The following is a 288358-nucleotide window of genomic DNA, read 5'->3' on the forward strand; positions in this document are numbered from 1 at the left end:
CAGTGGATGGCTGTATGCGTGCATTTGTTGTTGGCGTGAAACAATTCACACTTTTCACTTATTAGAAGTCAGTGTACCATAAGAATGATTTTAAAACTGATATTTTAAGATAGAAAAAAATCATCGATACAGTAGCTTTAATTTCCGAACTACCTTAATAGTAGTTCCATTATCTTTTTCGCATAAAACTGAACACGCTGTTAGCAGCCACCACTCACTTCAAGCAACAACTCGGCATGTAACATTTCATAGATTGAACACAGTGAGGTATATGAAGCCATTTTAATTTATGCACATAAAACAAGCAAACAAAGTTTTACAAGTAGAAAAGAATTAGTAGAAATTGAAAAAGTGGTTTTCCAAGCACCTCTCCATAATTGATGGATGGTTAAGTTTATAAGTAAATTCATTCAAATATTTGAAAATGAGAGAAAATAAAAAGCTGAAAAAGCAGTTCTTTGTGCTAAAAAGCAGTTTGTTTTTACAGATAATACTTGTTTTCTCATGTAATTTTGAACTATTAAACAACTAAACAAATAGAAACATGTCGATAATATTCAAATGATCAATGTTTTACATAAAAAGGTCCTGTAGCGTTTCACATTCTCTCTTTTTTGCAGACCTTACACCACATAAAGACGAATGTTAATATGACAAGTCTTGTTTTGGTGACTGAACAGGGTTACTTTGAAACAAACTAACACTTTTTTTTTTTCAGAATAGACTCATCTATAAAAGCTACACTGACATATGCGTCATGAAAAGTGTATTTTACAACAAAAACACAGAAATTCCCACCACTAAGAGCTCAACTAACAAGTGCCCCATATTGAGAGATACATGAACACATTTTTCAGAGACCGTGGTATCTACATATGGATTGTGTTTGTCTGTTGCGGCAAAACCCAGTGATAGGGCAGGCAGATGCACTGGAGACCACCGTAGGTCCTCAGTGAGGCACAGGGGCTTCTGATTCGGCACAGGAAACAAAGCAGTCCAAGAAGGCTCCACCCATTTAGGACGCAGGCCCCGCCCACTAACACTGGAATGCGACCAACCATGCAAATAAATGAAGCAACGATAAAGCAAAACACATTAGATGAGAATCATGCAAAGCATCCATGTGCCATCTCTGCGGTGAGAGTTTATCGGTGTCTCGGTTGAATCAAATCGCCTGCTTTATGTGTCCACCATAGTTCAATTTCATTTAACGATGTCCGCACAACTGGACAGCATGATGTCCTTGTTAACTGTGAGAATGGTTCTGTACAGCTTTATTGGCATTTGATGGTAAAATGGTCCCACGTAAAATGTCCCGGGTAACCCACGGAGAAAAAGAGGCAAAAAAAATAAAATCACTAGGTGCTGAAGTTAATGTGGTGAAGATGACTGGAATCACAGATCCATTTTTAAAAGTCGTCATAAGTGTTGACATCAGTGAAGTATGCGTTGGTATATGTTTTTCCTGCTAGCTGAGGGTTGAAATACTTATTTCTTTCCTCCAGGATCAAGTTATTCTTATTGAAAGCCTGCGGATGAGAGGAAAATGTTTTCAGTTACAGAGATAAGAGAACAGAAATGGAAAATACTTGATTTTGTTTGCATGGATGAAAAGTCAGACTGTATTGGGGTTGTGGATCTGGGCAAAAAGAGAAATCAAATCACAAATCACTTGAAAATCTGAACAAAAATCTTGCTTTGAGACTGAATGATGGCCAAACCATGAAGAGGGATTCACTTGGCTGACTATACATTACTAACTTAAAAATAAAATAAAAAATCAGCCAGAAAAGTTAGTATTATTCACAGAATAATAAAAAAGAGCAGTCAAAACACCACAGCATCAAGACAGATGAAAATGACTAAGTAAACAAAGCTTTTTATACAATCTCAGAAATGTATTTTTATTTGTTTCTGCCACCCATATGCTCAACATGGTTACACTGTACCTCTGTATCAGCCAATTTATACAAAAAGTATAAAAATAATTTATTATAAAATGTTTATTCAAATAATAAAATAAAACAAAACAACAAATACAATGTTTTTTCAGTTCTTTAAAAAAATCAAGATCAAGTTATTTTTTTTAAATAAACATTTAAAATATAAGCATAAAACATTTAAAGACAAGGTTAATAAATATTAACGTTAAAAATAAAATAGAAATATACTAATTAAATAAGAGTTTATTCTGTGTGTGTTTTATTTATTTATTTTTTGATAAATCAATGACTTAGGCTGTCAAGGTTCATAAATATTAAAAAAAGTTAAAAATAAAAAATAAATATGTAAAAAAAAAGTATTTATTCAGATTCCTACACAATTAGAACAATTAAAAAGAAATGTAACAAAGCTGTAAGCCAAAATACCGAGCTCAGTGGGGTGGCAGTAACAAGCAAGCAAAATAATAATTCAGAAGAAAAGATTAATCCGATTTATATTACAGAGAATAAAAGAGACGGGGGAAAAAATGCATGCAACAAAATGGTAGTAGACAGCCATAATCACGACACGACACCAAAATTACACTGCCTTCTCACAAGCCTGAGTATCTGCTTTGTGGGATGATGGGAAATGCTGGTGACAAATGCAGACAGAACGAATGGGCGAGCACACCTGCCACGTACACGAGGGTCAGGGGAAGGACAGGGGATTCGCGAGAGGTCTGAGAGTCAGAGGAGAGGATGGTAATGCCGGTCAAGAGTTAGTAGAAAATCTCCAGGCCTCGCGCTACACCAGTGTTAGAAGACAAAGGCTGGCAAATGTGGTGCTCGTCCAAAGGCAAGAGAACGGAAACATCAGGCTGAAAAGAGGAATGGAGCACAATCATCCTCAGGACAGCAGGAGACGGAAACAAGGCCTATGCTGTCGTTTTTGGTCTGTTTGTGAAGCTATCATTAAAGTCAACATGAAAAGGCCCTCGCAAACCAATTTTACTTCCATAATGACAGACTTCAAAGTAAAACAGAATAATTAAAAAGACAAACCGTTTTCATCCATCAGGTTATTTCATACTAGAATGGAGTTTATAGTCAATTGTGGTGCTCTATTTATCTTCTAAAAAACCCAAACTCCCACTTTTAAGAAGTTTTGACTGGGATGTAGAGGTTATGGTTCGCATTATGATTCATAATAAATTTATAATAGCTATAACTGTAGTAACTTTGATTACATAAAACAGATAATTTACCCCAAAATCAAAATTTTATTAGAACTTATTCACCATCATGTTGCTCCAAACCCAAACTTTTGTTTATTTTTGAAACATAAATAAAAACATTTAATTTCTGGTATCAATTTAATCAAAGTCCACACAACCAAAATTTTTTTGCATTAAAAAATATAAAATGCCATCATAAATGTAATCCATATGATTGTATAATCCATTTGATCAGAAGACATGAATTAAACCACTTACTTTATATGGATTTCTTTCTGTGTAACATTTTGATGCACAAACGTTTTGGTCGTGTGGACTTTCAATGGATGAACAAAAATTAGAATATTATAAATATCTTAATATGTGCTCTGAAGATGAAAGAAAGTCGCTCAGAAATTGCTAGTAAATTCCATAAATATTTACAAAGAAACACATTAAACAAAAGTAGAAAGACTGAAATAGTATTTTCTTGTAAAACATACTCCAGTAATTTCTGTTTTATTAAAAAAAAAATATATAATAATTTTTACAGTGTGGGTTTGGAATGACAAGGCTCTTTAGATATTAAAATTAAAATTATTTTCCCTTTTAACATGGTGATTTCAGCCATTTAAGTGTTCTTTTCAAATCACTTTGATGGAATATCATGAAGACATTTTTCTTTAGAATAACATTGATGAATCACAGGAATGCATGTTAAGAAAGTAAATAGGGTCAATTTGATGTCATGTTGACTTTAAGGATCCTGTATGGGAAAATATATTCCATACTTACAATAACAAAGTGACAGCATTCAGAAGAAGAGAAAAACAATACGACAAATAAGATGAGCATGGCAATAATATTATGTAGCCTTGAAGTTTCATTCATTCTTGTCATCAGTAGAAAGCCAGGCGAGTGAACTTGTACAGTCTCAGGACAGCAAAACAAAGAGTCATTTGCTACATTACCCTTCAGCTGGGATGTTGTGCAAGTGATGCTATTCTAGTGCAAAACATCCATCTGATGAAATATGCAACTCCACAAAAGTGTCTGAACGAGCAATAACTGAGAAGCACTTTCTGTAATTAGTCATGAGTCTTGTACATTCAAGTCTAATGAAGCCTTAACTGTCCTTCTGACTAAATGTGAAAAATGATGGTGTGCTTTATTTTCGCTGTGCTTATGAAAAAGTGATCCATGTGCCTAAATCTCAAAGTGCACTGCATAACTTTAAAGCATTATGTAATAATAATAAAAAAAAAACTACATTTAAGAGAAAAGTTCATTTTTCAGGGTTAAAGTAACTCACTAACAACAATAACATTCTCAGAAATGTACTGACATGAGCTGCATATTGTTTTCTGATTTCATTTGAGACAATCTCACACAAACACTGAGTATACAAACTGAATCAAAACTGCACTTATGAGAAAGCAGTGTATGAATGTATGAATTGACTTAGACACAAGACATCGCACACATTCACACACAGACCACATACTAAATCCATCATCCATTTCCCATATGAATAACATATTGCTGATCGTATGAGTGAATAACACCCACCTTAATGGCTTCAACTGAGTCGTACTTGTCCAGCTTGTTGATGTGGTTGGTGATGCTGGTGTTGAGCGGGGCGGCAGAAATGGGGTGGATGACTGTAGCATCATGGGACTGCTGCTGGTATCTCTGACAGTAAGTGTACACCAGTAGGGTCACCAGACAGCCGAGTATGGAGCTGCTCAGGCCAACGGCGATCATGTGGAACACATTGAAGTCTGGCAAGAGAGGCAAAACGGCTAATGGCTAAATGATCTGACGCAAGCATGATGGCTGGGGATTTGAGCATTGATCCTGAAGCCAGAGGATATCAATTATCCATTACCTGAGCCAATTAAACACTATAGTAAATTACAGTCAGCATCGCTGTTGCCCTGCGAGTCTGCATGAACGGACAATAATTGCTATAAATGGAAGGACTTTACAGTGACAAGCCGTTCCAAATGCACATTTGTTTAATGGGTCCCCAAAAAGCTTTGAGGCACATTGTGTTTGTAATCAGTGTATTGAACATCAGTTTTGATGCAATTTGGATAAACAGCAACGAGAATTATGTTGTTGTCTGGAATAATGGTTTCTGATTGGTCATTTGTGACTTTGAACAGTCGTATGAACTGTATATTTCATTGTTGTTCAATGGAAACATAAAGCTGCTACTTTCATGTATCTTTCATGTATCACTCTGCACTCTTTTTGTAATAAAAATGGCCTTAGAGGTTTAATTTTTTTAAATGTACTGCTGTATGTTTAAAAGTTTGGGCTCAGTAAGGTTTTTTAAGAAGTATCCTATGGAAGCCCCTTTCCGCCACCGAATAAAAAATTGCGACTTTTTATCTCACAATTCTGACTTTTTTTTTTACATCTCGCAATTCTGAGAAAAAAGATTTTTACTTAGAATTGTGAGATTTAAACTCGCAATTGCGAGTTAAAGTCAGAGTTGCGAGGTATAAACTCACAATTCTGACTTTTTTCTCAGAACTGTGTGGTATAAACTCACAATGAGGGTTATAAAGTCAGAATAGTGAGATATAAATTCGCAATGGCAAGAAATAAAGTCAGAATTGTGAAATTAAAAACTTGCAATTCTGACTTTTTTCTCGCAAATGCAAGTGTATATCTGCAAGTTATACAATTCTGAAACTCTTTCAAATCTGAAACAGTTTATATTTCACAATTCTGAGGAAAAAAAAGTCAGAATTGGGAGATGAAAACTCGCAATTGCGAGAAAAAAGTCAGAATTGTGAAATAAAGTTGCAATTACCTTTTTTTAAATTTAGTAGCGGAAACAGGCTTCCATACCTATGTTCACCAAGTCTACATTTGTTTGATCAAAAATACATCAAAAACAGTAATATTGTAACATATAATTAAACAATAAAATGTTTTTTTCCTATTTTAATATATTTTAAATTGTAATTTATTCTTGTGATGGCAAATAAATAATGATTAAATATTCAAATTTGGTGCTGAAAATAAACACTGAAAACAGTTATTTTTGTGGAAACCGTGATTCTTTTTGATTCTTTGATAAATAGAAAGTTCAAAAGAATAGCATTTATTCAAAATAGAAATCATTTGTACATAATAAATGTCTTTATAGTCAGTTTTAATCAATTTATTAAATTCTGGCAGAAAAAGTATTAATTTCTTAAACAAATACTGACTCCAAACTATTGAACAGTAGTGTATATATGTTAGCTAGCTAAAGCAAAGAAATAATTACCTGGCTTTTTATTAGAGAAAGATTTCAGCTGATCTAAGCTAAGCTTTAATGTAGAATAATAGGATCATTTTGACTCAAATCAATATTTCATATCCATATACTTTTTTATTTGGCAAGTAGCTTAGCAATAAAGGGGGTAATGCACAGTTAGCTGGTCATAATTGCAAAATAACCCCCTGCAGAGCGATATAAGGCTGCTTGTACACTACTTACCTCCACACCATCTTTCCTCCTGACTTGAACGTGCAACAGACGTTTCTGAGGAGAACAGAAAAAAAAAAATCAAGAAAAGAACAGGGAAATGAATCCGTCAGGCTGATAAATGAGATCTTTAGAAGTTTCAGAACATTACAGCAAGTGAATTTCAAACTCAACCCATTATCGCAAAATTCAAAGAGCTGAATAAGGAAAGTGGCACCTGTGACGCATTTTTATGATCAGTAATGGAAGTAAATGAGGTATAAAACTTTTCTAACGAGCTGTAATGGAATGTTACTCTGTGAAAGACATGAGGGATCTGCAGGCCAGACAATATTTACACAAGATTTACAGAATGGCCTTAAAAATCCACTCCCTGCACTACACCATAAGCGAGGTAATAACTCCCCTGACGATCATACGTTTAGCTATTTCTATCTCTACAAAGTGGCAGATCACATAATTACTCATCATTTTAAAGATGAGCACATTAAAAATAAGGTGATTGTGTACACTGTAGCTCATAATCAAAGAACTGAGTACAGTAACTCAGATATAATGTTCTTTCTTACAATTAGCACCCTCATGTTTGAGTTTGTAAAACTTGTGGAGCGGATGTATCTCAGGTATCGAATGTATGAATGCAAATGCTACACGAAACATATCAGCGTAATGCATTTGTTCGATCGTGCCACTTAGACAGGGCAGAGGATGAGAGGCTAATTATCCCTGCACTGCAGAAATCAATGGTTTGGTGTGTCTCGCATTACTTCTTGTCAATAAGGGAAGATCCTTGTTTGTCCAGGAATCGATATGGCAAGTGTTTGAGTGTAAATGTGTGTGGGTTTCTGTGCCCACCTGGGATAAAGTTAGAGATGGGTAGACAGGCACGAGTTTCACTGCTGTTGCCTGAGCACTGGTTGCTGGTGGGAAACAGAACGTCACAGTGCCGCCGGCGAACCTGAGACCCTGATGAGTCACAGGGGGACCATTCGGACCAATCAGACCAGCTCTCTGTACATGACAACAACAAGCCCAAATCAGATGCAAAGTGATGGAGAGGGGAGGGAATGTGAAGACGCCTCTTCTCTATATCTATCTATCCATCTGTCTCGTAAGTGTTTCTGCATGGCATAAATTCTCATCCATATACCCTGAGTCTCTAATACAAACTTGATCCATCCGCACTGTGAGTGTAACTGGTCTTTAGAGCTTCTTGATGTAACTGATTGAACTGCTTATATAAACGTCACAAAATAAGTCCCAAAACTTATTAAAAATGCAACAGAACATTCATATTTTCAGACTGCATAGTGCAAATCCAAATGGCTGTGCCTTTATTTGAACATTCAAATCTAGGATATATGTGTATTTGTGTAATGTACTGTGAGCTTAAAAAAAAACATGTATAATATACAATTATATAAAATATATAAAATGTATCATTTTGATGTGTGCAGTGGTGAACTGCAATGTGCATTTGTAGGAACCTTTGATGCTTTAACTCAATGAGAGTGCAATAAAACAGACTGGACCAGAAGCCGCTGTTTTGTTTTCTGTTTCTCTTCTTTCCGCTGCATGCTGCATCTTATCACACCCACTTCTGTAACATTTTTCAAGACTGCTGTGAAAACTAACCCGTTCTGAAATAGTCTGCCAGCCCAAAATTCCTTCTAAAGGCCCTGAGATACTCACAGTGAAGTTCACAGTGAAGTTCCTATTCTCACTATTAACTAGTTGCTTATTAGCATGCATATTACTATAGCATATTGGCTGTTTATTAGTACTTACAAATCACATATTAATGCCTTATTCTTCATGACCATATTCTAGATCCCTTAACGCTTCCCAATCTGTAAACCTAACAACTACCTTACTAACTATTAATAAACAGCAAATTAGGAGTTTGTTCAGGGAAAACGCTTTGTTAATAGTGAATGTGTGTTCCCTATTCTAAAGTGTTACCAAAGTTTAAAACACAGAAACAGCGGCATACTGTTAGTGTCGCCGGTGTTGCTACGAATGCCGTTTAGATGAATATAAAAATATGTGCTACCTGCCTTCTCTCAATGATAAACATACAAAACGGTGAGAAAACAGCAGTTAAGAAAGCATCTGACGACAATGATGCATGTAACTAACATTTTGTTACGTTATATCAACTTTGCTTTTTTAACGGGAAGAAATGGCTCTGAAAAACGAAAAACCACTTTCCCCTTAATAAAAAAATAATAATGAGTGCTAATTCTGTTTTCATTGATGTGCAACCCGTACATATCTGTTAAGATCTCAAAAACAGTGTTTTAGAGTTTCATGACCCTTTAAATTTGAAAAAATGTGTCAGTGTCGCTTTCAATTAGAATTACAACTTCAGTTTCTATTATAAAGCAGATCTCCATAGTGTTCATGTTTTTCCTCGTGTCTGACCTTAACATACTTAACAGAAGAGATAAACCAGAAAGGTTTTCCATGTCAAAGAAGGCAGAGCCTCAGATCCACACCCTCCTAATCGCCACAGACCCATGGTAGCTCGAAGGTGTTTACCAACCAACTTTTCTGTAAAGTTTGGCAAGCTGTTTTGAACTTGAACGAACTTCATTTTGGCCTGATTTTGTTCAAAATCGTCATATCAGCTCATTTTTGATTTGCTTGAAGTATAACGGGGATTTAAAACAAAGAAACTAGACCTTCTTGGCAGATTAGACTTTTATTTTCCAGCAGGCAAGGCTTGAAATTGTGTTATGTGGTTATCTTACGAGTGAACTGATTATCTATTTGGCCTCCAAGCTAATTTAAACTATACTCTACAATTGAACCTAAAAGCTTGGAATCCAGTTTAGGAGAACTTCCTCACAGGGTCTTCTGATTAGCATTCCCCTCACTTATCCCGTCCTCTGTCTCTCGGCTGCACTGTACAGCTACACACGCGCTCGTGTAATGAATGGTGTGACAGATAGACCTGAATGCAGCTAATAAAAGGTCACTCGGTAACCTCACTACAGTTCTGGCTAATGGATGGACTGACATTTGAATACAAGCTCTCTTCTCCCATTCACCTTTCTGTGGATCAATGTGCGAGGTTTGACTCCGTCATCAATCGCCTTATCTTGCCCTCCTCTCTTGCACTCCCTGCTGCGAGCTTATGCATATTATCTTCATATCGCAAGCTCGGCTTTACCATTTGCTTTTCTATGAAGTGTGACATTTTGATTTCCTCTGCTTTCATTCCCCCACGGGCCGCTTTATGCGCGAGACATGACGAAAGGAAAGCAGGTACAAGACAAAGGCTTCCTATCCGAAAAAAACTCATGTAATTTCCTGTCGGATTCAAGGTGTGAGTGTGTGTGAGTTCACGTAGGTTGAGTTCATGCACGTGATAAAGTGTGTGTGTGTGTGTGTGTGTGTGTGTACCAGGGCAGGGTTGGATGTTGCAGAGGGCCTCTTCAGTATGCAAACCCAGGCAGATGTCACCTCCGTAGGCAGGTGGAGGGTTGTTACAGGTGCGTGTGCGCATGTAGTGGCCCCCTCCGCATGTCACTGAGCATTTAGACCAAGGTGACCAGCACGACCAGCTCCCATCCACTGAAAGATAAGGAAAAGAGGACACTCAAATTACTACTGTGCTTGTGTCATGAATAATTTTGGGACTAGCATCTTCCATTTCTTTTAGTAAATAGTGAAAATATTTTTCGGAATAATTTTGAGCAACTATAAATGTGTAACAATAGTTCATATTGATAAAGGCAAATGTGTTTGTTCTCTACACTTCTCACACTGTTGCTCAGCAAAGAGGAGTCATTCAGACAAACATGTTTAGTGCCATTACATTTAAATGGGAAATATCATGGAAAACATGATTTAAAATAAAATAAAATAATAAAAATAAAAGAGCTCATTTTAATACAGTAGCCCCATAACACAAAATGATCTTCAAAAAGATGTCATTCAGAAGGCATTGCATTTGTAATATAAGAACTGTAATGATTCAGATATCAGAACCTATTCAGTATTCAGAAATTTGGTGGGGTTGTGATGATCATGCTGTATTTCTGACACTGTCAGAAAATGATCGTGGGCTATCTTTTGTTGCAAGACCGTGACAATGGCCGTCTTTGAACCTCTCTCACTGTACGACACAGGACCACCGATTAGGAGCCACGATCACAGAAATCACCACAATTGTTTCACAATGCCAATCTTTTGTCTGGGACAGCCGAAAATCATGCAGTGTGTTTCGGGCTTAAGGGGGAAAAGTGAATGTGTTTCAATCTATTTATTCATCTAGTACCACTAGATGTATATAAATGTATATAAATGAATGACATTACCCTAGTTACCTCTGATAAGATCATTACAATGAAATCATCTGGTGTCAAAACAAGCTAAATCCTACTGGACTTGTGTCATGAATAATTTTGGGAAGAGCATCTGTCATTTCAAAGTAAATAAAGAAAATAGAATAATTATATCTAAATAATTTCGAGTGTGATTGCCACTCTAAATGCGTAATATTAGTTTATATCAATAAAGGAAAATTATTCACTTTTCTCACTGTTGCTCAGCAAAGAGGAGTGATTCAGACTGAGCACATTTAGTGTCATTAAATTTAAATGGGACATATTATGGAAAACTGAATTTAAAATAAATAAAATATTACAAATAAAAGTGTTCAATTATGTACACATCTGCAAACACAGGTCATTCAGAAGGCATCACATTTGTAATATCAAAACTATTATGATTCAGATAACAGCACCTATTAAATATTTAGAAATCTGGTGGGGTTGGGACTCGTTTCACATTTGAAGATGTTAGCCAATCATAGCACAGCTCATTTACATATAAAACCCTTAAAATAACGAAGACCTGCTAACAGGGTGAGAAAAGTGACAAAACTAAGAAACGCTGATTTTAGCTGGTCTGTTGGCTTACAGTTTTAGAGAGGTTTTGGGCACTATTCTGCTGGTTTTAGCAGCAGGGTATTTAGCATGGTTTGTATTTGATGAAACATTGATTATAGGTGGACTTTAAGGGGAAAAAGTGAAAATGCTTTTCATTTGAATAGATCCAAAACATTTATTCATCTGGTACCACAATATGAATGAACGACATCACTGATACGATCTCTACAATGAACTTATCTGGTGTCAAAACCAGCTAAATCCAGATGCTAAGACTGCTGGGAATCCAGGGGTCGATGAGGAGAGAGGCTGTTCACACAATCTGCTCTGGAGCTCTGCTTCTCCCTCGCGCTCTCACTCTGACCCCTGCTCTAATTAATGAGGCTAAACGAACCATCAATTCACTCCCTCCCCTCTTCAGCGAGTGCCAAGCTCAGGGTCATCACCCGCGACAACTGGGGGAACAGAGAACAACTCACAAAACACTACGACTGTCTTGGCACTAATTAAAGGAAAACAAGCATACTGAGTCTCATTTTACATTAGCATTAGCCGTCTGACAGGTTTGTGGAAGAGGGGTGAGAATCACTGACATGAGTAGATTTAGTATGAAATATTAGCATACTGATTACTGTAAAGTGCACAGTATATTGGCTGCTATTATGCTAAATGGTATACGGTATGCTACAAATATTTAAAAATTCTATAAAAAAATGCATTTGTGCTATGATCTCGTAGCATATTTAGTTCAGCAAATCCAATTATCGTCTAGGAAATAAGCAGATTAAATTTTTTTTTTTTTTACATTTTATAAATTTTGCATATTATTCAAATTTTTGTGTTAAAATGTCTTAAAGGGTTAGTTCACCAAAAAAAGGAAAATTCTATCATGATTTTCTCACACTCATGTCTTTCCAAACCCATAAGACTTTGGTTAATCTTCAAAACACAAATTATGATATTTTAATGAAATCTGAGAGGTTTCTGTCCCTCCACTGAAAATCCGGGTAATCAAAATTTAAAAGATACAAAAAGGTCATAAAGGCATTGTAAAAAATAATCAATATTAATTGAACGGTTTAAGAAATATGATAGCTTTATTTGATGAACTGGGTGGCGGGGATTAACCCCCCCCCCCAAACAAACAAACAAAATAAACAACAACAACAACTAAATATAAGTAAAGATAAATTTGACTGAATTATTTTTTTTTTTTATATAATACTGTTATCATGAATTATTTTGTAGTGAACTGTGTAATGAAATTCTGATTGTGACAGCCCTGCAACATTTGCTGAAAATATTTTTCAAAGTTGTAAATGCAACAAAAAGTACATTTTGAGAGTACATTTTTCAAGAAATTATTTTTTCAGTCTTTCTACTTTAAAAAAAATCCCATTTAAGTCAATGTGTCACTGTTTCTTTGTAATTATTTATGAAATTTACTAGCAATTTCTGAGAGAAAATTGCTTCAAAATAAATCCTACTCCAATTTTTTCCAGTGTATTTCATTCTAGCAGTATAGAAGATTTTTTTTAAAACTAGCGCCCAATTTTGATTTTGGAAGCTCAAATCGACCTTTTCCTGTCTGTTGTCTTTAAAGTCACAGCTCAGGATAGTTGCTAGTAAAGGTTTTATAACTATATGTGTTGTTGACTGTATCTCACATTGTTGGAGAAAAAACAGAAAAGGTGACTTTTTTTTATATAAAAGACATAAGTAAACCAAATATTGCATTTTATCATCTGTTATAACTTCTCTATTGTGAAAAATGACAAATCAGCTCATGTCTGCCCCGGCGTGAGTGATCATCTCATTTTACTCTTGTGGCCTGCAACAAAAAAAGATTCATTCATTTCAAAGCCTCCACAACTGCAACCGCGAGACCTCTGTCTGCCTCTCTCAAAACAAAATAATGCATTTCAAAGGTCTGACTTTGAACGTATAAAGATTTAGCTCGGCAAGAAGGAACCAATAAAAGACACAGTGAGAATATTGGTCACAGACAAGCTCCGGTTCAGACACGCTCATGGAGGTGTAGAGCAATTTGATGTGTTCTTTTCCAAGCTTCCTGCTGGGATACGTTTGATGAAAGTCATCTGTATTATTCTGTCATCGTCTGTACAAAGGAGCTATTGAATCTAAGCGCTACTAAGATGTTTCATTGGAAGTAGACAAGGACTGAATTAACTTAGTGAAGTGCAGAGCACAGTTACTGATCGACAGTGCGCTCACAGAGTTTGCTGTACAATCTGTCATCCGCCGCTTTTATAAAATTTGCACTGCGATTCCTGATCTGTTGGCAATTACTCCTGCGGAGAAAAATATCAATAAGTCTAATCAGGTCTTAAAACCTCTGGAGGTCTTTGTTAATGAAGCAGTCCCGCTGGTCTTGCTACTGTCACTTTACAGGAAATATGTGATTTCCTGTTAGAAAACAGCTGCTGTAAAATTAAGACTGAGGAGCAATTAGAGCTATAAACTACAGTACGCCCTGCTTTGATGGGTTTCGGGCTCCAAAAACAGGCTATTGATTAATTACGATTGCAAAACAAATTCCGCATTGCTTGATTGTGTCTTGTTCACCGTTAGGTATCATAAAATACCCAAGTAGCGCATTTCCATTTAGACAGCATATTTCCAGCACACATAACGATGAGTGCTCATTTAATTAGAGAGCTTTTTCCCCTCCTTCAACTTTAGAGAGGGTGTACACCATTGTCACAAGCCTTTTAATGACTGAATCCTGCTTTCCCGTCACTGCCGGTGTAATTAGCTTGAAATGTGATTATACACAACGACGCCACAGAGATTTCTCTCCATTTCCACCGGCAAATTGAGGTCCGCGCACCTTAAAACAGGGAGGCTGTCTTCTACGCGTACAAATACCACGCGCAAATGTGGGATGTGTCTTACTTTTATCGCTTGTTGATGTCTGGAATCCTTCTTTATTCCCTGCACACCAGTAACAAACTGAAAAAGGACAGTTTTTATGATTGTTTCCATATAAACATTTGAAGAGAGAATGGATAAGTCTGAATTCTATGAGGGTTTTTAAAGTAAATGCAGTGTTCTTTTTTCCACCAAATAATAATGCTGCATGCTGCTCGACTGGAGGATATGTTAACCTCTTTCAGAAGATTTTCCATTAAGCCAAGCTGCGATTTAACTGGTATAGACAAACAAACAGCACATTTCTGTTGTTTGTAACTGTAGTTTACGAATTTATTTTAACATCTAAAGAAAATTAATTAATCACAAGCTGGATTTGATGAAATGTTTTTGCATACAAAATGAATAAAATGTATAGTTATCCATTTAAATATATATATATTTATATATAAAATCATTTAATTTACTTTTGGTTAATCGGTGAAGTCTTTGTAGGTGACATATACACTACTGTTCAAAATATTTTTTTAAAGAAATAATACTTTTATTCAGCAAGGATGCATTAAATTGATCAAAAGTGTCAGTAAAAACTTTATGATGTTACAAAATATTTATATTTCAGATAAGTGCTGTTCATGCAGAACTTTATTATATTCATCAAATAATCTTGAAAAACAAAACAAAAAAAAACACTGTCTAGAAAAATACAAAATCACAAAATTCAGCATATTAGAATGACTTCTGAAGGATCATTCTGAAAATTCAGTTATAAAATCACAGGAATAATTTTTAAAATATATTAAAATAGAAAACAGTTGTTTAAATATATAATAATATTTCACTTTTTTATTTGCACTGTGATTCCTTATCTGTATTTCACTTTATTTTAGTATTTTACTGTATTTATACTGTATTACTTTATTTTTTGATCAAATAAATGCAGCCTATTTGAGCAAAAGATACTTTTTCTAGAACAAAAACTTTTTTTTTTTTACATTACAAGCTAAATTTAAAATAACAAATAATATTTATACATATAATTTAATTCCAGAATGGGGAAAACAGTGGGAAAATCAGTGTCTGGAGAAGCTGTGTAAGTCACAAATATATGAATGGAAAAAGCTGGAAAAGGTTTATGTATGAGGACTGCTAACCTGGACATGGTGTAGTATTGCACTCCTGAAATTCCTGGGCAGGCCCGAGGCAGGTGATTCCTCCATATTTGGGTTTGGGGTTGGAGCAGGTGCGTTTGCGGTTTCGGACCCCCGAGCTACAGTCCCGACTACACTGGCTCCAAGGCCCCCAGGCGGACCAGCCTCCATTAACGGTCAATCCAGAGATACGTCCAGAACGCAGCAAATCTCCTACACAAACAAGAATAAACAGATTAAACTCCTGGGAAATCATGGGAATTCAACACTCTTCGATAAACCCTGACAGGGTTTTCGATTTCAGAGATTATTACTTCAACAAATGTTTCAATCTATTATTAAAAAAAAAAAAAAAAAAAACATCCATACCACCTGAACTATTTCAAAATAGCTCAGAGAGCAAAATTGATTTTTTTGGACTATTACTGTATTACTGTATGTGTTTGTGTCAAAGAACTTATCTTATCAAAAAGAGTGTTTTTGCCGCAGAGTATCTGTCTGCACCGTGACCTCTGTGTTTGTACCTCTGACCTTGAGCAAGATCCACCTGTGACAGTCCCTATGAGCCACAGCCATTTATCCATTCTGAGCAGGAGACGGCGCTACATGGGTCGACCTATAATCTCTCCAGCACCAGAGCACAGAGCCCTCTCAAAGGTAATAGACTACTTCATAATCTACTCACACCTCGAAGCGGGGCACCTGGCTCTGATGGCTAATGGCAAGGGAACACAGGTGTCAGTGCATGCTAGACCCGGCCGCAGGTAAACAAACCGTGCTGCGTTCAACCAAGAAATGACTGACTACATTGATTTTTAGGAAAGTATAAAGTCGTATTATGGAATTGGATTTTGGCTTTGCTATGCTTACTGGTTGTTAAGATCACATGCAAAGCGAAGAAGATAAATTGCGATTAAAAAAGGCAGAGCTTATGCATATGCACTGAACTTTCCCAGCCCAGATTCTGTGATATGTTAGACAATAGGATCAGCGGTACATCTGCCGAGCGAGATGGGTGGCATTATATCCTGCACAATCAAGAAAATTAATAGCTCTTGAGGATTAAGAGTGTGGCTTTTACGCAATTCCCCAGAGCTGTCGTAAACTGTCTAGCGGTCACCGGCGCTTATTAAAAGTTAGGGGGTGGGCAATTAGAAACGACTCCCTGATGGGTCTGCGTAGTGGGTGGTTAATGCCTCTGCAAATACTTGTAATTACAATGACATACAGCATTCTAGCATGGCCATTGAAACCACTGAGACACAAACGGTCAACTGAACAGTGTGGGGTGCTAACTGCTTTCTAAATGAGAAATTATATGAATTTGTTATTATTGGTTATAATTTAATAGTTTTTTAAATAATGAATGATATGATTTGTAACTATTGAATATAATTTAACAGAAATGACATTAATTTGTAATTATTAGTGCTGTCAAACGATTAATCACGATTAATCGCATCCAAAATAAAGGTTTTTGTTTACATAATATATGTACTGTATGTGCACTGTGTATATTTATTATGTATATATAAATACACACACTCATACAATAAATATACACAGTATACACACATATATTTAGTAAACAAAACTTTTATTTTGGATGCGATTAATCGCGATTAATCGCTTGACAGCACTAGTAATTATTAAATGTAATTTAATAGTTTTCTGAAAAATTTATATATAATAATATATTTTTTTCTAATAATAAAACTAGTCTAATAGTTTTTATTAATTAATAAATTATATTATTTTTTAATTTTCAAAAATAATGTTTTTTTAATACAAATTCAATTTATTTGTTTATGTTTTTAAATTACAAAATATATTAATGTAATTGAATTAAAAAAAAAAAATTTAATTACACATAATATCATAATTTGAAAGAAAAACTGAACTGAAATTTTTTTTTTTTAAATCGCAATGTCTTTGGTTTGCTTCTGTTTTGCTTTAACAAAAGCAGCCCTGTGATGCATGAACTGCAAAAGTTTTGATTTTTAATCTCAGATTTTCAGATGCGCTCTCAGAGATTTTGGGCCTCACTGTGTAAGGTTGAGACCAAAATCACTGACAGTGAGATTTTCTATTTTGTATCCAAGGACATGTGTGTGTAATGCACCACAGAGAAATTTGCCAGCTGAGATCCTAAGGTCTGCAGAATCTGACACTGAGTGGGATTCTAACTGATGGCAGATCTGTGGGGAACCGACAGTAAATAGCCTTGGAGATATCAGCCGCTTCTCTGAGAAAAGGAGGAGGAAAGAAAGAAAGAAAAAAGAGAGAAAGACAGAGACGGAGAGATGGAGCTGTCCGTGCAGCACGGTATTTAGATGAGAAAATAGTGCTAAAGTCACACGATAAAATGATGTGTTATTGTTTCTGAGATAAATGAAGGCATCACTCATAGCCAAATTACAAACCTGGGCCATCATCAGTTATGGCCTCTGGCTTATGCTGCAAAGAATCTCAAGGTTTTAAGATAAGTAGCTTGACTGTTTGGCAGAATTTTCACTCTAGCCACTGCCATTACTCCAGCAAACAAATAGACATAATGGTGCATGTATTGATTTTTATTGAACTGAAGGTTAAGCTTTAAACACTTGCACTAAAAGAAAAATGGGGCTGTATTGTAACGAAAGCTACAGAGCCTTTTTCTGTGCACTAAAAATTTGTAATCGCCTCAGTTTCTAAACTGTGTTCATTAAATTGCAAATTATTATCTAATTTTAACCGTTTGTATCTGTTAATGTATAAACTACCCAATTTAGATTTACTAATCAGTGGGTTGACTGGACAACTATTAACATACCTAATTAACAATAATTAGGCTAGTCTGAGGTTCACATGACTCTGATCAGATGTGTTTTTTAGGGGTTAGGCATATAAGAAACAGTTTGTTTTTAATTTGATATGGCATCTTAAAAAACGGGATAGGATGCTCAAAAAAAACTGCAATATGTGACACCAGACAAAGACTGGAAAGATTCGGAAGGTCGGAAAGATTTTTTTATATTTTTGAGTTTTCTATTGTAATACTGTATATTATATTTAATATATAACTGTCATTTATTCCTGTGATGCAAAGCTGAATTTTCAGCATTGATACTCCAGTCTTCAGTGTCACATGATTCTTAAAATCATTTTAATATGCTGATTTGCTGCTCAATAAACATTTATTTTTATTATCAATGTTTAAAGCAGTTGGTGCTGTTTAATATTTTTGTGGAAACTAATGTACTACCATTTAAAAGTTTGGGGTAAATAAATAATAATAACACTTTTATTCAGCAAGGACACAGTAAATTGATCAAAAGTGTCATTTATGTTTCAACGTTTCTGATATGAAACATTTCTTATTATTACCAATGTTGAAAAAAGTTTGATATTTTTGTGGATGCAGTAATACATTTTTTAGGATTCTTTGATGAATAGAAAGTTAAAAAGAACAGCATTTATTTGAAACCGAAATCTTTTGTAACCTTATAAATGTCTTCAATGTCTCTTTCAATTAATTTAATGCATCCTTGACGAATAAAAGTATTAATTTATTAAAACATCTTTTGAATTACATTTTATATGTCTGAATGCATATGGCTATAGCACTATAAAGGGGCGGAATATAAAGAATTTTCAGAGTGTTTTTTTTTACCATGAAAATTGTCTAAAAGATGAAGCCCAGCACATTTTCTGCACGGCTAAAAATGTGTTAGACGACTAGTTGACTGTCATCCATTCATACCTTGAATAATCTCAGAGGACAGAACTTTCAAACTTATAAACACTAGTAAATTAACTGATGACCATCAAGGTTCGAACAAATACAGGCAGCAGTTTATCAAAGAAAGTGATGTTGTTATCTGACATAGTTTTATATTTTTATTCAAGTTAATCTCCTTATTATAATTAAGTAAACAGACCGCAGCTCACTAAGCAAAGCTCCTGAATCTGTGTGTAAATAACGACCAGCTGCTGCGGACACTGATAATTTCTTTAATTTGCTCCTAAAAAAGACAGCAGAGAAATCAAGGAACCTTATCTGCACAAAGCCGATTTACATTTGCCTAAAAAAAAAAAACTGACATCAAATGCATTTCCAATCTGAAAATGTCAGCCAGGGCTGATTCTACTGATCTTGTTTCTTTCATAATGTTGATATTAGACAGAGAAAAAGGCTCAGACCTCAAAGGCTTGACAAAATAGCAACAAACACGTGACTTCTACTTGACAAAGCCAAGGTGACTTCCAGGGCTCTGCTAACTCAGTTCATCTACAGAGAACTGAATGTCCTTGTGCTTTTATAAATTCATTTTACAAAAAGAAAAGAGCCAATTTTTACATAATATGCATAATTTAGTGTCTTAACAACACAAATAACCATAAACAATCTAAAAATGTTGGTGAAAAAAAATCACATTTTCATCCCAAATCATCATCTTGCAGTTTGATTGTATAATGCAAACTTTAATGTAAGCACATACAGTCATTCCTCTACTTTAGATTGTCCCACATGAACTCCTGTGCTTTATCACCCTCTCTTTCACACGGCATGGCTTACGGATTCAAATCGATATGGGCCAGCCGAGACGTGAAGCTAAATCTTGGCCAAGTGGCAGCCCATTCATTTCAGAACTCATCTTCCCTTGTGGCTTCACTGACATCAACACACATCTTTAGTGTGGAGGTGATTATGGGACTAGGCCTCCTCTGTACGATATGCAGTATGTTAACCACTGTCCAGAAACATCTGTCATGAGGGGGCATGCAGCGGTATAGCTGGGTGCTTCAAGGTAAATAATGGTTAAAATGCAGAAATTATTCATGTGTATGCTGGGCACTTAATATTTATGAATTGTACTGATGCAGCACTGATGAATCATATGAGTGTCAGAGAAATACAGATTGCATGCAATATTAAAACTAACATTGCAGATGATGCTAATACCTCTAAAAATGCTGTGTGTGCCTGTATATGCATGTGAACGTAAAGAATTATCTTCTACTCACCGAGACTGTATTTAATTGATCAAAATGCTGTAAAAGCAGTAATATTGTGAAATGTATTGAAATTTATATACATATATGTATCTGTGTGTGTGTGTGTAATATATATTGACCCTGGACCACAAAACCAGTCATAAGGGTAAATTTTTCAAAATGAAGTTCTGAATAAATGAAAAGCTGAATAAATAAGCTTTTCATTGATGTTTGTTACGATAGGACAATATTTGGCCGAGATACAACTATTTGAAAATCTGGAATCTGAGGGTGCAAAAAATTTAAATATTGAGAAAATCGCCTTTAAATTTGTCCAAATGAAGTACTTAGCAACGCATATTACTAATCAAAAATTAAGTTTTGATATATGAACAGTAGGAAATTTACAAAATATCTTCATGGAACACGATCTTTACTTAATATCCTAATGATTTTTGGCATAAAAGAAAACTCATTTTGACCCATACAGTGTATTTTTGGCTATTGCTACAAATATACCCCAGCGACTTAAGACTGGTTTTGTGGTCCAGGGTCACACACACACATATATATATATACACACATTAGTTTGGAAGCTGAATATATATATATATATATATATATATACATACATACATACATACATACATACATGCGCAACTCAACACACAATTAATATAAAAACAAACATTCACATTGATTTCCTGTATTTCAGCTTTCAAATGGAAAAGCTGCATTTAAAAGCAACAAAAGACTTCCACAAACTAGGAAATTAAATGTTTCTGTGCTGTTCTTTATATGGCTCTGAATGGTTTTTTTGTTGTTGTCATTTTAGCTCAGTCGCTCGTAAAATGAAATGGAAATTAGTGAGATGGAAAAGCAAAGAAAAATAGCCTAAAAAGAGTTCTTGTCATTAGCTTTGTGTGTGGCATCTCTTAGTGAATATCTGTTGTAGATCAGAGCTCGACTGTAGAATATGAGTGTCTATAAACATCACTCAAAAACAAACTTTACTGTTTATGGGGTTTTCACTGCATATCCGTTATATATCCGTGTAATATCTTGGCGCCACTTTGACTCTCGTAACTCGTCAGTTATTAGAACTGTTTAGAAACCGCATCTAGTTCACAGATGTGAAACCTAATGCAGGGAGGTAAATAAATAAAATTAAGTGTAAGTGTTGCACTTTGCCAGACAGGAAGACCCCCGACCACTGAGAGAGATCACATTTGCTGATTTGACTTCATTAGCATGTTCCTCGTGTCTCTCTGAGGCAGAATGCAGCCAAGAGCACTTGTGGTGGGTGAGACGACACTCCAAAAACTGATGTAGTGAGCCCACATTGATGAGAGAAAGAGAGAGAGAGTGAAAGAAAGAGAGAAGCACTAGAGCACATCATGTTGTCTCTCCACTGATGGACAAATAGATCAAGTGGCTTGCCTCAAAGTCACTATGGACTCACTCCATCAAAGACACGGGGGGAAAAAGCAGGATGAGAAGAGAGAAAAGGAAAAAGCTGAGTGACAAATGAAGAATCGCAAGGAAGAGGGATAGAATGAGATCTCACCGTCTGTGGAGCATCCTGTGGATCCGTCGCTGGAGCAGTACCTCATCTCAATCCGCTGTCTCCCTACTTCTAGCAGGCTGGGCTCCGGGACCCTCGCCTTACAGGTGTACCTGAACCGCTGCTCGTAATGGCCTCCATTGTCTGAGATATTCACTGGTGTCCATGGGGTCCAGGGAGTGGTCTTCTTTAGATCCGGGCAAGGGAGGGTATTACAGGACTGGAATTCCTGGACAAACCAGCAAAATATATAATTATGCATTTTATTCTTTAAATAATCAATACAATACTTTATATAATCAATCAATACAATATATTATAATATTTCAGTAGCATTTCATATTGTCTATATTTCTGAATTATAAAATATAGAATTGATTATAGAATTATTATAAAAGTTATTTAAAAAAGATTAAAATAAAATATTTAATTAGAAATGCTAATCTTTATAAAGAATATGTAATGTACTTTGATTAAAAAACAGTAAAAACAGCAGTACTGTGAAATATTATTATAATTTAAAATGAATACAATTACTGCAGTCTTCAGTGTCACATGATCCTTCAGAAAGCATTCTAATATGATTTCTGAAGGATATTACAATACTGCTCACTAATATTGGAACCCTTGGTAAATATGAGCTAAGTTGGCTGTGAAAATAAATCTGCATTGTTTATCCTTTTGATCTTTCATTCCAAAAATTTACAAAATTCTAATCTTTCATTGAAGTAAAACAATGGAAAGTGGGGGAAACTCACATTATGAAATAAATGTTTTTCTCTAGTTCACGTTAGCCACAGTTATTGGCACCCAATTATTGCAACGTCCTTTTCCCATGATAACAGCTCTGAGTTTTCTCCTATAATGCCTGATGAGTTTGGAGAACACCTGATAAAAGATCAGAGACCATCAGAGACCAGAATCTCTCCAAATCCTTCAGATTTACAGCTTCTTCTCTTCAGTTCTGTAGGGTTCAGGTCAGAGAACTGAGACAGCCATGGCAGAAGCTTCATTTTGTGCTCAGTGACCCATTTTTGTGTTGATTTTGATGTTTGTTTTGGTTCATTGTCTTGACGGAAGATCCAAACATGGCCCATTATAAGATTTCTAACAGAGGCAGTCATTGATATTTGAGAGAATCCATGATGCCATGCATCTCAACAAGATGTCCAGGACCTCCGGCAGAAAAACAGGTCAACAACATTAAAGATCCAGCAGTATATTTAACCGTGGACATGGGGTACTTTTTATCCCTGTTTGTACAAAACTCATCTGGTGGGTTTGCTGCCAAAAAGCTCTTTTTTAGTTTCATCTGACCATAGAAGCCAGTGCCATTTGAAGTTCCAGTCGTGTCTGATAACTGAATATGCTGGAGTTTGTTTTTGGATGAGCCAGGAGTTTTTTTCTTGAAACCCATTTGAACAACATGTGGTGATGTAGGGGCTGTTTGATATACAGTGAGGAAAATAAGTATTTGAACACCCTGCTATTTTGCAAGTTCTCCCACTTAGAAATCATGGAGGGGTCTGAAATTGTCATCGTAGGTGCATGTCCACTGTGAGAGACATAATCTAAAAAAAATCCAGAAATCACAATGTATGATTTTTAACTATTTATTTGTATGATACAGCTGCAAATAAGTATTTGAACACCTGTCTATCAGCTAGAATTCTGACCCTCAAAGACCTGTTAGTCTGCCTTTAAAATGTCCACCTCCACTCCATTTATTATCCTAAATTAGATGCACCTGTTTGAGGTCGTTAGCTGCATAAAGACACCTGTCCACCCCATACAATCAGTAAGAATCCAACTACTAACATGGCCAAGACCAAAGAGCTGTCCAAAGACACTAGAGACAAAATTGTACACCTCCACAAGGCTGGAAAGGGCTACGGGAAATTGCCAAGCAGCTTGGTGAAAAAGGTCCACTGTTGGAGCAATCATTAGAAAATGGAAGAAGCTAAACATGACTGTCAATCTCCCTCGGACTGGGGCTCCATGCAAGATCTCACCTCGTGGGGTCTCAATGATCCTAAGAAAGGTGAGAAATCAGCCCAGAACTACACGGGAGGAGCTGGTCAATGACCTGAAAAGAGCTGGGACCACCGTTTCCAAGGTTACTGTTGGTAATACACTAAGACGTCATGGTTTGAAATCATGCATGGCACGGAAGGTTCCCCTGCTTAAACCAGGCCTGACTTAAGTTTGCCAATGACCATTTGGATGATCCAGAGGAGTCATGGGAGAAAGTCATGTGGTCAGATGAGACCAAAATATAACTTTTGGTCATAATTCCACTAAACGTGTTTGGAGGAAGAAGAATGATGAGTACCATCCCAAGAACACCATCCCTACTGTGAAGCATGGGGTGGTAGCATCATGCTTTGGGGTGTTTTTCTGCACATGGGACAGGGCGACTGCACTGTATTAAGGAGAGGATGACCGGGGCCATGTATTGCAGATTTTGGGGAACAACCTCCTTCCCTCAGTTAGAGCATTGAAGATGGGTCGAGGCTGGGTCTTCCAACATGACAATGACCAAGCACACAGCCAGGATAACCAAGGAGTGGCTCTGTAAGAAGCATATCAAGGTTCTGGCGTGGCCTAGCCAGTCTCCAGACCTAAACCCAATAGAGAATCTTTGGAGGAGCTCAAAGCCAGAAACCTGACTGATCTAGAGAAGATCTGTGTGGAGGAGTGGGCCAAAATCCCTCCTGCAGTGTGTGCAAACCTGGTGAAAACTACAGGAAACGTTTGACCTCTGTAATTGCAAACAAAGGCTACTGTACCAAATATTAACATTGATTTTCTCAGGTGTTCAAATACTTATTTGCAGCTGTATCATACAAATAAATAGTTAAAAATCATACATTGTGATTTCTGGATTTTTTTTAGATTATGTCTCTCACAGTGGACATGCACCTACGATGACAATTTCAAACCCCTCCATGATTTCTAAGTGGGAGAACTTGCAAAATAGCAGGGTGTTCAAATACTTATTTTCCTCACTGTATATATTTTTTAGGCTTTCTGACTCCAAGACTCAACTAATCTCTGCAATTCTCCAGCTGTGGTCCTTGGAGAGTCTTTGGGCACTCAAACTCTCCTCCTCACCGTGCATTAGGACGATATAGACACACGTCCTCTTCCAGGCAGATTTGTAACATCTTTAGTTGATTGGAACCTCTTAATTATTGCCCTAATGGTGGAAATGGGGATTTTCAATGCTTTAGCTCTTTTCTTACAGCCACTTTCTATTTTGTGAAGCTCAACAATCTTGTTCTGCACTCCTTGCGATGGATGACTAAGGGAATTTGGGCTTTGTGTTCCTCATATTTATAATCATGTGGAACAGCAAGTCATGGCTGGACAATTTCATGCTCCTAGTCACCCTGGTAAGCTAAAAAATATAAATATGAATGGTAATACATTCCAGAGATATTTTACTCATAAGAATGTCTAGGGGTGCCAATAATGGTAGCTAACATGCATTGGAGAAAAACATTTATTTCATAATGTGAGTTTCCCCCCACTTTAAATTGTTTTACTTCAACAAACGTTTAGAATTTAGTCAATTTTTTGAATGAAAGATCAAAAAGATAAATGATTCAGATTTATTTTCACAGCCGCCTTTGCGCATATTTACCAAGGGTGCCAATATTAGTGAGCAGCACTGTATATTATATATATATATAATATTATAGCAATTATTATTGGTTGTCAATAATCAGTAATGGTTCTTATTATTATCAATGCTGAAAACAGTTTTTGTTGCTTAATATTTTTGTGGAAATTATGATACATTTTATTTAATTTATTTATACTGTACATTTAATTCATTTCAATTGTAATTCAAAAGAACAATATTAAAATAAATTACACACACACACACACACACATACTTTTTGTGTAATAGTGTAATACAGTTTTCACAAAAATATGAATAAACTGTTTGCAACATTGATAATAATAAGAACCATTATTAATAACTAAGTACAAATAATGATAGCTAATAACTGATCACCAAATCAGCATATTATAATTTCTGAAGGATCATGTGGCTGGATTAATAATTATACAATTTTACACACACACACACACACACACACACACACACACACACACACTGTATTTTGTATAGGCTTTATGGACAGATTGTGAGTGACTCTTGAAGGACCAGCATCACATCCTCTTGTACCACTGTTTGAAGAATTTATCTTCCAGAATCTGGCAGTAAGTTTTGGGAGCTCATTTTAGTTCATCTCCTATCCTGAAAAGTCTGTCTTGCAGGATTGATTAAAAATGAGCTCCTAAAACTTACTGCCAGATTCTGGAAGATAAATTCTTCAAACAGTGGCACAAGAGGATATGATTCTGGTCCTTCAAGAGTCACTCACAACTTATCTTCATGTATTTCACAACACTTCAGCATGTTATTCTTATTAAGTGAGGGCCATTTTAAAGAATTTTTTACCCAAGCAAAGTCTCTGAGAACCTGACACCTTGTAATTCTGGAGACTCCAGGAAGGTTGCAGTTCTGGAAAATGATGGTGCTGGAGACTAAATGGTTCCTGATGGTTTCTCACCTAATTCTTCACCTTAATTCTTAATTCTTTTGCAGTTAACGTGTCTTTTCCTCTCCACCTGTTTTTTCTGACCTTGCTGACCCAATGAGCATTTCGCTGCCCAATGGTCATGCCTTAACTTTGCTAATTCTATTATTGCATTAGTATTGCATCCTTCTCATGGGCATTTAATAATTTTTTAACTTTTATTCTTGAGTTCAATCTCTTTTTTGGCTCATTTTATCTGTAAAGGAAAACCTGCCTAATAATTCTGCACACCTGAAATAAGAAGTTTCTGACAATCAGCCTTCATGGACAATTATACATCACTTATAAATGATTAAATACAAAATCAATAGTAGTTATTAAGATTGATGTGGTTTGGAATTGGTAAAATGTTCTTGGAAAAAGAAATATGACCAGAATATCAACTTGCCTAATAATTCTGCACACACTGTATATATATATATATATATATATATATATATATATATATATATATATATATATATATATATATATGAAGAGTTCAGATGCAAAAGCCTCTAAGTGCCATCTGAAATTTTCATCTAAACTGAGCATTTTTATCAGGCTGCTATGTTTAGGTTCATTAATTTTACTCTAATGGCAATGTATAGGTCCTTTTTTATGCAATTAAAGTAAAATAACTGAACATAAATATAGGAGCCTGATAAAAATGGTCATTTTAGAAGAAAATTTCAGATGGCATTTAGAGGCTTTTGCATCTGAACTCTTCATATATATATATATATATATATATATATATATATTTTTTTTTTTTTACATTTATGCTGAGAATGATCCTTGGTGATTTGTTTCTATTTTGCAGGCGTGTATGAAATATTTCCATTGCGCTCTTTGCTGAACATGGCAAGTCGCAAACAAGTCAAGCAGAAAAGGTCATTGATCAAGTTTAATTTATGGCCCGTGAGGAGAAAAAGGTTCTGAAATATGAGGGAATAAATAAGCAGCACATTTTACACAAGCTAAATGACATTTCGATTTGAATGGAAGCTCAAAGGACTGACAAAAAAGACAAAAATTGTCACTGGCATGGGACAGTTCAAATGAGCGCTGTCTGTTCTAACATCTCGTCCGAGTCTGGTGGGGACTTGCAGCAAACCTCTTAAATTCTTGATCATTTTATTGCATTTCTATAATTGATATGACATCTACACTGCCTGAATCCTTGATCTGTACCAGCAGTTATGAGCTTTCAATCCTTCGATTTATGATAATGTAGAGCGTCTTCTGATACCAGTGTCTAGCACTCGAGGCAGTCAGATTCATGTCCTGACACCTTAATAAATTCGCCTGAAACAAGGAGCTATAGATTTCCTGTAAATCATATGTGTTCATTTGGTGGAGTGGGGAGCTGTGTCCATTCTCGCTGCATTTATTTATGCTTAATAGACCTTGAATGACTGCCAGACCTTGGCAAAATAAGATAAAAGTCCTTTTTGTTCATCCGTCAATCTGTCAGACGGAGGAGAGCTGATGTGAAGCGCTCAGACGGCTGTCTACCTCCCCTCCCCTCCCTGTACTTGTCTCTTCTCACCTCTCTCCCAAGGACGGGGAGCAGCCGAGGTTAAGATATGGAAAAGTTTAGGAATTGTTTGCTGTGCGATCTGACCACCTGTTTTCGTTTTCAAAGTCTCTTTGTTAATATTTAATAACGGTTTATAAATATGATGAAATCAAATGAGCTGACTCAACACTTTTTACCCCACTGAGCATCAACACTTCAGCTAGAAAGGCTCTAACAGAGAACTTTGCAGTCTGTTTTCTCAGAGACAAAGGACAGTGTTGGGTGTTAGTGTTGTGCTTGTGTGACTACGCATAGAGAAATGTTCATGCTAGGCTGCACTCTCTCAGAGCACAAAAGCAAAACGAGTTACCCAATAATTACATGGTTCCATTAAACACTCAATGTCTGGAGGCCTCCACAAATGAACAAACTACAAGTACAAGCTGTATTAAGTCTATAGTTATGTAAACATGCCGTTAAAATATTAAAGAACCTGGTTCTTTAGCTTTCGCTTTTTATCACTGTGAGAGACAAGTATGATGGAAAATTGCAAAAGGTTTTAGCACACTACATTTATTTGAAATAAATTATATATCATTTATATTTACTTATGTGTGAGTAAACGCGCACACACACACACACACATACACGTATATATTCTGTACATTACAAAAATATGCAGTGATATTTAATTATATAAAACACATACATAGAATACGGACAGAAACTGAAACTCATATTGCATAAGCTGTAGTTTGCCATTTTTTGGAAAATAATTAAACTCCTAATTTAATGATTCATTAAATTCTGTAAGTGTAATGATTTAATGATAATTATGCATTATTTATGTAATTTTAATGTTCTATGTTGAATATAATAAAATTTCTTTCTGAAGCTCATTTTTATAATGTCTATTTGATGCTCTCTTTTAACACAATTATGAATTATGTTTTTTAATATATATATGCTATTCTTTATAAAGAACATGTAAGCATTAAATTGATTAAAAATACAGTAAAAGCAGCAATATTTTGAAATATTATTATATATTTTAAATGAATACCGTTACCCCACTCTTCTGTATCACATGATCCTTCATAAATCATTCTAATATGCTGATTATTGTTGCTTCATATTTTTGGTGGAAATTATGATACATTTTATTTTAATTCAATTTATTTAAAATGTAATTCAAAAGAACTGTATTAAAATAAATTACATACATATAATTTTTTTTTGTGTAATAGTGTATAAATAATGAAACTTCTTATATAATGATTAATTAAATAAATGTAATGATTTCATGACAGTCAGGCATTATTTATGCAATTGTAATGTTTTATGTTCTATGTTGAATTATAAATAAATACACACACACACACACACACACACACACACACATATATATATATATATATATATATATATATATATATACACACACACACACACACACACACACATACAGTACAGGTATAGGATGTATTGTACTGCATTGTATATATGTATTTTATATTTATAATTTTAAGTATATAATTTTGTAGAATAGATGGATTATAATAGATTATAATTTATTATCATAGCAGAGGAACCTGTCTGATCTGAAATGTCTGATTACTTATAAAAGTAATATCACACCTCTCCTCAAGAGCCTGTAGGATTTGAGGTATCTGTAGCACGAATGGTGCGGGACTGGGTGAAAAAACAAACACTTCGATAGTCTTTCTGGTTTCCAATAAAACAACTTATAAGCATCCATCAGAAAATTCATAAACTTTCATTCGCTGCAAAGCATCCCTGCAAAAAGATCTCTCTTGGAGGGTATTAGGTGAAAATCATACTGCAGCAGAATGCTGTGGTGCTGATGCTACATTGGACTCAGTGAGGTAGATGTTCTCACCAGCTGGGCGAACGCCTACATATGAGCAGCACATCATAATGGTGATTTTTAACGGTGTTGATTTACGCAGCCTGATGCTTGTGAACCATCCCTCCCATGTTGTCTGAAATTTGAAAATTTGACATGACCTACATCAAACAAAATCAATCATATTTTTTTGTCGATAATGATGTTATGTGTGTACACCCTCTCAGATTGTTTGCGCTCGTTCCCCCTCCTCTATCATTACTCATCCCGCTCACGTTTTTCATTTCTATAATTCTCCATCCATCTCACTTTATCTGCCTCTTCCTTTCCCTAATTCTCTATTGTTCCATTCTTGTTTTCCCGCCGACAGTCTATTCATTATCCCCTACACTCTCCATCTTTTTCAGACTTCGAACTCCCCTTTTTCATCATCAGAATTACCGTATTACCTAAAGTTCTTGTCCGTCACTAATGCGTTATGGGTAGAGAAGGCAGGGGTTAGGGGATGCCCTTATGAAGCTCTGCTGGTCCCCGTTCAGTCTCCAGGCATCTGCTGACTAATGAGTAATCCCACCCGTGCTCTCTGGAGCTTTCTAACATCATTACATCCACTCTGCACACACACACAGCCCTCAATCCTTTGTGTCCACACAAAAATACAGCGTATCAGCAAGTACGTGTGTGTTGGTCGTAATTGGTCGTTCTACGGCTCACATCTTTGACACTATATGCCCCCGACTCCACAGAGATACGCAGCCTCTAGTATGTTTTACAGAAAACAACAAACTCCAATCCATTACGCAGGTGTCGCTGATTGCATTCATTACCGGCGGTTCACCTGAGACACACCGGCTGGCCGTTCCACAATGGACCACCAAGACAAATAGTCTCAATTATTAGTACAGAAAAGCACACAATCAGTCAAGCAAGACTACGGAGCGCGATACATTCCGTCAGGGGGCCTAATGAAAAATGCTGTCATTTGGGAATGTTCAAATTCCCCGGAGAAAACTTGTCTCTGTATGACCACAGTGTCGGGTAAATTAATACCCACACTGCACAGTCATCGTAGAGAAATGGGATGCAGGGTTTTTTTATGGGCTGCGGATGGTTTTATGTAGTAGTTGGAAATATATTTGAAAGAAATTAATAAAGAAACTCAAGAACTCTCAGAAGATCATCCAAATGCCGTCATAAGAGATAAAACTTCTGAGGCACTGACTTGCACAGGAGGTACACATAGGCCTTGATTTAGTATAAAATAAAAGTTATTAATTTATATGTGTATTTTAGGTGACTTAATAAGAATAATTGTGCAAATGACCAAGCTATTTGGAAAAATCATTTAAAAGGAGGTTTTTGTATGTGGTAGTTGTACTAAATGTTAGTTACTAACGACATTTATTTTATTTTAATTATTAATTTTATTTGATATACAGTTATTAAGGCTAGTGGCTCTCAACCAGGTGGCCTCAGAAAATGTACAAAGGGGCAGAACAATTACTTAAATGTATTACTTTAAATTTATTTAAACAAATAACAATATTAATGTAAGTAAATTTACTTAATTAAAATATTACAGGTACTTAATTTAAAACACACATTTTAACAATTTATTTAAATCCACTTAAAAGAAATACTCTACAGGGATATAAATATTACAGATGCAGTTAAACACGTACACAAAAATCTTGGACCAGTGGCAAATAATAGATATTCACAATATTAAGCATATCACTCAGTTGTTATGGATATAAATAACAACGTCTCCGCCATATATGACGGCTACCTAAGATAGCAGACAAAGCACAGTACTTTGATAACCTTTTAGCCCTCTTTTTGGGCATCCCAAGTTGTTGAAGCCCTCTTACAACCAGCCTGTGTGTGTGTCCTAAACTGCCAAATATGAAAACAAACAATCGGCACCAATAACCTATCTCTGAAATAATATTTAGGAGTGGTTGGTATTTAATGACTTTAGTCATAAAAGCTTCCTCCATACTAGAGTCAAAGGTGCATGCCACCTCCAAAACAAACACCTCTCTACACTCCTCATTAATCACAACAACATCTGGTGTATTCGCAAACAGACGAGAAAACATTTCTGAATTATTATTGAGATACTGAAACATACTGTAGATGGTTTTACACAAGAATGTTTGTATGTTCTTACTAAAGGTGATAAATGATTTGATATGTCTTTCACTATAAGGTCCACTATTCTGTCGTGGCGGGCTATGTACATTCCCTTGTAAGCATGGCAGCCATTCAAGATGTGTGGCAGTGTTTCAGTGATCTGTTCTGTAGTGTGATGCAAACAATGAGGAACCTGAGTTGTAGGAAACCAGATAGAAAGGTTGAGTCTAGTAGGGAGAACTTGTAATTTGGCTTTTACTGTGAAATTAATAATGTTCTCATTGAGTGCAGTATTCTTCAGAAATGAATGTGAAACAGAATGATCAGCACAGGGAAGACATGCAAGTTTTCCCTGAAGTTTCAGTCCAGTCCAGTGTTGTTTTTGTTGGTATTGATGTAATTGCAATAGAGTTCACCAGGCACCTGCAGATGTTAGTGGGTGGCTATAACCACCATAGCTGTTGCCTTGACATAGGTCAGGGGGTCGGTGATGATATCCTCCGAGACTCTCCGAGATACACACACACACAGACACAAACACAAACACAGACACACAGAGACACACACACACACACACGTTTGTTTTTGTGAAAAGTGGGGATATTCCATAGGCGTAATGGATTTTATACTGTACAAACTGTATGTGCTATTGCCCTACACCTAAACCTACCCCTTACAGGAAACTTTTTTTACTGCATTTTTACTTTCTCAAAAAAAAAAAAACCTCACTCTGTATGATTTATAAGCATTTTGAAAAATGGGGACATGGGGCAATGTCCTCATAAGTCACCTTCTCCTTGTAATACCTATGTCATACCTTTGTCATTATACAAATTTATATCCTCATTTGTCACAAAAATGCGCAAAATCAAAAAGGTATAACTGAATATTAAAAATGAAATATTTATTTTATTTTATTCGACCTCATTAACTGACTGATGATGACTGATGATTGATTTTATTCAACACAGTTCTTGAAACTTCAGTAATCACAAAATAAATTGTGGTTAATTCATATACTGACACTCCTAGTTTCTCTTAAGGAAAAGGCTTGAAAACAAGCTGTTTTGTCAGTTACAGCAGAAATACTGGACTAAATATCCTATATGATGGCATTCAAATATTGTGTTGTGTTATGTTGTGTTATTTATTTATTTATTTTTACTCAAAAAGTTTAAGAACCACAGATTATAACCTAAATATATATATACAGGTGCTGGTCATATAATTAGAATATCATCAAAAAGTTGATTTATTTCACTAATTCCATTCAAAAAGTGAAACTTGTATATTATATTCATTCATTACACACAGTCTGATATATTTCAAATGTTTATTTCTTTTAATTTTGATGATTAGAGCTTACAGCTCATGAAAGTAAAAAATCAGTATCTCAAAATATTAGAATATTACTTAAGACCAATACAAAGAAAGGATTTTTAGAAATCTTGGCCAACTGAAAAGTATGAAAATGAAAAGTATGAGCATGCACAGCACTCAATACTTAGTTGGGGCTCCTTTTGCCTGAATTACTGCAGCAATGCAGCGTGGCATGGAGTCGATCAGTCTGTGGCACTGCTCAGGTGTTATGAGAGCCCAGGTTGCTCTGATAGTGGCCTTCAGCTCATCTGCATTGTTGGGTCTGGTGTCTCTCATCTTCCTCTTGACAATACCCATAGATTCTCTATGGGGTTCAGGTCAGGCGAGTTTGCTGGCCAATCAAGCACAGTAACACTATGGTCATTGAACCAGCTTTTGGTACCTTTGGCAGTGTGGGCAGGTGCCAAGTCCTGCTGGAAAATGAAATCAGCATCTCCATAAAGCTTGTCAACAGAAGGAAGCATGACGTGCTCTATAATTTCCTGGTAGATGGCTGCGTTGACTGTGGACTTCAGAAAACACAGTGGACCAACACCAGCAGATGACATGGCAGCCCAAATCATCACTGACTGTGGAAACTTCACACTGGACTTCAAGCAGCCTCTCCACTCTTCCTTCAGACTCTGGGACCTTGATTTCCAAATGAAATGTAAAATTTACTTTCATCTGAAAAGAGGACTTTGGACCACTGAGCAACAGTCCAGTTCTTTTTCTCCACAGCCCAGTTAAGATGCTTCTGACATTGTCTCTGCTTCAGAAGTGGCTTGGTAGCCCTTTTCCTGAAGACGTCTGAGCGTGGTGACTCTTGATGCACTGACTCCAGCTTCAGTTCTCTCCTTGTGAAGCTCTCCCAAGTGTTTGAATCGGCTTTGCTTGACTGTATTCTCAAGTTTGCGGTCATCCCTGTTGCTTGTGCACCTTTTCCTACCCAAATTCTTCCTTCCAGTCAACTTTGCATTTAATATGCTTTGATACAGCACTCTGTAAACAGCCACACCTTTCAGTAATGACCTTCTGTGACTTACCCTCTTTGTGGAGGGTGTCAATGTTCGTCTTCTGGATCATTGCCAAGTCAGCAGTCTTCCCCATTATTGTGGTTTCAAAGAACAAGAGATACCCAGAATTTATACTGTAGGGATGGTCATTTATTCAAACTCAAATGTAAATATTCTAATATTTTGAGATACTGATTTTTACTTTCATGAGCTGTAAGCTCTAATCATCAAAATTAAAAGAAATAAACATTTGAAATATATCAGTCTGTGTGTAATGAATGAATATAATATACAAGTTTCACTTTTGAATGGAATTAGTGAAATAAATCAACTTTTGATGATATTCTAATTATATGACCAGCACCTGTATATATATTTACAAGAAATATATTGTATATAATGTTTTATTTTTAATAATATAATATAATATAATATAATATAATATAATATAGGTATTCATATACAGATTAAGGGCCAGATTTACTAACAGCTTGTGTCAGCGCAAACTGTCTTTTGCCGTTAAAATAGTATTGTCATGATTTACTAAAGACACGCAGTGAAGAATTAGCGCTAAATAGGCGTGGACACAGTTATTTTTGCACCTGACCTTATTTGTAGTAGTTTCTCTTTCAGACGTAAAATTTATTTGAGGAGAGTATTAAAATGAACCACGCAACGTGATTTACTAATGTTTGTGCACGTCAAATTACTGGTATTTAACGCCCCAAAAAAAGCATGTCTTAAAGCAGGTGGTAATTTGCGCTGCTCTTGGTATATTGCGCTGGTCATTATGGAAATTATCTGGCTGTGTTCTTTAATGTGCGCATTGACAGTAAATCACACGCAGAATTTTCCCCTCCCTTCGGCGCTTTTATGGAATTAAGCTCTAACACTAATTTGCCCTGTTTAGTAAATCTGTCACTTAATATTCTAAAATAAAAGTATTTTATATACATTTTTCAATTATAATGCATTATTCTATGAAATACATATGATATTATGGACCAGGTTTACTAACAGCGTGCGCCAGTGCAAACCGTCTTTTGGCGTTGTACTGTCAGGTTTTACTAAAGACGAATTAGTGACGAATTAGCGCTGAAAAGGCGTGGACACAGTTATTTTTGCGGCTGACCTTATTGAATATGCATTTGTAGGAGTTCCCCTTTCAGACGCAAAAGTGATAGGAGAGTATTCAAATGAATCATGCAACGTGTTATTACTGGTATTTGCGCCATAATTTAACGCCCCAAAAATGCATGTCTTAAACTGTTTTGTGTTTGAAATGGCTGCAATTATTGTTGCTAAGTGGAAGCCCCGGAGACAACAGAAAGCGCGTGGTAGAAGGGCGAGGTTTTTTTTCCACACGTATTAATTTATTTGCAATGCCAGAAGAACACATTATCCGAAAATATCATTTGCCAAGCCATGATATTTTTAACTTGCTTCAGGAAATAAAAGATGACTTGGAACCCTCTTGGAGTCACGCAATAGCAGGCCTATCAAAACTTCTAGCAAACCTTCATTTTTTGGCCACTGGTTCTTTTCAACGTACTGTAGCTTCTTTATTTATTTATTCTTTATTTGCGACTACACTAATTTGCACTGCGCTTGGTATATTGCGTAGGTCGATGTGTAAATGAAATGTTACGTCTGTGTTCTTTAATTTGCGCATTGCTAGTAAATCACCCGAAGAAATTTCCACGGCCATCGGCGCTGTTTTGGAACTGCACTCTCACGCTAATTTGCCCTGTTTAGTAAAACCGGCCCTATAACACTTGAAACTCCTGAAATTAAGTGAGAGCTTACTATCTGTGATGAGAAGTCGATTGAAATACCCAGGTACCCACGTGCAACACTCTTGAACTGGCAAATTCAGATTGGATAGAAGTGGACGATCTGAAGTTACATTTCACAAAAAATGCTGATTTAATTACGCTCGCAATGTGTCAGATGACATCTTGTGCATTCTAAAAAAAGAGTATATTTTTGGTATAAGACACCTTCTTATTTTTGCCATTACACAAATCTAATTAACACTAAGAAAAAGAGAAAAAAAACCTCTTAAATCATTACACTTAACACTGCACTTGACATATTCACAGATTTTCAGCCGCCCTAAGACAAAGTGACGGTAATGTTTGAATCTGATTATCAAAGCATCATTACACTGAACATTTGAAGGATCGCACAAACAGACAACCTATTAAGGGTTGCCAGGTACTCATTATTATGTTTCTGTCTACTCTGACACCTGGCTACATTCATGTGGGCTTTATCACTATCATTAAAGAGAGGTTACAAGCACTGTGACAAAGGAACCCCCTGTGAAATTACCAGCTGACTGACACATCATGTTTTTATTGTGTCTGACAAAACAACCACCAACTAGTACGGGAATTTTTCATAAAACGATAACAGCTGGTTGCACGTATACGGGCCATGCCAGAGTCTGGCAATCATCAGTAACAGAAATTAATACGAAGCTTGCTTGCTTAACTTCATGCTCACAGGGCACACAAATAGCACAAAAATCCAAATCAGGCAATGCACCACCCTGGTACCCACACACATATATAATTATATATATATCAACATGATGTTGCTGCCCTCACAGCCTTTGTGGCATTCCTAGGATACTTCAGCGTGTTGGTGTTTTCGGTGTTGTCTACATTGTGATGGATCTGAGGCAGCTGGCCTTGAGGCTAAACACGCACACAATTTGACAGAGCATTACCATTAGGACTCACAGGAACGTCTGAACTTTCTCTTAAGCCATTGTGTCTCCCAAGTGCCATTGATCAAGCGGCAAAGATCGAAATGGTTGACAGCCTTGATTTCTAAACTGGACAGATGTTATTATTCCTTACAAAAGAGTTTAAATAGCAAATGAACTATTTAAAGCTGTTCCAGATTCTCAAAATCACCCAAACCACTTCCACGAATGGCATGAACCGTGAACCGTGGTCATGTGAGCTGGACTTATTCTAAACTAGCAGCGAGTGGGTGACTGGTTTTAAAAGTAGAGTAAGAATATCAGAGCTTACTCATGAGTGGAAAATCCCAGCTTACTCTTGCAATGCTAATGCACATGGCAAGCTCCTCCCAGCTTTCCAAATGAGGAAAAGAATTTTGGAATTGCATATGCTCTCGACTAGTATAGTGTGTTTATGTAGATATATCCATATATGTGAACTACCGTTCAAAAATTTGCCGTCTAAAAATAATTTAATGTTTTTGAAAGTCTCTTATGTTCACCCAGACTGCTTCAAAAAATTACAGTAAAAACAGTAATATTGTGAAATATTATTAAAATTTAAAATAACTGTTTTCTATTTTAATATATTTTAAAACGTAATTTATTCCTGTGATGCAAAGCTGAATTTTCAGCATCATTACTCCAGGCTTCAGTGTCACATGATCCTTCAGAAATTATTCTAATATGCTTATTTGGTGCGCAAGAAACATTTCCTATTATCAATGTTAAAAACAGTTGTACTACTGTAAACTCTAATGCATTTTTATTAAGATTTTTTGATGAGTAGAAAGTAAAAAAATATCATTTATTTGAAATATTTTTGCTACCATATAAAAGTCTTGATTTTTGAACAATTTAATGCATCCTTGCTGAATAAAAGTATTAATTTCAGTCAAAAAAGAAAAAAGAAAAAGAAAAAGAAAAACTAGATATAAATCCACAGGAAAAAGTGTGCAACTTGTCTGGACTGAAATTATATGAACGCAACTTAAATTTAAGATAATAAATAATTAAGATAACTTGCACACCATAGAGTAGGCCATGATGCTTCCGCTATTAATTTTAGTGATATTTTAGTAATACAACCTATTAACACTAAACACACTTTTCATGTCCTGAGGTGCTCAAATCAGAAAAGGTCTCACAAACAAATTGAGTAATAATATGAAAGTGACATACAACGCTGCATCCAGGGCATTCGTTTCCATTCTCGCACGTTCGTCGCCGCGACTGGATCCCACCGCCGCATGGAACTGTGCAGCGCTCCCATGGAGACCATGCTGACCAATAGACATGTGGGGGGCAGGGCAGGTGCTCATTACAGTATCTAAAATAGATTGAAACAAACATTTCAGCATGCAAATAAACATTTATTCACAAACTCGTCTCCTAGTTATTCACTCAACCCATCCTGATTATGCAGTGGGTTCAATAATTGAATGAATCCTCTGAAGCACGAATTATTAAATCACAAAAAAAAAGTAAGAATATAATACATTTCAATCTCTTTCTCCATGTGAAATGGTTGTACATTACAATAGAAACTAATTGTAAACATTTCAAAAGTACCTCAAGCCATGATGAATTCATGCTGCCATATAAAAGAGCCATTTAAAAAATCCATGCACAAAGCAGGTTTTACCTTTAAACAAGGAAAAATATTGAATTCAACAGGTAGGAACTGCAAACATGAGATAATGACTGGCTAGCAGTTGTGTAGGTCTCCAAGGACAGGAAATGCCTAGGTTAACCTTAGTGTAATGAGCACTGATGGAGCAGTGTCTTATCTAAATGAGGTCTGCAGGCAGAGTGAGAGGGGGCTTTCTGGGCTCGTCTGTCCACTTGCAAAGCCAGACGTGTTGGCTGGAGGAGTAGTTGTAATTGAAAGGTAGTTGGTATAAAGGTAATTGGTATAAAGCATGATGATTGGGTACACACAGTCAATCATTCCAACTCTCATGTGGTCTCGCTGCAATCAGTGGATCTTTGTAAGGAAGCGAATAATAAATGAAGTCAGTTTCCTTTTGAAGATACGCTCATAACCAGAACAAAGGCTTGGAAAATGAATCAAAAAATAACCGCAGCCATCCTCTGCCTGTGATAACCCCAAACCAGAAAAAAATGAGTACAGATGTAAGCAGGATACAAATAAAGCAGGACATTCTGAACAAAGTCTTACTGATTTTAAGTGCTAAAAACACATCAAACCCGAAAGGTAACTGAAGTCATATTATTTTTATTTTATGTAATAGTGTAATAGTGTAGTGTAATATTCTGTAATTGTAATGTAATTAGAAAGGTATTACATGTATTTCAGCTGTGTACTGGTGGGTTAAATCAAACTAAGGTGCAGCTGGATAAGGTGTACAGTATAGATACACATGAAATACACTTAAGTACAATCTTGATACACTTTATTTTAAATAGCTTATGTCTGTGTACTTACATTTATAATTACAATGTTTAAGTCTGCAACACATATGTAACAATCTTTTGGTTACATAAGTACCTGTGTAACAGACCTGGTCTGTTACATATGTATAACAGTAGCTGCCTATTACATGTACATAATTACAAACTGTAAGTACAGGCTGTTCCATAACAGTTACATGGTAAGTACATTTTGTTTCATGTAAGTACAACGGCTACAACTAAGTACTTAATTAGGTAATTAATCTGTATTATGGACATCTTAAAATAAAGTGTTACCCAAAATTTCTATTTTCCTGTTCCTATTATTGCTGAAATTAATGCAACACTCTTCCTGCGAAAATAAAATGTTTGTATAAGGAAAGGAAGTCATGGTATAGCCTTCCATATGGGCAATATTTATCTGTACAACTGTAGAACACTTCAGGGAAATTACACAAGATGCATTTTTATTTTTCAAAAGAGATGTCTGATGATGTGTATAAAATAATTTATCCGTTTCAAATATGAAAAAGTATTCAAAAGTAGGAAGCGGTACACATTCCCATTGGAGAACCATTGATCAACTTTTTGTTATGTAGCGTGCAATAAAAAAGTGGAGAGATCCATATAAGAAAGATTTATAGCCAAGGGAAACCCACTGCCAATTTGCATATGCAAATAGTGTTCATTCAAATCGGATTTGCTAAGTTTAACAATTTTGCCCCTGTTCTGGCACAAAAAAGGAGAAAGAAACAAACGATCAAAAGAACAAGAAAAAAGTGGTAATTAATAGCACATTTGAGATGGTGTATGAAAAGAATGAGGGAGCATGTAAAAAACACATTCATTTATCAAATGGATTTCAAGCAGAACAAAGTACTGGAGTGTTGCAACAACAGTTCTTTTGCCTGCAGGCGTTCGGTCTTGTTTTTGAGAGTTTCTGAGCACAAATGGATGGGAGTTGCTGGCTCGGCATTTATAGACACCCTGTGCCGGGATAGATATATGGCTCTGGACCAGGGCTGGATTATGGACCAGGCCAGTGGGGCCACTGTCAGGGACTTCCAAAGCCTCAGGCTGCATGACCTGAGACTGTCAAAAATCAAAACTAGGGCCCACGGAACTTACAGAGAGAGTTGAACACTAGGCTCCAGGCCCTGGAGTGCGTAAAGTCCCTTGGAAACCTGTTGCGTTAAAATTATTAAGTAAATAATAAAAAAAAGTTAAGTGAACTTGACAATTCACTTAACTTATTTTTTTAATTATCATTTACTTAAAAATTTAAGGCAACGGGTTTCCTCAATTTTTTTAAGTGAACTACAGTGTACCACCAAACCTGTCCCTAACCTTACCCATATCCCACCTCAATAGTAGCAAAAGTGTTTCGGGTAAAACTTTATTTTAAGGTGTCCTTATTCAGTACTTAAATGTATAATTACACTGTAACAAGGACACCTGAAAACAAAGTGTAACCAGCCAATTAATATGTAGTGGACCGAAATATTACAATTCAAAATAATTCTTCAGTGTCAGATTTGCTGCTCAACAAATATTTCTTCTTATCAGTAATGTTAAAAAAGTGCTGCTCGATATTTTTGTGAAACCATGATACTTTTTTTCTCCAAAATTCTTTTATAAATAGAAAATTCAAACAAAAGAACAACATTTATTTAGAATAGAAATTGTTTGTTTGTAGTATTATAAATGTCTTTACGTCTAATGAATTCTTCCTGAACAAGGTAATTTCTTAAAAAAACACAGACCCCAAACTATTGAAAGTTTTATATATATATATATATATATATATATATATATATAAAAATTTTTTTAAATAGAAAACTAAAATTAATTAATTAATAATTAAATACATTTATCTCATTATTCTCATTATATGTATTTATTTCTTATCCATCAAATCAAACAATCATGTGTTCATTAGAGAAGGTGCGAGATCTGATTCATAAATCCATCTTCTGAATCAGACTGATTTCTGAACAACAAAAGGGTGAGAAAATGAAGAAAGATTATTTATTTTTGACTGAAGTATCACTTTAGCTGACTCTCTCAATGTCTCTTTCTCGTTTCCCTCATCGAGGACATCTCATGGTGACCGACCCACAGCAGAGTTGCGTGCTGAGGACTTTGCCATCTGGCAGCAGTGTGCCGAAGAGGGAATAAAGTGTGACTGTACATATGAGCTGAATACCTCTGAACAGATGCCCAGTGGCTGAGCAGGACTCAAAGTAAAAAAGTTCCCCGCAGCACTAACAAGTGAATCCAAACTTCTTTCAATATCGGACAAAAGACCCCCAACTATAGAGATTTTGCAGTAGCCCGAGTAGAACAAAAACAGGAATGCTCCTTTCTTCTTTTGGTCCGAAGCAGCGTCCTGCTAAGGGAACTGACAAAGCACATTTGAGCCATTAACTCGGCACTCTTCAACCTTAAATGAAAACTGTGGGCCCTGTTGTGCTCCCCGGATATGTTTTCACAGCCATTATGCACCGCTGGGCTGGTCGAGGTGTTGTATTAAAGTGGATGGGTGGTGTGAAAAACTCGCAGGGGCTTGTAGACTAGCGAGACTGGAGCCAAACTCAAAGCTTGCACCAGAACTTTTCTGCTGATTATTCACAGCCTTTATGCTTAGACACCTAAGGGCATCAAGTGCCCTGGCGCCTTGGAGAAAGAGTGTAAGTGGGGGGCACGAGATAGAAAATGCAAGAGGTGGCAGAAATAGTATGCTTCAGTCACCTGAAAAAAAAAAAACAAAAAGAAAGAAAGAAAAACCACCAATCTGCAGCGTTCTTCATGTCTTAAGCTACATGTCTGTGTTTCTATGGTGACTTAATAAAAACTGTGGCGTGCTCGTTTTGTCCCATTTCACAGGAACATTTTATTGCTCAGAAGTTGATCCTTCATAGACCAAGATGCGTTAAATATGTTTTCAACAACTCTAGTAGGTCAACTTTGCCTCAGATGTGTCTCCTAAAATTGCTTAGGAGGCATAAAAATGAGGCACTTTTTTAAATATAGTAGAAGTATAAAACTATAAAATGAATGGGGATAGCATGGCTCATATCATGAGCATGGAATAATTGGATGAAGTAAAATTAAAAAGTTTATGACTTGTGATAACAGACACTGGTATCTTGGCAATCCTGAGCTCAGTTTGTTATATTGTCAAAATGTCATCTTCTAAAATTAGAAAGACTAATATTAAAGCAGCTTATTATTTTTCAATTATAAAAAAAAAAAAAACTGCCAGGACATTATCAATTAATTTTATGGACATTTCTAGTAACACAAATCAATAAAGTACAGCATTTTAAATACAGGTAAAACACCTGCAAAAAATCAATACAGAAAATTCCTTCATATTAATACAGTTGTGCCCTATTTCTACTTATTATTTTTTTACAGTGTATTATAATATTTATTAATATTTTGAATTTATTTTAATATTTTTAGTTGTCATTTTAGTTTTTGTTTAAGTAATTGTGTTATGTCCTTTTGTCATTATTATTATTATTATTTAAATATTTCAGTTTTAGTTTTTAAAATTTTACTTCAATTTACTTTATTTCAGCTACTTGCCAAGGCAACACTTCTAATTTTTAAGTACATTTTCATTTAATCATTTTTATTTTATTTCAATTAACAAAATATATTTTAAATCATTTATTTTAATAGTTTCCTTTTAAAAAGTTAATAGCTTTAATCATAGTAAACAATGAACTTAACACTACTGATTCAGTCATGTTAATAATTTTGCATATCGTTGGGCCTATAATGCTTCTAACACACACACACACACACACGTATATATATATATATATATATATATATATATATATATATATAAACTAATTTCAAATATTTTTAAGGATCAAAATAAATGGTTTATTGTACAAAAGAACAACAAAAAAAAAAACCTTTTTGTTTACCAAAAGTTGGCACCTTCCACAGAGGGACCACAACTGTTTCCAACAGATGCCTCTCTCGCCCTTTCTTCATCCCAGCACTTCAAGTCTAATTTTTCAGCTGCAATGCACTGTTGCTTAGAAACCTCACACATTCTCAGGGCAGCGCAGTTTAAACATAATTCTGCCATGATTAGATGTCACACTATCATACCTACAGTGTTTGAGTGTGTGTGTGTGGAGTCTCTGTAATTAACAAGCCTTAGCATGTTTAAATTTAAATGGATGTCAGTCACACAAATTATGGGGCAGATAAAGAAGATAACCTCTCTTACTCCTCCATTCAAGCATTTGGTTTGTGTGCTTCCAGTTATGTACTAACAAGCTTTCTAGAGATGAACATTGCATAATAGGATGAGTAATAAAAAAGTAATAAAACGAGCTGTGTATATTCATTCATTATCGTCAACTGCCATGCAATCACAGCAGCAATCATATATGCGGCAGGTGAGAATGAAAGCAACAAACAAAAGAAGCATCATGCCCTTTCAAACAGGCACGTGCCTCCTTCGATTTTGAGAGTAAATTCCAAAAAATAAATACATTTGCATATATAATGAGCTGTTGTGCTTTTCTTTACCTCTCTTCACGGTTCTGGCCCACACAAACGCGTCCTCCATGGCGGGGAGTGGGGTTGCTGCAGGAACGCTGTCGGACCTGGAATCCGATCCCACAGCTGGTGCTGCAAGGAGCCCATGCCGTCCATGGTGTCCATGCCCCGTTTCTGAGGATGGATATGTTACGGCAGTAATCACTAATCAAACGCTGGCACAGCTGGCTGCTATAATCTGACCTTCAGTTTGTTAACTGAGGATCTTAGTTAAGACTGTTCTAAGCCTGTTTACAAAGGGAACAACATGATTATGTGAAATTATTTAGTTGTGAAAATGAGTTCAGTATCACACAGTAACTTTTGTTTCTGAAAAATTGCTGTTTTGTGGCATGGTATGGAAGCTTGTTTCCACTTCAGATTAAGGACTATAATAGGAAATGAAATAAAAAAAAATATATAAAATCACATTACGATAAACTTGCAATTTAGGAAGATACACATATACAATTACAATATATAAAAGTCACACTGTGAGACAAAGTGGAATACAAGAATATTTGCATTTATGAGAAATAAAGTAACAATTGATATATGAAATTGCAAGTCAGATTTAAAATGAAATTATGCGAAATCAAGTTGCATAGTTAAAATTAGAGATAAAATCACAACTGTGAATTTGAATTTATGAAACACACACTGAGGAAGGCTTGGTAGCCGAAACTTTTGTGTCTATTCCACAATGGTAAGGATTGTAAAATAAAACGAAAAAGAAGACTGTTCTCGTGAGTGCGGATCATAAATTCTTTTACAATTTATGAAATATAAAATGACAATTACAAAAAGAAAAAGGCACAATTGCGAAATATAGTTGCATTGTGGGATATAAAGTCATAATTATGAGAAAAAAGCAAGAGTTGGGAGACGTCAAGTCGCAATTATCATATATGAAATCACAATTCTCCGATTTAAAATGATTATGAGAAATCAAGTTGCAATTGTGATATTTAAAGTCACATTGTGAATAAAAAAATTCACATTATGACAATTGAGGGAATTAAATTTGCAATTACAAGTCACACTGCAAGATATAAAGTAAAAAATATGATATATAAAATAATTGTGAGGTATAGTCTCAATTATAGTCACAGTTGTGCTATATGAAATCACATCTGTCAAATATACAATGAAAATAGCAAAAAATCAAGTTTCACACAAAAAGATTGTGTGAGATATAAAGTTGCAATTGAAAGATAAAATAACTGTGAAATTAATTTGAAATTGTGATATCTAAAACAACAATTATGAAAAATCTATGCACAATTGCAAAATATAGTTACTCTGTTTGATTATGAGGCAAAAAGTCGCAGTTGTGAGAAATAACAATTGTGAGACATGAAGTTACAATTGTCATTTAAAATTGCATTTCTCAGATTTAAAATGACAATCCTGAGAAACAAAACTACTGCTGTGAGGTACAATGCTATATTTTGAGAATTACAAGAAACAATGTTGCAATTGTGATACATAAAGTCACTAACACCTTATATTTTCTACTTCCATATAATTCTGTCATGCCTAAAGGTAAAATGTGTAACTTCCTGTTTGTGCTTTAGTCTTCTGTGAGACGTTTGTATACCTGGAGCAGTTTGCCACCTCAACACTGATTCCTTGGCATGGCTGCCCTCCACACTGAGGGCTCGGGCTGTCACATGCTCGAGTACGACACTGGCATGAACCAACGCTGCCACCATCACTATGACTGCAAGCTTTCCATCCTGACCAGGCTCCAAAATGACCATCCACAGTCACGTTCCTCACCTACACACATACATAACCACACACAACAGAAAGAGAGCACATAAATAGTAAATGAGCACAGAAACAAGTAAACAAAATATGAATGCAAATAAATTATTACTGCAGATAAGGTCACATTTGCCAGTTATTAGATGAATCCAAACTAAAATATAGCTTTCTGCATATTAGATTTGTGATAGCTGAAAATAGCAGGCCTCCTCTTTGGAAAATGAACACGCTTTACAATGAGCAAATATTTTCATTTGAGGCATTATATGAGAATGTAGTAATGAATAGCTAATGTAATTTTGTTATTGCTCTCTGGTTATTAACATCTGAGGTATCAGATACAGGACAACATATTTTGTGAACAAAGGGAGAAGGTAATGTTGTCTAGCGCATAAAATGCGATGAGTTCTGTGGAAAAGATTGTCAATGCATTATGAATAGAGAAGAATAAATGACCCTCTGTGTGGAGAGAAATTGTTTGTGCTCTTTGTGTACCGAACGCATAAGAGAGTCACATTTCCAGTGTGGTGGAAAAGTAAAAACAAACCTCATTTTCAAAGGCCTGGCTTTTCTTTTAAATATAGATGGGGTTTTCTGCCAATTTTAAGACAGGGATGATACAGTAAGTTAACGGTTTTTCCAGAGAAAACAAATGTGGTTCTTTGTTTATTTCCATACAGTGTCAGCCTCCAGATGGGCTTTGAATGAAGTGTGTCTCCATCTAGCCTTACTGTGCTCTACTACTGAAGTCATTTTAGATCTGTCACTCAACCTCAGACACCTTGGACACAATACTACCCTGCAAATGAATAGGCAAAAATTATGTGGATATATTATCTAAAAGGACTATGTCAAATGATCAGATGATTAAAAATGGTTTTCATGGTTGTTGTTAGTAACAGGTTAAAGAACAGATGGACAATGTCAAGGACAATGTCAAGATGGCAAAATTAGTTTAAAAGATAATATATGCAGTCATTCTGAATGACATGAATCCCATATTGAATTTCACATTGAATATCACATCTGACAACCTGAACTAATCTTGCTATATCAAAAGAAGCTTAACTCATGAGATATATTTTAGAAATTCTTAACTTTGACTGAGGGGATTTACTAGTATCAAAACCTTAAGAAATAATAATAATAATAATAATAACATTTGACTGAACTGTCAAAACATTCCACACAACACAACACAACACAACACAACACAACACAACACAACACAACACAACACAACACAACACAACACAACACAACACAACACAACACAACACAACACAACACAACACAACACAACACAACACAAAACAAAACACAACAAAACACAACACAACACAACACAACACAACAAAACAAAACAAAACAAAACAAAACAAAACAAAACAAAAAAACAAAAATTGCACGTCTGGGGAAATAAAAGGTTTGGGCACAAAAAAGAGTCTTTCCATCACTGACCTTGTAAGAGAAGGTGAATGAAATTGGAAAAACAAACAAACAAACAAACAAACAAACAAACAACAGAACTCCCCAAAAAACAAACCAAAATCACACACACACACACACAAAAAACAATAATACGAAAACAACAAAACAAAGCAGTCATTGCGTGATTTGGGAAATAAAAGGTTTGGAGGCATAATGTCATTGACATTGTAAGAGAAGGTGAATGAAATTGGAAAAACCAACCAATCAACCAACCAACCAAACAAACAAACAGAAACCCCCAAAACAAATGAAAAATAACAAAACAAAAAACAGAAAAAACCCTGCAAAACAAAAGTAACTGCATGTTTTGGGAAATAAAAGGTTTGGACAAAAAATAAAAAGAGGCATCATGTCATTGACGTTGTAAGAGAAGGTGAATGAAATTGGAAAAACCAACCAATCAACCAACCAACCAAACAAACAAACAGAAAACCCCCCCCAAAACAAACGAAAAATAACAAAACAAAAAAACAGAAAAAACCCTGCAAAACAAAAGTAACTGCATGTTTTGGGAAATAAAAGTTTGGACAAAAAATAAAAAGAGGCATCATGTCATTGACGTTGTAAGAGAAGGTGAATGAAATTGGAAAAAAACAAACAAACATACAACCCTCCCCCACCACCACCAAAAAAAAAAAAAATCACAAAACAAAAAACTCAAACAAAACAGTCATAGCATTTTTTGGGAAATAAAAGGTTTGGACACAAAAAGTGGCATTACGTCATTGACCTTATAAGAGAAGGTGAATGAAATTGGAATGAAATTGGAATTTTGCAAGCTGGATACAAATCTACATCTTCCACGCAAGCACCACTGCTTAACATGTTTGGGGCACATTTTTGTTGCTTCCAACAACAAAGGACATCTGGACCTCAAAATGTGTAACCAATATGTGTAAACAACATGTGTTAAACTAAATCAATAGAAATCTTGCATTCTAGTGACTCTTGAGACCGAAGCCTCCCACACTTTTACACTTCCCTGTTTGTGTTCAACAATTCCATGCTGCTTTCTTCAGGCAGCGTGGGAGGCAACGTGATATTACACAAAATGTCATTTCTCAGCTACAGCTACAAGCTACAAGGTCTTTTACCTAAAGACCCTGTGAGACTGCTACAATGCCTGATATAGTTTATAGTATGTGTGTCTACAAATGTGTGTGTGTGTGTGGATTGTGCTATCAGAGCTGTGGTATCTCATAGAACACTGCATGTAACCTTTAGAACATGAAACCACGTGAAGAGCAAGTGTCTAAATATTTTCAGAGCCACTATACATGGGAGGGACGTGATGGATTGGACAAAGGATTCTGGGAGTGATCTACAGGCTGGGAGGCCTCAGGCAGGGGCACATGTCAGCACAAAGGAGTGTGGGAATATGAAGCCATGTTACCAGAGAATGCCATTCAACAGAAAGATGGCTGACAGCAAATTCTGCTGCGCTTTGTTTCTTTGCACACAAGCTCTGTTTAGTATTAGCCTTATATTCTCTTTTTGAGTACAGGAGGAGGAAAAGTTGTTTTTCTGCAAAAGCAGCAATACATCAGACCTGCACTGTCTCAGCACTGTCTGTCCATCACCTGCAATGTTTCCTCAACATTGTTATAAAACACTTCTAAGAGTGTCTGCTGTTATGAGAAAAAAAGTTGATCCTGCAAGTTACGGTTGAAGCGGACGCATTTGTCACTGTTCTTCACCGACAGACTGGATCAGCATCAAGAGTCTTCATATGAAAAAAAACATTTGGCTTTGAGGGCTGAGGCACTGCGTGAATGATTGAAGTGCATTCTGGATACTCACAGGACACCGTGTGATGCTCTGCTCCCATTGGCTCATGCTGACACTTTCTTCCAGGGTGGTGCATTTCTTGAGCACCAGATCCCAGCCGCAGTACGGATCCCTGGCCCCCACACAGGCACTGAGAGAGAGAGAAAAAACAGATGCTCATCGTGATACGAAAGTTTATGGCAACATTAATCAACTGAGAAGAGACAAAAGGGTAACGCTTTAGATTACAGCCCGCAATGTACCGCGTAATTAAACAGAATTTACAGTGTACCTATTTGTAACTATAGAGTACCTACACAGTACCTATTCGTAGGTATAAGGGAACAATATGCAACGTTTGGGGAATAAGGGGGTAATAACCTGCGGAATTATAAAGCATTTATACTGTAAGTATTTAATAACTAAAGGGTACCAATTCTGAAATTACGTGTATGTAGAGTCCGCGATTTTCCGCGTCAGCATAACTTGAAGCTGAACGTACATGTAGGTAAACGGAAACAAGTGGGTAATGACTTGGAAAATTAAAGTATTTACACTGTTAGTATTTCATAAGCAAGGTGTAACTATTCTAGGATTACGCGGTATTTATATCCTACTGAGTTAGGCAACAATATTATGATTTAGAACAATTTGCCTTATTGTAATAACACAAAATATATGATGCAACATATTCTTACACTACGTACTGGGTAGCCTACTTATTGTATTATTACAACTTATATATCTTACATGACATTGATACAAATAGTAAACTGTAGTATACTATAGTATAATTTAGTAATTATAGTGAAGTTAAAAACCACCATAGTCTTTATAAATGTTGCCAAAGTTTACTAGAGAATATAAGATATATTATTTACTAGTGTTATTTATGTGGAGATTACTGAACAACTCAGCTGAAAGTATGGGGTAATTATGTGATGAGCTTCTGATATGATTTAGTTTAGAAATTCCCATATGAATATTGACCTGATGAAAGAGTATTGCTTATGGTCATCTCAGCAGCGAGTCAGGTCACCAGTATTGTACTGCTGAGGTGCAATACAGTGGAAAAGTAGATTACCTGTTTCCAGCTCCTCCCAGGATAAATAACAGCATACTACACAACACGTATAATTACTGTATAAATTATGTTTTTTGATAGCTGTAGTGCTGTTGGTGCACTTTGGGCTTCCGTATGTGGGTTGAGGCAAGTAGAATAAAATGTACTACAACCTTTTTCTTAACTACTGTGCAAACACACACCCTTGTTATATGTAGTTATTGTGTAAGTCTAACAGCCGCGGGCTGTAATCTAAAGTGAAGCCTTGTTACCCTCTTGTTACGTGTTGTTACTGTGTAAGTCTAACATCCGTGGGCTGTAATCTAAAGTGATGCCTTGTTACCCTCTTGTTACGTGTAGTTACTGTGTAAGTCTAACATCCGCGGGCTGTAATCTAAAGTGAAACCTTGTTACCCTCTTGTTACGTGTAGTTACTGTGTAAGTGTAACATCCGCGGGCTGTAATCTAAAGTGAAACCTTGTTACCCTCTTGTTACGTGTAGTTACTGTGTAAATCTAACATCCGCTGGCTGTAATCTAAAGTGATGCCTTGTTACCCTCTTGTTACGTGTAGTTACTGTGTAAATCTAACATCCGCGGGCTGTAATCTAAAGTGATGCCTTGTTACCCTCTTGTTACGTGTAGTTACTGTGTAAGTCTAACATCCGCGGCTGTAATCTAAAGTGATGCCTTGTTACCCTCTTGTTACGTGTAGTTACTGTGTAAGTCTAACATCCGCGGGCTGTAATCTAAAGTGATGCCTTGTTACCCTCTTGTTACATGTAGTTACTGTGTAAGTCTAACATCCGCGGGCTGTAATCTAAAGTGATGCCTTGTTACCCTCTTGTTATGTGTAGTTACTGTGTAAGTCTAACATCCGCGGGCTGTAATCTAAAGTGAAACCTTATTACCCTCTTGTTACGTGTAGTTACTGTGTAAGTCTAACATCCGCGGCTGTAATCTAAAGTGAAGCCTTGTTACCCTCTTGTTACGTGTAGTTACTGTGCAAGTCTAACATCCGCTGGCTGTAATCTAAAGTGAAGCCTTGTTACCCTCTTGTTACGTGTAGTTAATGTGTAAATGTAACATCCGTGGGCTGTAATCTAAAGTGAAGCCTTGTTACCCTCTTGTTACGTGTAGTTACTGTGCAAGTCTAACATCCGCGGGCTGTAATCTAAAGTGAAGCCTTGTTACCCTCTTGTTACGTGTAGTTACTGTGTAAATCTAACATCCGTGGGCTGTAATCTAAAGTGAAGCCTTGTTACCCTCTTGTTATTGTGTAAGTCTAACATCCGCGGGCTGTAATCAAAAGTGATGCCTTGTTACCCTCTTGTTACGTGTAGTTACTGTGTAAATCTAACATCCGCGGGCTGTAATCTAAAGTGATGCCTTGTTACTCTCTTGTTACTGTGTAAGTCTAACATCCGCGGGCTGTAATCTAAAGTGATGCCTTGTTACCCTCTTGTTACGTGTAGTTACTGTGTAAGTGTAACATCTGAACATCTGATCCAAGAACAGAATGCAGAAAAAAACTAATTTGCAACCACTTATACAAAATACAAAGAACTGTAAAACACACACACACACAAAATCCTGTTCTACATTTATTTTTAATAGGCATATTGGCAATTTTTCCTTTCAGCTGTGGGCAGGATTCGACAAATTTCTGGAGATCTTTTACATATGCTTGCAAAGTTGTCCCTGCAGTATATGAGGGAACAGAAAAGTCCTTCCACCTCTGATGCAGTTTTCACCTGTGATCACAATTAGAGAAAAATACATTGCAAAAAAATAAATAAATAAAAACCTGTTAACACATGTCAAATTTTGCATAATGTAAAGAAGTGTTGCAGAAAGCTTATATTTAACCAAATATATAAAATAAGGACTTCTGTGAGGCCTCTGTGTCACAGCAATGTTTCAAGGAAAATCTGTAAGAGTTGCCAACACTGTGATACGGTAAAGCAATAAATAATAAAATAACAAAGGACTACAAAAGTACACAGGTAACTGGAAAATAAAAACAAGAACTTAATAGTATAACAAAATAGAGAATATGCGACAGTCAGTAGGTGACAGTCCACTCTGAAGGGCTCCAATTCACCTTAAAGGAGTAGTTCACTTCTGGAACAAAAATGTACAGATAATGTACTCACCCCCTTGTCATCCGAGATATTCATGTCTTTCTTTCTTCAGTCGTAAAGAAATCATGTTTTTTGAGGAAAACATTTCAGGATTTCTCTCCATAAAATGGACTGCTATGGTGCCCCCGAGTTTGAACTTCCAAAATGCAGTTTAAATGCAGCTTCAAAGGGCTCTAAACAATCCCAGCCGAGGAAGAAGGGTCTTATCTAGCGAAAAGATTGGTTAAACGCTCCTCTTGTCTAGCTCTGCGTGAACTGTTTTTTCCCCCGGTTCATGACAGTTAAGGTAGGTCTAAAAACTCCCATCTCATTTTCTCCTCCAACTTCAAAATCGTCATTTCTTCCAAGGCTGGAATTGTGTAGAGCCCTTTGAAGCTTCACTGAAACTGTGTTTTTAATCTTCAATCCAGCTGGCCACCATAAAAGCTCACTGTATGAAGAAAGATTCTGGAATGTTTTCCTCAAAAAAACTTTGCGACTGAAGAAAGAAAAACATGAACATCTTGGATAAAATACGGCTGAGTAACTTGTCAGGATTTAAAAATTTTTTTTATTTGTGTTTGTCATAAAACTATGAACAAATACATTAAAACAACACCATGGTTTAAAATTTAGAGGGTTTTCAGTTTTTCAGAGTGGCCTTAACATTTAAATTAATCATTTGGTACTATGCACATATTGTGTACAGAATTATTTTACATTGTACTTATATTTTAAAAATACCTGCATATAATATAATTTCTGTAATTACATTTATAATTACACTGTTGACCCATCCCTTACTCCTTAACCCACCCTTAAACCTACCCATACCACCAAACCTGTCCCTAACCTTACCTGTATCCCACCTCAATACCAGAAAAAAGTGATTTGCAATACAATATACGCAATAAGTACTTATTTTTTGATGCAAGTACATAGTAGTTAAGGCCAGTTAATATAAAGTGGGACCGGGTTTTCTATTTTTCTAGATACTTTTTTTTAGGAATGTTCTCTAATGTTTGTGGGTAGGGCTCTTTTTTTAAATTCAGGTATGCCTAATTCTGTAAAAATGCTGGTTTTAACCACAGGTTTTGTAGCACAATCATGGCTGTTTTGTGGTACCCATGGTTTAACTATAGTAACAATGTTTCTTTTTTTAACTATGGTAAAAACTTAGTTAAAACATTTTTCGTAAGGTACAGGGTATACCCAAGGGTTAAGGTGAGTTGGAGCCCATCAGAGTGGACTGTCACCTACTGACTGTCGCTTATTCTCTATTTTGTTATACTATTAAGTTATTGTTTTTATTTTCCAGTTACCTGTGTACTTTTGTAGTCCTTTGTTATTTTATTATTTATTGCTTTACCATATCACAGTGTTGGCAACTCTTACAGATTTTCCTTGAAACATTGCTGTGACACAGAGGCCTCACAGAAGTCCTTATTTTATATATTTGGTTAAATATAAGCTTTGTGCAACACTTGTTTACATTATGCAAACTTGACATGTGTTAACATTTTTTTTTTTTGCAATGTATTTTTCTCTAATTGTAATCACAGGTGAAAACTGCATCAGAGGTGGAGAACTTTTCTGCTCCCTCATATACTGCAGGGACAACTTTGCAAGCATATGCAACAGATCTCCAGAAATTTGTCGACTCCTGCCCACAGCTGAAAGGAAAATTTATAATATGCCTATTAAAAATAAATGTATGATTGTGTATGATTTACTGTTCTTTGTATTTTGTATAAGTGGTTGCAAGTTTGTTTTTTCTGCATTTTGTTCTTGGAAAAGATCTGTTAAAATTTTGTTAAATAATAAAAATATTTCTTTAACTTAAGGACCTTGCATTTAACTATGTAATACAGTTCATTGATAATAACTTTGAAATACATCTATTGTAGCATAACTAAAATTGTTTAATGTTACACTTACACAGTAAATACACTTAGCAAGAGGGTAACAAGGCATCACTTTAGATTACAGCCCGCGGATGTTACACTTACACAGTAACTACACGTAACAAGAGGGTAACAAGGCATCACTTTAGATTACAGCCCGCGGATGTTACATTTACACATTAACTACACGTAACAAGAGGGTAACAAGGCTTCACTTTAGATTACAGCCCGCGGATGTTACATTTACACATTAACTACACGTAACATGAGTGTAACAAGGCATCACTTTAGATTACAGCCCGCGGATGTTACACTTACACAGTAACTACACATAACAAGGGTGTATGTTTGCATAGTAGTTAAGAAAAATGTTGTAGTACATTTTATTCTACTTGCCTCAAACCACATACGGAAGCTCAAGTGCACCAACAGCACTACAGCTATCAAAAAACATCAATTCGGTAAATGGTATATTTATATGCGATATCCTAGGAGCAGCTGGAAACAGGTAATCTAGTTTCCCACTACTGCACCTCAACGGACATGATTCGCTACTGAGATGACCATATGCAATGCTCTTTTATCAGGTAAATTTTCATATCAATTTTTAAACCAAATCATAGCAGAAACTCATTACAAAATGTCCCCATACTTTTGTAATCTCGACTATGGTGGTTTTTAACTTTGCTATAATTACTAAATTATGCTATAGTATAGGCCTACTAATTGTATCAATGTCATGTAAGATATATGTTGTAATAATACAATAAGTACCCAGTATGTAGTGTAAAATATACTGCATCATATGTTATTACAATAAGGCAACTTGTTCTAAATCATAATATTGTTGCCAAAACAGTACGTCATGCATACCACATAATCTTAGAAAAGTTACGCATTACTTATGAAATACTAACAGTATAAATACTTTTAATTTTCCAAGTCATTACCCCCTTATTACCCACTTGTTTCCATTTACCTACATGTACGTTCAGCTTTAAATTATGCTGACGCGGAAAATCATGGACTCTACATACATGTAATTTCAGAATTGATACCCTTTAGTTATTAAATAATTACAGTATAAATGCTTTATAATTCCGCAGGTTATTACCCCCTTATTCCCCAAATGTTGCATATTGTTCCCTTATACCTATGAGTAGGTACTGTGGAGGTACTCTATAGTTACAAATAGGTACACTGTAAATTGTGTTTAATTACGCGGTACATTGCGGGCAGTAATCTAAAGCGTTACCGACAAAAGAAGAGCAGAAGTGGAGAGGTCATGAAATGAGAAATCCAATTTTCCTTTATAAAAGCATACTGTTCACAAGTTTTACAATTGACAGCTTCCTTCCAAGTCCAAAAACATCACATATTGACATCAAACCACAAATACGGCTTATGAAATCCATTCTGATATCAGAAAATTGAAGACTTTAACCATCAGAAACCTGAAACAAGAACAAATAGGACAGATCGCATTGTTTATAAACAACAATAATTAAAATAAAAAAATTAAATAATAAAATGAAATAAATAAACTTAAATAAAATAAAATAAATAATTACTATTAAATTGTTAAGATCCACTAAGAAAACACTATTCCTGGCTGTGTGTAGCACCTACAGCTCTGCACATCCTTTTGAAGAAGGCCATGAGCAAGCATAGCAAGAGTTAATGAGAAGCTTCTCAATTTCACATGCAGAAAGAGCATTTACACAGAATTCTTAAAGGTACACCATTCTATAAGACAAAGAAGGGTTGAAAAATCATCACGTAGGCCTAAATTAAATTCTGACACTAAATAGAACAAAAAAAGTTGAATAACTTCATAAGTGTACCTCTGGGAAATAAATAGAATGGTAAAACATATCATATGAGCCCTTTAAAAATTTAAACACCTTAAAGAGCACACATGCTTCTTATTATAAGTATTGCTTGCTTTGGCATAACTTAATCTGGCAATATTTCCCTTGAGTGCTGGTAATAACTTTAATCAGAAACAGAGAACAGCCCTGAGACGCACCGAACAGCTTTTCAAACTCATTGAGGACTATCACAGCAGTCATCAGCACGGATGGAAAGATGAAGTCAAGCGTTCAGTGCCGTAAAGTTTGGAGTACAGTGACACGGCAATGTGAATGTCAGCAGTGTAAACCAAGCACTTTAAAACGGCCCTGTTATGGCTGTTTATTCAAACAAAATTTGCATTAGTTTTCCCTTTTGGTGTCAGAAAGTATAGAGGTGTGAGTAATTGACCTCTCCCAATCTTTAACCGCTTAAGTGGATAGAAAAAGCTCATCAGGCAAAACTCAGCTCATATTCACATAACTCAGCGCTTTTCATTGGAATGCAAATGGAGAGAGATGATGAACAGGCTGCCATCTCCTCTTATGAGGAGAGATTAGAGAAGTGCTCTTGATATAAAGGCCTGGAGGCACAATGTCAAACATGATGATTGTTCTTTGTTGCCCTCTGGCAGAGGATCTTTGTGACATTACATTTATTCTTGTGCAGTGAAAAAAATAAAATAAAAATTAGGTTGCCGGCATTCATGAGCTCGTAAGATTAGTATTATCATTTATCTTGCCGGGAATCAAAACTTTGGTATTATTAAAAGCAATCATGAAATGACACTTGCATTTAACTTGAAATTTGCAAGGAAAACGAATGGGTAACACTTCACAATAAGGTTCTGTTTGTCAACTTTAGTTAATGCATTAGGTATCATGAACTAAAAATGAACAATACTTTTACAGAATTTAATAACTTAGAATATTAATTTCTATATATACCAACATATTTCAGCAAGTAAATACAATAAATTAACATTAATTATGAACAAAAATGAATTAATAATTAAAAGATAGGGTAATACTTTAGTGGGACCAATTCTCACTATTAACTAGATACTTACTGGCATGCCTATTATTAACTGTTTATTATTACTTATAAAGCACATATATGCATGACCATATTCTACATCCCTAATCCTATACAATACCTAAACTTAACAAATACCGCACTATTAATATGCAGCAAATTAGGAGTTTATTGAGGCAAAAGTCGCAGTTAATGGTTTGTTAACAGCGAGAATTGGATCTTAAAATAAAGTGTGACCAGTATAAAGCATCAACCTAAATGAATAAATCCTGTAAAATGGTCCGCTGTTAACAAAGTTAACACATTGAATCTTATTGAAAATAAAAATTCAGTGGTGTAAAAAAGCTACAAAATATAGCCTTGGATTTGATTTCACTCTTTAAGAGTTGATCAGACTGTGAAAAATAGGAATCATTGCTATTTGTTAATACTTTTTTCCACGGCCATAGCCTTTGCACACAAAAAGAAGAAAAGTCATGTCGGCTGCAGAAAGTTATTATATTTTGATGAAAGGGTTGACAAAATGAAAATGGATGAAGGACGTGTCAAGCCATTTAAACTGTTCATTATAGACCTTAGTCAGGTTAGACACCATACTGAATTTAATATGGATGAGGCTTACAGTGTTTACAATGGAACGGATTGTATGAAAGTCATATAATTTTCACAACTGATGTATTTTGAGAAATACATTTCAAGTCAAGTCAAGTCAAGTTGGTCAGTTCGTCAGCTAAAATAAACAACAGTAGGCCTACAATCCATTGTACTTCCATCCCTCACATCCTCATTTTCATTCCTGTCAAATTTGGCGCTAAAAAGGTCTATTCTAGTCATCTAGAAACAACACCTTTTGTGTTCAGTTTTTGACACGAGGATGAATAAATGATGACATTTTTCATTTTAGGGAAGCAGTTATGAATTTCTACCTTGAGATGTTGTACATCTGTCTACTGAGAAGCAGCAGTACTCACTCTCTAGACTTGTGGAAGTTGCAGCGCATCAGGGGGATTTTGATGACCTGGTCTCTGACTCCCACAAATAGCTCACTGCGGCTGTGAAGGATGAGTAGGCTGCGGATTGGCTGCCTCTTCTTTGGGGGGAAAAGCTCAATCTCATCCAGCAAACAGCTGCCCGTGGTCTGGTTCAGCGGAGAGAGCACCTTCTTAATAGTGCCGTAATCTAGAAAGCAGAAAGAGAAATTTGAGAACAAGTGTGTTAGATATTAGAGAGAATGTAAGAGAGAGGGGGGAAAACAGTGCAGAATCAGTTTAGGTGATCAAGTGGGGCATCTCTGATGACCTGGTGAGATTGAAAGGAAATGATGTCAGAGAAGCAGCAGTGGAGAATGACCTCAGATCTCTTCTATCACATGAAAATTCTATAAAGTGCCACCTGGGCTGTCAACTTAAATATGGATGTGCTATTTGGATCAGAAAGGGCAAAGAGGGCGGACTGACTACTCTCCAGAGAAGATTCATTATCTTCTCCAAAGGGTGGCTTTTGTGCAGTTGAAAGGAGGGCAGAATTATCGGCTGAATCACCTTTCGCAAGTTACACATCCCTCTATGGAGCATGTGGTCTGTGAGTCCATGGAGGACATTCATTGGTCTCATAATGTCACAAAGAGTGAACTGGATTGGTTTGATAAGCTATTTAATATCTATTTTATCCTCACAGTAGTTGCTGTTATTCTTCTGTTCGCTTCAAAGCGGCCTGTCAGATGTTTTATGGGAGCCATACAACATGTGGGGCAATGAACTTTTAGATACTACAAGAGCCACTGATTAGGTCCCTGCTCTTGTCAAAACAGGCTTCAGTGCTCTATTTCATTCCATTCGACTGTGAAATTCCAGCTACGTTCCTCACACTTCAAGCTATTATTGTCTGGCATGAATTGAATTGAGGCTAACTTTATAAACATGGCGCATAAAGGACTGTTTGCCATAGAAGAGGATTTATTTTATAGCGCCTCGCAAATATTTTAATCTTGAGTGCACGTCATTATCCTGGAATACATGGGAAGTGACTGCAATGTTGAGCATTAAATGATTAATTCTTCATTTACTCATCCTCATGTTGTTCCAAATGTGTATGACTTACTTTTTATTTTGGAACATCAAAAGAAAGAAAAAAAAAAAGCCAGTTTTCCATACAATTAAAATGAATGGGGATTAAAGTTTTCAATCTTCAAAAAAAAAAAAAAAAAGCGCTATATAAAAGTATCATAAAAGTGATTCATACAATGTATGCTCAATATTTAGTCATATGAGAGCTTTGTGTGAGGAACAGACCAGTGTTACCAATGTTAAAACTATTAAAATTAAATAAATTTGAAATAGAAATTAGAAATACTGCCTTGGCAACTAACTGAAGATTATGTGAACATATTAAAATGACTAAAACTGAAATTAAAAAAATACTAAATTAACAGAGTGAAATTAAAGATATCACTATTGTTGTCTGAAAATATTTACGCTGAACATTGGTGTTTTCAGGAGAGAAGTAGAAATGTCCAATCTGTGAAAAAATCTTTCTTTTGAGTCAGATCTTTTAAATGAATAAGTTAAACCAGTTCGAAAACTTTTTAAAAAAATTTTAAGTTCTAGAAGAATATGGAGAATGGACCTCTTTTAAGACCATTGTGACCATGGCCGTTTGTGACCATTAAAATTCTCCTTTTTCTGCACCACAAAGGAATAAAGTCATACAGGTTTGAAATGACATGACATTTTGACAATGACATTTTTTTTGGGTGAACAATACTTTTTTTTTCTTTTATGCTATTCCATTTCTTTATTCCCTCACTGTCAGACGAGAGAGACATTGTGAATGCTCTTAAATCAGCATGAGGCTCTGATTTCTGATAGTCGAAAACAGTTGGTGTATTCCAGAAATAAAACCAAAGACACGCTGCTCACCCAATTAGCAAACAGCTTTTAAACCCTGACTGTCCTGTGTGTTTGTAGTACAATTTAACAAGTGTCTCCTTCCCTTTAACAAGTGTTTATTTTACACAGTTCTTTAACAACATGTGTTCCTGTTATTTAATTTCTGTTGACAGGTAACTAGATGTTCAGTGTTTTTCAGCAGTGCACAGGCCAGAGCAGACAGACTTGGAGATTTCCAGTGCTCTGGTGTGCATCTGGATAGCAAATGACAGCTTACAGTACATTTTTTTCCCTATGTAAGCACATGCTGCCTTTGATGTTTTATCGCTGCTATGTGTCTAATGCCTTTATTCAGCCTGGTGACCAACTGTTGCTTGCTTCAAAGACCAATGATTCAAGTGGACCACCAATTACTAGAGTCAGTTTTCCCCTGTGCCTCCCTTATGGCAATGCAGAAGTCTTCACTCAACAAAGTTCTGATGGTAAAAGTAACATTCTAATAAGCTGTGGGTTTAATGAGAAGTCGGCCACCTGGGATTCTCTGACTACTTTCATATTACAGGCTTTAATGTTCATTTCAGATTTAATTTTTTTTTCTCAGATCTGTTTTTTTTTAACCATCTACTATTTATATTCTTGTTTGTTAGTGGCCCATATCTGTCTTCAGTGTGAATCGACTGACAGACTTAAATATACAGAACGTGTGTGTCTACTTACATTACTGTTAAAAAGTTTGAGGTTGTTAAAATTTTGCTTTTGAAAGAAGTCTCATAGACTCACCAAGGCTGCATTTATTTGATTAAAAATACAGAAAAAAATTATTACAATTTAAAATAACTGTTTTCTATTTGAATATATTTAAAATGTAATTTATTCTTGTGATACAAATCTGAATTTTCAGCATCATTACTCCAGGCATCAGTGTCACATGATTCATTAGAAATCATTCTAATATGCTGATTTGCTGCTCAAAAACAAAAAACAAACAAAAAAAAATTCTTACTATCATCAATGTTGAAAACAGTTATGCTCCTTAATATTTTTGTAGAAACCTTTATTTTAGGATTCTTTGATAAGTAGAAAGTTCAAAATAATATGATTTATTCGAAACAGGTATATTGAAAATTAATGCATCCTTGCTGAATAAATATATTCTTTTTTTAAAAGAAATATATATATATATATATATATATATATATTTATATATATACCTAAAACTTGTCAATTGTGACTTTATTTCTTATTTTCAACTTTATTTTACAAATGATCTTTTCTATTTTTGACTGAGGCAGAAATGAGCTTCTATACTAATCAGATCACTCACTATAAGCATCTGCCACAACTAATGGACTGTATTTGAAATTCTGCAGAAAGTAGTGTGCTATTAGTAGAGCATCTTATGCTGCAACTCCATTAACCTTCATCAGTAACGTATATCTAATGCAGTGCTTATTTTAGACTATATTAAATGTGCATAAATGTTAACACAATGTACAGACCTCTTTTTTCTATGTAAAGGTGATGTGGTACTATACCTGTTGCTAGATAAATGATGTGATAGAGCATGTCTTTGCCCTGCACTACATCCACTGCCACATGGGAGAAGCGCACATTATCCTCCATGAAGTATGGCACAGGAACGACGGGCTGCACCACCTCGTGCATCAGAATGAACTTCTGGGCGTCCTGCAAATTCCTCTCCGTTAAGTTCACGTAGGAGCCGTAATCTATAGTGCCACACTGTGAAAGAACAAGAGAGATACAAACAGAGAGATGCTGATAAGAAAAAAAAAGGATTAACGGTCTGTGAAGAAATGTGAAAAAAGTCACTAAAAGCTGTTGGTCTGAAGAACCCATTTGTTGTATGAAATCATGATAATTTCTTCTATAGAAAAGGATTTAGAAATCTGGCTAGCAGTGTTTCCCTAAATTACTGTTTTCCTCCCTGAATAAGATTTTATACGGAGAAACAAATTAGCTGGCCTCACAAAACCTGCACTCTCTCTTGGATCACATATAATCAACATCAGTCAGCTGGAGATCAATGCAGGCATAATTCTACTCAAATGGGGAGCATGTTGGTCTTTCAAGAACAGAATATACGGCAAGCCATTTTCCATCAATGCTGGAAGCCATAAATTTGAAGCTCGTAAATCTGGCCTCAACAACGTGGACAAATGCTTGATGAAGATGTCACAGCAAGCTAGATAAAGTGTGGCTCCTGTACATAATGAATCCTTGTGGAGAATGAAGTAAAAGACTTTCACGTGGACTTCGGAAACTTAATTATCAGGTCACAGAGATCGGCTTCAACAAGCCAGGCGAGAAATTCTGATTCAGCTGATCCAAAAAAGACGTCCATGCTGATCAGACAGTTTTTAAAGGGTTTAGATATGGTAGTCAAGTCATTTTAATGGGGTCATTACCAGGCACGCATAGAATCTGCACCCAATTCCAACAGAAAGCGCTGAAGATTTTCAAAGAATCTGAACACGTCATTCAAAGCATCTGGCCCTTGTGTGTTTGTTATTAGAGGTGAAATGTAATCGTACTATGTTTAAATTCATTCAGGAGAGTTTCACTCTAAATCAGCATAGAAAATCAGAATAGAAAAGTCTTCAGAGTCAATTTGGGCCTGGTCATGGATCTCACACCGCATTAAAACACATTTAACTGCTTTAGATTAACCTTCCAACAATTACCAACAATTTAGGGTGAATACTATAGACACAGATACATTCCTTCATTCTGACCACTAGAGTTTGACCACAAGTTTCGATTTCTGAAAAAAGTCTTAAAACTATGCACTTCAGACTCAGTCAATGTGAAGTTTCTGGCAATACTCCACAGGAGATAAATACCGGTTTTATTAGCTCTTATCATTGTAATTGTCCAGCCAAAAATGTTATAAGCTGGCAATTTTATTAATAAATTCATGAGCATTACAAAGACATGGAAATGGAGGCAAATTAATGACCATGAGAGAGGCTTGAGGAACCGTGGCCCGATCCGTCTCCCCTCCGCTATCATCGACAATATCAGACTTAGGTGTTTGTGGGTTGTGGATAATTGGACAGTGCTCAGAAAAATAAAAATTCACCTCACATATTCTTTTTTTTCCGGAGAATAATCAGGCAAACACATGAGGCAATAAAATCAAAAACATCAGTCACCATCTCGTTTTAATTGGGCACAGATAGGTGGTAGTTGAGGTGAGAAAGTCAATTCTTTTTTTGGTTGTTTACTGCTAGAGTGCAGCCAACAGAAAGAGACCTGGCACTTTTCACAAATACCGTATTATTTGGCATTAGAGCAGCAGAGACACAAATTCTACATTTTTTACTGTTATTAACCTAGAACAAAAGTGTCACCTGTATTATTTTAAGAGAAATGATCAGAATAGGAAAATTATGTTTTTTTTTTTGTTGTTTTTTGATCCACCATTTGCTCCTGAGCTACACTACTGTTCAAAAGTTTGGGGTCAGTAAGATTTTTTTATGTTTTTAAAAGAAGTCACTTTCTCAAGGTTGCAAAAATATAAAAAATACAGTAAAAATGGTAATATTGTAAAATATTATTATAATTAAAAAATCTAAAATCTTTTAATATATTTTTAAATGTAATGTATTCCTGTGATGCAAAGCTGAATTTTTCAGCAGGCATTACTACAGTCTTCAATTCCACATGGTGCTTCAGAAATAATGAAACATATTATTAGTGAACAATGTTGAAAACGTTGAAAAATGTTGTGCTGCTTAATATTTACTGTCACTTTGATATTTTTTAAAATCAAATTTGCAACCCTGTTACTCATTATATCATAATTTTTTTTTCTACTGAATAGAAAAATCATATCATTATGTTTACTATTAGAAAATAACAAAAACCACTCAAACAGCAAATACTGTTAACAGGTTCTCATCAAATAATGGAAAAAAAAAAACTCAGAATGATTTCTTGATGAAGAGGATGATGATCAATATTCTCTGAAGGTTAAGCACCTCCTTTCACTGACCATTTGAGAGTTTCAGGCCCTATTCTGTACCCTATTTGTGGAAAGTGCCACTTAACTTTTAAAGCAGATGGAGCGAATGCACACTGTCCGTAAAAGTGGCTGTCATTTTCTGGGTGCTTACCTGAAAGTCAGGGTTGGGATTGGGGTAGGGCAGCCAAGCGGAGCGTGAGTTCTCCTGGTACTTGAAAGGCCCACTGAACACTTGGGTAATAGCGCTCAGATTGAAGGCGCACACTGCTGATGCGGCAATGCTGTTGCTGAGAACAGTCAGAAGTAGGCAGTCAGCACACACACACACACACACACACTTATATGCAACACTTTTTCACTGACAATCATTAAAGCATAGTGGATCATAATGTGAAAAATGGATCTGCCCATGGCCGACTGTGAGAAAGATCACACACTACCAGAGAAATAACAGCAGGTAAGCAAAAAAATAAAAAAAGCCCAAATGTATGGTGTTAAAATGATAGTGTCCTCACAAAAAACTATGCAATTAATAACAGGCTTTTGCTGAGAACGCAGACCACAAAATTGAGATTCTGCAGGAAATAATGGGTCATAAGCTGACTTTTGTGGTTTGAAACCCTGAACATAACAGTGGATATCTTAAAACTGTGTGTTGTGATCAAAAGGTGCTTTACTCACACATTAGTAGTGAAAATCCCATAAAGAAGCTCAAGTTCAGGCAGGAAAAAGGTTCCCTGCAGCTCGTTGTAGTTGAATGGAATCTCGCCCGGCCGTGAGCAATTGAGCCTGGCCTTCATAAAGGTGGTCCAGGTGTCCTCCAGCAAAAAACGGCCCCCGATGTCATTCTTGCAGACGCGGGCGGCACGAGAAAACACCGTCCGGCCGCAGTCGTGCTCCACGGCGTTCTCACGGAAGAAGAAGTAGGTGAAGTTGCCAATGTCATAGGAGGAAACGAAGTTGGGCTCTGAGTTTGACAGAAACAGGGGACAGATGACAGTGATTAATAAAGGATTGCACATGGAGCAGAACCGCTGGCCCATCGAGATGCATTTATTAATCTTATGCTTAGGTAATGGACGAACTCATTTGTCATGGGAGAAGAGAAAGGTTACGGTGAGAAACGATCAAAGCGAGCTTACTCGTTTAATTATCGTTCTCCATTCAAAACAGATGAGTGCACGAGCCTCTCAAAGGCAAAAAGAGCAACCGTCATGGCCAGCTTCGTAACATTCAAAATGAGGAGGTGGATGTGATTGACAGCGAATTCATTTTCTTTTGTGGTGAGGAGCTTTGCACATTTGCACAACATGAAGGAGGAAAAATCAATTGGAAAAAGTTAATGTAATGTAAATGTAAATCAGGTGGAATTTTTCTCTGTCAAGATTTTCTGATAATCATTTTTAAACCCATCAGCTCAGGCAGTTTTTTCAATTTGGACGTTGATGTTTAGGTTTGGAGAAAAGATTAAGGTCTACAGTTAAAAGGATAGCTCAAGCAAAAATGAAAATTCTGTCATCTTTTGCTCGACTTCATGTTGTTCAAAACCTGTATGTGTGTCTTTCTTCTAAATATTTTGAGGAATATCTCAAGTGTTTTTGGGTGAACTGTTACTTTAAGATGATCAATTTAGTTTTTGTGCAAAAATCTAATATCACAATCCAGCAAAAACAAGCCAGATATACATAACAGGTGACTAAAATAACTAAAACTGTATTAATTTTTTGTAGTGTTGTTCATTGTTTTATGGACATCCCACTCATGTTGGCATGTGCTAATTTGTCTACCTTTAATATGACTGATGTTGTACCAAAATTTGAAGTCAACAACAAATGATCCGGGAAGCGCTTCTCATCTATTTAAAAAGGATCACGAGTATATTTATTTTCCTTTTCCAAATATGCACATTTACTTGATAAGTTACACTTGCATTTAGTTTTGTTCTTGCAGATGTTTGAACCCTTATCAGAACAGACCCGCAGCCTATTTTTGTGTTGTGAACCACCAGTTGAGAACAACTGCATTAATTAACCAAGCAGAGCTGTTAAAAACAGATGTGCTACTTAAACGAACATCTCACCCCCTCCCCACCCCAAAAATGTACTCATTTACACCTCCTGTTGTTGTTCAGAACTTCAAATGTGGAACACAAAAGCCAATGTAAGGCAGAATGTTAGAGACTGACAGACTCAGTCACTGGCCACTTTCATTACATTTTTTTTCATACAATAAAAGTGAACAGTGGTGGAGGCTGCCATTCTGCCTAATGTCTTCATTTGTGTTACAGAAAAAAAATTCATGCAGTTTTGGAATGACATGAAGGTGAGTAAATAATGACAGAAATTAAATTTTTAGGTGAACTACACCTTGTGCCACATTTTCCAAAGACCACAATTAGTCACTTGATTGCTATTAATGACTGTAGGTTTTTCTCGTAATGTCACAATTTAATTAAATATCTTTCATACAATACCATTGAGCCATTTGGAGTTGTATTGAGCAGTACGCAGAGGTGGAAGTCCTCCGAGGCTGCGGTAGATTGCCGGGTCCCTGCCGGAAAAGTCCATGGCTGTGGCGGCATACAGCTCCCCGCTGGAAGTGATGAGGGCAGTGGAATTATGCAGAGGGTTATAAGGGCACCGTGCCATCCCACTGATTTGATCATGGACCTCAGTCAGGTTAGTCAGCTGTGCAGAGAAACAGAGATTGAATTCAGACACCATGGAATTCTTATACCTGAAAGGTATATATCTTAGTAAATACAAACTGAATACAAAAACAAAAAACAAAAAAAACATTTTAGCCAGACCTTAAATAATTTTGAACGCACTATTAGTTTGTTTTGAGTCTGAACAGAGAAATACGTCTCAACATTTCCATGGACGGAAATCTCGAAGATGTTCTAATTTTGTTTACGCGAGGCGCTGATGTGGCAGTGAAAACTATTTCACCGTTCGAATCATTTATTACTGCGGAAACGCTCTGCCTACTTCCAGCCGTGTTGTGTGCTATTTTGTGAGATGGCAAAAATGTTTATCTCATTACTTGGTTGTCACGCCTAGTGGCGGCTGCAATTGCTAAATGCTAATCGTTCGCAACACACCCGTTCTGTCCTTATGTGCAAGTACGGCAAAGCCTTGATTCTTGCTTAGCGTGACATTTAGCCAGCAATGGGAAGCTACCATGACAAGGAGGTAATTTACATTTGTATACAATAAGCACAAGGGATATGCCACCAAAGGAAACGAGTATGACTTTTCGTGCTGGTCCAAGGTTTTTGAACCGATTTCTGTTCCTTCATGCAGGCGAACGGAGACATCCAGAAAATTCTCCATCTGAACTACTAGAGAAGCCATTAGTGAACCATATCGGTTTAAAGCAGTGGTTCTCAACCAGGCTCAACCTTGGCAAACTTCCAAGAGGGCCTTAAAATGACTTACAATCAGACCAAACAAGCATAGAAACAAGCTAAAACAACTAAAAATCAAGATATTTCTTCATCACCCCCTTAGCAACTATTTTGGATCTTTCAAAAAACAGGATTGCCGTTTCTTGGAAAACCTGGATATATGAGGAAGCCTCATTTTAAAAATGTGATTTGTGGACGTGGAAAAGTCTAATATGTATATTGGCTAAGCTCTAAAATATGTATATATGCCAGGCTCTAAAATATTTTATTGGGTATAAATTGTGAGTAAATCCTTATTCAGTAAATCACGTACAACTGGAAAAGTCATGGGAAATTACTGTGGACAAAATGGGGCATTGAAGTCAAAAGGGTTAAGAACCACTGATGTAAAGGACCGCTTCTGTTATCACTGCAAAAAATAATTTACTTACTCTGTATTTTTATTTTGTTTTCTAGTAGAAACATCTAAACATTCTTTACATTTACGCTGAAAAACGAACAATGAGATACATTTACTTGGGAAACAAAATTACCTAAGATAAATATTAAGTCTTGTTTAAAATTTAAAATGTAGCAAAATGAAAAGATTTTGAGCATAAAACAATACACACACACGCACATTTTGATTTATTGAATTATTTAAAAAATCAAGACTTAATATCTAGTAATTACAACTAGATATATAAGAATCTACGATATTAATATCTAAGTAATTGTCCTTGTCAAATAAATGTATCTTGATTTAAGAATATTTATACATTTGTAATGTAAAATAATAAAGAAAATCATTTTTTTGCAGTATTCGCAAGGGAGAGGATTTGAAGAGCTGTTAGTGCTGTTTCCTTTGAGAGCACAGCCAAATCCTGTTCATGATATTTAAAAATGTGATAAAAATTGGCATCCAAAACACGTTTGAAAAATCCAGTTAAAGCTTCTGTTATAATGACGCTCCTACCTTCCATATGCATCTGGTATCTGTTACCAGAAAAATGACAAGTGAATGGTTTTCGAATTGAGCAATACATCTCAAGCAGCAGTAAATTTATCTATGCAGCTCGAAATGTCATGCCTTCAGTGACTAGCTTATTTTTGTACCAGGAAATCTGACATACTGCATTGTGCTCAACCCTATCGGTCTGTCCCGAAGGCGGATTAGATCCTGTGTGGCCTCTCTTGAATGCTTTTATCTTACATGCAGCTGACGGCCACAACACTTGCCCTGTGTAATCAATGTAAAGGGGGATTATCCTTGATGTTGGCTCGAAGAAAACCTCCACGAATGGCTGGAAGTGTCTCTGCTTCCTTCAGGACCCGAGAGCCCATCTAGCTGGCAATAAAGTCAGGCGAATTTGCATGTTTGGCAAGGCGAAGCAGTCATTTGAAGCGTCGGTGCCAGGGAGATACTTTTCCCCGAGCCAGCGCCTGAACGGATGTGCCTTTTCTTGGGTACGAAGAAAGATGAAAGGCGTTTATTGATGGAACACCTTCTGACAAATAGCACTCGGAAGCCTTCACAGATATGGACACGCTACCCATAATGCACATTAATGGAGAGGGTTGAAAGACACCTCTTCAGGAGACCGGCAGCTGTGTTTGAGCGGCACTACAACCTCGATAGCCGCTTGTTTAAAGATGCGGCTGTACTGGCGGCGTTACAAGGACACGGCGGAGAATTTTCGCTCGTGTCTTCCTGGCTGCTCTAAGTCCTTTCCTGCTGGCACGAGGTACTTATAATGGTAAATCCCTGGGGTGATTTAGCTTTGAGTCAATAATTCCTGCCATCCTTCAAAGAGCCACTGAGGAGATGATTGCCATCGTACGCGAATCGACTGCCATCATCATTATCAGGTTTGAGAAAAGGATAGAAGAGTAATCCAGTCATTCAAATTCAGGGATTCGGCACAAGAGACTTACATGCATGAATGAAAACTAGGAGATGTGAGGGGGAATAATGGGGGATGTCAGTAAATGTGCTTGGCGGAGATGCTTATCTTTCAATCAGCCGCATTGAGTGGCATTTATTGTGATAGGTGGCAACTATGCTGCAACCCATGCGTTGGAAAAATTCGTCAAAGATAAAGTGCAAACACTCACACAACACCTGCATAACAAGTGTGAACTTTCCACAAAGGACAAGAGACTTAGAGATACTACAAGTTCCCACTTTATTAGAAAAACAGGCCTCGAATGTTATCGTTGTTTTTTGTCTAGATCTCAAGAAAGCTTCTTCTGAGATGAAGCACGAACAAAAGTTTATTGAAATAAACCACAGGCTTTGGTTGAAATACCACATGCTATGCTACACAACCCACGCAGCGATGAAAATGTCAACGGAGGTCAATGTGGGAGAGGGAACTTGGGACGAAGCTAGTATAACATCAGGTCAGGAAGCCAGTGCATTATATTAAGTGCATTGATGCGTTTACGTTACCGTGCGGTTGGTGCAGATTGGAGTGAATGCATTTGTTCCGCATGTAAACAGCCTGTCGCCGTTGACGAGTAGAACACGGATGTAATTCTGGCACTCCTCCTGTGAAAAGACATAAGGGAAAATGTGTTAGAGGTTGCAAAAGTGACTATCGATTATTAGCATTACAAATGAAAAATTGAGCCAACTCAGAAAAATGTGTGTTGGCAAAATAATAACACACTGTGAATAGAAGTCCCGCCTTCACAGAATTCATTTTTGGGTGAACTAACCCTTTAAAAGCTAATCAAATGTTTGTTTCATTTATAGAAACAGTCTGAAAAATGGAAAATTCTACAAAAAAAAAAAAAAGAAAAGAAAGAAAAGATACATATATATATATATATATATATATATATATATATATTAACAGTTATATTTAAAAAAAAATGCATATTTTTATTTTTATAATATATACAATTTATGTAATATATAATTTTTTAAACAATTATTTGACCAAAAGAAGTCCTGTTGTCAGATTTCTTTGCTGATTGAACTTGAATTGTTTCAAACTAAATCTTGACAAGCCTTTTTTTCTGTTAGCATTGACTATTTTTCCCAAGTGAAATCATAGTCATATTCATCAATACAAAATTAACCCTACATATATTTTCTAAATAGACGTTACTGATCTTATTGTCAACAATTCATCCGTGTATTTTTCAATTAAAAAAATAAATAAATAAAAATGACACCAATCTTCCAGTAAAACGACTGGCTTCTCTCTGATAATGTTGGAGTTTTCTAATCATTTAGTCTGTTTAAACTTTGACTTTTTTTTTGTTGATAATCCTTTACATTTAGATGCAAGTCTACAATCGCAACAACTGTATATAATTTGAAATCAAAACAAATCTTTTCCATAGCTTTTAATTGATGCAGTGGCTTTTTTGTTGTTTATTATTTGATTGTTTGTGTTTATCTTATTGAGTATTAACCTATATTATGCACAGCACATTGGCCAACAGCTGTAGTTTTGATTGTGCTCTACAAATAAAGTGACACTGACATTGACAATACAGAAGAAATGATTTGTCACTACTTCTATTTCATTGCAACTTTAAGCCAAATTTATGAGACCATTATTGTACTACTGTAATAGGTAGAAGCTATATTAGCAAAATAGCTGTCTGTGGTGTTTCCAAAATGGTCACTGCTTGAACTGGCTTCCCTTTAAGGGACTTTGGCCAAATTCCAGAAATTCAAAGCCTTTACAGTACAGAAGCTAGGTTACATTTGTCTTCCAATCAGATTTTCTGCTATATTGGACCAGCTGCAGGACTTCTTGAACCGTAATGCTTCAGTTCGGTGTGTTTTTACAAGGCTTTTTGAGAATTTAGGAGCCAGTAAATCATGCTTGTCTCAAGCACTTGAAACCCTGTCGCCCCGTCTCGCTCTCTGTTGATTTAAAGGTGTTCCAAGGCAGTGCTCGAGGGGGTCAACGTTATTTGCTCATCAGAATGGCTGTTAACTCGTGAAGCTGTTCATTTCCCTGCACTAAGCGGAGTCCTGAAAAGAAAAGGATGATTTACATTTACTAATGCAATTTGGCTGGGGGGCAGTGCTTTGCTGTATGAGTAAATAAACTGAGATTTAATATGCCTACCGCATCACGATGTGACATGTTTATGAAAACCCCTGACAGATGGCTACACTCCATAGTGTAATATAGTGGCTGCTATGCACTGTTTGCATTACAAACAATACTAAGTCAACAGAACACCATTCACTCCATCAAACACTTTCCTTTGTTCTTGAAACAACAGACTCAAGGAAACCAGATGCAGCGGTTGAAAGAGACAATTACTCATAGAATTCAATTAAAGATAATGTTTTGTAAAATAATAAAAATAAAAACCTTTTTATATTGCTTTGTGATGTGTAAAACAACCAAAAAGTCTTAAAAGGAATAGTTCAATTTAAAAAAAAAAAAGGAAATTGTGTCCTTACTCATGTTGTTCCATTCGTATGGCTTTCTTTCTTCTTTGGAACACAAAAAAAGGATTTTGAAGAATTGTACTGGTCCTTCTTTTGAGGACTGAGGCTTTCAAGCTTCATAAAGTATCATAAAAGTGGTCCATACAAATCACATGCTACATTTCAAATCTTCTGAAGCCATATGATAGCTTTGTGAAATCATGAGAGAATTTAAACTTCATAAAGAACTTTTAAATTAATCGACTGATTCGGTTCACAGATGTGGGGCCTGTTTCATAAAACAAGTTTACCAAATAAGCCAGGTTTATTTCATTTAGTCGGACTTATTTTGAACCAAATCAACTGACAATAAGTCAGACTAACTGAAATAAACCTGGCTTATTTGGTAAACTTGTTTTATGAATGATTAAGAGTGATGAGAGTTATGAGTGATCTCAAAAATTTTCTGCGATAAAACGATAACAAGAGTTCAACAAATGTTCGATATAATATTTATGCCCCAGAAGCGGAACGAAACAGTGCTACTCATTTGAACCGCGCTACAAAGACCATTGATCTGGTAAGCTCAAAGTTCAAACGGCAGCGCAGTGCGAGCTCACTAGAGCTAATGCGTTTACTTGCTGATGAGTCTCAGCCACATGACACTAAACTGTGCTGTGAGATCCAGTGTGAAGCACGTGAATTCAGTTAACAACACAAATGACTCAGTGATTTTAAACTAGTTTAAAGCCAGATGAAACAGCGCTGACAAACAGGAGAAACACTGTGCGCAACACAGTCAGAAGACTTTTCAATCTACACATCGCCATCATTTACCATGGATTTACTGTAGTAACACTAACTACACCATGGTATTGTGGCAGAAATGTGGGACAATCGTAATACATTTTATTATATTATTAATGTAGACATGAATTACATGTATTAAAGGAGTAATGGAATATAATTAGAGTATTTTTGTCATTAAGCTATATAGCATTTGTCCATTTATACTAAATGTATTTAGACTACTATTTTTCATACAAATACCTAGAAATAATATGGTTACATTTTTGCCATGGTATTTTAACTACGGTTATCATGATCTAAATGTATGCTACTATGAAAGACCAATGGTTAATTTTAATAAAACTCAAACAGTCTGATTTAATTACATTTCACCATATAAAAATGAGGAAATAAAGATTTTAAATTTATTATTATTAATATCGACTGATATGAAAAATCTTATCGTGATCATTTTTTAAGCCATATCGCCCAGCCCTAGCTATCATATCACTTCAAAACATTCGGAATACAGCATTTTAGAATAGTTTTTGGTGCTTTTTTGTGTACCTTCTGAAGCTTGAAATCTTCATTGTAATTGCACGGAAAACAGAAACCAGCACATCATTCAAAATGCATCCTTTTATGTTCCACAGAAAAAAGAAAGTCTGGCACTTTTTTGGAAGCAAATATTCTTTTTTTTGGAATGAACTATTACTTTAGAGATATTTTGAGCCACCACGTGTGCAGTCGATAGAGCAAAGACTCCACAATTTCAAGCAAGTTACGACAGCCTCCTCCTGCAATTCTGAATTACAATCACATGTTGCTCAGAGTAATCCATCTTATTACGGGCTTCAGAAGACATTTCACAAGCGAATTAAAAAAACACTCGTGGGGCCATTCGCACAGGCTGAAACCGCACGAGGGCCGCTAGAAATACACCTTGGGGCTCAGCCCAGGCTGGAAGGATGGCCGGCAATCCCAAACACAGTCCCTATACAGCTCCCATATGACTTAAAATGGCTTAGCTCAGTGTAGCATACTATAAAGCAAAAGGGGACCCTCCGTCTCATGTTTGACAGAGCTGGAGTAAGTGAAATATTAAGGAGATTTAAGAAACATTTTGTAACACAAATCTGATCTGATTCAGTCAGCCTTCAAAAACACAAGGGAGTCAGTGCTGAAGTGCCATGGAAATGGCTCCATAGCAAAGTGGAAGAGACGTGGGAATGCCTGAGCAAGAGCAATGCCATGAATAATGGGTTAGCTATTTTAGGAGGGCGATTGCTGTCTTAAGTACAGGTAATATTTAAAATAAACTTCATTCAGGATGCGAATTACAGTGGGGTTTGGGGGTTTGAATTCACCCCTTCCTCCCTCACCAATGGAAGTCAAAACAAAAGGTAGGTCTGAAACATATTACAATGTTTCAGTAACCACAAAAGGTCAGATTACTAGTTAGTTAGCTCATATTTCCATGTGGCACTAAATGGTAACAGAAATTGGCCTGAGGTGGTTACTATAGCAACAGGATGCCGCTTTAGTGGTTTCTGTTAGGATCAGTATTGTATGTTATTTAAAACATAAATAGGTACTATTATGGATATAAAAATGCGTTAAACTTCTTTTTAAAGTGTTTTGTTTAAAAAGTCAAAATAGTAGACGTTTGTCTAGCAGGTTTAGGCAAAATTCAGAATAGAAACCCTGTTTCAATTCACAGGTTAAATCTGAATAAAACTGACCACGCCTTACAGGAAGTTGAACTGAAATAACAGGAAGTATGGCAGGTAAAGGCATTCTGGGAAGTAAAGTGTTCTTGGTCCATAAATTTGCTTGTCTGTAACATTCAAACTCAAAGATATTTGAAACTTTTTTCAATCCAACATTTAAGGTAAACAAACAAAAAAAAAGATTTATAATTTTTATTCCAAGGGTTATTATTTTTTCTGAATTTCAATTAATTTTAATTCCACTTTAGTAAGATTTTTTCGTTTTTGAAGTAAGTAGGCTCACCAAGGCTGCATTGATTAAATAAAAGTAAAAACAGTAATATTACGAAATATTATTACAATTTAAAATAGTTGTTTTCTTTTAGAATATATTTTAAAATGTAATTTATTCCTGTAATGACAAAGCTGAATTTTTCAGCCATTCACTCCAGTCTTCAGTGTCACGTGATCCTTCAGAAATCATTCTAATATGCTGATTTGGTGCACAAGAAACATCAGTGATTATCAATGTTGAAAACTATTTTTTCCTGCTAAAGGTTTTTGGGGAAACCATGATACATTTTTTTTTTTTTTTTACAGGATTTCTCAAAAGAACAGCCTTTATTTAAAACAGAAATAATCTGAAACATTACAAATATCTTTACTGTCACTTTTGATCAACTTAATGCATTCTTGCAGAATCAAAGCATTAATTTATTTTTCAATAAATAAATAAATAAAAATAAATAAAAAATAAAACTAAAAATGTATCCCCCAAAATATTTTATAATTCTCAAACTGTGTTCAATTTAACCAAAACATGAAATATTTGGAGAGTTTAAAACACTCTCAGAAGGAAAGGTACAAAAGCTGTGACTGTAATCGTACAACTTTATATCCCTAAATGGTGCAAAAAAGTACAAATTAGCACCCAAAAGGTACATATTAAGGGTATAAAGGTACCCCAGCGACAGTTTTTGTTCTTTTCAGAGGTGCTTACCTCTGATTTGCCTCGACTGAAACAGGCTCCTTTGGTAAACTCATCGCAATGCCATTCTGCCTCCTGTAAACAAACACACATTAAGAAGAACATCATGAAATTACATGTTTTGCTGTTAAAGAGGGCATTGTTGTGAGCTCATCATTCATACAAGAAAAAAAACATCTAAAAAAAACAGACCTGCTACATCAGACAATTGATCTATGACTCAAATGATTTTTAAATTTACTAAGCTCCAGGATATAGTGCAAAAGAAACTCTTTTTAAAATCGAATCTCTGTGTTTAGCCAGGTATTATCGATTGTCACTGAGAGGATAAATGAACTTGGCTATAGAAAGCAGGCAGATCTTGGATGATAATCAGTTGTATTCAGCTCCCCAGCATTCTGGGAAAACAACAGGCTTTTCAGAGGCAGCCTGTGCACCATCCTTCACTGAGAGATGAGGGTCCCGGAGACAATGACAGCGTCCACAGACTATGGCTGCATTCACATTTCACCGCTGGCACTGAACTGCTGGATAATGCCAAGTTTGATGTCTGCAACTGCCTCCAAATGGATTTTAATATCAAATGAGCTCCTCGCACTTATTGACCATGAGATCTCTGGCTCGGATCCAGACGTGTGAGACTTCCAGCTTGCCAAGTGAAAGTAAGCGACTAACTATCAAAAAACAATTAAGGAAAATGTTACAAAGGCACAACGACCATTTCTATCTTTTCCAGAACTGAAAAATTAATAAGAAATTATCATTCCCCAAGGAGGCACGACTCCGGCTAGACAGTAACCTCATTTTGAAGTGATCTAGAGCACAGCAGAAGCCCTGTGGCTGCTGGCTGAGATGTTACTCTGTCTGGAGAGTCTTCGATCACGGCTTTATGAGACGGGATTGTTATGTCACCCCGGCCCGAGGCTGAACAGGACGTAGTGTACTCATGACCCTTTGGAAACAGGCTAATATTAAGTAAAAAAATCCAGGTTCTCATTCCCTCGAGCCAACAGGGAATCTTACGAGTGACACTTAGAAGACGGCAGGGTGTGAATGTGCAAATGCAATACTGAAAATGCGTTGTCTTGCTCAGTCATGCTGCTGAATGAGTTTCCCCACGAGGCCCATTCATGCCAAATCTCCACCGCAAGACAGAGAAATAGGCTGAGGGACGGAGACACAGGAAACTCCTTCACATCCAGAGTGACATGAAAGATGATTTAATGTGTCAAAATAACCATTAGCAACTGATATAGCACTTTCAGCCTGACATAACAGCAGCGCAACGATAGGAAGAAGCAGAAAGAAGGCTGGCATTTGCTGAGGGAAGAATACTACGCACTTTTAATGCTTCAAAGCTTATTGTCATATGCCATAATTATAGCTAGGCAGCGGCACTGAGGCACAACACTACATTTTTAACTGCATTTCATGAACTTTTGTAACCGAACAGCAGAAGGAATAGAAACAGACTTCATTCTTAAATCCCCGGTTAGAAACCAGCTATTTTGAGGAAAGTCAGTCATACAAACAAACTGCACATCAGCAGAATGTTTCAGAGTGCGAGGACAGCATTAGGATGTCTTAAAGCGTTTTTTTGTGTGTGCCAGCACAAATTGCTCAGAGGTACTAGTTGTCGCCCACTCGAGGTGTTGCGTTTAGCTCAGCAAAAATGGTGTAAAACGTGAATTAAATGTAATTACTACAACCATTAATTTGACAAATTAGGTTAAATTACACTTTGGAAAATTGCATTATGAATATCCAGGATAGTCTAAACAATGTCATTCGGTAGTTGGCATCATTCATCAGTAGAGCTATTTAATGATGTAATAATGCTGAACATAACCATTAACCAACTTGAACTTGGCCATTAACAACTTGAATGTTATTTGTGCTCTGTGATATTTTTACACAAGACATTTTTCAAAAGTGAATAATGGGAAAGAGGCAGGTAGACACCAGCACAGCATAAAATTGCTCTTTCAGTAAAATATGCTCCATTTACGTCAACTGGTATTTATAAATCAAGCGTAGTGTTAGTTCTGCAAGATCACGTTGACTTTCAGCTGATCCCCATCTACCTATAGGAATATGACACCTATCTAAGCATTCATATATAAGGTCCCTCAGTATTATCAGCAGTTTTCGCATTGCTCAATAGCTAATTACCCTCCTCCATCCCCAACTCCTCCTCTGTCAGTCAGGATTCAGCCTTCTGATTCTCCTTTGAATCAGACTAATTCTAAAATGTGTACATAAAATGATTGAACTTTAATGATATCTGCAATATATTTATGTTGGTTCTGTTCTGTTTACACTTGGGGTTTATCATTATGTCTTTTAATATTCGCATTGTTAACAATAACTATTTCCTTAAAACGTGTTCATCAATCTATCCACCTTATTTTTTTTATGCGGAAGTAGGGAAATGATGAGAAGAAAGTGCAGTAAAGAGTAAAACAGTTTGCACTACAAAGCAGCGTGTTCATAATTAAAGTTATACATTAAAATAACATGGCAAGAAACACTAGTTTGCAATATCAAGCAGCAAAACGAACGGTTTTGTACAGCTAAAAATAGCTAGAAGGATGACACCAGAAGCCAGACACATTAAATTTACAAATTACCGCTCTAATAACTGATAACCGACTTCAAAGTATTTGTCGTTTAAAACAGACCTTGTTAAAAATAACCGCTTCCTTTTAAAAGTGTTCATTAATATCTATATCAGTCATTTTGACAGTTCAATAAGCAGCTTACTGTACATTTTACACACAATATTGTCAGTTACGTTGTCTGTTTTTGCTCCACAAAGGAAAACAGTCCAAATAAAGCCACAGCGTTTTCAAACAATGCACAGTCCTGGCGTTTACTTCTTATTTAATTCAGTGTCCTTAAACGAATCAGTTGACTGACCAATTCAATGATTCACTCACAAAGAGACACTTGTCGCCACCTATTGGCATAATGATGTAACTTTCAGAAACCCCTGTAAAATTATTTCTAGTGATGTCCCTGGTCGGTCACACCTTGAATAAGTTTGGTAGACTCAAAGTAATGACTTAAAGTTCTAAATGTGTATGTTAGTGTTAATATCAGTGTTTATATATTGATGTAAAGTGGCTAGGAATTAATGAGGTTTCTCTTACCAGTGAGTGTGAAGGCAACAGGTATTGCGAAATGGAAAACATTGACTGGAATTAGCCTATAGCAAAACGCACAGAGCAGATGAGAATCTTTCACTCCGCTCCACTTACATATTCTAATCGATTCTGTATTTTGCTTGATGCTTTATATGCGCTAACTCGGTTTTACTTACATCGCGTAGGCAGCACCACAATGAAGAAAACAAGTAGCCTAAAAGAAAAAACACGGAATAGGACACAATGCTCAATAAATTCACCTTTTGTTTTAAACAGTTTGTCTTTCAGCTTTTCAGAGGTTTTCTTTATGGAGGCTATACATTCGGTTACATACATAACTGAGACAACATCTGTAGTTATATAAGCACACTTTAATGTCTTTACAGTTCCACCACTCCTGTATGGTAGACTCGCTCCATTGTTCCAGATGGTCCGGTGCAGACCCCAGAACTGAGCGGTCATTGTCAGGAACAGGTGGGCCAGAGAGACCCAGTCAGCACTGTGTGGGTTGAGTCGCCCACCACACGGCTCTCTCCGAGTTCTGCCTGGAATTTACATTGCCAAGACAAAACAAAGCATGCATAAATGATTGTAAGCATTTCTGATGTGCATGCTTGTATTATCTGAGTTGAAGAATGCAACCACAGGCTCGCTTTTGGTATTCAATGAATTCTGCTCATTTCAACAAGAAGCACGTCAGACGACAGTCAACAGATGACAAAGTACTACATCTTGCTCAATTGGATTAATCGTGCATTTTCATAATTACGATGCACTGAAGTGTGGAGATTTAAGGTGATCTCATTCTGCCCTGCAACTGTGGTTTGTAAATGAGTTTGAAACCTCATATATCACAGGAATCCTAGCCAAAAGTGATCTTTTACCAAAACCCAATACATCTCCACTCATTATATATGTAAATGGGAAAAAATCCCAGCAGCATTTACTAGAGTATGTTGCTAAGTAGCCATTATCAGACTGTAATTGGCATATAAGACCACGGTCCAAGCCTAGTCCCTTGTTAATCAGACATCTGATGGAGTTACAGTATACAGAGCGCTGAAGGGGAGCTCATATGTTCATTATTTCATGAATTTAAATGGCCGAGTAACTGGAAGCAATTGAAACAGCCACCCTGAGAAATTAGCACAAGTGTTCTGTTGATCAGTGCATGTAATTGTTTTAGTGACGGTGAGTAAGAGAGGTTAATGAAATACATGAATGACAATCTGTCTCTTTTACTTCAACTTTAAATTGTGTATAAAAGGAAATTTAATGATATAACTTGTCAAAGTCAATATCACAGCTAAATGCTGTTAATAACACTTTTCCATGAACTCCTGCTCTTTAGAAAACATGAAATCAAGAGCATCTAATTGTGCACAGTTTATCCTCAAATGTGTATCTGAATCAGCTGTCTGCTAGCAGGTTTCTTATGTGGCAACTTGTTAGCAACTTTAAAGCACACAACTGTTTCAAAAATTTATGTTTGAGGTATGAAAGTGTGTAATTAATGAAACTGACTGCACAAGTTTTTCAAGTAATGTTAATCACAGACTATTTTAGTCAAAATTTCACAGACATCCATGTCTCAAAGAACTACAAACTAAAATCGGTACTGAGTGAAATGATGATAAAATGTCATTCATATCAGTTTGAGGCCAAAATTACATTTATGTTGAGAAAAGATCAATGAATTTCCTTTTTTACATTTAAATTTATTTATTGTATCTTGATGTTTGAGAAATGTCAGTCAAGTAGCAACTTGAATAATTTTTTTATTTATTTGTTTATTATTATATATGTTTTATCATATTATCAATTGACGGACATGAGATACAATATGTCAGTCAACTGACAACTCAAATTATTTTTTATTTGTTTTATAGATACAGTTTATAATCTTAATGTATCTTAACTTAATTGGTTTACATTTCAGTTGTGACATCTCAGAATTAAACAATTTTTGAAAGGCAATACAAATATCTGATAAAATATCAAACGTACATTTATTTCTTTATTCATTCACTCACTCATTCATTCATTTAAAAGTGTAAAGTTTAAGTGATATTATTATAATTTTTTATTGTATTTTTAAATGGTTGGCATTTCAGTATTGACATTTCCGAATTAAATAATATTTAACAGTTAAAATATAAAACTGGCTTGATATTGGCGAAAATCTGCAATGCCATACAATTCATGCACATTTGCACAGAATATCAGTTTACGGATAGTACCAAAGTGAGGGTTTAATTTGAGAATATTAAAATTTGAGAATATTAATCAAATAATGTGACCTAAATGGTCTAAGAGTATTACCTAGCAACATCAATTCTTGCTACTTAATATTCATGAGTTCACAAAGTCACTCACAATTCCGGTCCCCCTGAATTAAACATAAACAAGATAAAATGAACAAAAGAAGAACGGCTGAAGAAAATCACCACGCAACCAGCTGACATGATAAAATCATCGATCACGGTAATGGCTCTGTTTCTGCTGAACCAAACGCACTGGTGCATGTGTGTAAGTACAACGGAGAGTTGAATTGCGCTCGTGGGCATATCCCCTTAGAGCAAATGGCTAAACACCGGTTTAAATCACAATGATTACCATATTTGCTGCAGGAGTGGATGTAAATGGCAGGTCCGGGCCGGTACGTTTGAATCGAGACAGCTGTCATGAGCTGAGGAGCTATACTGCTGCGTTAAATAGAAAGTAAGTGAGCGGCACAGCATTATGAGTGCATGTGTGCTGAATCGACACAGCAGGCTGGCTGTGGTGCAGAGGATATACAGGTTTAATCTGAGGCGATCGGTCAACAAGCCACTTGGATAAGACGCCACCTCACAGCGCCTCCGTTCATTTCCTTCAAACATGCAAAAAGGAAACCAGACTATCTTGAGCAGCCAGACCTCATCCAGTTCACTTAGAGTTAAATATTCAATTATATAACGACACAGTGTTAAACTTATACATATGCATCAGGAATAAAGACGCCAATTGCTCTGTTGCATATTAACAACTGATTTAAATTTACTCTCACAAAACGGCTGAATAGAGGCGTACTGGGGAAACAGGCTCCGGCGTTCATTTGTCAAGCTTGAAATACAATGAAGTGACTACAATGCATTTATTCAGGCAATTAATCAGTGGCGCTAGGAGTGCTGCTACTGTACAATATGCAAAATGCTCAAGGGAGAACAAACTTGACAGAGGAAAATCGGCTGAGCAAGGTGGACTCTGGGTAGACTGAGACCATAAAAACAGAACAATAGAGCTGCTCTTCCTCAAGCACCTCTGTCATTTGACCAATGAGAGAAGAGATGTATTGTTCAATCCATCTGGGCTTCAGAATCCCATTGACATAAGAAACTACAAGAGGCCAGTGTCTTTTTTTTCTCCCCATTAAAGGTCACTACCAAAAGTGCCAATATCATGTTTTCACAAATGGAATAAAAAATAAAAATAAAAAAGGTAAATGTGACTTTTTATCTCACAGTTCTGACCTTTTGTGACATATAATCTCAGAATTCTGAGATGTAAACTCGCAGTTCCAAGTTTACATCTCACAATTCTGTGTTTATATCCTGCAATTCTGCCACAGAATAAAAAAAAAAAAAGTTGATTGCGACTTTTTAACTCACAATTCTGACTTTAACTTGCAACTGCTAATCTCAGTTCTAGAGAATTGCGAGAAAACAGTCAGAATTGTGAGATAAAGTCACAATTAGCTTTTTTTCTTTAAATCCCATGGCGGAAACAGCTTCCGCATGGGGCAGTATGTTTAATGTTTATTCAATTAAATAAGCAATGTGCAAAATAACTGTTCTTTGAAAAAGAAATTGCCCTGCAAAGTGACCGTTTCTCCAAAGCTGCTGATGTGTCCAGTGTAGAACCACAAATACGCAACTCAATTCATATTTACTTGTAAATTAAGCATCACTATACTCACTTTTTTCGGGAAAAATTAAAAAATATTGGATTACCATAATTCAACATTCAGCATGTTTCTGTTGACCATGATAGAAGAAGACGTATACAACTGACATTTATCATGATATCCTATGTAAATAAATTTGAAACCTATACATGGTCTCATGTGTTTCTTTGACACTTTTCCATGTGGGGATAAAAAAAGCTGTTTTCTTCCCTTTAATAAATTATTTATTTAATGTTTAGTTTATAATTAGAGTCACCTTTTAAGCCTTTCATTTTTATATACTAATTAATATAAAACATTGTAAGCAAATATTAAAAAGAAAGTAGCAATTCTAAGCTTTTAGTATTTAGTATTTAAATTAGCTGATTTCAGTGACTTCCTGTCAGGCAGCTCACAGGGAGCCTGAGACTAAATCCAGTGCAGACTAGTCCATCAGAAGTTTGTCTATCAACAAGCAGGTCTACATTGTTAAATCACATCTAAAACCTGCTTTCCTCATCTTTCTTGTGGACGACAGCCTGACAGAACAACAACGTTACACAGAAGACAAGCATTAGGAGACATCATCTGGACCTGTCAGCCAGTTTGCAAACTCACATATGAGTATGTGACTTTGCTCTGACAGTTTCAACCACTCCTTTATTTCATTGTATCTATCAATTCGTGACCTCTTTCTTTTTTCTATTATGAAGATTTCTGAGAAAATTAAACTAGTCTGAGACATTCACTTTTCATTAAAGTATATCTGACCTTCCCAACCTTCCAAAGGGGTCTCTTTCAGCAAACTCTGCAGATCTGAATCTGCTTTTCATTATTGTGAAGGGACCTGCAGGAAACTGAAGTCATGGTAAATTATGATACCAAACTTCATTCTGGATCAATAGGCGGTAACATTTATCCCCCAAAAAAAACTGTTCAATCGAGTCACCCACACAGAGAACCGCTCCATCTGATACACTTCAAAAACAGCACATGCATCTATCTATCTATATATTTACTTTAAACAACACCACACTTCAACATGCTTTACAATATAATTAACTTGGTCTGGTTTTAACTCTCACTGGAAATTTCAATTTGGCAATAAAAACATTACTTGTAAAGGCCCGCAGGGCACTGCACACCATATGAACAAAATTATTCAAAATAAACATCCCCATCAGAATTTGGACAAAGATTTTTGATAGTGTTATACTGCCTATTGCCCTGTATGGAAGCGAGATCTGGGGCCCACCGTGTAACTACAGCCATAAAGATTGGCACAAACACGCTTTAGAAGCTCTGCATGTAGAGTTCTGCAGAAGCATCCTTCATGTCCACAGAAACATACCTAATAACGCCTGCAGAGCGGAGTTAGGCTGTCTTCCCCCTAGATCTAATCATTAAAAAAAGAGTTTTAAAGTTCTGGATCCACTTCAACTCTAGTTCTGAAGATTCCCTTCAATTAAAGCACTAAAAACACAAAAAATGAGTGCTCAAAAAAGTCACCTTTGTGTAATGGTGTTAGATCTGACTAACAAAGCACTCAATATCACCAACCCTGAAAAACCTGGAAGAATCAAAGAAATTGTGAATGAAGAGAAGGAGACATACATACAGCATTGGAAAGAACAAACCAAAGACCAAAGTCGTCTCCAATGTTATCTGAAACTCAACAGAGAGTACAGTCTGGCTGACTATCTGGTCTCAGTCAGGAATATAACTCACAGACATTTACTGACAAAGTACAGACTGACCACCAGCTGGCCATAGAAAGAGGACGACTTAAAAAGACTTGGTTACCTAAAGAAGAACAAATCTGTAGTGAATGTAAATCTGAATCAGTTGAGACAGAGGAACACTTCCTCCTCCATTGTGACAAATACACGTCCTTAAGAGACACACTGTACTGTCAAATACAGCAGATTATTCCTGAGTTCCAGTCACTCCATGAAAATGACAAATTATGAATATTACTTGGTGAAGGACCTACTTCCTCTTTGGTAGCACATCATATTTATAAATGCCACAAACTAAGAAGTAAAGAGTGAACACATCTACATTAGTAGTACCGTTAAAGTTTATATATATATATATATATGCATTTTACATGTATTTTGTTTTCTTTATTTATGGATGTATATGTATGTTTGTCTTTTTATTCTGCTATGTATAATGCTTTGGCAATATGTACCCAAGTATGTCATGCCAATAAAGCAATATGAATTGAATTGAATAGATAGAATTACACATGAAATTTTGAAGTAGAAAGAAAAATCAATTTTCTTGTAAAACGTATTTCAATAATCTGTTTTATTTACAATGTCGAATTTTTTTTTACAGTATATATATATATATATATATATATATATATATTAGGGGTGTCAACGGTAATGCGTTAACGCGTGCGATTAATCAAAAATGTTTAACGCGTTAATATTATTTTACAGCGAACCATTGTTGCCAGGGTAAGGGCACAAGTGGGCTATTTTGAAAATACAGTCGTGGGAAAAATTACAGAGCCGTGGTTTGCGGTTTTTTGGGCTACTTTTATAATGTACCGCGACCGCCCAAAGTGTATATAGACAAATAAAAATTAAAATAGATCCTTTTACTAATGTGTATTATACTTGGAATGTATCCCTGGCAACTTAAGAACGGAGAGGCTATAAATAGCATATTTTAACAACAGTAAACGACCAAATTCCACATGTGATCGCAAAAGGAAGTTATTACAAACACTCGATGGTGGTTTGAAGTGAGTTCTGAGTAAAAGTGTACTATTAATCTGATAAACTGTTTTATGAAGCATGATGCTAATGTTAGCTCTAATGCATCTGCAGAACAGGTCCAATTCTTCTTCATAATGCATTTTGTCATAATACTTCACGTAACGTTAAGGTCGCAAGAAATGTTTTGTTGTATTTATTTAGAAATACTTTTGATAATAGTTGGGTAAATGTATTCTGGGATTGAAGCGATGTGGCTTGGTAAACGTTTTATTGCCAGTATAAAGGCTGATAATGGCTGAATAAAAACAAAAGAATAATGATAAAAGAATAATAATGATTATGTCTCATACCTGGCGGAAGTGTGAAAGGTTCTGTTTCCTTAAACTAGTTTGTCATGCATTTCTCTTTCAACACATTTACAGGTAAATCCTAGTATTTTAAATTTGTGATTAATCATGATTAATCACAGTCCATGACTGTGATTAACGCGATTAAATTTTTTAATCGATTGACAGCACTAATATATATATATATATATATATATATATATATATATATATGTGTGTGTGTGTGTGTGTGTGTGTGTAAACATATATATATATATATATATATATATATATATTAATATATTAGGATGTATATAAATATGTTGTGATTGGAAAATGAAAAGGTGCTGACAGTAATAGAGGGAAAATGAAACAAAAAAATTATTATAAATTAGCAGCAATTATTATAAAAAATTATATAAAAAATTATTTTTTACTACATGTGGTAATACAAATAAAAAGAATAAAAATTACAGCTAAAGAAATGTTCAGTGCAGAAGGGCTTGCCAAAATAATCAAATACATACAAATATTAAATATTTTAATTTGCTTCTACTATGTATAATAAAGACATTTTTAGCTATTTGAATTTTGAAGTCATTTTTACACAGTTGCACATACAGTAGGAGACACAAATTACACTCATTTTGTACAACGACCCATGAAATATAATGTGCCCTGCCCATGTCCATATACTGATTACATACTATACATCTCCTATAGTGCTGCCACATTTATCCTGCCATTAAAAGGCTTTTAATGCTTCACAACACTGTGCTCTTAAACACTAGCGGAGGTGTTGCAGACACATGATGGGTCACTCTGCGGGTTTATTTTTCCCATTGCTGATGCATCATTGCTACAGAAAGCTCTATTCTGTGAGATCAATGAAGGATAAAAGCAGCACTTTCTAGGTCATTTCCTTCTCAGGTCTCAGGACTTCTCGCTCATTGCACCATATTGCCAGAATCATTCATATTATCCCCTCGCCTGTGATCTCACCGGCCTTCCTGAAACTTCTTGTGTAAGGAAAGAAGAAAAACTCTAAATATGAATAAACCATATTAAACCAAAACCTCGAAAAAAACCTCAAAAGACGACAACATTTACAGTATGCAATACTGTCATTTTTACCCCAGATCAAAGTCGTGAATGCTTAAAAACACAAACAACCTACAAGTACTCATATAGACCGCAATGGAATTGGGCCTTAGGTCAAGCTAAATTGGGAAGCTCTCCTCAAAACATATCATCAGAGAATTTGTTTTTTCAGAGAAACCTTCAGCAAAGTCAGCTGAAGCAGTGACAAAGGGCATAAAAAGACCAAAAAGAAAAGTACACACACGACTCCGTGCTGTGAGGCAAGTGAAGGAATTCTATTACGGAGGAAAGCTGGAGATTGGCTGGAGAGCAATGGCAGGGCTCATCTTTGTGATGCCGGTTCCCTGTGAGCAGGTCAGAACAAAAGGCATCTCAAAAGTTGGGTCTGGTCTGTTTGCTCTTTTCCCCAGGAGGTTAGTCTTTTTGAGGAGACCCCATGATGCTGAAGTTGTTAAACAGCCAGTGTTTGGCTCTTTTAAAGGCCTCAAAAGAGTCCGCTGGGAAAGACTTCAAATAAACGTTCAAATATGTCAATGTTTGGATGGTTATTTACAGGATTATAAGATGTTCGATTCAACAGGAGAGGGAAAGTAACTTGTCTGCTGCAGCTGTTACAGGACAGCGGTTACTCCTGGGTAATTATGTTTAAAACTTGTTAAGGGAATAAGGTCTAATTTATTAGGGAGATATGCAGGTCTTCATTCAGGTCCATCTGGCTTCTAAACTAGGCTCATTAATAGGATTTGATAGTTCTGGCTTTTATAGAAGTAGAGCATCTAAAGCGGCATTCACACTGACAATGATTCACAACCACAAAATCACCTAAAGTCAATTTTAGTCAAATTTAGTTTAAAACTCGTGCCAAGTTGTAAGAAATGTATGCTTAGTATTCATGTTGGTTTTATATGGTTTTGTAAAGGTTATACTTGTAATTTAAAGGTTTTTATAATGTCTTGTGTTTTAACCAAGTAAAAATTAATAACCCACTGTAAACACGTGAGCAAAAACATCTTAATTATAATTTCAAAAATGTTTAAAGACATTTTTCAATGTAATTTAAAAATAAATATAATTAATTATTATAATTATTAAATAATTTTCTACATATTTCATTATATTACTATATTGTATTATTGTATTGTATTACTGTATTATTGCAATATTTTACAACCTGACTTAACACTGCCTTGTTATAAAAAGGTCAAAATGATAAAATATAAAATAATATTGCTATATAAATGATCCATCTGTCCATTCTCTAAACCACTTCTCCTATTCTTTTTTCCAGGGTTGCTGGAGCAAAATATATAAAATATGAAAATGACATTTTAAGACATTTAACATATAGTAATGAGGGTCTTCTCTGACATTCCTTGTTCTCTTTTTTTCTTTCATGTTGGTTGCAAAACATGCTTTTGGTTTAGTGGACAAAAATGATAAAATAAAATAAATAAACATCTTTTTAATAAGGCTTTTTTTTTTTCATCCCAGAGAGTGATCCGCCACCTTATAAAGCACACAGACACAACAATTTCCAATGATTAATCACAGTGAGTATAACCAGCACTTAAGACTCTGTAATCCTTGTCAGCCTCATCATATTTACTAGTGAACATCATTTTTAATTCCCAATTCAAAGCCAGTATCAGACTCAAAGAACATGTTTGTTTGCCAGCATTGAAACATACAATTTTGCACAAACAGACATCAGGTCATACAAATGAAAGTTGTTAATAGTTTTCCAACCACACAAATCCAAACTGGAGTCCAGGGAAAGTTTACATATGGATTTAACAGAGAGCACCAGCCCACAGGGCACGAGCGCCAGTCACGTCAGCATTGTGCCGAACTGACATCTTTTAAATTGGCAGAGTCTTTTTCTCTGAGCTTATGAAACCACTGTAATTGGCATTCACACATGGCGGCAGCAACACCTGTTAGTCTCATCCTGGGTGTTTGAGCTGTCTGAGCAATTCTGGAAAAAAGAAAGACAGAAAGAGACAGACAGACTTTTTTTCACCCACCTGGATCAATGAAAGATCCTCCAAATGTAGCCTGAAGAGATGATTTCTGAAAGAAAAGACAAAAAAAAAAAATATGAATTTCCACCCAAATCAGAACACAAGTTGCCTCAGAGGGTGGGCGGGCATTGCGGTTATAAATGGAGATTTTTATGGGTTGCAACATTTCGAAGTGAATCCATGCGCAATAGCAATTGGCCAATGTTGTGAGAGGAATGTTTTGAGCTTTTTCAGAGATAAACAAGACTATAAATAAAAAAGAGGATTGGGAACTAAATTGCCAAATTAATTGCTGAATAAATCACATTAATATGCTCCCAATACACATCCGGTTTTAATACAACCTGGCGTAACAGTTCAAGTTCGTTTTTTCATATGATCTGAACACCTGGATGAAGTCTAACAATGTGTTAGAGCCAAAAACCTCTTATGCAAAGTGTGCAGCCTACTGTCACTTTAATGAGCCAACCCTGGACCTTGCCTAAGGATAAGACGCTTGTTTGGAGCAGCAGAGGCCTGTAAATGCTGCATGCATTTTAATTCTGGGAAACGAAAAACAACTAAAATTGCTCCTCCAAACGTCTTGGACCGAGCATGTAATCTAGTGTAGCAATATACTGTTCTGCCAACTCTAATCTCAAATGTAATTTATATGTGGAACTACAAATCGCATATCCGTCCGACATGATTTTACATCCATCTGTGAATGTCGGAAGCACAAACACATTTGCTAAAACAATATGGTACGTAATCTGAAAGTGGAGCCTGTCTTATTGTATAAGAGAGTACATGATAAATCAGGTTGCTGTGATTAAGGTCCGCTTACTGAATCGACATGCCTATTGATTGTGTTTCACTGCATTACCGTTAAAGCCTTTTGAGGTTCTCACTATCAATGGTTCCTTTGCACGGACTACTGGGCCATTATTTCTGTAATGACCATGTAGCTACACTATCAATATCGAGGGATTCGGAACGCACTGAGCTCGTTCTAGGTTATTCATGACTATTTCTTTTTGTAGTTGCATTTGAATGCAGTTCTGTGGGGCATCAGGCACAACGTGATCTGGCCAAGTGCGTCAACATCCTTTGAATCGTTATTCTTTGTTGGTCCTGGAACAATATTCCTATTCAAAAATGAAAGACCCAAATGTAGCCAAAACCAAAGATAACTCTGAAATAAGAGGGAAACTCTTAACTTTAACTCTACAATCTGATTGGTTGATAGAAAGCTTAATGTCAACACCATAAGATATTTATGAGAACACAAAAAAAAAAATCAAGCAATGTCAACTTCACTATAAAAGATAGTTTGGATATTTATGTGGGTAATTTTAATAGCTTCCAAAGCAAAACAATTCTAATGGCCACTGCACAGATGTGCAGAATATGATTATTTTGATTTTCTGTATGATGGTGGTATGATCTCTCTCTCTCTCTGTATATATGAAAGGTATTACAACAGTTTTGAAATTTGTATGTGTTTCAGTAGAGGCATGGGTCAATATTTCACATTCTAAGTGCCTGTACTTTGACAGGTCTGCTCAGTCTGGTCTTGGTAATTGGCAGAATGTTCCTTGAGCTGCTGAGTAACTTCATGAGAACCCTGTTGTTCAGTGACCTTGATGAAGCAGCAGCTCAGTTGGAGAACCTTCACACAGTCCATTAGGCCAGACTGTGGGTGCGTTTGTGAGCCCTTGGGCCCTGCAAACCCATCTGCTCCAGGGACAACCAGTCGAGCCGAAAGAACCATGGAGTTCCTCCAAGGCAAGACTTTAGCTTTCCTCGTTACAGCTCAATTTGAACAACATTGATCCACAGCCCCTGACTCATCCTATACAAAGTGATGTATATTAACCACGGAAAGATAGCTGACCTGCATAAACAGTGTTGTTTACTGTGATTTTCACCTTTCTAATCTGAAAAAAAAGAAAAAAAGAAAAAAAAGCTAGAAATTACTATCATACAGTTCTCAGTAGGGATTATCTAATATGTATTAGATAGCAGGCAGACAGCCAATATATTAGCCGAAATAAAATGCAATTAATTTAAGAGAAATAAAAAATACGCACTGATATGATAACCGATGTTAATGTATTTTTGAGGCAGATAACAAATATATTAGACAAATAAATAAAAAATAAAATAAAAAATAAATATATAAAATTACATTTTATAACATTGAATTTTTTTTAATTAAAATCAGTTTTCCATTGTATATGATATTTGTGTAATAAAATATTTTACATTCTAAACTTTCTAAGTTTTCTTTGGTAACACTTTATTTTGATAGTCCACTTTAGACATTCTACTAACAGTAAGTAACTTTGCAACTACATGTCAAAGCAGTCTAGAGTATTAGTAGACTGTCTGCTTAAAGGGGTCATATGATGCGATTTCAAGTTTTCCTTTCTTTTTGGAGTGTTACAAGCTGATTGTGCATAGATAAGATCCCTGAAGTTGCAAAGACTAAAGTCTCAAAACCAAAGATATTCTTTATCAAAGTTAAAACTCTGCCACGCCCGCCTAAAACGGCTCATTCAAACACGCCCCCACATGTCTACGTCACGATGTGGAAATATTTGCGTAATGCCGCCCAAATGTGCACGTGAGGAAAGAAGGCGTGGTTTCAGTAACCACAGTAGTGTTGATGCAGACGTGTCAGGGAGAAGCTGTGTGCTTCCATGTGAAAGCAAAAGCACATTATTTGGTCTTCCGAAAGTAGATGCATTTATGAACCATTAAGATTACTTACAACAGAACAGCACAACCCAGATGTTATCACAACGCATTTTATGGATTACCGTTTCGTGAACCTAGGAGATGAGGTAATTCTGACTTTGCTATGACAATCTGGCGCTTCTGAATCAGCGACTGTATGTTTTGTTATTAGTTTAAGTATTTGCTATTGACTGTTCAAATGCGGAGTTGCGCGTTGTGTGTGTGTATGTGAGAGAGAGAGAGACAGGGTCACATCACAGCACATCAGCTATCTTAATCGCGGCTTGTGTGTGAGAGAGAGAGAGAGAGAGAGAGGGTCACATCACAGTGGAGTCAGCTGTCTTAATTTACATTTACATTTACATTTACATTTAGTCATTTTGCAGACGCTTTTATCCAAAGCGACTTACAATTGGGGAATACATAAAGCAATTTATCTTGAAGAGGCAATCAGACAGACGAAGTGCTTGCAACACCAAGTCTCAGGCATTGTTCAAATAAATACAAACTACCAAAGGAAGGAATAAGTAAAGATAATTTTTTTTTTTTTAAAGTTTAGGATGAAGTCAAGTGCCGTCGAAAGAGATGAGTTTTCAGTTGTTGCTTGAAGATTGACAGGGATCCAGCATTCCGGATAGGGGTGGGAAGATCATTCCACCAGCCAGGAATGATGAACGAGAATGTTCTGGAGAGTGATTTTGAGCCTCTCTGTGATGGTACCACGAGGCGTCGCTCACTAGCAGATCTCAGATTTCTGGAGGGGATGTAGTTTGTTAATAGAGAGTGCAAGTAAACGGGTGCTGAGCCAGTGGTTGTTCTAGATGCAAGCATCAGTGTCTTGAACTTGATGCGAGCCGCGACTGGTAGCCAGTGCAGGGAGATAAAGAGAGGTGTAACATGGGCTCTTTTGGGCTCGTTGAAGACCAGTCGTGCCGCTGCATTCTGAATCATTTGTAGAGGTTTGACTGTGTTTGACGGAAGTCCAGTCCAGCCTAGAAATGACAAGGGCCTGGACAAGAAGTTGTGCAGCATGCTCTGTCAGAAAGGGCCTGATCTTTCTGATGTTGTATAGTGCGAACCTGCAAGATCGAGCAGTCTTTGCAATGTGGTCTTTGAAGGTCAGCTGATCATCAAAGATTACACCAAGATTTCTGACCGAAGTTGATGGGGTTATTGTTGATGAACCTAACTGGATCGTGAAGTCATGCTGTAGAGTCGGAGTGGCAGGGAGGACAAGAAGCTCAGTCTTTGCCAGGTTGAGCTGCAGGTGATGTTCTTTCATCCATGCCGAGATGTCCGCCAGGCAGCCTGAGATCCGTGCAGCTACCGTTGGATCATCTGGTTGAAAAGAGAGATAGAGCTGTGTGTCATCAGCGTAGCAATGGTATGAGAATCCATGTGCCTGTATGATGGGATCCAGTGATGTAGTGTATGTGGAGAAGAGGAGGGGTCCAAGAACTGATCCCTGAGGAACCCCAGTGACCAGTTGATGTGCTTTGGATACCTCCCCTCCCCAGGCCACCCTGAAAGACCTACCAGTGAGATAGGATTCAAACCAGCGAAGTGGAATGCCAGTGATGCCCAGTGATGAGAGGGTGGACAGGAGTATCTGATGATTGACAGTGTCAAAAGCGGCAGATAGATCCAGCAGAATGAGGACTGATGATTTGTCTTAATCACAGCTTGTGTGCAAACACATACGAGCTTCATCACTGGGTCTGTCACGTGACTCTGTTCCTCTCTCGGGCTTGTACTGATGGTAACTAAGGACATTATTAACTGTCTTTACTTTTATTTTGAAAGCTGAAGCTCCTGATTATTGAAAGCGGTGTTACATTTCCGATGAGTACTTGTGGTGTTCGGCCAATCACAATGCACTGTGCCAGTTGGCCAATCAGAGCAGACTGCGCTTGTCAGAAGGAGGGACTTTGTAGAAAACAAAGCGTTTGAGAGAGGCGGGGCATAGAGGACCTACAATAATGTACAGTATTTGGAAAATAATGTGCTTTTTGAACATTAAAGCATGTCAACATATTCTGTTATACCAAATAATGATCTTTAAAAAAGCATCATATGACCCCTTTAATATCTTAACACTTTATTTTGATGGGCCTCAAAACAACATACTGACTATGAGAAGCTTTGCAAGTATATGTCAACTTATTCTACTAACCCTAAACCTAACCTAACAGTCTACTCTGAGAGTTAGTAGACATGTAGTTGCAAATTAATGAGAATTAATTGACATGTAGTTGCTTATATTTACTTATAGTTAGTAGAATGTCTAAAGTGGACTATCAAAATAAAGTGTAACCTTTTCTTTTAATGAAATTAAACGGAAAACAAACAAATAATTATAATTAAAATATATTATAAATATATATAAAAAAACATTATAAATATGTTATAAAATATGTACACAATTATTTTATTTGCATTTAGCCAACAGGAAATAATGTGTTCCATGATTGTGTGATTATAATTTATCGCCTTAAATATATTGTCCTATTTTACTTAAACAGTAAAATTTGTCAGCTGACACATGATATGAATGCTGATTTATTGTGCATCCCTAATTCCCAACCTCAATCTAAAGAGCATAACTAGATTCCTTTAGCTCCGGTTGTTTGCATTTGTCTTGTTTGAGAGGTTTGCTGTCTCTAAAACCTGAACCCTAAAGTACAAGACATCTATTGACAGACCGAATCATTAGTTGGAACTTCAAATGAGTGACTGAGCTTTCTCATTTCCTACTGTACAAGAGGTCAAAAGAATATTTTCAGTTGAGCCATCACCGTTGATATGCACTTCTTTGTAACACCAGCAAGACATTTTTGATGTTTGGAGAGAACAAAGAATAACAACCGCAACTCTTTATCCAAGTCAGACTTGATAATGATGTGTTGCACTTCGGAGCAGGTTTTGAGAGCTAACTAACATTTTCCGTCTCGTTACTTTCAAGTAAAAAAAAAAAACACAAAAAAACAATCTGCTCATGATACAATGAATCACTAGAGAAGTGAATGGTAATCCCTGCTTCTCCCAGAAAAAGTAATTATTCTACCGCTCCCGGCCCTGTGGGTGAATGAACTGTTACAGTGCCTCATATCAAACCATTTCTGCGGTTGTCACAAAATAATTGCTTGGAGACCATCCAGGCTGCTGACAGATCGGGAATATGAGATTAATTTGGCTGAAGATGTATGGCAGGACAGTGCGAAAGTCTATGTGGAAATCATCACACTCATTAATTAGAGCTGGACACAGGAAATCCTATCCTATTCTCACATTCATGGTGCGATTTTTTATCAAAGTATCTGTTGGTGAGGAGGGTCTATGCTGTTCTTTGTCTGCCACAAAAGTCCTACGGTTTCATTGTGTGGTTTTATGAGTGTCACTATTGGGCTAATCATGGGAAACTTGGCAATTGTGACATTTTCGCAGTGGGTGTCAATTTGGTGTTGCTGAAAATATAGTACTATATGAATGTAAGGCTCGGCAGACACACTGACAGAACCTCTGACAACGACACTCTCGTTCGTATACTGAGACCCATGGACTGAGTCCTAATTAAGTTTCACGCAGTGATGGAAGAAGTGTCCATTACCTTGCGCCCACGATTAGTTCGTTCTGGCCGGGGTCAAAGGTCAGCTGTGAATAATCAACGGTGCCCTCAGCTCTGAATCGGTGGATCCAAGGCTCGATTTCTGCAGAACAAGAGAGGGCACATGTTAGCGCACATCACTGACTAACACACACACACACACACACACACACACACACACTATTTTTTTTATATTTCTCTTGAGTGCTCCTGAGTGCATTTGTGTTTGTTTCTGTGCGGGTGTATGATATGCATATCAAATGCTCTCGCTGTGGCGCCTTTCATATTAACCTCTGGCCTTGACATCAAAGCTTCAATCTTGGCCTGTCTAACATCTTTTGCCTACCTACCTCTGTGTAATGGGATAGCTGCTGGGTTAGCTGTTCCAGTAATGCTATCATTTGTTAAGTCGTGCTACTGGTCATTTTTTCTTTCCAGCTCTGGGATGTAGTTTCACATAAACACATGAGTGGAATGGACTGCACTTCAAAAAGCATGTGTCTTGTCACTCCATAAAAATCACCAATAATCGTGCATTATACATATAGAAAATGTATAAATAAATATATAAATAAAAATCAAAAATAATAATAAATGTAGAAATAATACACAATAATACATATACTGTACAAATAATACATATATAAAAAATAAGACAGACAGGCAGGCAGACAGACAGACAGACAGATAGACAGACAAACAAATAGATAGATAGCCAGACAGACAGACAGAGACAGGTAGATCATTTGTACTTTGCAAACAATAATGAATACAGAATAATTTACAAACATAGTAAATGAATTATATATAATCTACAACATTTCTTCAATAAAGTTATTTTATTTTAATAATCAGTTTAACAGCTCTGCTGAACAACAAAGCTTCCTCTAACTCTGATAGGGTTGTTTTTCTTCTGAAGAAGCGCATCTCGAGCATACAAAAGGAAGCCAGAATTCCCTACAGATCCACAGCATCAGTTACCACAATGTTCCTCCATAAATCTTGCATGTCTCTATGGGATAGCCCTAACTTCAGCAAGACTGGAACTCGTAAGTGAATGTGGAGACACTCAATGTGGTTCTCTAGTGTTTCTGAGAAGCAGTTTCATATGATAACAATGTGTATTAATTCTTTTAGGGCTTCTGGGTGACTTAATGTAGTCTACTCGTGTCAGCTAATGGTAGGCATTTATGTTCTGTTTATATTTTCACATTCTTTTTAGCATACACTGAACACTCGGTTACATGTTAAATGTCTCATTTCATGACAAAATAATGTCTAGAACTACAATCTTCTTGCAAAAACATTTCATTCAAGAGTCAAATGTGTGAAAGAGCCACATTAGCAATGAATGTCATACAAAAATAGCATGAAGATGTAAAACAACATGGGCACTTTCCAAAAATCAACCTCAGCATGGAAGCAATTTAAAGCCTTCAAGGTCACGGCTGTCAAAACTGCAGGAACTCTTGCCTTGGTTTGCTCTTAAACTTGTTTTCTTGAACTGTCAAGGACTGTTTCTTTTAATAGACATTAATATGTTTGCTCTTTGCAAAGATTCTTTAAGTACAGGAAGCAACATCTGACAAATTGCAGCTGTGTAAATGCTGGGGTCTTCTGGCGCAAAGTTGCTCTTAAACAAGTTTTCTAACCAAAATTACAGAGGGAGTAGCCCAACACAAACTTGTAACTAAAATGAGACAAAACCACTTTACATAGAGTGTGTATTGTTACCAAATGTTGGCACTTAGTAATGTTAAAAAATGGAGAAATGTCTGTGCAGGGTCAGAAAGCTCTCATATTTCATCAAAAAATATCTTAATTTGTGCTCCCGAGATGAACGAAGGTCTTACAGGTTTGGAACAACATGAGGGTGAGTATTTAATGACAGAATTTTCATTTTTGGGTGAACTATACCATTTAAATGCTTAATATATTGGCATAAAACAAATAATATAAAGGAAGATTAATAAATGCTGTAAAATATTGCGAGCTACTGCTAATGTATAAAACCGTATTGTAAAATGTTACTCAGAACTAGGTTAATTTCATACACACAGACACACAATGAAAACTACATACTACTAAACCATCAACATGGCGGATATGAATGTAAAATTTGTATCAGCAAAGATTCACACTGTAATTTCTTTTACATATACTGTATAAATCAATAGCATAATTAATGATCCGTTTACTTAAACTTAGAAGATAAGATATTTTATATAACATAAAACCAAAAAAATACCTATCGGGTTTGTTTTTCTACCAGGCCATGCAATACAGCAAGAGCTTTGACAAGCCCATACAGAAAAGACTCCTACCGATCACAAGATATGTACTGTACCTGTGGGGAACCATCTGCTTCTTAAACCTGTCATTGACAACAAAAGAAAAACCTTGTTTTCCCAGAAAGAAGAAGAAAAAAAAAAAACTCTCTGAAGTCCAAACAAAATGCAAACCTGACTCACTATGAGTGTGCAACATCTGTCCAGAACATTATTGCACAAACCGGCACTTATGAGCAGAGCACAACGGCTCCACGGTGCAGATATTAACATTTCTTTACAGTCAACCAGTGTGTCTTTATACAGAGATCTAACAGTGGAGCTCTGCTGGAGTTCTGGCATAGCTGAGGGGACGTATATTTATCTCCTTTATAGTCTGCACAGAGGAAAGCTGACTGTCCGTGATGTCCTTCCCACTTTTTGCTCCCTAACGGACAAGGATTACATGGTCCATGGAGAAACGTGTCCCCACAGCACTCTGGAGAAGAGAGCAGAGGTGTTCCATTTAGGAAAACACAGTCTCTTGCTCCCAGTGTCTCTCCTTTGGTCTGGATGGAGACACGCATCTCGGTGACTCAACCCTTTTTATTGATTTTTTTCAAAGAGGCTGCTAGGAACATTCGCCACTATAAATGCAGACTGCAGGCTTGATTCAAAAAGGCAAATTTAAGGAGAGAGCAAAATGTTTCTCTCAGCCTTCAATTCAGCCTAAATTGGCTTACTGGGTGGCCTGACAAAGTCTGAAAGGTTTAGATTAAAAAAAAAAAAAAAAAAAACAGGCCCATCAATCACTCTTCACTATATAGCCTTTGTCAAGATAAGCCCCGCACTGCCTGTGTGTTCAACTATAATTACAGGGGAAGCTATTTCACAAAGCATGAAATTTCAGAGAAACAGAAGGTGTTTATTAAGCCAGCATGCAAGTGGCATTAATTTAAGGTGTGAAAAGCTTCAGTAATCGATGCCTTTTTTATCTATGTTGAATTCTGGTTTACTAAGGTGATACTGAGACGAGATTTGATAATTGGACATGTATCCAACTTACATTTGCATTTATTTAAGTAGCAGACACTTTTATGCAAAGCGACTTACAAACAGAGAATATTGGAAGTAATTTATCATAAGAGAGAACAACATTTGCTGAACACAGTGCCAAGTTTTAAATTATAAAGGATTAGTACAAGCTACCTGCAGAGCAGAAATGAAACGCAGAAAAGTATACACAAAAAGAGTGTTTTTGCTGAATAAATACAATATTTCATATCTATTAAAATTCATTAACATAGTTAAATAATTGTATATTTTAATGAATGAATGATGCATTTATATTAATTAACATTTTCAAATAAATACTGTTTTAAGTAATAAAAATAAGAACAAAAATGGAATAGAAAATATTCTATTTTATATAAGTATTAATATACATTTTGGTACACAAACAAGAAATTAAATGCAAAAAAGTAAAACAAAACAAAAAAAAGAACAAGTTTTTTTATTTAATAAAATAAACTAAATCTTTCATAAAAATCTATTTAAACTAATAAACATGTTTAAATAAAAATAATTGATTTTATTTATTAAAAATACAAAATAAAAATAAATTATGAAAATAAGAGCTCCTATATATTTTATTTTCATTATTTATTTATTTGTTTATTTAAAAAAATAAATAAATAATAAATAAATGATGAAAATATTTAATTTACTTAGGAAAATATACATTTATATATTTGTTTTCCTTTTCATAATGTTTCCTTTGCACACCTTTTCATTCCTTTTGTTAATACTTGGTCATGTGTTTTTAAATTGTCCTTGAGACATGCTTTCTGAATGACTACAGCACTTTTTTTTTATTTTATAATGTGTTATGAGCTAAATCATAGAGACCTAATAGCATTGACAAACTCACTCACCTTCCCCCGGCTTAAATTACAGGACTCCCTTGCCTGGAGAACATGTATTATAATCAATGTAAATTCAGCAGGCGGATTTCAGTAAGTAATTGTAGAGCTGAATGTCAAAGCCAAAGGGGGTCTATTGGGGCTAATGGAGTGGAAAGGCAAGGTCAATATTTTAGCTTAGTGATCAGCTCTGACTGTAAGTGAACTTCCGGAGAACCAAGCCGTCTGTAAGCATGACCTAGTGAGTAGTAACACAGACTAGTAGCTAATTAACCCATTGATTTTTAGGATGTGTCTGTATGGCTGTTCACCATCTGTGTTATAGAATGAGTGTGAATTTCAATGTCTAACACCCGTCTCACACACAAACGCTGGAACACAAACCTTTTAATTAGCACCCCATTCATTAAATATGCACAGTGAATGCAGTGGTAATGGCGTTTATGCCCAGCAGCGACAGGGAGGTCTGTCACACACACACTCACACACACTCTTCATTCCAAGCCCATAACGGTCCATTGGCACCGTTTTGAAATGCAATTCTTATGGTTGCTCAAATAATCTCAGTTCTCCCTGTTTGACTGAGCTTTTGAATCAAAGCTTTCAGATCATTGAACGAGCCCCAGTCTACACATTTAGCAGCTGCCCTGCTGCAAAACCAAATACCTGCACGCCAGCTTTCACAAACAAAACCCTTTCTTCAGTAAAAACATTTATTCAAAGAGCGCTGGGATCTGCGTGCACTGGCTCTTTGCTGGTTTTCTCTTATGTGTTTGTTGAACTGCTCCACTAGCTTTCTAAAATAAGCCTTGAACTCTGTATGCCCTTTATGGCCCCAGTTCTCATCTGGAGTTCAGATTATGCTGTGTTTTCTGAACAAGCTCTTGTATTTAGTGGTAAATAAATTATATTTAGTTACAGCTGCAAAATAGGGTTACACTTTATTTTAAGGTGTCCTTGTTACAGCGTAAATATACATTTATAATATTGAGTAATATTAATTAACTACATGTACTAACTATATGGTTAGGGTTAGGATTATGGCTTGGTTTAGGGTTACTTGCATGTAATTATGCATAATTTGTTGATATTATACTAGTAAGTACATGTAACGTGTAACTCATTCTATAAAAGTGTATATTAAAACGTTTATTTTTAAATTAAAATCAATCAATCAATTAATCAATCAATCAAAATATGTTAACACATTTGATTAGATTGTACTGTATGTGTTATTCTATTACATTAAAAAACTCTTGTTCTCTTTCTTTACTTTTCTGCATTTAGTTTCTAATCTATAGGTAGTTTGTGTACTATATGTTAATACATATATAAAATACAAAAATATTTTTATTTTATATATATTAAGTAAATATATAAAAAAATATACACAGTAAATAAAAGAATATGTAAGGAATAATTGATGAGGTGCACATTATTTTTCTAATAATTCAACGGACCGAAGTCAATTATTCCGCTTATACTACGGTTTCCACACATCAAGACATCGATCAGATGATATATGTGACCCTGGACCACAAAACCAGTCTTAAGTCGCTGGGGTATATTTGTAGCAATAGCCAAAAATACATTGTATGGGTCAAAATTATAACAAAACAAATTTATGCCAAAAATCATTAGGATATTAAGTAAAGATCAAGCTCCATGAAGATATTTTGTAAATTTCTTACCGTAAATGTATAAAAACTTCATTTTTGATTAGTAATATGCATTGCTAAGAACTTCATTTGGACAACTTTAAAGGCGATTTTCTCAATATTTTGATTTTTTTTTTGCACCCTCAGATTCCAGATTTTCAAATAGTTGTATCTCGCCCAAATATTGTCCGATCCTAACAAACCATACATCAATGGAAAGCTTATTTATTCATTTATTCAGATTATGTATAAATCTCAATTTCGAAAAATTGACACTTAAGACCAGGGTCACATATTTCAAGGCATTCGTCCGCTTTTTCTACTTAAATTGCTATTGTGAGTAGGATTATTTCTTCCGCATCTCATCCAACGCCTCCGTTGCTAATTCCAAAATGTAATTTTAAACCTAGTAACGGAGGCTTGAGCCGTTGATAGCAGACAAATGCAGTTAATACAGTTAATAACTAAGTTATGAGAGAGAGAGAGAGAGAGAGAGAGAGATTGCCTCTGTGTGTCTCTCAATAGTGTTCGGCAGCAATGTCTCTAGTTATAGTGAAACTTAGTTCCTTTTGTTCACGAACAGCGCCGTTGTTGTTACCTCGCTTGTGAGAAGTCATGTAGTTTTTAAGTTGTTAAACTACTGATAAAATCATCAGAGTAGCGCTAACAACATTAGCGCGATGTATGTTAGTGTGTGTGCAAACTGTAACTGTTATGTATGTGCGGTCTGTGAGGGAGAGAGAGCGGGAGAGATAGAGTATGTGCTTTCCGTACATAATAAAGCGTAATTTTGTGGCAAAACATGGACATGATCTGTCGTTTTTATCCTTTTGTTTACTATATTTACCTTTGAAATAACAGAAATCATTTGGCGAAGTGATATGGCCATGTAATGTGGTCAAGAGCTGCCAGGAACTTTGTTCGCTGTGTGCTTCCCTGAAAATAATTGCACACCTTAGAACGTTTATCAGCCAATCAGATTCAAGCATTCAACAGCCCCGTAGTATAATATCTGATAAAGCAGCGTTTTGTGAGCTGAGCGCTGCTTTGTGTACAGCCGTTACCAGGGAAACCTCCATCTCTTCCGCTCTACAAGTGTCTCCTGTTGGCAGAGAATGAATTTGCATATATATGCCACCACAAATAGAGTGCAAGTCTGTGGGAAACACTGTGTGTGTGTGTGTATATATATATATATATTAGTGCTGTCAAACAATTAATCGTTATTAATCACATACAAACATTATATATGTATGTGTACTGTGTATATTTATTATGCATATATAAATACACACATGCATGTATATATTTTGAAAATATTTACATGTATATACATTTATATATTTATATTCTTATATTTTATATTATATATAAATATATAAACATAAAATTTTTCTTAAATACATGCATTTGTTTGTATTTATATATACATAATAAATATACACAGCACACACATATATATATATATATATATACATAATGTAAACAAAAATTATTTTGGATGCGATTAATCACAATTAATCATTTGACAGCACTAATATATATATATATATATATATATATATATACAACTGATGTATGATATATGTAACTGATTATATATATATATATATATATATATATATATTAGGGGTGTCAACCTTTAACTAGTTTCATGCATTTCTTTTTCAACACATTTACAGGTAAATTCTAGTATTCTAAATGTATTTTAAATTTGCGATTAATCACGATTAATCAAAGCCCGTGACTGTGATTAACGCGATAACATTTTTAATCGATTGACAGCACTAATATATATATATATATACAACTGATGTATGATATATGTAACTGATTATATATATATATATATATATATATATATATATATATATATTCAGATTATAGAGTTATAGGTGTTTTAGGATGACTAATATCTGTATATACATTCAATTACGTATACTCTTATACATGTAATTGAAAATATATATATTTATAAGAATATCTTTATTTATATTTTCAGGCTCTTGAAAAAATTGGGTAGAGTGAAAATCCTGACAAACTCTAAAGCAAAAAGTAGGATTATAGACTTGCAATAAAGTATATTTTTTGTATTATATGGCAAATATTTCCACAGGTTCGAATCTTCAGTTCTAAGCATCAGGAATCTGGTTGTTAACACCTTACACATGACTATTTCTGGGTTCAGATCAGATTAATCAAATCCCAAAAGCAAATAACATACCATGCTATTACACTCTCTGTGTGCTGTGGCATTACTGAAAAATCCTAGATTTGTTTGGCCAATTCATCTTTTCTGAATCATTAAAATACTGGTGCCCGGGATGCTGTGAGTCTGGAGACTGTTGTGTAAACACAGTTTTTTAAAAGCTTAGCTTAAAGGTGTGCTATGAATGAATAGCGCTCATAAACAGCTGTTGAGAGTAATCTAGTACTCTTGAAATGGAGCTTGGACCCGGAAACAATATTCGATACGTCATAAATTAACAAGCGGATAGTAAATGTGGTGCTTATCTCAGCAAGCACCATTAATTAACACGCTAAATGAAGTCCAGAGCTCTCCTGTAACATGTTGTCATGCTGTGGTGTGTGGGATGCTGACAAATGCTGACCTGTGTGAGAGATGAGTGGGTGTTCAGCTCTATGGCAGGGGGACTCCGGGGCCCGTGTGGCCCCCCGGCAGGGCACTCCTCTGGGCAACAGCAGCAGCAGGCTGTGCAGCAGGACGAGGCAGCGGGCCAGGGCCGTTCCCTCCACGGGGGGAGCCATGGGGGTCCACGGGACTCTGCTCAGTACTGCTGGGGCAGGAGCATAGGGCGCTGGGCATCTGCCACGGAATTCTGCAGAGAAAATGAGAGAATGATTGAACGAGCGTGATAAGGTTTGATTGATTTCGTTGGTTAAATTTTATAATAACTTTCATAACCTTCATTAATAAGTCATTTTAAAAAATCATTACGTAACAGATCATTACTTAAAGGCAGGACCTAATGATAATGACTGGCTGATCGTACTTTATATTATCCCTCTTATTACACAGGAAATAAATACACAGAGATTCATACAATTTTAATAACATAACATAAATATTAATGAATTGAAAATGTTATTATGTGAGAAGAAAGCGACATGAAACCATCACATCACAATAAATTATACAGTTTAGTGGTCATTATGTAAAAATATGCTGCAGAATACGATGATTGACTGATCAGAATCGATTACCAAATAATGCAGTGTTACCAAATAATGTGGAAGAATACAGTGTCTTTTTGTTTTGTTTTTTGCTACTGAATATTTTTGTGGAAACCTTGATACATTTTTTCAGGATTCTCTGATGAATATAAAGTTCAAAACAATAGCAACAATATATTTGAAATAACATGGAAATTATTTATACCATCATAAATGTCTTTACTGTGACTTTTGATCAATTTAATACATCCTTGCTGAATAATAGCGTTCATTACTATCTCTTTTTTTTTTTTTGAATGGTAATGTATCACAGCTTCCATTCCACTTGAATAAATTAAATTAAAAAATATTTTAATAGAATTTGAATAATATAAAATAATACTATTTCAAAATATTATTGGTTTACTGCACTTTTGAAAAATAAATGGAGCCTTGGTGAACATAAGAGGTATCTTTCAAAAAGATGAAAGAATCTTTATTATTTCAGACTTTAAACTGGTAGTGTTTATAATTTTATTTCAAGTGATGAATGAAGGGGTGAAGAGAGAGAGAGATATACTGAGAATAACATGACAGAGTAAAAGAGCATCAGGCAAAGAGTGAAGCCAGATAAAGAAAAAGCAGCTGTTGAGGTCTTCACATTCATCTCCCCAACCTCCTGCACTCTCATCTTTGACCTCTGACCCCACTTCCACGAATCAGCACAGGAAGCTGCTCTCCAGCTCCTCTGAAAAGCAGTACACTATCAGAGAACATACCGCAGAGCATACACACTCCACAGGGGCCCCTCACAGTGCTCACATACAGCCAGAAAAACTCCATCTAATTTTGTGCTCCTGAGAAACTTACAGTGTTATAGATTCAGACTCATGGGCTGAAGAGCAACAGCTCTGGCAGAGGTCTGATATTCACCAACAAAGCACATTCTATAAATAGCGCTAGCTTTCTTTCTTTCTTTTTCATACTTGCACACAACTACTTAAAGGGATAGTTCACCCAAAAATGAATATTCTGTCATTAATTACTCACCCTCATGTTGTTCCAAACCCATAAGACTTTCGTTCATCTTCGGAACTCAAATGAAAATATTTTTGATGAAAACTGAGAGCTTTCTGACCCTCCCATAGACAGCAACACAACTGACACGTTCAAGGCCCAGAAAGGTAGTAAGGACATCATTAAAATAGTCCATGTGGCATCAGTAGTTCAACTGTAATTTTATGAAGCTACGAGAATACCTTTTGTGCGCAAAGAAAACAAAAATAATGACTTGTAAAATAACGATTCAAAAATTTCTGTTCTTCCATGTCAGCCTTCGATGCGCGTTCACAACAGTACTACCACACATTTTTATCAATGTTATTATTATTTTTTTAAAACATTTATATATAGTCTTTATTCATTTTTATTTCAGTTTTAGTTATTTTATTTGATCAATTTATTTATTTATATGTTGCAGATGAAATAAATTTAATAAGTTTACATTTATTTAAAGTAATGGGTTTCCATTGCATTTTAATGACCATTTTAAACTATCCCATTAAATCACTCTGATTACTGACTGAACATATGACAACACATTTCTGCAAAATAAAAACAAACAAACAAAAATATCCCCTAAACTACATTAAACTAAAATAAAATATAATTTTGTCCCTTCAGGTACTCGCACTCAAAAAAAAAAAAAAAGGAAGTTATTGCTCTGTAGAACCTGACTGCGGGTCTACTGGACGGATTTTGCAGCACCACTAGCACTTGTGCCGCAATGCTTGTCAGTCAAAAATCACTCCATCATCCTTCCTTTCCTTGAGATAACCTCTCTTCACTACGACAGTACAGATGAAATTGAGTCAGTCTGCACGAAGGGCAATACAGAACTCGATTACGCCAAAGTTGCTCTCATCAGCAGGGACCACAGGGACTCAGTAACTGACACACTGCCGATCTGAATGGCCTGTTGATGGGTCTGGAGACTCATGTCTGTAGCGTAGGGAAACAGGGCTTTACATCTTCTTGTCTTGTTGAATGCACACACAGTTTCCTGTCAGTAGATGCTGGACCGAGTGGAGCCATTGCTTTCTAGTGTTTTTTCAGATTTTCTCTTACGATCAATTCCCATTTGATATCCAATTACAGTATTATCAAGCACACACACACATAAACAACATATCGAATGGCAAAATACAGTAAATAAGGAATTCGATTTCGTTCTTTATGTGAATGTTCGTTTTTTACAGCCTAAACACTTGCACAACATTAAAATCATCATTTCTTTTGAACGTTACCGCCGATTGTATTTGTATTGTAGCTCAATGCAGGGTTTAAACACTGTCCCAACCCCTCATACAAGCAGACACAAAGAGAGCAAAGAAAAGATAAGAATCACATTAGCATGGATGAACAGCTTGACAGTGAAAAGTGCAAACATCCATCAAAGGTGTTTTATGCGAACTCATTTGCTTGAAAGTCTCAAATCAGATACAGACAGAGCTGGGTAGTAACAGATTACATTCAGGGCTCGCAAAATCGCTAGCCCGGCGTCCCGGGGCTATTGTGTTTTCCAGTCGGGCTACCAAAATGCATCACCGCCTGCCCGACGGGCTCCTTAAATACAGACCTCCCGCGGGTCCTTAAAAACTCTGAAAGTGAGTTGTATCAAAATTAAGGCCATAAAAACTTTTAAATACGTTAAATGGTATAAGAAATGTCTTAATTATAATTTCAAGAGGTCTTACAGTTGGGGACGGAAAGACATGAGTCGCAATATGGCAGGATTAAACTTCAAAAGGCAATGATGTCATTGAATAAATAATGAGCGCGGCACGTTTAAAGTCAAAACGCGGCGCAGATGTCTTTATGTGAATGTATCTGAAGGGAATCGACTGTCTTCAGAAATGTGTCGTTGGCATTTTAATTTCATTTTACCTATAGTTCCTGATAAAGCAGCGTTTATGAGCGCTGAGCTGCTTTGTGTACAGCGTTTCCGGGAAAACCGCAATATTTCAGAGCTCCTAAAGCGCCACCTCGTGGCAGAAAATGAATTTGCATTTCCAATAAGCCTTTCTTGCTGTTTATGGTCAGATCAATGCAAATATCAACTCATGTTTTTACGCAGCAAACACATAGAGTTGTAAATGAGAAAGAAGTTGATGTGCCTTCTAAAGATCTAAACAATTAAGACAGTAATATTTATACGTTTTAAATTATCATCATAATTTATATGCTTGATTGATCCCTTTTCATAAAAACTGTCTATAGCCTGAAACGCTGTTGTATAAGATTTTTGTTTTTGTGAAAACCTGTATCTGAACTGCAAATCATGTAATTGTATGGCTCAAAACTGAATGTTACCATAGACACTGTCCAACCCTGTTCATTTTACTTGTGCAGCTCTTAAAATGGGTCATAAATTGCCTTAAATATATTTTTAAAAATTCTGCAGATACCCTGTAAATAGTGAAATAAAATTCCTTCCTTCATATTTGTTGATATTTGTGTATTGAAAATATTTTTGATTGACATTTAAACTCCTATCTGATTTTCTATATTTAAAAAAGACAAAAATAAATAAAATAAAATAAAATGTTAATTTTTTAATTTGGGCTAGTTAAATTAATTTTCGGGCTACCAAAATCTGAAGAGTACCTGCCCGAAGGGCTATCAGGGATTTTGAAATTTTGCGAGCCCTGCATGTAATCTGGATTATGTAATCAGATTACAAAAATTAAGTACTTGTAATTAGATTATATTGCATTTTAAAATACTTGTAATCAGACTACAGTTCCTTTTTTATTTACATGATTACATATTCACACTATAGTAATAAATTATTATTATTATTATTAATTCAATTAAAATCACAAACCCAGTTTGGAAAATGATGTATGGTTTAATGCACTTCATGTTGTTAATAACAACAAAAGGAATATATTTTCTTTCTCTATTAATTTCTATTATTATATCAATATGTGACCCTGGACCACAAAACCAGTCATAAGGGTACATTTTTCGAAATTGAGATTTATACATCATCTGAAAGCTGAATAAATAAGCTTTGTTACTGTTATGATAGGACAATATTTGGCCGAGATACAACTATTAGAAAATCTGGAATCTGGGGGTGCAAAAAATCTAAATATTGAGAAAATTGCTTTCAAAGTTGTCCAAATGAAGTTCTAAACAATGCATATTGATATATTTACAGTAGGAAATTTACAAAATATCTTCATGGAACATGATCTTTACTTAATGTCCTAATGATTTTTGGCATAAAAGAAAAATCAATAATTTTGACCCATACAGTGTATTTTTGGCTATTGCTACAAATATACCCCAGCGACTTAAGACTAGTTTTGTGGTCCAGGGTCACATATGGTAAAGGATTGTTATTTAAATCAATGTGATAAACAAGTTAGGTCAAAAGTAACCAAAAAGTAGTCTGACTATATTACCAAAAATATGTAATGTAATGGATTACGTTACTAACTACAATTTTTGCCATGTAATATGTAATCAGGAATAGATTACAGTCAGCTCAGGATACAATGCATGCCCTGTCACATTGAGTTATGGTGCTCAAATGGACACACATGAGTTCGAATCCAGCTTGCAACACTGCCTGATTCCATATCTATAAATTCCTGCTCTCTCTCCACTTTACTTGAAATGAAATGTCAAAAAAAATGATACCTACAAACTTAACCAATTACCACCAGGACAACATAATGGCTGGTTGTTAGTAAGGGTGTCATAAACAGACAGCGCACAAGCGCTGAATTTCCTTTAATCATAGCTGCAAATGACAACATGACATATCCCTGCTGTGGTCCAGTGTCTGTCACACAGAAAATAACAATGTATGTTGACAGTGATGAAACATTTCAGCAGTAGTACCGGTTACGTTCTCTCTCACACATACACACTGCGGTCTGAGTGGCTTCCTGCTCAAACTGTCCTCCTCTAACACAAGTGAAGTAATGGGAGAGCACCGTGGTTAATGTGATCTAATTATTCCTACAGAAACACCGGATCCTCTACATATTACAGTCATTCACATTCAGAGCTGAATCACAGGAATATCTTCAGCAATAAAATGAAATATGGTTGTATCTTGAACCAAATGTAGGGAGGAATAAAAGAGAGAGTTCACTCAAATAATGAAAGCTCTATTCTCATTTACTCACCTTCACATCCTTTTTCCAGACCATAGAAGGTATATTTTTAAATAATGTACTAGTTTAAGGCCTGGAGCTTTTAAGCTTCACAAAGGATGTAGAAATGTAAAGGTGGTCCATTTGACTCATGCACTACATTCCAGTTCTTCTGAAAGCCATATGATAGCTTTGATATGATAACAGATGGAAATCTTTTTCTCCATTGTTAACTGTAGCAACCAGATGGTATCAGTGAGTGCATTCGTAAATAAAGTTTTGAGAAATGGATCAACGGATTCACTGATAAGATCTGAATGATTTGTTTATGGCATCACTATGTTATGTTATGGCTTCAAAATACATATACACGACCATTCATTATTTTTTAAAGAATTAATACTTTTATCCAGCAAAGATTCATTACATTGAAATTCAAAAATGGCAGAAATATGTATAATGTTACAAAAAATACAAAATACTGTTCCTTAGAACTTTTTATTTATCAAACAATCCTGAAAAAAAAAAAAAAAAAAAGTATCTTGGTTTCTGCAAAAGTATTATGCTGCACAACTGTTTTCTACATTTATAATAATAATAATAATAATAATAAGATAATATTATGGTTTTTGGACAGTAAATCAGTATATTAGAATGATTTATGAAAAATCATGGACACTAAAGATTGGAGTTATGATGCTGAAAATTCAGCTTTGCCATTGCAGGAATAAATTACATTTTAAAATATACTAAAATAGAAAACAGTCATTTTAAATTTTAATATTTCACAATATTACTGTCTTTACTGTATTTATGATAAAAGAAACGGTAACATTTTACAATAAGGTGTCATTTGTTAACATTAGTTAATGTATTAACTAACATGAACAAACAATGAACAATGCATTTATTACACTATTTATTCATCTTTGTTAATGTTAGTTAATGAAAATACAATTGTTCATTGTTTATTCATGTTAGTTCACAGTGCATTAACTAATGTTAACAAACACAACTTGTGATTTTAATAATGCATTAGTAAATGCTGAAATTAACATTAACTAAGATTAATAAATGCTGTAGAAGTATTGTTCATTCTTAGTTCATGTTTACTAATGTTGTTAACTAATGTTAACTAATGAACCTTATTGTAAAGTGTTACCAAAGAAACTTCTTTCAAACACATAAAAATATTTTGAACGATAGGCTAAGTATATTTAAAACCACATAAAATATATTCAAAACAATCTTAAAGGGATAGTTCACCCAAAAATGAAAATTCTGTCATTAATTTCTCACCTTCATGTCATTAATTCATCTTCGGCACACAAATTAAGATATTTTTTATGCATTCTGAGAGCTCTCTGACCCTCCTTAGACAGCAAGGATCCTTACACGATCTATTACACGATCAAGGCTCAAAAACGTAGCATGGAGATCATTAAAATAATCCATGTAACAACGTGATTGAATTTTAAAAACAAAAATAACAACTTTATTTAACAATTCGTCTCCTCCGCGTCACCCTATAGCACCATTTGGAGAATAGCCTATCACATACATAAACAACGTATGCTGTTCTGTGTCAGCAGCACCGTTCGCGGATACGCTGTTTACTTTGTTTATGCTTTGATCTGAACATAAACAACATATCTGCGTACATACGTTGAATATATTGTTTGCGTATGTGATACTCTTCAAAAGGGCGCTATAGGGTGACGTGGAGGAGACGAGTTGTTGAATAAAGTCTTTATTTTTGTTTGTTCTTTGTACACAAAAAGTATTCTCGTAGCTTCGTAAAATTACGGTTGAACCACTGATGTCACATGGATTACTTTAACGATCTCCTTGCTACGTTTATGAGCCTTGATCATGTTAGGATCCTTGCTGTATATGGAGGGTCAGAAAGCTCTCGGAATGCATCAAAAATATCTTAATTTGTGTTCCGAAGATGAATGAAGGTCTTACAGGTTTGGAACGACACGAGGGTGAGTAATTAATGACAGAATTCACATTTTTGGGTGAACTATTCCTTTAATCCTTACTTCTTTTTGAACTATTCAACAGCATGGAAACACTGTAAAAATAGGAATTGTTCAGAACCTGATGCATTCAACTATTGTCTCTCAGCTACCGTCTTAATTGTAAGTAACTTGCTGTGTCAATTTGAATTTGTTCCTTCACTAAATGCTAAATAACTACCAACAATGACAAAACAACAACAAAAGTTAAAAAAGTCAGCAAACATAATGGAAAATAATCTTATAACAATAATCCTATAATTTATTCATGAAGCAAAGCACACTATTGGTCTAACATGTGGTTTTATTGTAGTTTCAAGCAATTCACACTTCTGTGTGATTCAAAAGATCCTGTGAAGTGGAAAATATGTAGTTGCTTTTTTTGAACAGCAGTGAACAGAAGTCATGTGGGTTTAGAAGAACATGAAGATGAGTAAATGATGACATTTTTCACTATTTAAGTGAACTATACTTTTAAGCAAGAATGAATGGCCGTAACTGAAAAGAAAGACTGAAAGCCTTGATTTCAAACCAGCTTGAAGGCCAACCAAATAAAAACCTTAAACTATTACAGATTTTAAAAAATAAAAATGTCGATAAATTCATTAAATAGACTCCGTACAAGCAAGGTCGCTGACTAACACAGCTATCATTCTTTGCCACGGGCAAGAGCTCATAATTATACACTTTAAATGAACATACAGTGCGGAAGACCTGTGGTCTTTACTACACATCCATGTTCTGTTCTTCTCCATGTTTGCACAGATGGCTCTTAACTCTTTGGAGTTCAAACCCACACACATCGCACCATCCTGAGGATGTATCTTCTTGTTACAGAGCAGACAAGACACATACGCTGTAAAACACCAGACTTTACCCAGGGAAAAACCAATAATGGGACGAGACGGGAAATAGAGGTTTCCTACACTATGGATCGACAGCAGGGAAACACAAACCAGCATAGGCAGTCACAGACAGCTTTTATTTCCTCTGTAGATCAATTTCAATCTCTCGTCTCCGTCTTTCACTCCGCCATTCCTGACATCTCCACTAAAATGGATATTTTTTACCAACACCCCTGAGGCAACTGGATTGAGAAGGCATTAGCAACATCTGGTCCAGAAAAAGGCAAAGCGCAGGTCGTCTGGTTCAGGCTGCCTCCGGCGTCAATACACACAAAGCATAAATAAAGGGGCATTTTCATACAAGCTCTCGAGGATTGAATAAGGCTCAGTCGTGCTGTCTGAATTAGCCCTCTCCATCTGGAGAAATATCCTAATTGGCCATCCCGGTTAGAATTGACATCAATGCAAGGGTTGCCTAAGTGATGGGAATTGTACATTCATGAGCAGTGACACCTAGACAGGTGACCTGACGAGTTATTCTCAGCAGGTGATTGTGAATGCGCTCACTCACATGGCCAGACTTTTGGTTTTTAGCATACTGGTCCACATTACAGCTTATTCCAGCCAGAAATGGCATATTTGGAAGATGGTCCCTGAACAACATTTAAAGCTACTAACTAGATATCTAATGCACTGTATATGTGTAGCAAAAGGGAATGCTTTGATATACTAGTGTTTTTCTGCTTATTGGCTACTAAGGGCCTTAAAGTGTTTTCGAGGCTTTAAAAAAAATATTTGAAATATTTTGAAAATTCAGAGACATAATGTTTATAGAAGTGCATAAGTGTTTAACAAAGATAACTGAAACCCTATCTGGTAAAGAAGCGTCTGAAATTGATTACCTTATATTCAGAAAGGCATCAATAATTACTTTAAATCACATAATAAATGAGAGAAAATAGATTTATCAGACTTATTATCCAACAATCACGCTGATACTTTTTAATGACATTAAAAATGTTACTTAATCATAGATAAAACTATCATTAAAACTAACTGAATAGAAGACTAAACAGTGAACAAATTGAAGTCTCCTTGTATTATTTGTTTCAGAAATCTGAACTTGTCAAGGGTTAACATGATACATGAAACTAAGATGCTAAGATATAAATATACTAAGAAATAATACGTGATAAAAATTAAAAATTTTGGTGATTTCGGGTTAAAATGCCGGAAACGGTCGCCTGTGAAATAAAATAAAATTGTAATTAAATTAAAATAGTAAAATAAATAAAATAAAAATCTGACTTATACAGTTATACTGTTTTTAAATTTTAAGCTTTTTTAAAAAAATCTTTATTTTACATGAAGGTTGTAGTTAAGAACAATAAATCATTTTATTAATTATACAATGCAGGGAATCTATAATTTAAATGGAATAGACTTAGCCCCTGGCCCCCTACATATAACAATTTGGCTTTTCGTTTAATTTTTGGGCAAAGATGACTTAATTTTTGTTTAATTCGTTTTAATTTTTGTCATAGCAACATTTATAAAGATACAAATAATGGCATTGCTGCACAGCAAGCCATTTTGTTATTATAAAAATACTAATAAAAACACCCAACCAAAATCTTTGTGATTTTCTCCTGGAATCTGTAAGTGACAGAGGAAATCAGAGGCAAACCTGAATAAAAAAAAAAACTTAAAAAATACACATTCTAAGTGATAGCTGGTTGAGCAAATAACTATCACAGCAGTTTCCCAGGTGCAGCGTGTGCATGCCAGTCGGTAAACATTTACTGCTTTTCAATGCGAGAATGGAATTTTCCGCTAGCAACCTCTTTATCCTCTACTGATATTTTTCTCAGCCAGACAGAACCATTTCCATCTCAAATCTAATACTGCTTTTGGGTCCAGTGAGCTCTCATTCTGTTAAACCAACAGCGTTTTAACAGATTGCACATCTGAGCACACAACATCTGTCAACTATCGGACAACAGCCAACCGCTTATCTTAAAATCTTAAGCGCTGATCTGTTTAAGTCCATATTACGCAAAAAAAGAAGAAGAAAATATGCAATACACACATGCACACAAAAACCTCTCTTTTCTCCTACATGTTGACACCCAACAACTGGGTGAAATTGATGGGAGGGCTTGGCTGGAACTGGATTTGACTTGTTGGGGGTAGGCAGCCACAATTGCAGGCTAGTTACGAAAACAATACTACTTAAAGACTGACATATTGAGGGTTATGTTCAGTGCAATAGCTTTGGAGCTGTTAAAGAGTAGTTTTGGGCTGGCTGGCCACATACAAAGTCAGATTTAAATCTGGGACAGCATACCCAGCAATTTCAACCCGTCACACCCTGACTCTCCCAAGGTATCCAGCCTTTATTTTTAACTGTCTGTTTCTCTACACGACCTCTGATGGAACTGGTGCTGACTATCCTTGGATATATAACAGACGAAGCTTTTTTGACGCTGAAAGCAAGCTGTAGCTCTGTAGTTATGTGGCTCTTTTCAAGAGTAACGGCCCCTGAGCTAGCCCGTAATCACAAGGTCATTGAAACACTCACACATGAAGCATTTTCAAAGGCATGAAGAAGAGCCTGAGGCTCATAAACAAAAGGTATTTGTTAAGGTGCATTTAACCTGTGCCTTAAAACAACAAATCTAGGTCAAGGTTGACTTTTTGCCAGGTCGCCTGTGCAGAACTACAGGACTATTGATTTTGGAGTCATTTTAAAGGAATGGATCACTCAAAAAATGATATTTTGCAGAAAACTTACTCACCATCAGGCCATCCAAGATGAGCTTGTTTCTTCATCTGAACAGATTTGGAGAAATTTATCATTACATCATTTGCTGACCAATAGATTGAATGGGTGCCGTCAGAATGAGAGTCCAAAAAAACATCACAGTAATCCACACGACTCCAGTCCATAACTTAATGTCTTGTCAAGTAAAAATCAGTGCGTTTTTTTCCATTAAATCGATCATTAAGGCATTTTAACATTAAACTTCTAGCCAAAATATGAGTCCATAACCCATGATAATTCATTTAAATGTCCATCCCTTGTTGTCCTCTTGCATCAAAACCCACCAACATATTTGTTTAGAACTGTTTTGGAATGTTTTCACTCATTAAAGGTGCTTGATATGTGCATATTTCTCTCCTTATTCAGATTAGACGACTTTTTTACTGGCAATCAGATAGAACACTCGTATTTTAACAGGAAGTTATTACAAAAACAAAGCTTTTATAAGACATTAATCGATGGACTGGAGTCGTGTGGATTATTGTGATGTTTTTATCAGCTGTTTGGACTCTTATTCTGACGGCACCCATTCACTGCAGAGGATCCACTGGTGAGCAAGTGATGCAATGCTGGATTTCTCCAAAGGTGTTCAGACGAAGAAACAAACTTATCTACATTTTGGATGTCCTGAGGGTGAAAACATTTTCAGCAAATATTCTTTTTTGGGTAAACTATTCCTTTAACTGTGACGGTGCAGACAACACACTCTACTAATTTATTATTATTATTTTTTTTAAATCAAAAAAGATAAATCATCAGTACATACGACATATGAAGCTTTCAAGAGCAATACCAGCACACTAGCCAAGATCAAAGTTCCCCGGGTGCACTACTATCTCCCCTCACAGTACGTTTATCTCCTCGTGAAACTATCACTGTCGGATAAAGTCATCATCCTGTGCTGCAGAATCCCCCCAGAAGAGAACATGAGCAGCGCTGCCAAACAGAAGAAGCAACGCCGAGCTCTCACTGTGAGGGTCTGTGAGCTGACAGCAGACTGTTTAAAAAAGCCCAGTATCATAAAAAGTAAAAAGCCACAATAATACGAAAATAAATACACATTTTTCTTATCATTATGATTACAATATCAAGTGTTCAGTGTCACGTGAGGTTTTGGAAATCATCTAATATACTGATTTGGTGCTTAAGAAACATTTCTTATTATTATAAATGTTGAAAACAGTTCAGTTAAATTTTTTAACATTATAAAATGTCTTTACTCTCACTTTTGTTCAAAATGCATCTTTGCTAAATAAAAAAATATTAATTCCATTTTTTTTTTTTTTATCTACGGTAGTTTACAGTATATATAAAATTAAATGGAAAATATAAATACAAACACTAATATTATGTTGGATGTATTAATAATAATAATAATTATAAAAAAAATATTTTCATTTCTGCTAAAAAATAACCAGGATTAATCTCATGACTTCCACAAGCAAAATAAAACAGTAATAAACAATACCACATTTTCTTTTTAAATTATTTTATTATTATTATTATTTAACATTTACAGACCTAAAACATCAATTTTTCTCTCTCTACATTTTTCTTTCCCTTACATCTCAGTTGCAAATGAAGACAATTGCTTGAGTCTTCTTCTCTTCCAAGAAAAAGACCCTCAAGTGTCTCCTCTAAAGTTCTAAAAGAGATGTCAAAGATGTCAAATACTGTAACCAGATACTTCAGTTGTTTCATTTATTCACATTTAACATCCAAAACCAAGCTGACACTTAAAACGAAACACAGCAAATGTAATTAAGTCTCCTGTGCTGGGAAAGGGCAACCTCTGAGATGCAGCTAGGCTGTTTTGTCACAAAGCCTTATTGATTCGAACTCATAACACGAACCATTTTTAGTTGACAGTATTGAGATATTTTCAACACGCTCTACACAGCTTTGGTTTTTGGAGACATTTAAATGCCAGAGCGTGACACAGGCATTGAGCCTCCCCCACATCACAGGAGCCTTTTTAAGATGCAAACCTTCACAGGCTCTCAAAAGAGATGACAAGAGAAATCAAATGTTCTCCTAAGTTGTACAAATCTGTTTAAAGCAGGCATTGAAACTCACAGACTGACTGACATTTCAGGTGCCTGTTTGTTGATGCCAATTGCTACGTATATGCTTAACGTGACACAAAACTCCACTGAAAGGCATGCGGTTCAAATTAACCCGTCATATACCACCTAAAATCCATGCATACACAAATACCCACACCCCTGGAGGTGCAGCGATAAGACCCATAATGCCTGTCCCTCTGAACATTTGACATTTTTAGAGGTTTAATTACACGCTTGGCCTCCAAGAGTTGGGTAAAACCTGCAGCAAATTACACTATCACTATCCCCAGCTGCATGTCAGCATTGTGGTATTGAAGCCCTTCAGCAGTTGAACGCGCTCACCTTTATGAATAAATAGGGTTCACACTCATGAGTGAACTGTAAAGGCGCGTGTCTATTCTGGGTTTACTTACGGGCAAGATTTGCCATTTGGGTGGGCCTCCAAAAATGGATGGGGCTATTATCTAATATAAAATTATAATTGATAACTGCAATGAAAAGCTTTTTTGTTCGTTTTTACTTGCTCATTGGATTGGATGGATAGCTGTTTGGCTTTACTGTGATTTTTTTCATGTTTTACAAAATTGGTCTGGCCTACAAATAGAAATGTACCAGTTTTATTAGGAAAACAGACAATAAAACAGATACACTACCATTCAAAAATTAGGGTCAGTAAGGTTTTTAATCATTTTATTCAGTATGGGTGCATTAAAGCAATAATAATTAAAAAAAAAAGACATTAAAGACTTACTTTAATACTTTTAAAAATGCTGTTTTATTGAATTTCATATTCACCAAAAAATTCTAATAAATAAATAAATAAAATTATCATAGTTATCACAGAAAGTATCATAGTTTCCATAAAAGGCTGCATTTATTTGCACAAATCTACATTTTTCGACCAAAAATACAGTAAAAACAGCATAAAGTATTATTGCAATTTAAAATAACAGTTTTCTATTTTAATATATCTTTAAAAATTTAATTTATTCCTGTGATGGCAAAGCTGAATTTTTAGCAGAATTTTGACAAACAAACAAATAAATAAATAAATACATTCATGTCCAAAACATTCCAAAATAAAGTGCGGTGCTTAATATTTTTGTGGAAACCATGATCTTTTTCTTTTTTTTTTTCTTTTTTTTACAAAGTTCAAAAGAACATTGTTAAATACAACCCAGTGCTGGGTAAATATTGGACAGAACACATGCTGGGTTGTTTTCAACCAACAGTTGGGTTAAATGTTTAACCCAGCCTTCTGGGCAGTAACCCAACTGCTGGGTTCGTCCATATTTTACCCAGCACTGGTTTGTATTTAACCCAGCATTTTTTAGAGTGAAATACATTTTTCTGTAACTTTATAAATGTCTTATACTTTCATTTCTGATCAATCTAACGCATCCTTGCTGTATAAAAGTATTTTAAAAAATTCTACTGAAACTTCTGAACTATAGTGTATGAGAAATAGTGAGCTTTCATGAAGTAGGAAGTTACATCTTTAGCCAGTTGCCAACTGTGACACAACTACTAATCGATACATTTGCACACATGTGCAGACTGAGAAAGCCGAGTGTAAATCAGGTTCGAAGTACATGCTGTCATGGCACAAAGATAATAACAAGAGAACCACTTCATCTGCTGTATAATTAAACACCAACATACTGGTGCCACGATACAGGAAAACACCAACTCTTGATCGGCAAGCCATTTCTTTTATGAAGTCCTCAGATATGCAGAGGGTGGGAATGTAAATAATTACTCGGCTCCAGTGGAACCAATTAATCACACGTGTGGGGTGCAATTTGTCCCATAAAAAGAAGACGAAGGAAATGCAAGCAGACACAATGTCGCACAAGTCGGCTGTAAGCCGGCGCTAATGAGAGAATAAGTGAGAGAGAAAAATAGGAAGACAAAGTGATGCAGCCCAGCTATGAATGACGTGACGTCTTGACAGGACAGAGCATGTTGCACAGCTGCAGGCGTAGCTGAGGCAGCGTCGAGCTGGGTAGATTATAGACAGTTCCTCTAGTGAATCCACGTCCCGTCTAGAACAGCCAGACACTCACACAGTGTTGTCAGCACAAACATACACACTTTCCTTATCCTCCAAGCAATTTGCTGATCATATTTTAACACCAATATGAAGACAGACATCAACACATCAACAACTGGAAACTGGAGGAGGACGAGGAGGAACAATGATAGCTTCAAGGGATAGTTCACCCAAATATTAAGTTTCTGTCATCATTTACTCACTTTCTTATGTGGAACACAAAACAAGATTTTTCTAAGAACATTTCACTATATACAGGTCTGGACAAATGCTATTTTGAACCCCAAAGACTTTCATTGTGGATAAAAACATTTGTAACAGAAGAAGGTCTGAAACAGTACGGGGTGAGTAAACTCTTCAAAAGCCATGTTTTCTGAACATATGGAGACTTTTATGATGAACTAATGTTTACTATAAGCCTAATACCTAATGACCTGCATTCTGTTGTCTCTGGAGACACAAAATGTGGGGCAAAGTAAAGAAATATGAATGTGTGAGAGAGATATCTCTCCTCTGATGAGCAGCTTTTGCCTTTAAAAACACTGGCTAATAAGCTTATTAACATCTTCGAGCGAAGAAAAATAAAAGCTGATGGTGTACGCCACATTGAAATGCAGCACATTATTAAAACAACATGAATTTTAATGTAGATCTGAACCAATTAAGGTATTAAGGAGACTGAATAATTGCATTATGAGATGCTCAATCCCCATGGATTCACTTTCAAACTCCAAAACATGCGTTAGATTCTCCAAAGACTCCATTAGGAATGTATAAACATGAACGATAAAATTTGGACAGCCAATCATAATCAATCTTGCTGTCACGAGCTTGAGAATTTAAAGTGACAGACAAGTGTGCGATCGTTATCGTTCGCTGGTGTGGACGCTAATATCGTTATCTTAATAGATTCTTGGTGTGAACGGGGCTTAACATGCCTTAAACTGATTAAAATGGACCATTTTCAACATTGACAATAAAACGAAATATTTATTGGACACCAAATCAACATATATTAGAATGATTTCTGAAGGATCATGTGAGACTGAAGACAGGAGTAATGATGCTAATAAATCAGCTTTACCATCATATGAATAAATAACCTTTAAAAATATATTAAAATAGGAAACAGTTATTTTAATTCGTAATATATTCCACATTATTACTGATGGTGAGCATAAAAAAAATATTTTTTTAAATATTCTCTTTTTCAAAAGTCTATATATATATCTGAGAAAAAGCAGCACTGCTTTCACTTGAACTGACTGATGAAAATACAGTATAAGCTTATTTTATGACTAGAGCTATCTTTTTATGCCCACATTTAGGAGTCGTCCAAAACTCACCAAAGAAGAAATGATTAGAGATGCTATTTAAATTTTCCAATTAGCTCGAGTTTGTGGCATCACTTCTTGTTTGACTGATTCATTTCAAGTTCTCAAAGCTGAACATGCAAACTGGCTGCAAAGGCGACATCTGCAAGCAATCATAAAGAATAAACACATAAACATCACTTGAACAGATAACTATTGATCACTGGAAAAAGTTACAAATGTAATGAGGAGAATGAAAAACAATACAGCCAACAAAAATATAATTAATATAATATAATATAATATAATATAATATAATATAATATAATATAATATAATATAATATAATATAATATAATTAATATAATATAATATAATATAATATAATATAATATAATATAATATAATATATATAATATAATATAATATAATATAACATAATATAATATAATATAATAGGAGAACATTAAAATGATCAGCACAGTAGGAAAATATTCATGCTAAATAACTAATGCATTGCCTGCAGCATAACTCACAGCTCTTTAGGTTCTAATAGTTCATTATACAGAGAAAAAGAGAAGGTTATGAGAATCAAGTGTGTATTTTTAAAAGATTTGCTGATGTTTTGCTGGCTATACTTGCATGGGAATGCAACCAGAAAACAAACCTCTCTTTTTCTTTCTCTCCCTCACTGGTCTGACGAATCCATGAGGCAATATTCCAAATACTACCGTCTGGATATTAGACAATGAAGTTTAAACAATAAAGTTTAACTGGGGACGTATGCTTTATCCTGCAGGCCTCGTTAGAGTAATTGAAATACGCCGGCCCGACAGGCTAATTAGATAGTATATGAGCAGTCAAATCCAGGGATGAGATGAAACGATCCACAAGAGGTTCTGGGACATAATGTAAGTAGAGATTGGCATTTTATTGCTATTCTGAGCACAGTTTTCGCTACGGCTGCATCCTAATTCATATAGTATGCCATGTAGGATGTGAGCAGAATTAGAGTGTCCAAAATCATCATTTTGGAAGCATGTCAGTGAAAGCTATTTTTGAGCTATTATTACCCATAACTTCTGCATTAGGAAGGAGGAGTTTCAGAAAGTTTTCTTTTGACTTCAGGCAAAGAAAAGTGAGAATGTTTTTAAAAGTATGAACCTTAAATGATAATGCACCTTAAAGGTCATCATTAGCATCAACAAAAGGAACAGCAAAAAAATCTGCTTTCAAACAGACTTCCTAAAGACTCTGCTGCCATTGGTTGGATAAACAGAAAGCTCTGCCCCAAACTCACACTATTGGTTGGGCCATTGTTGCTATGTGGCTGGGATGCTAAACAAGACCAAAACAAACCTAAACAGACACATTTTCAGAAAAATCAACCTATGAATTGCTTATAGTATATTACTCTGTAATAAGGTACCATATTAAAAAAAAAATAAACACAAGAATGAATTTAGTTGATTTGAAAAGACAAAGATGAGAAAGATGTCTGTGGTATCCTGCCATACTGGCATACCGTATGTTTAAAACTATTTACTTTCCCCATCTTCAGCAAAGTACATACTGTAGTTTTAGTGCATTGAAGTAGTATGCAGGATACAGCCTATTACTTCCATTTGACTTGGGTCGACAGCCTTAGAGCTAATTTCAGACAGTGTCAGGTGAATTACACAAATCCACATAATCTGTGTAAAACCTTCAGAATTCGTTCTTCCTGTCTGATTCATAGACCTTAGTCAATGTAGCACCATATTTCATTTTCAACAGGAATGAAAACAAGGCTGTGAGAGATAGAAGTACAGTGTGTTCAATGGATTGTACTGTTGTTTAACAACATACCTATTGTTCAGCTGATGACACATATTTCTGAAAAAACTTTCAGTAGATAAAAACACCATAAATCAGTTGTGAGTATAGGACCTTTAAATAGCGCATGCCATTGTAAGAGTGTAAGTTTATCCACCACAGCATTGTATTTCATCCATGTAAAATTCAATATGGTATCTAACCTGGTTGAGGTCTAGGGATAGTTCACCCTAAAATTCTGTCGTTCAAAACCTGTAAGACCATCGTTCATTTTTGGAAAACAAAAAAAACAACAACATATTTTAATGAAATCCAAGAACTTTTTGACCCTGCGTAGACAGCAATGCAACTACCACGTTCAAGGGCCAGAAAGGTATTAAGGACATCGTTAAAATAGTTTATGTGACATCAGTGGTTCAACCTTAATTTTATGAAGCTACGAGAATACTTTTTGTGTGCAAAGAAAACAAATATAATGACTACAATTTCAACAATTTCGCTTCCATTTCAGTCTTCGACAAGCGTTCATGAGAGTACCACGGCACATGTATGTGATTCTGCTGATGCAGGAGCCGGCATTGGGTGAGAAATTAATGACAGAATTTTCATTTTTGTGTGAACTAACCCTTCAAGAACCTACAGGATTTTTTTTGCTCATTAAAAGGTCTGAGCAGAAGAATGTAAGAATGTTTTTAAAAGTATAAATCTAAAGGTTAAACAATAAAATGTACTTTAAAGGTCATTATTAGCATCACCAAATGAAACAACAACAACAAAACTGCTTGAACAGGCTTCCCAAAGACTCCACTGCCATTGGTTGGATAAAAAGACAGCTCCGCCCCAAACTCACACCACTGGTTGAGCCAGTGTTGCCATGCGGTTGGGATGCTAAACAAACAATACCAAACTAAACCTAAATAGACCACATTTCAGGAAAATCAACGTACAAATAACTTATAGCAAAAGCTGGAATAAGAGAAAGCATTTTAACATAAAAAAGTAAACACATGAATGTGCACAAGAATGAATTAAGTTGAGACTAGTGAATGTACAACAGCACGAATTAACAAGGCTAAACCTAGTACCATTGATGCATGGCAATGTTTTTCAAACATTTCGGACTATATGGAATGACCATATAAAGTTTTTTTCTTTCAGATTGTGAAATTGTTGATGGTTTGTCTGTTGCTCCCCCCTTCCTGTTGTTTGTTTGAATGGATGTTGTTTTGTTGATTTAAAGAAAATAAAAAGTTGATCACAAAAAAAAAAAAAAGAATTAAGTTGATATGCATTAATGCCAACAGAAGGTGACAAAGACTGTCTTATCACACATTCAAAACTATCCCCCTCTCCGGATTCAAGAGGGTACATACTGTACAAAAGTACAGACTGTACTTTTTGTTAGTGCATTGAAGTAGTATGCAAACTATAACAGCCTATGACGTCCATTTGACTTGGGCTGTCAGCCTTAGAGCTAATTTCAGACATTTTCAGGTGAATTACAAAAATCCACATAATCTGTATAAAACCCCCAGAATCGGTTCTTCCTGTCTGGTTCATTAAGAGTCTACAGGATATTTTGCTCGTTAAAAGGGTTGAGCAGAAATCCAGCTAATTATGCAGTTAGCAGTGGTTGCTTATTGTTTCAACACCTTCAGAATGTGCATACCATACAATTAAGCAGTTTCAAACAAAACACAGGTCTTTATTTCTACGGAAACATATTGTCTTGCATCAAAAACTGTAAATATGGTAACATAATTATAGATTTAAATATTGAACTGTCATTAACATTCAAAACAACATCATTACAAGGCCCTGATCTTACACTCTGGCCTTTAAACTCGTGCTCTGCACTCCTAGTATTTGTTTGATGTCAACCCTACTACCTAGACAACAGGGCGGTCCATCTGTGAGCAGTTTCCTACCCGTAGCAGATGTCTAGTGTTCCGCTGAGAGCATCACTCTTCATATGTGTTTGTAAGCAGCGAGGGCCATGCGCTGGGCCAGCAGCAGTCACTTAAGTACCAGACAAGAGGTTGTTTTGGTTTGAGCAGCTGTGTTATTGCACTCAAGTTAGGTTACATTGGGTCACCTTTTGAACTGTAGAGACCTAACCGAGCTGTACTAAGTGCACTTTTGGGTAGAATAACAGTGTTTAAACAAAGCACTCACTGGCGTATCGATATAGTACATGTAGTGGTGGTCCACAGATCTCAGGGACCTCCCTGAACCATGGAGTGTATGTGTTGGGTGTGAATTAGTATTGTTGATCGAGGCCAATTTGGCCCTTTCTTGGCGAATGTAGTATTCAGGATAGTTCACTTAAAAATGAAGATTCTGTCATTATTTATTTATTCGGTAACCCGCTCATTCTATGATGCAAGTTTGAACACCGCGTGCGCTGTCGTCCAAAGATGGTCCTCGAGAGAATTTTGCTGCATTCGTGGAGTGGACTCTGGCGAGGAACGGATCACCACTCACCCAGAGCATCAGCCCGAGCCCACTGATGATGGAGAGCCTATTCCCGGCGACAGTGCCCACCGCGAGGTAGCAAGCCGTGGACGGTGAGTGCGTGGAGTGGAGCTCCGCCCACTACACCGCGACTGAGGGTGAGCTGATTATGCATCTGGGACTGCTGGACTTAGAGGGGAACCTCATTGACTGGGAAACAGATCCGGATGCCAACTTGCCCCACGTCCACCCACCCGCCCACTCCTGTCTCCTCCATCACTGTCGTCTGGCAGCCCCTCTGCTCGCCCTCAGCCCACCATCAATGCGGTGCGAGCGCCGTGGGTCTGCCATCCTCCATCGTCGACCGTGGCTGGAGAATCCCTCACCTCCGCCTCCAGCCTCCGAGGCCCGGACTCCGGCCTCGGCCCATAGACCCAGCGGCTCCACCTCAGCTCCTAGCTCCGTCGCCTCCACCATCACCCGTCGATCCACCAGCTCCACCGGGCTCCCTCATCCCTCGGGCTCCGCCTTGGTCGGGCGTCGACCCGCCATCGCCTCAGGACTCCGCTCCTCCGGCTGCACCTCGTCACTCCGTCCCACCGGCTCCGTTGGGCTCCTTCTTCCCGCCAGCTTCACCTTGGTCCTTAGTCGCACCGGCTCCGCTGCGGATCTCCACCTCGGTCGCCAGAGCCCTCGGCAGCCAACCCTCCTCCATGGCTCCTCCCTCCATCGGCTCCGCCGTGGATCAACAGCATGACTGTGGCCTGGGTCCCACCTGGCTCCTCCTGCTCCCAGACCCTCCTGTCTCCTCCCTGGCTCCTCCCTCCGTCATCAACGCCCTGGACTCTGTCTGCCCATTTCCACCCTCCCTGGTGGAATTGTTACGGCGCATTGATTGTAGGAGTATTGATTGTACTCCTCGTTTCCCTCGTGCTCCTTCCCTCAGCGTAATCGTGACAATTACATTGATCAAAACAACAACAACATTTATATTTCAAATAAATGCTGTTCTTTTGAACTTTTAATTAATCAAAGAATCCTGAACAACAATTAATCATGATTTCCACAAAATATATTAAAACTCTTTTCGACATTGATAATAAGAAATGTTTCTTGAGCAGCAAATCAGCATATTAGAATGATTTCTGAAGGATCATGTGACACTGAAAAATAGAGTAATGGTTGCTTGAAAATTCAGCTTTGCCATCATATGCCACCAAATGATGAAATGATATTTTAAAACATATTATAATAGAAAACAGTCACTGTAATAACATGCCACAATACAGGTGCATCTCAATAAATTAGAATGTCGTGGAAAAGTTCATTTATTTCAGTAATTCAACTCAAATTGTGAAACTTGTGTATTAAATAAATTCAATGCACACAGCCTGAAGTAGTTTAAGTCTTTGGTTCTTTTAATTGTGATGATTTTGACTCACATTTAACAAAAACTCACCAATTCACTATCTCAACAAATTAGAATATGGTGACATGCCAATAAGCCAATCAACTCAAAACACCTGCAAAGGTTTCCTGAGCCTTCAAAATGGTCTCTCAGTTTGGTTCACTAGTTGTCCAGTTGTCCAGAAGTTGTCCGTTGTCCAGAAGACAATCATTGACACCCTTCACAAGGAGGGTAAGCCACAAACATTCATTGCCAAAGAAGCTGGCTGTTCACAGAGTGCTGTATCCAAGCATGTTAACAGAAAGTTGAGTGGAAGGAAAAAGTGTGGAAGAAAAAGATGCACAACCAACCGAGAGAACCGCAGCCTTATGAGTATTGTCAAGCAAAATCGATTCAAGAATTTGGGTGAACTTCACAAGGAATGGACTGATGCTGGGGTCAAGGCATCAAGAGCCACCACACACAGACGTGTCAAGGAATTTGGCTACAGTTGTCGTATTCCTCTTGTTAAGCCACTCCTGAACCACAGACAACATCAGGGGCATCTTACCTGGGCTAAGGAGAAGAAGAACTGGACTGTTGCCCAGTGGTCCAAAGTCCTCTTTTCAGATGAGAGCAAGTTTTGTATTTCATTTGGAAACCAAGGCCCTAGAGTCTGGAGGAAGGGTGGAGAAGCTCATAGCCCAAGTTGCTTGAAGTCCAGTGTTAAGTTTCCACTGTCTGTGATGATTTGGGGTGCAATGTCATCTGCTGGTGTTGGTCCACTGTGTTTTTTTCAAAACCAAAGTCACTGCACCAGTTTACCAAGAAATTTTGGAGAACTTCATGCTTCAAAATTACTGAATTACTGAAATAAATGAACTTTTCCACGACATTCTAATTTATTGAGATGCACCTGTATTACTGTTTTTACCATATTTTTGATCAAACAGATACAGTCTTGGTGAGCATGAGATACTTCTTTCAAAACAATTAAAAATCTTACTACTCAACAGTATAGTATATATAATGATACAGTTTCATAACTAATAAAATATTCTTGCAGGTGACATAAAAATCTCTTCATAATGGCACTGTATTATTGGATGTTAGCACTGGGTCATGCTAATGCTGTCAGGAGAGAGATTTAGGCATGCCTAGGAAATCTAAATGAGTCTGATCATTTGTCAGGCTTCCTCACAACAGTTTTATTTAGCAGATAATATATTTAGAGAAAGAGAAGTCCGATTTACTGATTTTTTTTTTCTTCTAAAATATCCCGAAATAATGCCAACGACAACTCAACCCTGATCCTAACCCGCACCATCTGCTAAACTGCAAGGGCAGATTTCACCACAAAATTCTGCATGAATTCACCTTCTATAGAGTCACCACAACTTCCTGTCCCCTCTCACCCAAACAGATGGGGGGCGAGCAGCACCTGGACACACCACAAATAGCCCACCACACAATCACACCAGTGTGGACCCTTATTTTCCCTAAAGTATCTGAATCAAGAAAGAAAACAGGCGTTTGGGAAGTGAAGGACAGCAGGTGGGTACAGCTGAGTAAGCAAGCGCAACATGAGCTCTGTGGTGGAAGTGTCAGACAGACGCTGCTTTCTGAATGTGGTACAAATGACCAAACACATACATCTGAATCCTTCAATAACTTCATTATTTATTGATATTAATTCATTAAATTAATAAATTATTTAAATATTCAAAACTTGATTATTATTTCACTCCCAAGATATAATTTATTATATAATACATTTTTATAATTTATTACATATTAAATTAATAAATTATTTAATTATTTGTTAATATTTAATAATAATAATAATAATAATAATAATTATTATTATTATACACCCCATTTTAGTCAGATTCTCAGTTATCATGTATTCTTAGCTTATGTATAAATATATCCCAGAATATTCAACTAAAAAATAAATAGATCCATGATGGGTGGGCCACAAGCAGTTTCATAAATAAACATACAACTCATTCACAAGTGATAAAGTATTAATATATATGTATTAATATTAAAACATTTAGTACAATAAAAAATGTCCTCTACTCTTCAAAAGTTTGGAGCCAAAAGACTTTTTTTTTTTTAGTAAGTAAGTAGTTCCTTATGCTCAATTTGATCAAAATACAGTAAAATGTAACACTGTGGAATTTAAAATTTAAAATTACTTTTTCTTTTAAAATATATTATAAATGGTGCTGTCAAATGATTAATCGCATCCAAAATAAATGTTTTGTTTACATAGTATATGTATGTGTCACGTTTCACATTTAAACAGGTTTACATGGAGCACAGGCAGGGAAGACATACAAGGGCCGACAAAGGGCTTATAAAGACAGGATAATCATGGAAGACAAGACACACCTGGAATCAAATTAACAATCAACGTGAGGGATAAACTGGGTCACAGGGAACACATGGGGAGCAAAACAAACACAAGACAGTCCACAATCCTGACATATCGCCCCCTCCCGGAAGGTGCGTCCTCGCACCGTAGAAACATCCAAAGGGGAGGGGCAGGCGGGAACTATGGAGGCGGCTCAGGAGGAGGACGAACCCCCGGGAGGGGGCCAGCAAACAGAGTCCAAGGGGGCAACGAAGGAAGGAGGAGCCAGGGAAGAGACAGGAGGGACCCGGAGCAGAAGGCGCACAGCAGGACCCAGGCCACAGCCATGATGATGATGCCCACCATGATGATGGTTACTACCTGTGTGTGTGTGTGTGTGTGTGTGTGTGTGTGTGTGTGCGTATCTCCCATTGTGGATTATCTCCTGAGTTCCTTGATTAAAGACTGTTTAAATGTTTCCACGACTCCTGCGTGCTTCCTCCACAGCGAACCATTACAGTATGTGTCCTGTGTATATTTATTATGTATATATAAAGATGCACACATACAGCATATATTTTTAAAATATTTACATGAGTTTACATGTATATATTTATATTCATATAACTTATATATATAAATATATTTAATATATAAACTTAAAATATTTTCCATAAATATATACATGCATGTGTGTGTATTTATACAGTATCTCACAAAAGTGAGTACACCCCTCACATTTCAGCAAAAATTTAGTATATCTTCTCAAGGGACAATACTACACAAATGAAACTTGGATATATTTTAGAGTAGTCAATGTGCAGCTTGTATAGAAATACAAATTTACTGTCCTCTAAATATAACTCAACATATAGCCAAATTGTCCAAATTATTGTCCAAATAACTGGCAACAAAAATGAGTACACCCTAAGTGAACATGTCAAAACTGTGTCCAAAGTGTCAATATTTTGTAGGGGCACCATTGTTATCTAGCACTGTCTTAATCCTCCTGGGCTTGGAATTCACCAGAGCTGCACAGGTTGTTGCTGGAATCCTCTTCCACTCCTCCATAATGACATCACGGAGCTGTTGGATGTTAGACACATGGTGCTTCTCCACCTTCCGCTTGAGGATGCCCCACAGGTGTTGTCCCGCAGTTGTCATCTTGGCGGTGTGTTTGGGGTCGTTATTATGTTGGAAAACTGCCGTTCGGCCCAGTTTTTGAAGGGAGGGCATCATGCTCTGCTTCAGAATGTCACAGTACATGTTGGAATCCATGTTTCCCTCAATGAACCGCGGCTCCCCAGTACCAGCAGCACTCATGCAGCCCTGGACCATGATGCTACCACCACCATGCTTGACTGTAGGCTTGGTACTCCTCACCAGGGCGTCACCACACATGCTGGACACCATTTGAGCCAAACAAATTTACCTTAGACTCATCAGACCACAGGACATGGTTCCAGTAATTAATGCTCTTGGCCAGGTTGTCTTCAGCAAACTGTTTGCAGGCTTTTTTGTGAGCCAGCTTCAGAAGAGGCTGCCTTCTGGGACGACGGCCATGCAAGCCGACTTGTTGTAGTATGCGGCGTATGGTCTGAGCACTGACAAGCTTGACCGTCCACTTCTGCAACCTCTAAAGCAATGCTGGCAGCACTCATGCATCTGTTTTTTGAAGATGCTGTTCTGTTCTGCACCTGACGCACGGCACAAGGACTCAACTTCTTTGATCGACCCTTGCGAGGCCTGTTCTGAGTGGAACCCGTCTTGGAAAACCTCTGTATGCCACTGGCCACTGTACTGTAACTCAGTTTCAGGGTGTTACCGAACTTCTTATAGCCTCGGCCATCTTTGTGGAGAGCAACAATTCTAATTCTCAAATCCTCAGAGAGTTCTTTGCCATGTTGAACATCCAGTGGTCAGTATGAGAGAATTGTGCTGAAAGCACCAAATTTTAACTGCTCTAAAACAAGATACGCAAATCGGTATAGTCCTGTCAAGCAGACAAAAACATGAACATGATGAATAGGACATGTGGCTTTGCATGGTTAAACGACGTACAGCTGTTTTCACGTAGGGTGTACTCACTTTTGTTGCCAGATTTTTTGACAATAATGGCTGTATGTTGAGTTATTTTCAGAGGACAGTAAATCTGTACTGCTATACAAGTTGCACATTGACTACTCTAAAATATATCTAAGTCTCATTTCTATAGAATTGTCCCTTGAAAAGACATACTAAAATTATTGCCAGAATGTGAGGGGTGTACTCACTTTTGTGAGATACTGTATATACATAATAAATATACACAGTACACACACATATATTATGTAAACAAAAACTTTTATTTTGGATGCGATTAACTGCGATTAATCATTCGACAGCACTAATTTAAAATGACTTTTTAAAGATTTTGTAAGGATATTGTATTATATATGTTTAAACATAAAATATATTCATTTATTTACATTAGAATACTTGACAATTATTAAAAAATACATTTTAATCTCAATTATTAAATACAAACTAATTATCTAAACAAATGTATTTGTATAAACCTTTAGTGTACTTCATAAAAAATAATATAATAATAAAATCTAATAATATAAAATTGGTCCAGGAAACCAGATAAACAACACTGAGGCAGAACATTTGTAAACCTTGTACAGCGAGCTCACATAACCTGTCAACATTTAAATTTAAGCGAGTTCATTCCCCGAACAGTTCATAAACAAACAGCAACAGAAACAGGTGTTAACAAGATGGAGAATTTTGCACTCTCGTGTGCATTGGGAACAGAACAGCCTCACACCCCAACTTCTCTTTTTAACGATGGGCGTCTCAGGAAGCCTAACAATAAGTTATTCTTCTCTCTGCTGAACATGCCCTTACAGAGCACTATGAAATCGTATGGTGGCGATAAAATATCACAGCTCACATAAATAATGTTTTAATGAGCCCCCTCACCCTTCACTTTAATGATGACTGTAGCTTTTCCAGTCTGCCGCTCTCTAGGGCCGCCACATGTGGCCTCCAGGTGGGCCAGTCAGACAGGGTCTACCAATACGGAATTATTCCAAACACCTCAGATTCCTAAATCATCCAGGACTACCGTTGAACATGCCTTCTAGTCTTTTCTCTCACCTCTGTTATCCATTGTTCACCTTCAGAATTCTTTCTCGCTCTCTCTTTCCCTTCCCCCATCTCGCACGTCAGACCAAAATGTGTGCAATGAGCAGTCATGGTAAATTGAACCTAATTATTAACAGGATGTGTTCCCCTAATTGTTTTCAAAGAACATTGATCCCTTATAAGCATGAGAGTGAAATCCTAGTACACATAATCCTCATTATCCCTCTCCGATTCTAATTAACATGAAATTTAGCAATGCCGAAAGGTCCATATGGACCAGGTTAGGTGGCACTGCTAACAAGTGTCTGGTGTTTAAAAATAGAAGAAAGAATAATTATTCCATGGTGACAGCGAGAAATGCTTTTTCAAATTTATTTTGCATTTCAGAGTACTTTTTGCTAGCTTCTGCAATGGTTTTGATGTTAGTTTTTAATTTATGTACATATTTAATTTTTATACACAAGTATTTAAAAGTTTGGGGTCAGTCAGTTTTAAATGTGTGTGTGTTTTTTTTTTTTTTTTTTAAACATTTCAATGTGTTTTTCTCTCTCATGCTCATCAAGGCTGTATTATTTTATTGAAAATACAGTAAAAACAGTAAATGTTCTTGCGATTCAAAATAACTGTTTTCTACGTTTTCTATTCTAATGTATTTTAAAATGTAAATTATTCCTGTGATGCAAAGATGATTTTTCAGCATCATTACTCCAGTCTTCAGTGTCATATGATCCTTCAAAAAACATTCTAATAATATGCTGATTTTCTGCTCAAGAAACATTTTTCATTATTATCACTATTGAAACAGTTGTGTTGCTGATGCATTTTTGTTTAGGATCTATAACATGTACAGTACTGTTACGTTGGATCAATTTAATGCATTCCTGCTGAATAAAAGTATTTATTTCTTTGAAAATATATTTTGAACATTAGTGTATATTTTAGTCCAGTTTTAGTAATAATAAACATAGGAATCAATAACATTTTTGCCATCTCCGTCCATTTTGCCTGCAATGTCTTTCATGTAGTCTCATTTTATTTTTCCATTTCCATTTAAATAATTTAATGCATCAAATTATTATTTTATTTCAATTTATAAAAATGTTTTTAAATCATTAGTTTTATAATCCTGACTCCGTCTAACAGCTAAAAACTGAGCCTTTTTCCATTTGTATATATTACCAATTATACCAATTGATCTGCCTACAGAGGCAGCATTTTTGTCTGGCTGTTTCAACTTAATTATGCTGCCTCCATATTCTTTGTTTAAAAGAGAATTCCCAGAACTCAAAAGTAAATAAATCCAACATGGATGAGGCAGGAGCAACTTCATAAATATTCTTACAACTTATACAGTACTGAAAAATAATAATAGAAAATAGTTAAGCACAAAAAAAGTAAAATACAGCAATAACTACAGTAATAGTGAGTACACTGTAAAAAGTGATGTTAACTTAACTTAAAAAAAATTGAGGAAACCGTTGCCTTACAATTATTAAGTAAATAATAATTAAAAAAAAAAAGTTAAGTGAACTTGACAATTGATTTACCTTATTTTTTTAATTATCATTTACTTAAAAATTTAAAGGCAACAGGTTTCCTCAATTTTTTTTAAGTTAACTTATCACTTTTTACAGTGTAATAGTGTGAAATATTATTATAATTTAAAATAACTCTTTTCTATTTTAATGCATTTTAAAATGTCATTTATTATTTTAGCATCATTACTCCAGTCTTCAGTGTCACATGATCCTTCAGAAATCATTCTAATATGCCGATTTAATGCTCAGGAAACATTTCTAATTCTTATCAGAATACACTATATAAGCGGTAAGCAAGCAGAGCTTATTTGTGACTATTAATTGAGTCTGGGTCATGTCGTTTGAAGGGCAGCTTTCAGAGACATCAGGGTTGAGCTCATGGTTTATGCGATGTCAGAAGAGAGCGGATGGATGAAAACTGCTGCGAGACCCGTCAAAAGGTCAGCAGGTGAAATGGGAGAGTGCGAGAATGCAGACCTCAGCGGGGTCAATGAGAAACCAGTGATTGTCAAGGAACAAGTGTGTCTTTTTATAACTCTGAATAATTGCGCAAGGGCACCATCATCTCTGTCAGCTTAACACCTAGAAACCATTTAGCAACCATGATTTGCCGGTGTGTGTGGTGGCTGGGAAGGAAGGGTGCGGAGGTGTATACTGAAACATACTTTCATAAAACATTGCTTTATTCATCACACAACAGATATTTGTTCTGTACTGGGAGGGAAAGTGTGTTCGGCTCTGCAGGGTTCAGAGCTCACCATAATTCATTCAGTCTTATTCAACACTATTCACAGGAAAGACGCCTGTTGATATTATATTCAAGCAGGCAAGAGAGTTTAATAGCCCACCAGGCAAAATTGGACGTTTTAAGCACAACAGGTGATTTCTGTTCTTTTTTTTTTCTAGCTCAGTATTCCTTTCCAAACACTTTGTCTCTTTTGAAATGAGTAGAAGGAGGAAAGGAAACAAAACAAATGAAAAAAGGACAGAGGAAGTAACAGTGTGCTGATCGTTTCACGGCAGGAACTCCAGGTCGGCAGGTAGGCTAATTTGCCAGCTAACTAGCACTCCTCCAGTGACATTTATTCAAAGTGAATACAAATGAAAGAGCACCTCTGAATTGTCACCACACTTGACTGTAAGGCATCCTACAGCTGAACGTGTATGGTTTTAGTGCTGACCGGGAACAAAAGGAGTGAGTTGTCAGAAAAAGTCAAGTTGTACAATTCCTCTAATATCATTCAGTAAAATTAGTTTGGTAGCCTTTTTCAATCATTTGACGCAAGAAACACTGGTTGTTTCTGTAAATATGAACATATGTTTTGACCATAAAATCTGACAGGAAAACTTAAATTAATAAAGTCTTATCCTTACAAGGATGGATGGAAGGAACAAATGAAGAAAAGAAAGAAAGAAAGGGTGGCAGGATTGAAGAAAAAAGGACGTATAAAAAGAACGATAGAAGGAAGGAAAAAAGGATGGATGATGGAAGGAAGGAAGGAAGGAAGGATAAAAGAAGGAAAGGAGGACAGAAAGAAGTTAGGATGAAGAAAAAAGTGAAAAGAAAGAAAGGATGTGGGATGTTGAAAAGAAAGAAAGAAAATAATTGATGAAGGAAGGAAATAAAATTAAAAAAGGATGGATGGATGGATGCATTGATGAAAGGATTGATGGATGGATGGATGGATGGATGGATGGATGGACGCATGGATGAACGGATGGACGGACGGATGGATGGCTGCATGGATGAAAGGATGGACGGACGGATGGATGGATGCATGGATGAATGGACGGATGGATGCCTGGATGAACGGATAGACGGACGGATGGATGGATGCATGGATGAATGGACGGACGGATGCCTGGATGAATGGTCGGACGGATGCCTGGATGAATGGATGGATGCCTGGATGAATGGACGGACGGATGCCTGGATGAATGGATGGATGGACGGATGGACGCATGGATGGATGGATGGACGGACGGATGCCTGGATGAATGGATGGATGGATGGATGGACGCATGGATGGATGGATGGATGGGCAGATGGATGGATGTATGGATGAATGGACGGACGGATGCCTGGATGAATGGATGGATGGACGGATGGACGCATGAATGGATGGATGGATGGATGGGCAGATGGATGGATGGACGGACAGATGCATGGATGAATGGATGGATGGACATGGATGGATGGATGGATGGATGGACACATGGATGGATGGATAGACGGATGGATGGATGAATGGATGGGTGGATGGATTGAATCAATGGGCGGGTGGATGGATGGATGAATGGGCGGATGGCAGTGGCAGACCGTCAGAGGAAGCAAGTGTGGCCTCCTCAAAAAAGGTAAATAAGTGATAAAACAACTGTTTTACTCCTTTTTTCATTACTGTGCTGATCATGTATAAAGGTGCATTGTATTTGAATCTTTCCATGAGTGAGTGAAATCACTTCATGAACTCCAGAGGAGGCTGACAGCCTAAACACTCCTCTGATGCTTAAATTGACCAATCATATTGGACATGAAAATGGAGTAACATCATTCGTTCCCAGCAAAAATGGGTCAGAAGTCGTCGAAAGAGAGAAGAGATAAAACGTGTCTCCTGCATAAATAACCATCATTATCAGAGCAACCTTTCAAACCAATTAGCTTTTAGCATCACTTTAGTGCATCATTAAGCCTGATTGTGGTAAAAGCAACAGGTGGAGAGAGAATTAATAAATAAATAAAAATGGGGGGAAAACACAGGTGGAGAGAAACTTTCAAATGTAGCTAAAATATTAATGGATACTCTATGACAGAGTCATACTGTATATAAATCTGTCATAATAAAGTAGTGGAAGATGAAGTCCTCTACACATAAGTGAGTAGATGTTGGATGGAATAGAGCTTTCCATTCCTTTACAAATGATTTGAAACTGATTTGTTTCCTAAAATGACAAATGGCAGGCTGGTGATCAGATAATGCATCCTGATCATGATGCATCATCACTCATGAAGACTATTTTACAGTTTTTCTCAATCGCTTTAGCACATTTTTTGAATCCGGCTTAGTGTTATCTAAACTGTAAGTGCAATTGTCACAACAGTTTGCTGGAACATCAGAACTCTATTGCATGTCTGCAAAACGTAGTTACTCACCCAAAACATTTAATTCATGCTTCAAAACCTAGTTATTGTGTCAGTAAATTGGCCAGTGCCATCAAAATAAGAAGTGTTTTTGTCATCATGCGAGCCACATTGGTCAAAATGTTTAGATGTTTTTTCACCTTGGAAATTTTTGTTAAATTAAATTGTTATATGAATTGAGTAAAAGCAATTGAGAAAAATATAAGACAGACAGACAGACAGACAGATATAGAGAGCAAATAAACATGCTTGCTAAAAATATTCAGTGATTTGTAAACAGGCTTGCTGTTGTCTAGTTTGTGTGAGTTCGCTGGGCTTGTCTCAGCAGGCAGGAAGTTGTCATTGTCTGCTAGAGGGGGTTTCACACCCACCCGCTTCTCGCTGTGAACTGTTTGACTGTCTCCAACTCCCCTGCTAAACTCATTCTGGGGCCCCTGACTGAGACATGTGTCTGGAAAGAGATCACTTGATCACAATTTTAAGATTTCAAATATAAATAACACGTCTCTAATAACAGCAAATCTCCTATTGACCCCTTCATATAGTCTGCATGAACAACCATTCATCTGAGAGGAGCCAGTCGACACGTTTAAATTGCGTCGCTGCCCCATCAGTCGCCGCAGAGCCGTGCGCTACGTCTTCTCAGGGAGCCGCTCGATGCTTTAAGCAGGACTTAGGAGGTTTTGTATTGATTAGCAAGAGCTCTGTTTCCATAAAATCAAGCTGTTCATTGATACAGCAGGGATTTTCTGCATGCCCACGCATCTACTGTGACCTTGTGGCTTTGTTTGTTAATATCTGCACATATTTACAGTACATCAGACAAGAAAAAGATTTAACGGCCTAAACAACAGATTTACAATAGACGTTTGGCCTTAAGACACATATTTAAACAGCAAAAGACTCAATAGGTGTCAAATTCTTTCTGTTGGATGTTTTTTATGAAGTCAAGGAAAGCAGTTATGTTTTTTCTCTCACTTCTGTCACATCCCGTCTGACTTCACTGCATCTCTTGAGCCTGCGGATGCCTCACCTGTCAAGGATGATGTCAAGTCCCCTGACGCTTCCTCAGATTTGGATAGCGCAGATGCACAGCGCAGACACATCACAAATATCACATGTCAAGAAAGCAAAATGCAGAGTTTGAGTCATCCTCTCGCTTGAAAAGCGCATAGACGGCACCCGGGCTTAAAGGTTAGGCCACATATTCTGACATGTTGAGCCATGAGGACGTTTAAGTCCAGCTTATGTCCTCTGCTGACCCCACCCATCCGTCTTCCTGCCATTTCTTGTCCTCTCAGTTCTGTGCACATCAATAAAACTGTAGAGCTGTACCTATCTGATACCTGGATTGGTATTGGCAGAAAAACTGAGCTTTTTAAACAGATCAGATATCTATTAGATATGGCATCAGAGTCAAGCTCTAAAACAGTGCTGTTTTTGTTAACAATATTAAAATGATTTTATTTTATTATTTTTTGGTAGTTGAAATAATGCTGAAGAAACCTATAAATATTATATAAAAAAACGTGTAACCGAAGAGTTAAGTTTAAGTACTAAAATAAACTAAAATTTAAACAAAAATAAGGAAACAGCAATGATAAGAAATCTAATAATAAAAATGACAAAAGCACATAAAATTACAAAAGCTTAAATTAAAATACAAAAAAATATAAAAATACAAAACAATAATTTAAAATGTAAATTAATACTAATAATATTAATAAAGGTAACACTTTTATTTTAAGGTGTCCTTGTTTCACATCTTACATGTACTTACTATTATAACATCAATAAATTATGCCTAATTACATGCAAGTAACTCTGTACCAATCCCTAATCCTAACCCTAACTATATAAGTGTAAGTACATGTAGTTAATTAATATTACTCACTACTTTAACGTATAATTACACTGTAACAAGGACACTTTAAAATAAAGTGTAACCTTAATAAATACTATAATAGTATATAAATAATACTAAAAAGGTAAAAAGTGCTATTAAATGTTGTTTCACTGGTTTATATTTCTTATGAGCAATACATTGTCACAAACAAATTCACAAGTTGCATTGGTAACACTTTAGAATAGGGAACACTTATTCGCTATTAACTACGACTTTTCCCTCAATAAATTCCTAATTTGCTGCTTATTAATAGTTAGTAAGGTAGTTGTTAAGTTTAGGTATTGGGTAGGATTAGGGATGTAGAATAAGGTCATGTAGAATAAGGCATTAATATGTGCTTAATTACTACTAATAAATGGCTAATATTCTATTAATATGTATGCTAATAAGCAACTAGTTAAGAGACCCTAAAATAAAGTGTTACCGTTGCATTTTATAATTACAGATTTGAAATAGGACTGCACTTATGCTGACTTTTTTTCACTAAATGATTCATATTTGTTTTCATCTTTAGATTAAAAAAAATAAAAAGATGAATAAATATTTAGAATTAATTAATATTTTTGAATTATTGCTAGACTGAGGTAAATTTTCACAGGAAATATTAATAAATTGTTTATTTATAAAAACATTTATATTATATTGTGACCCTGGACCACAAACCAGTCTTAAGGGTTAATTTTTTTAAATTGAGATTTATACATCATCTGAAAGATGAATAAATAAGATTTCCATTGATGTATGGTTTGTTAGGATCGGATAATATTTGGTCGAGATATAACTATTTGAAAATTTGGAATCTGAGTGTGCAAAAAAATCAAAATACTGGATAAATCACCTTTAAAGTTGTCCAAATTACGTCCTTAGCAGTGCATATTACAAATCAAAAATTAAGTTTGAATATATTTATGGTAGGAAATTTACAAAATATATACTTAATATCCTAATGATTCTTTGCATAAAAGAAAAATCAATAATTTTGACCCATACAATGTATTGTTGGCTATTGCTACAAATATACTCGTGCTACTTATGACTCGTTTTGTGGTCCAGGGTCACATATTTGTTTTTTATTTTTTCTTATTTTTAGAATCAGTAAATGTATAGTAAGACATATTCCTGTTTCTTTCAAAAGTGAATGAGAAAGCAATATTGGAAAAGAAAATGTGGCAATGAATCATCGCGAAATGTATAAAATAGATAAAAATCAGGTACAGCGATACAATAATGCTTTATTGGAGAAAGTTCAAATAAAGCTGGTAATATTTTAGGCTAAGTATATAATTAAGAAACCGTTTATCACAAAACCGAGTCACACATGATATCACACATGCAAGTCTGAGCTTGTATGCAAACGCTTCATCAACAGTTTTCACATAACGCTGCCAAACTCTCTCTACGCAGTAAGCAGAAAACAGAACTGACACAAAATCATAAGCGATGTGTCTCACTCTACAGTCCACAGAAACAGCAAGCTAGAGAATCACGTAGTGTTAAAACAAAAGCCGTGGAGCAGAACCACGCAGGCCACCTTCCAAGGCGACTCATTAAAGCCTCTTTTTAAACGCAGACCTCCTTCACCCTGAAGCAAACCCCCGGCTACAGGAATCAATCTACACTCTCTCTATCTGCTATGCCACATTTTCAGGACCCCAGACAGAGATGGATGCTGTTCACAGCCTGACACAAGCTTTCAGAGCAGCAGGGGAGGCGGCAGGCTACAGCTCTATCTGAAAAAAGCCCTAAATACATATTAAGTGCTTTCTCGCTATCTGCATCACTCTCCCCACACAGTCCATGGTTACAATGCTGTTCGAATCCATCAGACACACTTGCACTGCATTAGAACAGAGGCTGAAGCTTTTCTATAAACCAAACTATATGGAGAACCCAAAGAAAAAACCTCAAAGTGGATGATTTGAGTAGAGGGAAAGTGTTGTTTTATGTCATTTTATGCCATTGTTGTGTATATATATGTGTGTATGTATGTATATATATATATATATATATACATACATACACTATATATATATATTAGGGGTGTCAACATTAACGTGTTAACGCATGTGATTAATCAAAAAATTAATTTTTAACACAGATTAATCGCTTGATAAGGTTTGACCCCAACTTCTTCCCGTCATCGCAGCGCGGAAGGTTATCTATCATTGTGTGATGAGGGTACAGCGAGCCAGTGTTGCGGCACAAGTGGGCTGTTTTGAAAATACAGTCGCGGGAAAAATTACAGAGCCATGGGTTGCGTTTTTTTGGGCTACTTTTTTAATGTACCGCAGCCGCCCAAAGTGTATATAGACAAATAAAAATTAAAATAGATCCTTTTACTAATGTGTATTATACTTGGAATGTATACCTGGCAACTTAAGAACGGAGAGGCGGTTGTAACATCAAACAACGTGAGTTTCAGCAGAGCAGCAGAAATAAACATGACAACAGCCACTATAGATTATATAAGATAATTAACACACGATTACGATAGGATATGGTCTGTATGTGATTTTCTTGAGTTGAATGTGTGCATCTGAAATGCTAATTTGTGCAGCGATATAAAAGGCCATAAACAGCATATTTTAACAACAGTAAACGACCAAATTCCACATGTGATCGTAAAAGGAAGTTATTACAAACACTCGATGGTGGTTTGAAGTGAGTTCTGAGTAAAAGTGTATTATTAATCTCATAAATTGTCTTATGAAGCATGATGCTAATGTTAGCTCTAATGCATCTGCAGAACAGGTCCAATTCTTCTTCATAATGCATTTCGTCATAATACTTCACGTAAGGTCGCAAGAAATGTTTTGTTGTATTTATTTAGAAATACTTTTGATAATAGTTGGGTAAATGTATACTGGGATTGAAGCAATATGGCTTGGTAAACGTTTTATTGCCAGTATAAAGGCTGATAATGGCTGAATAAAAACAAAAGAATAATGATAAAAGAATAATAAGGATTATGTCTCATACCTGGCAGAAGTTTTCTTTGAATGGCCTGTGCCATTATATATGGTAAAATATGTAAATTTACGTATTCCATCAGAGAGAGAGGAAAAAACACTGCAAAATATATTTGTTTTTAATTGTAAAATATTTTATAATATTACTGTTTTTTCCCCCCTCATTTTTGATCAAATGAGCATAAAGTACTCCCTTAAATATCGTAAAAAAGAAAATCAGAATTATTCCACATATTAAATGTGGAATACTTATGTAAATGTGATATTTCAGTTTTTTATTTTTATTAAATTTACAGACGTTTCCAAAAATCTCTTTTCACTTTGTCATTATGAGGCACAGAGTGTAGATTAATGAGAAAAAAATAATAATTTAAACAACTGTAGTATCAGGCTGCAACATTGCAAAATTGAAAAGTGAAGTGAATACTTTCATGCACTGTATATACATGTTAACCATGAATAATTGTTTTTTTTTTTTTTAAATGCAAGAACAGGAAATCTATAAAAAGCTTTGTTTTACTTTGAAACTAAACAAAATGCAAATATCTCGGAATATATTAGGCTGATTAAATCCTGCCTGATATTAGTTAATCACCATTTATTTCTCATAAACATCATTAAAACTGCAGCAATTAACACCTATCATTTAATTTTATCTCTATTGTCATTAGCTATTAAAAAGTGAATATAAAGACTAGTGTTTTTTAGAAAAGCCAAACCTGATGTGACCATCAGTCTAGTTCAGTGGCTATTCATTTCTGCTCCATTAAATTTATTATGCCATAACTCAATAGACCACATTCACAAATTCATACATCAAGAACAAGGTCCTAACACTGACTGTACAACTTCAATAGCTCCACATAAAACGACCACCAAAAATAAATCCATACATTTTTTAAACAAATGTCAACCATCTTCAGTATCATGTCAGTGATTTGATTAAAGCTCTTCAGGAATCTTTGCTGTCGCCATAAACTCTCAGAAACATACGCAGAATCACTCAAACAGCCCTTTCACTCATGCTATAACGTCATTCACCCGCATAAAAATTACGAGCCTGTTAAACTGGGCCTAGAAAGCATGGAAAATCATTTTCAGAAGACTGACAACTCATGATTCAGTCCGAAGAAGAACCGCCGGTGGAATGGCATTGCATTAATAAACTACCGTAAGCCAAGGGGGGAAAAAACTCCTGATCTGGTTCTCATCCTTTATTCTCAAAGAACATAAGGTCCAGTGTTTCAAACATAAACAGGATGCTCTCCAAGCCTTCCCTAAAAATAACACCCGAGGTCTGATGGGATTATAAACCGGACCTCTATTAGTGCTGCTGAAGCGCTGTCCTTATTTAAATGTGCAAAAAGAAACAAGTCTTTCATACGAGCACCAAGCGGAAACACATAGACCAAGGGGATTTGTCAACTTGAAGTTTCACATTCAGTGAGTCAGGGCTAAATATAAGGATTGTGGTTGAAAATGACAGCGAAAGAAGGGTAATGAGGTTTTGTGGTTTTAACACTAAGTAAACATATCAGCCAGTGTAGAGAGATGGTGCTAATCTGCACTGACGTGGTACATATCTGTTACAAATGAAGCGGAGAGCATTATAGAGCTCTCTCTCGCGCTCAAAACACATTCAAACCTGCTTTCTTTCTTTGTAAAACTAAAAAATAAAAATCATCCTGAAAGCATTGGCTTCCACCTGCAGTACAGAGGCAGTTCAAAGCAGTCCCTATTACTCTAGTCCTGCTCCAATCTGGCAACGCTGCAGATCGAATGAACTATTCCAGCATGATAAAAGAGTCTCTTTTGTGGACTGTACGCTCACAAAAAAACTTGATACAGCACAAATTTCTCATTTCAGACTTGTAGGCTTCTAGACATGAACAATAATATGAACAACCTTGACGTGAACTAAAAAAATGCAGCTAATTTTAAATATTATGCATATGCTGTTCACATCTTGCACTTAATTGCCCAATTCTAAACAAGAATTGAAAGAATTATGAATAATGAATTATCTCTACAGCCTAGAGGAGACAGCAAATAATGTTTATGGAAACTAACAAACAGCCATTACAATAATCATGAACATCAAGAGCAAGAATATGAATAACAGTCAAAATACAATCAGTGATAATTACAAAGTGTTGCAACCACATCAGATCTGTCCTGACATAATAGCTCATGTTTTCACACAACATAGTTATCTAATCTTCTTTGGAAGCTATGGCAACGTCAATCAACTTTCACGGGTGACAATTACGCCTCATGTTACACTCTCTGCTCTATTGTTGTCTGATTTGCCATCAAGGTAGTGTTGCACGTATCCACAGCAACCCTTCAGTGTCTAACTGACTGAATAAGTTAGCGCATCATTAGTCCTGACCTGTCTGCTCCTCAGACCAGCTGTTTCCTCAAGCCTGACTTACTCTACAAGGGTAATAAAGTGGCAGCCATTGTTGCGTTGTCCTCTTAAGACTGCCAAGACTGTTCTATGATCAGTACAGGAGCACCACCCCTGAATGGAGATGTGGCGAGCTGAAGCTAAATATAGACGAGGGATAAAACCGCTGGTAAACAATGGAAAAACACAATTCACTTCATTGGCAGCTAAGTGTGTGAGAGACTATGATGAATGGAATTATCACATTTAAAAGGGTAGTTCACAGCAAAATGTATATTCTGTCAACATTTATTCACCCTTGCGTTGTTCAAAACCTACATGTGAAAAGTTTTGAAAGTTTTTTTCATATAATGAAAGTCAATGGGGTCCAAACACACACACTGTGAAACTGTGATACAAAGAAAAAATTATATTTTTAAATATATTCAAATTAGAAGTTAGAATAGTTATTTTAAATTGTAATAATACTCACAATATTGCTGTTTTTAGTGTATTTTTATCAATTCAATGCATAAACCTTTTTAGATATTCTTTTTCCACATAAAAATAAAAGTTATGCTGGTTTGGAAATGACATGAGGGTACATACAAAATTTTACAATTTTCGATGAACTATTTCTTTAAAGGGATAGTTCACCCCAAAATGAAAATTCTGTCATTAATTACTCACCCTCATGTCTTTCCAAACCCCTAAGACCTTCGTTCATCTTTGGAACACAAATGAAGATATTTCTGATGAAATCCGAGAGCAACTCACACGTTCAAGGCCCAGAAAGGTAGTAAGGACATCATTAAAATAGTCCATGTGACATCAGTGGTTCAACCGTAATGTTATAAAGCTACAAAAATACTTTTAGTGTGCAAAGAAAACAAAAATAAGGACTTTATTCAATAATTTCTTCTCTTCCGTGTCAGTCTTCAATGCGTGTTCACAAGAGATTTTTGTTTTCTTTGCGCACAAAAAGTATTCTCATAGCTTCATAACATTAAGGTTGAACTATTGATATCACATTTAACAATGTCTCTGGAACTTGAACGTGGTAGTTGCGTTGCTGTCTATATGGAGGGTCAGAAAGCTCTCGGGTTTCATCAAAAATATCTTAATTTGTGTTCCAAAGATGAACGCAGGTCTTAGGGGGTTGGAACGACATGAGGGTGAGTAATTAATGACAGAATTTTCATTTTTGGGTGAACTATCCCTTTAAGATCTATTGGTATTTTGTCTGATTATGTAAAACAAACAGGGGAAGTGGAACAACAGGCTCTCTGGGTTGTCAAACTGTGCAGGTGCAATTTACAGCATACTAACAACTTCACAATAGCTGGTGACACCTTCATAACACATGTAGGCCAGTGGCGGACTAATAACTTGGGTTACAAATAAGAAAAAAAGCCAGTCTTCATATTCCTAAAGCATCCACCAGGCGTTCTAAAATACAAGCACTTTCAATGTAGAAGTGCACGACACAATAGCTGACATATAGATGATAACTATAAACTTAATGATCTCATGTTGACTAAATTATCGCTTTAGGACAATAACAGTATTAAAGAGTTTAGAGTTTAGGTGGAATCAATGACCCAGAGGTTTTTTTTTTTTTTTTCAGTTTAGGACTGTTTTTACACGTCCACTGAGATTCAATGTTGAATCCGCACTGTAATTCGAACCGCTCTCATTGCCCAAAGGTATCTCATCATACTCTTTCAGAATTCAGCACTTTTTTTTTTTTTGCTTTACATTCCCGAGCCGCTTTGTCCTATGGGACCTTAACGACCGTGCCTTTGCAGGCGAATGAACTCAAAGGACTTGCACTGCTATGATCTAAAAGTAATTTAACCATCTGGACCAGGGTCACATTTTTCCAGAAGCCTGCTGGTGGTGATACACTATACACATGCACTATATAGAGCTTAGGCTTAAAAAAGTATCCTATGCTAAAGAGCAACTACCTTTAAGCAAGTAAAGAAACATTGAAGAAAACTTGGACATCTTCCAAGACTTGAATGTCATGATATATTCAGCATGGGTAGAATACATAAGGGTACAGTCTGGAGAGATCAATGGAGCAGGAAAGCTACATGAACCGCTGATTTCAGGAATGCCAAACGTGTTTGGAATCATTAAGCAAATGCATTTGCTCTCCAAATTACTTGAAGTGGTCATTTCCATTTTCAGATCAATTTCATACAGTGAGGGATTAAAAAAAGATTGCATTTGACAATTGCTGCATGGTTGAGAGTCCGAGTTTGAATGTCCAAAGTTGGTGCTATTATGCCTAATGACCTGACACATTCTCCATTAGATTAAACTAAATATGTTTGATCATAACAGCAAGTGTGACGACACGGTTTGGACACATTGCAAAGGTCACAATGCAGGAAAATCAAATACAGAAAGGTTTATATATGACCACTGAACTAATGAGCTTGATCAGCCGTGGTTGAAAGTGGCTGTTAACATATTAGTGGGATATCAGGTAAAGTGGAACAAATACATTTCATGATTGATTGTCATTTAAATAATAGGAGACAATCAAACGTAGCAGTCATTAATAATTGCCAGTCATTAATAAAAACCCACAAGAGTCTTTGTCACTCTGAAAATGTCTTCATTTGTCTTACATCATCATCATAGTGATGAAGCTTAAACACATAATCAATCCAAATGAAAATAGAAAATCCAATAGTAAATGAGAATACTTCTATTCTATTCTTCTATAAAGAATGTAAATCAGCTTTAACAAAAAATCATTGTGCTGTATATTTAGACACTAAAGCATATTGAATTATACAAATAAAGATGCATGTTGCAAATTGCAACAGCTTCGCTATAATAGCCTACAGAAAATATGAGTTACCCTTGACAGCTCGTTTTAGATGAGTTCTACCATGCTGGTCATTTACATATTTTCATATTAAGTGAAAATAAATGTATTGTCCAAAAGTTAGTTCCTCTCGGTTGGAGACAATAAATTGCATAAATAAAATGCCAGAAATAAAATTCTGCCTCAGTTAATGATTTACAAATTAGAAATAAGTAATTAAGACACCATAAAAAGTTTAAATGTATTTTAATCCATTCTTTAAAACTAGAATGGTTGTTTTGGATTTTAGAAAGAAAATAGCCTACAGAATCTAACTGAAAAAATTAAAATAAAATAAAAATTTTTTTAAAAATGCCAATACCAAAGAATAAGCAATGTAGACTAGTTATATATAGCTTCGGCTAACAATCAAAGCGTACAGATACTGAATTAAGACGTGAAACTGTTTTATTGCTGTCAAAAGCTGCATCTCCTCCAGACTGTAAATTACTCTGAGGCAGCACCACCACGCGGCAAATATGATTTCATCAGCAAAAGTTCCACAAAACAGACATGAAAGCACATATGCGTTGTGGTAAAAATGATTTCGACATTGTTTTCCTCATTAATGACAAAAGTGATATGAGAGATAAAAAACAAACAGGCTAAATGAAACACAGAGTCAGAATGTTTAACAGTTTTAGTAACTGCATGCGAAATATTATGTGTAGAGCAGACATAATTTTTAGGCAACATAGCCTACACTTGTTCTTAATGCATTTGTACAAGAGAAACAAAGAAACCGTAGGCTATTTGCATTTACCAAATATAGTCCCGTAAAGGAAAAAATGATAACGAGTCACTTACCAAATAAAGTGCCACAATATTCCTCCTGATCATGTAGGTGAGAAGAAGCAAAGAGTCAGTGAGTTCTGTGAAATATATGACGTGTAGTAATCCCAATATTTCTACAGTCCGCAACGGGGGAATAGTCCATAAGAGAGCAGCTTTCTATATGAACTCAACCTGTAACGTACGCAAATAAGACCCAACGACTTCCACTACTTTCCCAGACGACAGTCAGAGAGCAGCGGCCGAAGACGTGCAGCAGTGCCGCGGAGTCCAACTCACTGGGCAGTTTGTGTGAAGCGCTCCGGTCAGAGAGCGACAGAATGAGACGCGCTGCCAGCGAGCGCCCCCGTGTCTACAGTGAGCGACGCGACGCAACAAGACCAGAGCGTCCCATTGAGCCAACGAGCCTGTCTGCACTGCGCGCGTGGACAGCTTCATTGATGATGATAGGGGCGCTCTTTGTACAACACACAGCAGCAGAAGAACATCATTTGAATTTACAATGAGTGAAGTGGGAGCCCTTAACTACTTGTGGTTATTGTTTTTTTTTGTGTGTTTTTTTTATCACCCTGAAAAGTTTAGCAATCGTTTTGGACTGGATCTTATTACAGTAGCGTAAGACACCGCCAGAGGTCACAATTTACATTAGTGCTTCTAGTGTAATCACCTATTTTTTTTTTTTTTCTCATTTATTTCTTATAAAGACTGGTTGACTGTACAGTATTGCTTTTATCCTACTCACGAAATAATTAATTGGACTTACGTCAGTATGAAAAAATAAATGAATAAATAAATAAATATATAAAATAAGGGAAATGATTAAGACATTATTAGGAAATAGACCGCTGATTGATAATTTACCATTCAGAATTAAAGAGACAGTATACCCCAAAATTAAAATTCTGTCATTATTAACTCACTCTCAAGTTGTTACAAACCTGTATGAGTTTCTTTCGTCTGTCGAACACAAAAGATTATTATTATTATTATTATTTAATACTAGAAGTCAATGGCTACCTCAGCTGTCAAAATCAAAATATGGACGCTATTCCATTGAGTCATTAAATAACTGTATAAATATCATTAAAGGCCCGTTCTATAAAGATAACAATATCAAGGCCTAGCCTACGGATGATAATGTTATATTTATTATAATCGCAAACTGCAGTAGCTACTGCCGCTTTAAATGCGATTCTGTCGAGTCTGATTGGCTGTCTGACTGGCTGGCGATTCTGAAAGTGTTTATTGTTTATCTGCTGAAAAAAACCTTTCTGATTACAACAATAACATTCTTCTGTGTTTTTATCTTTATAACGGTGGTGTGGACTTCCCTGTTTTCACAGAATTAGAATATCATATCATATATCATATCATATATAATATTTATTATCTCATATAGAATATCATAGAATAATAAAACTTTGTTGTTACAGTTATCGCCCTTGTGAACAGCTTATATTTTATATGGAAAATGTTCAATATTTTGAATAGTTTAAGACAGGAAAAATCTTGCATTAGTGCAATAGAATACAAATTAGATCTTTATTTTTAACACTATGAATGCATCATTTCACACTTGCTGTATAGTCTACAATGCATGTTATATTAATATACCTCATTTAAATATTCCAATAAACTTCAACACAGTGAAAAAGGAAATCTAGTGTTATTTACAGCTATACAGAGTAAAAGATTTAATTGTACTTGCTACGGTGCAATGCTGCTTTGGGAGGACGCCTGTTTTTCAGCATCAGAAAGTATAATGACTTGGATATAATGCCCTACTTGTAATAGAGAGTTGCTATGCAGCCAGGCAAGGGAGAGAGAGAAAGAAAAAAAAAGTACGAACGGCTGGTCCAATATATGAAATTGCCTACATGAAAGCAGAGTATTAAATTCCATGAATGACATACTGTGTCTGTGACTCAACTCAAACACCACAGAGAAGTTCAAAATGAGTGGCAATAAAACATTTACATTTGGATAATGTACAGTGATCTTGGAACACAAGGAGATTGAAGTCGTTAACAAGTTTAAACGTGGACTAAAACTTTAATCCTGTGACAATCTTATTTGCTGTGTTCATTAGCCAGAAAACATTGCCAAAAAGCAATCAAATATTTGCCAGCCCGAAGGCAAGTGAGATGATCTGCTATTATTACGTCCATAAAAAGGATATAGAGGCTTCTGAGGACTCACAAATCAAAGAGCATCCTGTATTGCTTGACAACTGTGTTTAACAATACATAATTCCATACTCCTGATGAAAGCTTTGAAGACAGTCTAATGACTATGTTGCCAGGCAACCGTCTGCTAAAGTTAAGACCCCTTCACCTGGTTCTTATGTAGGTTTTTGAACATGTTTTGGCAGGGCGGAGAGATTGTTGACTACACTGAAAAAAAACTGCAGAAGTTTCTAAATTAACTATGGAAGTCTGTTTCTGCCACAGAATAAAAAAATAAATAAAGAAAAAAAAAGAAAAGAAAAGGTAATTGTGTTTTTATTTCACACTTCTGACTTTTCACAATTCTGAGTTTATATTTTTGACTTCTTTTCTCAAAATTTTGAGAAAATAAAAGGTTATTGCATTTTTCCATGCAATTCTGAGTTTATCTTAATTCTGAGTTTATCTTAATATCTTGCAATTCTGACTTTTTCCCTAAGGAGGAAAAGGGCAATTACAACTTTTTATCTCATAATTCTGACTTTTTTCTTGCAATTCTGACTTTTTTTTCTCAGAATTCGAGAAAATAAAAGGTTATTGCAACTTTTTCTTTCCCTTCTCTCCTTTTCTCTCAATCCTGAGTTTATATCTTACTGTACTTACAATTTTCTTCTCACAATTCAGACTTGTTTCTCAGAATTCAGAGGAAAAAGTAATTTTTAACAACTTTTTAACACAATTTATACTTTTTCTTGCAATTGTGAGTTTATATCTTACAATGACTTTTCTTCTTGCAATTCTGACTTTTCCCCCTCAAAATTCTGAGAAAATAAAAGGTTAATCCAACCTTTTCTCTTACTTCTCTCTCTTTCTCTCAATTCTGAGTTTATATCTTACAATTCTTACAATTTTCTTCTTGCAATTCAGAATTTTTATCACATAATTCAGACTTTTTTTCTTGCAATTCTAACATTTTCCTTCACAATTCTGAGGGGAAAAAAGGTAATTGCAAAATTGTATCTTTTACTCACATTTCTAATAAATTCTAATAAAAACTTCTAATTAATCCGCAAATGTGAGAAATATAGTCAGAATTGTGAGATAAAAGTTACAGTTAAATTTTTATGTTTTATTCCACAGTTGAAACATAAAGGCAGAATTTGTGAGATTTATTAAACTCAGAATTGTGTGGAAAAACACAGAATTGTGAGATGAGTCACAAGTACCCTTTTTTATGTTTTTATCCAGTGATGGAGACAAGCTTTCATAAGCAAGACACTGAATTAAATGTAAAATTTGCAAGTGGAAAAGTAGTATTTTCTTGTACACTCTCAGAAATAAAGGTACAATAGCTGTCACTGGGGCTGTACCTTTTCAAAAGGTACACTTTTGTACCTATTAGGTTCAAATATGTACACTTTAAGTACTAATATGTACCTTTAAGGTACCAAAATGGACCCTTTAGGTACAAACATGTACTTTTTGAAAAGGCATCGCCCCAGTGACAGCTTTTGTACCTTTATTTCTGAGAATGTAGAACATTCTGCAATCTTTGTTTTATTACAACTTCATTAAGAAATCGCATGTAACACTGTATTCGTCTGGACATGCAGCAAAAAGCCTCATTGCCCAAACCGGTCACCACTTTTGCAACAGGACCATGTCTCACCAGCCTTGTGCTACACAACCTCCATCTATCACCAAACAACCGTTTGCCAAGTTTGGCCCCCACTGGGAGCATTAAAACAAAAGGGAAGCATGGAGCTAAACAACTACCTCAGCAGTGATTCCATCATAACTGACAGGGGTCCCTGGGGCCACTCAGGGTACCATGAAGGAGGATGTCAAACTGCCCAACTAAGTCCATCAGACATCATTCACCTCTGCGTACCTATGCGCAGCTCGCTGGGGCGTAGTAAATAGTCCCTCGGTCAGGTGATTTCCCCGGCAGGCTGGAAGCGAGCCGGCTGTATTGGAACTATTGACCCCTGTATGAAGAAGGAAGTTCCTAGCTGGAGTGGGTTTTGTGGAGTGATGCTCAGAGAATAAAAATGGATGAAGAGATGTAATGAAATGTACTATTTCTCTCTTTTTCCTCTCGCTATCTATGTCACTCCACTCCCGTTTAAAAAAAAAAGTTTAGCCAGTTGCAGAGTGTATTTGTCACTGTCCAGCCTGTTTCAGACATGATGGATAGGATTAGAACATTTTCTTATTTTAAGAGTATGACTGGGAAGTTAGTAATCTGAGCGATACGGAGTCGAGTTCACCTTCAGCTTCAAAACCAATTTAGGTGCACAAAATGAATATGAGCTTTTAAAGTGGCTATGCAAGTATTAAAAATCAGTTCATACAGAAATAAAGCAGAGGCTCAAATTTCCAAGGATATTAACAATGATTAGATAACTTTATTTTAGCTCAACGTGAGGCCCAAATGCTCAATAGGTTCCATAACGGAACACTGCGGGGGGATAGAACTAATATATAATATTAAGTGAATTTTTACTCTCATCAAATGATTTTTTTCCCTCATGTGGAGACAGAGGAGATGTAGAGAGCTCATGTTTCAGGGTAACTTAACTTCCCTCCATAACACACTGAGGCCTTTCAGTGGAGGTTAAAATGCCACAGCCCACACAGTCACAACTTTCTCACCTCAAATGCAAATAGACCAAAGGCTAAAAGCTTACCATTCTAAGAATTACAGGTCATCCTCTTGTGCACTAAGCAATGTAAGATAATGACAATTCAGATTTGTATATTCAGTATGGAACTTTCCACAAAAAGGGTATAAAATAAGAATTTGATGTATATAAAAACAAACAAACCAAACAAATGATCAGTAAAAAGAAGTGCTTAACTTTGAAAATGTTGATTTTCAATGTCAGAAGTTCAAGAAAGCTGTAGGATATATTTGTCATTTTTGCAACCCTGCTACCAGAGAGATGTCTAAACTCTTAAAATGTCAAAGAACTTCAATTTTAAGTCGATAAAACATGAAATTTAAAGCGGCTGCATGGTTTCACTGTCGTAATTACAGTGGATAGCGGACAGTAGACGTGTATTTGTTGCTGCCGTAAAGCAATTATTTCATACCCGCTCACCAAACTTCTATACTCCCAGAGCGCAGGTCTGTGGGGAAAGAAACAGAAGCCATTCGCCTTATTAGAAGTAAGTGTAGGCTACCATCAGAATTCATTTAAAACTGAAATTTCAAAGTAAAAAAACCCCACTTACATACAGTTGCTTTGAACTGAATAAAATAAATAAAAGTAACAAAGTAATAAGAGTAAAAGGGGTTTTGCCAAAAAGGGGCTTTTGCGGACCAAATGTGGTTACTAATAAACTTATATTAAAAATAATGAAATATATTTGTTTCATAGAGACGATACATGCAGAAGAAAAAGCGGTATGAAAAACGGTTTGATGGATTTTTTTTCTTACAATACCTTTGATAACAGAGTTGAATAATTAAGCTTGTTGAATACAGTTTTTGTAAAAATGGTGTAAAGGCATTTGATAATAATAACAACATATCTAATGCGTGCCACCAAAATTCTCAGTTGTTTTAGAAGAAGAAATGGACACAAAATTGTATGGAAAGAGCTTTATATAATGACCTTATTACACTTATTTCATTAATACAAAAGACCACATTTTACAGCTTCTTGTTAGAATTTAAGTCGACATATGATAAACGGTTAACAAACATCGATTCGAGATTTGTTATTTAACTTACCACATCAGAATTTATTTCCAGATGCCCCCAGTGACTCCTTCCTAAAGCAGCACATTCATTATTATCATTACACTATGTTTGATCATGCTGTCGTGGTGTTTGCTAATCGAAATGTAGCAATTAAGTTAGGCTTCAAATCATGATTCGCCCACCTCAGTGCAGGTAAACATCCATCATCTCTCACTCCCCCAGAAGAGGCCACTGCAGCTTAACAAGCTGCCCAAAAACACTCACATGAAAACAGTTTGTTGACAAGCAAGTTTACATTGGGGTAATTGGTTTCAGGCACACACCAGACAAGTTAATTAATTTTAATTACTCACTGTGAATGGCAGGGGTCAGGCAAAAAGAGCAGACGGGGGTGGAAAGAAGTTTAGTTTGCCACCAAGTTGCTCACTATGAAAGAAAAAAAAAAAAGCAAACTTCGTTGAGAAAAGAGGGTGGTTTGTTGCAGCTACTAATCTACTTTCAGTGTCTGCCTCACAATTTCAAAGCTTGTCATAATATTTACTGCACGTCATGATTTGGGTACACTGAAATACTACAATAATATGGATCAAAAACTCTCTTTTCATAATTTTCCTGATCTTATGATGTTACAAACCATAAGGCTTACTGCATCTTATTAGACAGCTAATTTTTTAGCTAAAAAGCAAATTGGAATTAGTTTTTTAATGAAAGACAGAAAAGACTCCAACAAGATGTACAAATGAGAAAGATCATGATATACCACCCTTTGTTAGACCAGAGAGATCATTATAATTACTTACATGGTCTACTTGCTTTAGAAATTGGATTGTGTGGAAGATGGTGAGCCAGTTGCAGCAATGAATATAATTTCATGCAGTGCATGATAGCAAAAGAGCAGTGATAAAGCACACAGATATGGGTTTGTGACATCTCAGTAAAATCTCATGCTTAGACAGAAAGGACAATTTTATAGGTTGAACAATAAAGGCAGGTGCTTTAAAGTCAACTTGAAATGGGTTCACAAAGCATTTACTGAGCTAATACGACATATTCAATGAAGGGAAAAAAGTAAGAGAAGACTTAATTTTTATCCATCATTGATTGGGTGAGAAAAGTAAGTTTTACGTACTAGAATTGCACCATTTGGAGGGGAGCTAGAGGTCTTGCTCTAGGTAACATAAAAAATTGCTTATATATTGTGAAGATCAATAGAGAAAAAAATAAAAATTGTGCAGCTTTCCCTTTTTTTCAATGTAAACATGAGCTAGACCTGGGTGTTGTGCTCAGATCTTTTGCAATGTCTTGCGCATGGCAAAGTATACTACAAATGTGGTGCTTAACTTAAAGGAATAGTTAATTCAAAATAGAAAATTTGCAGAAAATTTACTTGCCATCATGCCATCCAAGGATTGGGAAAATTTTGCATTACATTACTTACCCACCAATGGATCCTCTGCAGTGAATGGGTGCCTTCAGAACGAGAGTCGAAAGAGCTGATAAAAACATCACAATAATCTACAAGTAATCCACATGGCTCTAGTCCTTCAATTAACGTCTTGTGAAGCATAAAGATTTGTGTTTGTAATAAATAAAAATACATCATTCTTAACTTGAAACCATTGCTTTTGACTAAAATTCAAGTCCTTTATTGATAATACTGCAGTGAAAAATCTGAATCAGGAGAGAAATATGCAAGGATCAAACACTGTTTATAAGCCAAAACAGTCCAGAACAGTTATAAACAAAATGACTTTTTTAATGCTATTATGGAGCGTAGTTATAGATTACGGTCTGTTGTTTTGGCTAGAAGTAATAATTTAAAGTTTTTTAAAAAGGATCCATTGGTGAAGAAGTAAATTTCTCGAAATCTGTTCCAATTAAGAAAAACCTCATCTACATATACAAAGTCCTGAGGGGGAGTTAATTTTCAGAAATTTTCATTATTGTGTGAACTATCCTTTTTAGAAGTCTTTATACCTTAGGGTTTTTCATTGCACTGCCCTTTGTCTTAGATTTTTATGTGCACAAATGCATTCTTTGTTACTCTTATTGAGTCATTGAATCATTCACTGAACCAAGTCGTTTAAAACCCTGATTTATTCAGGAATTACGCATAATTGTGATCCTGCAGTGACTTTGTTTGGAACCATTTTCGATGGCAGAGTAGAAACAAAAAATAACGGGCAAGATGCCTTTTGTCTCTAAAATAAAAGTGAAATACTATTAAATTCTTGTTTACTGAACTGTTGTATAAAAGCAATATCACACTGGCGATCTTGCTCCTGTTGGTTGTAATGAATTCACAAATATCAAAGATATATATGAATATATTTGACGTATTTTAACAGAACAACATTCATCTAATCCAAATACTAGATGAAAAACAACAGATTGATCACAATGCCATCAAGCATTGATCTGTTTCAGATGAAAGAACAGGTTTTCCCAAATCACGACTATTATCTGGGATCGGAGGATTTGTGTCAACACTGCCATTCTATCCTGTGGCCTGTCAGCCGTGAAGCATGGGATTGAATTTAGCTTGTAATCGAACAAATCATATTGTCTCAGTCTAGTGAGAGAGATAAGGGTCGTAATGTTGTCTTTTCACGCAGTTGAAGAATCTGTTCCACAAAGTGATTCTCAAAGGAGAAAAAGTCGAATTTTTCCGCTTTAGTTTGGTTTTCTTTACGGTTTGTTAGAGCATTGTAATGGAGTCTGTTTGTGAAGTAATGGCAATACCTCAAAAAGAATGAAATAAAGTAGATATGCTATCCTGACCTTTGGTACAAAGTTTTGGAACACAACATAACTTCTTCAAATTAATTAACCTATGATATATAAGTGAATCCCAGCACTCAATTTAGACAAGTGAGACCCAGTTGTCAGTCGAACTTGACTTGTTTCTCAGGAGCGTTTCTAATGTGTAACTCCATCAGGAATTTTAATTAAACTGCTGAGCAACCTCCAGCGTCCATTTTTCTTTCTCTCTCACACACATTTTGCTCTCGTTCTCTGAATGCTGTTGAATGAACACAGCCACATTATCACTTAATTAATTTCTATCAGCCATGCCACAATGGCTTCTAGAGCAAAAACAGCATCTTTCAAAATGACAACAAGCAAGAATCTCTTTTGTTTTTATGGAGGGCCAATGTCGCATTCTCATTTTCATAGACCGTTCACTTGAAGCCTTGTGACATTAAGAAAGCTGACAGTCACAACGGATATTAGGTGAAGTAGTCATCTTGAAAAATAATGGTTATGGCACTGAACTAAATTGTGTTTTTGTGCAAAAATAGTCCGGTTAACGTCTACATATATTCTATTATTACTTTATATAAATTTATTCTTCCAATATATCAAGCATAGATTTTATTACATGACAATTTAAAGAAAATAAACCACATATAGAACACCTCTGTTGCAAAATAAAAGCTGTGAGGGGAGAAAATAAGAGAGAGTGAAAGAAAGAAAGAAAGAGAGAGACAATAGTAGCTGTTGACCACTGAGAGCAAATGCTAGACCAGCCAGCACAAATTTCCTCTGCTCTCAGCCATCAATAATCAGACACAATGTTAGGAAAAATGACTAATGTTTATCTCTTGCAGTGCCTAGAGGGAACTCAGCATGGGCACCTGCTAACCAAACAAGAAAGCATCTTCCAGTGGTTTGCTTTATATTACCATGAGGACTGAAACAAAAACAGGTATGTTGTCCGAAATGTGTAATATGTGACCAACACCACTTTTTATCCATCTTAATGCATTCAAAATCTGCATATACAATGTTTGCATTGCGGGTCCATTCGGGCTCAAAGAATCCTTTTTTATTATGTTTGTATGAAATTTATGATAAAATATAATATGAAAATGACCAGAAATAACCCCATTGGAATTATTGGAATTGAATGAAATCCTTTAACTCATGAAAAATTCATGAAACCTACATAACATAAATATTACTCTGAAAAGTTTTCAACCAAAATAAATTCATTTTACTTGCATAAACTTTTACAGTCAGATAAAAAAGTGATCAATTTTTCATGCTACGATGTTTTACCAATAGGCATACATATTTATGCTTATCAACAAAATTCAGTCCCAAAAGTGTGTGAGATATGGGGAAAGTTTTCTTACACTAATCTCAACTTCATATATAATGTAACAAAAAACTATTTTTGACATCTAATGGTATTCCATACATGAAATGTATAACATTATTTAAATGATTATATCTCTTAAAAATATTGTTTAAAAAATCTGAAATAAGTAAATAAATAAAAAATGTGTATTTTAAAGCACCTGCAATATTTCATTCCCTTACTAATGCAATTTTGAGAAATTGTTATGTATCTTTTCAAGGTTAAAATGGACCCAAACTTTATTATGAATAAATAAAATTAATTTTATTGAATTAAAATAAAATTATAAATATATAGGTTAAGAGACTTCTTTGGTAAACATTACAAACTCTTAATAATTCCAAACCTTTGACAGGTTGTGTACACATAAACTGTAAAAAGTGATAAGTTGACTTAACTTAAAGAAATTGAGGAAACAATTTTTTTATGTAAAAAAAATAAGTTAATTGAATTGTTGAGTTCACTTAACCTTTTTGTTTTTAATTATTATGTACTTAATAATTTTAAGGCAACGGGTTCCTCAATTTTTTTAAGTTAAGTCAACTTATCACTTTTTACAGTGTACTAATTTGATCATTAATGATTTTTAGATGATAAACCTGTTCAAATACGTATATGCAGCAGATACAGGAAATGTGCTGTGCTTGCTTATATCTTGCCACAGTGGTAAACAGCATTTTATATTTCAGTATTATATGAGAATTTATGTGCTTAAGTCCAAACGTTCCATATACTGGACACTAAATATTATATAGTTCAATTTTTCAAACCTAAACATGCTTTGCTTGTAAACAAATAAGTGCTGTGTCAAGTGTTGTAGGTAATCGTGTGGAGTATAGTATTCATTAAAGCTTTCTCTCATCAGCACTGCTGCCAAGGTGCAGATCAAACACTTCTAATAGCTCAGCCTCGATCAGAAGTCGTAGAGAGAGACTGTGTGTAAATGAACTGTGATAACACCCTCTATCACAGATGGTTTCTGCAATAGAGCAGACCATATAGCCTGAAGGCAGAAACTGAATTCTCCAGAGCAACAGTTTTGGCCATAAAAATTTCTTCTCAACATGGCTAATGGGAGTCTGTCTGACTGCACATAACCTCTGCCAGACTCTGAGAATGAGCTTTTAACATCTCACACCTGGCACCTTTAAGTACAGGCAGATGGGTATTGCGATTCAATTAAAATGGAAATCTTGTTCAATTAATGTGGTGGAACAAAGGATTTTCCGGCGGTAACAAGAAACTGGGGGCCGCTGATTATCTGAGGCTGTGATGATGAGCCAGACAATGGATTAACATGGCACGCATTCACAGACACAAAGACAGACAGACACGCACATACATGCGCACCGAATCATGAGCTCCAGCGCCAGAGCGGCTCTGAACTGTTTACACGAACAAATCAGCTGATAAGCCTCAAAATATCATGTGTGCCTGTCACGTTAGAGCTTACAGCAACGATGCCAGTCTGTCATGTATGCACGAAATTAAACAAACTATTTATTGTTTTTATTACTTTATTGTTAATTATTACAATTACATTTGCTTGTGTCTTCGTTTTTTAACCACGTCAGCTTCTTTGGCTATTTTCATGGCGAAAACTGTACTTGAGTTATTAAATAAATAAAAATAAATTAAAAAAGACATTTAACTTTTCCTAAAAATATGAATATATATACATATATATTAGTGCTGTCAAACGATTAATCGCAATTAATCACATCCAAAATAAAAGTTTTTGTTCACATAGTATATGTGTGTGTACTGTGTATATTTATTATGTATACATAAATACACAACCATGCATGTATATATTTAAGAAAAATGTTACATTTATTTATTAAATATATATATATATATATATATATATATATATATATATATATATATATATAATATAAGTTATACAAATATAAATATACATGTAAATACATGTACATTTTTTCAAAATATATACATGCTTGTGTGTATTTATATATACACAATAAATATACACAGTACACACAGATATATTATGTAAATAAAAACTTTTATTTTGATGCTTGGATGATTAATCGCGATTAATCATTTGACAACACTAATATATATAGATAGATAGATAGATAGATAGATAGATAGATAGATAGATAGATAGATAGATAGATAGATAGATAGATAGATAGATAGATAGATAGATCGTTATTTATTTATTATTACTAAAGTTGCATTTGCCAGTCAGAACAAAACAAAACAAATAAAAAGAAAATAAACAAACATTGAAGGAATGAACAAACAAACAAACAAATAAAAACAAACAAACAAACAAACACATAACTAACTAAATAAATATTTTTACATCTATTATTCTTAAAGATATGGATTCAACAGTCACTACTGAGTGAGTGTCTGTCTGTTTGACTCTTAAATAGGATCTGCGTTACATTTGTGGTTTGGCTTCCAGGTTTGCCTAAATCTGAACTTTTCGAGCTGAAGAAATATTTATTACTGGATTTGTGCTGCAACTCATTAGAGGAGTCCATTTAAAAGAGCATGATATCACCACAAGTCTTTGCCATAAGTTAGAAATCCACTTGCTGGAATGACAATTTTCCATTTGTGAAACCCCTCCCTATTAATTTATGTAAAACATTGACTCAACACAACAATAAATCACTGCTGCAGCAGGCAAATTTTGCCTTTGCACTCTTGTGTGTCTAATACTTCAAGTACCACTGACCTTGAATGACTTTATTGTCCTGTTTTGAATGCATAATTAAAATAAGACAAGATTAATTGTGTCAGTGTTTATGAAGTAAACCTGGCTGGCAGGACGTTTAAGAGCGTGAGCCAGCAGTTTTGGAGCATCTCTGGCACAAAAATTCTGCAGTGCAGCCACCGTTTCATGCCCATCATCCAATAACCAACCTCATCTACACCTTATTTTGTTATTAACAGAGGAATCGCCCACGGTAAATGACACTGTACGTCTATTTAAAACATGAGATGGCACCAAAGTCATTTTGAGCAAAATACACAGCCTAAAAAATGCCCTCTCCCTCTCTAATCATACGGGTCTCCATACAGAAGGCAGCGCTCGCCCACAGCACATCTTGCTTCAAATGAATCATAATTAAAAACTACAGAGAGTCTCATAAAGCCTTTGCCCTCACAGCAACAAAAAACATTAAGACAAAGTATCCATTGCTTCTGTGTGATAATTATATTGGTAGATGCATACACATTCTTTAAAAATCTATTTTGAAATGTACTGATTTGTCATTGCATTACTTGTTATTGTTATCTTAGCCACTCACATAATAAGCACACACACATGCATCCATGTGTTCCCACAACTTTCAGGAATAATTCACCCTAAAATGAAAAATTTCATGCCATCCAAGATGTTTTTTCATCAGAAAAGATTTGGCGAAATTTAGCATTACATCACTTGCTCACCAAGTGAATGGGTGCCGTCAGAATGAGAGTCCAAACAGCTTATAAAAACATTACAATAAGCCACAAATAATCCACGTCTCCGGTCCATCAAGTAACATCTTGTGAACCAAAGAGCTATGTGTTTGCAATTAACAAATCCATTATGACATTTTTCAAACTGGTCAAACTTTGAACCATTGCTTACCAGCTAAAAAAGTCCATAACTCATAATATTGCTTTTTCCAGTGAAAAAGTTGTTTTGTCTGAATCAGGAGAAATATGCTCAGATAAAGTACCATTTACAAACAAAAGCAGTTCAAAACAGTTCAAAACAAATATGTTGGTGACTTTTCACTGGAATAAGTGTTATTATGGATTATGGACTGGTATTTCAACCAAAAGTGACGGTTTAAAAATAAAAATGTCTTGATGGATTTGTTTCTTATAAACATGCAGCTTTTTACTTTCAAAGATGTTAATTGATGAACTGGAGTTGTGTGGATTACTTGGATTATTGTGATGTTTTTATCATCTGTTAGGACTCTAATTCTGACGGCACCCATTCACTGCAGAGGATCCACTGGTGAGCAAGGGATATAATGCTAAATGCTAAAGTTTTTATTTTTTTTATTTTGTTTTATTTTTGGATGAACTATTGCTTAAAATGACAGCAATAAAGCAATATAACCAGACGATTCTCTGTCACAACTAAAACAGCCTGACTGATGCTCTTGTCTAAAGAATGACACTGCAGCTTCCTGCACTCATAAGTGTAACTGCCACTTGAGGCCAACAGTACTCCACTCATTTATGAGGATTGATGTGCTGCCTTGGCCAACTATAGAGCACACAGCCACGTCCCGCCACTCACCATCCACAGTTCTCGCAAACGGATGCTTATGTTTTTATTATATGATGCATCTTCACCCATCTGAATGATGCTCGAAACATCTCTTTAAAGGCTGTGATACCTGTTCGAAACCTATTTAAACTGTATAATGTGACACATTTACGAGGTTATTCAGTAGGAAAAAAAGATGTAAGATGTAGGGTAGAATCTTTAACAATAGAAACTTTTTTTTTTTGTATCAGAAATCAAACCAAAGCAAAAAATGAATAATAAAAAAATTATAATGAATTTAATGTTATTTACATTGGATATAATATACAGAATATTGTATAGTTTGCAGTCAGTAACATTTTAAAATAGTGTTTTAGTAATTTATTACTATTTAGTAATTGGTAAACAGAAATAAGTGTCTTATGCTTACCAAGGCTGCATTTATTTAATAAAAATACTGTTTTCTATTTTAATATACTTAAAAAAATTAAATTTATTCCTGTGATGCAAAGATGAATTTTCAGCAATCCTTACTTCAGTGTCACACGATCTTTCAGAAATCATTTTAATATGCTGATTTGCTGCTCAATGATAATTTCTTATTATCTATGTTGAATATAATTATGCTTCTGTACAATTTTTTGAAAACTGTGACATTCTTTTTTAACATTATTTAATTAATTGAAAGTTAAAAAATAATATAATTGCAATATTATAAATGTCTTTACAGTAACTTTTGGTCAATTTGCATCCTTTCTGAATAAAAGTTTTAATTCCTTTCTAAAAAACTCTTATTGACACCACACTTTAATAAAATATTTTAATAAAATTCTAAAATATTCTTTAATAAATAATCTTAAATAAAAACATTAATAAAAATAAATTACAAATATTGATATAATCAAAACATCTTCATTGTGTCACGGTGCACGCAGCGGGGAGGAACGAGAAGCACGGAGACGAGGAGTAACTTCAAAATAATAGTCTTTAATCCAAATCAACAGGGCAAGACAAGGCAGGGCTGAGACACACAGGAACACAAGGAACGTAACGAGTAGACCAAACCAAAACTATCTGAACAGACAGGAACTAATATACACAAGATAATTAACACACACAGCTGAAAAGAATCATACTCAAACTAAACAAGGACAGGAAAAAGACCATATAAGGACACATGAGGGCGGGAAACACACGACACAGGACTGACATAACTCCTTCCTCCCGGAAGGCGTGTCCCGTGTCGTAACAGTACTATCGTTGAGGGGGAGGTGGGCGCTCTGGAGGAAACATACAGTTCGGGGCGCCATGGCGGATCTGGGAGCTCAGGAGGCCATGGCGGAACAGGTAGTCCAGGAGGCCATGGCAGGCCACTACAGCCGGAACCCTACTACCCCCCAGGCTCCGGGGACCTCCGTGGGCTAGGCTCAGGAACAGGAAGCCCTCCGTGGGCTAAACACAGGAACAGGAGCCTTCTCAGGGCTATCCACAGGAACAGGAGCCCTTCATGGGCTAGGCTTGGAAGCTGAGGTTCTTTACTGGACATGACGGAAGCACAACAGCCCTCCTTGGTCTTGACATGGAGTCAGGGGCCCTCACAGGGTAAACTCAGGAACCGCTTCCATTTCAACGATAGGAGAAGCAGGCGGCTTGGGAATGGCCTCTGCGGCCATAACTAGAAGAGCAGCCTGCCCCAGACGAGTCTCCATGGACAAGACAAGACCGACAAGATTAATTTAAAACTGTTCCTGTGGACACAACAAGACTTTAAAATGACTTGACTCTGGTCAGGGGCTGGAGCCTGCACTGGACTCTTGGTCAGGGGCTGGAGCCTGCACTGGACTCTGGTCAGGGGCTGTAGCCTGCACTGGACTCTTGGTCAGGGGCTGGAGCCTGCACTGGACTCTTGGTCAGGGGCTGGAGCCTGCACTGGACTCTTGGTCAGGGGCTGTAGCCTGCACTGGACTCTTGGTCAGGGGCTGGAGCCAGCACTGGACTCTGGTCAGGGGCTGTAGCCTGCACGGGACTCTTGGCCTGCAAAATTGACTTTGGAGTGGCCGGCGGGCTTGGGTTAACTGCAGCGGGCTGGACAGATGATCGGCCGACAGACTTGACTGATGATCAACCGGCAGTCTTGAGTGAGCCGTGGCTGGCGGGCTTAACTTCATAGCAGCCGGCGAACTTGACTGATGAACGGCCGGCAAACTTGACTGATGAGCGGCCAGCGGATTCGCAGCGCTCACGGTGATCCCGTCGAATTCCCACGCCTAATTACAGCAGGCTAGGGCGAGATGATGAGCGGCGACTTCCATGCCGTGGAGAAAAAAAAAAACAGATACAAACAAAAACTTTCAAAAAACGGAAAACAAAACAGTGAAAAGGGGACGCCGCTTACTTTAGGTTTTGGTCTGGTCTGATCTTCTGCCACGGTGCACACAGCGGGGAGGAACGATAAGCACGGAGACGAGGAGTAACTTCAAAATAATAGTCTTTAATCCAAATCAACAGGGCAAGACACAAGGAACGTAACGAGTAGACCAGACCAAAACTAACTGAACAGACAGGATAATTAACACACACAGCTGAACAGAATCATACTCAAACTAAACAAGGAAAGGAAAAAGGCCATATAAGGACACAAGAGGGCGGGAAACACACGTCACCTGACACAGGACTGACACATTGGTGTTTCACGGTATTATTATGCCAATAATACTTCATTTTACAGTGTCCTTGTTACACATGAACTTAATATAGTAATAACAGTAAATTATGCATAACTACATGCAAATAACCCTAAACCAAATCCTAGCGATTGCATGTTGTTAATTAATATTAGTCAGTACTTAAATGTATAATTACACTATAACACTAAACACCTTTTAAATAACGTTAAACCAGTAATACAGGTTTGGAATGAAATGGTGTATGATAACAAAATTTTTATTTTTTGGGTGAACTATCTAATATTTGGAATAACACTGGAATAACAAATTACATCTGATGCTAATGAATAATAGTGCTTTGTAAAATCTGTTCAAACTTTTAACTTGTAATAATTGTATAATTTTTGCAACAACTTTTAGTATATTTATCTTCCTACTGCTAATGTCAAAGTAGCAATTAAACACAAGCTGCTACAGACGCTGCAGTTTAAATCTGGTTCATACCCTCATAAAAACTGCTCGGATAAGAATAATTCTGACATGACATTTTCTGCTCATCCGATAATCCTAATGAATACTTGATAAGCACACACTAGCGACCAAGATGTGGAAAAGAGAGAAAGAATGGGTCAGCTTTGGTGCCTCTGGAGAAAAAAAAATGGAGATTTGACAGAATCAGAGGAAGCACAGATGAGTCAGAGAAAATGTGAGGAAGCTTGGTCAGCTCAAGTCTATACTGGCTGACTCATTTCTGATGGCTGATATGTGCGTTTCATTTGTTTTTCACACCAGATCCACATGACTAACACTGATGATGGCTGCACCTCCGGTGTTCCTGCAGGGTGGCCAAAAGCAAAGTCACTTACCTCGTCTGGTGCTTCTGCCTGCGGTGTGGCTTATATGTTCCTGTATGAGCTGTGGAGGAGAACGGGTGCGATCACTGCTCATCAAACACTGAAGTTACAGGTCACTTCAAGTCTCAAAACATATTCCTATGGAGATATAAAGACACCTGTTTGGTTTTAATCAAGTCATGCTAATGTTACCAACATTAACGCTGTAAAACACACACAAACCGACCTTTTCTACATGTTTCCATCTACATAGTCTGATGACAAGGATTACCTGGGCTTGAAAATGTTCTGATGCTGAATTAAAGGACTACTGCAATGACATTAGTTTCCATCCCAAAAATCATAATAACATTATTCCAAATAAATATTTTCTAAGGTAGGTTTCTATATAAAATACAATGTGACTATCAAATTAAATACAGTATATGTATATATATATATATATATATATATATATATATATGTAAGGGATAATGAACGGCTAGCTGTGCATTAAACGATTTGTGAAATCGTTAAAATCGTTTAATGCACAGCTACTGTACAGTTACATACTGTAACTGTATGTTACTATGTTTACCAATGTTTATAGGAAGCGCATTAATATGGAACGTGATTAAACTGACCTGGAACTACCTGTGCAGTTCAACGAATTTAATCAACACCTGCCAGCCAATCAGAATCGATTATTCAGACAGACCATGACATAAATGATAAATATACACCGTATACACACATATATTATGTAAACAAAAACTTATTTTGGATGTGATTAATAGTTTAATCGTTTGACAGTACACATTTTAGGCAATATAATCAGATTACTTTTGGATAACTTTTAGATTACTTTTCACAACTTGTTTATCAAATTGATTTAAATAGGATTATCTTTTACCATAATGATGTAAAAAATGCAAAGAGTAAGAAAATGTGTTCCATTCATTGTAATTTACAATGTGCATTAAACATTATATTACATCAAGGTTTCCCAAACTAGGGTTCATAAAGGAACTGCAGTGGGCTTGTGTGTTAATGAAAAACTAACAATTAATTAAATCATAAAAAAAAAAAAAATTAAATAAATAATTTTAAAACAAAGTCCCTTTCAAGAAAAGTCTCTTCACTCAGTGGCCATATTTGCAATGCCTCCGGGCAGCTCATACAAGACCAAGTCCTATCTTGATGAATGAGGGAATCCTGAAATCTCAAAAACTGCTTGCTGAACTCACAATTAAATTACATACATCAAATCAACAACAAAAATCTAAAATTATTTGCCCCATGAATGTTGTTTCTTAAAAATATATATTTTTTCAGGCTAGACCAATGCGCATGCAGAGTCATAACTAGCTTCAGGTATAGCCACAGGTTTCTATGGGAACAGGAGAATAGGCTTGTTTGAGATGCGCCGCGCCTCGCCTGAAATGTAGGCGAGAGTAGGCGGCTGCAGTGAGGGGAGGAGTGAAATAAGCGCAGTCAAGACGGACAGTTCTGCCCTCTCGAAGTGGAACAGAGACCTACTAGATCAAAGGCAGATATTCTCACTCATATGCTGTGCTGCTGATAAACGATATAATTTCAGTTCTGTTGCTTTTATATGAACATAAATATGATAAACAAGACACTCAAAGTGCTTGCTATTTAATTCTATACGAAAGGCGTATTTATCATCCATTTTTATTTTAATTCAAACATGTATTTTAGATTTTTATAGAAAATATGACAACAATCACATATCTCACACAGAGTTCACACTGTCATAGTGTTTGGGGATATTCATGCACAATTTAAATACATAATATCATGAAATCAGATTAAAAAATAAAACATTTCAGAAGAGAACGCAGCATCACGGTTGTCTGAACCAATGAGCATTAAGCTGTGTAGTCAGTCAGTCGTTTCCCATCATGCTCTTGATCAGCGCAGTCCGTGGACAGCAACTGCTTAATCCGACACAGCCGCCTCGCCGTCGCGAGAGTTTTTAAGCACACGTCAGCATGACGTCAGAGCAAGGCGGACGTAACTCGGACACTTTTCTAACCGGCATGCATCTCGCGGTGATCACCGGTGATCGGTTCTGCGCAGATTTTGCTCAACTCAAACAAGCCAACGGGCGCTGCAGTGACGCAATGATTTATCCAATTAGCGATTGGCTCTTTCATTTAGAAGGTGGGACTATTCCTCCATATTGCGTGTTGCATTTTATCCCATTCTTAAGTATAGAAGTGAACGGTCTTTGTATTTTTATAGATATTCCCTGCGTCCAATATTCCTATATATATATATATATATATATATATTAGGGCTGGGCAAGTTAACGCGTTTTTATCGCGTTAACGCATTAATTAATTAACGCCGACAATTAGTTTATCGCGCGTTAACGTACTTTTTATTTTGAAAGTCCGTTGCTCACTGCGTTTGAATACACATAGATAGACTGTAATAATACAACCGAATACAACACAAACCGTGGGTCACAGGAGGGGTGGGATGTTTATCAGTAGGCTACTGGCTGCTTGGGATGAGCGTCATCACGCGTCTCAACCAATGAAAGCATTTGTTGTGTGCCTAAGAGAGCTACAGCGCGAAACAGAAAATATCTGGTGCGGACAGAAAAATGGAAAAAGGTACCGAAATCTTAAATGGACATTTTTATTTTAAACCACTTCCACACGGTGGAGTTGATAGAACTAAAGCTATTTGTAACCACTGCAAAGCTGAATTGTCTTATCATCGGAGTACTTCGAGTCTGAAGTATCACTTAAATGCAATGCACACCGTTGATGCCAGCAAATCACCCACCCAAACAAACAGTGGAGGAAGGCTTCGGCAGACTACATTGGATGCAGCATGTGGGAGAACTATAGATAAACAAAAGAAAGACAAGCTAACAAATGCCAGTACGAACTTTTGTTCATACAGCAGTACTTTGAAAGAATAAAATTATGCAATACACTACTTTTGATTTCATTATTGAATTTTGCGCATGCTGCGATTAATTGCGATTAATCGCAGAAAATCATGCGATTAAAATATTTAATCGTTGCCCAGCACTAATATATATATTAGTATAATATAATAACATATCTATATGCATATTGTGAAATATTATTACAATTTAAAATAATGGTTTTCTAGTTTAATATACGTTACAGTATAATTTATTTCTTTGATGCAAAGTCTTCAGTGTCACATGATCCTTCAGAAATCATTCTAATATGCTAATTTATTATCAATGTTGGAAACAGTTGTGATGCTTAATATTTTTTGGAACCTGTGGTAGTTTGTTTTTTTAGGATTCTTTGATGAATGAAACATAAAAAAAATAAATAAATGAAATGATAATAAATAGTATTATCTTCCTAAAATATAAGTCTTTACTCTCACTTTTTCAAATTTAACACATCCTTGCCGAGTAGCCTAATAGTAGGCTATTACTTTCTTTAAAAAACAAAGAAACTTATGAACAGTGTTGTATAGTTACAAAATATTTCTATTTTAAATAAATGCTGTTCTTTTTAACCTTATTGACAGACAGAAAGATATTGATTTTTCACAGTATTGCTGTTTTTACTGTATTCATCGTGTAATTAATGCAGCCTTGATGAGCATAAACATTTTAGTAGATATTTATTATATATATTTCATATATATTATGTAAGGAGTTTTTGTTTTGTTTTGTTATTTCCATGAGCATCACCATTTTTTGCAAGTTACTTTGCATTAAATTGTTAATATAATACTGGATTTTCTGATTATAGACACGTATTATATAAAATGTTAGGGTATGGATGACTTTGTTGTCCAAAAGTGGCATTTGAAAGTGGTCGATAAAGGTCAGAGTAATTCTTTGGGCAGACCGAATCTCCAGCTGACATCTAGCCTACACGCATCTCCTGCATCCTCTTGACGTGTTTGATTTACATGTGCTGTGGTGAAAGATCTGTTGTAGTACAAATGTTTTAAAACATTATGCAAAGCAAAGCTGCATTCTTCAGTCATAAAGTTGTAGAGAATGCCAGGAGCCGCCCACCTCACTGATTTGACTGAGATTCGATCATCCCACACAGGAGAGTAGGAAGCAAAGCACAGAGGGCACTGGCTCTGCAGGGTTATGAATATGGAAATATGGAATACACAGCCGGCTGTTAAATATAAAAAGCTGAAAGTCAAGTTATCATAAAGATGTAGAGAACTTAAAGGAACACTGTGACAGAACAGACAGAGCTGAAGAATAATGTACTACTGCCCCCTTGTGGTGTCGAAAGTAGTGGCCACATTATGACTAGCTTAAAAGTCTTAGCAGAAAGCCTTACTATTACTGACTTGTACAGCAAGTGAACTGTGAAACTTATGTATCAATAACAAACCCCCAAATGACTGCTGTTCCAAAATGTGCAGGATACAAAACAGCATAATGTATCTTAGATTTCCCAGATTTCTACTATGATTAACAAACAAGTCATGTCTTCTGGACTTATTTTTAGGTTGGACTGCCAAGGGAGTTATAAACAAAACTTACATTAATATTTACTTACTGTATTATTAAAAAACAGAACACAGCATGGAATATATACTGTACAGTATGCAACTGTCAATTTCCAGTACTGAAAATTTAGTGAATACAATACACAGTATTCTATTGCTTTTTCCTGTTTTTTTTTTCTTCTTGCAAATGAAAACTTTTAGATAGGAGGATGCATTATATTGATCATAAGTGACATTGTACATTTAGTACACAAAATATTTATTTATTTTTTCTTTTGATGATATATTGTGCACTAAATGTTCTTTTGAAGTTTCGGTCACACTTGATATTAGGTGGCCTTAACTACTATATACTTACATCAAAAAATAAGTAAAATGTACTTATTGTCTTCATACTGTATTGCAAAACACTATTGCTGCGGGATACGGGTAAAGTTAGTGACAGGTTTGGTGGTTTGGGTAGGTTTAAGGGTGGGTTAAGGTGTAAGGGATGGGTCAACAGTGTAATTATAAATTTAATTGCAGAAATTAATTACAGATGTAATTATATACTGGTATTTTTAAAAATATAAGTACAATGTAAAAACATGTATGTACACTAGGGATGGGAAGATTCCCTGATTCGCTCTGCGGTGTTTAATGCATTTGAGACGTTGTGTTTTCCTCAGTGCATGACTGACATGTCACAAGTATGTTTTTCATCTGTAAATGTTAGAAAGTCATGCAAATATATCCATTTTGCTTTCAGGAGTGGGCTTACGCGAGTGGACGAGCACTGCTGCACGCTAAACAGATAGAGCGCAATAATTCTGAGGATTTTATGATAGCAGTTAACTGTAAAGGGACTATTGTAATGGGTAAATAAAATGTAAGCTTATACAGTCCTAATTACTAAGCTCAGATGAGTTAATGTGTGTTTCTTATAGCAGTTAAAATGTAGTTTTAATTGAGTGATTTTAACTTTTAGTTTAGTGATTGCTAATGTTTTAAAGAGCAACGTTCGATTGTAATGTTCTAATGCTATCTGTTCTAACTATAAAAGGTACAGCTGTTATAAAACCAGAGAGAAAGGCTGCATGGCTATGATAGTATGTGAGAGGGTCAGTGGTAAAATCATTGCTTTCCTATTGGTCGGCGAGGAGCTTAGCTTAGCCTGACAGTTTGCCTGCCCTGAACCAGGTTAGCTTTCCAGCATAAGTAGCCACAGTGACTGAGGTTGATTTTTGTTAAATTTGCTTTATGGAACCAAATCATTTGACAGTGAGTCAGACTAACTGAAATAAGCCTGGCCTATTTGGTAAACTTGTTTTATGAAACGGGCCTCGAGGCGTTAGAAGTCAGAAGACACAAGTTAATTTTTGATTTGCTGTCTGTCTGAACCAAAGAAATAAAAGCGATCATATTTTTTTTTTTAAGCAGCACAACTGTTTATAACACTGATAAGAAATTATGGTCCCACTTTATATTAGGTGGCCTTAACTACTATGCACTTACATTTAAATTAATCATTTGATGCAATGCACTTATTGTGTACATACATGTTTTTACATTGTACTTATATTTAAATAAATACCTATATGTAATTACATCTGTAATTAATTTCTGCAATTAAATTTATAATTACACTGTTGACCCACCCTTAAACCTACCCATACCACCAAACCTGTCCCTAACCTTACCTGTATCCCACCTCAATAGCAGCAAAAGTGTTTTGCAATACAATATGACCACAATAAGTACATTGTACTTATTTTTTGATGTATGTACATAGTAGTTAAGGCCACCTAATATAAAGTGGGACCGAAATTTTTCTTGAGCAGCAACTCAGCATATTATAATAATTTCTGAAGGATCATGTGACACTGAAGACTGGAGAAATGGTTGTTGAAAACCACAGGAATTTAAAAATATATTCAAATAGAAAAGAGTTATGAATTGTAATAATATTTCACAATAAGTAAATGCAGCCTTGGTGACCAGAAGAGATTTTCAAATCATAAAAAAAATAAATCTTAACGATTCCAAACTTTTTGAATGGTAGTGCACGATTTTTATAAAATATGCTAATATTACATTTCTGAAAAGAGCTTAATATGTACTTAGTTGCTTATGATGAAATAACAGATGTAGTGACCAAATATATCTTTAATTTACTTTTTGAGATCACTTCCGCATATCAACGCGGAGTATGAAGCTTGTCAATGAGTCTGTTGGAGAAAAATGCTGTTTTCAAACAAGACACATTTCACCAATCTTTATTTTGAAAGAGATTCAAAGGGTTTTTCCATAAATACAAAAATAGCATATACAGTACTTCAGTTTAAATGAGAATACATGTTGCAGGATTAGCATTTTAAATCAAATTATGATTAAATGAAATTATATAGTGAAGGACCGGGGCGATCTGGGGGAAAGGAACAGAACTACACACATATTCTAAAAGCACACTTGGATCACATCCTTTCATGTGGACTTTTTTTTTTTTTAATACAAAAAAATTGATCCCATTATGTGAACCTGATATATCGACAGTTGCACAGAGATGACTTCATGCGCTTACCAAAGCACATAAACATTTTCACGAGGAAGTTCTGTTTGAATCTTTCACACACTTAACATATGCCTTAACACACACACACACACGCGCGCACACACACGCGAAAAGGTATATTTCGGTTAGCAGAAATTGTTAAGGGCACCGTGATCTCAAATGCATCAGTGTATTACAGTTAACCTGATAAGCAATACAACACAGAGTAGGACTGCGCACATTTACACGAGTCATAACCATAAGCCAAAAAATCCACACCGGCTCTGGTTGATTCGGGAATATTGGACACTTACCAACAGACGGAATTAAGGCAATTACAACACATTAAAAGTGCTTCAGGGCAAATGTTTTTCTTTTTTTAATTGTCATCACATATAAACTGAGTTTATAAATAAACCTGAGGCTAGACCTCTATACTTTAAAAAGACAGTTCAGCCAAGAATCTAAATTCTGTCATTTACACAACCTTATGTCAATCCAAAAGACACACTGTATGACTTACTTTCTGCTCTGTAACATAAAAAGATATTTTGAAGAATGTTGGTAAGCAAACATTACCACCGACTTCCATGGAAGAAAATGCCATACAGGTTTGAAATTACATGAGAGTGAGTAAATGATGACAGAATATTGAAAGAATAGTTCACCTAAAAATGAAAATTTGCAGAAAATTTATTCACCCTTGGGACATCCAAGATGTGGAGTTTTTCTCTCCATTGGAACAGATTTAGAGAAATTTTGCATTACATCACTTGCTCTGCAGTGAATGGGTGCCGTCAGAATTAAAGTCTAAACAGCTGATTAAAAACATCACAATATTAATTTAAGTCTCGTTCAGACTGTCAGCCTAAATCCGATTTTTGTGCAAATCCGATTGAAATTCCATCATATTTAAATAGTCTGAACGGCAACGAACTAGGCTACATGAAATCTGATTTGTGCAAATCTATTTCGAGCTACATTCCTATGTGGTTTGGAATCCTATTCAAATCGCATTTCTGGAAATCCGTTTCAGTCTGAACGGTCAGATCGGATTTAGCCTATAGCTTTTTCATGTCCTCGCACCACGCGTCCGACGTTTTTGCAGAAAACATGCTGAACATCTTTGCAGAGACAAGCTTGTGTCGTTGTGAAGTGCAAGTCAAGCGGGGGGGAATAATAATTCCTGTATACTGTACTAAAAAAGAGGTATATATACTGCTAGTATACGTAGCCTACCTCTTTGTGTTTTGAGCGGAGTAGCGGAGACAAAAAAACAAACAAAAAAGAAAGTAGCGGAGACAGCAGCATGGACTAAAGCCGCACATTCAAGCTTCCTGCGTTTCTGCCGCTGCCTCACAAGACAAAATATAATACTACAGCGCAACCGCGACGGTAAGACAACATATGTATTGCTGTTACTGTTGTTTTTAGCGCAGGCATAACCATAGAAAACAATGCACATTCAGTAAAAACGCTTATGGACACACAAATCGGATATGAACAGTTGCGATACGCTGTGTGCACAGTCAGTTATTCAAATCAGATTCCATCCGGATATGCACAAAATCGGATTTGGGCTGACAGTCTGAACGAGGCTTTAGAACTGCTTTTGCATGTAAATGCAGCTTGATCTGTGCATATTTCTCTCTTGATTCAGACAAGACAACTTTTTCACCGCAGAAAACAATTTTATGGATAGAGGACTTGTGTTTTCGTCGTGTAAAACATGCAGCTTTTCACTTTACAAGACATTGATAGACTGGAGTTGTGTGAAATGCTTGTACATGATTATGTTTTTATCAGCTGTTTGCACTCTCATTCTGACGGCACCCATTCACTACAGAGGATCCATTGGTGAGCAAGTGATGTAATGCTAAATCTACATCTCAGATGGTCTGAGGGTGAGTAAATTTTCATTTTTGGCTGAACTATTTCTTTCATTTTTATGTGAACTATCCCTTTAACGTCTCCCTTTGGGACTTTAGAGAGAAAAATAAGAAAGCAAGAAATGTGTCAACAACATTGTCTAAGCGAAACGTGCTTGCCGCTTGGCACCAGTCAACCCACTAGCCTATTTACAGTTCCTCAAGCAGCCACACGTGTTCACGGCATTAGTCTTCAACACTACTGCAAAGAAATGACGGTGAAAGTGATTGTTTAAAATATCGAAATGGCTGCGTCTGTCGTATGGCTATGCGCTGTGATGTTGCTGGAGGAAATGAGCATAAGGCATGGGTGAACTGAAAGCACCGGTACACCAGCGTGGGCAGAGCAGTGCTCGACTCTGCCAGGAGATGGCATCAGGCCAGTCTCATTCTTTATACTGCATATTGTGCACTATCCAAATTCTCTCATGTCAAGAGAATGAGCAAGATCCACCGCCAATGTGAAATCTTTTTTCTTTGTATAATTTGCTTGAGAAGAAAATAAGTCCAGATGGAAAAACAAGACCCTAGAGGGGCTAAAGCTGTTGTTTAGCCTTTGTTGTGTTTCTATAATGAGAGAAGTCTAACTTGAGCTTCCCTCTGGCTGTGATTGACTGTGGCTATCTACTTGCTGATTGGCTGGAGAGGTGATGCTGGGCGTGTAAGGGGGCGGGGCATCACTAATTCCACTGGAATCGTTGCTGTCCGGGATGGCGATGCTCAGGGATGCGTCAGTGTCGTCGTTTTGAGCGTACTCACTGTACGGTGGAGGCTTCAGGTCATTTGCTGCATAAAACAGAGGCGAGTGCAAAGGTCATGCAAAAGGTTTGAAACAGATGCCTGGAGATTATAACAGTTAACTTATAACAGTTTATTTCATTAAGTAATGTAATGTTAATCTATCTATCTATAGTATATCTAGCGTATATCTATTTACAGTATCTATCTATAGTATACCTAGAGCAGGGGTGTCAAACTCAATTCCGGAGGTCCAGAGCCCTGCAGAGTTTAGATTCAACCCTAATTAAACACACCTGATCCAACTAATCAAGTCCTTCAGGCTTATTTGAAAACTACATGGCATGTGTGTTGGAGCAGGGTTGGAACAAAACTCTGCAGGGCTCCGGCCCTCCAGGAATTGAGTTTGACACCCCTGGACTATAGTATATCTCTCTACAGTGTGTATCTATCCACACACACACACAACCTGTTTTTCATGTTTAAATGTCCTGATAACCACAGTAATAATACAGGTGGTAAATTGTATAAAACATGGATAATACTTACATAAAGAAAAAAAACTAACCAAAAAAAAAAAAACATGAAATGCCACATGAAACGTAAAATGCCTAATGTAAATTATTAATGCACAAAAATGACCTAAAAACTACTTTAATTATAAATCACATATACGTCATGTAGGAACTTCTGGGAATGTTGTTTTACAGTTTTTCACCATAAATCACTGTATATGTTAGCATGCAAAAATTTGATAGTATTTTACAGTAAAATTACATATAATGCAAAATTTTCCATTGTAGTATGTTAAGGTAACGTACAGTTTTTAATGTAGCAATTTTACACAAATTTCTGTGAAAATTATTTTTATGGTAGATGAAGAGATACCAGAACACAAACATATCAAGTTTTATTAACTCACTAAAAAATCTAGAATATTAAAATAATAATAACATACACAGCCACAAACCTTCCAATGACTCTACTAAATGGCAAGATCATTCTTAAAAAGTTACATCATTTCCTGTTTCATGCTGCAGGCCACTGCAAACCATAAATGCCTTATTTGGTCCTAAACAGCAAACATATGCAAATGTTGCCAAACATTTCCACGGAACAGGTGACAAACTACACATAACATTTTTTGGGGAAAATGGGGGTTTTCCATCTCCACTTCACTCAAATATCAAGAAATGTTGAAAATGCTGAATGATGTGGCATTGAAGGTCGGCAAAAACCACATCCTGCTCTGGAGATATTATCTTTCACTCTTCTAGGTCAAAGGAAACACAGCATATGCATGTGTTGCTTCTTCAACCTCACCTCTGGTTCTTGGGGTTCTTTTAGACAGATCTACTTGCTGAAATCTGGTGTTGATAAACTCATGAGACATTGTTAGAGATGATGAGAGCACAAATGGAAAAGGAAAAGGGGGGAAATACAACAGAAAGATACAGGAAACAGAGCTGTGAGCCAGAATCTGCCGTTTGCTGCCAATCCACACAAGCACCAGAAGATTTCCTTCTCTGCCGCTGAATGAACAATCAGTCTCAGCACAGAAACTGAACTGAAGTAAACCCGAAGCACAGAGCCTTGATTGCCAAATTAATTTCAACCTTTTCCATGTTTTAATATCAATATCTGGCAGCTGGTGTACATAAACGTCCTTCTCAGCGTGTCAGTTATGAAACCTGCCAATTAAGAAGCATTGGTCTAATTTGGGATGGCTGATGTCCCCAGGCCCACTCTCCAACTGTTGTTCCCTCTTGTCATAAAATTGTCCCTGTTAACCATTTACAGAGCAGCAGAGTGAGCGAAAGCACGAGACTTTCCCTAGAAATGTAATGTGACTGAGATGCTGTTTCTCATATTAGGGTGAAGAGACATGTGAAGTATTTACTGTTAATATAACCTTGAGATTTGACAATCTCCTCACCATACCATATATGTATACATTCTTGGTGATTATATCTAGCATTACTGTATTAAGCTTCTCATGGAGGGATGAACTAACACTGTGACACACGAGAGAGCGTCAGTGCAAGAGCTCATAGTTCAACAAACATTTAATCATTTACATTCCAGCTGCGCTCTGAGCGATCACTTGGAAAGGCACTTTCAGAGATGATTTTAAGTGCGACAGTCTACATGTACGCTGAAAACCATATCAGGATTTGCCATATACACAGAGCGCTAAAAATAAAGCTAAATCCGTCCTCCAACACAAATCATGTGCAACTAGAAAATGATTAGCAGACAAATTACTATGTTTTGGTTTATGGTTAACTTTTTCGCAACACCCCATTGACCAAAAAAATCCATAACTGTATAACAGAAGAATAAAAAAAAATGCCTTCTTAACGACACAAAATGGTCTCATTAAGGCTTATCCTCAGACCCAGCAAATAAAAACCTGCTGTTTGGTAAGCAAAAAAAATATATCTAAGAATAGAAAGACACACATACAGTAGCTCGCAAAAGTCTTAGGCCATTAGTATTTTCACCAAAAAAAAAAAATTATTAAGCCAGCTGTAGTATATCAGTAGGAAATATGAGTTTACTTTTCAAATAGTAATTGTAATAATTCGGTGAGATTTTTGTATGCACAAGGAGTCAGTGCTCCATACTGAGATCTGATCTCACCATCATCCAGTCTGTCTGAAATTACATGAAGAAACAGAACAAACTGAGACAGACTAAATCCAGAAGAACTGTGGCAACATCTCCAAGATGCTTAAAGAAATCTTCCTGCAAAGCTACCTGAAAAACTATGCACAAGTGCACCTAGGGCAAAAGCTGCTTTAAACGCAAAGGATGGTCACATCAAATGTTGATTTAATTTAGTTAATATAAGTTTATTGATAAATAAAATCTATTATGACATTATTTTTGAAAGCATCCTCCCTTTACAGCATTTTTACACATGTGCCTGAAACTTTTCACAGTACTGTAGCTTTGCAGGAAGGTTTCTTCAGGCATATTGGAGATGTTGCCACAGTTGTTCTGGATTTAGTCCAGAAGAATAACTGGCTTAAAACCATTTTTTTGGTTAAAATACTAATGGCCTAAGAATTTTGCACAGTACTGTACTGTATTACACATTATAATTTATATATAAAGATATTAAATACATAAAATAAATAAAGAGAAAATGTAATTCATAATTTTAAATGTTTATATAAGATTTATACATTTCTTCAAAATACTATTATTAGGTTATTACCCTACTTATTTGCATAAAACTATTTATTAATTTTCTCTATTTCTCTAAATGACTATTTGTCTGATGTGTTTACCTTGTAAATATTTTGCTTGCCAAAGAAATTCGTACTCCACCTTAAAGCTCTGAAACTGTCCTAAGACAGCTTCAACACTTAAGACAGTTTTTCATTTGAAAAAAAAAAAAAAAAAAAAATCCTATTTACCCAAAAACAATTCAACTGATAATTACGAGATAAATAGCCAGAAGCTCCTCATTTGAAATAAAAATAATTTTTTTAAATTGTAATGTCAGCCCTTTACACTGTGGCATGTATGGCTTCAGAAAAGCAAAAAAATTAAAAATAAATTGTTGGATCCCGGTGGCCTTTAAAATGTTTCAATGAAAGCTTATCAGTCTTTTTAATCATCTTGAAATGAATTATTTCTGTCCCAGTGCAGACTGGGGTGTAGCCGTACAGTGAGTCAGTCTTACCTCCAGACACGGCCTCGTATGGAGGAGGCATGTCCAGATGAGAAAGCGAGGATGATGGTGGAAGAGAGGCAGAGGGTTCGCCCACCGAGCCGTCGTCCTGAACTCCGTACCAGCTGGGCCAGATTGATGTCTGTGGAGCAGAGCAGCAGTGGGAGTTAAAACACCCACAATCAGACAGAACCAAACACATTACACACAACAAGCTTCTGAGTTTGACGACTTCTGTTAAAGATAACTTTAAATATATGTGGCAGTGAAACCAGATCCGGTCGATGCTTGCTATTAAATGGTAGAATTGTGCAATCACTTGCCTAGACCTACATACTTGTTTATTACTTACAAGACCTTAGAGTCTCAGTTTTGCTGGCAAACACAATATTATCACAGTTTCAGTAAGGATATGATACACTTATTTTTTTGTGTCATATGCAGCTTCATGAAAATTAGCTTAAAGAGAAAGTCATCTTCTAGGTTGGATCTTAATGTACTGGTATTTCCCCATCTCGATTATGCTCAGCAAAGCAGTTTGTTTTGCATTAAACAAATTACCGTAATAAATCAGCACGCTGTAACTTCCTTTACAAAAGACCTCATAAGGCACAATGCATTAAAAAATTACTATATGAATGACAAAACGATTACTGGCATGTGAACGTGCAAACAGGCCAAAAGTTTATCATCTCTCTGAACTGTTTGTTGTCAAATTGAGAGCATTTCCTGTGTGGGGAGCTACAGGCAGCTAGGGTTTCTAAAAATAGGGCTATATATCTTCTGAAGAAACTGCAGTTAAAATTCCTGCATAATCTAGAACATTTTTATAGGCATATATCCTTTAAAAATTTAGTTTAAAAAAGCATGATGGGCTAATAAATATATAGCACAAACAGATGTCAGTCTATTTTTATCCAAAATATTCAGTGAAATATTAAAATAGAAACCCTACTTGAATAGAAAATCTCTTTGGCTTGATATAGTCTTCAATACTTGTGCTACAAATTGCTTCCAGATGCTTTTCTGAACATAAGACGCTGTCTTTCAGAAACAAAGGGCTTTTTCTGAATTTAAAAAGCAGTGTTTCAGCTACAAAACTCTTTAGAGCCACAGAGAGAACACATTTCAGACCCTTTTAAAGCAATACCATTTATAATACAGTCGCAGATAACATAAGAGTGAATATGCTTTAGTCAAACTGCCGAAAAAAAACAATAACATTCCTAAAAGGTTTTGTCAGCCCTGTCACGGCCCTCAGCTCTGAGCCCTGTTCTTGTTCCATCTCGTCTGCTTCTTCAGGGTTTTTCACAGGCACCGGTTAGTTTTGACAAGTGCTGAGCACCAACAAGAGAAATTATTCTCTAAAACAGAAGAGCTCACACATTTTAGTGGCCTGTGCGAATCACACGCACACTAGACCTGACACTCCTGCCCTCGGTTTGGTTTAACAGCTCCTTGTTGTAGCTTTGAGCTTAGAGAGTGAAACGGTTTACACGATGAGTCAAAAAAATTCAGAGCACCAAGGTCAAAAATGGTGTTGTGAAACAGTAAAAGTGGAAGTTCACCAAAACCTTCTCTGTAGGTGAATGACACAGGCACTCATGCTGAAAACGTCAATTGCAAAATTTCCACCGAATGCAGTCTCCCATTCAGTTTGAAACCTGTGAGCAGATGCATATTTCCTGTGTTCAGATATTAAAGACTGCATCTTAGACAGACTAAGATGCCGTTTGAGATCTATTTTGAGTGATCTGATCACAAGCAGACAGTGCTAAATACAGGTGTCAGCAGAGTCCAAATCACCCAAGCCACCTTAAAAAATCTGTCCTGATGCGTTCCTGGACAACAGTTGAAGGGCCTGTCAATCTCCAATAAAAAAGGGGGCTTTTATTCAGAAAATTGGTTTTAAAATAAGAAAAAAATTCAAAAAAAATATTATTTGTTCAAAAATGCAGTAATAAAAAGTAATATTGTGAAATATTATTACACTAACAAACTATTCTATTTTAAAATGCAATTTATACTTGCAATTCCTGTGATTTGCAGCAGCTTACAGTTTTCTGTGTCACATGATACTTCAGAAATCATTGTTTTGCTGAATTTGGTGCTGGAGAAAAATGCTGCTTAATATTATTTGTCATGGAAAAGACTTTCAGGAATCTTTGATGAATAGAATGTTCAAAAGAACAGCATTTCTTTAAAATATAAATATTTTGTAACATGGAAATAAATGTCTTTATGTCAAAAATGTCTTTAATAAATGTCACTTTTTAATGTTACAATTTAATGAATCTTTGCTGAATAAAAGTATTTACTTTTATTTTAAAATATATATATATAAAAAAAAAAAATTATATATATATATATATATTTTTTTTTTTTTTTTTTTTGAATGGTAGAGTGTAAACACTGTATCCTATATAATGCTTTTCTTCTTTCCTTTTTAGGCTTTATTAATATATCATCCCAAATATTTACTATTATTTGATGACATTAAGAGTTTCAATGTCAAAAAAAAAAAAAAAAAGAGAGAGAATAAGACACTAATATTTATTTTGGTGTAATCTAAGTGTGTCTAACACGGACTAAACATTGACGAGGGTTAGACAAAGTGGATTTAAATAAATTTTTGGTGTTTAATCACAACATCCTTTTCCCCCTTCGAGTGCGTAATCATGTCTATCAGCTCATATCAGTCTCTCTGCCCTTTACCTAGTCAAATCAAAAGAAGATACCATAACCTATAACCTATCTTATTGTCTTTCTGAATATACAATGAGTTCATGAGAGCCACACTGTATTGCAAAGGAAGCTAAACTATGTCACATTTCCAAACAACAATTATATCAGCAGCAGCTGACGCAAGCCAAGCAGACCACACCTTGAAAAAAAAAAAGAGCATCTGATTGGACTGAACTTGTAGTTTACTCACATTTTGTCTCTCACAGATCTGGTGCAGGTACGCTCGTCCTCCAACAATGACGATCTGAGCGTTTCGGGGATTGCTTAGGTATGCAGCCAGCTGTCTTTGCCTTGAGCGATACCAGCAGATGTAGAAGAAGATCTTAATCATAATAAATATTATGACGACTCTAAAACAAGATAAAGAACAAGTTCAAAGTCTCAAAGTCACAAGCATGGCTTGATATGATTACATCACATTGCGTGATACATGCCAACTAAAATAAACTGAAATAAACAAAATCAGTGTTGATAAGATGTACTTTAATCACATCAAAACTTACATGTACCAGTACAGCTCCATGCTTCTCACCAGTTGGTATCAATTACCATAATCAACTTCCAAGCTGTCAAACTGAAATAAGAACCAATAACAAGAGTTTGGCAAGATCTGCAAAATGTCAATTTGAGATCTAGGCAATCTTGATTTACTCATAATTATAATAATCACCCAACCCACACACGAATAATCACTCAAACTGTCAACTGATCTCACGTTTAAAGCAGCTCAGATTCTTACAGTAACACTAGAAACATTTAAAACATACTTTATATCAAATATCTTGTATATCAAACAGTGTTGTGTTACTGTTAACGTTATATAAACTAAAAACAAACTCACACGCTTACTTCACCTAACGTTATATAAACAAACAAACAAAAACAAACATCGCACGGGAACACCAACCCTTTAAAACCACTCATAGGGCTTTTTCTAGTAATTTAATATTAATATAACTTGTCAAAAGAAAAGCAGCTCACCTTGTAAACGCCTTTTAAGTGGCGTTATAATCCAGCCTTAGACAGCTAACGAAGCATCTGCTCCTTATAGACACAAGAGGAAGTCGCTTTGCTAACGGGCTACAAAATATGTTTACCTTTATAAAATACTAACACCGACACTTGGGTGTAATTTTTCGAGCAACTCGGCTTCACTGGCTGCTTTTAGGCCGAGTGTGGCTCCTCGCTCTGTTAGTAAATGCTAATACTTGAGAGCCTCAAAGGGCTTCCGAGAAATCTTGAGGGCTGTGTTTTTTCCATGAGCAAACGGAGGGGGTTTTGTTGTAGTTCTTCTCTTGTCTCGCAAGGCGTCCGCACTTCCGTGGAGTCATGAGAAGAACGTCAAATTAAAAGTCTTTCATCGTTTATTTTACGTTTTTGTTGTTGTAGTTTAATCATTTAGATGTAAATGTAATACGTATTATTATTGCTATTATTTATGTAAGTTTAAAACCATTGATATGCTTCGAAGGACCTTGAGCGACCACAGAGTAGCTAAATATTTTAGGTTTTTATTAATGCTGTCAAAAGACTAATCGCATTCAAAATAAAGGTTTTTATTTATATAATATATGTGTGTGTACTGTGTATATTTATTATGTGTTTATAAATACACACACAGTATACATTTAGAAAATATTTACATGTGTATATATTTATATTCATAAATTTTGGTAAGCCTTTCGCTGCAAGCTTGTGAAAAAATGAGCCGGTCAGATTTTGCCTCCATGACGTAGAAAGGGGATTTTATTATAATATCACAGCCACTTAATCTCAAACGTTTTCTGAAGTCCACAGTCAACGCAGCCATCTACCAGGAAATTTTAGAGCACTTCATGCTTCCTTCTGTTGACAAGCTTTATGGAGATGCTGATTTCATTTTCCAGCAGAACTTGACACCTGCCCACACTGCCAAAGGTACCAAAAGCTGGTTCAATGACCATAGTGTTACTGTGCTTGATTGGCCTGCAAACTCGCCTGACCTGAACCCCATAGAGAATCTATGGGGTATTGTCAAGAGGAAGATGAGAGACACCAGACTCAACAATGCAGATGAGCTGAAGGCCACTGTCAAAGAAACCTGGGCTTCCATACCACCTCAGCAGTGCTACAAACTGATCACCTCCATGCCACGCTGAATTGAGGCAGTAATTAAAGCAAAAGGAGCCCCTACCAAGTATTGAGTACATAAACAGTAAATGAACATACTTTCCAGAAGGCCAACAATTCACTAAAAATGTTTTTTTTTTTTATCGGTCTTATGAAGTATTCTAATTTGTTGAGATTGAATTGGTGGGTTTTTGTTAAATGTGAGCCAAAATCATCAAAATTAAAAGAATCAAAGACTTAAAGTACTTCAGTCTTTCACGAGAGTTTCACAATTTGAGTTGAATTACTGAAATAAATGAACTTTTCCACGACATTCTAATTTATTGAGATGCACCTGTACTTTATAATTGTATTGGAGTCTTACACACATGCTATACAGTTAATGTAGAGTGACAGATATTATGGGAGTGGCTTTATGGAGCGCAGGAGAGGCAGATAACTTGATCTTGACCCTTAAGAAACTTTAATTAATGCTGTCACGTAACAAATCTAAATCTAAATCTAACGTAACAAAAATAAAATTAAATGAATTGCTAATTACAACGTTTAAATAAAAATGTAAAGCCTGTACAAATACTAGAAATTGTGAATAGCTATAAATAATTGGGGAAAAAAAACAAACAAAAAAACAAACAACAACAAAAACAAAAAAAAAACAGTGCACATTACATTTATCTATTATACCATTTATGTAGTTTTGTTCACTTGGCTGTTTCCTTATAAAAGTCCAGAAATTTGTTTTTTAGTTATAAGATGTCATTACGTTGCTGTCTTACCGCCAGCCAATCGCTGCATTGCTGATCGTGGTTTCGAGTATCGATACATTTTCGGGGAACACGAGAACACGCAGTAATCTTAGACAATTTAATCCAGATATTTTAATCTAATACGCAAATACGTTTGAAGAACCAAATTAGCCAGAGATCAATTATCAGGATTAAAAGATCTGATCTAAGAATCTTTCAATTCATCTCAGATGCATCTGTATACAACAATATACTTTATTAATACACTTTTCACTAAATTAAAAAAAGAAATATAAACTTAGTATAGATAATTTTCCGTTGCATTAAATGTTTCAGGCAATTCTGGCAAAGAACCATTTACAATAAAGATATCAAATTTCTTTATTAACCTATATTCTAGTTACAGTACAATAAGTAAAACCACTTTTCTATATCAATTCTATAAATGATCTTTATTTCAAAGCACAGATTTTATAATAAAAACATGCAAATCCTTGTACAAAATATCAGATGTTTCAGTACAACTGCTCTCATGTCCAAATATCCAGATCATCACAAGTTTATGTAGACTAATTTGTGGAAAATCAATACAACAAAATTCAAACATGACAAATTCAAGCTTGATTAATCTGATCCAATGCTATTGAAATTTCCAATGCTGCATAACACTGTTAAAGCTCATTTTATCTGCTGTCTTCAATGACGATTGTCCTCCTTGGATACGTGTCTATGTCTACAAAGATATACCTGAATTCATATTTGCCAGTCTCAGGATTCTGTTGAACAGAAGAAGCAGTTTGTCATTTTGTCAACATGAAACTACCGTAATATAACCATTTTTATTGAGATGTTGTAATGTACCTCCTTTGATTCAGAATGAACAGTTCCCCGTAATCCTGGTTCAGATCCCTCAATGTAAAATTTCAGCCGCATGTACTTGACTCCATCCTTCATGTACTCGACATGACTGAAAGAAAAATCTTGTCAAGCATACAGGTATGTGAGGTGTAACACAAGTGTTTGTATTTACTGATATTCTAAAATTTACCTCACTTGTTGCCTTCTTCCACGCCGACTGGTCTCCCCATAGCCTTTGATGGGCTCTCCAAAAGCTCCAATTACCTTTACATAAAGCAAATACCTGATTTATTCAGGCATTTAGCATATTTGGTTTGTATATCTTTATAGTTTCTAATAAATTAATCACCATACACTGACCTCTGGGTGAGTTCTGCACCTCTCAAAAGCTTTTCCATAAATTTTGCTTGGGCTCGAAGAGGAGAACAGCTCTTGAAAGACCACATACAGAAGTCCACCTAATAAGGATGACAGCCAGATCATTTATTACACTGTTAAACAAATACACTTTAATTTAATATTCTTTAACTGAACTCTATGATTATTAAACCATCATCAAATAGATGTTTCAACCAGAGCCGGATCATGATCCCATAAGACCTTGGGTACACATTTTGGATCAGTGTTGTTACTGTTAAATACAACTAAAATGATTAAAATGAGTTTTGGTAAATCACAACAAAATTACTTGAACTAAAATTAAAATAAAAAAAAATCTAGTTCTAGTAAAAATCGCATATATAAAAAGCATATAAATAATGCTAAAATAAACCCAATCATCATTATTAGGAAATGCATGTTGATGCCTAAAAGCCCTGGTGGTCTTTCTGCATGCTATGAGCCCTGGGCCCCAGAGGCCCCTGGAAGTCCGAGGCCCTGTGGCATGATGGTCCACAGTCAAGCCTTGGTTTGTGCCAAATCAAACACATCACCTGTTACACCGAGTCCAATGAGCACCACAATCAAATAGGTGAAATCTTTGCCAGCTTGTCTGACTGTTGAGGAAAGATAAACAGAATCAGACATTTATATACTGAATAGCTATAGGAATACTGGCACTAAACTTATCATGGTGACAGTAGTTTCCAAATTTTCATATTTACTGTAGTTAATGTAACCACCATTTAAAAAAAAAAAAAAAAAATTAATGTTTATTGTTAGTTCATGTTAACTCCGTTCCATTAAATAATATTAACAAACACAACTTTTGATTATAATAGTGCATTAGTAGGTGTTTTATAAATTACTAAATGTCTTATCATAGTATTTTAATCGTTAGTTCAAGTTAGCTTATATGCGACCCTGGACCACAAAACCAGTCGCTGGGGTATATTTGTAGCAATAGGCAAAAATACATTGTATGAGTCAAAATTATCGATTTTTCATTTATTCCAAAAATCATTAGGATATTAAGTAAGGATCATGTTTCATGAGGATATTTTTTAAATTTCCTACCATAAATATATCAAAACTTAATTTTTTGATTAGTAATATGCATTGCTAAGGTCTTCATTTGGACAAGTTTACGGGCAATTTTCTCAATATTTTGATTTTTTGGTACCCTCAGATTCTAGATGTTCAAATACTTGTATCTCAGCCAAATATTGTCCTAACAAACCATACATCAATGTAGAGTTTATTTATTCCGCTTTCAGATGATGTATAAAGCTCAATTTTGAAAAAAAATAAATAAATTGACCCTTATGACTGGTTTTGTGGTCCAGGGTCACATATAGTAAACTAATGTTAATAAATGCAATCTTATTGTAAGAGTAGCTTGACGATAATTTAGTTTAATTACTTTTTCTAGTGACAGTGGCTGGTAATACCGATTTCTAACCCTAATAACTATGGTGTTTTGGCGGAAACACTGGCAATTTTCTGAGCTGCACGTAACGTTACGTACCTTTCTGTGCTGCAGACGCGTTTAGAGGAGCGGTGTGTGAACTTCTGGAAACTGACACCTGGTCAGTGTCCTTCTGCCCGTCGTTCTTACTACAGAAATGAACTCCTGTGTAGAGCGAGCGAGCGTCATAAAATGTCCACTTAGACGAAGGACATCGGTTTGTTTGAAAAACAGGTGGTTTTGTGTGTAAAGCTGAAATCTGTTGTGGTAATCTGACATGCACGCGTTTTAATAGGCGCTGCACACAATTTGTCGTTCTTCCGAGTCTGAATACTGAATACATCATGATTCCGTCTAGTATAAATTAACTGTCTAAACAGTTAATCTTAACGATATACCATACATAACTTTGAAAAACATGTTTTTTTAATGCTGACTTTCACATGTCTTATAGCTTAACAAGAAGTCATATTGAACTGGAGGGCATTAGTTGTTGGCTTCACGCCTTTTGCCTTCATTTTTCAAAATAAAAGTTCCGATTCACTAGAGAGTGAATCAGAATTTATAAATGGACTTTATCTTATATGGTAGTAAAATATTTAACTGTAACACTAACAAACACAAAACATTTTTACAATATTTCAAGAGGCTGCATTTTAAAATTCTAGAAACCGCATCTATGGCCTATAATTACAATAATGTAGCCTAACCAAAATAAAACATTAGTAGTCTGGTAGGCCTAGTCTTTCTTTCTTTCTTTCTTTCTTTCAATACAAAAATAAAACTAATCAGAACAAACATACAATCAGGAAAAATTATAAATTTGTGGAACATTATTTGTTTGCAAACCTCAATGGCAAATCTATGCCAGCAACTTAATTATGAACATTCATTTGGTATTTGGAATTACTCAAAGTATTTTAACTTTGTAAATGAAAGCCACTAAATGAAATGCATTATGTATTCATGTTGTAAAGATACATTTCTGTCTCTTTTGCATTGTATTACATAGGCTACATAGCATCTTCGTTTTTATTTTATAGTTCTGTATGTTCATGTTCATGTTATAGTAACTTTTTTATTTATTTGACATTTGTATTCCATAATTTGCTGGATTTTGTTTCAATTTCCATTCATTGAAATGTCCATGACACATACTATTATTATTTTTTTTATTTGTAATCAATGTAGCCTATGCATATCCGCTAACACATGCCTTAAAATGTCTTTCTAAAAACCTGTCTACGGTAATCACTTTCAAAGTAGTCCAAAAGAATATGTTTGTATCACTTTAATTAAAACAATCTGTCCAGCATAATTCAAATATATTAACGAAATACATTGTCAAATTAATAGGTTTGTCAAATTGTAAGTAGAAGGGAAATAATCTGCCATGGTGTGCAACTTGATACCAATTCTTTGAAAGTCTTGCTCGGCACACTTACATTGTACTGTATGCATAGACATGACCATAATTGACCTTAATGTTGAACATTAAGAGAATAAACATCTGAGATGCTAGTCAGAGACATCTAACTAGGCAATAGTCACAGTAAAATCACCCCTGTAAAAGGAGGATTACAAACTACACCTGTTTATCGGTTGGTTCAAGTATCGCACCGTATATGGTTTAAAGGTCTCGAACTATGCTTCTCGCAAAGTAAAAACGCTATGCATCTACTCAGGACGTTACAGTTCGTATTGAAAAATAATCTGAGCATTACAATCATCAAATCAGAGGAAACAAAAACATGTCTCATATTCCACTGAATGAAAAATGTACACCAGTTTGAATATTCAGTTCCAGTCCAGTCTGAAAACTGTTTTAGTCCCCAAGAGCTTCACAGTATCAGCTACTTTTAGAAGAGATGGTGTCAAGATATTCCCCATCAAATTCTAAAAATTGACAAAGTAGCAAGTTGTCACAAAGTTCTTTGAGGCCGTTTCCACAAGATGTCAGTCAGGAGAGGTGTAGGGTATGATGTAACAGCCTGCAAAGAAATGCACAGACCATTAAACTTCACATCTGAAAATGGATTTCATTCACATTCCATATTCATGTTTAAAAGAATAGTCTCACCACTGATGTGTTCATATTTACATGTTAATGTCTATGGAAAAATCTCTTATGCTCGCTTTATTTGATCAAAAAATACAGTTTAAACAGTAATTGCAGATTAAAATATGTTTGGTTATATATTTATAAAACATTCGGTATCTTTTAAAATATAATGTAAAGCTGAATTTTCAGTCTTTAGTGTCAAATAATCATCATTCTGTCAAAAAATTCTTTTTGACAGAAAAAACCAATGGAAACCAATTTTCCTAGGATTTTTTGATGAATAGAAACTTTAAAAGAACAGCATTCCTTTTTTTTTTTTTTGAAAATGGAATCTTTTGTAACATCATAAATCATTATAATAAACTCAGTATTGTTCTGAGTAAAAAAAAAGAGAATTTTGAGATATAAATGTTTTAACCACCATGCATGGAATAAAAAAAGGCAATTGAGTAAATCTCACAATACTGAGTTTATATTGTGCTTTTTTTTTCTTTTCTTTTTTTCAGAACTGTGAGAAAATTCTGAATTGTGAGATAAAAGTCACAATTACCTTTTGTAATTTTAAAACTTGTATCTAACACATAAAATGACAAAGTAGCAGACGTAAAACATTTAAAATATATAACATCAAAATTCCAAAAAAATGTAAAAAGCTGGAACAAACCTTTTGTGCCTTCCACTTCAGATGACTTTTTGTCTACATATAATAAGAAAGTGTAAATTCACCCATAATGTAAATTCATTCATTAATTCATCAAAATAATTTATGGTCCTTTGTTTATATAGTTTAAATTCTAAAACAAAAATGTCAAGACAATGGCCAGACAGACAGAAACACTGACAATTCATTTTAATTAGTATGGTGACTCAAGTTTAAAAATGTAGCTTGAAAAACAGGGACATTTGACATACACTGTGTGTGTGTGTGTGTGAGAGAGAGAGAGAGAGAGAGAGAATATGATGTTTTACTCTATTGCATATGGGGTTTTATAATTCTCTGTCAATATTACATCTGACATTCACCGCAGGTTAATGGATCACACAAAAACATTAAAAGTAAACTTAACAAAATTTATAATTACTAATGTCTTTATTTATAATAAGTTTATTGTTCTTTGACAAAGCATAAACTCTGCTCGTATTGGTGATTCAGCTGTTGAACAAATCATCTACAAAAGTTAGAACACCGTTAACATACAAAGTTTGTGTGCTACTAAAATGTAGCAAATGTTAACTCACTGTTATCCATTATTTGTCAACAGCAACTGGAAGAGTTTACGGTATTTCAAAACTTATTTATGTAAAGGAAATATATCATAGTTTAATCACCGATGGTATTTTATATATAAATGTTATGATTTATTGAATTATGATGATTAGCATGCAGTTAGTAAGTATAGCAGTAAACTAGGGCGGGAAAGGGCATAGTGTCATTCCATTTGTTAAATATATTTTGTAATTAAACTTATCTACAATAAATTAGTCTTGGGTTTGATGCTGTACCTAAATGCACAGTCACTCACTTTAAAAATGAGAAAGAAAACATGCATGCAAATCTTAACATTAAAGTGAATTGGACAAATGTGTGGATAGAAAGTGTTTGCTGAAAGTCACAAATATCCGATATCTTAAATAAAAATGCTTTTGACAAATAAAAAGACAACTTTTGGTGGCAAAACATGACAATAAAATGCATGCACTACAACAGTCCTGGAAGTACTAATTCACATCTATTCATGTAATGTTCTGCAATCCTAAATAAGTAACTTTAAAAGGCAATGAGCCTAAATTAGGAGCTACATGTTAAAGCGATTTCATCACAGTCACTTCCTTTGTTACTGAATCCACGTCCTCCTTTACATCTGCAGGTTGTTTTGATAAATTTGTCTTTAAAATGTCCATGTTATTATCATGCTGGTGTATATCTCCGGTCCACATTTTCATATTTCATTGAAGCCCGTTCGTACTGATCCAGGATTGCACTATTTTCAAGAAGTCTACGTGACGGAGACAATGCGTGATGGGAGATGAGAAAAAACACAGCATTGCACATTACACAGTGTGACACACACAAAATCATTCGCAAAGCACGGACATAACAAAATCATCATTAATATGAAGAACTGCTGCTCTTTATAGATAATTAATACTGACAAATCTGCATGACTTCATGTTTAAAAGTATAAAACATATCAAAGTATATCACAATAGGCCTACATGAACAGGTAAACCAAAAGAGTGTTTTGAAAGTTTACACAAATTTGTGTTAGACTATACTTTTTTAAATTTAAAGCTATCAAAGACATTTTTAAAAGGATATTTCACCAAAAAGGAAGATTTTCTCATTACTTACTCACCCTCGTTGTTTCCAACTTTCTTCAGTGTAACACAAAAAGGTGAATTTTCAAAATGAATGACAGTGTTGTTATTGTTATTAATTAAAATTGTAACTGAAACTGTAAACTTAAGAATGTGGATAAATCTGAAATTTTATAAATAATATCTATAAATATTATAATTATAAGAACTTAAAAAAAACAGCAACTTAAACTTAAACGAAAAGTACTAATGTTATACCTTGGAAACCAACTGAAATAAATACGCTGAAGTTCTAAAATGACTAAAAATGACTAATTACTAAAAATGACACAAATACACAGAAATGTAAAATACAAAAAAAAAAAAAAAAAAAAGACAAAAGCACATAACAAAATGATTTTAACCTTTAATTATAATGATATAATTATATATATATATATATAACCAAATTACTACACTGTAAAAAAAAAAAAAGTTGAGCCAACTTAAAATTTTAAGGCAACCAGCTTCAGCAGATTTTTGAGTTTTCTCAACTTGTCGTTTTAAGTTTATACAACAAAAATTTGAGAAGCTGGTTGCCTTAAAATTTTAAGTTGGCTCAACTTTTTTTTTTTTTTTTTTTTTTTTACAGTATATGTATATACATATACACACAAGGTATGAGCTAATTCAAAACATTAATAAATATTATAACAGTATATAAATAATACTAAAATAACACTGGTGAATAATAATTTAATGGTGCTCTATTTGTCATTTTGGACAAGATAGCCAAAATATTCTTTGAAAATTCACCTTTCATGTCCCACTGAAGAAAGTCAGTTGGCGTGAGTGAAATAAAAAACAGATTTTTATTTTTATTTTTAAAAGCACTCCTGTTTTTGTTCACAAATTATAATTTCGGAATGATGGCTCAAAGTGTATGTAAGACAAGCACAGTTGGCCCTCAATGAGGTGTTGTGCTTCAGCTGCCCCATACTTCTTATCTTGTAAAGAGTACTTGAATTTGCCTTTGATTGGATCTGAAATGTCTGTTTTTGATATCCTTAATAAAAATCATCAAATTGATCCCATGCACATCAGAACAGAACATGATAACATACAAATGCATGAAAGAAAGCTAAAATGACAAGCAACATATAAAAGGACCTCACCAACAAGCAAAGATGGTCACATCTCAATGACAATGAAGGGTTTTGACAAAACAGAAAAAAAATCGGCACTGACTCACAGTGACTAGACAAACATTTAAATACATGAAATTGAGTGTGTTTAAAGAGTCTTACCTTCAGATTGTCTGTTACACCCTAGTTGTGTTGTACTCAGATTCATGTTTGTTTAGAGACCCAATGAGGCAGAACCTGGAATATCATTGCTTGTATGTTTAATATCATGGTATTTGTTGCATAAGGAATTATAATGCACATTTCATTTGTTTGGGGTCTAGGTCTCTTGCATCCTGTCAGAAGAGCAATAAAAACATGCTCAAAATGTGCATGTACATAATCAGTCTCTATTTTTTACACTGAAAATTACTTAAAAAGCTATTAAATAAAGCTGTAAGCCATTTTCAAGAATTGGAGGAATAGAAACACTATCTTTTTAGCACACCCATTTACATTTTTCATGTCCTCATGCTAAATAAATTTTTTTAAATATAAAAAATATATTTTACAACTGTTCACTGGTCAGTAAGATTTTTAAATGTTTTTGAAAGAAGTCTCTTATGCTCATCAAGGCTGCATTTATTCGATCAAAAACACAGAAAAAAACAGTAATATTTTGGAATATTATGACAAATTAAAATAACTATTTTTTTTTTTTATTTAAAATATTTTAAGTAATTTGTGTGATGGCAAAGCTGAATTTTCAGCATCATCACTCCAGTCTTCAGTGTCACATGATCCTTCAGAAATCATTCTAATATGCTGATTTGCTGCTCATTTATTATTATTCACTATTAAAAATAAATAAATAAATATTGTGCTGCTCAATATTTTTTATGGAAGTCATAATGCACTTTATTTCAGAATTCTTTGATGAATATAAAATTTGAATTATAAATAACATTTTAAATGTCTGTAATGACATTTTTGATCAGTTGAATACAGGTGCATCTCAATAAATTAGAATGTCGTGGAAAAGTGCATTTATTTCAGTAATTCAACTCAAATTGTGAAACTCGTGTATTAAATAAATTCAATGCACACAGACTGAAGTAGTTTAAGTCTTTGGTTCTTTTAATTGTGATGATTTTGGCTCACATTTAACAAAAACCCACCAACAAATTAGAATATGGTGACATGTCAATCAGCTAATCAACTCAAAACACCTGCAAAGGTTTCCTGAGCCTTCAAAATGGTCTCTCAGTTTGGTTCACTAGGCTACACAATCATGGGGAAGACTGCTGATCTGACAGTTGTCCAGAAGACAATCATCTACACCCTTCACAAGGAGGGTAAGCCACAAACATTCATTTCCAAAGAAGCTGGCTGTTCACAGAGTGCTGTATCCAAGCATGTTAACAGAAAGTTGAGTGGAAGTAAAAAGTGTGTGGAAGAAAAAGATGCACAACCAATGAGGATTGTCAAGCAAAATTGATTCAAGAATTTGGGTGAACTTCACAAGGAATGGACTGAGGCTGGGGTCAAGGCATCAAGAGCCACCACACACAGATGTGTCAAGGAATTTGGCTACAGTTGTCGTATTCCTCTTGTTAAGCCACTCCTGAACCACAGACAACGTCAGAGGCGTCTTACCTGGGCTAAGGAGAAGAAGAACTGGACTGTTGCCCAGTGGTCCAAAGTCCTCTTTTCAGATGAGAGCAAGTTTTGTACTTCATTTGGAAACCAAGGTCCTAGAGTCTGGAGGAAGGGTGGAGAAGCTCATAGCCCAAGTTGCTTGAAGTCCAGTGTTAAGTTTCCACAGTCTGTGATGATTTGGGGTGCAATGTCATCTGCTGGTGTTGGTCCATTGTGTTTTTTGAAAACCAAACTGCACCCGTTTACCAAGAAATTTTGGAGCACTTCATGCTTCCTTCTGCTGACCAACTTTTTAAATATGCTGATTTCATTTTCCAGCAGGATTTGGCACCTGCCCACACTGCCAAAAGCACTAAAAGTTGGTTAAATGACCATGGTGTTGGTGTGCTTGACTGGCCAGCAAACTCACCAGACCTGAACCCCATAGAGAATCTATGGGGTATTGTCAAGAGGAAAATGAGAAACAAGAGACCAAAAAATGCAGATGAGTTGAAGGCCACTGTCAAAGAAACCTGGGCTTCCATACCACCTCAGCAGTGCCACAAACTGATCACCTCCATGCCACGCCGAATTGAGTAAATTAACATACTTTCCAGAAGGCCAACAATTCACTAAAAATGTTTTTTTTTTATTGGTCTTATGAAGTATTCTAATTTGTTGAGATTTTTGAGTGAATTGGTGGGTTTTTGTTAAATGTGAGCCAAAATCATCACAATTAAAAGAACCAAAGACTTAAACTACTTCAGTCTGTGTGCATTGAATTTATTTAATACACGAGTTTCACAATTTGAGTTGAATTACTGAAATAAATGAACTTTTTCACGACATTCTAATTTATTGAGATGCACCTGTACCTATTTGCTGAATAAAGTATTATTTTATTTAAAAATAAAATTCTTACTGACCCCAAACTTTTAAACACTATATAACCATATCAAAATAGAAGCCATTTTGATAATTTCAAATATAGTATTCTCTCTGAAAAAGAGAATTTCCCTCTGGAAAATACAAAAAAGTCTGTTTATCCCTGATTTCCATCTTCATGCAGCATGTCTATTGCTGAACATTAATCTTAAGATGTCAGCTTTGCTGATAGAAAGCTGTAAACATGCAGCAGGCATATTCTTAAAGGGATAGTTCACCCAAAAATGAAAATTCTGTCATTAATTACTCACCCTCATGTCGTTCCAAACCCGTAAGACCTTTGTTCGTCTTCAGAACACAAATGAAGATATTTTTGATGAAATCTGAGAGCTCTCTGACCCTGCATAGACAGCAACACAACTGAAATGTTCCCAGGTCCAGAAACATCGATAAAACAGTCCATGTGACATCAATTCTTCTCCCCGAGGTAACTTGTTCTACCATTTTGAAGAGTATGCATGCGGAAGACGTTAACTCGGGGAGAAGAATTGTTGAATTGTTATTTATGTTTTCTTTGTGCACAAAAAGTATTCTCGTAGCTTCGTAGCTTCGCAAAATTGAAGTTGAGCCACTGATGTCACATGGACTGTTTTATCGATGTCCTTTCTACGTTTCTGGACCTGGGAACATTTCAGTTGTGTTGCTGCCTATGAAGGGTCAGAGAGCTCTCAGATTTCATCAAAAATATCTTAATTTGTGTTTTCTGAAGATGAACGAAGGTCTTACGGGTTTGTAACGACATGAGGGTGACTAATTAAAGGGTAAGTTCACCCAAAAATGAAAATTAGCCCATGATTTACTCCACCTCAAGGAATCCTAGGTGTATATGACTTTCTTCTTTCAGATGAATCCAATCGGAACAGCTTCAGCGTATGACATTTAGCGGAAGTGAGAGAAAAGTGTTTATAATGTTGTAAATATGGATATTTTTCTTACAAAAACACATCGATTTGCTACAGGAAGTCTTTATTCACCCCTTGGAGCCATATGAGGCACATTTTATTATGGATCTATGCGCTTTATTTCATTTCTTTTGTACTGTTGAAAAAAAAAAAAAAAACATTCACTGCATTATAAAGCTTGGAAGAGCAAGGACAATTTTTAATATAACTCTGATTGGATTCATCTGAAAGAAGAAAGTCATATACACCTAGTATGCCTTGAGGGTGAGTAAAACATGGGCTAATTTTCATTTTTGTGTGAACTAACCCTTTAATGACAAAATTTTGTTTTTGGGTGAACTAACCCTTTAAAGCATCTTCTGCATCTCGACAACTTTTACAAACCCAACTCTAACGGTGACGGCTGTCTTAGTGACAAAAAAAGAGAAGATCAAAGCCAAAAAGATAAAAAAAAGAATGAGAAAAACTGATGAGAAACTGAGCTAAAAAGGAACTAAAAGTGGGAGTAAATCGTTCCAAAATATGCAATAAGATGAATTTTTCTCATCAGAAATCAATGGATACTGACCGCTGCACTGCTTTCTCGTGTCTGGACAGCCTGTGGCTGGTGGTGGGCACTTCCTCCAGGTCATCGTCCAGGTCACAGGCATCGGCGGCATCTTGTGAGTAGGTGTGTCTCATTACCAGAATGTTTCTGCGGTTGGTTTGGGGAGGAAGCGGCCGCATGGGCTGCGGCGGGAGGTCCGTCAGGATGGCGGCCGTCGCCTCGCGGGCGCTCAGGTTGGTGCGGCTGCCCTTGTTGCTGGGCAGCTGCGAGGAGCCACAGTGATGTTCGTGGATGCAGCGTGAGGAGGCCCTCCGGAGCTTGTGGTAACTCTCAAAGTCCTCGGCCAGCTCGGCCAGGTCTGCGGAGGTGGCCGCCGCGCTGCGGAGAGTGCAGAGTTCATAATGCGGCGGCTCCTGGAACACCTCCTGGAACATGGTGGGGTCAAAGTCTTCCCGCCTCAGGATGTACTTCTTCCGCGGCTGCTTGATTTGGACGATGACCGATACGACCAGGAGGATCAGTACGATGCAGCAAGTAACGCCGATGATGGTGCCGTTGGTGTTGTTGAGGTTGTCCAGGATGTTGGCTTTCCGCTTTTCTGCAAAACACAACAGGAAGCGTAATAAATTATTACTGCAGGCATGCAATGTCATTGCGGGTTACCTTCTGTTGAAACTGTTGTATCAAAGAGATTACAAACAGCACACAGAAGTAGTAAATCATTCTAATGGGAGAGCTTTGACATTTATGTAGCACAGTGAGCATATAACATCTGCGCTGGCTTTGGTTCAATGGAGAGGAGCGTTTGCATTCAAAGGTGCAGACAAACCACGAACGAAGACTTTATGATATGTTTCCAAAATGAAATATGATGTTATTGTACTAAAACCAAAACAATCAATTATTATCTGCATATTTTCTTTGTATATGTTATTTTTTCATATTAATTATTTAGTAGTATTTATTGTAGTATATTAAATTATTTTTACTATTAAGAAAAATATTAAGCATTCCATTAAATAATCTGGCTTTTCTTATGTCATTGTACTAAAACCAAAGCAAATTATTCAAATATTATCAGGATATTTCTGTTATATTTTTTAATACTAATTATTTAGTAACATTTGCTTTGTATTTTTTTACTTCTTATTTTTTAATGTTCATCTTGCATATTTAAAGTTAATTACTTTCTTAATTAATGAATGAATTTCTATTAATTTATTCCTTTTGTTTTACTGTTCTTTTTATTACTATTTTAAACTATAAAGGCTGAATAAAAAGATGTGATTAATCTTTCAATCAACCTTTAAAAAAAGCAAACGCAAACAGCAATACAATTAACTTTAGTAACTGTGTTAAAAATTAGTTATTAATATCTGAAGTCAACATACAAGGACAGGTTTTTTCATCTTACATTTTCAATGGACCCCCATAATTAATATCATTCAATTAACTTGAGTATTCATTATATCGATTAAGTTAAACATTTAACTAAAACCAATATTTACGGACAAATATCAAGGATGTTAAAAGTTGTAGGTGAAATATTTCCTTAATAAATGAGCAAAAACAACTTTAAATTAGTTTTATTTATTTATTATTATTATTTTTTTTTTATCAATTACTCTTACCTACTATTGTGAAAAACAATCTGTGCTAAAACACCTCTCCCATGCATATTCCAGAGCCTCCTGGCAATATTTCCAACATTCAGTTAATTCAGGACAGCTTATGTGAAATATAAGCACAGATATAGCTGAACCGCACTTAAGAATTGATGCTATTATTCAAACCCAGCCTGAGCCTCAGTCATTCACATATACAAATGAATTTCTAGTGGCCAGCTCATTTTTCCCAGCGGCATTACAGTGGCGTATGCAGAGTCAATCGATGAACCCCAGCTAGAGGTTTGAGGGCTTTATAACAAGGTCTTTTTTAACAGCTGTGCGTTCGTAAAACCAGTGAAATATATTTTGTGTTGACTAGCTATCAAGCGTGAAGGTGACAAACATCTTCTCCCCAAGTATTGATTTTCATTTAGAGAAAAACAAAGGCCGACATATCCGTGTACATAGAGAGGATACTGAAAAAAAGCACCTTTGCAGTGGTTTACCTTTGCAGTGGTTTTCGTCCCAAGGGTAGACGCAGTTCTGGATTCCGTTGCACACCAGCGTGTTGTTGATACACATGTTACTGTGGCAAAAGAAAGTGTCTGCCTCACAGGGAGCTGATGAGAGGAAAAACAGATAATAGATAATGCTAATGTCATATTACACTTCATTTCTTCTTGTTAATAAGATGCTGTCTATAATCTTACCCTCTGAACACAATTAATCTCACAAATCACACTGGATGTCTATCTGACTGTGTCTGTGCATCAATACAGTTCAAATTTAGAAACCCATTACTCAAACCAACCAAATCAAATTCTGTTGCCTTCTGCTAGGCATGAATTTTAATCCAGCTTTTCAAATATGCATGGAAACAAGTCTGTAGAAGCTGCGCAGATATTTTGTAATATTTCTATTAATATTATTCTGGTTTAAACCAAAGAAGGGGTCTATATAAGCATAAACAGTGACTTAAATTACTTAAAGGGATAGTTCACCCAAAAATGAAAATTCTGTCATCATTTACTCATGCTCAAGTGATATGAGTATGAGTTTATTTCTTCTGTTGGACAATAGTTGCTGGTAGCCATTGACTTCCATAGTATGGAAAAATAAAATACTATGAAGTCAATGGCTACCAGCAACTGTTTGGTTAAACAACATGAGGGTAAGTAAATGATTCCTTTAATATATATATATATAAAAAAAAATCTTGAGATAATTTCACGAGTCTCTGCTAATTGCCTATATGTAATTAAAGGGATAGTGCAACCAAAAATGAAAATACTGTCATTAATTACTCACCCTCAAGTCGTTTCAAATCCATAAGAAGTTTGTTCATCTTTGGAACACAAATTAAGATTGAATTGAAAATTACGGCTGAACCACTGATGTCACTATTTTAATTATGTCTTTACTAGCTTTCTGGGCCTTGAAAGTGTCAGTTGCATAGCTGCCTATGGAGGGGCAGAAAGCTTTTGGATTTCATTAAAAATATCTTAATTTGTGTTCCGAAGATGAACAAAGGTCTTATGGGTTTGGAACGACATGAGGGTGAGTAATTAATGACAGAATTCACATTTTTGGGTGAACTATCCCTTTAATGCAGGCACAAACTGCAAGTACTTTAATATTTCCAAAAGTGCTAATATCACTCAAGAGAAAAGAAGATTAATCTAATATTTGTGTTACGCGTTAAAAAATATATTAGGGTGGGTGTTCAAACTCTTCATTTTGAGTTGAAAAATGAGTGAATGTCTCAGCTGAAATCATGAAATGATAAATGAGACAGTATTCATAAAAAGAACCACTCATAACATTTACAACATTTACACTATCAGCAGATTCAATTAAAGCCAAGGTGACTTTCAGAAGAGGCGGAGCTTCGGTCACAGTCACCTCGCATACATAAGTACCTCACACGCCCACCAATGTGTGGCTTTTTCCCACAGTCCTCACTTGACATGCTTATTTTGCGGAGGACATAGATCACCCAGTTCGAACAGAAAACTCCTAAAATAACACAGCTTCAAGGTTGACTGGATGTACCTTGTGGATTTATTAATGACCGTATTCCTGAGCTGTTCCCAGGTGAGAAATAACAACGTGAATTAGGATGAGTCATCATTCCAGCAGTTCTGTCCTCACGACTGCACTTCACGTTCTGATTCAGTTTTATTTTCCACCACAAGGTAGAGCTGCAGGCCTGTACTGCTCCTATGTAAGTCACTAAATTAGACTTGACTTTATATAAAGGTGATTCAACCTCCATATATTATTCATTTATGAGACCTTATAAAGAAAGTGGTAACACTTTACAAAAAGGTATGATTTGTCAGTGTTGCATTAGCTAATTCGAACTATCATTTAGCATTTTTTTAATAGCATTTATTAATAGTTGTAATATTTGTATGTTATTTCATTTTGCTAATGTTTATTTGAAATCTATTTGATTTAAAAAAAGTAAAAGTCGAAATTTATATGATCTAAATTTAATAAACGCTGTAGATGTTATGTTCATTGTCAGTTCAGGTTAACTAATTTAGTTAACCAATGCTAACAAATAAAACCTTAATGTAAAATATTACCAGAAAAATAGCCATTTGCACATGCATTCAACAATTTTACAAAAAAATACCAATGTGGAAACATTTTCTGTTTATAAAAAATAAAAGTCCTGATTTCATATTAAAATAGGCTTACTTAGTAACAAATTTGCAAGAATCTGGACAAAGTTAGCCAATAAAAATTGGCTACTGGACACAAGAAGTATATATATATATATATATATATATATATAAAATATTTTACTCAGTATTTTTGTAAAAATAGGTGAAAGTTAAGTCCTGTTTAAAATTTTAAATCTACAAAAATTACAAACCATTTTGTAACAAAAATTGCAAAAACCATGCAAAAACCATGCACAAAAATTTGTGCCATTTAAAAAAAAATGTCTCTGACTGGGGTAAGAAACAATCTTGTTTTTAAGTCTTGTTTTCTGAAAATAAATAAATAAATAAATAAATAAAATTCAAGAATATAAATATATATTTATATTCACAATTAAATAAGTTTATGCTTAAAACAAGAATAACATCTAAAATAAAGTATAAATATTATCTCTGACATGTTTTCCTTTTGAATGTAGTGTGTTTTTCTTAATTCAGGAAAAAATAAGATTGATTTTTTTTGCCTTAAGTATAAACTCATTTAATCTTTATACATTTGAAATGTATGTGTGTGTGTGTGTGTGTGTGTGTATATATATATATATTTATTTATTTATATATTTTTTTGCAGTGTGTGAATGATTTGAATCCATTTAATCATTCATCTTAAAACATAATATGCTTCTGTAGTAGAGCGAACACGTTCAGTTTGATTCATTTAAAGGTATTGGGCAAGACCCTTTTCAGAGGACGGTGGTTTCCCCCGTTCAGCTGCTGAGTCGAGCAAACCAGAGGGAGAGAGAGGCAGTGCATAAGTAAGTGCCTGAACAAGTTATGCAGGGGTGTTACCCGGGCAACCGCACATCCTGTGTTCATTCACTGGATAGGGCTGCACAAAGGACACTGGGCTCCTACACAAATCCACCTATCGCCATTCACGAGACTGACGCAGGCGCGCAGCTGCCTCTTTCTGTCTCAGAAAGAGCATTTTGTGTTTTCTGCACCCTCAAGGGCCTCAGCACCAAACCACGGACTCGTTCCCTCAACCATTCTTCTCCCGCATGCTTCAGGACATCCGCCACTCTCTTTAAACGCACACTAATGTCCATTAAAGCCCCGCAATCAATCAGAGCAAGTGGAAGCTGTACTGCTGTGCTGTAGTCTGGAATTGGCCACAAAATTGCTCATTTGCTATTCCTGACGCCAGGGTTTTCAAACTTTTCAAAACCAAGGACCCTCAAATATGATGACTGCCTTGCATGAAATAAAAAAGCCATATATTTTACATGTATTTAAAAAAATTATTAATATTATGTGAGACAAAATAGTTTTAAAAATAGAATTAAAAGTGCAAATATTTAAATATGTTTAATACATTTTATTAAAATAATCAAATTTGGTCAATATGAATATAAAAAATGATCTGTTAAACATTTTAAAAACAGTAAAAAAAAAGCAAAAAAAATTTTTGATAACATAAAATAATAAAAATACAAAAATCTACTGTTTCCATACTAAAGAAATTAAAAATATTAAAAATACAAAAATATGTTAAATATATTTCATTCATTTATTAAGTACACACATTAACTTTGTCAGCCCAAAAAAAAACACATTTTTAATTTAATTTATTTATTTTAATTAAATTTAATTAATTATTTTATCTAAAAATTATTATATTGTGATAATAAAATAACATACAACATTATCTGCTTCCAAAATTAAAGAAATTACAAATATTTTAATACATTTAAATGTTTTGTTATATTTTATTTAAAAATATATATATTTCAATAAAACAGAAAATAAATGTTGTCAATAGAATAAAATTATAAATTTGGCAAATGTAAAAATTTTTTATTAATAAGTACACATTAAACAAATTGAAAATATGTCAAATTTTTATATATGTTTTAAATAAATATTTTAATAAAATATAAAAAGCTATATTCTTATAGTTAAAATCAAATGCTGTCCATAGAATAAAATTAACATATTTTGTTTTTAACATTCAAATTCACCAAATTTATATATCAAGTGCACACATTATGGCTGCTGCTTTGGTCGTGGCACAATGAGGATGGTGGCATCATTTCCTTTTAATCCTTTACCCATCAGCATCGGCATGGTTTGATTAGGCTGAGGTCGTTTTTAGGGGCCACAGACGAATGGCGACAGGGCATCACAGGAACAGCGGTGGGACCATTACAAAGAAAGGCGGCCGTGTACACTAATGATGAGTGTGCTACAAGCCCAACATTAAACCCCCATTTTATCACCCTATATCCACTTTCTCTCTCTCTCAGCACTTCCTCTCTTAGCCAGACACTCAATCTTTATTGTTCCTCTCCTGTCCCTCCTTTCTCACAATACTTCATCCGCTTTTAAAGCACCCTTCCTTCATGTTCTTTCTTTTTACTTTCTCTCCTCCTCCATTACGCTTTATAGTGTCTGACTCTGCTAGCGCTGCCACCCGGAGAGATGCGACCCTGACTGCGCAGGGCCACCCAATCAAAGACGCCCGGGTGGCGGGGCACCACCACAGCCCCCATGCTTCCTAGAAAATGCTCCGTCCCTGCAGAAACAGCTCATCGCTTAAATGAATAATCCTGCAATTCTGTGCATTTGTGGTCTCGCCTGTAGCCCGTATGTTTTTATAAAGGCTATTTAGCAGAGGAAACAGGGGATCAAGTGATCTTTATATTCGACATGGTAAGGTATGCAGCAGATTTTACAATGCTACAATGTAATGTTCTTGTACTAATTAAATAACAAAGAGTTTATGTGTCTCAATTCGAAAACCTTCCTTTCCATGACTAAGACGGGACGAGGATGAGAAAACACTGTTTACATCAATAAACACTAACTCTGATTATATCAATATGCTGTATTGTTGATGAATAAAGATGAGTCTAAAATGTAGTTTAAAAAATAAAAGCTCTTGATAACCAAAATGTCTCTATATTTTCTTTAACAAAAAGACCTCCATAAGTTTTCATACTTGGGGTTGCCAGATGTCCAGAGTTTAAATCCCCCTACAAGAGCTTCTCTCTTAAAGGGATGCTAGTTCACACAAAAATTAAAATTCTGTCATAATTTCCTCGCCCTCATGTTGATCCAAACCTGTATGAGTTTCTCTCTTCAGTTGGGCACAAAAGAAGATATTTTGAAGAATGTTGAAAAGTTGACGGTAGACATTGACTTACATATAAAAAAACAAACAAACAAACAAAAAAACATGTGTGACCTAATACTAAAAACCTAATACTCAAAAATATGAAAAAAGGGTGAACTATCCCTTTAAAATGCACATTTTCTGCCCTGTGTTTTACTTTATCTTTGCAACCTGGCAACCATTCTCTCTTTAAAAAAAAATTGATGATCTGAAATCATGATCTCCATTGTGATATTCTAATCAAATGAAAGTGTAATAAAGCCAGTCTGCGTTCCTTCACACTATCATTTGCTCTTTTTTTGCTACTAAAGCTGCAATCATACTTTCTCATTGATGAACTGTAATGAATCCAATTGTGGATCTTAACTATACTGTTTGCGATTAAATAACACACTTACGTAACATATGCGCCACAATACAATGCTGTTGTTATAATTTTGAGCAAAATAAGTGCAATTATCTGTTTAACATTTATAAAACATAAAATGTTTTAATTGACTAAAACTAGACTAAAATTCCCAGACTTTTAGTCAAATACAACATGATTCACTAAATTCATTCACTAAATAGGTTCACTAAATATGATAATAACTAAAAAACACAGAAAGAAGAAAAAAAAGAAGAAGATATATAAGGGATAGTTCACCCAAAAATGAAAATTCTGTCATCATTTACTCACCCTCATGTTGTTCAAAACCTGTATGATTTGTTTCTTCCTTGGAACACAAAAGAAGATAAGATATAAGGTGACAAATGGTATAATTGGTAATTTTCAGTTTTGGGTGAACTATCCCTTTAAACTTCAGTTTCTGTTGATGGCTGTGTGGGTCCACCAGCTTCTAACTTGCATAAACCAGTATAAACCAGTTTAGTCTGCAGGGTTATGCAAGATTTATAGTGCGTTTGTGGCTAAAATCACTGGCAGGACGTGACCAGCTAAATAGATGGCCCGTGTACCTTTAATGGACACATGGATGAGCTGTTTTCATTTTCCCAGTCCTGCTCGGTTTAGCGTTCCGTCAGGTATGAATGTGCTGGTGCAAATGAGAGTGAGAGAGTGTGTTTTATAAGTGAGTGTTCATAAAACAGGGAATGAGTGCTGAAGTGTAAGATGTCAGTGCTTATCAAATTTTCTACAAACATGTACACAAGGGTTTAAACCCAACCTTGCTGTGGGGTGAGGTGGGCTTCATGAAAATTGTCAAGAAATGTCTACAACGTGGGTCTTATTTCAACCCAAAACCAAAGGGGAAATATATTTCCCAGAATTGCATGATAAAAACTTGCAGTTGCTAGAAGAAAACCCCTCAGAATTGCAAGATTTAAACTTGCAATTCTGAGAAATAAAGTCAGAATTGCAAGATATACACTCACAATTCTGACTGAGAACTGAGAATTTACATCTTGCAATTCTGACTTTTTAACACAATTGCGAGTTAATATGTCAGAATTGTGATATATAAACTCACAATTCTGAAAACATATTAGTCTTGTTTCCCCCTCAGAATTGGACTTTATAACTCGCAATTGCGAGTTTGTATCTCACAATACTGAGAAAAAACAAAGTCAGAATTTCGAGATACAAACTTGTGTTGCAAATTTTTATCTCGCAATTCTGTCTTTATTTCTCACAATTGCGAGTTTGTATCCTGTTATTCTAACTTTATAACTCGCAATTGTGAGTTTATATTACTCAAATCTGAGAAAAAATTCAGAACTGTGAATTTATATCTCACAGTTCTAAGAAAAAGTTTGTATCACACAATTCTGAGAAAAAAAGCCAGAATTTTGAGATTAAAACGTTTAAATTTTTTATTTAGTGGCGGAAATGGGCTTCCATAAATATAACATATTATTTACATCATTGTAATGAGCTGGTTTGGTCAGGAAACTTCTCTTATTACTACCAATGCAGAAAATATTGTATGGAAAATATTGTTGGATATATTTAATACTTCTGTAAAAAAAACATGATATTTCGGCTAAGATTTTTTATTTTTTTAAGGATGCATTGATCAAAAGAGATAGTAAAGATATTTATAATGTTACAAACGATTTCTGTTTGAAATAACTGCTGTTCTTTTGAACTTTCTATTGAACATTTTCTATAAAAATATTAAGTTTTTGTATACATAAAATATGTGTGTACTGTGTATATTTATTATACATATATAAATACACACACATACAGTATATATTTTGAAAATATGTACACGTATTTACATGTACAGTGAGGAAAATAAGTATTTGAACACCCTGCTATTTTGCAAGTTCTCCCACTTAGAAATCATGGAGGGTCTGAAATTGTCATCGTAGGTGCATGTCCACTGTGAGAGACATAATCTAAAAAAAATCCAGAAATCACAATGTATGATTTTTAACTATTTATTTGTATGATACAGCTGCAAATAAGTATTTGAACACCTGAGAAAATCAATGTTAATATTTGGTACAGTAGCCTTTGTTTGCAATTACAGAGGTCAAACGCTTTCCTGTAGTTTTTCACCAGGTTTGCACACACTGCAGGAGGGATTTTGGCCCACTCCTCCACACAGATCTTCTCTAGATCAGTCAGGTTTCTGGCCTGTCGCTGAGAAACACGGAGTTTGAGCTCCTCCAAAGATTCTCTATTGGGTTTAGGTCTGAGACTGGCTAGGCCACGCCAGAACCTTGATATGCTTCTTACAGAGCCACTCCTTGGTTATCCTGGCTGTGTGCTTCGGGTCATTGTCATGTTGGAAGACCCAGCCTCGACCCATCTTCAATGCTCTAACTGAGGGAAGGAGGTTGTTCCCCAAAATCTCGCAATACATGGCCCCGGTCATCCTCTCCTTAATACAGTGCAGTCGCCCTGTCCCATGTGCAGAAAAACACCCCAAAGATGATGCTACCACCCCATGCTTCACAGTAGGGATGGTGTTCTTGGGATGGTACTCATCATTCTTCTTCCTCCAAACACGTTTAGTGGAATTATGACCAAAAAGTTCTATTTTGGTCTCATCTGACCACATGACTTTCTCCCATGACTCCTCTGGATCATCCAAATGGTCATTGGCAAACTTAAGTCGGGCCTGGTTTAAGCAGGGGAACCTTCCGTGCCATGCATGATTTCAAACCATGACGTCTTAGTGTATTACCAACAGTAACCTTGGAAGCGGTGGTCCCAGCTCTTTTCAGGTCATTGACCAGCTCCTCCGTGTAGTTCTGGGCTGATTTCTCACCTTTCTTAGGATCATTGAGACCCCACGAGGTGAGATCTTGCATGGAGCCCCAGTCCGAGGGAGATTGACAGTCATGTTTAGCTTCTTCCATTTTCTAATGATTGCTCCAACAGTGGACCTTTTTCACCAAGCTGCTTGGCAATTTCCCGTAGCCCTTTCCAGCCTTGTGGAGGTGTACAATTTTGTCTCTAGTGTCTTTGGACAGCTCTTTGGTCTTGGCCATGTTAGTAGTTGGATGCTTACTGATTGTATGGGGTGGACAGGTGTCTTTATGCAGCTAACGACCTCAAACAGGTGCATCTAATTTAGGATAATAAATGCAGTGGAGGTGGACATTTTAAAAGGCAGACTAACAGGTCTTTGAGGGTCAGAATTCTAGCTGATAGACAGGTGTTCAAATACTTATTTGCAGCTGTGTCATACAAATATATAGTTAAAAAATCATACATTGTGATTTCTGGATTTTTTTTTTTAGATTATGTCTCTCACAGTGGACATGCACCTACGATGACAATTTCAGACCCCTCCATGATTTCTAAGTGGGAGAACTTGCAAAATAGCAGGGTGTTCAAATACTTATTTTCCTCACTGTATATATATATATATTCATATAATTTCTATTGAACAAAGTATCCTGAGAAATGTATAATAGTTTCCATAAAAATATTAAGTTTTTGTTTACATAATATATGTGTCATGTGTCGGTTTCTGTTCAGTTCCTGGTCTTATTTCCAGGTTTGTTTCCATATTTGGTTTGTTTCCTGTTCCTATTAGTTCATTTGTTTAATTCTCTTTCAGTATGTTCACCTGAGGTCCATTCATCATCTCGTTTGCTCCTTTGTTTCCTTGTCCTTATTCTTCTTCTTTGTCTTGGTTTAATGTTATTTTAGTGGAATACGTGTGTTGATGCTTCTTATATATATATATATATATATATATATATATACACACACACATACATTACAAACACACACAAGGGTTGGATAGGAGAGGAGATAGGAGAGCTGTGAGTTTGTGTGTGTGTGTGTGTGTTTATGTGTGTATATGACTTACGCTCTTGGAAGGTAGTGAAGAGTATCCGGAAGCGGCTCTTTCGGCTGCCCTCATCGGCCCACATGCGGACCACGCCCAGCGCGGACACCAGCATGACGTCATTGGCCACCGTGCTGCAGAATTTATTCCTCAGATCTTCCACCGAGCTGCTGCCATCGTACACCGCCACAAAATTACGCTTACACTCGTTGGAGTTCTGCATCTCGTAGTCTAGGAAACGCAAGTAGATCTAAGAGAGAGGGGAAAAGAGCGAAACAGACTCTCACATCCATTGAAAATCTATTACTTCTAACACACCGAGAACTCGATTTTCACAAAGAAAATGGACACTTGTGTCGAAATAATCTTTTTTTCCTTCAACGGTTTCAATGCACCCATCCTAGCTGTCATATCAGTGACATCTAGATTACCTGGTAAACTGTGTTTGCTTTAATAACAGATCTCTGTAGTCAGAAAATCCTCAGATTGATGATAATTGCACAGAAAGATCAATAACAAGAACACGGAGGGTTATGTTTGAAATTCCTGCTCGTACACAGTATTGAGAGGTTTCAAAAAGTTGCAGCGATGAGCTCTCAAAGCATGGCAATAAACTACATCCACTCACACCAGCTCCTTTGGGCTCTCTAAAAACCAGAGAGGTGTTAGAACGAACCATCTGTTCTCTTCTCACTCAGTCTAACCCTAATCAAGCTTACTTCACACCTCTCCTCATCCAGACTCCTATTTTCACCATTTGAAATATTAGAAAATTCTGTCATCATTTATTCACCCTCATGTCCTTCCAAACCTCCATGACTTTCTTCATTGGAACACGAAAGGTGAATTTAAAAAAAAAAAAGAGAAAAAAAAAAAGGTTAAATTCTGGTTAAATGACACGCTTCTCCAATCATTTTGCCCTAAAAACCCTGTTCTTTTTCTTATAGTCAACTGTAGTCTCACATTCAGATCTGCCTACATCCAATCAACAACTGATTCATATGATATAACCAAATCCCTGTCCTACATTTTCCTTTTTAATAATAATGGATATGCGTCACAATACGTAAGAAAATATCTGTTGCTACTTCCTTTACATTGTGACTTTAAGGTATATAATAACTTTACGTGAGGAACAGACCAAAATGCATGATAGAAGTAGCAAGAATCCTTCAAGTTGTGGACACCTTATTTGGAGCTTTTCAATGAATCAGTTGATTGAGTTCACAAAACCAGTCTTGATTCATTCATTATATTATTGACTCACTGATACGGTCATCAGTGGAACACAAAATATGATTTTTTGAAGAATATCCTGGCCAATTTTTAAATGTAAGGAAAGTGAACGAGGACTGTAGCTGTCAAAATGACAAAAACAGTGTTTTCTGTATGATTTCTGCATTATATTCCAATAATATTAAAAGTCAGCATGAAATGGAAGATCTTTTCAATGAACCTGTAGACTGAGTTCACAAAACCAGTCTGAATGAATCATTCACAAATCAAACTCATTCATTCACTATCACATGACTTCTGAAGATGCAAACGAACAGCGTTTATGATACTTTTATGATGGCATCCTTTTTGTAACTGTAAAACTCCAATCTCCATTCATTAGAGACCATTCTTCAAAATATCTATTTGCGTTCCACTGAAAGTCAGTCAAACAGTTTCGGTTTGACATCAGGGTGAATTCATCTTAATTTGGAGGTGTACTTTTCCTATAAATACACTGCTAGAATGACCCTCATCATAATAAACCAAGTAACACCATTTGACAGATTTGGCAGAATCAAAATATCCAAATATTAGCACAGAGTGTTCTTCTCCCAGCGGTTGAAGTTGAGGTGATTTTACATTTAATGAGCACTTGGTGTTGCATTATGACAAGTAAATGAAGCACCCCAGATCAACCAGTGAGCAAAGGCTCATGTGTTACTCACAGCTCAGTAAATCTTCTCACTGTAACAGCATTTAGTTCAGCACATTTCCACATTTATAGGGGACCGATCAGTGTGCCATTCCAGCAATGTTGGTCGGTTTGTCCTTGCCACCCCACAATATGCTCACACCTACAATATAAGTAATGAACTAATGACACCGCAGTCTTTCTGGACTGCTGAGGTGTATACAATCTCTCATCATCAGCAAAACAGGGGGCGTATAAGTATAATAAGTATAACACTTATACCCACACTGTACATGAAACCCCACTTACTGAAACACATCTAAACAGATGAAACATACAGTATGAGGCTTTCCAATTCCCTCAGAGAATCACATGAAGATGATAGGAGACTCGCTACAGTATGTGCCAGCTTGTTAGAACTTGTTAGGCACAATTTACTAGGCGGAATATGAGGAATGTGCGAGACGGTAATTAGACAGAATTGATTATATAAAGCATTAAGGAACCCGACCGGTTATTAAGACAGACTCGCCTAATAATCTAACAAATTTAGGGCAGCTGAAAGCAAAATCCAGAAACTGATCCTGAAAGTACATCCACTGACAACTGAGCAGCCAATAGCTAACACTGCCTTATAAATCCTAACGTCGAGGAATACAGTATATGATGTGACAAAATCAAATATTTAATTAAAAGATTTGGGCTGGCCTTAGATTACACAGTCTTATCTTTGCACTCTAATTAGTGATGCTTGCTATTCCTCTTAATTTTTATATTTTCCACCAAAAATTTGAGACATATCTCATCCAACACCATCTGTGCTACAAACGGAATAAAACATCTATTTGTGTTTTTCTAAGTGATCAGACACACGGTTTCCACAAAACAAAACAAAACAAAACAAAACAAAACAAAACAAAACAAAACAAAACAAAACAAAACAAAACAAAACAAAACAAAACAAAACAAAACAAAACAAAACAAAACAAAACAAAACAAAACAAAACAAAACAAAACAAAACAAAACAAAACAAAACAAAACAAAACAAAAAACACACATGAAACAAAAACAAAACAAAACAAAACACCAAACAAGAAACACATCTGAAGAACTGTATACAATTTTTAACTTTAAATCTATTTTATAGCAATATTTTAAAATTGTCGAAAAATTGTCAAAAAATTGTCAATTAATCTTGGTTTATCACCGGTCTTTAGAAAACATTTACTGTAAAATATCTAATAAATGCTAAATAATAAAAAATGTGATGATGAAATGAAAACGGCACTCGCATTTCTTTAGAAAATGTAAAAATGTGGCATGTAAAAAATTTAATAATTGTATCTTGTCCTATTGAAATCCAAACAAGAGGAGCCCGATTACTTTACCTGACCTTAGACATTGTGAATCAGTGAAAATGATTATGAATAGAAACCTCCTTCACCCCTCCATCTGAGACAAGCCCCTTCCAGACTCCAGAAGCCGGCTTGACTCTTCAAATACACTCTAATTACCCAGCAGAGTTATTGTATCTCAATAAATCAGCTTTTTTTTCCCTTCTACCGCTCCTCTGGAATAAATTAGTCAGGGCTGCCTGACATCGAGACGTCAACCTCTGGCCAGTTGGGGACTGCTGTCTCTTCAGGGCATGTGGATGTGTTTGAGGTGCTGTTCACATCCCCCTCTGCGCTGACTTATTTGTAGCCTGCATCCACTGATGTTCTCACCAGAGCAGAGAGAAAAATCAGGAACGGTTGCAGCTCAGAATTTCTCATTTGGATGAACTGCTGCAAACAAATGATGATGTAATAGGCCCCGCCCCCTTTTCTTTTCATATCAGACAGTAAATAAAATAAGAAACAGCAAGATGAGATGTACATGTCTGGGAGGTTATGCGCTTGTGGACTTAATTGGATGAGATATATGAAGGCGTGTGAGAGATGTGGCGAGGAAAGCCATTTGAGCAACAGTAGCTGCTGTCTAGTGGAAGGCACGGCGCTTTCCCCGCCATCTGTGCTTCAAACAATCATTCCGGTGAGATTTCAGGGCCAGATAAACATGACACTGATTCAGAGCTGCTACAGAAAATCATTTCAATGAAAAAGAGAATATAACAATTGTTTGGAGACCACATATGCACATTATCACTCATAGGTATAGGTATCAATTAGTATAACTATGAAGCATACTATAAGTAGTTTGGCTAATATATTGTATAAGCTCCCAAATACTGTGTATCAATGTTAATAAGTTTCTTACTGATTTTTAAGATAATTTGATCTTTGTTTAAAGCAAGGCTAGTTCAGGTTGTAAAATGTAATCTAGTTTAACTCCCAGAAATACAGTAGTAATACTATTTATTAATTAATAATTTATGATATAAAAAAAGTTTAATTTTAAATATATCTTTAAAAACATTTTTGTAAAAATATATAAACCATTATTATATTATAAAAACATACACTAGTGTTTAAAGTGTTTTTTTTTAATGAGTCTCTTATGCTCACAAAATTTGCATTTATTTGATTGAAAAAAAAAGGGAAATATTTTTCCAATTTAAAATAACTGTTTTCAATTTTCAATATATTTTCAAATGTAATTTAATTTCATGAAAAAAATGCATTTTCAGCAGCCATTACTACAGTTTTCAGTGTCACGTGATTCTTTAGAAATCATTTTAATATGCTGATTTAATAATAATAAGAAATGTTCTTGAAAACCAATGTTGAAAACAGTTGTGCTGCTTAATATTTTTGTGGAAACTATGAAACTTTTTCCATAATATTTTGGTGAATAGAAATTTTACTTAGAAATTTTTCTTTAATTAGAAGAAATCTTTTGTTACATACTAAATGTCTTTACTGTCACTTTTGATCGATTTATTGCATCCTTGTTGAGTAAGTATTAATTTAAATAATATAAATAATAATAATACTTTTACTGGCCCCAAACCTTTGAATGGTAGTGTATATAAAATATTTGATAAAATCTATATTTCAAACTAGATTCTTATTTATATTCAGATTAAACTAGATCATTCCATATTCTGCCATCTTGAGCGTTACGATTACTCACAGTCTGCTGTATAAATATTGGTATATCAGGCAACACTCTGTGAAGTATCTGGAGGAGAAAAAGTCTTCATAATAAGCGTTGTATACAAATTCACACAAATGCAATCATGAGTCTCAGCGCTGAAATTTTCAGTCTCCTTTGAGCAGTGCTGGTGGATGATAAACATGCTTGAATAGCTGTGTGAAACTAATCGCTGTGAAAAGGACAAGGGCATATGCTTTTGATTTGTGCCTTTGGAAGGATATCAGATAGAACAAAAATCAATTTCTGAAGCAATAAATCACATTAAACACAAATATTATCACCGAGCCATGGCATAATACAGATTTTTGCTCTCCAGTAAACACTATTGCTATCTAAAGATATACAGGAAATGAAGGCAATTTTTTGCGTTTAGTCATATGGCATAACACTGATCGGTTCCACAGGTAACTTAATAACTCTAAGCAAATTCATCTGTTACAGTTTGAATGTTTTAGAGTTTTTGATGCTAAAATATTTTCTTCTTTCCTGTCTAACATGTGGGGAACATTTAAAAGAAAGAAAGAAAGAAAGAAAAGGAAAGAAAGAAATAGTTTTATTTAGTAAAGACACAATAAATTAAGAAAAAAGTGACAAAAATGTATCATGGTTTCCACAAAAATATTAAGCAGTGTAACTGTTCATAAGAAGAACATTGACAATATTAAGAAAGGTTTATTGAGCTCCAAAGCATATTAGAATGACTTCTAAAGACTGGACTAATGCCTGCTGAAAGTATTTAAAATATTGCAAACTATAAAATATGCTGAATTACCGTATTAGCAAAAAACAATTTTATATTATTATCAAAAAATAAAAACCGTAATTTTAAATCATAATAATATTTCACAATATTACAGTTTTTAATATATTTATGATCAAATAACTGCAGCCTTATTTAGAATAAATGTTTCTCAAAAACATTTAGAAATCTCCAACCCCAAACTTTTGAACATAGTGTATATAGAGAATCAGTTGCATAGGACAATAGTCAATTATACAGTTTAGAATTTTATAGAAGAATATGTGACTGCTAGGGGTGGGCGATAAGACCAAAATTTTATATCACGATATGTGTAATTTTATTTTACGGTAATGATATAGATCACAACATAGTTATTTTTGCTTTAAATAAGATCTTTGTGAAATCTAAATTTTTGATACCATAGGTATCAAAAGTGTCAATATCACAAAAAAACAACTAGCTTAAATAAAAAAATAAAAAAACAACAACAAACAAACAAACAAAAAAACAGAAAACTCAAGTTTACTGAAGTCAAGAAAACAGTCAGTGATTAAATAAGAATAGGAAACTAATTACAAACAATAGGACAAAACAACAGCAACACTAGAACAAATAAATACGAAATGCTACATACATTTTAAAAAGTAATCAAATACATAAAACACGGCATATTCTTTAATGTGTAAATTAAATATATATTTCTTCTAATTAAAGTTACAAAAGTGATTTAGTCAAGAGCAATGCCAGATTTATACTAATTTGTTGTTTGTATAACCTAAATGACAGACAGCAGGAATATTAGACTGCTGTCACTTTAAGAGCTGCCCATATCCATTATACTGTTACATGTGTTTTCTTTCTCAGCTGTTTGCTTTCACTTAAGACCTAAATGACTGTGTTTACGATGATACTTTCAAAGATGGTCATTTTGACACGTACAAGTGTGTGTGTATTTAACTGTTCAAGGCCTGTAAAGCAGCAAAAATAACTCTGTTCAATGCTCCTGCGCTCTCTGAGCAGCGTCTTCATGTGCACGCGCCTCTCTGACAGTGCTTAGAAACAGTCTCTCAGACAGCGTGCGCATATAGCAAAATGAGATCTCTTTAGCAATCAGAATAAAGTCCACTTCCAGACAGCTATGGAAGAAATTTTCCTAAAGAGGGTGCATTTACTTTTCCCCCATTTGGAACAAAAAACTAAATAATAAAAGGGGGAAAAAAAGAGCAGTCTGAGATATTGTTTTTATTGTTACTGCATTACAAAATGGAAAAAGACAAGAGAAAAGAAAACATTAGCCAGTATTTTGTGCAAGTGTAAATAATGCGACCAGGGCAGCTGTAAACTGCTTCCTGACAATAGTGCTCTAATTAAAAAACAAATCTGACCCCAAATAAACTGGACTGTCTGACCTTTTCCACATGAGCACATTCTCTTTGATTCTCATCTGCTATAAAAACAATGGTAGCCCTTGGAGAGCTCATTCTGCTGTATATCAAACAACCAAAAGCTGCCACATTTTTATCCTCAACAGAATTCCACCTAACCGCATACAAATCCGCCCCAAGATGTTTTCACAATGGCCGCATAATGCAAACGACTGCAAAACTGGAAGCCAAACACTGAAGCGTGTTAGGTGGTAACTGCACAGCTTGAGGCAGACACAAGCTGTCATATGTCAGAAACGTGGCAGGCTGGGTAACAGAACGACAACAGGGAAACAACTTGGGTGTTATTAGACAGAGCGGGGGAAGTTGGGACAGGGGCTGACTGCGGGGGACTGACCTTGGAGCGAGGAGGGGCACGGATGTACCACTTGCAGTCCACTGCCTCGGTTTGCAAGGCTTTGCCATCTTTGGTGATCTGCTGCGATTCAATGATGCCTTCAGGTCCTCCCATCTCGAATTCACAAACTGCAGCGGGGGAGACATAAGAAGACAAATTACGAAAAATGGAAAGCCATTAGATGTATTCATATGGAGGATGCTTATAGATGAATGAATAATACCCACGGGGAAGAGGTTTGGGGACTCCTATGTCTTTAAAGTCGGGATCTGAAAAAAAAAAAAAAAAAGGATATTAAAACAGACTTCATTCAGATAACCAATATCCATAAATATTATGCTGTTTTAGATCAACTGAACCATTCAAAGTACAATCGACATGGACATTGAGAAGATATGTGAGCTGATGTTTGATAGCCTCAATAAATATTTGAAATCTTGCTGTTGATGTTTCAAAAATGATGCAGTTCGCAGTTTGAAGTGCATTCTTTCAAAGTGGCATGACCTGGAAGGAATCATTCAATAAACAGTATTCTCATTTCACTCTGTAGAGGCTTGTGAAAAAATGTAGATGTGTTTGGCAAGCTGTCTGTAATGGAGGGGTTTGGGACCCACCTACGGAAAAAACTGTGGAGTTGAGGAGACAAGATGACAGAAAGATTTAGAAGAAAGCAGGAAAGTGTTTGTTTGTATTCCTTCATCACAGTCCAATGAACATGCTTATCCTAAACTTTCATTTAGAATACCACAAAACTCCACATTATTCATCAGTATTCAATATCCACAAAATACTTTTAACAATATAGTCTTCTTTTTCATTTTTGTGGCTCACAAACTAATATTAGGTTCATTATCTCCACCTTCTGGGCTGGAGTGTGAATCTTACTAAAAGAGTGCTGCGGGAATGAGTTCTAAAACACAGAAACAAGTAAGCATTTTTGCACTTTCAATTCCACCGTACAAAAATCAATGGGTTTTGTAAATGGGTTTTTGATTAAATGCCTTAAATAATGTCTGTGGCTCAAAATATTTTTACTTTTTATTCTACAACACAAAATACATCAGTGATACCCTACTCATGAATTTTTTAAGCTTTTATATTTCTGGAAAAAGGTGGTTGTTAACAATTGCATAAATGGGACTACAAAGGTTACTGAGGACATTAAATGTTATCATGCCAAACAGGTATTCATATTCACCAGTACACTTTTACAGCTTTCCTGTGTTTGTACTCATACTCAAGCAAACTCAAACATTCATTTTTTTTTTTTTTTTTTTTTTAAATAATGTCCTGAAGAGTTGTCAGAAGATTAACAGTTGTGGTGTTTAAGTTATGTGATCACAGTGTAGTTTATTTATAGTTTATTTATATGTTTAGCTTTTTACTTTAAGCAAACTTTAGGCTCCAAAATTCATAAAAGTTGTGTTTTTTGTGAAGATTATTATAATGAACGAAATGTGTAAGAACCTTGAACTTTTATTGGTCACACAACTTATTTTCTGCAATAATCCAAAAGCCAACTGAAAAAATCCTATTGACTTTTTATCAAGGGAACCAGAGTTGGCCTTCAACAATCAACAACATCACTGTTCCACTCTAAACAAAATCCCTACGTCAGTAAAAGTTCATACAATAATCTAAATTGCATTGATCATAACTGTTATCCTTAAATAACTTTAAAGAACATTTTAGACGTACACCTGCTGTGAAGCATTATGTAACAGTACTTTCACTGAAATCTCTTCTGCACCCAATTGCTCTCAATTCTTCTCTGAGTAGAATTCCTTCATTTTCAAATGCCCACAGTCTCCAGAGATCCACATTTATTGCAAATACCAGACTCGATTCAACAATAGCGGCTAAGAGCAGAATACCAAATGTGCAAGAAATTATTTTCTCCAACAATACAGTCTCATCTAGCCAAACTTTAAAAACATGGTCCTCATCACTGCAGCTTATTCTGATCAGAAATTGTCCACTTAGACAAGCAAGACATTGTCTGATTGACAAGTAATGCGACTAATAACTCATTTTGTTTGTTTAAGTGCCATTTAAGAGTGTATTTTATCATTATAATAAACTGGATCCATGAGCGTTGTAGAAAAATGAAAAGATCCATAGACTTTTGACCATCTAAAAATATTAAGTACTGATTATTTCACTGGCATATGTCTGAAAACAATACAAAATATGCTAGGCCTGGGAGTCAATACAGATTTTCAGATTAAAAGCAGTACAATTCAGATTCAGTAAACATTCAATTAGAATCTGATTCAGTTTGTCCATGTTTGCTTGCATATGAAAGAAAATTATCTCGGCTAATGCAGTAAATTAAAAAGTAAAAAACTATTGAAAATATTGAAACTATTAAAACTATTGAACTATTCATTCACACAAGAGTCTATATTGGTGATGTCAAAACTGATTCACAACATAAACTGCCATTTTTTGGTGCAATAGCTCCTTTCGGTGAACGGCCTGTGGGTTTGCTGTCTGCCAACATACTTTTTATGTCTCAGCCCTACTCTTCATCCTAACATAAATGAACATATTCTATCATAAGCAGCTTTGTGCTACACATAACTAATAACAGGCAGTTTAATTACTCTCACCCCTCTATGATTAGATTGGCTTATATTTAGTATGGTTGATATTTCGCTCTGTGATCCCCCATTCACTCTGATATTCATACATGGACAGAGACGGTGGCATTTACAGAACTGAATCTCATTGAAGATGACTTCTCTTGGAAAAGACATACACATACATACAAACATGAGTCTGAACCCATTCAGAGAGGACTGAATTGTACCTCAGTTACCTTTACAGGAGAGACTGATTGATTTGTGGATTGATCTGGTGTAAACGGCTAATTTATTTCTCTGTCATTTCATCCTCCTGTGAGCACTTATGTGGGTCACTGTGTGTGTGATTGCAGAGGACACCCATCACTATTATGACATATTCACTCCTATTTTGGAACACAGACACGTGGTTCCTGGCAGTATGAGAGTGTAGGTTATGAAGCAAGACATTTAAGCTACACTTTTGTAGCATTACAAGTCAACTTATAATGTTAGTGAATGTTTCTTACAGCAATTTAGTTGCACAACCATTATATCATACCTTTAAGACTTCTTTATAAATGATCTCTGTTGTGATTGGCTAATCTTTGTGTGATTAATTTGATGGCTTGAGTGTTGTTGGACTCATTTATTAAATAACGTTTTGTTAATTATAATAAGAAAATAAAGAACCATTTTGGGATCCCAAAGAACCATGTTTGTCCTAGTCTGATAAACATTTTAAAGGGGTCATGAACTGAGAAATCAAAATTCCCTTGATCTTTTGACATATAAGAGATTGTTGTGCTATAAAAAGCTCATTGATGAAACATAAAAACAAAAAAACAAAAAACCCACAGTAATTCAGTTGACAAAACACTGCCTATAAACCTCTGTGTGAACGAATCAAGAATTGGACCAATAGTCAATCCCAAACACTGCCTGTGTGAATAAAGCCAGTGTCTTCAACTCTGTCCAAGCATTCTTAGATGAATCCTCTGAAATTCAAAGACTTTTAATCTTTAGCAATATAGCGATCAGCTAAAACAACACTGGAAATAAACTGCATCCTTGTTTTGTTGTAGAAACCAACTGTTACTCTCCTGCACTCAGTTTAATCAAAGGTAGCTGCCACCCTTTATTTCGGTTTACACAGATGATGTGGATCCTTTCTCTTAGCAAGGGAGGGAAGAAACGGCTGCTTGAGTGGAGAAGTGTTATCTGATTGTGCTTGTGTGTCATCCTCCCCATTCTTTATCTGATAATCTCCTGAAAGAGAAGCACCGACACTGTTTACCCACCCACAGCGTAAGCGGCGTGAGCCGTAGGAAAGCCGCTCTCCCCTGTGGATGGGCCGCTGTAGAGTTGAGAACAGGCTTCTGTCCATTCAATTCCCTTTTGCCAGAGATATGACGCCTATTTGAGAGTAAACCTAGGGCAATGGGCTGTCAATCAACATGAGAGAGAATGTGGCTGCTTCCAAACACAGCCAAGATTTATGAACGCTGTAGATCAGTTAGAATATTACCACTTCAAGAATCAATAAGGCATAAGCAATAAAGTAAAGGTATGTGTGTGAAGAGATAGGAGCAAAAGCAACACACTACTATATTTGTGGGTAGATATGGATGGAAAATTCAGAGTGGCAGGAAGTTAATGAAACAATGACCTTCAGGTCAAGAGAGCTGGTTGCCGGACTGATTTATGATTTAGATGTGGCATCATTTAACCCACAAGGTCCAGCAGACCCCATGGGATCAGTCGTCAGCTACAGTCGTGTGTAATACAGGATCCCTCTAAAGGTTATCTTAGGCATCTATCAGCATGAAGAGCGGAGGAAAAGACACTTATATCTCTAAAAGGGAGATAGGAGATATGACAATGAATATGTAAAAAGGATATAGGCCTTCTTTTGTGTGGCAATTCAGCATATTTCCACATATGTACACCGGATAAGTTGTATGATTGTATTTGCTATATAAGATAAAGCCTTTAAAAATATGGACTTGGACTCAACAATACAGGTAAAAAAAAATAATAATAATTTTGCAATCAAATATCCTAAAATAAATAAGTCAGGAGTTGATATAGTGCACGGCCAGAGATATATGTAGATGCCACATTTGACCTCTCCAGACAAGTCGACTCGAACGATCAGTGTCATCATTCACAGTAAAAATCAATGAGTTTTCCAAGACGCCACAACATTACGCAGTCTCTGATTGTAAAAACCGCTGAGATTTAAATTTCCGAAGAAATTAGATAGCCTTTAACAGGTGAGAATGTGCTGTTTTGTGTCGGTTAGTATGTATTAATGAAATAATGCAGGTTCTAAAACTATGACGTTTTGATCTTGTGTTAGTAAACACCTTCATCTTCTTGTTTTGTGTTTAGTTTAGCAAAATCATCTGTGATAGATATTCATATATGCGGATAACTACAGTTGCAGATATGCAGTCTTGCTCTTGAGTGTTCACACACTGGCTTTGACCATTCTAATATGGCTTACATATAGCGGCCCACAGAAACAGGCACTAATGAGGCATCTATGTATAAATATCTACAGTGCACGTCTATGTATATACAGTATAAGGATGATAAGATTGATCAGATCACTACTCTTTGAAGTGTGCTTATATATATTTATCTATTTATATAATATAAGGCAGTGGTTCCCAACCTTTTTTTCATGTCCACGTACACATATGGTAATCTGAGCCCCCCCCCGAACATTATATTTATACACGCCCATACGTTTTATCGCCCAGCCCTACCTCAAAGTATATCTGCTCCCGCACCCCCGCTGTGAACTCTGGCGTGCCCCCCAGGTTGGGAATCACTGATATAAGGTTATACTATGTAAAACTGATATATCAAATTATATTTATTCCTGTGATTTTGGTGTTCAAGAAACATTTCTTATTATTACCAACGTTGAAAATTTGGCTGCTTAATATTTTTAAATGATTTTTTAGGATTCTTTGATGAATACAAAGTCCAAAAGAACAGCATTTATTTGAAATAGAAATATTTGTAATATTACAACTGTCTAATTAATTACTAATTACTAATTAAAAATCTGTTTCACAATATTTTTATACATTATTAATCATTCTCACTGGCTGTTGTACTATATAAGCACACTTCTCACTACTGTGCAGTGACTGAACATATACATTATGTTCTGATTTAAAAGTGTCTCCATACTTATCAGTGTCATGACAGTCAATGGACTCAGTCACTCAACAAGTGCAATTAAGATTCTGTATAAAAACACTGTGAAACATATTTTGTTTAAGGTAAATGCTGATTGGTTTCTCAATATGGAGAAATAAACCTCACTATGTTTTTAACTGCATTCATTTATGATCAGTGATTCTAGACTGTGGACTGCTAATTGGTGACCTCTGCTATAGAATTTTTTTTTTTTCAAAATAAATATAACCAACCAACATTAGAACTAAAATGAGATAATTATCAAAGTGTTCAAGTGTTCCCAGAAGGATTCGAGATCCAAAATGCATCAGATAATGGAACGATAACTGTTTTGACTTTATACAACACAAACGCAGAGGAAAAATATACACTTCCACAATACAATTCCAAACCCATGTACACACACACATGCACCATTGTCTTGATTTACTAGGGAATTTGCACACCCAACATAAATCCTGCAGATATTTTTCACAGTTATAAAGCACTGTGAGAGGACAATATGGAAGCTGTAAATCCTCCCACACTGAAACCATGACCTCTGTAAACAACATCCTCAGTATCCTAAGCAGGCATAATCTGGCTAAGAGGAAGCAGTATTATATAGCATTTCTTGCCTCGTCTGTCATCAATGGAAGTGTGTGTGTGTATATATGTGTATGCATGCACAGAATACTTCCAGATTCCCTCAGTGCTTGTGTGCAGCCTTGGTTTGTAAACCAAGGCTTAGACTATAATCTTTTGAAGCTTACAGTATTTACCCATAACAACCTAGAGGAGATTTATATTTCTTCAGCCTCGGAAATTGTGCCTGCCAGGAGAGCCGTGAACTGTGTGAGGAAGCAAGTCTCTTAAGAATACACATACATAAATGTAACGCTCAGTCAATGCAATATCAAAGACGTGTCAAATGCTTACGGTATGTTCAAGTCTTTTTGTTAAATTCGTACTTATGTGTCGTAATCAAGACACTTTGGTCAGAGTAAGATGGTGATAAATATATATATATATATTAACTCTACTTCTACAAAATGATTAATAAAGAACATGCATCAGGTGTGTTTTTGCTTTTTTATGTTATTATTTAATTCATAAAGGTGCTGTAAATGAATGGTCATATATTCTATCGTAATTGTACAGTACTATCATCATTTTATTTATTAATTATTAAAAAAATTAAGAAACAATTTAAATACAAACATTTACATAGACAAATACATATGCACTTATCCTTCCGAAAACACATTTTAAAGGGGTACAGATTAATAAACCAAAAAATGTTATCCAAATAACACAGTACTTTCGTATTTTTTATATTTTTTAATTGTAGTTTTATTGTAAGTAAAAAAATACTACAAATACAATCATTTATTATATATTTAATTATTTATTTATTATATATAGTTTGATTATATTTGATTATATATTATATTTTATTTTTAATATACATTATAAATTATTTATTTATTATATAATTTCAGCAAATTTACAGTCAATGCAGACACCGCATGTTTGACGTGTTTTCTCAAATTCCATGTTTCCCACTCATAATTACGACTTGGTGGTGGTGTTCATGTACTGTACATTCAGCTCAACTCATAAATATATGATCTTTCTGACATGATTTGAACACACCATTACTGCGTGACTGACTTTCATTTCCATGGATAAAGAGTTCTTGAGAGCATCAGCGCAGCATCCTCCTGTCTTTAAAGCAAACTGACATGCGGGATAATTGGCAGACATTCAAACATCATCTCATACCCAAAAGAACACATACAAGAGTGTATAAATTGCTTTTAATTTCAGGGTGTTCATAATAGCGGTTATGCGAGCTCTCTATGTTCCTGAATGCCTCAGTAAGCCAATCCAGATGATCCAATTGTGGAATTGCTCCTGAAAAGACTATATTTCCCACCGGCCTCATTTCCCTTCCTCTGCTTCCAGGTGACATTTAAATAAGCAACTGATTAATATCTTCCAAAGTGCTAAATTGGTAGATCAAACTAATGAATGAATCCAATTAATCTGCCAATCCCCAGCTGGAGGCGGAACCATATCCTCTCTGCTCTGCCAGTTTCATGCTCCACTGTCTTATCGGAGTTGCCTGATGGCACATGCCGCAACCTGCCACATAAATGCAAGCATGCACACATAAACACATGAGACTCTCTCTCACACAGAGACATTCGGAACAGCATACTGGCGTATTATTCTTATTCATCTTGTTGTGTATAGTATGTTGTGCACAGTATTGAATTTTCCAGCACAGAATACCCTGATGACCTATGACATTTTCCAAAATATCTACAGCAGAGAATAACATTTTCTGCAATGCAATGTGCTTGGCATGACCTTCTATTTCCAGTTTCCAGTTTTAGCATCTCTTTTTGGTTTCATTATTTGATTTCACGGCCAAAAGTTACATGTGTGTGAATTAAATTGTAAATCCATAATAATATAAGAAATGCATAGAACATTAAACAAGGCAAACTGACTTTTATTTACAAGATGATTGCATGATAATTGGATGCAGCTCACATGCAATTAAAATGAAGACGTGACAACTACAAATACAGTGTATACTGTCCATGAAATAGCATGCTAATTCCACTGCAAACATGACCAAAAGTTAAAACCAAAATTATATTAGTGCCTATAGCATATTCTGCTTTCTATAGTCCATTTTTTTTGTGTATATAATTTATATATTCTCTACAATACCATTTAAAAGATTGGAGTAAGAGTCAGTTTTTTAATGAAATTAATAATTTTATTTAGTAAGCAGACATTAAATTGATGAAAATTTATTATAATTTTATAAAAGATTTGTATGGCAAATAAATGCTATTCTTCAAAGAATCCTGAAAAGAAAAAAAAGAAAAAAAAAAAATATATATATTTTTTTTTCACCAAATCAGCATATTAGAATTTCATATACTATGAAAGCTCATTTCCGCAACTGAATAATAAAAAATAAAAATAAAAAAGGTAATTGCAACTTTTTCTCTCATAATTCTGCCTTCTCACATTTGTGAGTTTACATCTTGCAATTCTGACTTTTTCTCAGAATTGTGAGATATAAACTCGCAACTGTGAGAAATGGAGTCAGAATTGTGAGATATAAACACAATTCTGAAAAATGAAGTCAGAATTGTGTAATATAAACTCGCAATTGCGAGTTACTAAATCAGGATTGTGAGACATAAACTCACAATTCTGAGAACATATCAGACTTTTTTTCTCCTAAGAACTTTATAACTCGCAATTTTTCAAGTTTCAAATTTATTCCAGGAATACATGGCCTCTCGGCCCATAGTTCCACAAAATCATAATGACATGGCAGATAATCTTTTCTTCATTCCATGATATATACAATGCCAATCTCCATGCATACCCGAATCACAAACGCTTGACACATCAATACAAACATTACCAACAAGAACAAGATCACCAAAGTATTTCTTACGCAAATCTGTGTGGAGACAGTCGAGAGACTTGAGCACGAAAACGCTGAACTTCGGGAAAGCCATGAGCACATGGAAAATCAGAAAAGACGGGATAATCTAGTATTTTATGGCATCCCGGAGTCAGATTGAGAAACAATTTGAAGAAAGTGAGAAAAAGGTGCAGGACCATGTTAACATGAAAGTGAACATCTTGATCTCAATCTCTCGAACTCCCGATTGAATGCGCTCACCGTGTTGAAAGAGATCACCTGGAAGAGCGAGGCCGGTGGCGGTCCGTTTCAGCAGGTGGAAGGATAAGGAAGAGATTCTATAGAAAGTACAACAGAAAGCACGGGAATGGCGTGAACGAAGTAATACGGAAGATGATGGAATAAATGGCCGAATTTGGGTGTCGGAGGACTTTAGTGCTCGGGTGAGTGAGATACGGAGAAAGCTGGTTAACTACATGCAAACTCTACGTCAAAATCAACCAAATATACGGATGTCACTTCGTTTTGATAAATTACTTGTGGACGGTAGAGTTTTTACCTATGACACCGAGTCTGTGTCTGTGGTTGAAATTGGATTGAACAATGAAGGAACATCTCGTTTAAGGTAGGACGATGGCCTCGGCCCAAATGAACACAATGTTCAAGGGTTAAAGACTAAAGTCAATAGTCTTTATAGTGAGTAATAGTGAGTTATTGGACACATTGCGGGGAAACTCTATTATTTGTTTGAGTGAAGTTTGGTTACAAGATGAGTTTTGTCATTTATTGGCTGATTATACATGTTTTTGTCTTGTGCATAAGCGTGTGTCAAATTTTGGTCGTAATATTGGAGGTATCTTTGTTTATGTACATGATTCTATTGTGAAATATTTTTCTTGGATTTGTGAAGCAACTGACTGCATATTTTTATATTCCGACAAAAAGAGTGGATTATTTAACATTGATCTTACTTTTACTTGCATCTTCCCTGAGGGATCTAGTTCATATAGAGATGAGAAAAATGGTTTTAGTTCTTTGGAAAATTAAATTCTAGATGTGTTAGATTAAGTTGGAGAAGATGTAAAGTTAATCATTGCAGGGAACTTTAATGCTAGAACTGGTAATGAATGTGATTACATTGAGTGTGATGATTCTGAATATATAGCATGTGGTAGTTATTATAGTAATGATCATTTTGAAGAGTATAGAAAATCAAAAGATAAGGTTGTTAATACATTTGGGCGCTGTCTTTTAGATATGTGTTGTAATTTAAACATTCATTTTGTAAATGGAAGAATTGGGAAAGATATCGATGGAGAGTTTACATTTATGTCAGCAGCTGGATGTAGTGTGACTGATTATTTTATTATATCCAGTGAACTCTTTACATATGTTAAAGATTTTGAGATTTTATATGTAGATATATCTCATCACTTCCCACTATCATATACCATGAGGGGTTAAGTAGTGTTGAATCAAGGACAAAAATGCCGAAAAATCACAGTGAAGATTTAAATGGGGAACTAATGGTGAGAGGCAGTTTTTGCAAAGATTATCTTATTTACTGAATGGAAACTTTTTAGGTGGATTTTTTACTGCAGTGGAAGAAGATACTAACATAGCAGCTAAGATGTTGACAGACTGTTTACATGAAGCATGTAGATTTCTAATTAAAAAGTCTATATTTAAAGTTAATCAACCACAGTGGTGGGATGAAGATTGTTCATTTCAGACATCTGTAAAATATAGTGTTTTAAATCCATTTAGAAGAACAGGGAATGTAGAGACTATGGACAATTATATTCTTGAGAAACGAAAATTAAAAAAAAAAATGTAATAGAAAAAAAAAACAGTATAATTTAAATGTTTTAGTCAATATACTACAGGAAAACATGAAAACACAGCAGCTGTGGAAGAAAATGAAAAATTAAGGAAGGTCTAATAATATACCGTCTAACAATATCGAACATGATAAGAGGCTAGAATATAAGTTATTATCTGATTCAAAATTTAATATAGATGCTGACTTTGAAAACTTTGTCACAGATTGTGTAAATAATCATGAAGTTGCATAATTTAATGAAGATGAAATTTTAGATAGTAGTATTACTTATAATGAGATTTTTAAAGCTATTATGTCAATGAGTAATGGAAAGGCCCCTGGACCAGATGGTATGGTTACTGAGATGCTGAAAGCTGCATCACATATGTTATGTCCTATAATGCTCTCTTTATATAACACAATATTAGATACAGGGGACTTCCCAGAGATTTGGTGTGAGGCTGTGATTTGTCCGCTATACAAGAATGGTGATAAAAATGATGTAGGAAATTATAGGGGGATCTTCTCGTTGCTTAATGTGTTTGGTAAAATACAAAGGTCTTGAACTGGAGATTAGTATCTTATGTAGAAGTAAATAATATGTTTTATGAAGAACAGGCAGGGTATAGGTCAGGTTATTCTACAATAGATAATATTTTTATTTTACAGTCAGTGGTTCAGAAATATATTACAAAGCAAAAAGGAAGGATGCATTGTATATTTATTGATTTTTCTAAAGCTTTTGACAGTGATCAGGATAATATTTTGTATTTCACTCTTATTAAGAATGGCATTGGTGGAAAAGTTTTTAGTGTATTGAGATCTATGTATTATAAACTTAAATCATGTGTGAAAGGAACCAATGGTCTAACAGAGTATTGTGGCTGCACCATTGGTGTAAGACAGGACTGCATGGTGAGTCTACTTTTGTTTATTCTTTTCTTAAATTAATATATAACAATGTTGACGAAAAATTGTAAAGGTATTCAAATTGAAAGTATCACAGAAGTACAGACCTTGTTATATGCTGATGATATGGCTAATATAGCAGATACAATTGGAGGGTTACAGAAACAGATTGAACAGCTGGAAAAATTTTGCAATCTTTATGGTATGAGAGTGAATTTGAGTAAAACGATAATTATGGTTTTTAGAAGAGGGGGCTCTCTAAACATGGATGAAAAATGGTATTTTGTTGGTGAACAGATTGAAGAGGTTAATTGTTACAAATATCTGGGTATGTGGTTTACACCAAAATTGTCATGGTGGAAAACCCGACAACATTTAACAAGCCAAGGCAAGAAAGCAATGCTTTCCTTGCTAAGGTTTGTTCGTAAACATAAACTCAGCTGCAATCAATCCTTGTATTTGTTTGATCCAAACTGGTCTCATAAAAATACGTACCTCTGCGCACTTTTTGTGCGACACCGCTTTACGTTTCGCCGCATTTTCAAATAGAAATGTCCACTGAGTGGCGCTAAAACACAGGTTCAATATGTGAACCCTGGCACGTTTTTATTACATAGATATTGGTACGTATTGCTGTTTTTTTATTACGTTGCTTCAGATACGTATTGTGGCGGTTCAGAATTCAAATATCCGGGGACTGTCGCTAAAGGTTAATGCTCTATCGTGTTGGAAATATGCCCTACACCAAATCCAGCCCTAAACCTACCCGATAGTGTTAACAAATGCAAAACTGATATAAAAACATATTAGCTGATGCAACTGTGCCATTTGAACTTCCTTTTATGCAGATTTTAACTGTTTTGTCGAACCGTAATTACATGGGATTCGAATCGGTGCTTCTCGTCTCCTAAGTCCGTGTCCGTCTCCGTACTCCGTGAGCTACCGAACAAACTTATCATCTATGAAAACCCATAGATATAAAGCTGGATGTGTGCGATGCTAACGAAAGTATCAGTTTTCAAATCTCCCAGCATATTAATATTGTTTTGAAGTCATAGCATGATATTCTTCAAGTAATTGTGCGAAAATTACGCTTTATTAATCGCAACTCTGTAAATTTGTGTGAAAGTGTTCATTTATTCTGGAAACTGCATTGATATGTACTTATTGGTACGTATTTCATGTCACGCTAAAAAGTGCACCCAGGTACGTAAATGCCATGAGACCAGGTAGATTTGATCGCATGGTCGCACCTATACTTTATTATGGATCTGAGATATGGGGTTTTGAACCAGTGGAGTGTATTGAAAATGTTCAGGTATCTTTTAGTAAAAAACTCGTGTGAGCAATGTAGCTGTCTTGGGTGATTTGGGTAGATTTGTATTTTCCACTTCTTATATGAAAAGATGTACGATGTATTGGATAAACTAGTGTCTATGTCTAATCATCGTTATCCAAGAAAATGTTTTAATATGCTTTTTCAATTAGGTAGTAGAAAGAAGGTAGAAAAACACATAACTTGCAATTGCGAGTTTATATCTCACAATTCTAAGAACTTATTTCTTGCAATTACGAGTTTATAACCCGCAATTCTGACTTTATAACTCGCAGTTGTGAGTTTATATCTCACAAGTCAGAATTGCGAGTTTATGGAACTCTGAGAAAAAGTTAGAATTGTGAGATAAAAAGTCACACACTTACCTTTTTTATTTTTTATTCAGTGGTGAAAACAGCTTCCATAATATACAGTATATGAAGCACATTAGAAAAGAGAATTCACCAGTCACTTTGATAGAGAGAGAGAGAGAGTGAGTTAGTGCAAAACAGACCTAATCAGTCATTAGTGATGATATTTACTTGAGAGTTCATCAGAATCTAAAAGCCGTTCCAAGCTCTACCAGAGTGTGACTTTGGCAAAGATTCGTGGTTTGGATTGTGCGGTTGATTTCCGGCTCGGCACCCAATAGTCAACTGTGCTTTCAAATAAGCAAGATCAAATGTTTAAGACAGTTTCCAAATCATCACACTAAATTACATCAAACCCTCACTGCTACATTTACAAGAACCATAACAAGTGTCTTTCGCCGCATTAAAACTGCATGCAGCAGAAGTGGGAACGCTTTTGGCTCATTTTACTCCACATCTCACTGGGGCTCAGCTTTATTGCTTTCGACAGAGTGACTCCACATCAGAAGAAAATAGGTGTCCTCCCTGTCATTGATCAAGCTGTTAATTTAGCAGGAAAGTGCTGGAGGGGGCCATAGTTTGGCATTCCTATTTCCCAGAGTGTAGCTGAGGACACATATTGTGTCTTATACCGATCAATACCGTCCACCTTTCACTACTCGGAGAGAAACTCTGACGAGGCAGTTGTTCACACGCTGACGTTTTGTTTAAATAAATGCTTTCCAATAGCCGCAATAAACACTGCTCACATTGAGCTATTCATGCAATAAATCAGCACTATACAGTAGAGCTCTTTCATTGTAGTAATCGTGGAAGCCTGGGACAGAGCCGAATCTCAAATGTGATTTTGAAAAGAGGTAATTAGAGCATCAGAATGCACTTCGAGACTTTGTACTCCACAGAGAGCTTTCATTTTCGCTGATTCGCTCACTTCAAATATGACAACAGGCATGTAAGTTATGCATGCAGACATCTGCAACAAATGAACACGCTTCAAATGCCTAACAGACAGGCTTATAATACCCCTAATACGCAAAAATAATCCCAAATCCTTTGTTTGAAAAGTTGAAACGGAGTATAAAGATTCATCTTCACAGGAGCTGCTGATGTGTTCCATTGAGAGTTTGTTGATATTAAAGTACCAGAATCCCTTTGCCGCGCAACTTGTGTGCTAATGTCAGACTCTCTATTGCGGATTGATGTGTGGAATTTAAAACGGACTTGATTAATTGAGTGTTTGTGCAAGAGGTTTTAAGCTGCTCTGGAAGACTGCCGCGCTTGGCTCTGGTAAACAGAAGGCTTTCTCTCAGAGTATGTGTTTGTCTTCAGAGAGGGCACCGCCTGACTTACTTAACTCCACTGTGCTGCCGAGCGTTTGCATCGCTCCACGCTTCCTCACATAGTTGAACAAAGCCAAATGTTTTCAGAAATCATCAAAATAGTCAAAAAGAATTTTAAGATCCACTAAAGGTGACAAGCTCTAGGTCTGAGCACAGAGACAACAATAATTGTGTTTAAAACTGAGAATCTTTATTAGGGTGATGGCAATAATCCTTGTCATATGCTGAATATCATTTACCTAAATTGGTGCTCCAGTCAAAATTGACCAGCCTTTTTTTTTTAAAGAAGAAAATTACAAAAGAGAAACTGACTGGTTCATTCACTGATTCATTGATTGATTGTAAACTAATCATTTTTGACTGGGAATGCCACAAGTTTAACAAGTTTGGGGGGGGGGGGACCCCAAGAAAACAAACAATTATCAAGTATATTATAAAAATACCAAACACATTTTTGATAAGTTGTTATACCCTGTGTAAGCAAAGTCAGCAAGTTTTAGCCAAATGTAAAAACACTAACTTTTCTTTTTTTTTTTTTTTTTCTATATATTGATTTAAACTAAATTCTGTCGACAAAACTAGAAAACACCACAGAGAATATATCTAAATAAATAAATGAACAACAGTAGAAGTTGACTATATATTAGCAGTGCTGCATAGATGACTGACATATTTTAGTCTATTACTGATTCCCATGCAAATTACATGATGAACTTGTTAACTTGAACTTGTTATGTAATATACTGAACTTGTTTATCACATTGATTTAAATAGGATGATCTTGTACCAAACTGATCTATAATAGGAAAAGAGAGAACAAGAAAGAAAGAGATCAACAACATGAAGTGCAATAAACATTAGTCTTTATTATATTATGGTTTCCTAAACTGAGCTTCATGAAGGAACTGCAGGGGGTTCGTAAATGAATAGAAAGCTAATAATTTATTAAATCATAAAAATGTCAAATGAAATTCAACTAACTAACCAACTAACTAACTAAATAAAACAATTACTAGAAGACTTTACGAATGTTTTTAATTGGCTTTGTTTTAGAAAAGAAAATTTAAAAGGTAAAAAGGAAGAATTAGATATAATCGCTAAATTATGAATAATTTACTGCCATTGTGTGAATAACGTGATAAATAAAAAGGTAATGGTAATCCGATTATGAGTGTTTTTTTTTTTTTTCTTTTACAGGTAATCCAGATTTTATATATATATATATATATATATATATATATATTAGTCAAACCAGAGCAGTGAGCTTTCTGTTGTCTTTCTATAGCAGCCAAAAACTGCTTATAACCGACAATTAAGTGCATCGTTCCTCCTTCCTCCCTGTCCACTCTCCAGCTCTAATCAAAACATTTAATCTTGCCCAATTTAGCGAGTCAATGCGTCAGAATTGAGTTCGCCGAATGCTGTGGGTAAATGTGCAGCAAACAGTTCCTGATAAGATCAATTCATGCAACAAATGAATAAACTGCTGCCGTTAATTTGTGCGCGGTGTGCCAGACATGCAGATGCTTATTTCACCGAATGCATTAACCTGTAAAAATAGGCCTGCCTCAATTAAACACAAATATCACCATCTCGGAATGAAAAACTACATTGAGACACACTCTTGACGTCAACGGCTGACAATGTTGAAGCTGTATAAAAGCAAGAAGGCTCGTTCAAAGGCGTCGTTTTAGACACTGTCAGTTAAAACACAAACAGCCCAATTATGCTTCACTAAACCTACTGTCAAAATAAATAAAGTGCTTCACTATAAAAACTATTTATAGAAGCAGGCTTATGTTTTCAATCCATCTGCTTTGAAACACAATTACACGCTACACTCACCCATCTCTGAACAGAATGTCAGCTTATGTTTTTCTTTTCAAACAATTTGATGAAGCTCAATAAATGGTGTAATGGACCGTGACCAGGTGGTGTCATGCTGCTCATCATTAAATAATGGAATATCACAGCACTTTAATACAACCTCTCATAACCCGCCTCATAAATTGTCATTGCAAAAGTGTCCTACATACCAACACAAACACATGCATGAAGATAAAATGGGTTTTGACTCAGCCTCATGTCATTCCAAACGCATATGACTGACTTTCTTCAGTGTAACATGAAAGAAGACATTTTGGAGCAAGCAGAAGAACGTTGCCTTTTCCCTGCAACCGAAGCTTTCCGGTTCAGTAAAGGATGCAAAAACACCATTAAAGTATCAGAAATGTGGACTGTACAATTCTTGACACAATATTCCAAGTTTTAATAAGACATGATAGCTTTGTGTGACAAACCCTCTTTGGCACATTTATGAGAGTTTATTGAGAAGTATCCAAACCAATTAGGAAAATAATAAAACATTGTTTAAATGAATCATTTGATCTGGTTCACAATGCAAAACTGAATGATTTGTTCACAGAAGTGTTAAAGTATTTTAGTATTATTTATATACTAATTCATTTGAATTAGCTGCTTTTATATTGTCATGTTTAAACTAAACTAATTTATTTATTTTTAAATATTACTATTTAGCGGTAATATATTTTTAAGTTAAATTTTAGACATTTTCATACTTCAACTCATTTTATTTTAGTTGCCAAGGCAATATTATTATTTTTTTATGTTTAAAGTTTTCATTCAATATTTTATATTTTATCTAAACTTTATTTTAATTAATAAAAATGAAATTAATTAAAACATTTTTGACGGATTATCATACAAAGCTATTATATGACTTTAGAAGACTGATGGTTTTAATGACTATTTTGTGTCTCTTTGATGCTTTAAAAACAAAATAAAAATAAAATAAAAATTAATTGAAAAATTAACTCTTTATCAAATTGGCATCATGTTGAAGTATGAAAATTCCTAAAACTAAAACCAAAATAAAAATAAATTACAGTTAAATAAAAATATATTAAAAACCTTAAAAATGACAAAAACATTACTTGTGGATTATTGTGATGTTTTAATCAGTTGTTTGGACTTTCATTCTGACGGCACCCATTCACTGCAGAAGGTCCATTGGTGAACAAGTGATGTAAAGCTCAATTCCTCTAAATCTGTTCTGATGAAGAAACAAACTCATCTTGAATGGCCTGAGGATAAATATTTAGCATATTTTAATGTTTGAGTTAACTATTCCTTTAAATGGGTTTTGGTCCATGCATGGAAATGCATGGAAAATAAAACAACTGGTAACACTTTATTTTAAGGTGTCCTTGTTACACATATTACATGTACTTACTATTAAAATAACAATTAATTATGCATAATTGCATGCAAGTAACCCTAAACCAAACCCTAACCATATAGTAAGTATATGTAGTTAATTAATATGACTCTGTACTTAAATGTGCAATTACTCTGTAACAAGAACGCCTTAAAATAAAGTGCAACCAAACAACCATCTACACTGTTCATTTATTTTCTAAGGAAAAATGTCACACAGGTTTAGAATGACACAAGTAAATGATTTTAATGTTTGAAATATCCTAACTCTTTAAGCACACAGTCTTGCTTGATTCTCAACTTAACAGGTTCTGCTAAAAACTCAATATATCTTTGAGACAAGAGGGTATGATCTCTGGGCAGTTACTTTCTGAACAGGAACGTGATGAAAAAGATAATTCACTACTTAGAGAGAGAAGAAGAGCTCTGTTCTCACAGTTTTTCGAAACAGTGTTGATCAAAAGTTCAATGCACAGGCCTGGTGCAGGTCTTCACTTCTCAAAAGTTTGATTTAGATCAAAAGAGCGGCTTTCACACATTCCTCCATCCAACTGTGGACTGCAGACAGATTTATCAATAAACTCAGATTCAACTGACGTCCAGAGCAGGATTCATGGCTCAGCACAGCCGAAGCAGTGCACAGAGGATGAGTCAATCACAATCTGGATACACTATGAAAACACTGCCCTCAGTGTACTGTTTTATTCATTTCATCTGTTTTATTTAGACAAGACATTTCTGTTTCAAAGTTTTTGGACTCAAAGATGTCTGATGGTGAAGCAGCTTGAAAATGGACATTTTGGCAAAATTATACCATAAGGTTTTCACTATATTCATTAAATATGAATATTTAGCTTAATCTGGCCAAAAGCGGTCCATTCAGAATGAATGTCTATTGATTTACAAAATCACTCACAGCAAATCCCTATTTACCTCAGAATGCAAAATAAAATAGTTCTGATTAATGTTATGTTGTTATAAATCCTGCAACTAACTAAACATTATAATGCCCTGAAATATATATTTTAATATATATTTGAACATGTTTAATCTGCTATAAATAATATAAAATAATACACTATTTTTAAAAAAGGGAAAATGTACTGGTAATATTCTGACAGGACATAATCCTGTAAAGTCATTTCCACAAAAAAAATAATAAATTAAATAAATAACTAAATAAACAAAATATCCTTCAAATTAATACAGTACATTGTGCTTTTGTTTTACAGTGTGTGTGTGTGTGTGTGTGTGTGTATACAGTATATATATATATATATATATATATATATATACATATAATCTGTAATATAAATTTGTATATATGGACAGAAAAAAGTTTCGGTAACACTTTAGAATAGGGAACACTTATTCACTATTAACTACGACTTTTCCCTCAATAAATTCCTAATTTGCTGCTTATTAATAGTTAGTAAGGTAGTTGTTAAGTTTAGGTATTGGGTAGGATTAGGAATGTAGAATAAGGCATTAATATGTGCTTAATTACTACTAATAAATGGCCAATATTCTAGTAATATGCATGCTAATAAGCAACTAGTTAAGAGACCCTAAAATAAAGTGTTTCTTATATTGCTGTATGACAAATGATTTACTAGAAAATGAAGAAAATAAAGACTAAATGTAGTCTGAAAAAATCATTCATATACTGTATGTTTTGTTCAGATTTTATAACACTTTTCAGCCTGAGTGCTCCGGCTGGAGGCATTTTTGTTGGTAACCACATATTACCAGGCATAAATGACTGAATTAAGCCACTGCTGTAAACATTATTGCTATATATGCAACAGCAGTGACTGAATTCAGTCATTTATATAGCAATAATGTAGACAGCAGTGGCAGAATTCAGTCATTTACGCTCATCTGTGGCATTTACAATGCACTGAACAAGCGAACAAGCGAGTATTTTTAGGCACAGCATACATCAAGAGTGTAAATACAGTAATCCTCTGATGCTTGTGTTGCCGATGCACCTCATAAGTTCAGCGCTGTGGGGACATGACGATAGATGATGTTGTGCTGACGCTTCAGACATGAGACATCCCTATAGCAACCGCTGTAGATACTGTATGCCGGATATCGACAGCGCTGCTTGAACAAACAAATCTGATTTCATCACTTACAGAATGACAGTCGGTAATAAAGTTTAGAAAAACAAATTGTATTTACGTGCAGTGTGAACAAAGCCAAGGAGAGTAAGGTGGCGAAATCAACAAGATATCAGTCTCACTCACGTTGCATTTCTCAGAGGCGTCTTATCATTAAAGAAGGCAGAACAATAGCTCATTTTGAGAGCCTGACACATCAGAAACAAATTTCAATAGATTTCCTCAGGCTGTGATAGCTGTTAGTGTCATGCTACATGTGCATGCTCATTTTGTTAGCATACTCACTAATATTGCTTTTCTAGTAACATGGTGTAATGTGATAAAAACCTACATTTATCTAGTTTTCACTGCATTTTATTGCACCTGCAGCTTTACCACAGAGTGAAATGAGGTAATCCATTATAAATGAGGTAATTCACAACTTATGGGAAAGTCGTGGCCTAATAGTTAGAGAGTCGGACTCGTAACTTAAAGGTTGCGAGTTCGAGTCTCAGGTCCAGCAGGAATTGTAGGTGGGGGGGATTGAACCAAAAAGAGTCTTTGGTTTTGTTCCTGAATGATTCAAAGTTTTTAAACAAATTGGTTGAGTGACTGATTCACTGGCTAACTGATAAAGAGTCATCACTTTCATTCCTGAATGAATCAATGTTTTGAATACATTAGTTGAGTGAATGATTCAATGAATCACGAATGGCCGTGATCAGCTCTGGTGGCTGCGCTGGAGCCGTAATGCATCACAGATGTGTGCAGTGTAAATAAAGGGTTATTCAAGCATTAATGGCAAGGAAAGCCCTTTGTACTTGAGAGCAGCCATGTATGAGGTGTTTCTGACAGTGGCCGAGAGAGCTCAATACGCTGCAACTTCAGAAAACACATGCAAATAGAAAAAGCACAAGCAAATTAAGAAAACATCTTCATCAGTTTGACAGCACATGTGCTGCAAATACTCGCAACACAACCAAATACAAAAACATGCTGCAAATGCTCACACCACAAACAAAGAAACCCACTGCAAATACTCACAACACAACCAAAATGAAAATTAACCATGTTTTTTTTTTGCCGTATTAACATTTGTATATCCACAGTACAAATACCATGGTTAAACTCTGGTTAGTGTAGTAAATCCATGGTTAATTTGTGCATGGTTAACATGGTTTAACTATAGTAACCATTTTTTGTTTTTATGTATTTTTTATATAATAAATATTTAATTATTTATTAATAACACATATTTATTAATTAATTCATTAATGTTAATACCATAGGCTATAATACCTGTGCCTATTTGCAGCACGTTTCTTTATTTGTTTGTGTTGTGACTATTTGCTGCGCGTTTCTGTTTTTGCAGCACGTTTCTTTATTTGGTTGTGTTGTGAGCATTTGAAGCGTATGTGTTATCAAATTGATGAAGACGTTTTCTTAATTTGCAGGTGTTTTTTCATTTGCGGCACGTTGAGCTCTCTCGGCCACCATAGTTTCTTAATGAGGTTATATTACATTAAAGAATGATCTTGTGATTTTTATGTATGCCAGGTGACCTGTAAATGCGAAAAAAAAAAAAAAAACTGTTTCCATTCCATTGGGCATATTTTTGATTCTTAATTTCATTTGCGCAATTGGAAGGTTAATGGAATTACAGATACTGTTTTTTTTTTCTGAATTAATCATTGTTTTTGAAAAGAACGGTTGTGTGAATGATTCACTGAATCACTCATTAAGAGTCACTGGTTTTGCTCCTGAATGAATCAATATTTTTGACTAAATAATTCAATCACTCATAAAGACAATCACTTTTCAACACCTACTAGCATAGTGATGTAACCTGTGGAAAGAGTCACTGTAAAATCCCCATCACTAATGCACAAACTTACACTCAGTCTGATACTAGTTGCTTTAATATAGTTAGCTTTTTGTTAGCAATTAGTAGTGTAGCTAAATACAGTTTAAGCCTTACCTTGACTGTAGTTTGACTACTTTAGCCAAATTAATAACAGCTTGAAGCTTGGCAGGTTACAGTTTCAAAGTAGCTTCTAAAACATTAGTTCCCACTCTCTTGATATATAACCACTTGACCAAATGAAAACATGATTCTACATCGGTTTAAAAGCTAATTGTACTTGAGAGTTGTGTTGCAGAATAGCCAGTCCAGTCTAAAATCTTTTAAAATCCCTGAATCACAAACATACTTCAAATAACATAAATCCAATACCCCCTTAGGAGATAATTCCATCTTTTAGTCTTATAAAAGACTTTCATTTAAACCCTACAGAGTCTGAAAGTCAAGCACAAGCTTTTATTAGACAAGAAAAGAACTCTATAATCTCCAACCGGCAAGGGGTGCTGAATCACTTGGAACAGTACAAAAATCTTTTAAAGCAATGAATTTTCCCTTTTTATTAGCTCGTATAGTTGAGAGCAGAATGCAATCACTGGGGAAAGAAGAGGAGTCACATTGGGACTTGAACCTGTGTCCCACAGGAGAACCACAGCCCCCATATGTCAAGACCAGTGGCTTGTGAAAATGAGAAGGTCTCCATCTGCATTTGGGTTTTTAGTCCAATGTAAAGTCATGTTCCAGTTGATGTTTCCAGATTAAACTCATATGTAAAATTGGAAGTGAACCTTTAAATTAACCGACTCACAGCTGCTCTCCTTTTTCCAGACAGAAAGTAAAGAGGTATAAAAGAGATGAAAATGCAGTCTGGCTTGCCGAAACATTTGGCACATGTAAAAGCAATCAAGCAGCTCTCTATAAAGCCACACAGCTACCATCCAAAGTTCAAACTGTTCCTGAAGCAGATGCTCTTGTAAAAAAAAGCCCAAATCAGGAAGCATCAGAGAGTCAAAGACAACAGTAACTCAAGCCGTCCGCTGATTCTCTTCCCTGGAGCAGACGTGCTGCAGCTCTGACTGTATTGTGATAAAGGCCAGGCAGGCATTTGTGCTCTATGCTCATAATTGATTGGTGGTCTGATTGAATGCAGAGTAAGAGGCTTGAGTGGGCAGTCATCCATTATAGGCGACCTTGGGGAGCAGTGTGTTGCAATCACATCACTTCCTCCCCTCTTCTGTCCTCCTCTCCCTCTCTTCCTTTCTCTTATCACTCACCCTCACATGTGAGTCAAGTAAATTTTAAATACAACTTCCAAAAAAATGCACAATTTTGATAATTAAGCTGCATGATTGTTAATAAAAGAAAAGAAAAGAAAAATAGGTCACGTCCCATCAAAAAAAAAAAAAAAAAAGTTAATTATGCCCCTGCATTTAACCATTCCTGATAATAAAAATATTATCACTTTACTTACTTACATAAATTAAAAAAAAATATATATATATAAATCTATGTATGAGTGGTTAATCAATTAGAATCTTCAAAATTGAATGATAGTAATGACATTTTTTTTTACTTTTTGCAAAAAAAAAAGGAAAAGGTAAAAGCCTTGGCTGGCCCATTTCATTCCAAATAAACACCGACTAAATTTCCAGCAAAAAAAAAAAAAAAAAAAAATGCTAGCTAGATAGATAGATAGATAGTGTAATTCCAGCACAAATGAGGGAAACGTAAAGAAATAATACAAAAGTTTAAAGTTTAAAGTTTAAATCTATATTCTTATTTTTACTTTAAAATCATCTTATGTGGGATGTAAATGTTCTTAATTGAACAACCACCCATATATAATAGTGTTTATGCTATGTAGAGCAATGCTACACACCTCTTAGCATGCATGTATTGATCCACATGCCACATTAAGTCCATCTATAGAAGACCTTCCAACTACAATACATGATCATGCCTATTTCTTTGGCTGCGTTCTATAGCTACAACACAGATCTTTCAGTTCCTGTCTCTGGTGTTCACCTAATTCCAGATCACAATGGATGTAGGCTGGAGAGATTAAAGCAATCGGGGAAGTTCCTTTGCAATTATCTTTGCAGTGCTGCTACATCTTCTTAACACTGATTAAAACATCAAACCCTATATTGTAATAAAGAATCTTTACTTAATTTAGAGTGCTGGACATGTAATCTAGCAGGGGTTTCCTTCGTTAACATTTAATATAACCACTTTCTGAAGAAATGTTATAATTAATGCATGTTTTACAACATAAAATGCTTCTTTAATTAGAGGAAACATGCCACTTTAAGCTAATGGCTTAGGGGAATGACCTTGTAACTTTTATGACTAAAAAAGGTCACTGAGTACATATGTTCAATCTGTTCAATTGAAATGTTTGGTTAAGATATTTTATCAATTATTATTGTAAATAATTACACTGCCCTGCAGCATGCTGAATGAAATCTAATAGCCTACTTGCTTCATACTGTTTGAACATAGTTTTCCACTCATTTGCAGACTGTAAATTAAATATAGTTCTTTTTGTCATTAAACCAAAATGTTTGGCATTTCATCATTTTTGTTATTTTTATACATATACTGCATATATAGAGAAAAAAAAGAGATCCTTGTTTTTTTGTTTTGTTTAACTCATCATCAAATTAGGAAATATTAGGTCTTTTTTGCAAATCAGTAATGCAGTCAAGATGCAGTGCTGTTACTTATTATTGTAAATTACATTTCGACAGGCATTACCAAATGTTTAGCAACAAGGCACAAACTTTTTAAAGGAATAGTTCATCCAAAAATGAAAATGTGCTGAAAATGTACTCATCCTCAGGCTTTCCAATATGTAGATGAATTTGTTTCTTCGTTAGAATAGATTTGGAGAAATTGAGCATTACATCACTTGCTCACCAATGGATCCTCTGCAGTGAATGGGTGCCGTCAAAATAAGAGTCAGCTGATAAAAACATGACAATATTTCACAAGTAATCCAGTCTACTAATTAAAGTCTTGTGAAGTGAAAAGCTGCATGTTTAAACAAATCCATCACTACAGCGTTTAAACTTTTAAAAACTTAAAAATACAAAATACGACTTAATAATCTACAATAACGCTTCTTTCAGTGAAAAAGTCCCTTCACTGTTGTCCTCTCACATCAAAATACACTTGACTTATTTGTTTTGGACTGTTTTTGCTTGTAAACACTTTCTGATCTGTGCATATTTCTCTCCTTACTCAGACAACTTTTTCACCTGAGAAAGCAATAATGCGTTAATGGATTTGCTTCTGAAACACACAGCTTTTCACTTCACATGACATTAACTGATAGACTGGAGTCATGTGGATTACTTGTGGATTATTTTAATGTTTTTATTAGCTGTTTGAATTCTAATTCTGACGGCACCCATTCACTGCAGAGGATCCATTGGTGAGCAAGTGATGTAATGCTTAATCTCTTCAAATCTGTTCCAATGAAGAAACAAACTCAACATTTTGGCTGGCCTGAGGGCAAGTACATTTTAAGCAAATTTTTGGATCAATTATTCCTTTAAGTCTTTAACCAGTTAAATCCAGTGTATAATGACTTTGAGTTGACCTCCACTGTGGAGTGGGCGGCGCGGTGGCATGACCATACGGGGTTCGCGATGGGCACACATGTATGTGGTATAGTCACTCTGCAGGGTTTGTCCTGTCACTACTGCTGCCTCATTACCGAGTGCCAGTAGGGAGGATGCCACAGACCATGGCCTCCCCCTCTGGTTCATTTATATGCCAGCATGCTCTTTTAACTGGAGTCCAATCTGCCTCAGATTGCAGCCAACTAGGGAGCACCTTGTTTATCAGCAGGGGAGCATATGTTGCCCTGTCCCTCATACCGAGGTGCCACTCGAGTGCGTCTGGGAGGGCGGTATGTGTGTATGTGTTCGTGGGATGGTGGTGTGGGTTGGTTGTGTGAAGTGTTGAAGAACTGGCTTTGAAACTGTCGCTTGCCAAGATAAGAGCTGCTCATAATTTAAACTATAGCCAGGTTTCTCTTTGGTTACTTTGGTATTTTTATTAGTAACTTGTAGTGTTGAAAAAGTACATAAAGCTGAAGTGGCTACTGTATATATTCAAAAGTTTGGGTTCAGTAAGACTTTAAAAAAGATATATATTTTATTCGACAAGATAAAAAACAAACAAAAAAAAAATAACAGTAAAGACATTTATAAAGTTACAAAAGTTTTCTATTTCAACTAAATAATGTTCTTCCAAACTTTCTATCCATCAAAGAATCCTGAAAAATAGTATAAAAAATTAAATTAAATGGATATTTTGGATTGTTGATGCCGATGCCAGTGCCAATATCGCAACACGCAGGGTGGCAGACGGAAGTAGTTTGAAAAAGGATCACTCTAGAAAAATAAATAAATAATATGAACTTGAAAAATGAACAGATTTATATACTTTAGAAAGCAACCTTTTTATTCTGTAATCATATTATAATTTATTAAACACAAAAATGAACCGTTGGAAAGTTTTAGATCAGAAAAACATTTCTTTTAAAGAAAGAAAATGCTAAACAGTTTCTATAACATTTATATTGTCACAAATGATTCTATTTGAATGAAATGCTGTTCTTTTAAATTTTCTATTTATCAAATAATTCTGGAAAAGGTATCACAGTTTCCAGAACAATGTTAAGCATATTAGAATATTAAACTGTTTTCTACATTGATAATGAGAAGAAATGTTTCTTGAACATCAAATCAGCATATTTCTGTATGAATTTTTTAAATGTGACACTAAAGACAGGAGTAATGGCTGCAGAAAAATCCAGCTTTGCCATCACAGGAACAAATTACATGTATTTATTTTAACAACAGTTAACAGTTATTTATATATTTTTTTTAAATAATATTTCACAAAATAAAAACAGAGAAAATGTAAAACTGCATAAAGAGATTCTGAGATGTCTAAGTAAAATGAGAGATGACTCAAATGAACTGGTGAATCTTGATTCCCTAAAATGAAGCACTTTCCATTGCTAAGAATCACGTTTTACTGGAAAAACAAAATGCTGACAAAATACTGTCATGGTACTGAATGTACTTAAGTTACTTGTTACTTTAGTTTGCTAGCTTGTGTGTGTGTGTGTGTGTGTGTGTGTGTGTGTGTGTGTGTGTGGTGGTTGTTGTGTGAGATACAACAATAGACAGAGTGTCTGCTAGTGTTTTGTTGGTAAGTGCTGAATGAAGAGTGAACAGTGAGAGTTTACATGTGGGAGTGTATGACTCTCTCTGAATGACTAAAGGGTCACATTAATGAGTTTCCAAACACTGGCTTATGTCTGTTTAATGCACTCGTGCATTGTCCAATCATTTTACAGTGCTTCAGCGCTGAGAACAGAAGAGCTGTGCTTCAGTGAATGGATGACACATCACTGAGTCATACACACTAAATCTCCATCACAACACAAACCACAAGCTCCCCAGAAAAATCGAACTATTTTATATATTCTAAGCAAATCTGATATGCACAGAGAGGATAATCTGAAAGCTGTGTGACATTTACAGTGCGAATGAGATTTCCGTCTCTCCCATGCTAAAACCTCAATATCTGCTTTGTAATTTACTGCATGTGCTGTAAATGGAAATTGTAAGTTATAGTTGTGCACTGGGTTTGTTATACCATCTAGACATCAAGATCAGGACAAGTAATTCAGTCATTTCAATTCTGCCAAAAACCCATAAAGCTGGTGTTATTTGGCAACTTTACCCGCCAGTGTTATAAAATAAAAACAGCATCATAAATTTGCATCACTACAGCAAACAAACAGTAAACTCAGGGCATCCTAACTGGGCTGAGAATGTGACAACCCCAAAAGAAAAATAAATTAAATTCTGTCATAATTTACTCACCATCAAGTTGTTCCAAACCCGTAAGACTTTATTTCTTCAGTGCAACATAAGAAATATTTTAAAAAATTGTACTGACTATTTATTTCCAGGTACTTGCAACCCATAGCAATGAGTTTCAAGTGTCAAAAATAACAAAGAATAATAATAGAAGCCACATAAAATATTAAAAAAATGAGTTGTTAATGGCTATTGCTGGTGCCAGTATCTAAAAGAGCAGGGCGGCCAATAAAATCACACTATTTTAATTAATAAAGTAGCATTTACATTTATTTTACGAAGTCTTTACTAAAATAGAAATAGTTTGAAAATGAATAAAAAAAATAAAAAAAAAATACTTTGAATATGAAAATATACTTATAAAATCAAACACTTTTTGGTACAGCCTCTGGGTACAAATGGACAAAAAAATGAAAATGAAATTCTGTTTTAATGCTTTTGCATTAATTCATAAAATTTTTGAGTTCTCTCACAAATATATTGTGTTTCCCCGAGAAGTTTAGCATTCTCTCACAACACATTCCTTGCTTCCCCGTGAAACTTTGCATTCTCTTGCAAAACATTTATAGTTTAGATAACAATTTCTAGATTCTGTAATCCATTATAATTCATTAGACAGAAAAATGTATCTGTCAATGTCAATAATAAAAAATGCCAAATATCGGTCAGTTACCATTAGACACTATATTGTATGATAAGTTTGTATAAGGAGTAGACTGAAATTTATGTCATTATTTAGTAATAATCCTCCACTCAGTGAGCTGATCAGTCTGATTTATGAACCGGATCAACTGATTCATTACAAAGATCTGACTCAAAAGATTCATTCACAAATCAGATATTGATATGTCTCTCATAACCCCTCATGAATGTCCGTTCCTCACTCAAAGCTATCATGTGGCTTCAGAAGATTTGGGATACAGTGCATGAGTCATATGGAGCACCTTTCCATCCTTTTTGATTGTTGGAAACAAGCGCCAAGCATAATTCTTCAAAATTTCTTCTTTTGTGTTGTACATGTTTGGATCGAGCTGGAAATGACAGGATTTTGGATGAAATCCACCTTTTAATGTTTATACAAAATGCTAAACATTTGTGTGCATTCAATACATTACTGGCACATTTTCTTAAAGCTGCTGATTTTTGTTAATAATCTCAGAGGCTTTGCACACAGCAGGTGTGTGTGTGTGTGTGTGTGAAGTTTACGCACACACACACACACATACACACAGAGTTGGATATTCTCTCCGAGCCTGTCAGCTTTCCTGGCTTTGAAAAACAGTCTGTTGGAACAATTCCTAGGAAAGTCCTCCAGCTTTTGAAGTTAAGTACTGCTACACCCCATTCTGCAGCAGACAGACATGATGATGTTATTAGTACACATCCTGTAAATACCTGTCACTGTATCCTGACAGCCAGATCCGCCTCTCGGAGCCCAGTGTTTATGTTTGAGAGCACTGCTCTACTCCCAATGCTAAACAAGCGAAATAATTCCACATACTACATACATTTGCTATTGGAGGTAGCTGGCGTACTAAGGTTTTCATAACATATTCTTATATCATTCCTATAATAAAAAAATACTGCACTTTTTCACTACTTCAAACACTAGTCAAACACTTCTAGAAATTGTAGTCATTAGTTCATTTGCTGATCTTTACATTATTCACTGATCTACAAAATCCCAGAATCAACAGTGACAGATGCAGGGATGAGGTTATTAAATCGAAGCTTCGTTTCAGCCTCTCAGCAAGAATGGCTGCTTTAAGCCGAAAAATAGACATAAAAATAGACAACTCTCAGAGAATTTAGAATGGTTGAATACATGGCAGTGTTAATGTGTTTGGTCTTGTCAGAACAGATCTGCTGTGTTGCTGCTGCAGAGCAATTACCGAGACTTGCTATTGCCAACATCCACAAACATGCTGCTGTGAGCATGTAAGAAATACTGCTGCTGAATATATAACATATATAAAATAACCCCCATATATAACATACATGAAATCACACCGTAGTAGATCTATACAAGTGGAGCTGGGGAAGGTGGAGGGTTTCTGAAGCGTGCTGCAACTTCTACAGCAAGCAAGTACTGAATGTTGAGCAACAGCTAATTGGCTGCTGATATGATACAAACCAATCAGCTGCACCATGTGAATAATGATGTCATTATGTCAGAGAGAGTTAGAACCTCCTGCACCATCTAGAGTTTCATGACAGAACTTTGAATGCAGGGCCGGAGTGGGATCAATTTTCAGCCCGGGAGTGTAATGCTCAAGACCAGCCCACCACCTATCCCCATCCAATCCCCTCCCACGTGGTGGAATCTGGATAAATGAAGTGACAGATCTGTTCTTACTATCCTGTTATATTTATTTTTGACATGTTTCAATAAAAAATATGAATAAGGTAAATATGGCCATAAATATCAATAACAAATCACATTGCAACAAGTAGTCCAACAAGTAGTTCAAGTTACATTATGAAAAAATGGTTTGCATTCAAATGAAAATAAAGTAGTGCAGTAAGAAATATACTTTTTGCACTATTGTTTTTTTTATATCCACGTCAATGTAATAAATAAAATAATGAAATAAATTATATGAAACATTTCTGCAACAAAACATACAACTGTAACATTATTTAAAAAAAAAAAAAAGTTCAATTCAAAATTGAAAGCTGCCAAGCAGTCATCAATAACTAAATGAAAAATCAGTAAGCATCTCAAACGAAAGAAAGAACAGGCTAAAATCACTTACATTTAATTGAAACAGACAATCAATAGAAAAAACTGAATACTAAACCGAATTTAAAAAATCCTTCAATGTAAGTCAGTTTGGATAAAAGCGTTTGCCAAATGCATAACTGTAAATGTTGAGTGTACCTTGAGTCGCCAGTTCACGTGTGCTCGTTTGTCTTCTTGAAAAAAATATTTGTCAGTTTGGCACATTTGGCCGTGTCATCCTCCAATACCTTTCTTTTTTTTTTTAACCTGGCTTTTTTTTTACTATCCATTTTATTCTTCCCGCGATTAGCGCACTCTCGCGAACTCACACCACAGCATTAATGGTTTCGGTTTGTCTCCATGGCAACGACCTGGGACACGCGCTTGTGTAGAGGGAGATAGAGAGAGAGAGAGAGCGCGCGCGCTCTGACAACAGAAGACGTCACATTTTAATGTTAAATTCAAATATAGTGATATTAGCTTAGTTATAAGCCACACAGTAACTTAAACACATAGACGTTATTCTGTGTATGTAAAAAAATAAATAAATAAAAAAGCAGGTGAGTCTGCCGGCCCAATTTATGAGCGGGGCAGAGCGGCCCACCGGGAATTCTCCCGGTTCTCCCGATGGCCACTCCGGGCCTGTTTGAATGTGTTATTAGTTGTAATGTGGGTGTTTGGATTTTGTTTCATGTTCTTGTTTTCATGTCTTTTATTTTGGAGTTTAGTCATGGTCCTTGTTTGTGTCATACTTCCCTTGCCCTCATGTATTCATGCTATTGGTTCCTTTGTTCACTGTGTCATGTTCTGATTGGTTATTGTCCTGTCATGTGACTCAGTTCTGTTTGCTCATTGGTTGATTCTTGTCATGTGACCTGTATTGTTTGCTATAAGTAGCCATCAAGTTGCTATTGTCTCTTGTCTTTTATTGATGTTGTAACCCGCTGTTGGTGAGTCAAGTCTGTCTCTGGTCAAGCGTGTTTCAAGTCGAGTCTTCGTTTGTTTGGATTTTGGATTATACTTTTGTAAATAAAACTGCACTTGGTTTCTTAAACTCCTCCAGTGGACTGCTGTTACATTAGTAATGATGTTTAAATGATTTTTGGACATATGCGATAGAATTGTGTTACCATTGACAGTTTTGACTTATAAGTGAGCATATACGCCTTCCTCCCCCTCCGGCAACCCCACCAGTCGTACGTTATTTCTCCTGCTCCTATCTTCGATGTCCGTAATTTTTTCGGTGAGTTGCTCCAGCTGATTTCTTAAGTTTGTGACTGTCCTCCTATCCTCACGTGCAGCTGCTTGAACGGAGTCGACCTGATCACGTGTGTGTTTCGCTGCGATGGCTAGCTTTTCAACTTCTGCTTTTAGCTCTTTTACAGAATTGTTGGTCGTCTGTATATCCAAATGTAGATCACAGAGTGCTGGGGTCAGTACAGAGTCTATCGCTTCGTTTACAGTCGAAGCCACTACCGAATCGAGAGTACTTTGTTGCTCTTTAAGCGCTAGCTTGATACCGTTAGCTATAGCAGCGTCGAGATCCTCTCTGGGGATGGTGGAATCTTTGAATTTTTTCTTTATTGGTGATTTTTTTTCACTCTCTTTTCCGGCTGTCCTTGACTGCTGGGGTACTCCTAGTGAGCTAAATAAAGAGTGGTTCAAGATTTACTGGCAGGATATATACAATTTCTGACAAAGTGAGCAGAGCGAAGGACTATGCGTACATTGCTGCCGAAGGGTAATGTCATTCCACTAGCACTTATATCTTGTGTTTGTGGCACATCAATGATTGGGAAATATAAGAAAATGAATCGGAGTGGAGAAAATACAACTTTAAAACAGGCTGTAGCAAAGAGTATGTTCTTTTAAAACTGGAGTGTTTTGTGAGTGTTTTCTTTCACACCCAAATCACTTGATCAGTGAGCGGGAACTGAACAAGCCAGAATTTGACTGATTGAGTGATTAAAAACATTTTGAATAGAGAAGGTAAAATTCTGTAGATTCGCTATAATACACAGTTCAGTATGGACTTCCAGTATTTATTACAGGCTTTCAGTCTGTGTGTTTCTTCGAGGCACTCAAAGCCTGATGCTTTGGCCATACTGAGAATATTTCCATCAGCAGAAGAAAAAAATATATATATTTGGGCTTATACTTTAATTATTCAATATTTATTTGACAATGTTCAACTCAACCTTTAAAAAAACAATACCATTTAGCTTTTAACGGTGGATTTGCCATTCTTGTCTGCACCTTTTCTCACTTGTTTTTACCTTTTGCCTATATTTTTGCCCATTTCTGGTTCTCAATAAATTTTCACCTTTTCATTATTACTGTAGCCTGTGTTACTTTTACTGTAGTCATTCTGTGTGTGATAAAGTGATTTTAATTCCAAACCCATTTTGGGTTCATTTTAACCCAGCAGCATCACAATTTCAAACAAAAGTTGAGGTCAAAAACCTTTTCGACTTAGTGCCGGGTTGCCTTTAACTCAGCATTTTTTAAAGCGTATTTCAACACTAGAAGATAGAAGTAAAGACATTAGATTATAGGTTTTATTACAATAGGTTGGTAAAAATGAATTAAATATCAGAAAATTACCACTTATTCCACTGAAATACAGCAAAATGCTCTACTTCAACCATTTAAAGTTTAAGTATCAACAGCAAATATTTTTCATAAATAATCATCCCCACCACTCTTTAAAACAGTGGCACCCATTCTCAACCATCTCTCATGTAGACAATCCAAATATTTCCATGAAAGTCTCCACCAGAATGCTATATTCAAAGTGGTAGGTTTTAATCAGTGCACATCAATAAACATCTAGTTAAATTCTCATCAGCTGTTTTGGCTTTTGCGTTTTATCTACCCTCCATTGGAGCCGCTGATAAGATTAGGTAAAACCATCCCAGCAGCTTCACTTCAGGCTTTAACAAGATGTCCTGTTTAAATTATCCCTCACCTCATTTCAGACACCACTTAACATTCCCTCAATACCAGCACGGCGGTTCCGACCAATTTTGCCCCTTTTGCAGTTATCGATTCCGCTACATTTGTTCATGTATCACCTCAGCGTTAACCAGTGTGACCCAGGTAACGCTCTCACATTCTGGGTCCGCCTGACTGGCTGCCTGTGTGATAATTGCTAAGGAGAGTGAGACTGAGAAGCCGAGGGTGAAGTGAGACATGTCATAAAGACAGAAAGAAGGGAATGAAATTAGGAGAAAGAGAAAGACAGAGAGGTGATAAACAAAGACATGGACAGATTCTGCTACAACACGAAAAGCCGTGTAGGGAGACAGGATGAGTGAAGAAACAGGACATCTACAGAGGAACGACAGATAGCTGGTGCTGAGATCAATACCTGTACCTCTAATGAAGAGAGAGAATAGGTGTATATGCTGGCAGTGTGCAACAATGTACACAACAGACAACAACATAATATATGTGTGTGTAGAAGGCAAATAATGAGGTAAATTTAAGTTTATTTAATTTTTTTTACCACCTATTAAACATATCTATATTTATCTATATATCTATCTGGGGTTGCATGACTACTGATTTCTGCTAGTCGATTTCTTTAAAAAAATAAGTTACTCGACTACTCGTGGTTCATGCTACTGTAAATGAAAAGACATGAAATAGTTCTTATCAATAAACATTTATTAATGCATTGCCTAATGCAACAACTACATAACATAGCCTACATAAATTGTCAAAACTTTGACATTTGACAAATGTAATTATGACATTACATATTTTAATTTTCATGTAACAGCCAGTATTTGTATCCGTTTTTGTATCTGTAACAATCACAAATTTAATCATATCTTTATTCAGATAAAACCAGGTGGAACTTTCTGGTAAGTACTGTATGTGTGGTGATATTTTGTTAAGTGCAAGCAAAATCAAGCATTACATTGCTAAATTGCTAATTATTTGCCACCACAGGGGTTTGCACTAAAAAGAAAGAGATATTTTATAATATATTCATTAAAAGAGTGAAATTAGGTCACTAAATACATAAGTGCAGTGATAAAACAACTCTAATTATATGCTTTGTTTTAATTTGGTCACAAAATAGATTTCTAGAAGTAAAATGAAAAGCTTTCCTGTTTTAATGACTTAAATGTTGTAATTTTAAGGAACCTTGAACAAACATTCATCTTCAAGCAATAAACAGAAATTTGTCCTCCATTTTATTAAATACGTTGTATTGCATTGTACATTGTATTGCTTATCAAAACATATACTGAACAGTTTATTCCTTTGTTAAACACCTCAGTCCGTTTCGTTTGTGTCAAAAGAACAATAATACACTCAACCATACAGGTCTCTCTGAGTGTGTGTGTGTGTGTGAGAAGCTTGATTGCTTGGAAGAGACGTGCATCAGTGGAAATCTGTAGAGGTTTTGTTATAAATTTTTGAATGTAGAGATTTTTCTTTACAGTTTTTTTTTTTTCCTGAAGAAATCTCTAAGTAAACAGCCCAGGGTGTCATACTGTAAATATATAAATAAATAAATAATAGTTCAATGTAGAATTTTTATTGTAAGATATTATTATTAACTTACAAATACAATTCTGAATTTAATAATAATGATAATAATGATAATAATAATCATCATCATAGTTCATAACTGAAAATTGTGGTACAATAAATTTATAACTATTTATAATTTATTTGTAAAACAACAACAACTAAAACAACAATAATTTATCATTTCATTTAGAATTGTATTTGTAAGATAAATAATAATAATAATTCAATGTAATTCAATGTAATGTAATTTTAATGTAATGTAAGTTCAATGTAATTTTATAATAAGATATTATTAACTGACAAATACAACAACAACAATAATAATAATAAAACATTTATATTATACCTTTATTCATATTAATAAAATATATAACTGTACAACTAAATATACAACAATATATATTTTTTTCCTTTCATGAATAATTTAATTTGTAAAATGCATTATTATTATTATTATTGTTATTTCCAGTTGGGTCACTTCTGACCACTGCATCACCCTATGTCTGATATATGCTTCTTTTTAAGTCATTCTGTATAAGAGCGACAATGCAGACACCTTCTGCATACATCATTAACCTTTCAAGCACAATACTCACCAACTCTAGTTGAAGTCCAATTACATCAATTCTAGCTATCCCACGAATATCTGTGATGTGCGCCCAGACCAACTGACAGCACACTGACTGGCCTTTGATGTGCACATTAACTAGCCCCGACCATTTGAGCATTCAGGGTGACTTTGATATGCTCCATTAGTGTGAGTCTCCACTCCCCCGACTCATACTACCTCAAAGAGAAACACGGTATTGTTTGCACATTAAATTAAGCCAGCGCTGTTCAGATCAGAGGGACTACGTCAAGTCATGCTAGTCATACAACACGACCTCCGCCTCTTTATGTGACTCTATAACTGCCATTGGCAAACAGACGAACGAGGAAAGAAACTGGATTGGAGAAACATGACTTGGCTAAGACTGAATGAGTCAATTAATTAATTAATATGTCACATGACCTGGGAATGACCCAGCAACATATAAAGCACAAGCCATTCAGACTTCTGTTCTATCTAAATTAAAAAGAGTATTTATAATCAACCTCAGGAGCAAAAGTTAATGGAAACTGTGATGCATCAATTGAGTTACATTAAAACGTCTCTGCGAAGGAGTGATAACAACATCCCTTTTAAATCCTTTTTAATTTTCTAATACTGGCTTTTTGCCTGAAAGGCACATGTTACTAAGGAAGAAATAATCAGCAAATTTGCCAGGATTAAAATATATCGTGAAAGAGATCAAAAAGGGTTTCTCATGCCTGTAATGAAATCACAAAGAAAGCTAAAGAATGGCTAATAATTGCAGCTTAGAAACTCAGCCAGGCATGAACCAGGAGAATCAATAGACCCCTGTCCTCAAAGATTGAAAATAGGTAATGATTCTGCACAGTGTCATTAGTTGGGTTCAATCTTTAGGTCAAACCTCATTTTTTGATTTATGAGTTACGTATAACTACATGCAAATTCTTTGGATTTACCTGGATTTCTGCTTAAAGTTTAGGTCCCACTTCATATTAGGTGACTTTAACTACAGTATGTACTTACATAAAAAAATAATGAATTATTTGGTACAGTTTACTTGTTGTGTTCATGCTGTATTGCAAATGTAATATGTAATTATAACTGCAACTATAGAAATTAATAACATATGTAATTACAGGAAGTTATTTTTAAATACAAGTACAATGTTAAAACATGTATGTAACATGTATACACAGTAAAAGCCTTGTACCAAATAATTAATTTAACTTTGAATTAACTAAAATTAACTTTTAAAATTTGTAAGTACAGTACATTGTTAAAGACTTAATATAAAGTGGTCCAATTTTTCATAATAAATCATAATTACAAGAAATGTTTAGTGGAAGTCATTGTAGCCACAGGATGGTCAAATAGTTATTAAAGGGTTCACATACTTTTTCAACACTCATCTATAAATGGCTAAATAACATGTAGAGAAAAGCCATTCAAATATATAGTTTTTTTTGTCAAGACTGTGCTCTTCTGTTGTTGTGATTTAATGCTAAATTCATTTATTTAAAATACTGTTAAAAAGATTGAGGTCAGTAAGACTTGTTTAATGTGTTTGAAGACATTCATTAAGAACAGTAATATGGTGAAGTACCTATTTAAGTACTTCACTACTTATCTTACTGGATCTGTCCACTGCTTTTGATATGGTTAACCACCAGATCCTCCTGTCAACCCTATTGAGAAAGGGCATCTCAGGAACCAACTCCAGTGGTTTGAATCTTACCTCTCAGATACACTCTCAGAAATAAAGGTACAAAAGCTGTCACTGGGGTGGTACCTTTTCAAAAGGTGCATGTTTGTACCTAAAGGGTCAATTTTATTACATTTAAGGTACATATTAGTACTTAAAGTGTACATATTTGAACCTAATAGGTACAAAAGTGTACCTTTTGAAAAGGTACCGCCCCAGTGACAGCTTTTGTACCTTTATTTGTCAGAGTGTAGGTCCTTCAAGGTATCTTGGAGAGGTGAGGTATCCAAGTCGCAACATCTAGCTACTGGGGTGCCTCAGGGCTCAGTTCTTCAACCACTTCTCTTCTCTGTCTACATGGCATCACTAGGTTCTGTCATTCAGAAACATGGCTTTTCATATCACTGCTATGCTGATGACACATGATCCGATGATAGCTGCTCGCATCTCAGCATGTCTAACAGACATTTTTTGCTGGATGAAGGACCATCACCTTCAACTCAACCTAGCTAAGACAGAACTGCTTGTAGTTTCAGCAAACCCATCACTTCATCACAATTTCACCTTCCAGTTAGGCTCATCAACCATAACTCCTTCAAAAACAGCCAGAAACCTTGGAGTTGTGATTGATGATAAGCTGAATTTCTCAGACCACATTGCTAAAACTGCCCGGTCCTGCAGATTTGCTTTATACAATATTAGGAAGATTAGGCCCTTTGTTTCGGACCATGCAACACAACTCCTTGTTCAAGCTCTTGTTCTGTCCAGACTTGACCATTGCAATGCTCTCTTGGCAGGTCTTCCAGCCAGTTCCATCAAACCTCTACAATTAATCCAAAATGCAGCTGCAAGATTAATCTTTAATGAGCCAAAAAGAACGCACGTCACACCTCTGTTCATCAATTTGCACCAATTGCTGCTCGCATTAAACTGAAGGCATTGATGTTTGCCTACAAAACCACCTCTGGCTCTGCACCCCTTTACCTAAAATCAGTACTTCAGACCAATGTGCCCTCTAGAAGCTTGTGTTCTGCAATTGAACGACGCATTATTGTGCCATCCCAAAGAGGCACAAAATCACTTTCACAGACTTGTTCCATTAACTGTTCCCAGCTGGTGGAATGACTTGCCCAACTCAATCCTAGCAGCTGAATCCTTAGCCATCTTCAAGAAACGGCTAAAAACACATCTCTTCCATCTTTATTTGATCCTCTAAGTAACTCTAGAACTCTCTATTCTAATTCTATTTTATCTATCTGTCTTCTTTTTATTTAAACACACACACACACACACACACACACTTGACCCTCTATCAATTGCATATCTATTCTCTAACTGCCAGCTTTTCTTGAAAAACTAACAGTAGCTCTTTTTTCTATTCTATCTACTTGTTTCTTATAAAAACAAACAAACAAACAACAACAAAAAAAAACACTAGGTTTCTTTTTTCTATATTCTATTCGTTTTCTTCAAAAATAAAAAATAAATAAAAAAAACTTTCTACGTGTACTGCATTAGGCTAACTGAGACTTGTCATATCACCTGCATGTTGTTGTTCTTTTGTTGGTTTTGATTGCTTCTATTGTCCTCATTTGTAAGTCGCTTTGGATAAAAGCGTCTGCTAAATGACTGAACGACTAAATGAAGTATTAGAAAACAGTTTTAAAATAACTGTTTTCAATATTTCCCTGTGAAGCAAAGCTGAATGTTCAGCAGTCTCACATTGTCCTTCAGAAATTATTCTGATATGATGATTTGTGCTCAAGAAATATTTATTATTGTTATCAATGTTGAAAACAGTTGTACTGCTTTGACGGATAGGAAGTTTAAAAGAACAGCATTTATTTGAAATAAAATATGTTGTAACATTATAAATGTCTTTACTGTCAATAATGCATCCTTGCTGAATAAAGGTAATCTTTTCTTTAAAAAATAAAATAAAAATTTTGATTAAATGTGTAGCTGAAAAAACAAACAAACAAAAAACAACAACAACAACAACAACAAAGAACACTTATTGATCTTTATCCATATTAAACAGTGGCAATAGTGTTTATGCATAAATTCATATTGGCTCTGCAGTCGTATGTGGTGATGTTTCCAGAATTAACCTTGCTACAGTGAGACTGTGAAGGGCATTCCTGTTCCTTATGGTTTACAATCTTTAATTTGATCAGCAGAGCCGTGGGAGACATTCAGATGGATTCTGCATATCTGTTAGGCATGCAGTCTTCCACCTGAGCTGTTGTTTATCACATTTAACTCCTTGAGATAACAAAGATGCTTAAGAAAAGAACAAAGCCATCAGTAACAAGCAATCTTCAATCACGCATTATGTTTTTAAAGCTTTGCATAAATCATTCTGTTCATCTTAGTAAATAAGTCAAGCACAATGTTCGCTTATATAGAGAGATTGCTATTGTATCATAATTAGTACTAATAGACATCTAGTGGTTCTATTTTCAGCCACATCATAAATGATAGCCATATAATACAGTTTATATTCCTAATACAATCAGCCTCCAAGCAGGTGGGGTCATTTTACACAGTAAAGCTCTTTTTAATTCTAGTAGCAATATATCAGAACAAAAAAGCAAGATGAAAGCTGACTAGATTAAAATCTAATGTAAAGAAGGCAGGTGCATTGCAAATAAGATCAAAATGGTTTTTTTTAAAATGTAAAGCATCATAGTGTTCAATCAACGTGATCTCAATTATATTCATATAGGTATTTGTATAAGTGCATACACATATTTTTGTGCATGTTTAGATAGACAATGAAATGCATAATATATTATAATCAACTTTAGAGATGTACAAAAAGACTGGCCAAAACTTTCTGAACTAGAAGTCAGTTTTTTTTTTCTTTCAAGTCAGTTCTTTTTAGTACATCAAAACATAGTGCTTAATACAAAATAAATGACTCTGATGAGCCATTCTGTGTAGTGAATCAAAACACAAAAAAGCTTTGGGACACACCTCTTAATTATTTAATTTAGGTGTTTCAGTCAGAGATCAAGCATATAGCCATGTAGTCTGCATTTACAAACTTTTGTGGAAAAAATATGAGTCGTTCTGAAGAGCTTAGTGAATTCAAGCGTGATGGTGATAGAATCACCAGTCAGTTTGTGAAACTTCATCCCTGCTAGATAGGACTATTCCACGGTCAACTCTAAGTGTTATAATTGGAAAATGGAACAGCAGCAACTCAGCCATAAAATCAGAAAAGCAATGCTAGTGCATGGTGCGCAAATGTCGTCAATGCTCTGCTGATTCCACTTCCACTGGCATTATATCAGCACAAAAACGGTGCGGCGAGAGCTTCATGGAATTGGTTTACATACAAGGCTCACATCACTAAGTACAAAGTAACATGGTGGATGGAGTGCTGTAAAGCTTGCCGCCACTGGACTCTGGAGCAGTGGAAACCTGTTCTGTGGGGTGACAAATCAAGCTTCTCTTTTTGGCAGCCTGATGGGAGAGTCTGGGTTTGGCGAATGCCATGAGAATTTTACCTGTCTGACTACATTGTGCCAGCTATAATGTTTGGTGGAGGTGATAATGGTTTGGGGCTGTTTTTCAGGGGTTACTCATGGCCACTTTCTTCCATTGAAGGGAAATCTTAATACTTCAGCATACCAAGACATTTTGGACAATGCTATGTTTCCAACTTTATGGGAACAGTTAGGGAAAGTCCCTTTACCAGCATGGATGGATGTGTTTGGTGCAGAAGAACTTGACTGGCCCACAAAGAGCCCTGACCTTAACCCATTGAACACCTTTGGAATGAATTGGAACAGAGATTGCGAGCCAGGCCTTCTTGCTCAACATCAGTGCCTGACCTCAAAATTGCTCTACTGGATGAACAAGCAAAAATTCCCACAGAAACACTCCAAAATCTTGTGAAAAGCCTTCCTAGAAGAGTGCAAGCTGCTATAGCGGCAAAGGGGGGACCAACTCCATATTAAAGTGTCATGAAACCCCCCTGTCTTAGCACTGGTCATTCCCACCTCAGATTTGATAAAGACTAAAAAAAAATGGCATATAAAGCTGTGGAAAAGTGGGAGTGAAGAGGTTGGGAAGAGGGGAGAAAACAACCAATAAAACACAGACCTACAACACGCTCATTATACCGACAAATGAATATTAAAATATGAACAGAGAAAGAAAGAAAAAACAAACAACAACGGATAGGTGCCACCTTCATTCTCATGAATAATACTCAGAAAAGCTCAGAAAACCGATGACGCAGATGTGTCCTCTTCAGCCTCGGCAGCCAATCACCACTCCAAATTAACGCATATACACGTCACTTTTCATGACGTTGGTTCAACTTTGCTTTTTTAAGAACGGAATGGCTCCAAAAATTTTCCCTTCAAAATAGGCATAATGAGTGCTATTATTGTTTTCACTGATGTGCAACCTGTGCATATATGTTAACATCTCAAAAAATGTGTTTTAGGGTTTCATGACCCTTTAATGTCTATGTATTTAGAATGCAATGTCTTTAAAGTTCCTGTTGGTGTAGCGGTATATAGTCTAAAAATAACACTAAAATAAGCAGTATTAGGATATGTTTTAGAAGATGTCCATATGTTGACTTCAGTTTATGTGTACTAAAGCCGCACTTTACATATGAATGCATATGAATACTAATGAGGTACGTTATAGAATTACACAGTGTGGGTTGAAGAGCTCGATCCAATAACACTCTCCCCTCCAGTGTGTATAATCAATCAAAGGGGCGTGGATTCAAGAAAGATTGATGCACAAAGCAATCAAAATCAACCGAGAGACCAAACAACATTGCTTATATGACATAATGTCAGCTGGAAAATCTATGCTTGCACAAAGGGATTTTTACCTGACCTCATTTAAAGACTTCATTAGCATTGAATTAGTCGTCCTGCATTGTAGATCAAATCATCTGCTACGAAAAATATATAATAACATAGAGAGCCCTCGTGCTCACCCAAACTCCTACAGCGTGCCTCATAATAATACATATTGAATCGGCAGTCGTTTGATGCATGCTGGGAGGTTCGGTTGGAACAGCAAGTCTATTCCTCAGTTCAGCGGTACGCTGGAGGCTGTGTATCTAAGGGCTAGCTGCGGGTTTACCAAGCCTGAACTTAAATCCACTGCAGAGTCCTCTCTCCTTAGATGACAGGGTAGGAGCCTGTTCAGTGTTTCTGGCTGTGCCCCCAGTCAAACTGTTCATGTGAACAATTCAATCCTGCTCCCTAGTGCAAGTCAACAACCAGATTGACGTTGAATCAATTTTGAAACAGGCCTTGTAAAGTAAAAATCCAAAAGAAAGCCCCCAATGCTTTGGGCTGTTTTATAAAGCATACAAGCTACCATCAGTGTGATACCTACATCAAACTAAAGCCTAGCTTGGTTTGGCATTTAAAGTCTGTTTTCCAAAAAATATGGCTACACTCGGAGTCAGCATGAAGTTAACCCTATTTTCATTCTTACTGGTCTTGTTGTGAACAATTCATCGGCAGCCAAACAAAAATACTGTTTCTTAGTCTTTAATCAAAGCGATGACTTGCTCTACTTTGAAACAACTTTCTTTTTCGGCTGATGTCACTTTTGTGGGCTATTAGTCAAATAGCTTTGACATTGTTTTAGCAACCTCACATTCAGTCTGGGCTCCATTCTGACATTCATTGCATAGCCACTTTTCAGGATCCAATCAGTTCCTGATGGATAGAATAAACAACTGACTTGTATTTCTGAGTTTCACTCAGAAATGCATCGCATTTAAGAAGTAAAAAATGGGTTGCAAATGGTAAAATACTTTAGTAACCTCCAGTTTTGGTAAAGGATGTGTGGTCTTCTTATAATGAACTGTGTCTAATTATAATAATATGAGAATCAAATATGATTACCTATATTCTCCAAACACCTTGTCTTGTAATGAATAGCGTTTCCATTGAATAAACAGAATGCTTTTCCTGGACATTCTCCCAAATAAAAATTAGACATTCAACTGCATGAAATTTTAATTTAAGGCAAAAAGGGAAGGACAGTGCCATACATGTTTCTAAAATTTGACTGTGTGATTTTGGCACCACAAGCCTCAATAACCAAATATGCAAAAATAATGATTTGTTTTTGTAACAGGTTTCCTGAACAATGCCCACTGTCTGTCACTGGTTGAACAATCAGTGTCCAGGGAGAGATTGTAGAACAATCTACAAATGGCTTAATATATTTGTCTATTTATATAATTTTTGGAATTTTTCAAAGAAATGTTCTTATTATTTTTTTTTCTTATTAATTTTCTTATTATTTTTATTCAGCAAAGATGCAATACAATACAATAGATTAAGATTGACTAAATACATTTAGAATGTTACAAATAAAAAAAAAAGGTTTTGTTCATCAAATAATTCTGTGGAAATAAAATAAAATAAAATAAAAATAATAATAATAAATTTGAAGCATCATGTGAAACTGAAGACCTGAGATATGAGGTTTCTGAAAGCCTCTCAGCTTTGCCATCACAGGAGTAAATTACATTTTAAAATTGATTAAAAAAAGAAAACGGTTATTAATTTTAATAATATTTCACACTGTTTCACTGGATTTTGATCAAATAAATGCAACCTTGGTGAGCATTGGTGAGACTTATTTCAAAAACTATTTAAAATATAATATACTGTTACACGTTTGACAGTATACTGGATCCGGGCAGCTCTTAAAGTGACAGCAGTCTAACAGTCCTACTGTCTGTCATTGATGTTAATCAAACAATAAAAGAGAGAAAATTTCTCACTGCTCTTGACTAAATCACTTTTGTAACTTTAATAAAAAGAAATATATATTTAATTTACACAGTGAAGAATATGCAGTGTTTTACACATTTACTTTATACAATGTATGTAGCATTTCTTAATTATTTGTTATACTGTATTTCTTTGTGCTTGCAATTCGTTTCTTATTTAATCACTGACTGTTTACTTGTTTTCAGTGACCTTTTTTTTTTTTTTAGGCTAGTATTAGTTTATGATATTGACACTGGTGACTAGAATAATGAAATTTCCATGGTATCAAAAATGTTGATATCATAAAGACCCTATTTAAAGCAAAAATAACTATATTGTTATATATATATCGTTACCGTGAAATAAAATTACTCATGATATAACATTTTGGTCATATCGAAATAATGATCATAATAATGATCGTCACAGACCAATTTTCTTGTTCTGGTTCACAGAGTATTATTTAGATGAATCTGTGAAGGCACACTGGCCCATTTTATGGTCAGAGTTGAAAACTGATAGTTGTCCTTTTTACAAATGGTGCAGGATTTCTTGCCAAGCGCCATGAATATTCAGAGGGAACAGGGCCTTAGGGAAGCACACTAGCACGGAACTGTTATCAGACACTTCGCTCCTCTACAGAGCCATGGTACTTTTTGTTTTTCCCCCCTCTTTCCCCATTTTTCTCTCTGAACAGCTCTGCATTTTCAGGGACGGGATATAATAAAAGAGGAGAGGAGGATTTCCGTGTGACTGGTGTGATTAATTGAGCCTGGCAAACAGAAAATAAAAAGTCAGTGGAGCCATATTGTTCAGTGGCTTGTTTAGTGTTTGTGTGCCAGAGACGATGAGCTCACATGATCTGCAGCCACGTCGTTCCGCTCTAGGAAGTTAATATTCCCACTGGGAAAGCTTGGTATAATTGACTTTCTGGACTTGCACGCTTAACGGTCAGTGGCCAAGGAGAAATCGGCAAATGGCCGCATAACTAACAATTTGTGCTTGCATAAACAAATGTTGCCAGCCTTAATCAAACACACAAACTCCCACACAAATGGTGAAAATGTCACACTCTGAAACCCCTCCAAGAACAAAAGGTGCCGTGAGATCAATTAATAAAGTAAGCAGCGGCAAAAAGTGCTGCAGTGGATTCGATACGTGTTGGCGCACCTTGCGTAGCAGATACTTTTAGGGTATCAAAAGATGTCAACCTTTAGCTGGAAGCCTTAGAGCCCAATAAAATGCTAAAAGCGGCCTGGTCCTCATAGCTGCAGGGGAGAGCAGGTCGCATGGGATAATATTTAGCAGGGCCCTGACCTCACCAGGCCGAGTGCCATCATGACTATGAATGAGATGCGGACGAGTCCAGACATTTTTGGCCTCATGAATGCTGGAGAGAGAAAGCTTTGATAAAAACGCGAATGGCAGATTTAACCCTGTGACACTGCGCTATGAAAAGCTTACAGAAAGCACTTAACAGCCTCTAACAAAAATCGAATATTGTGAACTTTAAAGCTTGATGGAAACTGTGGGTACATCCAACACTTTTCTATAACTTGATAATAGGTATATTAGTAGGTATAGAAGATGGATCAATGATACTAATATTTTTTCTATTTATTAATAAATGTACAAAAAAACATTAAAAATACACAAACTCATACTCACTAAGGCTGCATTTATTTTAGCAAAAATACAGAAAAAAGCAGTAATATTGTGAAGTATTACAATTTAAGATACAATTTAAATTTAAATAAATAAATAAAAACTGTTTTCTATTTTAATAAATGTTATTTATTCCTGTGATGGAAAGCTGAATTCCACATTATCATTCAGAAATCATTGTAATATGCTGATTTAGTGATATATTTATTATTGTTATCAATGCTGTCCACAAAAATAATTCTGTGGAAAGCACTGATAATAATGAGAACTATTTACCATGATACATTTTTTTCCCGGATTGTTAGATGAATAAAAAGTTTAAAAGAGCAGCATTTATTTGAAAAATTGTTCACTTTAGATTAATTTAATGCAAACTTGATGCATAAATAAATATGAACGGTAGTCTATTTTATAATTTTTTACTTAACTTCAATTAATTACATGTGTCACTGACTAATCCTGAGTAATTTATAATTATATCACATTAATCAGAGTTCCCGAAGAAATGCCCCAAATGAATCTATTTTATTATTATTATTATATATATATATATATATATATATATATATATATATATATATATATTACCAAACACAAATCACTAGCCATTTTGCAAACTTGTCACTCTGTCCACTAGCATCAAGCATTCATCTTTTCAGTATCCATATCAAAGCTCTTTGAACCTGCTTTCACCTTGCCACTGCAAAAGCCATTATGGCAAATCAAAACTTATATATAGCAATTATAAAGATTTTAATCAAACTGCGTACAGGGCCAGGGGCAACACTGTAAATCTCACCTAAATCTTTCTCCTTTATGACATGCTAGCACGTTTCTGCAGCATGTTCAGGGATATCAGGATGAACACTCCTGTACTCACAGCCTCGCAGTATAAGTTCCTCTTTACGGCTAAATGGGTGTAAGGATTAGCAAGGGAACAATAATAAAGCACACTGTAGGCAAGCCATTATGAATGGACGGGTAAAGAGATGAATGTTGTATGTGGTTAAATTGAGCATGGGCTTTCCAGCTGCTGGGCTTGAAACACCATAAAAAAAAGAGAGACAGAAAAAGAAAAGAGAGAGAGCACCTATAGAGAAAATGGCACAACTGAGAGAGGAAAGAAAAGGTAATCAGCAAGAGTTTACCAAATTCAAAGTTGCCAAAATTATTTAATTGGAACCTGAAAGGAACAGTACACAGGAAAATTATGTCATTAAAGAACACAGGAAAACAAGAAGATTTCATAGTGACCAAAGGGTTTTAAGCTCTAGTCTATTAAACTATTAGTCAAGTGTACAAATGTTCTTGTATGGATAAATTTCAACCGTGCTTCAAATTTTAATTAAATAAAAGATTAAGTTTACTATAATGAAATGAATTTAGTATTTAAATTAAGAGAAGCTTGACATCTGACTATGAAATTGTCAGGGGTACACAGACCAGAGAGAGATGGTAAGTAAAGTTCAAGCAGGCTTTATTGAACACAACAGCATGGATAAGGCGATGGGTGATCAGGTAAGCATAGAAGATTCAGCAGGAGGATGATCAGACAGGTGAGATGACACACACAACACACAAACACGCACAGTTTTGTGAATTGTGGGGACATTCCACAGGCGTAATGGTTTTTATACTGTACAAACCGTATTTTCTATCGCCCTACGTCTAAAACAGGAAACTGCGCATTTTTACTTTCTCAACAAAAAAAAATAAAAAATCATTCTGTATGATTTATAAGCCTTTTGAAAAATGGTGACATGGGGTAATGTCCTGAAAAGTCACCTTCTCCTTGTAATACCTATGTCATACCCTTGTCATTATACAAATTTATGTCCTTGTTTGTCACAAAAATGCGCACACACACACAGATGAAGAGGTAAACGCTTTCCTTCCTTTTCTTGTAGGATGAACACACGGCACTTGGAAATGGAGACACGGAGCTGGAGACTGGAGACAAGGAACTGGATGCTGAATACTGAAGACAGCTGATGATTGTGACTGGATGATTGGTGACAATGTGCAGGTGAGCAGCAGGAGGGATGATGGGAAATGTAGTTCAGATTAGGTGACAGAACTGGTGATTTTTTTTTTTTTTTGATGATGATTCAAATTGCATACTGATTGACATATGCACTGTGTTGCATTGTATTATTATTATTATTATTATTATTATTATATGTTACCGTACTCCCAAAAATGAATCAAATTATATATGAATTTTTCTAAGGGGGACATTTTTTTTTATCCAGTCAAATTGCTGTTAACACCACATTTTGTTTCAAAAATATTTCTAAACCTGTATGTGGGTCATATGACATTTACGAGTGCTTGCAATAAGGAAAAGGGGGGAAAAAGCCAGGTTTTTAGAAATTGACTCTTGAAATGTCATGTTTAATGCCTCTAAAATGTCATGTGGTCTAAATGTAAATGTAATAACAAATTTTGCTTACACATTAAATACATGTGAGTGAACACCTCTTTATCATTGTTTTCAAATGGTATTAAATATGTATATATTTTTTTAATTCAAAGTATTTAAAACATTTCATGGATTAATTTATAATTATCATTAATTTATAAATATCATGTTTAACCACAATATTTTTCAACCTGACCTAACCTTTTCGTTGTAACAAAAAGATCAAATTGAATAACACTTTAAGACGCTTTATTTATTTATTTATTTTTATTTATTTAAAACATTTTTTTAAAAGAGACAAGCCTTTCATAATGCCTTTCTCCAACTTGCCTTGTTCCGAATATGTTGACATGGGAAAGAAGAAAATTGCACTTGTCAAGCAAATTCATAGTCTTTAGAAGTGGTGAGATCTCTCTCTCTCGCTCACTCCTCCTGTCACTCACTCTCGCACCATCTGACTGCAAGCACAGTTAGTCCACATATTGATTTGGGGGGGGGGGGGGGGGTAATTGGCTTTAGTAGAGAGAGGGGAAAAAAACAGGTCAGGAAAGGGAGATAAAAATGTTGGCGGCTAAATAACGTTTACCATTGAATTCTTTAAGTTTTGGTTGGTGGCTGAGAAAAACACAGTAGATCTCCCTTGAGTGAAAGGCAAGGTTCGATAAGCCTGTGCACATTCTGTGCTTCTGGAATGACCTCTGTACCGCAGCCAGTGTGTAATGTAACACAGTCCATTGAGCTCTACTACAGAGAACAACCACATTATTTCTGCATCAGCCTATATTATGTTATGTTAAAAATCCACACTAAACATAAAACCTGACAAAATTGACGTTATTCATAATACAATTTACAAAGACAAGCGTTTTCCAAATTACAAAAAAGTACTGCTTTTTAAAACCAATTCAATGCTCCATTAACCGGTCTAGACTGCACCTGGCTCCCCGTTAGCGAAACCATGCAAACAGCCAAATAAGTCTGGAGGAGATAAACAACACGAGCAGGAGCCCCGGCGTTCTTTTCCACCTTGTCCGTGTGTGCTTGTGCCAAACAGCTCAGTCTGATAGCATTACTTTAGCAAATTAGATCTGCTCCAAGCATCTCCACACTCGACTGTGTGGCATATCTGGATCTTTCATGACAAGGCACAATGAGTTTTTTGATAAGCAGCCAAGATAAATTAGAAAAAAAAAAAAAACATAAACAAGCATGCAAGCTACATATAAGAGTATATATATATATATATATATATATATATTTTTTTAAGATGCAATAAAGTATTTAAAATCTTAAGTTATTTGTTTATAAATATTATTACATTTTACTACTCTAATCTTCCCTTTTCATAAAAAAGTTTATGTGATATTTTAAGAGATCTATTGACCTGAACATAGTCACGAGGGTCTGATTTAGTGTACTTATATACACACACACACACACACACACACACACACACACACACAAATGTTCGTTTTTGTGAAAAGTGGGGACATCCCATAGGCGTAATGGTTTTTATAGTGTACTTACTGTATGTGCTATTGTCCTACACCAACCCTACACCTAAACCTACCCCTTACAGGAGACTGTGCATTTCAACTTTCCCCAAAAAAACCTCATTCTGAGTGATTTATAAGCGTTTTGAAAAGTGGGGACATGGGTCAATGTCCTGAGATGTCACCTTCACCTTGTAATACCTATGTCATACCTTTGTCATTATACAAATTTATGTCCTGACTTTTCACAAAAACGCACACACACACACACACACACACACACACATTTATTCAATTATTTTCTAAGAAATACCAATAAAATATAATGCCAAAATACGTTTTAGATTTTCTTGTCAATAATAAAAAAAATTTAATTATTTTTTATTTTTTTGTGATATCAGCACAGTTGAATCACCCTGACTTTTTTTTTTTTTTACTTTATGCCCCCAAAAACATCAAAACTATTTTAATTCAGAATTTAAAAAAACATACTCATCATACATTGAAAAAGAAATTGAAGCTGAAACCATTATTAACTCAAAACTTGCTAGTTAATTTCACAAATAATTACAAAGAAATGTCAAGTAACACATTGAATCAAACTTTGAATTAAACATTTTAAAGTAGAGATTAAAATAGTATTTTTTTTTTTTTACTGTGTAGGAGAGCTCAGTCATCCAAGTCATTGTATCTATGAAATGTATTTTAAAATATTTTAGAATAAATTTATACATATTCATATGCACACATGAGCAGGCCAAGATCATCAAAGCACCGCCAAAGTGCTTTTTTATTGTTCAACAAGTTCCTTTGAAATGGAGGATATGTTCAGGGTGATGTTTTCAAAGATACATGAATTCATCTACAAGTTTTTCTCATTCAGATTCCTCACTGTGTTTGCACTCCTCGAATGAAATTTATGCTGTGCTGACTTTAGGTTCTTTCACAGTGGAAACCCACGTTTTTTATTCCTTATACTCAACCACCCAGAGCAGAATCCATTTTCTGAAGGGAGCAGCATTACGTGTGCGCCTCTGATTTTTCCTCGTTGTAACATCTGAAGCAAAACACAAAGCATGCAATTTTCCACCCCAAGCTTCCAAGACATCATAATGGCTAATAAATGCTGGCACGTTAAAGTGTGTGATTCACATATTCTAGGCATTGCAGGAAAAGCATTTGACTCCTTTCAATCCTAGGACGCGACTGTTAATTTGCATTGAATTGTCCAATTGACTCAAGCAAAAAATGCTTATGCAATCACAATTAGAACTGATATTTTGTTTACCTTCCTTCATCTACTACCAGTCATGCAAAGTCCACATCAATTTGCTACTCTGCCTTCATTTGTTTAGTTTCTCCACTAATTACCAGTCCCTTCCCTCAACATTAATAGATGGGAGGACATGAACCATCTTGAAATAATAATGACTGATTATTGTGCCTCGAGATGAAATTTTGCCAAGTCAAGGACTTCAGTAAATCTATTCAACCTTCCAGAGCCTGAAATGTCGATTGCACAGAGGACTTCTCCATCCCTAGACTTTATCGGACCTGAGAAAATCAGGTAGGCGGTGGTGAAATGTGGCCACCTGAATGTCCCGAAAGTTCATTCCCTGAGTTCAATTTTCAATTTTTCGGTTTGAATCCATCACACCTCAATAATATAGCCAGGTTCTTGTGCACAGAGGGGCCATATATCCAGCTCCCTTTTCTAATCTCAGATGTCGTTAGAATGATTTAAATTCAATACGATCTCGAGTCCACAAATTAGAAGATTAAATATCTCCAGTACATCACGGCCTTATCAGAATTATTGCACTTGGGATTACTTATTTCTGGTTTTGCTACATCCTCTACATGTGCAAATAGAGTTGAATATTATTTGTTAGGACCAAGACGCATGCAGTTATGAGTGCTGTGAATGCTAATAATATTTGAGTAAGTATACAACAACATGCACAGCATAGTAAATACAACCATATGAGAGATTCAAATGCAGAGAAAGACACTTGTATATGAAAGGTCATAACATGAAAAATATAAATTTCTTTGGTTTAATGTAATGTCAACAAACTGTTGGTTTTAGACTTTTATTCAGCAGTTCAATAAACAAGAAGTTAATAGTGAGTAATTGTATGCCAAATTTACTCTGTAAAAGACAGCACAGAAGTGCTTCTGAAGTGGCATTAGGTGTCTTTACATAGACTATGTTCTAGTCCAATGCTGCTCAGAGGTGGCATGAATGCACTTACACAGGAAATACAACTGTATGCTTTGATCCTGCGGGCTGAACTGGGTCAGGTCAGGCTTAATTTAGTCCGGACTTTATGCACCATTACATCTTTACACAGAATTTTGAGCAAGCCTTAACTCAGCTGTGCCTAATTCTATTGTCCACAAAAAAAAAACTATTCCAAACCAAGGCAAATCCATTGTTGCATCTCAGAGCTACACACAATAGTATCATTTTATTTTCTGAATGAATTTGTTTTTTGAACGAATAGCTGAGTAGTTCAATGACTTATTCATCAAGAAGACACATACTTGTTTTGATCCTGATTGAATCAGTTTTTGAAAAACTGGTTGAGTAATTCAATGACTCAGTAATAAACACAAATGTTTGTTTTATTCTTGAATTAATTACTGGGTTGAACAAATATGAATGATTAAACGATTCACTCATAAAACACTTGTTGCTACCTACTGGCGTCCCAATGTAACCTCGCTGAAAAATCCCCACCACTATACATTGTTCAATAACCTACATACATAACATTAAATGTGTAATACAACACATTTATATATAACTTTTAAACACACATTTCATCCCTATATAGCTAATAATTGACAATGATCACACTTCGTAGTTGCTGGAATAAATGTATGTCATATTATATCAGTATTGCACGGTTTTTTATTTTCCTTTCACAAAGAACTAGCATGTGCCGTGATGGTAGTGAGACCTGTTAATTAATGGTCTTGTATTTGGCCCTATATCTGTCAACAGTTGCTCTTTGGAAGTTAAAATTAGCTGTTTATGACTTCTGGGCTTGTGTGACGCCTCAGTGCAGTGAAAATCAAGCCACACCAGCCGCAGGGCAGTCGAGTCTTATTAGAGCGGCAGCGATAATGATGACCGGGATCTGCAATCATAATTTGTGTTAAATCCAGGGTTTTATGCACTGATAATGGTGGCTATACAGAAGGCCAAATCTCCACCAATCTGTTGGAAAAAGGGTCTTAACACTCAATTTAAACAAAGCCCTAATCTAAAACAGCTTTTGGTGTTGCAGCCCCTCCATTCGAAACCAAAAGCTTTGTCCAGGTATTAAAGACAAGCCTGCTCCTTCTTAACCCTCAAGATATCTCTATAAATGGCCTGTTTAAAGGGATAGTTCACCTTCACATCATTCCAAACCTATATAACTTTCTTCTGCAGAACACAAAAGATATGTTGAAGATATTGAGATCTATTGTATGGACATACGTGTATTAAATATGTGTTATTTATTATTTATAAACTATTGGAGCATTTATTAATATTTTGTCTTGTATATGTTTTGTCTTGTATATTGTATATGTTTTAGTCATTTTTTATGTTCTTTTGCCATTTTTAATTATCTTTTAATATATATAGCTTGAATTTATTTTTTATTTCTATTTTAGTTTTAGTCATTTTAGTTCTTCAGTTTGAACTTATTTTCAGTTAGTTGCCACAATCGTTCATTTAATTTTTTATGATATATTTTACTTTATTTCAGCTTTATTTTGGTTAAAAATATATTTTAATTAGTTTTAGGCATAGTTAACAATAACAACTTTGGTATATATGACTTTATTTTCTCTAAATCCACTGACATTTACTGTATGTACAAAAAAAAATCTAAATTTTGTGTTTCTCAAAACATATAAAGTCAGAATTTGTATTTGTTTAATATCCATCATTTCACTATTTTGTGACAGCAAAAAAAAAAAACATAAAACACAAGAAGGCACAGAACTATATTTATTAATTGGCCCTGACTGCGTTTCAACATTGGGATCTTAGGGACCGCTCTCAGCTCCTGCATTCAGCTTCCTCTTTCTTTTCCCTGCTTTCGACAAACCTATTGAAAATGAAAAGAGGAAAAGGCCACACGAGGCTTCCCCAAACAAGGTTATTAAATGGCCACTGGATCAAGAAAGCAGTCCCTGAAATGCTTTTTAGTCCATCTTGTTTTTCTTATTACTGCTGCGTCTGTTTACAGCTGGGACAAAGGCTTCAAACAACCAGTGGCCTGGGGAAAGACACATGAGGGGAGCAGCTCTCCCTGTTATTTAACCCAGCCAGATCTTGTCTGGTAACACAGCTTTATCTCTTAGAAAAGAGGAGGTGGGGTAATAAGGTCAGTCAAGCCCAGGAGACAAGGAAGTGAGACTCAGGAGAATGAGCGTGTGAGTTTTCTAGATAGTGAGAAGGAGAGAAGGACAGATGGACAGAGGGAAGGAGGACGGAGGTAAGGGACAAATGATAGTCACAAAGTCTCTGTTCACAGTGAAGCTTTAAACGTTGAGTGTCCTGCTTTTACTGCTTAATCCAGTTAGATATAGTAGCGTAGTGGGAGGAAGTCAGTCTACAGACAGCAAGATCTGACTATTGGAATGAACTTATACAACGTCTGCATGATAATTGCATCTGAATGCGGAGAGTGACTTCACAACCATTTTTATTTTCACACGATATCAGGAAGTAATTACACACAGTGTGCACATCATTCTACTTTTCTATCACTGAGCCATCCAAAGTTTGGCTTCGGCAACGGATTATGCCATGCATCTGCAATTTCAGATGAAACTAACCTTGAGTGAAAACACCTTTAATTACTTTAGAACCAAATTGGGAAACTCAAGCATTAAAACCAAATGATGTTCGAATATCCTACCTATGTTTGGATGCATGTGGCCCAGGTTCAAGATTTACAGCGGTTTATAGCATTCCCACAACTTCTGGATATTTCACTTTCCTTATTTTAGACATTCACATAGACACATTCCAATTAAACACTTTCAATTTGAGGATAACTGTAAAATCTATGTTCGTTATATAATTTTCAATTACTTTTTAAGGATGTTATTACATTCAACTTGGGATGGGAATTGTGAGCAATTTAGGTTTTAGATTCTTCAAAACGAGTCTGGTAACACTAACGATTCTTTTGAGAAGTCTTAAAGGGGTAGTTCACCCAAAATGACAATTTAGTCATTATTTACTCACTCTGGTGTTCTTCTAATGCTTTCTTTTAAAGACCACAAAAGGAAAAACAATCTTCTGGCACTTATCCATATAGTATGCTGCTAGAATTACATATTTTTGTCCAAAACCTGGAAGTAAGTTAGTATTTTGGCACTTCTGATTCCATCGTCCAGAAGTCAATGGTTTGTTTGAATCGGTTTTTGGTTTAAATAGCTTAAATAAAGTCTGTGGTTAACACAAGCTTATGATATTTTCATGTTTTATTCTACAACATTAAATACATTAACCCTACTCATGACTTTTTAAAGCTTTTATGTGTCTGGAAAAAGGTGGTTGTTAACAAGTAGCTAAATGAGACTGTAGATGTTGTTGGGGACATTACATTTCATCACACCAAACACAAAAACTTGCCAAACAGTCTACTTTTACAGCCTTGCTGCATTTATAACCGCGCCCTTGCAGACTATTCTAACTCAAATAGTAAACAAAGGCTGAAAGGGTTGACAGTAAAAAGTAAAAAGATGCAAAAGTAACACAGAATGATCCAATGCAACTAGTGCCGTAATTTTCCAAGTGTTCTGAATGAATATGATAAGGTTTGGTGAAAAACAAACCAAAATTGAAATGATTATTTAGCGAATATCCTGACATTGGCCATTGCCAATGACTTATTATAATATTAGTGCAGCAGTTCACTCTGACTAATCAAGGAAAAGCATACAAGCGCATCATTTTGAGAAATCAGGTAGATATGGAATCATTCTATTATACTTTTGTCTCTTTATATTTAAAGTTTTAAGCTGGTTTCTATTCAGTACCATTATATGGATGAGTGCGAGCAGGACATTTTTAAAATTTCTCCTTTTTGGGTCTTTAAATGAAAGTCAGTCATTCGGCATTAGAACAACACCAGAGTAAATAATGTCTGGATTTTTATTTTGGGTGAACTATTCACATGAGAACAACATAAGAGTGTATTATTTCTTCTTTCATGGAGATTGGACAAGATGAAATGAATTTGTCCAGCTGTTCAGTAAGTGAGTCAGATCAGTCATAATACACTGGTCAAGCCTTTTGTTTTTGATTCACTAAAAAGATTTGATTCACTAATAAGAGCCATTTGTTCAAGAATCAGACTACCCTAGTCATGCTGCCTGTTTCTGATCCATTATATAGCATCAGCTCATAAGATTCATGCCCTAGAGAACTGGACTTCACTAGTCACGCTGTATGTTTGTGATCCACTAACCGGCTCAAATAAAAGTCAATCACTTGAGAATTGGACTTCACTAGCTGCACTGTACATTTCTAATAAACTAACCAGACCCCAAAAATCATTCGCTCGACAGCTGGACTTCGCAGGTCATGCTGTGTCTTTCTGATTCATTAAAAAACAGCTCATAAGAGTCATTAGCTCAGTAATTGACTTCACTGGTCACACTAAAGGAAACACAATGATTCACTGTTTCCAAACCTTTTATTCAGGGACTTTTCCAGGTCTTGAATCACACTTTCAAACTGATATTTTTCACAACTATTTGACATTGATCACATTGCTCCGCACTAAAATAAAAAGTCTCGAGATCAGAGCCGTAATTCAGTTGCACTTGATCTATTTGATTTGATATGAAGCAAGTGCAGTGTTAATGAGGTCTTATGCAGGAAATTTCAGAACTCGTGCCGCCCAGAGCCCCAGCATGACGAACATACAATAAATTCCTCCACTCTCACTCTGCAGACCGGCACATCTTTGATTAAGTGTTCGTTTTGTGATAATAAGCAGCATAAATTTTCAGTTAAATACAGTAATGTTCCTTTCTGTAGCGATAAAATGTGAAAAAGACCAAGGAAGATGAATACATGCAATTTCTAGCCTTCCTCATCCCCTGATTTTCATTCATCTGTTGTACCTTCTGCATTAGCATGTGTTACCATTGGCTACAGCACAGCAGATGCGCTCTCCACTTTTTTGGGGGAACATCAAGGGAAGTGAATTCAGGGACTTTTATCTCCTTAATTATGTAAATTATATGCCACTGATATTCCTTATCAAGACTAGAGGAAGCTGTGTTTCTTCCCTGGCAAGTTGCGAAGCGAGAGTCTGAATCCATTCACGCTGAACAGTTTCTCCAAACTTGGCGAAAGTATTTCCTCCTGACTCACAATAGGATGGGAAAAAAAGCCACGGCTCATAACTCATTTCTCAGATACAGTACGACTTTAAATCAGTGCTGCCTTCAATTGTGTGCTACTTTTTCTTGCACCCAGTGCCACAGCTGTGCAATTCATCTGCAAGGCCCTTAAAGCTCGACCACTCTGTGAATTTTTTCTGCATTTACAACTTTAGCTGCAGCTTTATTCAAATATTGCTTTTGGCATTCTTCACACAATATCTATCACTGTTCCATTTGCACACCATTTACGCAAACATCTCTCACTTGAACTCAGGTACAGTATTACTTGCCCTTTCAGACTCACTTCAGAGATTCAATTTTATATCAAGGCAGATGAGCAGAAAGCAGTGAAGAACGAGACATCTGATAAAAACCGTTGTGCAAAGTGCTACATATTTTCTAAGGATTCCTTACGGGTAATTGAAATCAATTATATGCGGAATGATGTTGTTGTTACCACTTAGCGTCTTATTGGCAATCTTTATCATCTAAATCAGGTCCTGGGAAGGATTGTCAGCATTCATTGTGGTACTAAGAACTGATCAAGGTTAACAATTTAAGAGGTTTTTGATGAATTAGAACACACAGGCTCTTTATTACTACAATTGAATATGACTAATAAGCTCAACTGCAGATTAGGATCATTGACAGAACCAACATGGACCTACAATAACCGCTATATGAATCAGCAGCATGGATTTTGTAGAGTAGTTACTGATTGCATCAGGAATTCAAGTCGACATGCACAGGATAACAATACCCTGAGGTCAGTGAGTGAAAACCGGTTCCAGAACTCTAAAAGAACATCAGCAAAAGCCAAAAACTCGCTGGTTTAATAATTAATCAATCTGTCACAATCGTAAACGTTACTGACACTGCATAAAGGGAGCATAAAACTGTATGTACCTGCTGTGAAATTGTAGCTCGCAGAAAAACCCATCGCTTCCAATTCACCATCTGCAACAAATTTTATCCATAGGTAACGGCCGCTCGATCTGATATATGGAGGGTTCTGCTGGCCGCAGTAGCGTCCAATTATTGGAGAAAAGCCAAAGGGTCCGTCCCGGACTTCGATATGGTCAAATTTACATTCCCATGAAGGCTCTATTGAATACTTTTCATCAAAGAAAAGATCAATGCATTGTCTCGGGGGAGCTGCAAAGGAGAAAAAAAAAATAAGACTAACATCTGTAATTTATGATGGATGATGTCATATGTCCAACACACTCTCATGGCAATTCGTAACTACGGTTTGGTAGGTTAACTGGTGGCCAATCTGGTTAGATTTAGGGATGGACTTTTGCGATTAAGTTTTTTTTCTTAAAAACTGTACATTTCTGTATGAATCACATTCATATGAAAATCACCTCATGTAATAGTTACATTTCATCACAAGATTGGGTTGGGTATGTTAGTCAATATTAGTATACAGAGAAAGTTTTGGAGATATGGATTGCATTCATGTGCATTTATTTCTACTGTATCATGGAAATCATACAAAATTACAAAAAATTTGTAAGGAAGAATGAAAGAACTTATATATATCTCATAATATTTGCAATCAGTGCTAGTGACTGTTTACATTTAATCTGGATTACGTAATCAGATTCCAAAAATTAGGCACTTGTAATTAGATTATATTGCATTCTTAATAATCAGATTACAGTTACTTTATTATTGACTACATAAACACATATGCACACACACTTTCTCAACAATTAAACATTGCATCAACTACCAATGAGCATTATTTTTATTTGAATTATTACTCAGTGGGTTATTTAACCATGTATTATTATAGTAATAATAGCATACTATGTTTTTGGAAGGCTTTTGTCAAAAACATTAAAATGCACAAAATGCACTAAATCTTTTTAGAGTTTTATTTTAATTGTTATTTTAAAATTATTTATTTTAATTTGAAGTAATCTAACCAGCACCGTTTGTAATCTTATTAGAACAGCAAAGAGATTATCACATATAAACCATCTAATTGCAAGAAAATTGCTAGCTTCTTAGTTCAATTTGATTATTAGCTTGCAGCAGCACAGCATGCTAGCAGTCCAACAGATGCGATTGAAAGACAACCCCATTTTTACCCATTTTCGTGGAAATCTAATTGCGATAATCAAATTAATGTTCAGATATTGAGAGATTGTTGATCTGTAGAGCCTTCTGTTATGAATGCAAATTAAACACTAGTGTTTATTAGCATCATAATGGTGCTGCATAGGATTAACAATCAACTGATTGCTCCTGCATCTTTCACTCTGAGTGCCACTGCGCTGCTGAACAATTCAAAACATCCCCCACCATCCAAGTGTCACATGACAGATTTGTTTGTGTCCTGCATTTACTATTCAGACAAGGTTTTTTTTCTTCTTTTTTTACCTTCAATGATGTAGATGCATTCTCGCTCTGGAGGATATTTGTTTGGGTAATTGGGTGAGGTGAAGAGGCCTCCCTCTGGTTCTTTCACCCAGGTTCCACACTGCCCTGCCGGCTGCACTCCTGAATTGTTTTTCACTGAGAGAGAGAGAGAGAGTAGTCAAATGTCAGAGATTGCCAGGAAACATGGAGATGGAGAGTGGGTGGGTATTCTGTGACAAAACATCATTACCTGCTTCCTTCTTTGTTGCCCCAGACAACCCAAGCATGAGAAGACCTGCAACAACTGCGACAAAAGATTTAAGATCAAAACAGCATAGAATTATGTGGATTCATTATGAACATACAGCTGGACCGAAGGGTGCAATTCCTACATATATTCATGCTGGACTAAACTGCTAAATGTATATTTGAAAATGCATTTTAGGAATGGCTGAAAATCAAGGATCTGAAATTGTATCCTTTAAAGAATTTGGTCTAAACCTGCAATTTTTTTTCTATTTGTTTTTAATGCAGTACATAAAATTAATGCAAAAGAAAAAAAAAAAAAACAAAAAACAAAGTGCATTTATTGATTTATGTCTTTATTTTGCATTTACTTTCCAAACTGACTGATTTGCAGTGGATGTACTGCACGTTTGGAGAAAAAGAAGAATTCAGCTTAAGCTGGTAGCTGTTTTGAAATATGGTAGCTGGTTTCTAGTTGGTCCAAGCTGGTCACTGGCTGGTTGTCTAGTTACAAACCATCTTAAACTGATACGACCAGTTGTTTTTTTGCTGTTCCAAGACGCTCTACCAACTTGAACTAGCTAATTACTAATTTAATGACCATTGTAGGCCAGCTAGAAACCAGCTACCATTAAAAACCAGCCTAATCAGCTTGTAGATGATTTTTTTGCTTGTCCATGATGGTTTGCCAGCTTGTGGACCACCAAATCACCAGCTTAGACCAACTAATAACCAACCTGCACCAGCTAATGATTCATTTTAGACCAGCTAGAAACCAGATACCAACTTGAGCTGTATTTTCCAGAAAAAACAACACAACTGGGAAAATATATGCTATAGTGTCATGATGCATATGCAGTTGCATATCACTCTAAATAAATTAAATGCAATTATTTCAATCAGTTTACAATAACACTCAAAGTTCCTAAAGGAATAAAGCGAGACAGACCGGTAAATGCAGATAGACCTCATGCGTAAAATGGAACAGAGAGAAGTTAACTGGCAGCTGGACTCACCGTGAAGGAACCTGTTCCCATGTATCATGTCTATTCCTTTCACAAAGGGCTTTCTCAACTAATTCCATTTAGATCGGAATACTTTCAGAAGAAAAGATGGATATTTGCAAAAAAAGAAGCAAAAATCACAGCGAATATGTTAACAGCCTTGAATTCATTTCACTATACTGACAATTGAGATTCCAGCAGAGATCCACAACTATGCATTAGTAGTTCCGTATAAAACCAGAAAAAGGTGCAAACATTTCCATCCAAACGTTTCCAAACCCCTCTGGTGCTCTTGATGGATTAATAGGTCCGTCATTAGCTTTTCCCGATCGCTCCACCTTTCCAGAGTCACCACGAAAAGATTCATAAAGGGGAAAGGTTGGAAAATCTTGCATCCATCTCTAAGGAACACTTATCAGAATATCCATTCCGATTCATTTTCCCATGGTTGAGCAAAGCCAACTTCAACAAGAAAACTCACAGCGACGAGAAACGTGTTTTAAAGCCTCATTCCCGTGTTTCCTCGTCAGTATATGCAGTATAAAACCTCTTTCCTGCTTCCCTCCACATCAAAGAGTTAATTCATATCATCGCTCTTCTCCGGCCATTCATTAATTTCAGTTCTTCAGCAGAGTTATGTCAACATGATGCGGCAGCACACGGAACTGTTCGTCATATGTCCACTAAAGATAATGTTGATGCTCTTGAAGACGCACCGCAAAGCCGGTCAGACTGCGGGATCCAATGAATCCAACACCTCACGAGGCAGCACTACAGCAAAATCTGGGGGGTAAGCAGAAAAAAGCTCTCTGTGAGGAAAAGAAACAAGCAAAGAGATGGATATGTAGCCAGAACTATATCAGCGTCTCCAGCATTAACTGCACCTGCAGTGCTGGATTGACGATGAGCATCTGCAGCCTGCGGACAATTGGAGTGAAGTAGCGAAGCATGCAGACACTATAAATTCATTCGAGGGTTTATACGCGGCTCGTGCGAGCCAGCCAGCCTCTTTCAGGAAAAATCACCCTGTTTATCTGGCTTTAAAAATGTTAACTTCATTCATCAATAAACTTGACGCGATCTAAATATGGAGGAATCACTCGCGCTGTTTTCTCGCCATTAAATCTAGTATTTACCATTAAAAATGTGCGCAGTGTTCAGCTGTTATTGTTAACCTGAGTTCGTTTTACACGTGTGGTGTAGAGTAATAATGTGTGTGGAATAATCAATTTTTATTCTTAAAAAATTCTTAGAATAATATAAGCACATACCATATTTACCGATGGGGAACTCTTTTTCCAATTGCATATTTAGTCTTTTTATACAGTAAAATAGGCATTAAAACATGCTTAAAAAATTACAACATATTTAGTCGTTCTCAGAAAAAAACATCATTCATTCATTCATTCATTCATTATAAATTCATAAAACTATTCTGGAAAAGTATATTATTTGTAAACAAGGTTATATTTTATTTTTAATTTTATTTTGTTTAAGTACAATAAAAGTTTTTTTTATTCAATTACAAAAAAAAAAAAAAAAAACACACAAAAAAACATGATATTGTGCCTACACGTCATTATTTTTTTCCAAAACAATCCAATGTACATGATAAAAATAAAAAAAAAATCAATAAAATAAAATATTTAAATAAAACCCAAACAAATGTAATTCTTGGTAAATTAAGTACCTTTTCTTAAAATACTTTTTAAACATTGCTTATTATACTGTACATGAGTTTTGCATAAAATAAATGCATATTTATTTAATAGATGATAAGCATCAGTCTTAATCTCATATTATTCTTGCTGCTTCCAATTATAAAGAAAGCATTCACAATGAATGCCAGACCCTTTCTGTTGCCTAAAATAGCTGCATGGTCATCACAATATTTTGGCAGCGTCTCTCCATTTCATACCAGCAGAGTGATAGGCATCAATTCCAACTGCATTGATGGAAGGTGCCGGTAGCCTACATACAAGAGTTTCCTCATTGCCATATTTGAATATATGCATCTTTAAACTTACAAGCATGTGAAATGTTTTTTTTTTATACTGTACATATGCGTTTGCATTAATATTCCTTTCCCTGATGCTATAATCTCATCAAACATGTGCTATCAGAACATCAGTCTCTCTTAAGCATGCTAATGTGAAGTACACTGCAGACAGCTGATCCTTATAGAACATGAAAGTCAGCACAAAATCAAAGGCTTTTATACATATACAGTCAGTTAGAGTCACAAATTGAGTTATTAGAAGAAAGTGTCCCTTTTCAATGATCAAAAACAGTTTAAGAACTCAGAAATGCTTGTTCAGTTTTTAATTAAAATGGTCAAGATTTGGATTTAGGCACATAAGATGTTATAAAATGTATCTGCGACCCAAACAGCCTGTTTAACAACTAAGAACGTATTCAAGTTGACAGTAAAAAAGCAGTCTGCCCTGCCCTAACAGTCCCCCTACTCAGCAGCGGCTGCTTTAACAGAGCTAATGATGAGCCACTCCATTAAAACGCAAACTCTGACACGGAATGTATTAATCTTCAGAGTAATACATGCAACATGTTGAAGCTGGAAAAAGGGTTGCGACTGACTGTGGGGTTTTCCTGAAGAGAACTTAAAGCAATAGCTCACCCAAAATAAAAAAATTGCTGAAAATGTATCCAAGATGTCCTTATTGGAATGTATTAGGATAAATATAGCATTACAAAATTTTCCCACCTCTGCAGCGAATGGGTGCCGTCAAAATGAGATCCCAAACAGCTGATAAAAACATCACAATAATCCACAAGTAATCCACACGACTCCAGTCCATCAATTAATTTATTGTGAAGCAAAAAGCTGCAAGTTTTTAATTAACAAATCCATCATTAAGATGTTTTTTAACTTCAAGCTTTCCGGCTAAAATGAGTCATTCATCTATCCATAATATTGCTTTCTCCTGTGAAAAAGTATACTCGTCTGAATCAGGAGAGAAATATGCACAGAACGAGCACTGTTTATACAGTCCAAACAAATAAACAAATATTGCAATGTTTTTATCATCAGTTTGGACTCTCATTCTGACGCCACCCATTCACTACAAAGGATCCATTGTTGAGCAAGTGATATAATCATTTCTCCAAATCTGTTCTGATGAAGAAACAAACTCGTCTACTACAACTTGGATATACTGAGGGTGAGTACATTTTCATTTTTGGATGAGCTGTTCCTTTAAGGCTTACTTTCTTTAAATCACAGACATGTGATCAGTTTAGAGCTCCTGCAGGTTAGTTTTGTTGGAAATTCCAGCAGTTATGAACACTCAATCAGCTCTGGTTCTTGACAATAGCAGTATAAAATTTAAAAGTGGCCTCAGGACTTGATTTATTTCCTTAGACAGATAGCAAAAGAAAAAAAAACAAACAGATCCTTTTCATCACTATCAGCCAATAGTACCTGATAGGAAAGCACAGGAGAGGCCAGATTGTTTTTGTCGAGTGGTGATAGTGCTTCTCGAAATTGGAATTTCCCCAGAAAAAAACTCTGCAAGAAGCTGAATATCTTGCACTGGACCTTATTTATGAAAAGATACTCACTGTGATTTATGCAGTGGTTTATTATCGTTACCATCCATAACTGTCTATAAAAACCCCAAATCAAAGGATTTAGTCATCAAAGCTTTAAAAAGCCTTTTAAAAAGTGTATTTAATGAATTAGCATTCACCACTGTGTAGCAACCAGCAAAGCTTTTTGTCCACAGTTTCACTTCAACAAGGCACTGTCAGAGGGATTTGAATGTAAATGTATACACGCTAATCCTATTAGAGATCTTTTTGTTATATTTCAAAAGATGCTGCAAGACTTTGCAAAACCAGTTTAATATTTCTAACATCCAAATCACTCAAAATTCAGCTCGCCGATTGGTTATTTTAGGGATGACTAATGACAAAATGGCAATTATGTAAATTAGGGCTTATCTTGCTTACTGTATGCAACACCACAACTGTAGAGTTCAGTTGCTTATGAGCAAATGTGCATCTTCATTCTTCTTTCCCTAAAAAGCAACTTATTAATGAAAGGTGTGAATCGCTATCATTTGAATTGAGATAAGCAGGGTTGTGGTTCTGCTGCTCTGAGTTTGTAATTAAAAAGCTCAGGGGAGATGGGATATCAGTCATGTATACACATATTAATAAACACCACATTCATGAACAAATGAGAATCAAAGATTGAATAAGTATAGCCTCCCACTGAATGCAATTAACCTTTTCTGATGCATATATTGAGAAAGTGAGAGAGAAAAAAATAATTTGACAAATTTTTCTACACTGTGTTTATGTATTTCCTGTTGAAACCAATTAGGTTTAATTATATATATAAAAAAAAAACAGCCATGGTTAACATGACTTGCTACAGCTTGCAAATTATCATTCTTGAGAACATCTGATTGGACAAAATACGGGAGTGCAGGATGAGTCATCAACATTTTGACCCATTTTTGCAACTGTACTTTTTTAAGGCATAGTTTACCCTAAAAATAATTATTTTAGACCATTTTCTCACCCTTATGTTGTATTTCTTTCTTCCGTTTTTTTTTTTTTTTTGAAGACTGTCCCTACTGACTTGCATATAGTATTTTTTTCATACTGTGGAAATTAGTGGCTACCAGCATATGTCTGGTTACAAACATTCTTCAAAAAATCTTATTTTGTATTCAACAGAAGAAAGAAACTACACAGATTTGGAATAACTAAAGGGAGCACTTTTAGGAGTACACTATCATAGAGATGACCGCAAAATAAAATTCCTTCCCAATGTTACTGCAAGTTGTGAAGTGAAATGATAGATAAGTATATATTCTTGTCAATAAGGTATATGGTATATGTCTTCAAGACATCTGGCTTGACTGAGAGACGGAAAAGGTTTGTTTTTGAGGTATATTGTAAAGCACTGGCTCAGAAACCTTATGAAGCAAAACATGTCTTACCCCTGCTGATGCCTGCCAGTTTCAGGTTGCATTTTAAGATAGAATTGAGGTTAAAGGAAGGTGAGTGCTGAGAGGCTGACAGTTTTCCATGTAATGCTATAACTTATCACTGTGACACATTATTCACTATAAGGCTTGTGCCTAAAGCTGCCTTACCACATTTCCCCACTAGAGGAATAGCATTTATGAGCTAAAGTAATTGTTGAATAAAGAGTGCCTTTGTATAAAAGGTGTCAAGAACACAACAACAATGTATATTTTCTTACCCAACACCCTATTTTGTAGACCGTCAAACTTATTGTACCGTATTGCTGAATAAGCAAACACTCTAAAAAAATACATCTTCCAGAAACACACACATCAAATGGACGTCGCCAAGATTTGTCTCAGTTATTGACTGTATAGTGAAAATGACCTCAGAAAACAGTAATAGGCTACTACTGTAATATAATTTCAGTGGTGGTTGTTGCTAGGTAGATGGTTTTCCACCTTATTTTTAATGTAAGAGTGGGCATGGCCATTTGTAACTTGAATGTGCGAGGTATCTGGTGTCATTCACTGCCAGTTAAACAGCTTATTAGGAGCTGACTGGTGTTTCTTATCATTAATTTAATGTAGGCCTAATTTGTAATGCAGATAGTTTTACTGTTTACTGCATTTTGTTATTCGTCTAGTTATTTACCAGCGGCTAATGAATTGGAAGTCTTGCACGTTCAAAGAAAATAGCTTACCTAGGAATTGCAAAATAAGGTGGATCTGAAATGAACTATTTTTCTTAGCAGAAGCTTTAAAGGGATAGTTCACCCAAAAATGAAAATGCTGTCATTAATTACTCAAACTCATGTCGTTCCAAACCTGTAAGACCTTTGTTCATCTTCGGAACACAAATTAAGATATTTTTGATGAAATCCGAGAGCTTTCTGACCCTGCATATACAGCAATGCAACTGACATGTTCAAGGCCCAGAAGGGTAGTAAGGACATCATTAAAATAGTCCACATGACATCAGTTGTTGTATGAAGCTACAAGAATAATTTTGTTCTTTATTCAACAATTTCTTCTCTTCCCTGTCAGTCTTTGCCACACATTCAGGAAAGTCCCATGAAGGAGAGTACCAGGTCTTGGTAACACTTATAAGCTATTATCCACCAAAAGGCAGATTTGTTATGCAAATTAGTTTCATTTGATTTATTAATTTACTTAAAAAATAACAATTTAAGATACATTAAAGGGGTCATATGATGCGATTTCAAGTTTTCCTTTCTCTTTGGAGTGTTACAAGCTGATTGTGCATAGATAAGATCCCTGAAGTTGCAAAGACTAAAGTCTCAAAACCAAAGAGATATTCTTTATCAAAGTTAAAACTCTGCCACGCCCCCCTAAAACGGCTCATTCAAACACGCCCCCACATGTCTACGTCACGATGTGGAAATATTTGCGTAATGCCGCCCAAATGTTCACGCAAAGAAAGAAGGCGTGGTTTCAGTAACTGCAGTAGTGTTGAAGCAGCGTGTCAGGGAGACACTGTGTGTTTCTAGGCGAAAGCAAAAGCACTTTATTTGGCCTTCCGAAAGTAGATGCATTTAGGAATCATTAAGAACAGCACAACCCAGATGTTATCACAACGCATTTTATGGACGACCGTTTCCTGAACCTAGTAGAGGAGGTAATTCTGACTTTGCTATGACAATCTGGCGCTTCTGAATCAGCGACTGTATGTTTTGTTATTAGTTTTAAGCATTTGCTATTGACTATTCAATGCGGAGTTGCGCGTCGTGTGTGTGTGTGTGAGAGAGAGAGGGTCACATCACAGTGGAGTCAGCTGTCTTAATCACGGCTTGTGTGCAGACACATACGAGCTTCATCACTGTGTCTGTCACGCGACTCTGTTTCCCTTTTGGTCTTGAACTGATGGTAAAACTAAGGACATTATTAACTGTCTTTACTTTTATTTCGAAAGCTGAAGCTCGCGATTATGGAAAGCGGCGTTACATTTCTGACAAGTGCTTGTGGTGTTTGGCCAATCACAATGCAATGTGCCAGTTGGCCAATCAGAGCAGACTGACTTGTTGGAAGGAGGGACTTTGTAGAAAACAAAGCGTTTGAGAGAGGCGGGGCATAGAGGACCTACAATAATGTACGGTATTTGAAAAAGAATGTGTTTTTTGAACATTAAAGCATGTCAACATATTCTGTTACACCAAATACGCAAAATAATGATCTTTAAAAAAGCATCATATGACCCCTTTAAAACTACAAATGCTTCTTTTTATTTGAAAATTAGTTTTGAAATATTAAAAAAGTAATATCTTTCACTTGCTATGAGAGGGGAGGCCTATGTCCAAAATGTTTATATTTTAATAAAGGTTTAATGCTGTAGACTAAAAGGTTGTCATTCAACAATGAATCACTTTCAAGAGAGTATGGGCATGAGCAAATGAGCAAATATTTGCAGAGACTTCCCTCTTCATTAGCTGACGGTAATGGTCAGCTCACAGACACGGACTGGTTTTGATTCTAAGTCATGCAGAGGGAATTTTATTGCAAGCTTGTCAGTGAGTACTCTCCCAATGGCACTAAAGGAATATTCAGTTATACCAGCATTATTTGTGTTGATATTTCAAAAATACCCTGAGGGTTTCCCCTTTACGTCTCAGATTTTTAAAACTAGAGAAAACCACATATTCTCTGTGTCAATCAGTGTTTATCATTTGGAAGGTTTTCTAACTGTCTAGAGGAAAATGAAATATGACTTTGCTTCAGAATGCTAAACAAAAACAATTTGATTTTGATAATAAAGATCACAATGAAATTATATTTAATTTCCTCTGGGTGTATTGCTTCACCTTACAGTATATAGCCTATTCTTTCCTAATCTAATCAAATCAATACTGTCTTCCTGACATTTTTTTTTGTTTAATCCTATCTATATCCTTGATGTTAGCCATTTTGATATCTGTCATATTAGTGGGTGCAGACAAGGCTGGACTTTGAGGCCCCTGGGTGCACATCTTCAAAGGCCCAAACCACTGTTTCTAAATAATGTGCAAAAAAAAAAAAAAAAAATATATATATATATATATATATATATTTGAAATAGTAGCATCTGTGAATCTTAAAAGGTAAGATAAATGATTTTCAACCAGCTTTGTATTGTTACAATGTCAATAGTATGAGTAGGCTAAATGAGTAATGAACATTATTCTTTCATGTCACCTGCACCAAGATATTATTGTTTATTTGTCAGTACAAGTCCGCCAGATGTAAAAAAGTCCTGGGTCACTGGTTGCATAATCCAGCCCTGTTTGCAGACATGGAAACTCAAATATTAATATGTGCACATTGAGTGTGACAGTTTTCAACATATTTAGATGTTCTAATTTCCACTATAAATGGGTACAGACTGTTGTAAAGACAGGGCTGACTTTGACAGGATACTTATTATTCAACACTTTTGTACACCATATTGACACTAAATGAATGTAAAAAGCACAGTTGCATGTGTCAAGGGCTATTGCTAATGAACACATCATCCATTTTTACTAGGTTAGCAAAACAATTATGAGTCAGTCGTTTGGATCTGCACAATATGAAATTGCCTTTTGCCAGCTACTTCAACTTAGTGAGAATATTAATCAAGAACTGTTGTAATCTAACTGTTGTATAACTCTCAGCTTCGCTACAGTTGATCACAAGGCTGAACCACTGAAATATTTTGCTATTACAAAACATACCAACAATATGAAATGGTAAAACAATGGCCACGTCAAACTGATCCTTGACAATCATTTTAGTGACAATTTACAATCGCAAAACCCCAGTTGCATTTAAAGTATGGTGCACCTGTAGTTTAATTACAACATTTAAGAAGTTGTCGCTCCATATGCCAATTTAAATGAATTACCCTTGGTTTTTGGGTCGAAAAGACCAGCTTGTCCTGGCCGCTGGCTTTTTGTGTGCTCTCCTCAATCTGGTCCTCATACATTTTGCCCCTGTAGTTTGGCTCTGCAATTCATCACTTGACCTCATTAGCATGATGGCGGGGGAGGCAGAGCCGACTGCCGAGTGTCACTCCTCGGGCCCCATCACCTCCACAGGGGAAAGGGAGAGCCACTTCGCCTCTTAACCACAGGAAGCTGGAGCTTCTGGCTCTTTTTGAGGAGGAGAGAAAAAAGATTGAACAGCCGTTGCACGTGTTCCCCATTTTCCCATCCATCTTTCTTATAAGGTACATTCAGAGGAAAATATACTCCACACCTGACCCTGCTCTCCCACAGCTTTCCCCAAGCTACTGCAGATGGCACTTTACTGGATAAGGTTTAACTTAAATGATTCATTCTGAAGCACATGCTCAAGACACAGATTTCATGACAACTAAAGGCTTTAAAACTGCTGAAGTGATGGAAGTCCCTTGACATAAAGAATTCATGAGCTTTTACTGGTAATTTGCGGTGTTATGTACAATAATGCATGCAATTCGTTTTGGATAAAAGCATTTGCCTAGTGCATACATGTAAAATACTACATCAATAAAATATTTATTCAAATGAATAAAACAGTTTATTGTAATATATATTAAAATGTATACATGCAGTAGAATGCAATGTAAGTTAATGTGCCTATATATATCACACTAGCACTAACCACCGTCCAATCTAGTTGAATCATGAACAGAAAGGTATGCTCCTATTTGCATTTGCACTATAAAAGTGCTCAGCATCTAAATAATAACTATAATTTGCAAATTAAAACAAATGATTGACTGAACTCTTTCTAGCTCTGTTAATAAAACTTACATTAGAACTGCCTGACATATGGATACATGCATTTGTAATGAGCACAGTGCAGATACGGCAATATGTGGCAGCTCAATAATTTATCCCAAAATGGGCTTCACCAATCTTCCTGATTTCACATACTGCTAATATAATATTGCCTTTTCTCTCTTAACACACTTTCACCTCTCAACATAAGGTGTTTGTTTTGTGAAATAAGCATCAGTATATACAGTAGTAATTGCCAGGAAGCAGGTCTTCAAATGAAATTAGTTGTGAGCCTTTTTATATTTGAATGTATTTTGAAAATATTGTAGCGCAGAGTAAAGACACTTCAACGTAATGGGCATTATATTCATGAAAGACAAGCAGATTGAAATTCAGTGTAAATCGTTCATAAATCCATTCATATGTAAATGGTCACATTCAATTCAATGGAACAATTTACGTGCAAATTGTTTTGCTTACAGAAACTGATTCTGCTACTGATTCCCTAAAAATGCCTAATAACTTAAAATAGAAGCATGACATGGAAAAATGCTGACCATTTTGACATGGCTCCGTTTGTTGACAGAAAGCTTGGAAAGCAATGAAATGCCTCATAAAAGCGTTTAAGGAAAATATTGATAGGTGAAAAGCACTTACACATGTGCAGAGTAAGGTTGCAGAACCTCAAATTGAGCACCTATATGCTGAAAGTCAGAAATGATTGATTATAGTGGTGAAAAAGATGGTCAAGGTGGTTAGTGAAATTAAAAGAAACTTCTCTGGCAGAGGACCTGGCAGAGCAGATGGCGGAGGTTCATGCACTATACTGTCCTCCAGCTAAACTCAGTGTGTGTATGAGTTTGTGTGAGGAGGAATGGGGAAGAAGGAAACTCTACATAAAACATAAGAAATACACAATTTTACTACTTAAAAAGAACATTTTAACCCTTGAATGCATAGCTACATTTTCCCACTAGGGCTGCGCAATTAGTTGCAATGTGCATGTATATAAAGAAATGTTATCAGTAAAAATACATTTTAACAATAATTTAGATGTGTGTGTACCCAACCTCAGGATGCTCCGGGTCACCAGTAAGATCTCATCTCTTGCTTCCTTCATGGCGGCAGACCTGCCTTTCACAATAAATATGCCAGAAGTTACATTAGAGATAGAGACCTGCAAAATGACAGATTGTAATTTACATCAATTCTAAGTAAATCCTGAATATTTGCATGATATTTAACATTACCTGTATGCATTTACATACTGTTCAACTGTTTAGGGTCGGAAAACTTTTAAAATGTCTTTAAATGTTTAAAATGTTTTTAAGAAGTCTCCTATGTACTCACCAAATTTTATCAAACATATACTAAACAACACAATATTGTGACAACTTAAAATAACTTTTTAGTCTATTTTAAAAAGTGAGTTACTTATATGATTGTTAAGCTGTTTTTTTTTTAAGGAGCCATTACTCCAGCCATCAGTGTCATTAATCATTCTAAGATTCCGATTTGGTAATATTTCTCATTATTATCAATTTTGAAAACAGCTGTGCTACTTAATATTTTTGTTTTCAGGTTACTTTAATGAATAGAAAGTTCAAAGGAACGGAATTTATTTCCAAATCTTTTGTAAAATTATATATGTTTGGAGTACTAATACAGACTTTTTTAAAAGGGGTGGTTGACTGTTTTTTTTTCTTCTAGGCTTGATTGTGTTTATGGGGTGCAGTCTAACATGTGTTCATGCTTTGTTTTTTAATAAACACATTATTTACCTTTATTTCACACTGCTCTGTCCCTTCTCTGATAAACGTGCTGATCATTTCCTGCTTTTATGAAGCCCCTCCCTCAGAAATACGCAATGGGCTGAGATTGGTCTGCTGGCCCAGTTTAAACTAGTGCGTCTAAATGTCCCGCCCCTCACCTCAGCGGCATGTGCTCCGGGTGTATTGTAAACAATGGCGTCGTCTATATTGCTTATCAATTTGAGTCCGATTGAGGATATTAATGAAAAGGATCACACAGAACCTGTGCAAACACGGCTCTTAATGGTATGTTTGTTTGTTGTCATCTCATACTTTTAGATACGCTGTTATTTGTGAATGCTACAGCTTCTGGTAGCTTTTAATATACGGTTTTATCCTGATTAAAGTTTTAATACAGCACAGCAACTGCACGCGCGTCCATGTATAACGCTTCTCATAGCTATGCGAAAATAAGAGAGAGAAGCAGAGCGTGTGCAGA

The 288358-nt window shown here is 35.6% G+C and overlaps 4 protein-coding genes across 8 annotated transcripts; all 4 read right to left on the minus strand.

Annotated features, from left to right (window-relative positions):
• Positions 1–268: 268 nt before the first annotated feature.
• On the minus strand, positions 269–147479 carry sema5a (sema domain, seven thrombospondin repeats (type 1 and type 1-like), transmembrane domain (TM) and short cytoplasmic domain, (semaphorin) 5A). Of its 2 annotated transcripts, XM_058765618.1 has the most exons (23): positions 147331–147460; positions 147161–147185; positions 103527–103754; positions 95071–95170; positions 88746–88791; positions 75504–75566; positions 70053–70151; positions 66686–66899; positions 64894–65179; positions 64364–64499; positions 61763–61967; positions 58311–58518; positions 49398–49515; positions 45937–46118; positions 44328–44471; positions 38535–38682; positions 22112–22337; positions 15571–15780; positions 10035–10205; positions 7482–7637; positions 6639–6683; positions 4709–4920; positions 269–1529 (listed from the first exon to the last, which is right to left on the minus strand). In XM_058765618.1, exons 3-23 carry the CDS (start codon positions 103681–103683, stop codon positions 1410–1412), a joined length of 3246 nt encoding a protein of 1081 aa, XP_058621601.1. In that variant the 5' UTR covers positions 103684–103754; positions 147161–147185; positions 147331–147460; the 3' UTR covers positions 269–1409. The 2 variants fall into 2 exon arrangements, with proteins under 2 accessions (XP_058621601.1, XP_058621600.1); XM_058765617.1 differs by having other exon boundaries at positions 147161–147479.
• A 24183-nt stretch (positions 147480–171662) lies between these two features.
• On the minus strand, positions 171663–182317 carry si:dkey-118j18.2 (uncharacterized). The gene is made up of 5 exons (XM_058765980.1): positions 182028–182317; positions 181550–181620; positions 181237–181396; positions 178314–178443; positions 171663–174667 (listed from the first exon to the last, which is right to left on the minus strand). The coding sequence occupies exons 2-5, from the start codon at positions 181567–181569 to the stop codon at positions 174465–174467; spliced, it is 513 nt and encodes a 170-aa protein (XP_058621963.1). The 5' UTR covers positions 181570–181620; positions 182028–182317; the 3' UTR covers positions 171663–174464.
• Positions 182318–184334: 2017 nt separating this feature from the next.
• On the minus strand, positions 184335–187115 carry timm21 (translocase of inner mitochondrial membrane 21). The gene is made up of 6 exons (XM_058765570.1): positions 186666–187115; positions 185692–185754; positions 185120–185217; positions 184950–185023; positions 184763–184868; positions 184335–184677 (listed from the first exon to the last, which is right to left on the minus strand). Exons 1-6 carry the CDS (start codon positions 186949–186951, stop codon positions 184585–184587), a joined length of 720 nt encoding a protein of 239 aa, XP_058621553.1. The 5' UTR covers positions 186952–187115; the 3' UTR covers positions 184335–184584.
• A 462-nt stretch (positions 187116–187577) lies between these two features.
• neto1l (neuropilin (NRP) and tolloid (TLL)-like 1, like) lies at positions 187578–277306 on the minus strand. 4 transcript variants are annotated; one of them, XM_058764644.1, is made up of 13 exons: positions 277260–277306; positions 276388–277158; positions 275376–275429; positions 275147–275281; positions 273662–273910; positions 215589–215630; positions 215362–215489; positions 207850–208078; positions 198235–198348; positions 196143–196719; positions 192273–192347; positions 189332–189364; positions 187578–188596 (listed from the first exon to the last, which is right to left on the minus strand). In XM_058764644.1, the coding sequence occupies exons 2-11, from the start codon at positions 276413–276415 to the stop codon at positions 192287–192289; spliced, it is 1617 nt and encodes a 538-aa protein (XP_058620627.1). In that variant the 5' UTR covers positions 276416–277158; positions 277260–277306; the 3' UTR covers positions 187578–188596; positions 189332–189364; positions 192273–192286. The 4 variants fall into 4 exon arrangements, with proteins under 4 accessions (XP_058620627.1, XP_058620628.1, XP_058620625.1 ...); XM_058764645.1 differs by lacking the exon at positions 277260–277306 and having other exon boundaries at positions 276388–276468; positions 276857–277227; XM_058764642.1 differs by lacking the exon at positions 277260–277306 and having other exon boundaries at positions 276388–277227.
• Positions 277307–288358: the final 11052 nt, after the last annotated feature.

Source organism: Onychostoma macrolepis, chromosome 24 (assembly GCF_012432095.1).
Source record: "Onychostoma macrolepis isolate SWU-2019 chromosome 24, ASM1243209v1, whole genome shotgun sequence".
Lineage (NCBI taxonomy): Eukaryota > Metazoa > Chordata > Actinopteri > Cypriniformes > Cyprinidae > Onychostoma > Onychostoma macrolepis.

Coding starts and splice junctions, on each gene's coding strand:
- sema5a (XM_058765617.1), bottom strand. CDS start 103,683: ATGGCTCCCCCCGTGGAGGGAACGGCCCTGGCCCGCTGCCTCGTCCTG. Junction 58,519..61,762: donor CATCATTTATCTAGCAACAG/GTATAGTACCAC, acceptor TCTGCTTTCTAG/ATTACGGCACTATTAAGAAG. Junction 1,530..4,708: donor ACTCAGTTGAAGCCATTAAG/GTGGGTGTTATT, acceptor TCTCATCCGCAG/GCTTTCAATAAGAATAACTT.
- si:dkey-118j18.2 (XM_058765980.1), bottom strand. CDS start 181,569: ATGGAGCTGTACTGGTACAT. Junction 178,444..181,236: donor AGATCTGTGAGAGACAAAAT/GTGAGTAAACTA, acceptor TCTGCTCCACAG/ACATCAATCTGGCCCAGCTG. Junction 174,668..178,313: donor ATACGAGGCCGTGTCTGGAG/GTAAGACTGACT, acceptor TGTTTTATGCAG/CAAATGACCTGAAGCCTCCA.
- timm21 (XM_058765570.1), bottom strand. CDS start 186,951: ATGATGTATTCAGTATTCAGACTCGGAAGAACGACAAATTGTGTGCAG. Junction 185,218..185,691: donor CATTGGACTCGGTGTAACAG/GTGATGTGTTTG, acceptor CATCCTTATTAG/GTGGACTTCTGTATGTGGTC. Junction 184,678..184,762: donor TTCATTCTGAATCAAAGGAG/GTACATTACAAC, acceptor TCTGTTCAACAG/AATCCTGAGACTGGCAAATA.
- neto1l (XM_058764644.1), bottom strand. CDS start 276,415: ATGATACATGGGAACAGGTTCCTTCACG. Junction 275,282..275,375: donor GGCAACAAAGAAGGAAGCAG/GTAATGATGTTT, acceptor TCTCTCTCTCAG/TGAAAAACAATTCAGGAGTG. Junction 196,720..198,234: donor GGACGAAAACCACTGCAAAG/GTAAACCACTGC, acceptor TGTGTTTTGCAG/AAAAGCGGAAAGCCAACATC.